Source organism: Acinonyx jubatus, chromosome C1, assembly GCF_027475565.1.
Source record: "Acinonyx jubatus isolate Ajub_Pintada_27869175 chromosome C1, VMU_Ajub_asm_v1.0, whole genome shotgun sequence".
In the NCBI taxonomy this organism is placed as follows: Eukaryota; Metazoa; Chordata; class Mammalia; order Carnivora; family Felidae; genus Acinonyx; species Acinonyx jubatus.
In genome coordinates this window covers 85,575,796-85,847,500 of record NC_069381.1, presented here as the reverse complement: position 1 = coordinate 85,847,500, position 271,705 = coordinate 85,575,796, and the positions used below count along the sequence as shown (strand labels likewise).

The 271,705-nt window shown below is 35.9% G+C and overlaps 1 protein-coding gene and 1 pseudogene across 2 annotated transcripts; both read left to right on the top strand.

Annotated features, from left to right (window-relative positions):
* Window positions 1-30,270: 30,270 nt before the first annotated feature.
* On the top strand, window positions 30,271-221,450 carry OLFM3 (olfactomedin 3). 2 transcript variants are annotated; one of them, XM_027058479.2, is made up of 6 exons: window positions 30,271-30,777; window positions 181,998-182,144; window positions 189,134-189,289; window positions 194,336-194,555; window positions 213,386-213,492; window positions 214,576-221,450. In XM_027058479.2, the coding sequence occupies exons 1-6, from the start codon at window positions 30,709-30,711 to the stop codon at window positions 215,251-215,253; spliced, it is 1,377 nt and encodes a 458-aa protein (XP_026914280.1). In that variant the 5' UTR covers window positions 30,271-30,708; the 3' UTR covers window positions 215,254-221,450. The 2 variants fall into 2 exon arrangements, with proteins under 2 accessions (XP_026914280.1, XP_014929338.2); XM_015073852.3 differs by lacking the exon at window positions 30,271-30,777 and adding an exon at window positions 171,359-171,950.
* On the top strand, window positions 204,434-213,379 carry LOC128313941 (60S ribosomal protein L26-like; annotated as a pseudogene).
* Window positions 221,451-271,705: the final 50,255 nt, after the last annotated feature.

Sequence of the window (271,705 nt, the reverse complement as noted above, 5' to 3'; positions counted from 1 at the left end):
ATTTTCTATATCAAACATCATTTCTCTTTGATAGATTTGCTGCCCATGATGGTAGAAGCTAAATGCAAGAGACTAAAATAAAAACTTAAAAAAGGAAAGTTTTAAAAAATTATGTGGTTCATCTTTATTTTCTAAGTTTAAACTGATTTCATTAAAGCATATATCTATGAAATGGAGACCTTTGATACCCAGGTTATTCATGTATAGGTCTAATCAAATCACTTATTTCCCTGGAAATTGTATGGTCAATAATAAAAGTATCTTCCTTTTTGGGGTATCTGGGTGGCTCAGTCGGTTAAGCAACCGACTTCGGCTTAGGTCATGATCTCACGGTTTGTGGGTTTGAGCCCTGCGTCGGGCTCTGTGCTGATAACTCGGAGCCTGGAGCCTGCTCAGGATTCTGTGTCACCGTCTCTCTCTCTGCCCCTCCCCCTGCTCACACTCTGTCTCTCTCTCTCTCTCTCAATAATAAATAAATGTTAAAAAATTTTTTTTAATTATCTTCCTTTTTAATTTTTGAATTCACATTAAAATAATAATCTTATATATAGTCCCCTCCACCAACCCCAAGAGTCTCAAGAGTAGTGGCTATAAAATTGCACAATACCATGGTATTTATTAAAATGTATATTTTGAGGGGCACCTGGGTGGCTCAGTTGGTTAAGCATCCATCTTCAGCTCAGGTCATGATCTCATGGTTTGTGGGTTCGAGCCCAGTGTCAGGCTCTGTGCTGACAGCTCAGAGGCTGGAGCCTGCTTCACATTTTGTCTCCTTCTCTCTCTGCCCCTCCCCCCTGAGATATAAAACTTGAATTCAAATTTAAGTTCTTGACTCAGGTTGAGTTACAGGTTCATTTTTATAGCTGTATCACCATGAGAAGTCACTTGAACTCTCTGTCTTAATTTTATCATCAATACAATAAGTCCATAAAGAGAATATCTACTTACTTGTTGTGTGGATCAAAACAGACACCATCTCTTTTCCACAGGTCTTTTCTAGTACACAAACATTGATAAATGTTCATTCTAATGGAAAACCTGTTTTTTTTAAAATTTTTAACATTTATTCAATTTTGAGAGAGAGACACAGAGCATGAGCAGGGGAGGGGCAGTGAGAGGGAGACACAGAATCCAAAGCAGGCTACAGGCTACGAGCTGTCAGCACAGCGCCTGATGCGGGGCTTGAACCCACAAACTGTGAGATAATGACCTGAGCTGAAGTCAGACACTTAATTGACTGAGCCACTCAGGCACCCCCCCACCCCGGGTTGTTTTACAGTAAAAAAGTTGCCTAAAGAAATGGTATTTAATACAATTGCTAGTTACTATAGTATTTCTTAGTACTTCTCTAACAGTTTAGTTACATAGCATACATAGCACTGCTGCATTCCTTTGATCTCCCTACTCTTTTGAAAATTTTCTGTATCTACCAGTTGTCCTCAATACTACTTCTCTTCTCTTACCACAACCAAATAACAACAACTATGTAAATAACTTTAAGGACACTTTATAATCTCGATAATCTCTACATTTTATGAAATAGTTCCAGAAAATGTAAGCTTATTTCCATCCACACTCTCCTGGAAACTGCAGAACTCCAACAAAACAAAACAAAATAAAACAAAACAAAACAAACTTACAGTGAAGTGGACAATTGCATTCGTTTTCTATTGATATAGTAACAAATTACCACAAGCTCAATAACTGAATTTATTATCTCATAGTTCTTTAGGTTAAAATTTCCAAAGGGTCCTACTGGACTAAAATCAAGGTATAGGCAGGGCTGCATTCCTTGCTGGAGGCTCTGGGGAATAATTACACCTCTGGATTCATACAGGTTGTCAAGAGTATTTACTGCCAGGCAGTTATAGCATTGAGGTCCCTGTTTCCTTGATGGCTGTGGGCTAGGGACATTCTTGGTTTCTAGAGACTGTCCACATTTCTTGGCTCATGGCCACCTTAGTCTTCAAAACTAGCAATAGTGGCTTGAGTTCTTGTATCTCCTCTCTCTCACCTTCTACTCTTCTACCACATCTCTCTCTGACTCTTTTGCCTTGTGTTTCGTTTTTAAAGACCCATGTGATAATCCAGGATAATCTCTCTGTTGTAAAGTCAGTTTCTTAGATCTTACTTCCATCTGTAAAAACCCTTGTACCACATATCGCAACATATTCACAGCCATTTAACATGAGCAGGGGAAGACTACGGCTTATGTTAGTCAAAGATAAGACAACCCAATGGATAACCATTTAGAAGATGGGAAAATATAAAAGAAATTTCTAATATCCTACCAAAATATTCATACGAACACTTTTATATACTCTAGTTTTAAAGAAGATATTTGCCCTAAGAAAATTTGAAATATGGCCATTTTGAAAAACCAATCAATGTAATTCTGTTAGTCTTAAGCTATATTAAAATAAAACTTTTCAATAGGACATGTATATAGACTTTTTGTAGCCTATCATTTTGACTCTTTCATTACATTCTAGATGATTTATTTCCACTAAATAGGAATTATATCAAACTTTGACAGAATTCAAAAGATGCTTTAGACCTTATTTTCATTCTCAAACGGTATCTCAACTAGTTTTCCCTCAAAGAAGAAAAAAAATGACTGCTTTCCACCACTTTAATTCCTGTTAATTACTTCTTTATGCCACAGGAGACCAAGTTCTATTACATTGTGGTGGGAAGGTAGTAATATCAAATCTGAAATTATCAAGCAATTAATATATTGGTGACGTGGTTGGTAAAATTTCACATGATACTGTTGCAACTCCAGATTACAGTTACAAAAAGAGGCTCATGACTTTCATGACTCAGTCAGATATTTGAGAATGCCTTCCAACTGAGGTAAATAAAATTTTAAGTCATTTGATTATGTTTTTTTTTGTGAAATACCTCCATATCAGATAAAAATTTACCTCTGCCAAGAGGAAAGATTAAATAGTAGAATATCCATATTTCACAATGGAAACTCTGATTGGTTCTCAGCATCTACATGGATTAAAAAGTTTTGTATTCTGTGTTATACAGATTACTTATATCTGCTTCTTTAAAAAATAAATTGAATCACAATCCAATTCATTATTATAGGGAACAGAGGACAGATATGAATATAAGAACATATAAAGTACCATCTGTAGAATGACTGCTTAATATATCTAACCTGGAGGCCCGAATTTACCTTTGTGGTAAGTCCATAGTGAATTAGCTGAGTCACCAAGAGCAGGTAATTTTTCTTTCCACCTGTGCTTACTTTATTCTCTGCTTTACAAAATATTGCTGAGTAGCTGATCTTTATGCTTGACTAATTTGGGGCTAATTGCTCTAATGGCAGCAACATAGCACTTGGTTAAGAGCAACAATTTGTGAGGACTACAGCCTGGTTCAAATCCCAGATCTACCATTTATAAGCTCTGCGATTTTGGATAAATTATTTAGCCTCCTTATCCCTTAGTTTCCTTATATGTAAAATGCATAAAATTATAGAAAATTAGTATCTAATTCATAGGATGATGTCTGAGATTAAATGGCTACTATTTGTAAAGTACTTAGAAGAGAATTTGGCATATAGGAAGTATTACCAAAGTGTTAAAAAATTTATGTCATAAAATTTAAATTTTATGATCAGTAATCATTTGAATAAATGGAAATCTGCTTTTGGTTTGGTTATTAAATGAAATTTCCTGTATAATCTAGTAATCTGGTTTGTAGAAATGTCTTAGATTTTCTCAGTGTCAAAGAACTAGAATGCTAACATAGAAACTAACCTCTACAAGCACGTAAACATGACTTAAAATCAGCTGATTTCTTTTTTTTTATTTTTATTTTTAAAAATGTTTTAAATGTTTTATTTCTGAGAAGGTGGGGGGAAGGGGCCGAGAGAGACAGACAGACAAAGAATCCAAAGCAGGCTCCAGGCTCCAAGCTGTCAGCACAGAGCCCAACACGGGGCTCAAACCCATGAACCATGCATGAGCCGAAGTTGGCGCTTAACCCACTGAGCCACCCAGGTGCCCCCCTAAAACCAGCTAATTTTTAAATAACTGGATAAAGGCTTTACAAGTGGTCGTTTTAAGTAGATAATTTTTTAAATGTTACAAATATAAAAATAATCTGCCATATTCAAGGAACTGCTAATATTATTAGTTATTCATAACAGAAATTCAATTAATTTTTTGAAAATAGAAGGTAATTTCATTGAACCCAAAGTTAACAGTGGAGTTAAATGACAAACCAGAAACTAGAACATATCAGACTCTCACTTCATCTGGATCTCTGATTTTACTTCCAGCCTTCATTGATCTCCTTTTCTGTAGTCTAGCTTTCTCCACATGACAAGAAAACATGGTCAAATTAAGAATCTGCAAATGTTAATTTCTTTCTGTTGTGGCTAACTAGACAAAGCAAAGCTAAGTTCTGTAGATTCTAAAACAAAAATAGTATTAGAAAGTGAATTTGATTCTCAAAGCATGGGACAGATGCCCAAATTTGGACCAGACAACTATGACATGGAGACCAAACCTTAGAGTACACACTCACTAATCATCCAGAACCATGTGTGTGTGAGTGTCCCTGGTAGGTACGGGTGGAAGAGATTGCAGAGAGGAAAGGAGAAGGAATAACAGGTAGATAGACACCCGTATCTGTTCCTTACAATTTGAATATTCCTCAAAAATAACAGCAGGTACATTATCACACATTTTCACAGTCAAAATATGATGCTTGATTTTTCACGTTATAAATTTTAAAAGAGTAGGCTCCCAGAGATATAAAGCAAGTAGATGAATGCTCTTTGAAGGTGGTAAAGTGGAGAAAAGGAGTAGCAGTAGCAGGATGTGGCAGAAGAGTATCAAAGGGAATGATGAGAAAGGCAAAGTAGAGAGAAAGGGAAGAAGGAAAAAGTACAAAGTATAAAGGGAAAAAGTGTAAAGAAGAAACAGGCTAGCGATTGTGAAAGGAGGCTTTAACTGTTTTTAAGAAATTTATGACATTTGGCTCCAGTGTAACAAGGAGAGTGCACACATGATTTCATTTTAGACACTTTTCGGAAAGAGAAGGGAGTTCTTCAGAGGCATATGTATAGTAATCTCTAATTACTAATAGGAATTTGATAATACTATTTAATTGTTCTTTCATGACAGAAATACTAAGGAAGTATATACTGCATTGAGTGAAAAAAATAGCTAATTATTAACTAATCATTTTCGGAAGTAACAAAGGAAAGGAAAAACTTTATTTTGTATTGAGGGTCTTAGATCCCAGAATAAAGCTTTATACCAAGGGCAGAATTCATCTGATAGGTGGTTGAGAGGAGATCACTTAACATTAAGAGTATTAACATGTTTCCATATATGATGCACAATGAAATTTCCAGAAACCCACTCAGTTTCCAATACTTTTGGGGATGGAGATAATTTCTTCACAAAAGTTGTATGACTACACTTTGTACATAGAGAAGAATTATATGCACATGCAGCATTTTGGGACTTTGCCTGATTTCAGGTTCTACTTTGGATATGCACATACTTTTTGCGGTCTCTTCAATTTCCTACTTACCTTTGAGAATATATAAAACCATTTTATTTCTCTTTTCCTCATTCATCCCTCCCGAAATCCAGTAGGTATTTTATCCACATGATTTCTTCCACCTGTCTTTCCTGTTCATTTATTGCTGTCTCTATCCTAGGCCAGAACTTCCGTTTCATACCTCAACTTCTATAATCATTTCTGCATTGAAGCTTCCTCCAACTATTCCGTTCTGTCAGATACTGTCTTTATACTGTTTGAAAATATTTAATGGCTTCCTATTACCTACAGAATAAGTTCCAAATCTCTTAGTGCACCACCATCCATGATCAATACTTTTATTGTATTCTGTTTTTTAGACTTAATATTCTTTCTGTCAGCCTCTCCGCTCCCATATATGTCTCTATGGGTATAACCTTTTTGACAAACAGGTTTATTTTTCACCTCAAAACACCCTTAAAACATCTGGTTTCTTTTTTCATTATCTATACTACCACCATGGATCACCTTCCTTAATCTTTCTACCTATTCAGTTGTTCTCCACATGCAAGAGTTTCCAAGTCGGTAAACATTTGGATGATTAATTCTATTCCATGTACTATAATAATGATAGTTTATTATTTATAGAAAAATCAATACTATATTGACAGTTTCATAAGATGTATAGAAGAAAAATTTATGATGATGATAATAGTGCAAAAGAATGGAGAAATGGAAATATATACTCTACAAGATTCTTATTATTCTTTTATTTATTTTTATTTACATACAAGTTATTTAGCATATGGTACAATAATGATTTCTGGAGTATAATCCAGTGATTAATTCCCTACATATAACACCCAGTACTCATACCAAGTGTCCTCCTTAATGCCCCTTGCCCACACCCCACCCTAAAACCCCTTCAGCAATTCTCGGTTTGTTCTCTCTATTGAGTCTCTTATCTTTTGTCCCCCTCCCTGTATTTGTATTATTTTTGCTTCCCTTTCCTTATGTTCATCTGTTTTGCATCTTAAATTCCACATGAGTGAAATCACTCTAAAAGATTCTTTAACATGAAATTGTGTAATAATTTTTAAAGGCAGATGGCCTTAAGGAGATATATGCATTTATCTATTACCTACCTATCTATCCATCCATCCATCCACCTACTCTAGCAACCATTTAATCATAAAACAAAGAAGTATAGCTAATAAGTCAATAAAGGAAATTTTTCTCACCGCTTTCGTTTTATTTCCCAAGTTCCTTCTACCCAGAATGAACTTTCCCGCTGCTTTCTGTTTCCCACCACTTCCATATCTGTAACGCTAGTCTGGAATTTTCAGTCTTATATTACATATGAAATATTTCATATATCATAAACCAATCCCCAGTTATGTAGACCAACACACTTTGGACACACATCTATCCTAGAGAGTACAACATTATTGCAGCATTTTCTTTGATGAGCTAGACACTAACATAGGTACTGGCGATGTGGCATTGAACAAGTAGAGATAATTTTTGGTCCCACAAACCTTATTTTCCACAGATAAAGACAAATATTGAATGTATGACAATTATAGCTAAAGAGATTTACAATCAAAACGGTTATTTATCTTTGTTTTCCTATTGTACAGTCCATTTGAATCGTAGAAAATGGTCAACAAGTAATTACTGACTGAATAAAGGACTGTAGTCATGATTTTTTAAAAATACTTATTTATTGTAGGGAGAGAGCATGTGTGAGTGGAAGAGAGACAGGAAGAGAGAAAGAATCCCAAGCAGATTCAGTGCTGTTAGCACGGAACCCCACAAAGGGGTCCACAGGGGGCTCGGATTCATAAACTGTGAGATCATGCCAGAGCCAAAATCAAGAGTCAGATGTTTAACCAACTGAACCACCGAGGCACCCCAAAAGAAGATAGTCATGACTTAAATGCTATTTTCTGATAATGTCTTCTCTCATTTCCCCAGGAAATATAAGCTTCCAAAGCTCTTTGTTCATATCACTTCTTAATAGCCTGTATCTATGTATTGATAATAATTTATCTGCTTAAATATCCAAGGGCTATTTGAGGGCAAGTTCTTATATTTTCTATGAATAATCCGAATGTCCCCAAATTAATGAAATTTCTGAGGTCATCCTTTCTTTACTATATTCCGAATTGCTTTGACTGATTTTTCAAATGGACAACCATACTTCATCACTGCAATAAAGTTCACTTGTTCTTCATGCATTATGCTTTCTATATACTGTAGGATCCCATAATTTGTTATGAATGTTCTTCTCTGTTATATTCTAAGAAAAAGTTTGTGTAAGAATGGTGTTCTTTCTTAAATATTTGTAAGAATTCTCTGGAGAAGAAATAAGCCTGGAATTTCCTTCAAGTGAATGTTTTTGATAAAACTCTCAACTTAATAAATATGAGACTAATCATATTTCTTGTATCAGTTTTGGAAAAATTTGGCTTTTGAAGAATTTGTCCATTTCACTTACACGGTAAAATTTATTGACAAAGTTGTTCATATTATCTCCTAATTAGCATTTTAACAATTGCAGAAATTGTGTTGAGGTTTTTTATTTCTACGAAAATGTCTGCTTTCCCTTTTTACCCAGTCTTACGAGAGTTTATAAATTTATTAATCATTGCAAAGAACATACTTTGCGCTTGGATATATTCTGTATTAGATATTCATTCTCTGTGCCATTGATTCCAGCTCTACTTTTATTATTCCTTTTTCTATCCCTTTGCATTTGATTTACTGTGCTTTTTATACCTTTAGGGAATAAAAATTTATCATTGGGTTTTCACTTTTTTTTCCTCCCTAAAACGTTCAATGTTATTCTTGCATATGTTTTAGCTGTGTGCCACGGTTTGGATGTATATCTTCATTAACACTGAATTCAAAATATTTTCTAATTTTCATGTTAGTATTTTTTTGAGCCATGGATTATTTATACACATACTGTTTAATTTCCAAGAAGTTCAGAACTCTCTAGTTCATCCTGCTAACATCAGTGAATATACTCTGTACTACTGAGAATTTCTGAATCAGTATATAATCAATTTTGGTAAAAGGTATAAATGCACTTGAAAATACTGTAGCTTTTGTCATTGTTAGATTTAATTTCTAAATATGTCAATTAGGTCAATTTATAAGTTGTGTTGTTAGATTTTGTCATTTTATTCTGTCAATTACTGATAAAGACAATAAGTTCTCCCATTCTGATGATGGTTTTGTCTATTGCTGTTTTAATTCTGTCCATTTTTGCTTTATGTATTCAGAATTGTGTTACTGAGTGATACAGATTTAGAACTGTCTTATCCTCCTGATGGACTGTTTAATTTAAAAAAAGATCCTTGAATTTATAGTGATGCATCTTGTAATTTGCTTTGTCTGTCTGACAGCAATATATCTACCTGAGCCTTCTGTGGTTAAGATTTGAATGGTAAATTATTTATCCTTTTACTTTCAATTTTTCTGAGTCTTTTTCTGAATTTGGAGATGTAGTTTGATCTAAATTATCTTTTAACATTTTAAAAGTGTCATTTCACTGTCATACGGCTTGTATCTTTGGTGTTGAGAAACAGTATTGTTCCTTTTGAAGTAATTTCCCCCCTTTAGCTAATTTTAAGATTCTTCTCTTTGTCTTTCGTTTCCAGCAGTATTATTATGTCCTATTTTAGCTTCACTGAGCTTCCTGAATCTGTTGCCTATCTTCCTTAAGTTTTATATAGTTTTTGTTATTATTTCAATTATTACATTCGCCATAATTTTTTTATTTCCTATCCTTATAGGACTCCAGTAACATATATGTTAGGGATTCCAAAACATGTACGGTTGACTGTGTCCCACATGTCTCTTATGATTTTCCCCCACTCCTTTTATTTTTGTTTTTCTACCCCCAAAAGTATATTTCCTGTGGACTGCCTTTGAATTACTGATGGGTTTTTTGCTGTTTTTGCAGCATTCTGTTAATCCCATCTCATGAAATCCTAATTTTAGATATTGTAATTTTCAGGTTTGAAAATTTGTGTTTGATGTTTTTACAGACTGTATTCTATTAATGAAATTCTGTATCTTTTCATTCATTTTGTCCATATTTTTCTCTATTTTAACATATTCATAAAAATTATTTAAAGTTCCTACCTGTTATTTCTAATACTTAATCAGATGCATCTGTTTCTATTACCTATTTTTTCTCTTGGCATTCTTAATAATTTTGCATGAATGTCAGGAATCATGTATACAAACATTCCATATGATGTTATCTTCCATCAGAGTAGAGAGGGTTCACACTTACTCCTGCAAAGCAGATAAATTGATGGGTTGGTTATATCTTAATCTAGAGACAGCTGAGTTGAGTTTAGGGTACAACTTTGCTAAAACTAAAAGTATTCTAAATTTCCCTTGATCTTAGATGATGTTCTTCTTGCTTTCAATTGGTATTTTTAGTGGATTTCTAGATCTCAGTGCATCTTGGCCCCCCGAGCACCACTAAACTGCAAGTAATTCCACTCTGCTTTTCAGAAGTCTTTGGTTTATCTGATTATCCTACTGCCTTGCAGCGCTTCAGAACTGGGCAAATGTCTACCAGGGGAAACCAGCTGTTCACTGATTCTACTTAAAACTCCTATTTTGTCACACCAACTCCATACAACCCAAAGTTCCACTGGTCTCTCTGTTCCAGCAGCATTCCTGTCTAAGCCTAGATTCTTACTACTCAGAATTGGCAAATGCTCCCCCTGGGAAAAAGGGTTATGGGTTATCAACTAGTCTTTATATACAACTCTTAGATATATCTAATCAGATGGTTTTTTTATATTTTATTAAGCCTTTCCAAGCTTTCTCAGTAGGAGTATTTTTCAGCTACAAGTAGACTTATCCTACATAAAAACTGTTTCTTAATATAAAAAAAAATTCACTTACACTTCACATCAACAAATTTTCAGTGGGTCCAATACTTTTCCCAATATTTCTACATATCCCTAGAAATCAGATGAGATATGGGGTGAAGTTGAGAGGTGAAGTTTTCATTATCATGTGCTTACCTATCATCTCCAAATTCCTACTCTCTTAGCTCAATTTATATCTTCTGTTGTTGGCTGCTCATGATCCTGTATGTTATTTTCTATGATTGACTTTTGCTCCAAAATATTAAGAAAATTACAAACACAAAAAATAATCTTTTTCTACCAAAGCCTCACTAACAAATGCTGTGTAAAGTAACAAGTAATTTACTGATGTTTTGAGTATAACAAAGTGAAATTAAAACATTTAATTTCTTCTATATATATATATATATATATACATAAAATGCATATCATGCATATAATTATTATATACATATACATATATGTGTGTGTATGTGTGTGTATTTATTTATTTATTTAAAATTATATCCCTTGCTTTACTTCAGTTCATTCACCTACTTCCCAAAAAATCCTCCCTTATGTTGGTAATCTCTTAGGCTTTGTCCTTATGACATGTTGCTGGAATACTGTTGCCTAAGGAAAACCGTTTTTTTTTTCCATCTTCTTTCATACTTACATTTATCTCTCTACTCCAATACCCCATACCCAACTAATATCCTCCTTCTAAACCAGTAGGTAAAACCAAACATTCCTATTACTTTTTTGATGTGTTCACTAGTTCTCTTTGAATCTGTTTCCTCAGATGCCAAATGAGAATAAAACTATCTACCCTGCACAGTTGTTATGGGGTATAAATGCAAAAGCATTCTTTCATTTATCTTTCATTTAATGCCTACTTTGAGCACTAAGTTAAATGTTGTGGAAAGAGATGGAAAAGATACATTTGTGGATCTGAAAGTGTTTGCTGTCTCGTGAGGAAAATAAAGATGCAGATACACAATTATAATTCAGTGTGATAAATGCCATGGCAGACACAAGCTTAGCATATCATAGAAAGCTAGATGGGTACCTGGCTGGCTCAGTTGGTTAAGCACCCAACTTTAGCTCAAGTCATGATCTCACCCTCCCGAGTTCAAGCCCTGTGCTGGACTCAGTGCAGACAGCTCAGAGCCTGGAGCCTGTTTCAGATTCTGTGTCTCCCCCCGCTCTCTGCCCCTCTTCCTCTCGCACTCTGTCTCTCTCAAAAATAAAGAAACATTAAAAAAAATTAAAAGAAAGCTAGGAAAGGGCTAGATTCATTCTGGACGAAATCCGAAGAAAGTAATGAGATGTAAAACTAAAAACAAAAGTTGGGAAAACATATTCAAGGCACAAGGAGCTATCTGTGTAAGGAACTACTGTGAGTTTGTGGCATTTGAAAACTTTAGCAGTAAATCAATGTAACTAGACTATTTGTACCTAACAACTACAAGAGTTGTTTTTAGAGATTAAGGTTGAGTCCAAATGCTAAAACCTTTGTGTGCTGTGCTAAAGAATTTATATTTTTGTCGTGGAGTTAATAGGGAGCCATTAAAGGATTTTCAGAAGCATCGGATTTACATTTTGGAAAGATCTCTACATCTTATTAAGTGCTCAATAGTGATTATATGAATAATAGTCTCTGCTGAACCTGAATTCATGGAGTTGCAGAAGATTAAGGTTAATTAGAGGATGGAGTCATGGCATAGACCATTAGCCTAAAAATATACCATATTTCTGCCATGTCTGACTAACTATGAAGAGACTGGGTATTGAGCTCTATGAACTTTAGGAGAAAAAAAAAAATCAGAGACTTTTTATGCCATCCTTCTGGCAAGCTTCAGGATCCATACAAAATTTCAGCAAATTTTATCTTCTTTAAACATTTCCAAAATATCAAGCAATGGGTTTCCTCACAAAAATCTGTATCAAAAGGCTACCATGGGTTGGAGAAAAACTTAGATGTTGGGTGGTTAAAAATAAGTCACATGGTGGATCCATGGATTTATTTTTCTGCAATGAGCCTTATCTAGTTTTCTAAATTGATCATTTTGTCATCCAAGCCCAAATCAAAATCTCTGCTAGCTCAAAGTTGTGGTTTTTGTTTGTGAACTTCCTTAATGAGCTCCACTATCTTGTCTTAAGAATTTATTAGTTTTATAAGATTCGTGCTGCACACAACAATGTTCATTATTATCTGGTACCTGTGGTCATCAAGCTCTTATAAGAGTTGATTAATGGTGTATTCAAGTACTCTTTCAGATATCAAATAAAAAATGACAGTTCTGTAACCTTAAAATTTTTTTTTGAAAAAAATTTACAAAAAGAAAAAAAAGTCATACATTACTGCTGCTTCTTTTTGTTCGGCTATATTTTAGTAATCTTCAATTCATACTCAAAGGTAGTAGCTATCGGGTTTAAGGATCTTGAAATGCATGGAATTGAATCTTTCCATTTATGGGAACTTTATGTTAGAGAATTATTTTTCTGTGATTAGAAATATCTAACCACAGTCTGGATCAGATCTGATTCTGATTCCAGTTGAACGTTATTTTCTAAAATTAACATTTATAAGTATTAATAGCCCTAGCTTCTGAATATCTTTTGGCATGAGCTATTTTCACCAACCACCATCGCTCACCTCAAATTATCTTGATTTTTTAAAGGGTATGGGTTTAAAACTCTCACAAAATAACTATTTGCTGTTCTCATTTCTTTGTGCATTTGCTTTTGATTAAATGTTTTAGTTGTAAAAAAAAAAAAAGAGGTCTCTGTTCTAAAAAACAAATATCCAAGTATAATAAAATGAGATAAGCCTTTGGGTCACAGTATAACAATCAAACAAAAAATAATTTCAAACCAATATGCTAAGGCTATTAGAAAGTGCTTTAAAAATGCTAGGTATCACTGGTTTTTTTTTAATGCATTTTAACCTTTCTACCATTACAAAGCACAATTTGATTAAAGTACAGAAACTGCTTTTTTTTCTTTTTTCCGCCGTATTTATTTGTAATGAAACTAATGCATTAAGTATTTCCTCACAGTGACCAGACTTTCTACTCGCTTTTCAAGCTCAAACTCATTTAAAAGATCATAAACCCTAGGCAGTGAACACAATTTGCAAATACCAAAGTGGCAAGTAGAGTCCATAAAAGGAAAAAGCTTCTTTTAACTTCTCTATAGAAATATTTGTCTAACTATTAACAGAATGTATGAGATTACCCTTGTCTAGGGACCCCAAATATAAACTTGCAGCACTAAATATAAAAGTCCAATTGATCTGAGTCCAAAACCTCAAGTGCTGAGGACAGCACTTGCAAAAAAAATTACAAGTAGAACACTACAAACAAAAGTTGTAAAATTTCTATAACCCAGTCTAATTGATAGAGAAAGAAATGACCAATTCCCCCCCCCTTTTTTTTTTGTATTTCAGAATGGTCAATATACTCTCTCTTGAAAAAAACATCTCTAGTTGATCACATGTCAATATTCAGGAATGTTATGTTCAAATGAAAGAATGCTTATCACGCTGCAGATATAGTTCATCATCCCAAGCACAAACTCTGTACCCATTAAACAATCATGCCCACTCCTCTTTACCCCAGTCTTAGCAACCTCTATTATTATTTTTGTCTCTATAAATTTGCCTATTCTACATACCTCATATACAATATTCGTCCTTCTGTGTCTGGCTTATTTCATTTAGCATGATGTCTTCAAGGTTAATAGATGTTGTAGCATCTATTAGAATTTCAATCTCTTAAGACTGAATAATATTCTACTGTGTTATCCATTCATCTGTTGATAAGCATGTGGGTTGTTTTCATCTGGCTATAATAAATAATGATCCTATGAATATCAGTGTATAAGTGTCTGAGTCCCTGATTTCAGTTGCTTGGGGGATACATCTAGAAGTAGAATTGCTGGGTCACATCGTAATTTCTATATTTAACTTTTTGAGGAACTGTCCCACTGTTTTCCACAGTGGCTGCATCACTTTACATTCTTGCCAGTAATACACCAGGCTTCCAAATTCTTCATATTTTCATATTTGTAATTTTCTATTTTTTTTTCTTATAATAGCCATCCTAGTGCCCAGGAAGTGGTATGCCATAGTGGTTGATTTTCATGTCTTTAATGATTAGTGATGTTTGGCATCTTTTCATGTGTTTATTGACCACTTGTATATCTTCTTTGGAGAAACGTCTATTCAGCTAGTTTGCCCATTTTTAAATTGGGTTGGTTTTTGTTGTTCTTAAGTTATAGCCGTTCTTTGTATATTCAGGATATTAATCTGTCATCAGCCATATGATTTGCAAATATTTTCTCCCATTCTGTGGTTTGTATTTTGACTCTCTTCATAGTGTATTTGGAAGACAAACATTTTAAATGCTGATGAATTCCAATTTAATTATTTTTTGCTGTAGTTGCCTATACTTCTAGTGTCATTCCCCAAATAGTTTTTCTTACTTAAGGAAAAGCACATAGTAGACTTCTACAACCACACACTATCAGAGAAGCAGAGAAAGTTCAGCTTATTGGAATTTGTGTATACTTTATTATGCTTTTTGAAGTTATTGATTGTTCAATTACTCTTGGGTCCTGGTGTCTGAGATTCCATGTCCAGTTCATCCAGTAAATAGCTAGAAGTACCCTCGAGGAGTTATTAGGCCCTGCCTCTGGGAGTATTATTTCAGGATCTAATTTTTAAAGTTTAAAAAATTAGTTTTCAAATTACAGGTCAATTAGTATTTAGATTAAGCTTTATAAAGTTAAAAGGAAACTTTCTGATTGCCTTGCAAAAGAATCATAAGAAAGATTTCTAGTCAACCTTCCAGGCTATCATTCCCTTTCATTGTTTTGACTATACTATTTTACAAACCTGGAGAGATAGAAACTAATTTGTAGAAAAATTGATAGCTATGCAAATGATTCTTGTCCACAGAAATACCAAATCTCTCTGGTAGACGTTCAACTGACTAGCTTTCCCTACTGTAGAAAAAGTCTGCACCTGTTAAGCAAATTCATTTCAGGATTTCTAACGGCGTGTACATGTATCTTGCTCTATGGATTCTCCTTTGAATCAATTATAATTTTTTTTCTGGTTCCCTTATTGATTAATGAGTTAAACAAAATTTTCGGCATATTTTTATTTTACATTTCTATGAGAGCCATGATTTCATATACTTACATAAATATCACTTAGTAGCCGGCACTCCATTAAACTAGTTATGGAAAAATACGGTGATTTTTTAGACAAAATCAATTGGTCTTCCACCAGAGAGATTTTTGCATTTCTATTGACAAGAATTATTTGCTTAGCTATCAATTTTTGTACAAATTAATTTCTATCTCTCCAGGATTGTAAAATAACATAGTCACAACAATGAAAGGAAAAGATAACCTGGAAGGTTGACTAGAAATCTTTCCTATGATTTTTTTTATAAGGCAACTGGAAAGTTGCCTTTAATTTTATAAAGCTTAATCTCAACAATAACTGACTTGCAGTTTACAAACTGATTTTTTAAACTTTTACAACTAGATCCCGAGGGGCACCTGGGTGATTCACTCAGTTAAGCGTCCAACTTTGGCTCAGGTCATGATCTTGCAATTTGAGACTTAGAGCCCCATGCCAGGCTCTGTGCTGGCAGCTCAGAGCCTGGAGCCTGCTTCAGATTCTGTGTCTCCCTCTCTCTCTGTCCCTCCCCCATTCATATTCTCTCTCTCTCTCTCTCTCTGAAAAATAAAATGATATCCTGAAATGTATTTTTAAAAATCAGCTTGCTTTAATATCTTTCTGTGCCATTTTTAAATTCTTGTCCATAAGGTACACATCTTTTAAAGCCTATGTCATGTCTTTTCAAGATCAATTAAATTTTTTAATTTCTCTGAACTCAGAGCCCTTATGAACCAAAAACTTATTCAATATTTGATCTTGCACAGCACTGGGGTATATTTGTCTTTGTATGCTATTTAATTTTTCATATTTAAGTCCTGTTTTCTCAACATGAGTCAATAGTTTTTAAATATTGGGACTTTGTATCATCCGCAGAATAATGCTTGATACAGAATTGAAATATATTTTTTAAATTTTTGCTTATTTATTTTGAGAGAGGGAGAGAGAGCATGTGTGCATATGCAAGCAGGGGAGGAACAGAGAGAGAGGGAAAGAGAGAATCCCAAGCAGGCTCCACGCTGTCAGTGCAGCGCCCAATGCAGGGATCCATCCCTGAACCATGAGATCATGACCTGAGCTGAAATCAAGAGTCGGACGCTTAACCAACTGAGCCACCCAGGTGCCTCTATACAGAATAGAAATTTAAATATTTGATTTGATGATTTAATTAACTCCCACAATATCTGATAAAGCTTGCAGATACAGTTTATTATGAAAAAAAAAAAAAACACAACCTTTCTATTAATTAGTCCAAGAAACATCCAGGGTTCAAATAGTACTAACACTTCTTTATTCTCCCCTTCAAGTTTATATGGAGTAGAGCTCAAAGAGATGACCAACGATGCCTTCTTGACTTGTTTTTTCTTAATCTAGCTTAGTCTTTTTAAAATTCACTTTACCCTTTTTTCTAGTTCCAACTCTACAAAGCCTACAAGACCCTTCAGGTTTTAAGCTTGGCCACAGCTCTATGTTCCTCAACCTTTTCATTTTTGCTTTCCTAAGAGAAAAATTTAAGTTAATTAAGGTATTAATTAATGAATGTAGTTAAGTACTAAGGAATAAGATTTTGTCATGTAAGATTGAGCTTTAGAGCTTTAGAGGTAATACATGATACATTGTATTACCTAATTTTTAATTTTTTTCTTCCTCCCAAAGCCAAATTTTACCTCCTTGGGGCATTATCACCTCCACTGTTAATACATGTTATGTATGTTTTTCAAGGTTACTAGTGGTTCTCATTTCAGAAAGGGGCTTTAACTTCTTTATAAAGTGGAGTGTACATGTAGACAATAAACCTCTATCATATGGCTTAAATTTGGCAGATTATTATGTTAACAAAGCCCTCCCTTTATCTTCTCTATCAAAACCCTCTTTTCAGGGTGCCTGGGTGGCTCAGTTGTTTCAGCATCCAACTCTTGATCTCAGCTCAGGTTATGATCTCAGCGTTCATGAGTTTGAACCCTGCATCTGTGCTGATGGCACAGAGCCTGCCTGGGAATTTGTCTGTGCCTCTCTCTTTCCCTGTCTCTCAAAATAAATAAGTAAACTTAAAAAAAAATTATATATAAAAAAATTCATGCCAACCTGATGGAGGTAAAAGTGGGAGAGAAAGAGCATAAAAAGGGAAAAACACTCTTTAACATTGTTATCTTTATTCTTTCACTATATATCTTAAACATATTTAAACATTTCTAGATGATTTACTTTGTTTACGAATTTCAATTTTTAAGGAATGTGCACAGTACAGGTAGTCCTGTCTTTGCATAGCTCTATGTGTACAAATTAATTACCATGGTTTAAATAACACTAGTCCAAAAACATGGCTCAAATTTCATTTACTATGTTGTTATACCTCTGGGTAATTACATGAAGTTCAATTTGATTATGACTCTTTAGTCCACAAATCACTACGTACATAAAAGATGCGCATCATGATTAACGACAAATCACATCACTTTTTTTCAAAGTCTATCAACGACTGGTTACTGTCTATCTCCTATTCAGTTCTCAGCAAAAAGTGTAATTGTGCTGCCTCCCTTTTTCCAAGTGATAAACTCACATTTTCAAAATGAGTAATCAAAAAAAGGAACTGGCTAGTAGAGCTGAACGTGTAGCAATGAAGAGTGAAAACACTAGAAGTGAAGTTCAAATCCAAAGTATATCTGATCGTGGCAATGTTGACACCATCATGGTTCAAAAGACTTTAGAAAAGCAGCCAAGGGGGGCGCCTGGGTGGCTCAGGCGGTTAAGTGTCTGACTTCAGCTCAGGTCATGATCCCATGGTCCGTGAGTCTGAGCCCGGGTCAGGCCCTGTGCTGACAGCTCAGAGCCTGGAGTCTGTTTCAGATTCTGTGTCTCCCTCTCTGTCTGACCCTCCCCCGTTCATGCTCTGTCTCTCTCTGTCTCAAAAATAAATAAATGTTAAAAAATACTTAAAAAAAAAAAAAAGGAAAGAAAAGCAGCCAAGGGAAGTTAGTAAAAGTGAACTTAGGACATCAAGGAAAACAGTGATTGTGATAAAGAGGAAGACTTCCAGTGGAAGTGACAACATCAGAAAACTTCACATTAAAGCAACTCAGAGATATTTTAGGACACTAAATGTGCAAACTACCCCCAGAAATCTTGGAAGGCATTTCAAACTTAGAGTACAGCAATCCTACAAAGCATACAAAGGTGCTCCCTCTCTACCATGTTATACCAAGAGAAATAGTAGGCACTATTCAAAGTACTCCCAATAACTTTTTTAACGGGATGCCTGGGCAGCTCACTCAGTTAACCATCCAACTCTTGATTTTGGCTCAGGTCATGATCTCACGGTTCCTGGGATTGGGCACAGCATTAGGCTGTGCACTTACAGTATGGAGTTGCTTGGGATTCTCTCTTTCTCTGCCCCTCCCTCGCCCATGCTCTCTTTCTCTCAAAATAAATAAATTTAAAAATAATAATGATTTTTATAGAAACAAGACGCTTTAATTTTCAATGTTTTTTTTTAAATTTTAGTAAAGTATTTATTAGTTTTACTACATTTTTATTTCTCTGCACAGGTACAACCAACAGTAAGAAAGTTTTAATGTTTGACAAAAGTGTTTAGAAGCCACAGGAAAACAATAAATTTCCCCACTGATTATTGGGATTGGTTTGGACAGATTTAGTTTGCATATCAATTTTACTATTATACTCTCTTCAGCAAAGCAAGAAATGCATATTCTCTGATGCTGTACCATTCATTCATCAAGCTCCAATGTCTGGTCCTATACACTTATTTGTATTATTTAATTTAAATAAATCTCATTGATTGAACATGTTAGCAAACACCAGATATTCAGTAAACTATGGATTAGGTCCTCCATGCAGATCCCCGAAAGACCTGGGACAGTAACTTGTGCTGATGGCTCAATTTTTGTCTCCATTTACTTCCTGGTAATGAATGGGCACTAAAATGTGCTGGTAGCCACCTACAGCACTAAAGGAATTTTTTTTCCTTCTCTCTCCTTTCTCTTGACCTTCCGGTTGACCCTTGTTATGATTTTCTCTCTCAAGACTTTCTAATCCTTTTCTTGAACTAAGGCTCATCTGAGGAACAGAATTTTTGAAAAGCAAAAATATAGTTGCAAGGAACGAAAGTCAGGTTCTAGAAATACATAATAAGAGTTGAATTTCAAAGTGTCTCCTGTTTCATTAGCTCTTTTCCAAGTAGAGCTTCCAACCTATTCCTCATCCCAACACTTGTGAAAAAATATTTGACATAATCTGGTATTTTGTTCCTAAAACATAGATAAAGATGACTTTCATAAAAGACCTGCATGTAAAAAGACAACCAATTAAAATGGATGTGTAATTTTTTTCTTCCCCCGTAGGATCAAAGAGAAAAAAAAAAAGAAACCTATTAGCAGGAGAAGGACATATTTTTACTCTGTCTCTGTCTCCTTGGATAATTTACAGTCATGTAACTTAAAAAAATTTCAAAAGAACTTTGTGTGTGTATACACATAGAGGACTTGTAAAAGCAAAGTAGGATTACATGAAGTTGCTGGAACTCAGTTTTATGATAGCACCATTCTATTTGGTATACTTAATAATAATTACTCATCCAAATACTAATAATATAAATCTGAATTGTAACAATAGTTTCATTAGATATATTGGAACCTTTAGTCAGAAGTCGCTTAAATGTTTCTCAATTATTAGTATGCATGTTCAGTATGTAGGAAATTTGTTAAAAAAAAAAAAAAAACAAAAACAAAAACAGAGATTCCAAGTCAGAAGGACTTGGGTAAAGCTGAGGAATCTGCTCTTTTAAAAAACCTCTTAAATAATTCTGATGCTGATGCATTAAGGAATAAACTAAGAAATAGTGAAGAAAGAGACATACGTGTCACTCTTCTAGTACATTGTGAATCTAAGGCAGTCAAATGAAGGTAGAAATGTAGAGTTTATGGAATTAGATTACTTGACTTCAACACTGACTCCTTCAATTACTAAATGTGTGATCATGGTTAAACCAAAAACTTTCTCTGTGGCTCAGATCCCTCATGTGTAAGACGCTAACTAAAACAAAATCTCTTTCAATGGTTTTTGTGAAGATGATGTCAAATAATCCTTCTAAAGGTTTAGCACAATGCCCCAGCATGTAGGAAATGCTTAAAAGCAGCTGATTCATATTGTTGCTGGGTTTTTTTCTTTCTTTTCTCCATAGGTTTAGCAGATCACCATTGTGTTTCCTGATGTTCTAATCCCATGTAAGAATGCATTGTAAGATGTCCCTGTACCATAGTTTAATTTCATATAACTCTTAATTTCTTCTCTATTTATTCTGTTTGAATTTTAAGAGGCAGAGACCTTAACTACTGCTTTCTTCTAACACCTCCTTCTATATAGACATCCCTGGTTAACTATCATATCAGAAAGTTGTCCTTATCTGATTGCTTATCTGTGCATCTCCTTGTGGCCCTCACTGCTCCCTCTGTTCTACCAAAGGAGTAGCTCTGAAGAGGGGGAAGATTATGGTCTCACTGGAGACAGGGCTAAAAATGTTATCTTCATTAAGCCAAGTCACTGTAGCATTATTAAACGGTTTGATTACTGCAAAAACTATAATTTTATTGGCACACTGTATAGTCAAGTGCAGAGACACTATATTTCACCTCAGTTGATCCTTTTGGGGCTTAAGTCTTTAAAGTCTGTGAATATTTAACAAAATAAATAAACACAAAATTCATAGTATACATATCCATATTATATATACATATATACATGTAATACATTATACATATACATAAAATATACACATAATATAAATTTTATATATATACACACACACATATGATATATATCAGATACCAAAGACAAATATCAAAGGCAAAAAAACAGAGGGAGGGGTTTAAATAATAATGACCAGTGGTATTTCCCAAATTCAGTAATCAGATACTCCCTTCTTCCTTCCATAATGATAAGTGAATGAGGGGAGGCACAAAGAACAGAAATGTTTCTCTAGTAAACTCCTTCCTCATGGAAATGCAAGGAGATGAGAATTAGCAGGACTAATCAATATTCATCCTGGAATGTACCACAAGTACACTGGTAAGGCCCATCAGCTGTTGAAATACTGACATAAAATGCAAATTTGAATATGAAATCACTGGCTCTTAGCTCATGTCCCCTACAGCAGGTTTATATCTGCTATTTTCTAAACCGCAAAATGATGGATACTTTGCAGTTGATTCAACTTTGCAGTTGAAATTTTGGAGCCGTGCTTGTTACAAAATGGCTGGGTTTTATTATACTTCCTTACAAATTAATCAATAGCTGACCAATTGGTACATATAATGTATAAAGATATAATAATAGTGTATATAAAGCAATTAGTATTGAATAATATAAATATTACATATACAGAGTCATAATTAATAACTGAATATCTTGACAAAAATACCTGGATTTCCCTACAAGACACTCCACATATAGGACTGAGTCAGTACTTTCACCTGGACCTTTGTCTTTCCCACCAACTCCTAGGATATCTGCAGGCACCAGTAACTAAAGGTTCAACATATCTGCAACATACATTTGCTACATACTTTGAATATTCCTTCTGGAAATCAGTTTTTTCCCCTAATCAATGCCATAGTAAGTAAAACACTTAACTAAATGCAGTAGTTCATTATAGCGGAATGCCACTCTCCAAAGTCCAGAGGCGCACCCAAAACAAACAAAAAACCCAAAAGCGATGCCTAAGAAAATAACTAATTAGAAATTCATATCCACAGAAGGTATCACTGTCATATTTTCTGCCACCTTAGTCTACTAGACCTTTACCCCTTCTAACTAATCTTTTGCCTAAAGTAGTTACTGGTTAGTCGTAGACAAAACAAAAAAAAAAAAAAAAAAAAAAGAAAACCCACTTCTTGCTACTTAAAGATCATGGCTAAGATGAAAAAAGGAAGCATCCTCCTTCACACAGCAGCCTGAAAATAGGTCGTCAGAGAACGAAAAAAATCTTAGAATGCACTTTCCCTAAGGTATTTATTTGCATATGGTGGCTTGTAATGTTATTAGCATAGTACAGTCCTTCTTCAGCAACACTGGATGACCTCAGATTCTAACACATAAAAAATCACTTCTAAATGGAAAACTGGTATGTGTGATGTTTGGAAATTCTAGTCGCCTGAAAGTTAATGACTGCTATATATTTTCCCAATGGTACTTACAAATTTCACAAGATTATTGTTTAAGAAGATCGTGCCCTAAGGCTCTTGACACTTACTCTTATGTAATACGTACAAATTTAATTCTGCTTTCTCCATACATTTACTTTGAAAATGTTAAAAAAAAATACAGAGAAGTCCACATCCAGTATTAATATGTTAATGTATTATAGTTCATGTGTGTAACATACATAAAAGAAATCAAACAGTATTAATCATGTTGAAAATTATATTATTTCCCTCTATTCCCAGGGGCACCAGCAATCATGCCTATATTTATTTTCCAAACCACCTTATTTTTATTTATTAGTGTCTACAAATGATGGTAGTATTATTTTGCATGTGTTATTTATATAAATTGCATCATCTTGACATATAATTTCAACTTTATTTTTATCCTCTTATTATGTTGATGTATTTAAACCAAGTCCATTTATTTTAGAAATGGATATATAATATTTTATTTCTTCTTTTCCTACTGAGAAACATTTAGACAGTTTCTCTAATTTCCCTATTACCATCAGTTCTGCAAAAGGCATCTAAATAGTCCTTAGGCATATGTATGATACGTTCTCTAAAGTATATATAGAGTATTACAAGTTCTGTCTCACAGGCTATGTACCTTTTTAACCTTACATTATTTATTTTCCTATTTATTCTCTAAATTGCTTTCCATTAGCAGAATATGAGCACTACATTTTGCCACATGGCAAATAAAACTTAATGTTTTCAGATTCTTACATTTTTTTCCAAATTTAGGAATGTGAAATTTTATCTCATTTTTTAAATTTCATTTTTCTGTTTACTAGTGAAGTTGAACATCTTTTCATATATATTGTATTTTTTTATTTTTTTACAATTCTTTTAATGTTTATTTTTGAGAGAGAGAGACAGACAGAGACAGAGCACAAGAAGGGGAGGAGCAGAGAGGGAGACACAGAATCTGAAACAGGCTCCAGGCTCTGAGCTGTCAGCACAGAGCCCAACGTGGGGCTTGAACTCACAAACTGTGAGATCATGACATGAGCCGAAGCCAGACGCTCAATTGACTGAGCCACTGAGATGCCCCTATATATTGTATTTTTCAAGTGCAGGGTATATAATCTAATGAAATGTTTCTGCTGCTGTAGTTATTTTTTAAAAGCAGTCTAATTGGTATTAAGTACTCTAGGAAGAGATTTTAAGTAATATAAACAAAAAAAATAAGAAGGTGAGATATTTCTGGATGTGTAACTTGACTGTTCTAAGTCACAGACTATGGAATTTCTCTCTACATATACGTAACCCATATGTTGGGTTTTTCCCTCACACACTCAAAGATTACATTTTGAATTAATTATAATGTAGATTTTTTCTGACTGTGTCCCTTCATTAATTCAGTTAACCCAATTAATTCATTAACCTAATTAAAGCCAATAAATATTTTCCCTACTCCCCAAAATGAATATAACAGATGTGCTTTATTATTTTTTCAAATTACTGATACATCACTTTATGCCCAAGATTGAAATTTCAATTAATTTACAATTATCCACTTAGCAATCAGGCACACAATTCTTTCAAGTCACCCTTAAATTAAGTTAAAAGAAATAAATACTTAAGTTGGGAATGAGAACCGAAAAAGAGATCACCTTTGTCTAGGGTCTATGATTACTAATAATCCCAGATCATCTTAATACAGTGTCTGGGATGGAGATGAGCAGAAGACTGTTCTATTTTGGGTTTACCCTTACCTATGGGGGTTTTAGTACTTTAACATCTCAGCTCAAACAAAGGACAGGAGCTGGGGATGGGGGCAGAGGGAGGCACTACAGGGTAGTACCTTAATGGTAGAATCTGGAATTCCATTTGCATCCCCCCACCAGGTAGCTCCTTCTGAAGGTAGAAGATGCTCTTAATGGAAAACTGGCCATAAATGTGAGGTTTCGTTCTATTTCTTTACTCTCCTAGATCTTGGTCCCATACTTCATCATTGCCATTTTAGTGCTACAAGGCCTTCAAGTAATTGCATTTACATTTTTTCTGGCCCTTCTGGTCATTCTCAGTTACAGAGCTGGACCACATTACCCAGACTTGCATCACTAGAAGTCCTTGGGAATACCGGTGTTTATTTGTAAATATGTAGATCTTCTTCCTTCATGGATTTTTTTTTCTTTACCCCTGCTAAATTCTATCAAAATCAAAATCCATCTTCAAAACTCTAGGTCAAACTTATTACTGATTAGTAGGAACACAATGGAGATTTTTAAATGAATATGTAAAATAATCTCTTTTGTTATGTATTTTCAAATATGGATGCCATGAAATTCTCCCCTCCCTGTTAGCACATACTATGTCTTACACTGAGAGATGAAGCCTAATTATCTTCCCTTTAAATCTGGGCTGGTTTTAGTTACATGCTCAAACAAAAAAAATATGCAGCAAATATGACTCCTGGGACTTTTAATTCTGGGTCATAAAACTCCTTGAAGTTTCTGCCCAAATCTTTTAAAATATGAGCTCTTGACACTCCCCACAATCAAGTATTATGAAAAAAACTGAGAAGAAAAACCTTGAGAGAGGGTGCTGGGGGCCCAGGAAAGGATTTCTAGATGAGATGACATTTTAAATGTTTATTTTTGAGAAAGAGAGAGAGAGAGAGAGAGAGCGTGAGCTGGGGAGGGGCGGAAAAAGAGGGAGACACAGAATCCAAAACGGGCTCCAGGCTCTGAACTGTCAGCACAGAGACTGACATGGGGCTCTAACGCACCAACCATGACATGATGACCTGGGCCGAAGTCAGACACTTAACCCACTGAGCCACCCAGGCACCCCATAGTTGAAATGACATTTTAAATGAAACTTAAAAGCATTGGGACGCCTGGGTGGCTTAGTTATTTGAGCCTCTGACTTCAGCTCAGGTCATGATCTCACGGTTCATGGGTTTGAGCCCCACATCGCGCTCTGTGCTGACAGCCCAGACCCTGGAGCCTGCTTTGGATTCTGTGTCTTCCTCTCTCTCTGCCCCTCCCCTGCTGACATTCTGCCTCTCTCTCTCTTGCTCTCTCTCTCTCTCTCAAAAATAAATAAACTTAAAAAAAAACGCAGAAAAAGAGGGGCACCTGGGTGGCTCAGTTGGTGAAGTGTCCAACTCTTGATTTCAGGTCAGGTCACGATCTTATGGTTCATGAGATGGAGCCCCGCATCAGGCTCCGCGCTGACAATGTGGAACCTGCTTGGAATTCCCTCTCCTCCTCTGCCCCTCCCCTGCTCATTCACACTGTCTCTCTCTCTCTCAAAATAAATAAATGTTGTTTCAAAGCAGGGAAAGGATCATTCAAACAAAAGAAAAGCTATTAATGGCGAGGAGAGAACACTATCAAGGGACCTACAAGCATTAAAACTTTACTGCATTCAAATTATTAGTAGACAATGGTTAGAACAAAGACTGAAGAGAAAGACTGAAGAGAAAGAGAAGACTGTCATATCATGCAGGGCCCTGGATAAACCAGTTTAAAGAGTCCAGACTTGGTCATGTAGAAGATAGGAAGACATTGAAGGCCTTTAATATGAGAAGTAACTTGGTCAAATTAGTCTTTAAATCAACCACCTCAGGTCCTGTGTGGATAATAAATTTTAGGTTCAAAGTAGAAGTAAAGAAATACTGATAATAAAGAAAGGGAAGGAAACCACTATAATAATTTAGAAGATAGAAAATGAGCTCCTGACTTAGGTATGAATCAATAAGTGGTATAAATGTACAGATATTATGGAGGAAAATATGGAGAAAAAATTAACAGAATTTTTGAAGTACTGAGTGCTTGTTGCTTTGCAACATAGAGAAAATTGTGCTACAAGCTAATACAGTTCAGGAAAAATACTGATTTGAAATATTGAGTTTCAGGTGCCCAGAAGAAATCAAGTTAGTGACATCTAGCAAAGCTTGGGCATATAAATATTATGCATGAAGGAATTAGGGTCAGAAATTCACTCATTCATTCATTAAATCATTATTGATTAAGTGACTATCAGGTGCCAGGCAGTACTCTAGATGATTAGATTAGAACAGAATATCAAAGACCTTTTTTTAAATATATTATAATAAAAGAGACAGTAAATAATCTACCTAATAAAAAATAACAAATAGAGAATGATTGTGGTGTTATTTTAGGTAGGGTAGTTAGGAGAGACAGAGGATCTGGATGAAAATGGCTTGACAGCAAGCAAGAGAGAAAAGTCACCTCAAGAGAGAATAGAAGAGGGCAAACAAAGGGTGGCAGTACTTTTGTAGATCAAATACATTAGAAAAAGAATCAAAGACTATTTCATTTATCTAATAAAGGTGAAAATTTTCTCGAAGGTTTCTATAACCTATTGGATAGTTCTTTGCATTTCTCTAAAAGACCTAAGTCCATCAATGTTAAACAATAGGTTAAAGTCAAAATAGGTAACGGCATTTCTTTTAACAAAATGAAGCATCTCTGGAATGCTTACGTAGTATAACGTATATGGAAGCAGCACACCATACAAGCATATCATACAAAAGAAAACTAATATACAAAAAAGCCAACAAGATAACCTATTACATAATTAAAACTTACTTTTGAAATATTGGGTATAAATGTTTAAAATGTTACATTTTTGTTCTAGGTATTATACATGTACACAATTTCATATAAGCTTATTTTTACACATGCTTCTATAGACAGTACTGGTTAAAATTTCTGTAGTGATTTATAAATTTCAAAGGAATTTTGTACCCATTTTAGGCATAGACGGCTGACTTTCATTAGATACATAAATATCAAATATCTTCTAATGCATGTAGCAAAAGATGTAAAGTTTCTACATCTATGCTATGCCTATTTTATCACTTTGTTCTAAGTTTCGGTTACCAGTTTAAGTTATAGTAACCAATATGAAGGTACTGTGAAGACAAAAGTAGACATACCATTTCCTTTCCATTACAGAACTCTTTTGAATAGCTAATGTAGACACAAGATATGAAGAGCTTCATGGACTTTCATTTTTCAGGGAGAAATGCTGTGTAAATTGCTCTGTGTAGATAAGATATGATATGACCTACAATGTCATCAAATCGATTTTATGAAAATATATTGTAAGGGGGTTTTACTATAAAACACGTGATGAAAAACAATAGTCAGAATTCTTTTGGAAAAGCTAATTTTAGTTTGTTTTAAAGAGAGAGAGAAGTGCTAGAGTATTGGTGCGTTTGTGCTGGGCATTAGACACAGCTTTTGCTTTTCATTGGCATGTTTAATAAAGTTTTTGTTTTGTTACCAAATTTGATTGTTCTCTACAAATGGCTAAGCTTTTCTTATAGCAAAGTGTGTTGAAAGTATGCTAAGATCATCTGTTTTCATTTGTAACATAATTGCCTTTCATTTCTTACTTGTTACCATCTTCTCTCCTATTTTTTTTCTGACAAAATGTCATAGAATTTGTGTTAACTCCTTGTTATAAATGATCTTCCAGTGCCATGAAATATAGAAAAATTGAGACTTAAAGGGTAAAAAAGTGTGCCCATTTAAGAGTTTTGGTCCAATCATTATTAATAGCATGAACCATGTACGGGATCAAAACAATTTTTATCTTTCATAAAAAAAAATCATCATTAAAAGAATAGATGTTGATCTTATGTTTATGAGGATTATGAATTCACATTACTTTTTTATGTGTCTGTTAAACACAGCCCTCATATTCAAATAAGCATGCTGCACTGTGTGTGAGAGGTGGAGGTGGACAAGATGGTAGAGGACATTCTGCAAAGAGAGAGGAGTATACATAAAAATAAATAATTATGTTGTATTTAGTATAGGTAGTACAAATGCACTAATATAGCCAGCCACACATCTACTATACCTCTGCAAGTTCATTTTCAAATTGTGCAATGATCTGAAATGTTTAGAAATGGATACAGAATAAAATTTCCAGTAATTTTTATGTATGAATCATTGAAAAACATAATCTATGCTGATTTATCCCAGATGGATGGATGGATAGATAGAAGATACACATTAGGTTAAGAAACAAGTTTAAAAAGAGAAAAAAAAAGAACCCAAATATGTTCTAGAAAGTTATCCCAAAGGGTGACAGATGTAACTCTACAGTTTTATCTATTCACCTCAAAAGGAAATTTCTGATTTCTGTTTTCTGTTTCTGGTAGGAAATAATGGGAATTTCCAACTGTGATTATGATTGCTAGGGTTATCGTTAAACTAATAGCCCTCGATAATTCTACCTTCTTTCTCTTATTCTTCAATCCCTTTTATATGCATGATCTATCTATTCAAAAGGAGTTTTCAAATTTACATTTCTTCTTGTTATTTATATTTCATAAGGGAAAAAGAAACCTCAAGTAATGACATACACGTGTATCCATATTCATAATATCAGGATAAAAATAGAGGCAATACATGACATAAATCCTTAGGGACTATAACTTTCCAAGACATTTGAATCCTAATTTAGATTTATTGTATTAAAATATGAAGACTTTCCAGTAAAAGATTGATAGAGATTTTGTACACAGTATGTATCTAATATGTCAAACGATTATCTTTTTTTTTTTTTATTAAGGAAGCAGTGGCCCTATCAGTTCACATATTTTAATCCTTAGGAAATAACATTTCTAGAAAAATCAACAAAAGACATAACCCAAGGAGGTATAACTGTGTGAGAAGGAGATTTCAAGGTGGGTGCCAACCCCTCCCCACTTTTCACCTTATGGCAAACACTTTTTTCTGGTTTCAAACAAAAGAAGCTGCTAAAGTATAGTTAAGCGACAAGAAGTGTATGAGAGAGTTTGTTATTTACCCTTTCTTGCTCTTGTGAGGCAGTTATTCTGCCCTGTTTCTTGAGCTCAGGGAAACAGAAGTATTTAGAAGCTTAGAAATAATCACTTTCCCCATATCCCACTGTCCATCCATCACTGAATTCTTCCTCGGGCATAAACACACGCCAGATTGACAGGGAAATTATATTTCTGGGTATGGCTGTGTGTGAGGAGAAGAGATTTCAGCTGTGTCTTGGAAGCAGAGGTCACTAATGGAATATCCCATTTTTGATAAAAAAGAAAGCTTCTTTATTTATGCACAATATCTTTAGATGAGCAAAAGTCCTAGACAGAAAAATACTCATTAATACCTAACTAGATTACTTCAATAGGCTATTTATAAATGACGGTGTAAATATGCATATATAATAGCCACAGGCTGGGTGCCTTGAACAGAAAATTCACATTGATAGTCTGCACTGCAAACTTTGTTTAAAGCGCTAAATACGCTATCAAGTCCTCTGACAATGACAGCAGAAGGTTCCAGACACTATTTGTTTCATAATCCTATCTAGCTGACTCTTTACTTCTTTGCAGCTCAAGTTGCCACCAAATGCTGAACTGGAGCGCGAGAGTCAATCCTTGTTTGGTTAATAAATTCCCAGCAACATATACCCCCAAGCCCCCAGGAGCTGTAGTGATGTCATATCCGTTGCCCAGGTCTCCACACCTCTCTCAGCAGTTACTCCCTTTATCTTTTTCTTGGGTCAAAACTTTTGAGGTGGGCTGGCTAGACAGCAGCGGGAGAGAGGGTAAACTAGGGCGCGGGTTGGAGGAGCTTCAGCACCTCGGTCAGCGCCCACTGCAGCCCAACCCACCCTCTTGAGCTCGCGCGGACTCCCAGCTCTGAGAATGCCTGCGGAATGATCGCCCCCCAGGGCGGCTGCCGCTGCTGCCGCTACTGCTACCGAAGCTACTGCTACCTCTGCTGCTGCTCTTGCTCCTGCTCCTGCCACCGCCTCTGTCTCTACTCTGCTCTGACTGGCAGGCAGAAAGTGCAACTGACGAGGGAAAGGTCTCCGCAGTGAGAGTGGAGTGGCTACATAAAAGAGTAAAGAGAGGGCAAAAACCCAGATCAGAATGCAGGCGACGTCTAACCTACTCAATCTCCTGCTGCTGTCTTTGCTTGCTGGATTAGATCCTTCCAAGGTATGGGCAATATTTAACTTGTTTGAAATAAATGTGCAATATGTAACAAACCGACCAAAAATGCAAATAAATATGCCAAAGGCGGGGGGGGGGGGCAAGAGAGAGTCGAAAGACAGCTCTTCCAGCTATCTTGTGTCTGGCTTATCCCTACTGCTTGTAAGATAACAAGGTGAACTACCGGAGGAATAGCTCAAGGTAGAGTCCAGGCAAGGGGGGGGGGGGGGGGGGAGGGGGAGAGGGACCAGGCGCGGAATATAATGTGTAGGGGCAGAGGGCTATGCGGTTCTCGGGGGGAATTTAGCTTATTCCGTATCCCAGTGCTTAATGTTCTCTTCTGAAGTCGGACGGGCAATGCAAATGAGTTAGCAGTTGAAACAATGCAATTTGTAAACATGTATTAGGAGATGGTGCACTGTTTTCTTTGTTGAAAGCAGAAAAGCGTTTTCCAGCTGATCCTGGTCAATAATACTCCCATCGCAGACGTGCTGCGGTTTGTGTCCAAAACATTTAGGATGCTGCTTGTAACACACACAGCAGAGCAGCAGAGCTACACTCTGCCATGGCTGAGAGGCGTTCGTGAAAGGGGCTTGTGTTTATTTGCTGCTTTCTTTTTATTAAGAAAATTACGAAGCACTGAGGAAGTTCTGATTACCAGTGTTAAGAAACAGGAAGTGAGAACCCTACCAAAGTAGGGAGGGCAGTAGGAAGGATGAGTTGTCTCAAAGATCTTGAACTCCGAAAATTATCCAGTAACTGGTAATTAAAGCGAACGCTAAGCTCTTTTTATAAAAAGGTAGAAAAATATAGAAATATTTTTAGCTGTGTAAGAGAAATGTCTTGACGATAAAGTGAGATAACTTGAGAGCTCAAGCATTCTAAGAAAATCACAATTATCTGGAATAAGAGATAAGGCATCTGGCAAAAAGAGTAAGAGATACAATTTTTTAAATCATTTTTCTTATTTAGCCTGTCAAGAGCACTTTGACTAAACAGAAAAAGTGATACCATGTTACAAAACCATTGGAAGCTGCATTTTGGAATATTGCAAAGTTATTTTTAAAGCTTTACATTATCTGTGCAGTGTAGAGAAATGAAGTTTCTTTTCATATTTGGATACATACAACTAAGATGTAACCAAGCATGATCTAATACTGTGGTTGACAGAATATTTCTAAGCCTAATATAGTATATAGTGAAAACTTAGAATCATATCATACACACTTGTAGTTATTTCTGTGCACTTTTCATATTTAGAGAGATCTGATGAGAATTTTATTTTAAGCTATGGTTGTGCTGATATTGTCACTGTGACATCTTCACACAGTGATTGAATGCCATCTTAATGATCGTAATAGAGTATTTTACATACTAAGGGGTAGCTTAAAAGCATTTTACATCCAGGTAAAATGTGATGATTTTATTTATTTATTTATTTATTTATTTATTTATTTATTGCCTCTGGATGTATAGTGACTCATTCTACCACTCTCATTCTATTATATTGGTTACCACTTTTGAACATATTCTGTTGTATATCTCTTTTGGAATATTTTCCGTAAAACATTTTTAAAAAGCAAAGCCAATTCCTGAGTTACTGCAGAAAAAAATCACATAAAGTGAATTTGTCATTCTTTAAAATGAATTCAGAAATGTAGAGCTATACTAACAACTACATGTGTGATTTGTCTGATATCTTCAGTGCATAAATATCTTCAATTCTTGAACCCCATCTTACCCAAATTCAATATATAAAAACAATAAAGAGCTATCAAATCCCCAAGTCCCCAAATAAATGACCCATTTTAGTCAATATGATCTTTTCTAGTATTGACAAGTTTATTTGTGTGTATTCAACAGTATAAAACTTTTGCTTTAGACTTAACTGGGGCTATTTGGTACAAGTGAGCTGAGAAATCCAGGGAAAGAAAGGTATACATTAACTTTTCAAATTGTCCTTTTCAGATTCTAGATACTACAATAAAGTGTGCAAAGAACAGATGATAGTTTGTTCTACACCACATATGACATTACAGAAAATATTAAAAGATTCATAGCAAGTGATTTTAAGGTCTAAAATGCTTTTGGACTAGTAGACAAAATTTGCTTTAAAAAAGTGAATAAAAGCTACTTTGGTATGTTTTAGCAAACTGTTGTTGGTCACCAAACTATAGCATCCCTCCCAACCAAATCACAAATGGTACCACTGAATTCTCAAAATAATTGTCAATTAGATTATGAACTAGGAATTTTCACAAATTTTGTTTATTGCATTAACTACTTAAGGGTTTAGATAATAAAATTATCATTCATAATATAAATTATGTATGGTGAAATTGAAATAAAACCCAATAATACAGAAGCATATAAGATCACAGTTTTTGGACAATAAGCAATAATTAAGTGGTGGCATTTAAATATACACAAATTCAAAACAGCTGTTTTTAACATACTAATTTACTAGAACTGATATACTTCATAATCACATTTTTAAATAAATGCATTCACATATTCCTCTGTATAACCACACTTTATAGTAAACATCTGTATAATTACCCAGTATGCACAGAAATTGGCAAAATAAGAGAGCTCTTAAAATTGAATACATTTTTTCAGGCACAGGATTGCCACATATACCAAATATTAGAAATGTAAATCTTAGTGATCCTTGTATACTAATTTATCTAAAAACAAAAAGGCTTTCTACCAACAGTGCCAATTCCATTTCATGGAAGACTATATAACATTTAGGTTTATGATCATTTTTCCTGAGATTGAAACTTCCAGACCTTATATGGCATTTTATAAGGTGCTTAAGTATCGCCATCTTATGGCAAGATAAGTTACTTGAAAGTCAATTTTATTTTTAAATTTAAAAAAAAGCCCAAACTTCTATATTCATAGAATGGATTAACTTTCAGTATGTACTTTCTTTTCTCTCATTTAATATATCATAATTGGCAAATTTAGTATTTTCTTTCAGCAGAGGAAGTCATTTTACCACTAATTAATTATTTGTATTTTTACATAGGTTACCAATTTTCCTCTCAGGAAAATTATGAGAACTATGTTTTCTTAATTAAAATCTTATTAACAAGTTTCTAGTTCCATTTAGAAAAACTCAGAAGTATATTACTTTGCCTATTTTAAGAGAAATTAATTTTATTTGTAATGGAGTGCCTGAATTATAGGCAATGTGCCAAACCATCATTCATTTAATAAGTAAATTGAAAATAAGAGTGAAAGCTTGTAGGAATTCAATTACTGCTTAGTTTTATAGAGAAAGGACTATTTCAGTACAGGAAATTCCTGAGAATGGCTGCTAGATGGCATCTCTGTGCTTTTAAACTAAACACATGAGTTCAGTAATGACCTTGATAGTAGGAGAGTGAAACTCTTTTTCTTTTACAAGAAGATTTTTAGCAGACCATGATTTGAACATTGTAACAAAATAGTTATTCCTGTGAATCAGAACCATGAATTTCTCTGCTCTGCAATGATGAACCAGGAAGAAAGGAAGGTATAACTGTGGCCGTGCAGGTTTTAAACAGAACATTTTTTACCGAAGTCAGATACTTGGCGAACAGTTAAAAAGAGGTGACATGGGCATAGGCACACATTGCAGCGACTGTTGAACTTTAAAGCAGTCATACTTGTATGATAAATATACTGGCAAACGCCCTGGCACACTTAGATTGAGAAAACATTCACTATCTTCTTACGTAGAAATACATAAAAGAACTTATCACCATGGTGCTTGCTCACACTACAGACATAAAATGTAACAATGATTCAGCAATAATCTTCAGCACCAAACTGTTCTTTCTGTCCAAGACAAGCCAGCCACTTAGAACTCTTGCATTAAATAATATGGTTGCTTTAAAGCCACATAAAGATGATGAATACTAAGATAATTTCAATAATTAAATTTTTAATACTTCATAATGTAATACACCATGGATAAGTGTCTTTGCATTTTGGTACTGTTAAAGAAAATCATCAAAGACCTACATTGCCTAGAGGTGGTTTTGTACATAAATCTAGTGACAGTTCTTGTTCTTTGAACCTTCAAAGGATATTAATAAAAAGCAAAAACAAGAGAAATAAGCTGAGATAAATCTGCTGTAAAATCCAACTTAAAAATCTGTCTTCTCCTGTAGTTCCTGTATACCAGACACAGTCTCTATACAAGAGGACCCACTCAAGTTAGCACAGACATTATGGATCAATGGCATTTGGCAAAAACCTGTCATTACACACGGGTAAACCCTGATAAAGTTTTGGCATCCTTAACCCAATTACACTTTTATTTTAAAGAAAGTAAATATTCTTTCTCATTCTCTTGGCAATTTGGAAAGGTTAAAGTGGTACTGTTTCCTTTTTCTTTTAAAATTCTATCCCATGTAATTTTACAATTACACTCTTAAAAAATTATACATATATGTGTGTGTGTGTGTTTGTGTGTGTATGTGCATGTGTGTATGTGTGTGTGTGTATATATATATATGAACGATTTTGAGGGAGCTGTGATCTTAGTGCCCTCACTTGTAAAATGTGAAGCCTACGTGTTCTGAAAACTTCTTTGTTAAATTCTAGAATGACTCTATGCTACGCTTTTGGCATGTTTGTGTCTCCATTTCATATATTGAAACCGAATACCCAAGGTGATGATGTTAAGATTTGCAGCTTTTGGGAAGTAATTAGGTCCTGAAGATGGAGTCTTCATAAATGAGATTTATGATATAGGAGGTCCCAGAGAGAGAGCTCTTTCTTTCCACCATGTGAGGATACAAAAAGATGTCTGCATCCTGGAAGAGGGCCCCCACCTGACCATTCTGGCACCCAGATCTTAAACTTCCAGCCTCCAGGGCTGAGAGAAATAACTATGTTTATAAGCTACTCAGTGGAGTACTTTTTGTTATAGCGGCCCAAACAGAATGCAGTATGTTATTTAATAATATTTGATCATTAAAATTAGCAAATTATTTTGCAGGTTATAGCTTCTAAGATCATAAACTTTGTGAGATCTGGGGACCAGCCTGCCTAGATAATATCATGAAGTTTTCATCTTCTGGGTTTGCATTCAAAGCCTTCAGTTTTCTGCTTCTTCTGCACCGTCCTCTCCTTCCCTCCTGTCCCACATTCACCATCCCAGCAAAGTGGGCTCACCTGTCAAGACTGCTAGTGTCTTTGAAAGCCAACATGTTTCCTGCTTCATCTCTTTTATTTAATGAAGAATTCTCTAGTGAAAAGCAAAGTAAAAACTTATTCTCATATGAAAGGAATTACTCATATAGGGAGGTATTTGGGAAGGCTACTTATAAAAGTTCCTGCATATTCATTGCTGACTTTTCCCAAGCAGGAACATCCTTGAGGATTTTAGGCTGGCAATTATTAGAAAAATCTTGATTTTTGTACTGATAATATATATAAAGAAAAAATGAGATTGGATAAAGCTAAGACTTGGCATTTGATTTACTAAGGTATTAGTCACATTTTACCTTAAAACAATTGGCATCAAGAAACAGGCAGGCAAACCATAGGAGACTCTTAACTATAGAGAACAAACTGAGGGTTGCTAGACGGGAGGTTGGTGGGAGATGAGCTAAATGAGTGAAGGGCATTAAGGAGGGTACTTGTTGGGATGAGCACTGGGTGTTGTATGTATGTGATGAATCACTGGATTCTACTTCTGAAACCAATACTACACTGTATGTTAACTAACTTCGATTTAAATAAATTAAAAAAAAAAAACATTTGGCATCAGTGAGAGTAATAGAGGAGATACAAAACCAGACAGTTGTCTTTGCAGGTTAATTGATAGGACAGTGAGTTTGGGGGATCATCTGCACATTTGTGTCAATATGTTTGTGTGCATATATGTGAACAGATTATTTCACAGTAGAATTAAAATATTAAAGTAATATCAAAAGCTATTTAAACATTCACTACCTAGATCCCAGGTTTAAATCTACAAAAGGATCTTGAAATTACTCATCCATTTACTCAGTCTATACCACTTACCAATTAAAAACTTTGAAGGAGATTTCCTATGAAACTAATATTTTCATGGTAATTTTCCAGTATAATTTTTTAAGTTGTATACCCAATTAATTCAATATAAAAGGGCAAGCTGGACATGAAATCTTAAGAACTGATTTTAAGGCCTAACTGTGCAACATTTCAGTGAGACACTTACCTTCTCTTAAGCTCAGTTTTCTCAAGTGCAGAAAAGATGGAATTGCAATAGAATTTATACCATCATTAATTATATATATAATTATATATATATCATTTATATATTTATTTATATAGATAAAACTGTAAGTCTCTAAATAAATATTTCATAAAACCAGTCAACCTATAACCAGATCTAAAGACTTTTGTACCATATACTAAGATTATAATAGCAAAGGACCTCTCCTGGTCCTTCTTTCTTGCTATTCCTTCTCAGCTTTCAGAAAAGTGAATGCCATGTTTTTATATGATCAGAAGAATTTCTCACAACCAGCCTATAATTTTGGTCAAAGCTCCAATTTCAACATATCACCTTAAAAATTTACATCATACTTCTATCCCAAAGGGTGCCTCTTATAAATTTATTAGAAAAAAATATAAGACATGGAGAGTGGTTCCATAATATCGGAGCCAAACGACATCCAGAAAAGAGCTTTTAAACTAATCGTGGAGAGTGGATCACAGAAAGGATGACTATTTTTAAACAAAGATCAGCTGATAAAACTGATTTCTTTGACCAGCATAAAAAGTGTAGGGCTCTTGTGACTTTGCAAAGTATACCAATGATAAAGTAGTTTAAACCTTCTCTATGATTTGAAAATATTAAAGAAAGAAGGTGTAGAAAGAGACATTACCAAGTTACTCAGCCTAAAAATGTTCAGGGCAGAAAGTCATTGTTTTAGCCCTTTCAGGCTACACTAACAAAAGATCACAGACTGGGGAGTTTATTAACAACCGCAATTAGGGAAGTCCAAAACCAAGCTGCCAGCATGGTGAAGTTTTGGCAAAGGTCATTTTCCTGGTTCATAGCTGGTGCCTTTTCACTGTCTCCTCAGTGAATCTCTTTTATGAGGGTACTAATCTCATTCATGAAGGCTCCCCCTTGATGACCTGTTCACCTGCCAAAGGTCCTACCTCTTAATACGATCGCACCAGACATTAGGATATCAACAATTTGGGTAGGAAGTACACAAACATTCAGACCATAGCAGTCATGGAGAAATGCCAACTTTTATGAACACAATTTCTCTGCTCTTTTCTCTTGGATGCTTTCCTCGGTCCCTATGTTTATACTTAGTTTCCTGCTCTTCTTAATAGAGACTTTTACCAAGTGCTTGAAAAGACCTGACCCTTAATTAGCCCCTTAATAATACTTCCTCCAATGTTATGCATCCAAAGCAAGTCCACATGAGTAACTCATGAACTGATTCTTTCTTTTCTCAGTTCAATTCATGTAGATAATATAAAGGGTAAAACTAGATAAGGATGACTATTTATATTTAGGATAGACCCTAATCATGAAAAACTAATATTTAAGAAATGCACTGTTTCAAAAATATTTGCATACCATTCTATAGTGAGATTTAACTCATTTCTGTTATTGCTATGAGAGGTTGCAAACCTTTTTGAGGAGAGAGGATTCCAAAATACAGGAACAACATAAAACCATGTCTATCAAGAGTGCCACTAATTTGAATGGTGCTAATAAAAATACTCAAAAGTACTGTTGGAACAAAAAAAAGAATTTTCCAAGGACTTTATCCTTTATGCTTTAAAAACAAGGTGTTATAAAGCATATATCACAAAGCTATGCCTTCTGTCATTCTTATAACAAGCTCTCGGAAGAATAAAAATAAGTTCAGAAAGAGGATCACAGATGCTGTTGAGTTCCTGCTTTTGCCTCTCCTTGGAAAGCTCTTTCCCTCTTCTCCATATGTCAAAATTTTACCTATATTTTAAGATGCAACTCAAATGTCACGTCTTCCATAAATTCTTCGCTGACATGGAAGGAAGAGGTAATCCTGATAAACTAAGACCTCCTATAACACAAGAATCATGTTTTATTCACCTTTGCATCTATAGCCACTCCCACTGTGTCTGACACATAATAGGTGTTCAATGAAAACAGACTGAGCTGGATTTCTTTTCCCCCCAAATTTGTAGAACACTCTATCTAATCACTCTTATTACACTTTCCACCTTCTTTCCCCCCCACCCCAACTGGGTATTTATTGTATTGTGTCTCCCCTACTAAATTATAATATAACTGAGAGAAGGCTGTGTTTTGGTCATTACCTTGTCCTTTCTTATCTAGCAACTAGCACAGTGCCTCTTCAGGTGAAATATAAATATATGAAGAAAAAAAGAAGTCAAGGAACACCAAAAAACTTAAAATCCTGGGTTAAATAAGCCATGAACATAATATATGTTTAGGATCCATGCTCTCATCAGAAAAGATATTAGGGGCAGGGAAGTAACATAAATTTTGAGAATCTTGTTTTCAAAGGTTCAGAACTCATATCAATTTATTTACCTTGAACAATACTGCAAGATTATGTCTTTTAAAATTTCTGATTAGTTTCTTGTCCTATCTCACCATCCTCAGTGCTATTTTTGACTTTTGGTAGCTCTTGGGAATGCTACAATCTTAACACTCTTGTGAATTACCTGATGTGTTTCCTAACACTTGGTGGTAATGTTAGCATTTCTTCTTATTCCTTGATATATATATATAGGCATCCATTTTATTGGTATAGGCTTATAAGTTGGAAGAGCATATTAATGTGCACTTATTGTTTTGACCATCTTTATTTTATGTAATGTCTTAGCCTTATCTGATAAGTTAGTATATTATTGGTATTTCTCCATCTCTTTTTAGGGACTCCATTATTTTTTTAAGAATCAAAAATACTCCCTTAATATTATTCTCTTCCTATACATTCTTATCATAACCATAAAAAGAAAAGGAATATTGGCTCTATCTTTGTACTATATTACTAAATAAGCACAATACCATGATACAGAATTATATTAAATGATTCAGAGCAAATATAGAATGGAATTAGAATCATCTGAATTGTAAATTCTGAAAAGTATCAGATATTCGATATTTTCATCATTAACTTTGTAGGTTAAAAGGCTTTGAAAATAACTGTCAATAATAAAATTGTTCTAACAGCACAAACAGCTATCTAGATAACCCCAAAGGGAGGGCATAAATTGAATAGATGATCCTTTTTATTTTTCCAACTAAGTTGAAGGTGATTAAGAAGCATTATCCCATGATGATTTAAATAGCATTACCAGAGGGACCAATTCCAGATGGCAGGATTTCTTCAAATAGAGAATCAGTATTGGAAATGTTGATTCACTGGCACCAAAATGTCACTGGTGAAATATTAACTTACAAAAGACACCACCACTTCTGGGAATGATCTATGTCTATGGCTACCTAGGGAATTATTTATCTGGAATTAGTACCAATGGTAAGTATTTTTACATCTACATATATTTTGTGGCATGAAGACTACATCTTAGTGCCTATCACTGTAGTAATAGACAAACAAATATTTTCTGACTTGAGACCCGCTGAAGACTTCTGATCATATTTACCATTTATTATTTACATTGTGCTACAGCCATCTTCTACTTTTTACAACAAGCTGAATGCTAGACAAATTCAGAGAATAAATGACTAGTTTGATTGCCATATATACCTTAAAGCACTCTAGGGATAAGCAGATGGAAATGTACAGAGACTTATGAAGCTCATGCCAAAAAAAGTAGCTATTGTAATATGACTCAAAACTGGGCATAAGATATGTGAGAGTAAGGAATCAAGTGGACGGAATCAATCAATAATTTACTCATGGTGCCTGTATTAGTTCTGACAGGAATGACTTTCCTGTCAGTCAAAGCAATAAAAGACTCCAAGTCTAAATATTTGTCCTAAATAAACAGGGTAAAACTCCAAGAAGTGATAAAATCATAAATGAGCTTATATGTAGCATAGAGGTGAATGCATTCATATATAGCTAAAAGAAAAAGAATTGGGAGGAGATAAGTATCTGTTTACACATTGGGGATAGATTGAGGCTGTTACAGATGATGCATTCATTTGCCAACATGTACTTAAGTATTTCAAGTGGTTTACTGCTCCCCCCCACATATACACAGAATGATTGCATTCATTAATCTGAGAACTGGTTATCATTTTATTGCTGTTGGCATTCACTTTTAGAACAAAATCTCTAATTTAGTTCAACTAATCTTTAATATCTGTTAATAAGAAGAAACAGAAGCAAGCAAAGGCAATGAAAACATCATTAATTTCCTTTTTCTTTCTGGCATCTTAACTTTGCAAATAGAGACCCAATAGAAATGTGATTGTATTTTGTCCATTTGTAATCATTTATTTTGGAAAAGATACCTCTCAAGGGACTCAACCTAATTAATATTAATTTAACATATAAAATGAAAATAAAGGAAAAGAGAAACCATACCGAATCAAAACAAATTACATAATGATTAGGAAATTAGAAAGTCCATGGTGTTACAGATAGAGTACTAAATTAGGAATTTAAAAATCCGGGGCCTAGTATCAGTTTTGCAACTGTCTAGTTATATGGCCTGAGACAACTCACTAAATTTTTTGGTTTACGTTTCCTCATGTGCAAAATGAAGATGTGGAGCCAAATGTTCTTTTTTTTTATGGGTAGGTCCTCTTAAAATGGGGTACATTCATCTCTTATAAACCTAGTTCATCATTGTTTCATCCTCCCTTCTGCTCATAGACTTTCAAATTGTTAAAAGTAAAGAGAAAACTTAGGCTTCTTTTACTTTGCTGTTGAAAATCAAAGTTTAATATCATTGAGAAAATCATGGCAACTTACTCATCTATGTAGAGCTAAAAATAAATGTAAAATATATAAGCTAATTTCACATCTCAAGCATTACATAATATTTAATATTTATTTTGTATGTTTCCTTTATATTAGCTTTTGAAGATTTAATGAAAAATAAATGAGAGAAGGACATTATGCTTCTATTGTCTATCTGACAGTAGTTAAAACAAAAGAGACTCTAAGAGTTACAAGAAATAGGCCATCTATTTTATTTCTGCATAAAAGAAAACTCTCCTCTATAACATAACTCATGGGTGGTTAGCTAACTCTTGTCCATATGTTTCCAATATTGGGGAGTGGGACAGTATTCAAGGAATTGGATTATTTTTAATAAAAAAAAATTAGAAAGTTTCTTTTTAAATTGAGTTGTGACTTCCAATGATATTTTATACTACTGAGCTATGATTCATTATTTGGCTCAATTCAAGAAGAAAAAAAAATAGCATGGACTGTGGTAGGCAATAACATCCTCACATACTAATCCCCAGAAACTGTGAATATGGTACCTTACTTTTGCCAAAGAGAATTTGTAGATGTGACTAAATTAAAGATTTTGAGACGGGAAGATTGTCCTACTTTTTCTGATGGGCCCAGTGTAATAAAAAAGGCCCATAAAAGAGGATGGCTAGATGCTTAGAATCAGAAAAAGAAGAGATGATGACAGACATTGGAGGGAGGTACTTTACCGATGGAAGAAGGGCCAAAAGCCAAGAGATAAGCGCCGCTTCTAGAAGCTAGACAGCTAAGAAAATGGATGCTTCTCTAGAGACTCCAGCAAGGAATACAGCCTTGCTAATAACATTTTGATTTTAGCCTCATAAAACTTATTTCATAGTTCTGCCCTTTAGAACTTAAGACACCAAACTTGTGTTGCTTTAAACCACTAAGTTTAGAGTAATTTTTTACAGCAGGAATAGGAAAATAACACATTAGTCTAGATGATAATAATTACTATGTAAATTATTATTTTGACTTAACATAAGTCAGCCAAATAATGCTATAGTCTATGCTTGTGAACATTAAGGTTAGAGAGACAATAGATGTGAAATTACAGTGAGTTCTAAAAATTAAGTTAGATAATATAAAAATTAAAAATGCTTATAAAAAACCTAATTAGATTATATATAACCCTAAATTCATTACATGATAGGTAACTGTGTTCCCTGACATTTTTAAGATACAAAGTGAGTCCTTCAGTTGCTGTTGTTAGGTAAAGTCTGCCTATAGACTCTCACTCAAATCTCACTCTCAATCTAAGAATTAAATCGTTGTCATTTCATTTCTTTGCCAGCCTAGGATTTTAAAAGCACTTGATGCCACATTCTTTATACTGTATTTGTCATCTATAGTGAAAATACAAATAAATTGGCTACTATGATTTAGTAAAATGATACAGACTGCTCCTTCTTTTCATCAGTCCGATTTGATCTACCAAAGGTGCTGGCATGGCTTCAGAAGAAAGCAATTTTGTTTAGAGAACCAATGCATGTTACACAATAAAGGCATGGTCAAACACAATGAATGCTTAGTGACATTCCACAAAGTATAAGCAAGATCCATCCCTTTTATATGCAGTTGAAAGAGAAAATTATGTTGTTAAGTTTGCTTATTTAATTTTAAATAACTGGGATTTGTTTTTAGCTCTAAGACCATTTGTGAAGAAAGTAGTCCAGGAATGAATGAATGACTCTCAATGATCTTAATTATCACATGTGAAAGAGTAGTCCACTTGCATTCATATCATAATAATTTTTTTCAACAAAATACTCATACCTGGCACTATTGTAGGAGTTAGAGATAAAAGAATTTTTAAAAACATTTTTTAAATATTTATTCTTTGAGAGACCAAGACAGAACACAAGTCGGGGAGGGGCAGAGAGAGAGGGAGACACAGAATCCACAATGGCTCCAGGCTCTGAGCTGTCAGCACAGAACCCTCCGCGGGGCTCAAACTCACAGACACCGAGATCATGCCTGACCAAAGTCGGACGGTTAACTAACTGAGCCACCCACGTGCCCCAGAATTTTTAAAAGGTATAGGTACTACTCTCAAAAAGCCCTTAATATTTTCTACTGGAGAACTCAATCAGATATACTAATAATTGTAGCACTATGTGATATGTTCTATAACAGACACTTGCATAGGACACACAAGTAAGAGATAGAGAAGGAACACCTACAGAAGGCAGGGCAAAGGAGAAAATTTCCTGCGGGACGTGACGCTTAAAGGAAGATCAGCCAAAAAAAAAAAAAAAAAAAAAAAAAAAATGAAGGAAGAAAGGGGTATTCCATTAAAGGCAACAGCTTATATGAAGTCAAAGAGATACAAAAGAGTATGTCAAACACTGAAGATCTTTCAACATGACTTGAGTTCTTTTACTACTAATTTTATGAGAAGTAGGAGAAAAGTTGATGAAAAAAAAGAGCTATTGGTGGCACTAAAATGGTAGAAAAATGATTGCTTAGGGGCGCCTGGGTGGCTCAGTTGGTTAGGCATCCGACTTCCTCTCTGGTCATGATCTCGCGGTCGGTGAGTTTGAGCCCCGCGTCAGGCTCTGTGCTGACAGCTCAGAGCCTGGAGCCTGTTTCGGATTCTGTGTCTCCCTCTTTCTCTGACCCTCCCCCATTCGTGCTGTCTCTCCCTGTCTCAAGAATAAATAAATATTAAAAAAAAAAGAAAAAAGAAAAATGATTGCCTAAAGGGTCCAAAATTTGACCTGTACCAGATTTAAAAATATTTCCGAACTACCTTAACTCAAAACAAATAAAAAGCAATTTACTTGTATTAGTGAAAGTTCTCCAGAGAAATAAAACAGGGTGTTTGTGTGTGCGCACACCTAGGTATGGAAAAAATATATATATATGTATATAAATATAAACATTTATACGTATGATACATTATATGTATATCATACATAATATATAAAAAAATATTGATTATGAGGAATTGGCTCATGTGATGGATACTTCCCCACATCTGTAGTCAGCAAGTTGGAAACCCAGGAGAGCCAAAGGTGTAGTTCAGATCTGAAGCCTGTAGGCTCAAGACCTAGAAAAAGCCAGTGTTTCAGTTGGAGTCCAAAGGTAGGGAAAAAATGAATGTCCCAGTTCAAAAGCAGTTAGGCAGAAGAAATTTTGTCTTACGCAGCCTTTTATTTCTCTTCAGGACTCCGACTGATTGGGTGAGGCCTACCTACATTAGGGAGAGCAATCTGCTTTACTCAGAATACCAATTCAATTGTTAATGTCATCTAGAAACACTGTCACAGAGACACTCAAGGTAATGCCTGACCAAGTATCTGGGCACATCATGGCTTAGTCAAGTTGACACATAAAATTATCACAATAATAACATTAAAAAGTTTCTATATGATTATATATCTAAGTGTCTCTATTTTATCTCTATCTAATCTCATCTCTAGATAGCTAGTTAGCTAGCTTTGTAACTATCTACCTATTTTAATTATCAAAACATAAATTACTGGGACGCCTGGGGGGCTCAGTCAGTGCACTGTGGATTGCATCACCACCATCATACATGAAAATTATTATCTCTCAATAATTAAAACTATTGTAAATCTTTTGATAACAAGTATGTTGTCAAGATAGTCTCCTCCACACAAATGATCTTCTGCTACATTTTCATCCAGTTATAAGAGGATTCTGGCTTGGTTAAATTGGCTTGCAATTTGACATCACCTAAAATTTTAGGTTGTATACTGATTTCAAATTCTATTGACCAGATTTTTTCATTGTGCAAAGATTTTTCATCTTGAAATTTCTTTCACCTTTATTTTTCCTTTTCCTCTCTTCCTTATTTTCTTCCTTTTTTCCTATTCATTAAAAAAAATACAATAAAACCCCATCATAATGTCAAAGTTGGAGGAGACCAAAAGTTCAAACGTGGCAAAACCATTTTCCATGTTGCAACAAAATACCAAAATGACCAGGGTAAGCCTGCCATGGAAGTCTGGAGCCCGTCACCAATTACATGACATCTGTATCACCAGGGACTTATGGTGGAAGATTTTCAATGCATTTTTAGAATGTCCGCCATGCATCCAGCATCAACTACAATCTAGGATACAGCAGTGACGTCTGAAACAAAAGACTCTGCCCTCATAATGCTTAAAATGTAACTAAAATAAATAAACAAAACAAATAAGTAAAATGTATATGGAAAGAAAATAAAACAAAGAAGAGTAAGAGGCAGTGACACGCTGTGAGGTAGAAACAAATAGAATAGGTCCCACAAGAAATCTGATACTTGAGCAGAGACTTGAAGATGAGAGAGTAAGCTATGTACATATCTGGCAGAAGAAGGTTCCAAGCACAGAAAATTTTAATTACAAATTCAGTAAAGTAAGAGCATACATGCCAGGCTTCAGAAAAGGCAAGGAGGTTACTGAACAAGTGAAATGAGCAAAGAGTAAACTTACAGGACATGAAATCAGCAAGTTAGCAGGGGGCCAGATCATATGGATGCCTGCAGGTGGTTTGAAGGATTCTGAATGGGATGGGAAGATACCAGTGTGTTTTGAGCATAGATGTGACATATTATTTTACTTCTGGTGGTCAGGGAAGAAGTAGAAAGACCAGTTGGTATAAAAAATTAAATTAGTGGTGGTGGTAGCTAACAGAATTTGTTCAATGGATTGAAAATTGGCAATGGAAGGTTTTTGGCTTGAGCAACTTGGAAGGAAATATGTCTCTCAAGATGCAAAACACACTGGGAGAGGAGAACAGGAGTTTGATTTTAAAGTTGCTAAGTTTGAAATGTCTATTAGACACTCAGATGGAATTGTTGAGTAGGCAGTTGGTATTTAGAGTTCAATGGAGAGGTCTGGACTAAATATCTCATTTTGAGAATCATTAATATGTAGACAGCATTCAAGCCCATAAAACTGGACGGTATCACCAAAAGAAGTAGTCTGAATACTATCCTCAAATATTTAGAGGTGAAAAGCTGAGGGAAAAGCATTAATAGAGCCTGAGAAGGAACTTAGGAGATAGGAAGAAAACTTGGAGAAGATACGGTCCTGAAAACAACATGACCTTTACATCAAAATGTCTCAAAGAGAAACATTTATTAAATTATTAAATTATCATATGTTTTATATGGGCCAAGTAATATGAACACTGAAAATGAATGGTCTTTGGAAATGGAATCATTGGTGATATTGATAAGTAGTTTCAGTAGACTGATGGTGGCAAAAACCTCACCTTAACAGATTCAATCAAGTATAAAGGAAGAACAATTACAGATAGCAGATATAAACAAGACTGAGGAGTTTTGCTGTGAAGAGAAGAGAAACAGGGTAAACTTAGAGGAGGAAATAGCATCAGACATGTTTAGTTTTGTTGATGTCTAAAATGGAAGAAATAACACCATGTTATAATGCTGATAGGATCATGAATGGTTTTAAATAGGAGCACAGAGAATTCTCCCATGAGAACAGGTGGGAAGACAAGGTATATGTATAGTAATGCTATTTGTAATTTAGATAGGGCAGTGCAGACACCTGGAAGCTCTCTTGTAATTGCTTTCATCTACTCAGTGAGATAGAAAGCATGGCCATCACCTAAGAGTGACGATGGGTTATTGGTGGAAAGAAGAAAAGAATAATATTCTCGCAACTGCAATTAGGAGCAAAGAGTACAGCTTTTCCACTATCTGGCTTTGATAGAGGAGTGTGGCAAAGGGCTTGAGAGTGCCTTAGAGGCAGTGGTCTACTCAGGGGAGAACCAGATTTCAATAAAAGTAAAAAAGGTGAAGAGGTTTTCAGAGAAGAGAGTAGACATGAGGGAATGTAACTAATGATTAATTGTGAGTATCTCACATGTTGCTGTCTGCATTAAATCGATGATGAATCTTTCATGTACATTGAAAGACAAGTCTGAGTTTTCCCCCAGGAACCAGTTATTTTTTCACTGACTCTATGAAGAAGTTTAGCCAGCCCAAAACTCTCTTGTGGAAAATGTACAAAGCCATAGACTAGTTGAAGGGCATTCAACACTGAGTATCATAGAAAGTAAAAAGATGTAGCACCTCTTTCCCCCTCACTTTAGGCCAGATTTATCTTTGATGTCACATCGTACTCAAGGAAAGACCCAACCATTGAGTCTTAGAAGTTGATATGATAACTAGGAAAAACGGGCAGAGCTGACAGCCAGTGGGATTGTATATTTAACCATATTGGGCCAAACCTCTACCCTGAAAATTCCCTTGGAACATTTTTAAAGCAATACAATAAAGTTGTATTGGTGGCTGATACGGAGGCTATCAGCTCCAACTAGCAACGTTCCCACATCCATAAAAACATATCATTACAGCCACATCGAACATACACATGAAAACTGGGTTCACTTTTGTTTCTTCCACAAATCCTGAGACCAAAATAAAATCATACCTCAATGTACTATATTAATGGAAAGAAATGTGTAGTGTGTTGTATTTAGCAATTTATTTCTGCTCTAACATATGTCTAAGGAGACATGGCTCACATAGGTCTTTTCATCTAGTACGTGATGTCTTTCTAATTATCCAGAAAACATAAAAGAAGAAAAATGCTAAGTTTAATCTTATGTGACTAAAGCGAGCAAACCACCCCCCCAAAAAATGACATGTCCTCTCATTTTCTTGTTACAAGATGATATTATAATAGAGTAAAAGGAATGAGGAATGTTATGGTGATATAATGATGAAATAATAAACTGGAAACAAAAATTCAAACATATGCCTGTGTATTTGTGCATATGTGTGCTTGTTTGTGACAGAGGGGAAGTTTCATATGGCAACTATTAAAGTAAAACCTCAACAATCGAAACTTATTACATTAATTATAGGGGCAACAGAATTAATTACAAAATACTTTTAAATGCAGCTTATTTCCAAATCACATAATAATCTAAGTTAGTCCTACAAATTTTAACTGTTGCCTAATAGAGAGCTTTAGAACTCGTTGTAAAAATAAATGAGATCACTTTCAAATTATCCTATCAATTAAATGAACATGGGTGATTTAAATTCCCCATGAAAATTCTGGTTATAGTAAAAAAGCTTGTTTCCTTCCTTCCTTGCTTTTTTCCCTTTTATGCCAAGAAAACACCATTTTTTAACCTCTATCATAGTTATTATATGGTCCAAATGATGGGAAATTGTAGTAAATAACATTTCTTGATTGAAATTGTAAGAAATGGTGTGTCTTATTTGAAGCATGTTACTTCTCTCTAAATCACATATTTCTCAGTAATATAGTGGGGAAATAATACCTCCTTCATGGGACTACATGAAAGTTAAATAACATTCTGAAGCACCAAATCTACTGCCAAGCATTTAGTAAGTGCTAAATGAATGGCAGCTTATTTTTCAGTAAATTGGTGTTCAAAAACATGCTTGTGCTATATGTCCTACTGTTTAACTGATATAATAGATCTACATCCTGACATTACTCATTCAGTTCATCTTATCCAGTTTTACATGATTCTCAGCATATCTTATGAAAAAAAAATAAAGATATTTATTCCTTTCAGAATGTTCATTCAGGTCCCCCACATGCTGTGATTTTAGTTTGTTCCAATTTTCTATGCTCTTTTTTCTACTCATGTCCTGTTTGGTATTTATCCAGAATCATAGTAAGTGTTCAAGAAAAAGAGAAATACAAACAGATCTAAATTTCAGTTGACTGTGGTCCAGCTCTTTAGCAAAACAGAGTATCTCAAAGAACTCAGAGATTCATTAAAGACGTCAGAATAGAATAAAATCAGTTACTGGATCATCTGAGAACTTTTCCCAACTGTTATAGTGAAAATGTTGAGAATGAGGAAAAGGTTGATTGAAACCCCCAAGTGAATAGTATTTAATTACTAATCATGTTGGACTCTCCCATTTTAATAACGGATGTTAATTCTACCACTAGCACAGCTGTTAATACACATAGTTCATATAACTACCGTTGGGATTTCCAGAGAGTAAAATTTCTAGTCTACCACTACCTAACTTTTTTTTATCGAAAGCTTTGTTGAGAACAAATAATTCGGGGAAGGTTGTTTGAATACACAGTTTGTTAAACGAGACTGTCCACGAACTAGGGAATGTATATTGCAATAGCTCCTTCTTCTTCATTGTGTGGTTCCTAATAAAGTAGATTTTATATCATGCCAAGTGAATCTATTAACGAATGTGTAAAGAATTTTAAGATCCTCAATAAAGAAGGGAAGGATGGAAAAATTATCCTTCTCTGGAGTCCAGGATATAATGAAGCCTTCAATTTTTTTTTTTTTTTAATTTAGGGAAGACAGCATAGTAGTTAAAAATTCATGATATAGAATTGAATTTGATCAAGAGTTTCTACTTATTAGCTGTGGAACCTTGACAAATTATTTAACTTCTACAAACCTCATTTTTTTTTATATATAAATTCAACATAAAGTGAAACATGTCTCATAAGATTGTTGTAGGGAAGTACAGGAGATAAGATTTCCTGAGAGTATCTGAAACACAATAAAACAAGGACAATAAAGATATTAATACCAGTTATAGCACGATAGCTATATTATTGGTGTTAGTATTTTTATATGTGTGTATTGTCTCTTTTTAAGTTACCAATTATGTAAGCCCTCTCCATTTGAGTATTCTACAAAATGGAAAAGGCGTGGGTGCAGCTAGCAATCAGCAGTAGTCTGTCCACTCCTAGGCATCCATCCAATGACCAGATGGTCATTACAGTCCACCTGGATACATTTAATTCTCCTGCAAATAATACTAGGTCAGAGTTCTGTAAGTGGGGTTTAACCACAAAATAAAGTAACTGGAAATTATTTAATTATATATTGGGTCAATTTATCTTAAAAGACTAATGAAAAAGTAAACAAACACAAATCACTAATTACAAATTGAATTGTATCCTAGTGTTTGGGGAACCTCTGTCTCTTAATTGTATGTTCTTTTCTGTCCTTACTACATTTTCAAAGAGTTTAAAATGCCCCATTGGAATAATATTCACTAAACTACACTTACTCTTTTGTTAACTTGTGGCAAACTCTTAAATCTTGCTTCTCTTTCTCCCTGTACTTTCCTTCCTCTCTTTTGTGCTCTGTCATTGTTATATATTGTTTGTCCCTCCTTTATCAATTTTCTGTACATGCATATTCCACTGCTTCTTGTGTTCTCCCAAATATTTTTCAGGAAGAGTATACCCTCTATGTAATGAACTCCATTCTGATGCCTTTCTCTTACTTTTGCTACCTCTTTTTGATAATTTACATTTGTATGGAAATAGCAATCACTTATTAAATCATTGTGTTACTTGTGTTGCAAGAATTAATAATAAGTGGTTTCCATTTTCTGTGACAATGGTCATTTGCAGTTCCAAATGACATTCTGCTGGCTGAAATGGGGCTATTTTTATCCCTAAGAAACACTGATAGTTTGGCCAGAAAAAAAAAAAAAAAGACTGGCTAAAAGTCACAAAGACACACATGCACAGACACACACACACACACACACACACACACACAGAGTTCCTTTAGGAAACAAAGCAAATAATTTCAGTTACTTTGTGACTTCTCCCTATAGCAAAAAGGACATAGATTAAAGGAAAACCAAAAAAAAGCTTTTTAAAAAGTGTTTACTATTAATTCTTTAATGTCCAATTCCCTGTGGTTCCATATAGGTAAAAACTTCAGTGCACAAATAATAAGCCTAAGTTTATTTTAAAAATTAAAAGCATATGTGGGATTTAGCCTGATAATTACTTTTTGGCCATGGGACTATATAGATGTGTTGCTGTGCCACTTTAAATGTTAATCTAAATATTATCTGACGATATCCACACATACACATACTGCTGTCCCCAAATACTAACTATGCCTGGGAGAAACCTGGATATGGAGTTAATTTAGATAATTGACATTATTTGCTTCCATGGAACAGGGAGATTCACATGCTTTACTTCAATCTGTACAACATATCCCTCCATGGAGCATTTATTGATAACTTTATACTGGCTTCCCATTAATTGAGGTGAAATCATAATCAACTCGGTAGACAAGTCCCACAGTAAGGGTGGCCAAGCAAGAGTTTTTCACATGTTATCAACAGTGGCATCAGCCACATGAACAACAACAAAAACATGAAGCTCTGTTACTGAATTTACTCTTCTTAAAATGGAAAATGAGGGACCATGTAGAACAAATAGAGTTGTTTCTCATTTCCTATTCATCCTCTATCTTATTTCAGAGAACATGTTTCAAGGGCATGAATAGGAGTCCCTGATCCATGGGGCTTACAAGCTAGTTGTGAACAGACTGAATCAAACAGTAGATAAGTAAATAGCAAAACAACATAGCTTTGCAAATTGCCTGTTTCAAAGCATACGCATAGGTAGATGTTAAGAATACGGAGCATTAGTTGACCTTGTCAAGGTTAGATTAAAGCCATACCTTTTCATCAAAAAACCCAACAGAAGCACAAAAATAAGGTGACAGGACATCATAGGTCTTAATCACATGTGTAAGAGGAAGTGTATAACATCTCCACGGTGGCATAAAGACAAAATTACAAAAGAACCACTGATGCAATATCCAAAACTAAAGCAAGCAATGGTACCACCACTGAGGCAACTGAGGTGTCAAAACCCTTGAGGCCCAACCTCTATAAATCTGAAGTCATTAGATCTGGGGGATGATACCGAAATGTTTACAGTGTCATTACAGTTCCTAAAATTAGTTAACTACAAATAGGCTGATGTTAAGTAATATATTTTGTAAGGAAATGCTCACAAACCTAGAAGACTAGTACATGAATGCATGATTTAATAAATCTATTTCACAAACCATTAAGGAGTAAAATACCAGACATTGACAAGGAAGCATAGGTGAAAATATCTAAGCATTAATTGCTAAATTTGATAAATATTTTTTGAGCACCTGTTCCAGGCACTAAAGTCTTTATTAATGGCGTAGACTCTGTACAAGTAACAGAAATGAAAAGCACTATCAGAGTCAAGAAAAATACTGTTGTATACGTGTGACATTAACTGGGTCTTGAAGCTGAGCAGAAAGGAATTTCCAAGTGAAAAAAACAACCTTAGACTGTAGTGATCTTCTGTAAGAGGAGAAAGTTTAGGCTGCATGATTTTAAAAACCTTGGGAAAACGTTAAATCAAAGCCAATTTATTTTCCATCTGCTCCTCTTACCAAAACATTCAATAATCCTACATTTTCTTCAGGGAAAAAAAATGTAGCATTCCATGTAAAATCCTCCACGCTGTCACCTTATCTCTCGTTCTAGTCCCCTGACACTTTCTGCCATAGCCTTATCAAAAGATGTACTATTCCAAAACCATCTATGCTTTGAGAATCCCTATTTCTTTGCTTTATGATATTTATTTTGCTTTCAGGACCAATATTTCTACTTTTCAACTCTTAAAACCTATTGACTCTTTAGAGGTTCACTCTGCCTGGAAAAAACTTTTTTTCTTCCATGGGAACATAGAACTTTGTTTTTATTTTTGCTATAACATTTAAAAAGCCTAATATTTTAGAGTCTTTTGTGTTTCTGTCAGACTCCCTCATGAACATCACAAGACCAGAAAGTCAACCTTCTTTTTATTTTTTACAATTGCCCCAAAAGAGGCACACAGTATCTTCCCAATAAGTGGTGTTGAATCAACTGATATTGATAGATCTATAAATTCACTTTCTGTGATACATACAGTCCAAATTCAGTAAACCAACAGCTTGCTCTCCAAGTGTGAGATCTAACCTTTTCAGCATGGAGATGATTTTAGAAAATAATTAAGCTTATAAAACAAAATGTAGCCCTTCCTATTTCTGACAGTTGTGGATCTTTCTTATCAAGGACTCAACATGGCAAAAGTACTAGATTTTGGTCCAGAGCACTGAAGTTCTAGCCCTGGGTCACCACTGTTGACTAAGAAATATACCCTCAGTGAGCTCTCTGGACTTCAGTGACTTCATTTGAAATTGAAGAGGGTGGATTCAGTCATCTCTAAAATGTTTTCCAGACCAACAATTTGACCAACATTAGACTTTAGTCTATCTCAAGAATTAGCCAATAAACATTTTAACCAGAAAAGATAATTCACTGGAAAATATTATTCATCAAATAGCAAGAAGAATGCTTTTTTTTTTTAAATTTAAGTTTATTTATTTATTTTGAAAGAGAGAGAAGAGGTGGGAGGGAGGACAAAGAGAAAGGGAGAGAACCCCAAGCAGCCTCCTCACTGTCAGTGTGGACAGAGCCTGATTCAGGGCTTGAACTCACAAACCATGAGAGCATGACCTGAATTGAAGTCAAGATTTGGATGCTTAAATGACTGAGCCACCATCCAGGTGCCCCAGGAATGCATTTTTAATGTGAGGATCATTGCATTAATTTTCTGTTTTTGCCACTAAAATGCATGAAGAATAGCAGAACTTATAACATTGTCATAACAATATTTGGCATTTAAAAAGGTACAATTTCCAACATAAACTGAAGCTTTAAATATCCTCCTGGAAATAGCACAAGACTATCCTCTGCTTGACAGAAACACCCAATCTGCCTAAGGAACAGTAGGTGCTATATCACCATTACTTTCTCAAAGGACTATGAAAGCAGTAAAATTAAATGTCAGGGACTTGAAACAAATTGAACAATAAACTTTAAAAAAAATACTAGTTGTGCTACATTATTATAGATATGCAGAAATAAAAATCCAGTTTATTTTTTTAAACATTTATTTTTAAGAGACAGAGAGAGACAGAGTGCGAGTCGGGGAGGGGCAGAGAGAGAGGGAGACACAGAATCCGAAGCAGGCTCCCGGCTGTCAGCTCAGAGCCCCACTCAGGGCTTGAACCCACCACCCGTGAGATCATGACCTGAGCTGAAGTCAGACACCCAACCCACTGAGCCACCCAGGTGCCCCAAAATAAAAATCTAATTTAAAAAGTAATTACTGAACTATGAACTCAAAAGCTGACTTTTAGGAATATACACACACTTTGTCACGTTTACACACACAAACACACATCTCAAATACTTACAGCAAAACTAGATTATTATCCTATTGGCATATAAACTACATAAAAGAAAGCTATTCTTTTATTTCTCTTTGGAATACTCCCCATGCTCTTTACAACTTGCCTTGTAATAAATGAAAAAAAAATTAAAAACTGATTTGACCAAATTAAGACTCTGCTAGCTCTATTCGTGAACTATAGAATCAGCATGGACATCTCCAGGTCAAGCTAAAGGCTGGTTTGATTGGGCCTCAAAAATAACTTTAATATTGAAAACAATGCCATGTACTCCAATTAAACCATTTATTTAAGTCAGTAAGCATTTAAAATTGAATGCAGAAGAAGTATTTCTTCAAGTTATTTTCAGAACTCCACTTTGGAACTTTTGCATCTTTGTAAACTATTAAGAATGCAGTCTGGTCATCAGAAGTTTATCAACAAGTATAGCTATTCTCTAATTAATAACAAGGAAACAATTTTACCTAAAAAGATGGGGGGGGGGAAGACTTGAAAATGAGGTTCTAGCATCGACTGTTTTCAATATAAATTTCCATTTCACATTTGGCTGAATACAACTGAAAAGAAAAGCCTAGGGCCATCCTAATGCACAAGCTATCCCAAATCCCCCTCTCTTTAATCTCACATTCAAGAGATCACCAATCCCTGTCATATCTGCACCATTAATCTGACTTAAATCCACCCTTCCATTCCAATTCTTTTGTGGCTGCCCTAGCTCAAGACCTCATTTCCTCTCACCTGGACCAGAACAATTGATGCCTACTTGTCTCCCATACTATATTTTCTTAGTACATCCTCAGCACTGCTCTCAGCATAATCTTTCTGGAAATATCTGAAAAAGTAATTATTTCGGAATCTTACTCAAAAGCCTTGAAAACATCTTCATTATCTCAGAACAAAATCTAACTTCCCTTGCATGCATACAACCTTCATAATCATAACCTGGCTATGCACTGCTCATCTCCTATCACTCAGCTACCCCACATATTATGCCCAGTAGTAACGTGCTTTAAAATTCAAAGCATGATTTTATGTAATGCCAGCTTATACTTATATGCATAAGCTATTCCTTCTGATGAGAATATTCTCCTCCCCAAATTATTCCACCTTACAGAATCCTATCTGTACTTCTGGTTAAACTATTCCTCTTGTGCAAAGTTTACTCTAGCAGGAAATCTGCGGAGTTCCTTTTCTCCCTTTCTGTTTGGAAAAATCATTATGAAAGTTAATGTTATTATAATTTTCCTTTGTTTGTGCTTGTCTTCCCACTAGAATGTAAGAATCTTAAAAGCATTCATCAGTGTCCTGTGTTCATTATTTATATCCCCAGAGCCTGGCAAAATGTCTGACAGGAAGTAGGTACTCGGTAAATATTTCTGGGAGGAAGGGAGGAAGGAAGGAAGGAAGGGCAGAAGGGAGGGAGAGAGAAAGCAGGAAGGCAAGTGGGAGGGACAGATGGAAGAGAGAAAGGAAAAGCAGTAATTCTTTACTAGGGAATAGTGATTAGACAAAACACTGTCTTGATTTTCTCTCCATTCTTCCAGTTCCTTACTTCACACATTTTTATGGTAATACCTTAAGTAAATAAGTACCAAGAAAAATCTTAAATGAAAACAAAAAATATGAAGAGTCTGTTGTGACAAAATGGCAACCTATGGCCTGAAAGGTACATTAGGTGACCTTGAGAGAACTCAGGTGTCAACTAATCCCCCAGACCTCCCTTGCCAACTTGCTAATATGGGTAAGAAGCTCCCATTTTTATTTAATTTTCCATCTAAATATACCACTTCCTTTATTCTGGTCCTGGTACTTTTTCATGGCTCTAACTCACTTGTTTTCACCATCATTCTAAGACTGACACCCTCCTCCTTGACTTCTATACAGCATATTCCATGTAGAGAAAAAACAACCCAAAGGGGAAAAAAATCAATAAGAAGGCAAATCCAAAAAAGATTTATGCTCAAGGATGACATTACTGATTGCTGGACCTACAAATTTAAAATCCCATCTAAGATGTTAGAATTGGCTGTATATTATTGAACTCTGAATAAGCCAAAAATAAAATGGATCCTTTAAACAAAGAAAAATGCTTAACTACTTTGACTCAACTATTCCATAACTCTTAATTGGGTGCCTCCTTGAATAGGTCATTGTGCTTGGCCCTTTACAAGAATAGTTAGAAATGTTAAGACCTGGTTTAGCTAGTTTATAAGCCACGTAAGTGAAATAACAATACAACTAGTCCTGCCACGTGAAGGCTGCTCATTCTTGCTCGATAACGGCACTGCCAACAGAGCAACTGAAAACCTAAGAGAATCTGTAAACGTTTAAATGGAGACAGGAGAAGCAATAAAAAGGTAGGAAATGCCCCAATGGAACTATCTCAAGCAGGAGTGTTCTGACTTTTAATTTCCTGCCTCTTTGCTTCCTGATTTCATTTGACTTCCTTGTTATTCTTACTATAATTCTACTAATCAAGAGATTCATAACGAAGTCATCATCCTTTAAAAACTACAATGGTCTCCAAGAATGCTACAGAGCTAGTACGTTTTGTTCACACATTAATGGAGTTTATTCATCACATAACATTCTCCCTATCAGAGTGAGGTTATTCAAGATTGGTCCAAGTCGATACAAGAGGACTAGCTGATTTGAAGGCAATGGGAGGACTCACTAGTGGAACAGGAGTTGGTTTCACTTTTGCCTTGTCTAAACAGTAGCCTTAAGACAGCAGGATACATACGTCAGTGGGAAAGGAGTTGTCAACCCATTTTTTTCCCAATGAAAATGGAAAGTAGTTCTAAAGCCATTTTCTTTTCTCTGAAACAATCAGAGAGGAAGTCTTTTTTCATCTCATTAAGTTCCTTTTATTCAATGGCACCCTATTCCTAAGACCCAGAGTCGAAGTTAGTGCTATATATTAGCTATGTTGTGGATTTAATATAATTCTGTATGTTAGAAAGGAAACCTAAGCTTCTTTTAGATCATCATTTCTATGAAAACTATGCTCTCTGCATTCCAGTCAAATGACTTAGAAATCTCTTGGAACATAATTATTTACAATGTGGTATTTTCCTCTGTATGAATAAGGGAATCGTAAAAAAATTTCGTAAGATCACTGAAGTTGGTGCCAAATGTATTATGTGGAGAAGGTATGAACTAGAAATAGGAGGTTCTTAAAATATGTGGAAATAACAAAGTTGTATGCCATCCTTTCCAGTATGCAGGCTCATAAGAATAACTAGACAGGATAACAACTTATTGTTTGTTCCCTTTTTCCACCTTGTTGAAATCAAGGGCATCATGGAACTACTGTTAAATGAACAAAATAAACCAATTAGCTAGCTGACTTCCTAAAACTAAACACCCAAGTTAGGGCCCTCTGAACATGCTTGATCCAAAAACAACAGGCAACTAACTTTTTTAACGTTTATTTATGATATTATTGAGACAGAGAGAGAGAGAGACAGAGCATGAGTGCAAGAGGGGCAGAGAAAGAGACACAGAATCTGAAGCAGGCTCCAGGCTCTGAGCTGTCAGCACAGAGCCCGACGCAGGGCTTGAACTCACAAATCGGGAGATCATGACCTGAAGAGAAGTCAGAGGCTTAACCCACTGAGCCACCTGGGCCTCCCAACAGGCAACTAACATTTAATGAAAAGTATCTACAGTAAAAGGGAAAAGAATGAGAGAAGATCCTGGGAGCTGAAGGAGAAGGGTACTAAGAAGAATGACTGCCAACAGCATCCACCCAAACACCTCTAAAGAAGAGTCCGGGATACTTAGATCTTCACTGTTACTCAGGATATATGAGGATGGAAAAACACGGTCTAGGGTGAGAACGAAGTCTGACCTCCCATTAGTGTAACTTTTATAACAGGATTCCCAAGACACCATCTTTTTCTACTAATAAGTTATTCTACTCCTATGCCATGTCCTTAAAATGGATGGTGTGCACTTTCTACTCCTCTTGTCATTTCCCTTTTCCAACTGACTACGTTACAAATGACAAGGCAGGATCTTGAGCAACTACCTTGGATCCAAAGATGAAAGCTGTGTATAAGTGATTAACAGAACCTTCTATCACTGTAGTCCTGGACAACTGACCTTTGACTGCTACATAAGGGAGAAATAAACTGCTATCTTGCTTAAGCTATTGGTTTTTTTTTTTTTTTTTTTTTTTTTTTTTTTTTTTGCCTTTCTGTGTATCAGCTTAGACGGCATTCTAACAAAAGAAAATAGAAGACAAATCAAATACAGCCATAGAGGCCATGATATTTGGATATTAGTGAAAATGAAATGGTAGACTGTTAGAGACATTTAAGTAGGGTAGACATTTATAAGTAGACATCAATAGACAGTTGGATTAGAACTCAGAGATATAAACAAGAAATGCAAATTAATGGGTGGTTTGAAGATAGCTAGTTACTGAAATCTTGCAAGTGTATTAGATCCCAAAAGAAGCAGTACAACAGATAAAAAAGGAACAGATCAACATACAGCCTGGAGAAACCCCAATATGGAAAGCAACTGGTAGAAGTAACAAACAGGACAGAGAAATAAAAGCCAGAGTGGAAGGAGACAAAATGCTAATGAGGAGGTAATGCATATTTACCTTAATCTCCATGGTAAACATTTAGAATATTTTTCTTTGGGAACTTATATTTTATTTATTTTTATATGTGAATGTCATCCAATCGTCAGATATAAGAAATATATTCAACTAAAATGAGATTAACAATAAAAAAGGAACAGGATTTGAAATATATACAGATGTCTCTAATTTCAGAAACTCATCTTCTAAAATTAAGCCCACATATCAGTGTGTTAACTGAAAGTATGAGACTGTCAAGCCAACCTCAGTAACAAACTGCAAACACTTTGTTAAGTGTAAAACAATGTGTCAGAACTCACTCTCTGTTCTCTTGCTCTGACTAATTGGTTTTCTGTCATCTTTTATGTTTTCCCCACACAGATCAGTACACCACATGAAAATATTTTCTCAGAAACTAAGCCTTTTATCTTTTAGTAAATGGATACCTATCAATCAGAATCCTGGAAGGAAACAGGGGGCAAATCCATACAAGGAACTTTAATTAAAGGTTCATTTACCAAAGGATTTGAAAGTTAAGGGAACTGTCAAGAGATGGTTATTGCATTGGGGAGTTAGCAGTTACCTGAACTGGAGAGATAAACACCTATGAGAAAGGTTCGCTCAAAATAAACTAGGACTTAGGGTAAAGGTAGAGAGGAGTGATTATATCAACTTCACTTTCCTTCTGCCTTCTGAGGTCCTACCAGTACCTCCCACTGGCCAAATCCAACCAGAAGCCAATTGTCAGCTCCCCTCCTCTGAAACACATTTCAGGAGGAGAAGGTTAGAGAGTGGATCTGGAAGTGCATATTGAAAACAGGTGCCTCTTCAGTATATGCAGACTTTGGACATAGTGGTTACTCTAAATAAATATGTTGCATTATTTGAACTAATGACGGAGTAAATTGAAGCTATGAACAATATGCTAGCTTCTCCCCAGAATGAGATATGTATGGTCTTTAGTATGATACCTAGTGACTCTAAACTCTGCATAAAGACATAGGACAGCTGGGCTTGTACATGTCTGCCAGCTGGTGTGGGATGCTCAAAGATCTGGATAGCTAATTTTACACAATAACTGCTTTTAATAGGAGTTTTATATTGAAACCTCTGACATGCTTTTACCAGAAATTGTACTGCCAAGTCTGGCTATAATAAATGTGCATGATTTAAAAGCTAATTCTCCAGAAATACCACTTTTTTTTTTTTTTGCCTTCCTTCAACATCTTTGCCCTGTTTGGCAGCTCACACTGTCAATCTATAACCTTCATCCTTCTTTTGATCCTTTCCTGCCCCAGAGTGGCAGTTCCCATTAGCCTGGGCATACATATTTGCTACTGCGCATTCATTCAGGAGATTTGAAGAACTTTTTGCCACAAATAACAAAGCACTGATTCCTGAGCACTGAGGAAATTCCAATTATTATTTCTGTGTTTTTTAAGGTCCTTTAATGGCCTTTAAACAAATGTTGCTTTCCCCCTAAAAGAGTTGTTGTCTGCACAATTTTCTCAGCTTTTAAACCTCATCACAACTTAAACAGGTTTTGAATGATCTTCCTCTTTTGAACCAGAACATAGATCTGAGTTGCTTGTATGGTCTAATTTGCTGTCTCAGAAATGCTTCTTTACATTTTACCTACATGACAGGATACATCCCTCATACACTTGATTGGGGGATACGGCTAAATACCAGTCTCCCTGCACTTTTGTCTTTCATCTTACTCACTTTTTATTTTCCTCCCTTGGCTCCTACTAACTTGTTTAAAATACAGATGCATTTCTCCTGCATACTGGCATGTGATGTTCCTGTCCCCGTACTGAATTTTATTTCCTTTTACTCAGAATCAAATCAGTGCTTATGGAAATGATCAGCTTTCAAGGAGGAAAGAACAAAATTCCCAGCACTTTCCCTTCATGATTATGAAGTGAAAACAGCAAACACTTCCATATTTTAAGCAAGCGTTTCATTTTTTTTTTCTGGAACTGAAGATCAAAATGTCACAAAGGCTGATAATGGGGGAGGTCCATTCAAAGTTGCACATATTTAACCAAAAGAAACACATGGCTTTGATCATGAATGTTGCAAGACATACTGCACTTTTCGATTAATGAATTTTCGGCAGTAAGTCCTTCATTTACAAATTGATGAAAACATATTCTACTCTTAATCAACATGTCTTCCACTGAACATTCTTCAAAAGCCCCTCGAAAGTCCGCGTACTGCTGTCTGATCTAACCCCTTGCCTTTCTTATCCTGCCACCCACTCCACCAATATCCAAGGGTCCCAACATGCCCCTCCCCCTCCCACCTCCATGTTTTGGCACTTGCCATCTCCTTGGCCTGCAATGTATATTATGATCCTCCCAAACCTGTTTTCTCACACATCTACCACCACCACTGACAATCTGCTTCAAGGCTAATTTAGGAATCTATCAAGGCTAGCTCAATATTAGCTGAACTGGTGAAACAATTAATGATCAGGCTTATATCACTAAAAGTGAAAGCCATATAATGTCACCTTAAATTTTGTTTTTAATACTGTTTTTGAATATCTATACATCCTAGGCACTGTGCTAGTTCCTGGAATTATAAACATGAGTAAGAATGGGGAGCCTAGGTAGCTCAGTTGGTTAGCGTGTGACTCTTGATTTCAGTTCAGGTCATGATCTCAAAGTTTGTGAGATTGAGCCCCATGTCGGGTTCTCTGCTGACAGGGTGGAGCCTGCTTGGGATTCTCTCTCTCTCCGTCTCTCTCTGCCCCTTCTGAGCTCACACTCTCTCTCAAAATGCATTTAAAAACACTCAAAAAGTAAATTAAAAGAAAAAAAAAACATGAGTAAAAGGAGTCCATGGCTATCCTTAGTAGAATATGCTCATTTGTAAATCAATATTTACAACACATTTAATAACTGCTGTGATGACAGTGTAAAAAGATACTAGTATGAGTCTTCCTTTCCTCAGTTTCCACTGAGAAACCAGTCAGATGACAAACAGACCTCCAACCCCATATGAGAAATTTACAGAAGAAATGAATTAAAATCTCTTCACTTCTCTTGGACCCCTCCCTAAGCCCAAGGATTTAAATAGTTTCAGACAGTGGAATTGAAAAAACAACAAAACTCAAAACCGGTGGAGAGAGTGTTTCTGGGAGTGATAATGGAACGTGCCTGTACTCCTAGAGTTTGTCAGGAAAAAGGATATATGAAATTTTCCCACACAGAGTGGCAATGGGGAAGACATGCATTATCCAACTTTTGAATCCTGGCCCAGAAGCATGAAGAGACTTCAAAAGAAAGCGTCTGAAGTTGTACTACCGACTGTCTAGGGCAGAGAAAAGAGCTCCTCTCTGCACATGGACATCTACTAATTTCAACTAAACTACAAGAGAGCCAGCCCCCCAGGGAACTTGTAAAGTTTCCGCCAACTTTACAATGAGACAGTCAGCTTTCATCAACTGCATCTCCATAGGGATATCAAATTTAACTGGCAGCCCAATGAGCACAAAAACACCGAGCTAAGACTGGGCTTATTCCCCACTGCTGCTCCCCTCTATGCACAACCCCCCAACTTTGATTTTGGCAGGGAGCAAACTATCCCTGAAGGGTGGAAACAAACAGGTTGAAGGGATGAAGAACTACCAACCACGCTATAAGCTTCCATTTTAAAGCTAGCTAGAAAAAAATAAATGCAATAAAAAATAAAATTAAAAATAAAACAAAATAAAAGCTAGCTAGAGATGGCTGAGAGAATATTTAACATAGAAGTTTCTGTACTTACATTATTACAAAAGACACACTAATTCCTGAATTAGGACTGTTATGTCAAGTAATTTTAGAGCTCTCTGTCACTTTTGTCAAAATGTGAAAACCCTGGAACCTGCTAGAATTTTCATTCTGGAACAGAGAAATTCACTCCACTGAATAAAGTATTGAGGATCAATAAAAGTCAGAAAAAAGTTACAGTTTGATCATAATTCACATATCCTTTATGTTCAACAAAAGCACAATTCATTCTACAAGAGTCATTATAGATGATTAATTTTTTTCTTTGGTGTTTCTGTATTTGAAAAAAGGAAAAAAAAAACAAACAGCTCACTCACCAACCATGATATACATTAATTAATCATTTTTCAGTCTCCATCAGAAGGAAGTGCTTTGCTAGGTAATGCAGATCAAAAAAAAAAGAGGCAGGGGTTGGGAGGTCAGTTGTATGATATCTAGTCAAAATTCCTTGTGTTTTATGGTACTAAATGGTGAAAAGCAGCTAACTAGCTGAACCCTGGCCTTCACAGAACTGCCCACTCTTCTCAATGCATATACTGCTATATGGTTTATTTTTCATTTTTTTTTTTAAACATACTAGCTCTAAAGCTGAACTCTTGTGTGAAGTTTAATGTACAGTTTCCTGGATCACTTTATAAATTATATATTTAAGTCATGAAAATATATTGGTTATTTTACCTTCTGTTACCAGTAGGACAGCTATGTTTTATGAATGGAGATCTCGATTCTTGGATTCCCCACCAAAGATTTACTTGAGGATCCACACTCGAATACAGACAGGCAGAAGGAAAGTAGCAATCACAAAGAAGTTTATTAAGGACAGTACACTCTCAAGAAAGGAGAGCTGGCAGGCCCTAGGGGTGGCAACTGCCCTGAAGATAGAGGGGTCTTTTCCTTTTATGTAAGCGGGGTCTTGGGTCATGGACATGGTGGTCTCTAACACAAACTGCTTCCAATCATTTGGGTTCATATGTGTACTGGAATTATCCTGGTAGCCTTTCCCCATGAGGAGGGGCTAAGACCACAATGCAAATGTATTATAATGAGTCTAGGGGTTACCCCAGGGCAGAGGTAGAAGGGGAGAGAGCATATTCTGCACCTGTGGTCCATTAGCCCCAGGGTCTTGGAAGCCACAAAGTTAGGATTGTTGTGCCCACAGGCCTCTAATGTGTAACCTATTTATCACCATCCTTGCCTCCAACTTTCATTTAACAAACTGCCTACTCTATCATTTCCAGCCTATTATGGGAATTTGCTTTTTACTAATGCATGGTCTCCCCCTGCTATCTGCAGTAAATCTTTATCTCCTCTTTTGTGAAATATTGCAAGATTACAAAGTACAACAATATTGGTCATTTTTTATTACATAGTCCTTTACTCTGTCAGCTCCCAAAGTCATTAGGAAAAGTTTTTTTGTTGTTATTGTTGTTTTGTTTTGTTTTGTTTTTGTTTGGTTGTTTTTTTGTTTTATTTTTGTTTGTTTGTTGAGAGAGAGTGTGTGTATGTGCAGGAGGAGAGAGGAGCATAGGGAGAGACAAAATCTTAAGTAGGCTCCAAGTTCTGGGGAAAACCCTGAACATGAGGCTCAATCTCATAGATCCCATGACCCTGGGATCAGGACCTGAGCCAAAATCAAGAGTTAGCCATTCAACCAATTGAGCCACCCAGGCACCCCATGGGAAAAGTATTTCTATTGTGGTTTTCTTCTATCTCTAACTTCATTTTATTTACTAGAATCAAGTATTTTAAAAGGATTTCTTTTTCAGCAAAGATGTCAAATATATCTAATAGAGTCCTCTCTAATACAGTATCATCTTAAATGTTAGTCATTTATAAAAGACTTTATAAAAAGTCATTTAGTCTGGCCAACTTAAATTTCTCTATTTACAAATTAGATGTAAAATTACATCTAATAAACTTAGCTTCTCTTTTATATTCTTCATTAAAAAATATCATTAACTGCTTGAGAAGTTTATAAAAATCATTAATCTTATAAAAATACACTTCAGAGACACTTTCATTACCCTCAACTTCTTTTGCCAGATCTATAGATGAGCCTTCCTGTGATAAACTGTCATATTCAAAAAGATGTCTCCTGAAGTCATTGAGCATTTTTAACCTACATTTAGATAATTATATAATCTACATTTAGATGAGTACATGTATTATCTAAATAAATCTCATAATACCCTGATAATTAGATCAGAATTTTCTTTCTATTCAATTTAAAAACTCTTTTAAATATATACGTCTTCTCCAAAAACTCTAACGTTTAGAAACGTCATGAACATATGTGTTTTTTATACATAAATGAAAAAGTGGAGGTCAGAGTCAGTGAACTCCCCAGCTCTGTAAGAATTCAAGCAAAGACCATTTAATATGGGCTATGAATGTTGTGATGGGATTTCCTAGGTTGAAGTAGTAGAGGTCTATAGTTCTAGGTAACTCTAATCCCCTTCTATCTATAGAGGGTGATAATGACACACCCGGACAGAAGATATTGCACAGGTTAAGAATGTATGAATCAAAATGGAGAATTGCACAGTTATAAAGAAATATAAAAAGAGAATCACGGAGGCAATTTGACAATGTGCCCACCCGAGAACTACCAAGGGGGGTGGGCACAAGTACATGCAGACTGTTCTGCTATAACACATCTTCCATAAGACCAAGTAGCTCATAATATGATGGGCAATTATAGGAGTAATGTTAATATAACACAAATATTTTGCTGTGTAAATGCGTTTTTTTCTAGACAGGTAGAGCTGGAACCATGATAGTAGAATGATAATGAACACCTGTATCCATGTCACCTTTCCCATAAGGGGTAATCCCAGCCTTGCTTTGGGTTGTGGCAGGTTGTGCTTACCACTGTGCCCAGCTAAAAAACAGCAATGACTCTGAGTTATGCTTTCTTAGGCATTGTCCCAGGACCACAAGTCAGCATTTACTCTCAGTTTCTCTGGGCATTTATATTATCTCATGGTACAAATTCCAGCTCTCTCCCCAAGTTATCTAAGCAATTACTCAAGGTACCAATTACCATTTTTGTTACTACTCTGGATACACACTTACACAGGTTTTGGATGGTTTGTCCCAACTCCATTTTCTCCTTAAGCCCTGTTATTTTTCGTATACAGTTTTTCAGAATACAGGGTTTTCCAGGAATCCAACTATCATGTTACAACAGAAACACCTGTAAATGTAGAGAAACTGAAGGGTATCAGATGCCAGTGTCATCTGAATTATATAACTAAGTCTTTTTACTTTGATTTCCTTTGCTTGAAGCAACTTTTGATAATTATGGGTCAGTCCAATGCAAATATCCAATCCACTTGTCATATTTCTCATGGGAAATTATAAATGTGCATTTTAATCACATATGTCAATTTTTTGTAAATTTTGGTTAACATGTATCAGCAAACAACAATTTAGTCAAGTTCTGGACACAAATGAGATGAAGTTTCTGAGATTAAAAAAACTGAAGACCAGATTCTGAACTCAAAGGAACTAACAGAGATTAATTATTACTGCGGTATTAGGTCTTGATCTAGCACTCATCTAGCCGCATCCAAGATTAATCCGCCTTTCTATCTTGCTGTGCAGCTTTTTAAATGTCTAATTTCTGTATTGCAACACAACAGAGACTAATCTTGATTCAAATTTTCACTTCTATGGGGCACCCGGGTGACTCAGTGCGTTAAGCATCTAACTTTGGCTCAGGTCACGATCTCATGGTTGGTGGGTTCAAGCCCCACATAGGGCTCTGTGCTGACGGCTCAGAGCCTGGAGCCTGCTTCAGATACTGTGCCTCCCTTTCTCTCTCTGCCCCTCCCCTACTTGTGCTTCATCTCTCTCACTCTCAAAAGTAAACAAACATTAAAAATAAATAGGTAGGTAGGTAGATAGGTAGATAGATCGATAGATTGATAGCAAAAGGAGAAAGAAAGAGCAAAGGGAAGGAAGAATGCACTGAGATTCACAAGTATGTTGAGTTACGTGGTTTTGAGGACGGGGACCTATCTAGTTCAGCTTTATATTTCTACCTCCTAGCATATTTAGCACCAAAAAACAAACAAAAATTTATATAGCATCACTTAAAATGAGAACAGTATAAATGTCTATATACATTATAGCTTCAGATAAATTCTGTTCTTAGGAGTTCCAAAGCATTTCCTGGGGCCATCTTATTGGTAAAGGGGTTATAACTATCTTATCTAAAATTGCATTCTGAAGTCAATTAAAGGCCATACATGCTCTAGTTTGGGGTCAGGGCAGGGATCACTTTTCCCTAAGAATCCACTCTCAAGCTCATCCATTTTATCTAGGACATCCTTCCTATGTCTTCTCCATATCCAAACTTCAGTATTTACTCAAAGAGAGCAAATATGGCCACATTCTAAAATTATGATGACAAAAAGCTTTTACTTATGTCCTGAAAAAAATTTAAGATGCACCTGTCTTTATGCTCTTTGGACCCCAAAATCTACAATGTAGTATTGTAAAAAGGACTCTGAATTAATGAAATAATCTTGACTTTAATGCTAATAAATTGTCTAAGTTGGAAAAACCATTACATCTATCTGCGCCTACTTCCTCTGAGTAAAATGGGACCAATAATGTCAGTCATGCCTATTGCTTGATGGTATAGTAAAGAACCACTAAGAAAAATTTAATCAATTATGATGGGTTCCATAAATGAGTATATCACTTACTAAAATTGCAATGATTTTTAAATGTGAAATTCAATAAAAAATTCCAAGCTAATAAAAACAGTAGATACAATTAACATGTAATTCAAACTGTCAGTATTAAATGAAGCATAAAATCTGTTTCCCCATCATACTTTTAAAAGTTTCAGTGTTGCAGGGAAATTGGGTGGTCTACTGCAGGATCAATATTAGAGGCAGAACAGGTCATCTAAACCATTCACTCACCAATGCCATTTCCTGAATGCAACTGCACCTCTAAGTTTCATTCATGCAGCCATATAAATCATTGCCTAATCTGTAGTTGCTGCTTCCCTTCCTGCTGTGCACTCACATTTTGCCCTAGTTATTGGTAAAATGCAAGCACTGTATTACCATCTTTCTCTCCACTGGAATATTTCCTCAGTTAACCGCACTTAAGAAGAAAGTGTTGCCCACAGTTTCTCTAATTCCCATTCTCACTTCCTTACCATGCCTAGATATATGATGCTTGGATGTGGTGATTTGTCAATTTTCATAGTCTCTAGCCTTTTAAGAATCTACAACCTTAAGAACTACCCTTTCGCTTCCTAATTTTCCAGTTCTTTCCTAGAAAGACCTCATTTCTGTAACATCTGGTGTTTATAATTTTCTTTGTTTTTAAGATTTATTTATTTATTTAGAGAGAGGGGGAGAGAGGGGGAGAGAGAGAGGGAGAGAGAGACAGACAGTGCGCACAAGCAAGCAAGCACGCACAACTGAGGGAAGGGCAGACAGAGAGGTGGGGGGACAGAGGATCTAAAGCAGGCTCTGCGCGGGCAGCACAGAGTCTGATGTGGGGCTCGAACTCACGAACTGTGAGATCATGACCTGAGCCAAAGGCAGACTCTTAACCGACTGATCCACCCAGGCACCTCTGGTATAGGTAATTAAGTATTAACTGTTATTTAATTTCTGTAGCTGTTCTTTGGTGTAATAGCTAGTCATACGTATAACTTCATTCATATTTGGCAACAAATAGTAACAATTAGAGTGTTAGATTATGCTTTAATAGAAAATTAGACTGGATTGTTAAAATTTTAATCTATGAATTCTTCTGTGTGGTTTATTGTGAAGGTGAAGATAATTTTCATATGTATTCTGAGTTTGCTGCTAGGTACCCTTCATACTGTCCCTCTAGTGCTTCTCAATCTACCTGCCTTCTGATCTTCACTGTCTCTGGTACTATAAAGGAGCACACTATATGAGCATTCAGTCTAAGTGTTCTTCAAACATCTTTCACTTTGCAGCAATCAAACACTAACCAAAAGGCTTTCCTTACTATACTTTGAGTAGAAATTCCAGCTGTAAAATGGTCTCATACTCATCAGATGGTAATTAGTTCTGGAATCGTCTTATGAATGCATACCTGTATGGTTTATATTATCAGGCATACACCGATTCCCTACTGGAAATCATGCACTATGATAATAAGCCTCTCAAAGCACTACATGGGCACTTTGTATTAGATACAATCAGAATGCTTAAAACCACAGAATATTTACAAAGACCTAAGTGTAGGTATGAAAGGAAATAATTGAGTCTAGAAGTTTATCAACCTTATTTTGTTATGATGAGAGAACTGGTTGAATTGCAAAATATAAGATTATTGGAAAGAGAAAAATTGATGAATGATGCTTTCAAAGGTTCCTCTTCCCAGAAATTAGAGATGCGGGAAAAGCATCACTCATCTGACTATGTCCTTCTCAAAAAGAACGTTTGCTGGTTCTCAAATATGCCATGAGTTTAATGCCTCTGAGAATGCACTTATTCTGTTCACTCAGTTAAGAATGACAATGCTCAGTATTCTACCAAGACCCAGATAAAATTATATAATTGCTGTTATATTTTCTCACCCTCATACTCCAGACTCATTGATTCAACACAGTTACTTGCTGATTTCTATATGGCCTCATGGCACTTGGTTTACCCATGATATGGCTAAGTAACTACTTATATATTTTGCTTATATATGCCTGTCTCTCTGAACAGAGTGTCAGCTCTTAGATAGATGGAATTATTTTAGCCATTATTGAATCCCCAGCACTGGTAAGGTCTCACAAATTATCAGTATCAACCATTTATCAGTAAGTTAATTCAAATGCCATAACGCTATTTCTCAGTTAGCTAGGTAATTAACTGGTTATATTTACTGACCCTACTCTGAGGTAGAACCTAACATTTATAACAGCTACCTGACATCTCCCTGAAGATGTTTCAGAAGTACCTCAAATTGAATATGTCCAAAAAGAAATTAATCGACTTCTAGTACCATTATGGTATGGAATCTATGGAATCTAATATTTTCTGCCCCATTAAATGTTACCACCTATCCAGTTGTGCAAGTGAGAAACCTAGAAGTCACTCTTGATACCTCCTACTTTATCATCTCCTTTTCCATTACATTTCCATTCCTCTTGATTTTGCCTGCTACAGATAGTTGAGCCTCTCCACATTTTGCCATTTTGACCATTCCACCACAATCCAAAACACTAGCACCAAAAGTACCAAAAGTGATTTTAAGAGAGGTGAGGTAGGGGTGCCTGGGTGGCTCAGCTGGTTAAGCATCCAACTTCGGCTCAGGTCATGATCTCGCAGTTTGTGGGTTCAAGACTCGTGTTGGGCTCTGGGCTGACAGCTCGGAGCCTAGAGCCTGCTTTGGACTCTGTGTCTCCCCCTCTCTTCTGCCCTTCCCCTGCTCGCACTCTGTCTCTCTCAAAACTAGACCAACATTAAAAAAGAGAGAGATGAGCTAAAGGCAATAATTAAAAAGTAAGTAAGATATGAATAGGTTTGTAGGGTTTGGCTGATGAAATCCAACTATCAGGATTAATCTGTAAAGATATGATATTGTCTTCCAAAAGGGTATTACTTATGCTAGCCCCTCCCAAAGAACGTCTTCATAAAGATAGCCATGCATTTGAGTTTATTTGACCTATCAATGAACAATGAGCCCAACTGTGTGGTGGACTGTTGTTTAGAGGTGAAGAGGCAGTTCTATAAGCATCATAGTAAAAGTGGTTTTGTAGAATCAAAAGAAATATTGAGACCAGAATTCCTGAACTTTTCCTCCAAATTGTCTTTGATAGTATCAAATTCTCCTACCTGCAATTTAAACTGTAGCCACATTTTCCTTTGTTAGCCAGAGGTTCTAGGGTAGGTAATCTCTGTCTTACAGGAGCTCAACATCCAATAGGGAAGAGAAAGATAAGGCATTTGCTATAATACAGTATGATAGGATTATGTATGGGCAATGGCTTAAGAAAGTCAAAGACCAAAAAGATCAAGGGTGGGGGGCGGGGCGGGGCGAGCCTTCTCTCTTCCCTCCATTTCCTATAAAGTCTATGGACTGTGCTAGAGGAAATCTATCTGATTGCAGTTAATGCTCTTTTTAATAAGTGAGCAAATCAGACGTGAAGAATTGCAAAGGGCCATCAAAATATCATGGTTTTCCATTAATATTAGGTAAAATAAACAAGCTATGCACACTCAAAATTTCCAAAGCTAAATTTATATTTATGTTGAATTGGTTCACTACCCCAAAGAAGGTAGAGCTCTGGCAAGAGTTGCAAGGGAAAATATATATATATATTTGACTATTAGAAGGCAAACAGATAATTCCTAAGAAAAGAAGGCAAGGGTAAAGTATTAACAGTAAGAGAAGAATATGGAAAAAGGCATGGGGTTGTAAAACAACTGATGTTTGAGGACCCAGTGGAAAGTGTGGTGTAGCTGGAACTAAAGACAAATATTTCAATGGCTTGAAATGAGTGATAAAATATGAGCCTGGACTAGTTCAGTAGGTTGGGACTAGATTGTAAAGCTTTACATGGCATATGAGAGAATTTTAATTTCATCTTATAATCAAAGAGCTAAAAGAGACTCTAAGAAGATTTTGTTTTAGTAAGACTACCATGGTGGCACCGTAGAATTCAGACTAGAAGGGAAAGGACTGGTAACAGAAAATTCCACAAAAAATTTCCTGAAAAGGAATTTTATAAAACTGTACTGTGTTGGATTGAGTGATGGCAGATGTAAGAAAGAACCGTGAAGTGAAATTGACAGAATTTGGTGACTAGCATGAGAAATATAAAGCCTTAGTAACTCTGTGATTTGTAGCTTAATGGTGGATGGCGATGTCCTTAACTGAGGTAAAGAATAAAAGAACAGGAAGAGACTTCGGAGGTGGTGGTAATGGGAAATCATGGCACTTCAGTTTGGTGTCTGTAGTATTTGAGAAAACTGAGGTATATTCAAGAAACAATTAGATGTAAATATAGAGAGAGCTCAAGACTGAAGACCTAACTTTGAGACACATCAACACATTGAAGGTAGTTGAAAGCACTGGGTAAATGAGATTATCTTGACATACACATATATGTGTATATATATGTATATGTATATATACATATATGTGTGTGTGTATATATATATATAAACATCTATATGCATGTATACATATATAAACATCTATATGTATGTATAGATATATATAAATATCTATATATATGTATATTTACATATATATAATATAGAAATGAAACATAAAAGGACCAAAACCTGTGGAACTCCAACAGTTAAGGGGAAGGCTCCACCAAGGGGAACATGGCACTAACGGTTGGAGATGTAGGGAAAAAAGTCATAAAGGAGAACTGTCTTAGAAACCAAGGAAGGAAGGGAGGGAGGGAGGGAGGGAGAAAAAAAAATTAGGGGATGGTCAAGTAAAAACTGTACAAAGATATCAAATAGTGCTGAAGTTATCAAAGTTGTTGATCATGAGTTTATTAGAAAGTTTAGTGTTTCCATAAAGCAGCAGAGGCAGGTTAAATAAAAAAAACAGGTGCAGCAGGTGCAACAAGGAACGAAAGACATAGTGTCATAACTTGAACAACAAATACCCCAGGACATGTGGGTTGCACAGTGAGTTGCACAATGAATTCTTGGTTTCAGCTCAGGTCACAATCTTCCAGCACGAGTTGAAGCCCTGCATCAGGCTCTGCAGTGACAATGTGGAACCTGCTTGGAACTCTCTCTCTGCCCCTCCCCTGCTCGTTCATTCGTTCTTTCTTTCTTTCTCTCCCTCTCAAAATAAATAAAGAAATAAAAGAGAGACGAGAAGAACAGGAAAGGAAAGGAAAGGAAAGGAAAGGAAAGGAAAGGAAAGGAAAGGAAAGGAAAGGAAAGGAAAGGAAAGGAAAGGAAAGGAGAAAGAGAAAGAGAGAGAGAGAGAGAGAGAGAGAGAGAGAGAGAGAGGGGGAGAGGGAGAGGGAGAGGGAGAGAGAGAGAGAAGAGAAAGAGAAAGAGAAAGAGAAAGAGAAAGAGAAAGAGAAAGAGAAAGAGAAAGAGAAAGAGAAAGAAAAAAGCAAGAGTAAGCCCAGGATAACAGTGTTTTAGATGAGAGAATTTTTTTATTAACTGGGTTAATCTCCATTTCCCAATTCCAGAATAGCTGAAGTAGCATCATGATGATATTCAGCAGACCTAGAAATGCATGAAGCCTGCCTTGATCCAACCACTTATCTTTCCCTTTAAATCCTTAAAGGAGATATAGGTACCAGAGCAGCAAAACAATTTAACATTTTAACACTGTTCTTATAAGATTTCCATCTCAGAATTTTAGGATTTTAGCATGCCGAAGGAACCCTATAAAGACCTTACTCTGTATAATATTTGGTCTGCTGAAAGAGCCTCATAATGAAGTAGGCTGTATGGTCAGCTCAGTCTTCCTTACCTCTCTCCCAGGTCCAGCATTCCAATGGAGTTTGATACATTGAATGATCGTATGTCACCACAACACAGTGTATTCTATTTCAAAACAGGATGGAGAAAGAGCAATGCCCATAAAGGAAATAGTCATTCTCAGCTACTAGAGATCACCGAAAAATGTACTTAGTAGCAAAGTACCCAATAAGTATTTTAAATTTCACCTAATCCAGATCACCACTCCTCCTCCTTTAGGAAGGGGGGCGGGGGGAAAAGATGGGCTTCCTCATTGACAAGGAGTCAATTATTACCTATGGACTAAACTTTAGAAACTCTAGTTTTTACCTTTCATTTAGTTTATCTTCATGTTAGATGACCACATCTAGCTTGAAATGATTAAAGTAGATGTGCTGTTTCTAAGCAAAAGTCATTACTGGGGAACTCAAGAACTCAATTTAGGCAAGCTGTAAAGTTATTAAGGGATGTTTTAAACCTAAATTAAAACATTTTAACATACATGTTCTTGACAAGCAAGAAAGAGTATTTCATGTCTCTAGAAATGGAATGAAATTCATTTTGATTTCACGATAGTAATCTATACCCATTTATATTATCAAATTTTGCTCATTTGTTATTCATAAAATAAAAATTACATGTAGAAAAAAATCACACATTCCTACATCTAAATTTGAAATAAATCTTTTTACAATGAAAGTGGGCAAGTTAACTTATTTTACTTTGTAACCAAAGAGAGAACAGCAATTTGCCATTCGCTACAATTCTATCCAAATGAGTGCTTCTATCCAAGCACTTTGGTCAGCTCTTAATTATAAAAGAAATGGTGGCATCATTAAAATAATTTTAAATGGGTAATCCAAAGGTGATCTTAAATTTATGTTAGAAGATATATTTATACTCAAGTCTTATGAATAAACCCCATTTGAAATGAAATATTAACACTATATAATTCATGAAGATCAAAGTAGGAAGATGCCAGAAAGATGAACAATTTCCCCTTTCTTATTGCTCAATCAATCCTTCTCTCCTCAAAGCCTTCACTTAAAGACTTTCTCCCCAGCACCTAGAATATGAGCTAGTTGTTTCTTTTTTTTTTTTTCTTTTTCCTTTCCTTTTAAGAGACAGAAAGAGAGACCATGAGTGCAGGAGAAGGAGAGGGGCAGAGAGAGGGACTGAGAACCTTAAGCAGGCTCCACACTCAGCTAGGAGCCTGACTCGGGGCTCGACCCCATGACCCTACAACCCTGGGATCATGACCTGAGCCAAAATCAAGAGTTGGAGGCTTAAGCTACTGAGTCTCCCAGGCGCCTTGAGCTAGTTGTTTTCCTCTTATGTGTATCTAGATTTGTTACTCTCTTATTGTCCACAAGCCATAGTTAAGCAGTCTCTGTTCAGAGTATTGCTGCTCAGTACAAAGGTCATGTCAGTCATACATGTAATATGGCATTTTTTATTAGCCACATTAAAACCTTAAAAAGAACAGGTGAAATTAGATTTATTAATATATCTTATTTAACCTAATGTGCCCCAAATGCTAGCATTTCAATGTCATTAATAAAAAAAAATTGAGAAATTTTACATTCTTTTTCAATACTACATCTTAGAAAGCTGGTATCTATTTTATACTTAAAGCAAAGCACCTACCAGTTTAGATGAGGCATTTTAACTAGAACAACAGAAACTCTCAATTTAGACTAGACTGGTTCCAAGTGCCTTAACAGGCACCACTGACTAGTGGCCATCATATGGAACTATGTGGCTCTAGACCACGAAAGAGATTATGAGAGAGCCAGTGTCCTGTGATACCCAGAGTCCTTTGTTCTCAAAATTGCCTGAGAAGATCTTGTTACTGGCAACCAAAGAGCCTAACCTAAAGTCTGAATAAATGAATGTACAAATGAACAATGGAACAAAGGCTAACTGCTAAGAGCCTAAATCAACCCCTCCCATGTATAAATATTTTAATCAGCTTAGTATTTTCATTATTATTTAGACTGCAATTTTTTTGAGAAGGGGAGGGTTGTCCTTCATGTTTGTGATTCAGTAGCTCTTATTTAATTCCACAGACTTTAAAAAAAATTTTTTTTAATGTTTATTTATTTTTGAGAGAGACAGAACATGGGTGGGGGAGGGGCAGAGAGAGAAGGAGACACAGAATCCAAAATAGGCTCCAGGCTCTGAGCTGTCAGCACAGAACTCCATGCTAGGCTCGAACCCACGAATTGTGAGATCATGACCTGAGCTGAAGTTGAATGCTTAACCGACTGAGCTACCCGGGAGCCCCAGACTGTTTTTTGAGTAAGAATTGAATATGAGAGTAATTATATTTACCATGCCCTCACAAAAATATTTGTGTTGCTTTAAAACAAATTATCTAGCCCTAATAAAGAACTGTATTAAATACTAGTTGACTAAACAAGACAGATGAAGTAAGTCAAGGATTCTATAAATTGGCCAAAAAGTACTGATATGTAAACAAGTTAGTCCAGTAAAGGAGGAAGGAAAGAATCAGACGGTCTTTCTTGACCTAAGTCTTGAAAGCTAGGCAGGTGTTTCTTAGGCAGATCAGCTGTTTCTGTTGGTAAACAATACAGCCAAGTTACTGTTCAGATAATAACTTATGATCAAGAGAACCAGGAAGAAAGTTTAAAAAAAAAAGATAGCTAAATGTTGAATATCTAAAATCTTTTTAGGTCATTTGAAGAAAGTTTGACATCTACATATTTTAGTTTCATTTTTTAAAAACTACGATCACCCAAATCAATACCTTTTAATTTACAATATGCTTTCTCTATAGGGATAGAAAAATGGAAAATTATCATCCCTGTAATATTTGGGTATCTATTTCAGCAAACACAATCTTCTTACTACTAGAGACAAAGAAAGTGGAGTTTGAATGGTTTTGCTGACTCAGGCTCAGAACATGCTCTAAGTTTAAGGACTGGAAGATGTTGTAATTTACAATTCTGAATGAACGCTTTATAAATGCAGAGTATTTCAAAATCTATCAAGAACAGAGCATGTTTGTTAAAGAAATGGCACCTCTGAAGTCTTGAATCTGGCTGACCTTTCCTTCTTTTGGCTTGTTCGAGATAAACGGCTGAGGAGAATGACTAAGTGTTGTGGGGGGTGGGTGGGGGGAGAAGCTAAGAACCTCCAGAATGCTGAGGCACTTACAACAGTAGATCATTTCCTTTCATTGCAGGAACCCCTGCCAAAGTCTGATCATTCTGATGATTAGTTTGAACTAATCATGAATGATTCATTAAGTCAGTCTCTAGTGTATTATAAGGTCTAAGCTGCATACACCTGGAATATTAAGATAGGAAAGAAACCATTGTGTTTCATTTAAAAATAATATTTTGCCAAAAAAAGAAATTACTATCTGTGTCTTTCTTGTGTATCCTACTGCATAAATAAACTCCAGTGGGAAATAAGTTGTATATTCTCATAGAGCATCCACAATTACTAATTCAAAATTTATTCACCTGTCTCACTTCATCTTCCAAAATGTATGTTGTGGTGGTCGTTATTGATTTTTCTCAGGTAAAACTGACTCTGAGGCAATTTAGAATTGGAAAATTAAGGTGCTAAAAAGCTATGCTAATCCATATAGTTCCTGGCCAGACTGTTATAGTAATATAACTCATTTATCAAGACTTACTACATGCTATAGTATCCCCATAGCATATACTATTTAACCTAAAATAGAACCTGCAAGTTAGACTATCTATCCTCTTGTTGGGTAAATAAGGAAACTGTGGAACAGAGAACTTTAACATAACTTGTCCAAGTTACAATAAGTGGCAGATCTGGAATTCATTTATTTCCCATCAGTAAATATCTACTGAGTTCCTTGTCTGACCCTATTCTAAATTATATGGCAATGAACAAACCAGACAAAGCCCTTGTTCTCATAGAGGACACTCTAGTAGACAGAGGCTGTCAGTCAAAGAGAAATACAATTAAATATTTTCACTAACAATAGGGGATAGTAAGGGGAGAAATCCATCTAAGTAAAGATAAAGGGTAAAGGGTTCATCCAGTCTACAATTTTCTACACTGAGGCCATAGCAGGCCTCACTGTTAAAATGAAATGTGAACAGAAATGTAAAGGAAGCAAGAGGTTGTGTGTTCCAAGGTAAAGAAAGATAAAAAGGGGTTTGATGGTCAATCTTACTGATGTGTTCAAAGAGCACCAAAAAGAGCAGCATGCTTAGAGAGGATTGGAAAGTGATTAGAGATGAAATTAGGAAAGTCACTGAAACAAGACCCCAAAGAATCCTAAATATATGGAGATTTTAGATCAAATTCTCAGTAAAACTGCAGTCAACAGAGACTTTCAACACAAGAGTGACTTGATATAAACTTCTAACAAGATTACTCTTCCTACTTCAGAGAGAATAGAGTATAAAAGGAATATAGGGGTTAAAAAATAGAAATGTGTGTTAACATGGCTCTATCTAGATGGATAGCATTCAAAGTGTGTGAGAATGGTTCTTATTTTGGAAATGTTTTGAAAGTGGAGCCAACGTCATAACTAAGAATATATAATTAATTGAGTAAAGGAGTGTCACCCGTATTAGCTTTGAGAACGTGGACAGTTACCTAACTTTTCAATCTTTCAGTTTCCTCATTTATAAAACTGAGATGATGACAGTATTATTTATATCAAAGGACTGTGGTAAGAATCAAATAACTTAATATACATTAAGCAGTTAAAATTGTGCCCCATACAATAGTATTATTTGTGCCAAGGTCATCAATTCATTTGTTTCCACATGATAGGCATTTGATATATCCCAAATTAAATTGGGTTCTTGCTGACACTCATGCTCCACTTTTCCCTTCTACCTTCCACAATACTTTGGTGATCTGCAAAGTTTGAGAACAGTGCTCACTAAGGTACTATATTAACATTGAATGATAGCAGGAGTACACTAGCCTCAGGCAATTTCTGAAAGAAGATGAGTATCATGTCACTTTTACAACAATCTTTAGCAGATTCCATTTCAAACAATTTCAGACTTTTGCTGTGTACCTGACTCAACGCTACCAACAGGCAGAGTATCCCATTTCAATCCATTCCATTATGATCACACTCAGTATTTCTTTAGGCTGTTTTTAAAAATTTGTTTGTTGTGTTTATTGGTTTTTGATTTTTAAATAACTTCATTGGTATAACACTGACATATAATAATACATATTTTAAGTGTACAGTTTTATAAGTTGTAAAGGCTTAGACATATGTAGCCACTTGTGAAACTCACCACAATCAAGGTAAAGAATATGTCATCTTGCAAAATGTCCTTGAGCTCCTTGATAATGGCTTCTTCACATCCCTTCCTGACCCTTCCTTGCAAAAACCACTGAACTGCTTCCTGTAAGTATAATTTGTATTTTCTAGAATCATACATAAATGGAATCATACTGTAGGTACTCTCTTGTCTGGCTTTTTTTTTTTTTTTCTGCTCAGCATTATTATTTTTAGATTCATTCATGTCATTGTATGTATCAATAGTTCATTCCTTCTTATCATTGAGTAGTACTCATGTAAGGAGATACTGCAATTTCTTTATCCACTCACTTTCTGATGAACATTTGAGTTGCTTCCAATGATTGGCCATTGTGAATAAAGCTGTTATGAACATGCACATATAAATCTTTGTACTGTATGTATACTTTCATTACTCTTCAATATATATCTAGAAGTGGAATGAGTAGATAATATGGTATGTGTATGGTTTTTTTTTTTCAAAGTAGTTTTGCCATTTTGGATTTTCACTAGCTGTGCATGAGTGTGTCAGTTCTACATTGTTGCCAATATTTGATATCGTCAACCTTTATAATTTTAGGCATTCTATTAGGTGTGGAGTAGTAGCTCAAAGTTTGATTTTACATTTCTCAGTGATATGATGCTGAGCATCTTCTCTGGCCTCAGACAGTTTCCTCATGTGTGTGTGTTGATCACTATCTGCCACATACATGAAAAGCACACTTGGCAAATCTATAGATCTCTCTCTGTTCAACTCTCTCTTTGAAACTCAGTCCTATAAACTCCAGTCTTCCAAGAGTTTCAGTTTCCTCTACTCAGCTCAAGGAGTCCACTGGACTTCACCTGGGTTTCCCCTGATCTGCTATCTGAAAACCCCTTCATGGAGATAAATTGAGGTGATTTTAGTTTTTATTCCAATTTTCTCCTATCTCTCTGGAATCATCATCCTTTGTTGCCTAGTGTACAATGTTGTTAAAAATCATTATTGTACATATTTTATACAATTTTATATCTTATCAGAAAGGAGAGTAAATCTATTCTGTGTGATTCCAACTTTATCAGAATCTAGAGTCGCCCTATATGCTCTTATGGTCCAATTATCTATTGATTAGATCTTATAGCACAACCAGACTTGCATTAATGTATTTGTGTCTTTTCATTATAAGCACTGAATTCACATAAAAGTATAATACCAAGTATCCTATCTATGTTATCTTAGGCAAATAACTTCTATGAATCACTACTTTTTAACTGCAAAATTTAGATAATCACATTTAGTATTAAATATGATGTATAGTAATATGACGACAATCAGTCATATGGTGAAATTTTAATTTGATAATGCATATATGTGGTTTGTATAGTGACTGAAACATACCTAACAATCCATTATCACATATTATAATACATGAGATCAAAAGAATTTGCCCCAGGTACTATTAATGGTATGTCAGAGTAGCTCATAATGGGGAACAGAGGAAGATGGGCAGATGTACACGTGGAAACAAAATAAAGAGAATTAGATTCCTCTACCTTTAGATTAGAAATGGATTTCTCGGGGTGCCTGGGTGGCTCAGTCGGTTGGGTGTCCAGCTCAGGTCATGATCTCACAGTTCGTGGGTTCAAGCCCTGCATCGGGCTCTGTGCTGACAGCTCAGAGCCCGGAGCCTGCTTCAGATTCTGTGTCTTCCTCTCTCTCTCTGCCCTTCCCCTGCTCGCGCTCTGTCTGTCTCTCTCTCAAAAATAATGAATAAACGTTAAAAATTTTTTTTTAAAAAAAGAAATGGATTTCTCTCAGTATCGTCCTTCTTCTTTAAACAATGCTTTAACAGATACTAAGTTTGTGTCTGATTCTTTCCTTTATCTCCTCTAACAACCTCCATCACCCACTCCTTTCAATTTCTGCATCTGTCTTTAGATTATTAATATAATCAAGTTATAGGCAATTCTTACAGAATTAAGAACCTTTATGTAAATGTCTATGTGTATGTTTTGATCCATGATGAATTGATATTAATGTTTCTTATTTTTCTAGGCATTGGCAATAATTAAATACAATTCATTATCAGTAATGAAGTATTAAATAGAAGGGATAGATTCTTTGCAGACACCAACAAAAATGTGGCCATTTTTTTATTAATTAGATTAGTAGGGACATAACTTTTAATGAAATATTGTGTCAGGATTACTTGACCATAAACTATTAGGTAATGCTGCAAGAAGCAAAACTTTTATCTTAATCAGGAAATTAGAGTAGTAATATGATGCAAATAAATTTTATTTCTAGAGTTTTATGAATTTAACTAGATATAATGTCATTAAATATACCAGAAAGCAATAGCTGTGATTCTTTGGCTATCCCTATATAAATACATGTTGAAGGATATTAGATACATAGAGAGAGGTATTTAATAAATGATATATAAATACAGATATACATATGTACACCTTTATATTTTTTACTTAAGAAAATATTATAGCTAAGTCTGACAGAGTATTTGTTAATTAAGTGAGATTAAGAGAAAAGAGTATATCTACAATAACAGCTTACTGATCCAGACCTGTTCAAGGTTTTGAAAACTACAAAGATATCATTTTTCTGTAACTCAGGGTCATTCTTTATGCTGAGTTTACATATTTTCTGAGGGCTAAGTAGATATCTGAAGTTATTATTATACTTCAATTGATATTTGTATTTATGTGCCAGTGTCAAAGTTTACCCAGAGAAGCAGAACCAGTAAGAGGTATATAAGAGATTTATTACTAAGAATTCTCTTAAACATAATCAGTGCTGGCTAGGCAAGTCCAAAATCTGTAGGACAGGCTTTTATGAAGGGCAGGCTGAAATGCACAGCATGGGCTGAAGCAACTATGCACAAGTGGAATTTCTTCTCTAAGGAAAGCCTCAGCTCTATTTTCTGGTTTTTCAACTGACTGATTCAGGCCCACTAGGTTATCTAGAATAGCATCCCTTTTTATTTAGAGTCAATACTACGAACTATAAGTACATCTACGAAATACTTTCACAAAACACCTAGATTCGTGTCTAGTTGAATAACCGGGGACTACAGTCTAACCGAACCAACACATCCAAAATACCATCATAATGCTCCAGTGTCCTGTTAGAGGACATGGGACTAGAAAGCTGAGGGTTCTGTCAGTCCTGTATGTTTCTGAGCTCAGTCATCCAGAGATCATTTCCATCCTAAGGTGTTATAAGAGTAAGAGTTGTAAACAGCTGCTTACAGCAGTCACTGTTATTAACCACAGAGGAAATTATGGTCTAATTGCTGAAAGACTAAAGATCATTCTTAATTCTTTTTCTTCTGTTTTTCTGACAACAAAGCGAGAGTGCAAGTGTATGATCTTCTAATGCAATGCTATTATTCAAAGATCCCTCTCCAGTAATTTATTCATTGACTGTTGGAAGAAAATAATTTAAGAGTCCTCATGTTGTACCACATGCATCAAAGACCAGTTTACCCTATGGCTACCAATTATGAGAGGCAATTGTCTAGTAGTAATTGGAAAATTCATAGCAGGTCCATAAAATAATGGAGCTGTAAATGACTGTTCTATATAGTGACCAGGTGGATTACTGCAAGAGGAGTAGAGAAAGATGAGAGATGTGTCATGAGAATACACAGAAGGGAAATAAGAACTAAGTGGGGAACTTCTTGCCCCCAGTATGAATATATAAATTATATTAGGAGGAAACACTTAGTAATAACTCCCTGGAAGTCTCCCTGAGACTTCAATTTTAAAATTAAATCCCCAGACTTTCGGTGATTGTGGGGATAGGGGAAGGGAAGGAAAAGGTTTTAAATCTTTTTGTTGTTGTTTTGCTTGGTTTTTTCCCATAAACTTTCCACTTATTTAAACTAATTGTTATAGCACCACAACACACCGCTGATTCTTAGCCAGAGTTTCTTATCCTGGGGTGTTTAGATACACAGGGTATTCCTGAATATGTTTCAGAATTGTTTCTGAAAGAATATGTCAATTTAGTATACATGCATGTCTGTGTACTTTCCTGAGGGAGGACTTCTCACTTTCCTTAGCTTCCCAAATATCCTATTATCCTAAAATGATTAAGATACACTCTGGGCATAAGCCCATACTCAAAATAGCAGTTGTACTTGAAACCCAAATACTTAAAATTCCTGTGACCTTGGGTTATTTCATCTCTTTTAACTGTGATTTTGTCATCTATAAAATTGGGGTGAAAATATTTTCTTGAAATGGCTATTGTAAAAAAAAATAATAAAATAAAATAAAAATAAAAAAGAAATGGCTATTGTGAATAATAAATGAGATGATGAGTATGAATATGGTAAATTATCAAGTGCTTTACCCACATAAGTTATTTTTATTAGTATCTTTTTAAGGGTAAGGGAGTATACCTCTGGTCTTCCACTCTAAGAGCTCTTTCTTTTTAATGTTTTAAAATTTATTTTTGAGAGAGAGAGAGTGCGAGCAGTGGAGCGACAGAGAGAGAGGAGACAGAGAATCCCATGCAGGCTCTGCGATGACAGTGGGGCTTAAACCCATGAACCATGAGATCATGACCTGAGATTAAATCGAGAGTCAGATGCTTAAATGAGTGAGCCACCCAGGCATCCCTGAGAGTGCTTTCTAACATCCTGAAAATATTACACAGCTGCTTTGAGGAAGCAGCTTACACAAATGTCTGACTTTGAACCAAACTGTCCTTTAGTTTCAGCAAATGTTACTTATGTTTTAACGTAGGCATTTCTTTACCCCTTAGTAGGTAAGTTCTGAAATATCATATACTGTTTTAAAGTTTTTTAAATGTCTGTAGGATTTTAACTTTTTCATTGTTACTGGATTTTTCCTTCCTTTTATAACCTTGTAGGGAAGGGAAAAAAAAAGCCTTTTACCTCTACTTTTCTAAGTTCTAGGTTTGGACTCCTGTAAAAAAAAAAAAAAAAAAGATTAACAAGAGAAAAGCATATACTTTTTAATAAAATGAACAAAGCATATTCACTTTAATATATGCTTTGTGGTACATGGAAAGGGAATATAAGGGATTGAAGACCTCAAGAAATAGTTCCACCCTTGTGTTTTCCTGCTATGTTCGGTGAATAGTACAGAGTCTTGAAGAAATGTGACAGGACAAGGAGTAAGCTCAATGTAGTAAACTGGGAGAAACTTAGCAAGGCCTGTTCCTTCAGATTCTTCTCAGTGTGCCTCTACCTTTGGAGATAAGGATTCTCCTCTGTTCTGAGTATAGGGAAGGAATGTCTCACAAGAGGGTTTGATGACCAGCTTCAGGTGAAGGTCAGAAAGTCCTTCCTGCACATGCCATTTCTCAACATCTTCAGCTTAAAATATTAAATATCCTGAGATGCCATATTGTGGGGCAGCATATCCCAAAGGCCATCAATGCCATCATTAGGTAATAGCATAAATAAGTGGGCCACCAGAGATAACTGCAGGTCACTCTGGCCTTACCAGGCTCACTTGTGGACATGAAGGTCACATTTATGACCTTGTTATTGCCAAACAACTTAACTACCAACTTTCAGCTCTTCGTATAAAGTCCTCTCCTCACTGGCATATTTCCAGGAGACTCAAGTGAGATTCTCACAGTCTGTGATTCCATCTGGACAACCACCTGCCCACACCACTCCCTGCTGAGCCACACAGCCTGGGCCACCATTTGCTGCTACCATGCTGCTGCTTTTTACTCTTCCTGCTATAACGCTATGGGTCAGGCTCTGCTTCAAACATCCACAATCACCATTCCATTCCACCAGTAATTCTGCCCTTCCTGTGGCTGATCTCCACAGCAGAGGCAGACTCCCATCAAATCCATGGGATCTAGGCTTTCGACCTGCTGGGGCCTTCTTCTTGCCTTCACAATTTTTTGTGAAGTGAAATTGGAAAAGGCAGACTTCCTTCTATTACAGTGGTCTCACAAGAGGGTTCCTTGGTCCCCACAGTGTTGCAGAATTTAATGAGACAACACTGAGTCTGCCCTACAGCCTACAGTTTTCCAGGGCACAAATGTGCTCCCTGGCACAGATTCAGAACATACATCACACTGTATTGTAACCACCATTTTTGATTGTCAGTTTCCAAGGCTTGGACATCCATATAGATGTATTCAGATAGATATAAAGTAGATTAGATCTAGGCAAGGATATGGCTATAGCTATATAGATACAGACACACATATACATTATCTAGTACCTCGTGCTATTTGGGGAATGTCAAGGGATGTGTGTCATCAAAAATACCTGTATTTGCCTCCATCATTACTGGGACTTACTGCTACACAAAAATGATACCTACATAAATGAAAAACAAATTTAAAACAAGATGCAGATTCTTTCAAAGCTCAAGGGGAGAGGAATGTGAGAAGGACCTGAATGCAGAGCTAGAAAATAAAGCTCTTCAAAGACACATCAACACGCTGTGGATGCTGGGGATAGCACAGGTCCATCCTAGTTCTGAAAAATGAGTAAAAGCTAAGAAAGAAAAATAAACCCTCAAGTCCCATGTTTTGTGGTTCATCTGGTCTTTTATCGGCCCAGGTCTCACTGTTTTGTACTATTCTCTGAAAATGTCTTTATGTAACTTGTTCCAGAGCATGAGAGAGGAGACAGGCACTTGCCTATCACAAGTACATCCAGTGCACTTCTACATTATTTTTGGCCCACATAAATTTCCACACCCGTGTGTATGTGCTTATGAAGTTTGGATCAAACTAAGATGGAAATATAAAGCAGATTATATACTTTTCACTGAGTCGCCTGATTCTAGTTTTACCATATTTTTTTTATAGATTATTAGTACTCTTTTTATGACTGATTTAAGGACTAGATGAAAACTAACAGAAAGAAATCACTGTAATCACTACAGGGATAGAAACAATGGTAACAACTGGTTATTATAAAGTTTGATCGTCTGAAATATTCTGAAAGTAATTTAAGTGGAACCTCCCACCAATACAAAACAGAACAACAAAAGACGACTTCTTATTACAGCCTTGTTGGAAAATTTCCACTACTGTGAGCTTTCTTCTTAAGGAAGCCCATCTTTGTTTCTTTCTTTTTTTTAACACTTTTTTTCTTTTTAAGAGCAGTTTTTAGGTTTACAATCAAGTGGAAAGGAAGGTACAGAGATTTTCTACACTTCCCTGTTCCCACACATGCATAGCCTCCTCCATTATCAAAATCACTCACTACAATGGTCCATTTTTTTGTGTGTGTGTGTACCAAGGATGACCCTACATTAACACATCATAATCACTTAAAGTCCACAGTTCACCTCAGAGTTCACTCTTGGTATTGTAAATTCTATGGGTTTCTACTAGTGCATTATGTATGACATAGATCCATCATTCTACAATATACAGAATGTTTTCATGGTCTTAAAAGTCCTCTGTGTTCTGCCTATTTATCTCTCTCCAACTCAACACCTGGCAACTGTTGATCTTTTTTTCTTTAGTTTCCATACTTTCCCCCATCTTTTCTTAATAGTCTACTAGATATAAATATCTTTGCAATGGTCCCAAATCCGCCTCTCTTTAATTTTGCCTTCTGAAGCAACACATGCTGAGTCCACTCATTTATCATGACAGCCTTTCGAAAACTTGGAGACAGATATCCTGTACTTCTTGAGTTTCACCTTCTCCCTCAACTGTTCCAAAGAGCCTTACCAGTATAATTGCCTTCATGAGGATACAAGGTATCCAAGTTTGCAAACAAGGTTCTTAAAGAGTGTGATTTAGATTTATATCTGCAATTGTGAGTCCTGGAGGGCATGGACTGTGTATAGTCCTCTCTGTAGGCTCAATGTGTCTTACCACTAAGAAGCAATGAACACATTGGCTGGATGAACAAATGACTAAAAGAAGCTACTTTCAAAACATCCTTCTAATATAAATTACCTTTAACTGTTTACTTCCCTATATGATTTCTTCAGCCAGTTTTAGTTTTGAAGGAATTCTATAAACAAACAAACCACCAAATGAGTTCGTTTCTTGGATTAAAAAAATTCTAGGAAATTTAGATTATGACCTGCCATCTTTCTCTTTACCTGGCTATAGTACCAGATGGTGTTTGTACCAGTTGTGAACTGGCTGAGTTTTTAAAGACAGGGTTTTCAAAGCATTGTAGGGATTTTACAAAATGAGGGGTACCTTAGCATTATAATGTGTAAGAAATACTAAAATTAGGACTATACAACAAAACAAGGAAAAAAAGGACCACCCCTCTCTCCACTACCAGTCTCTCCACAAGGACTCCAGGTGGGTAGGAAATTTACCACAGATAGAGGCAAACCATCTGGGATTTATCCTGGCAAAGATGTTGATTCTTAGCATGGGAGGATGATTTGGATGAACACTTGACAGAGACACTCTAATTCTCTCCAGCCCCAGAGGAACTTGTTACAAATACCTTGAGAGAGGCAGCTGTAAGAAACAGAGAGTAAGTATAATAAGAGTTTGCTCTAATATGTTCTAGAGAGCAATATAAAAAACTGAGTCAATGGGAAAACTCAGCAGGGACCCCAATAACCTTTAACACAAGTGGGCCAAAGCCTCTCTTCCTCTTTAGCAAAAGCAGCATGTACTGTGATATGTATAACATAAAGAGTGTTTGTGTTGATCCTGCTAGGACTAGCAACAGTCAAGTCACGACTTAGCGGCCAGGTAAAAGCTGAGTCACAAGGCGGACCGCCAGGAAATAGAGCAAAGATAAACAAAATGCATATAGGTATGTGAAAATAAGCATATGAAACTACAAATATGGAGTCCAGAATCAGATTTATTAAGTTCAAGTTATCAACTACTTGCAAGCTGGGTAATAACTAGATAATATTTTAATCTCTCTGCCCTTCATTCTCTTTATGTGTAAACTGGGATAATTATAGCACTGACATCATAGTTGTTTGAGCACCAAATAAATTCACTTCAAGTATCTGAACATAGTGAACACTGAATAAACATTACCTACTATTAATATTATTATCATAATGTAAAAACAACCCAAATCTTCTGCTTAAGGGGTTAAGGGGGCACCTGGGTGGCTCAGTTGGTTAAGCGTCCAACTCTCGATATCGGCTCACAACATGATCTCATGGTTGGTGGGTTTGAGCCCTGCATTGGGCTCTGTGCTGGCAGCACGGCCTGCTTGGGATTCTCTGTCTCCCCCTCTCTTTGCCCCTCCTCTGCTCTAGTTAGCACGTGGTCTCTCTCTCTCAAAATAAATAAATAAACGTTAAAAAATAAAGGGGTTAGGCTGAGTAAAAAATGGCGAAGCAATCCATTGTGGTAATAAGCAGCCATTAGATTAAGCATCCAACAGAAAATGAGGAAATGCCCATTCTTCCATCCATGTATGCACTCATTTTTTACATTTGAATAGCTGTTATATATCAAACATTACTTAAAATTTTGTGTCATAATGTTTCTTAAATAATTAAAACTGGAATTTTTCTCTCCAACTCTCCCCCCTATTAGACTAGTATGGAAAGAAAATAAAACAAAGAGGAAGCCTGATCTCTCTATTTAGAAAAGTGACATATATTTAAAGAGTTGTTGTCTGAATCCAAGCAGCATGGGAGAGAAGCTTGAGAAACTATGAGAAGTGATGGTTCTAGAGAGTGAGATCCAAGAAGATAATAGTAATCTGAAACCAAAGAGCACGGAAAGCAAATTCTGTCAGGAGAGGATACAGCTGATGGGAGTTTACACAATAATAGCTTATTATTTAACACACTGTTTTATTTTGTGTTTTGTGCTTTGCAGAACACACACTCCACAAACTTCATCCTTGCCTCTCATCAACACAGCTTTGTGTTAGTGTTGTGTGGGGTAATTGAAAGAGACAGAACTGTGTTCCATGTGTGGATCAGTATGGCACAGAAAGAATACAATGATAGAGATGAAATAGAAGGAGATTCAGATTTTAACAATGGAAAATTGGAGTGAACACTACATGCTAGATAATTTGCAGAACCTCTGAAAAGCTATTTGAACTTCTACTCTGAGTAACACAATCGAGACATTTTATTAATATTTACAAGATAGGAATTTCCCACAGAGCTGAAAGAACAGAGGAAAGGGGTCATTTATAAGCATCCAACAAACTGAGTTTGGTGGGTATTTTTGGAAGTTCTTACATGGCAGTGGGCATACAGAGGAAATATTCTTAACTTTGAAGTAGGGAGTCCGAGTCTCAGGTAATATGTCCTAAGACACAATGACATCTGAAATGTTTTGGACGATTGGTAGGAATTACTTTGGGGAAAAAATTGTGTATTTATACCGTAAAAATAGTATGAAGAGTCAGAAACATGAGTGCATAAAGGCTTTTGAAGATTATGTTTCACAGAAGTAGCTTATCCTAACACATGATTTCTATTTATTTTATGAGAAAATCAGAATATAAGTACACTGTTATTAGAACCTTATGTAGATTACATATAGAAAAATATTTGGAAAATAATGTGCCTGGGAGAATTGGGTTATGTCATTTCTAAATTATTTCCATGCCTATTGAAAGGAAGCTTCTTACACTAAGCCACATGAATAATAGAGCCTTCAGATGACTCCATTCCACTCAGATCTTTGAGTCTTCTAGATGAGATCCCAAATCTTATAAAACAAAAACAGTCCATCCTCCCAGTAACCTGTCTCAATATCTGACCTACACAGCAACCATGAAAGATGTCTGATGTGATTGTTTTAAAGCCATTAAGTTCCAGGGTAATTTGTTATGTAATCAGAGTAACCAGAAGAAGATATTCAAATATTTAGAATCAGTACTAATCAAGAAACCCAGGTACATGGGATCATCATATTTGCAAACTATGTATCCTATTATTATATTCATATAGCACTTAGAGAAGTCACATCTATTTTGCTATTTAAAGTAATAAAATACAGTACAGACAAGCTCCAAATCTGGAATCTCACTACCTCGTTTTAGAATCTAGCTTGCCGTACACTAGCTGTATGATTTTAGAAGAATTAATTAACCACTGTCTATTTCTTCATCTATAAAATTGGGATAAATATAGTGCCAACCTCAGAGGGTTGTGACAAAAATAAGGTAGATACAACATGTAAAGCCCTTACAACTTGACTGGTACACAGCAAGCAGTTACTAAATCACTGAATGTTAGCTGCTATTATCAAAGGACATATCCTTTGATTTGCTCAACAACACTGTGAAATTAAGTGTGAATATTATTCCAACTTTATAGGTAAGAAACTGAAGTTTAAGAATGAATATTTTGTCCAGACATGCCCCTGATAGGCAGCTAAGTTGGAAATCAAATTTGAGTCTTGTCACTCCAGATTCTGGGCACACTCTTGAGTCTCACAACAAACAGCCTTACTGAACCAGAATGCAGGGGTGGGCCACTAACCTAATTTTTAAAAATTTAAATTATTCTAGAAAGTTCTTATGCATAGCCAAGTCTGAACCTTCCCTGCATCTAGTCAGTTCAGAAAATAAAAGATTTCCACAGAAGACATTTTAAAAATCAGTTTTTCTTTTTGAAAGCTTTATAGCAGGAAAAGAGTAACTCTCTGCACTTCTCATGTCAGTAAAATAATCCATGCCAGGCAGATTTTGCCAGGAGATCCCCAAGTACTTTAATACAATCATGCCCTATAAAAAACAACTGTTCCATGGTTGCCCTTAGTTGATGGACGTAAGAACAAGATGAGCTGTCCCCAGGTGACAGGCTGCACTGTTGCTGTTTGGCAAGGATAAACTGTCATTAAGTATTTAAAAAAAAATGTTTTCGAGTATAGCTGACACACAATGTTACATTAGTTTCAGGTGTATAACATAGTGACTCAACTTCTCTCTACTATGCTATGTGCACAAGTGCCTTAAGTATTTTGAATCTGTTATCTGCCCACAGAGCTGCAGAAAGTTTCTTGTGCCTCTTTTCCTGAGACAGGCCAAATTCGGGTAACCCCAGTGGACTGAGTTATTATTAGGAGATGATATTGTTGAGCTCCCCACAAGCAATGTTAGGGGCACAAGTCAAAACACCTTGTGGATTTGGGCAAGAATGAGCAGCTTTCAGTCTTTTCCCACTTCTCATTAAGAGCCAGGCATCTGCTCAATATGGCTACGGGCACCTCTATCTCATTTTCTCCATGAACTCTAACTTCAACTCTATTGCGTAGTCTATTTGTGATTGCTAGTGCAGCAACACAGGAACCATCACTGCATTGACAGAGGAGGCAAGGAGAGGGAGACAAGGACAGAAGCACTCACTGAAGGATACTTTTCAAAACTGTGTGAGAGAAAGAGAAAGGACAGAGACAGAAGAAGGGCAGGGGGGATAGATTTCTTCCCATTGGGACAGTTGATTTATATGAAGGTCCTAAGCAATAAGAAAGCAAAAAAAAAAAAAAAAAGAAAAGAAAAAGAAAGAAAGAAAGAAAACAAACAAACAAACCCTTTATTGGCCTTATGTATCTCTATTAGAGCCCAGTGCCTTTCTGCCAGACAAAAATGTATATTTGGTGAAGGTCATGAAGAGCTTATTACTGAAATATAGAGACAGTTGATTTCATTTTTGCTGATCTAGTTTGGAGACAAAAAACAAAACAAAACTCCTTGAAAGTGACCTACACCTAGAAGATCCTAAATTTTTCCATATATTATTTAAAAACCTGTTTTTGCATGGCAGTTGATTTAGTGAGACTTACCATTAATTATAGGAAGTAATGACAAAATAAAATATCACTGTGTCTGAAATCCTCTGAGATACTGCAATACGCATTCCTATTGACATAAATAATTCCTTTAGGTCCTATTGTTTGGGTAATCCCTTGCAAAGCCAACACAGAGCTGACTGCATTGTGTAGAATGCAGAAACCCTCACTCAGCCACTTACACAACTCTACACTCCTAGGATAATTACTCAAATGTCCCAAGACTTCATTTTCTCATCTGTAAAGTAAGGATTGTATTGGCAGCCTCCTCTATAAAGAGATTCTGGATCTTCCTTTTGTGATATTGACCACATCTTTAAAGCCTTGCTGTAAGCTCAAGTCCTTTTTACGATAGCACTTACCATACTTTTTTGCTACCCACATTATACACTGTACAGCTGTTCAACCAGGCAAATAGTGGACACCCAGAACATATTTATGAATGAACGAATCAATGAATGATGTGAAATGTCTTGTGCAAAACAGTTATGAAGTACATTCGTATTACCACCATTTTACAGCAAATGAAGCTGAAGCTTCACATGTTCAATCAGTTGCCTAGGATGCGGAACTAAAAGATGGAAAAGCCAGAATTTAAACCTCAATCTTGTATCTTCTCACTCCACCTTGCAGACTTGAACATGATGTAGTTTCCCTTCAGAGAGCTCACAGAGCATTTTATGCTTTGCCTGTGGTCATTACCACATTCTTCCTTGCGTTGTGAGGTGACCGCACTTGCCTTATCCATTAACTAAATTCAAGTTTCCTTAAGGACAAAACCACACATTACTGATCTTTCTGTTTGAATTCATAATGCCTAGTTTAATAAATATTTGTGGAATTGAGACATTTAGCTTTCTAAAGAGATTCCAGCAATCCTTCTGGGTTGTTTTAACTGTGGCTCTAAGCTGTAGCAAAAAACAAACAAACTTTCAGCAGTAAATTATGCCTCTTTTACAGCAAATTCAAGGTCCCTTCCATTCTCCTACATTCATCACAGAATTTTACGTGTGTCTGTACAAACATGACTCTTTTCCCCTCCATAGTCTATATATGCTATTTTGTAGAATTATTAGAAACTATGAAATAATTTCTCATAAGTTTATCCTCTTCTGAAAGTCTTTTCTCCATGTACCTTACAATTTGTAAGCAATCTTGAAATATGATCTTAGAACATTTAGAGCAAACCAACCAAGAAAGCATTAGTGGGGTTATTTATTTTTCATAAGACATAGAAAAAATTATCTATGCTCTCCAACTTTCTGATAAATTTTTGATATTTCAGATGCATTTCAAATAAACTATTTTGTATGGCAAAAAGTTTGAACTGTACTATTATGACCTTTGCATTTAGTATTTTAAATCTGGTTTTATAGAGCTCTAAATGGTTTCCTAAGTTATTTTTAATTCACGTGAATTACCTGAATTGGAGGTCCATTAACTTTCATTAGGCGGTCTCAGGAGCTGAACGCTGGCAAAGTGCCAAACTCTCAGAACTTGAGGGGTAGAGATACAGGAGGGACTGTTGGAGTGTAGAGACTAGAAATAAAGGTAAGCATCCAAGAGCCCAGTCCACTTACTCAACTGCATTCAAATTAACAAGACCGTAATCCAACTAGTACTTTTAGCCTTACATAATCGGGATCCAAGAAAGCTTAGTTGAACGCGAGAGGTGAGTTTCCCAAGATGCCTCTATGTTTGGACTGTACTTTCAGTAGAGGGTGGTACTACATTAGTCTAATGCTTTCTGATTTTGCTCATCCAAATGTAGCAAAGAAACAAAAAGATGATTACACTGGGAGCGCTCATGACATTTTACAGTGCCAGGATGATGGAATATCTGCTTAGTTAAGAAGTTTTACCTGCGCAGCACTGCCGCGAAGAATCCATCACTAATGAGCTGGGGCCCATATATCATAGCTAGAAAGCATGTGACAGTTTGAGTACAATCCAAGTCCTGGCATTTCAGGACTGTGCACTAATTTCCATCAGAATTTCTCAGGATGTGCATGATCTTTACAGCGAAGGGCAGCTGGCAAGTGAAGACTTAAGAACAATGGACTATAATTAAAATGCAAAACAAAACAATAACAAAAGCAATCATGCAAAGATCCAGGTCTATTCGCATTTCAATCTAAGGTCAGTCATTTCCATACAGATCTTTTGTGAGTAAATTTAATATCTCTGAGCCTTGATCTTGCCATCTAAAAATGGATACAATAATATCCACGTCTAGGGGTCTTATTAGAAAAACTAAATTAGAAAATGAATATAGTGACAAGCATATAATAGGCCTTCAGAACAGGGTATTATGCTGCTGCCTCTGTAGTTGCAGATACATCTAAACAGAGAGTTACCCATAAATACACCCTTAGAATCCCTGTGCCAGATGAAAACATCAGGAACGGCTGTGAAATTCTGAAACTCGATGGATTTTCTTTCTCCAGTTTTCTGTGTTAAAGAGTGGAAAGTGCTTATTCTAGCCTAACAATGCAAATGCTCCTGTATGAGCAAAGATTTCACGTGGTCTCTAAAGACAGCCTCAAAATTAGTTGTGGCAGCTTCCTTTAATGTTTTCATTCATTTGCTCATCATTCATTCATTCCAAAATATTTACTAAACATTTATGAACTGCCTTCTGTGAAACAGGTGCTTTGAAATACCATCATGAGTAAGGTAGAAATAGGGGCCTATCTTTATGGGGTTTCTACCTTCTTCACATCTCTCTCCTTATGTTGGCCTACTATTAATTTTTTAGTGATACCTTTCTCTAATTACTGAAGACATATATTCTCATACAAATTTCATAGTCATACAAAATTCAAAAGAATACTATCATTTCATTCTCTGCAAAACTGATACCATCAATAGTCTGGCATGTATTTTTCCACTTTTTCTAATCTCTCTCTCTATATATTTAAATATCATTACTTTTTCAAAAAGAGCATTGTATTATACAATCTATACTATTTAACATAATGACTAAGTCATAGCCATTACTCAGTATATTTCCTTTTAATAAAGTCTGCAGGCTCTGAATTAACTTGAATTTAAAACAAAGGGGATTGGTTACAAGCCTTTAAGGTTTTAAAAACACCAAACAGTCTTTGCAGAGTCAAGAAAGGAAATTTTCCACAGAGCTGCCAGCTTTAACCTGCTTTTCCTCTTACCAGATGGTCATTATTCCCCAAATCTTAAAAGATGGACTAACTTTATCAGACAGGGCTTCTTAAAAAAAATTTTCCAGTGATGGGATAAATCTTCTTCCATATTGCCAAGGAATGTTTGAATGGACTATTTTTCAAAAAAGGATTTTTTTTAAAACCCGTTCTAGATTAATAGAAAGCTGCTTCCTTTCTGTTTCATTCAAAAAAAAAAAAAATTTGAATGACAAGTCAAAATCATTTTAGGAAAAAAAAAGACATTTTATATCAGACCACTTCAGGCAGTTTTTACCTCTTTTCTTACAGTTCCTCTCTGGGCCTTTACAGAATCGGGTTATAGAGGACTGTCATTTTCAGTCCTATCTATTTTTTAAAAAGCAAAAGTGGTTACATGTAAAAAATGAAAGCCATCCTACCTTTGAAACAGGCTAAATAATTTTTAAAAGAATTCAAGCTAAATGTGGCTCTCGAATGCTTTTCAATTCCAAGGAATGCTCTGGCCCTCACTTATCAATAGGCAAGGCTGGAATTAAAAGACTTTAAAAATGCAACAAAAACATTAAATTTTATTTTAAACCAAAGTTGGAAAACCTTGTTCAGTTCTCGTTTTTTATGTTCTACCATATTTGAGACACAACCGTCTACCATATGTGAAATCTCAACAGGTAATTTTAATGCCCATCTTTATAGATTTATATACTCATTAAGGCACCAGAAATGGTTGCAACTAATCCTATTTGAGTAAGTAAAGAAACTCAGGGAGGTGACCAGAGAAAAGACCAATACGTCCAATGTGCCAGTTACTCTCCTAGGTGCTTAGCTATTTTACTCCATTTAAATCTGATAGCCAACTTGAAACCAGAGTTATTAGGCCCAGTTTATGAAGACTTATCCAAAGTCATATGGTGATTTAATTGCAGAACTGAGATTTTTGCTGCAGACTTCTATCTTAAGCTTTTTTTTTTTTTTTTTTTTTGAGAGAGAGAAAGCAAGCAAGCACGTGCAACTGGGGGAGGGGCAGAGAGAGGGAGACACAGAATGAGGAGCACACTCCAGGCTCTGAGCTGTCAACGCAGAGCCCGACGTGGGTCTCTAACACACAAACCATGAGCTCATGACCTAAGCCAAAGTTGGACGCTTCACCAGCTGAGCCACCCAGGTACCCAGACTTCTATCTTAATAGAGAGCTCTCCATGTTAGACCAGGCTGCCTTGTACCATTGACTGATCAACGGCTTACAGGAATACTGTGACAGACTGAATGGAAACAGTTTGGGGAACTGATTCATGCTATCAAAGATAAGAGATTTAAGATTAGATACTATAAACATGATTTTGTCTGTGATATAGACTACCCTATTAGATACAGACTAACTATCATCTCTATTTTAGTACCATCTCTATTGCCGTAGAGAGGTTTATGACCAAATAGTTCAATGTGCTTGAATATATGGCTTAATCGGCTTAAGCCTATAGCTAGAAAATTCTAATATTTTTATGGTCTAGTTCAATTAAAGTAACCTAAGGCTTTAGATATTGAGCTATTTATCATGAGCAAGAGTGTCACATATTCACTACTCTGTACTTTAAAATAATCACTCAGGTTCAAATCTAGATGTTGCCACTTCTTTGACTATCTTGCCTTACTTCTCTACATCTTTGACATTTGGGTCTGAGTTATTCTCTTAAAGAATGTGATTAAATATATTCATCAAACATTTACTAAGCATCCACTATGGTCTAAGCCAAGTGCTGGGTGCTCAGAATATCATAGGGATTAAGATTTGTCAGAGTCCTCTGGGAGCTTACAGTTTAGTTATGTTATTCAGACATATACAAACAACTACAAAACACTGTCACAAGGGGAGGGAGAGATAAATAGTTGGAGCACAGGGGATTATGAGAACAATGAAAATCCTCTGTATATACTGTCATGGTGGATGCAGGTCATTATATACCTGTCCAAACCCATAAAATATACCCTAATGTAAACTATGGACTTCGGATGAAAATGTGTCAATATAGGTTCATCATTTGTAACAAGTATACCACATTGACGGAGGATGTTGATAATGGGGTAAGCTATATATGTGTGGGTACAGTCGTGTATGCTAAGTCTTTGTACCTTACTGTCAGTTTTGCTGTGAATCTGAAACTGCTCTAAAAAATAAATTAAAATAATAATAATAATAATAATAATAATAATAATAGTCTTAACAAATTAAAAGCTAAAAAAACAAAAACTTTCTGTACAGGTACTATGGTAGAACTAAACACAACACACTTTGAAATATGGAAATGCATGAGAAGTTACCTAATATATAGGTGGAGAATAGAGTAGTCCTTCTTATGGAAAGCGATACTTAGTTTTAAACACTCCTGCTTAACATAGATTAATGTCCCCCTGTTTCCTACAGGGTAAATGCAGATATTCAAGAAAAAAATAACAAATACTCAGGCCCTTCACTACTTGAGTGAATTCCACCTATGTGACATTATCTCCCACCATTTTCTTTCTTGCAGCTTGTCACCATATATCATCATCACTCTCCTTCCCAAGCAGACCGTGTTCTTCAAAAACCCTTCACACCTTGTCTTACTCATCTGCTCCTCTTCACGCAGCAGAAATGCATCTACTCATCCAGTAAACATCCAAAAACTGAATGTTTCATACTGTATGTCACATCTCTGCACTTCTTTCTGTCCTAAAATATTTATCCATTCTGCTGTGATCCCCTGGTATTCTGTACACATCTATGTAATAGTGCTTCTCACACTAAAGAACACAAATTTACTTCAAATTTCTTGAGTATCTTACACATTTATAAATTCCCAACTCCTGGCTGCATTACTTGACCTATACCTAAAACTAAATAAATATTCACTGAATCTGAAATAATTGACTCCTGTTCTTAAAGGGCTTTGATCTGATCAGAGATACATTTATAGAACTGTAGTGCTAGAATAAATAAATACAAGAGTTTAAAATAAACTTCTCTAACAATTAGATTTAAAAGCCCAAGAAGTAGTCTTTTGAGTGTGACCTGGAGGGAGGAAGTAGAACTACTTCACTTGATTTACTGGGAATGAAAGTGTTACACAGAATTGTCACAGTGACAAATAAGGGTTCATGAGAAAAGCAAATATACTTTGCAAAGATATGTAATATTGTATCGTACAAATGGAATCTGATACAATGCAGTTAATTTTCTGGATCTCAAACTGTAGTAATGATGTACTGAATATGCATAACACAGCTTAGATTCATATTAAGCTTCCACATCACTCTTCTTTGTTAGTGTGAATTCGAGGTGGAAACCACAGTAATATACACTTCGCTTCTTATTTGCAGAAAGATAAGCTACCAGAATGTGAATTCCTCTTTGGTTTTTGATAGTGGGCTTTTGCTTCCCTTCGGGTCTACTGAAAACCAATAAAGGTATTTATAGCCACTACTGTACAAAGACTTTACTATAAATATTTTGATAATCAATGAAAAATTGACTTATCTGATCCTTTTATGTTTAAATTTAACAAAGCTGGTTGACTATCTAAGTTAAATATGTGCAATGAAAATATTCTCATCAAAGATTGTATTTTGCCTCTGGTATCATTTCTTAGGTAATGAAAATAATTTTCAATTCCAAACACGGGTGTATTGCACTTGGGACCATGCTCACAGGTACTGTTAACATTAAAGACACGAAGTGCCAAATTTTGATTCTCAATAAATTAAACTCAGTCATCGTTTCTCAAAATTTCTATTAATACAGTTGTATCTTTAAAGGAGAAAAACACATCGTACATTGTTTAAAGTATGTATGAAGGGGCGCCTGGGTTGCTCAGTCGGTTGAGCGTCCGACTTCAGCTCAGGTCACGATCTCGCGGTCCGTGAGTTCAATCCCCGCGTCAGGCTCTGGGCTGATGGCTCAGAGCCTGGCGCCTGCTTCCGATTCTGTGTCTCCCTCTCTCTCTGCCCCTCCCCCGTTCATGCTGTCTCTCTCTGTCTCAAAAATAAATAAATGTTAAAAAAAAATAAAAAAAAATAAAGTATGTATGAAAATGTTAGGGTAAAATATAATAGAGTAAAACCCCCAGGTAATACAGCCCCAATATTACCTTGAAGGGGACCCACTGTTGCCACAGCTAAGTCCTATACTTATGTACATGAACAGAATTAGAACATCAAAGAAACTATCAAGAGAATTATAAGTAGAGAAGATCCAGATAATTAAGTAATGAACTTTTAGAGTCTAGATATTTCTGAGTATTGACTCAGTTTTTCTTATAACTTTTGTGCATAACTAAAAAAAAATACACATTTCATTTGTTAGATTTAAATAGGACTTCTCCCCCAAGCTTTGCTAATTACATAAACTTTAAATAGATTTTACCCATGCTTTAATTACTCCACTCTTAGATGAGGCTAAGAATATATTTCAGACATCCCTAGTTCCAGGTTGTTCAGAATTCAGAAATGCTGAAGTGTTTTTGAAATTCCCCTATAGAGTTTAGTGCAAAAACAAGTTAAAAATAAGTAATTTGATTGAGATTATATACACACAGATTTATAAGGACATGGCTGCAGGAGAATTTTAAAATATTTATAAATTCTGCCAAATCTCCTTATATTATATTCAGGAGCAAATATTCAAAAGCAAAGGAAAAGTCACACAGGAAGGACCATATCCTTGTGTAAATTTTAAAATTAGCATTCACTGGGGCAATCAGGTTAAAGTCAGTCATTCTACAGAAACATGCCTAAGAAATAAAGGGCACTGGCTACTGCACAACACTACCTGACATCCAGAAAATCCATGGACAGAAGCCTCCGAGTTTCATGGTTAAGCCATGGGGCCCTGTAGTCAGACTGCCTGTATAATATTTAGGTTTTAGAACTTTACTCCTTTGGGCCAGTTCCTTTCAGAGTTGCAGTTTCATCATCTGTAAATTGGGAGAAATGATAGCAAATACTTTATAGGGTTTCTGTGGGGGCTTGGAAAAGTGCCTTCCAAATCACAGACTCCCTATGTGTTAGCTATTATTTTATTTCATTTCACAAATTCCTCTTCATGTTTTCACAGGTCCTGATTCAAAAGAATCGCTCACATATCCATAGGCATATGTGCTATCTCTGAGAGAAAACTGTCCCAGGAAACAACCCATTTTTTAGAGAGGGGTGGAGCTTTCTGTAACAATTTTAGTGCCTCTTACTCTACAAAAGACAAACACAAGAGATCCCAGACAGACATTCATGGGGAAAATTGATTCTAAATGGCTCCAGTTCTACCCATAGAAAGGATGAAGAAATGAGGAGATAAAGTCAAGCAGAGAAACATCTTTATAAAGGAAAAGTCTAATGAGTTGGCTTGAACTTCAACCAGCTCTGCTCAGCCAGAATCAGGGAGCTGCTGTTCTTAAAAGTCAACTCATCCCCTTCTCTTCAATCCTTAAGATAAGAAGGAATCTGATCATCATATATATGTTCTTCAACGCATGGGCTAGAGTAAGATGAGCCACAGTTTGTCTCCTAACTTAGTCAACTTTTATTAAGGACCTATTAAGACTGAAGTGCTTTATGTGTATTAACTCATTTAATCCTAATAAGAACTATATAAAACAGATATGATTATTAGCATTAAGACAAAGTAATGAGCCTGGGAGCCATTAAAGTAGCTTTCCCCAGGAACACAGCTGATCAGAAGTGGAACCTGGATTCACACCCAGGGAATGAACATCAGTGGATATCATGCCCTGTCTTGCAGTAGAATTGTAGGCAAGTTACTTAAATTCTCAGAATGCCAGTTTCTTCAACAGTTCATACAGATTTGTTGCAAGATAAATTATATAATGTCTTTACAGCATTTATCATGCTTAAAAAATGATATTATTCCTAACAAAGGGTTTACCCCACCATCGTTGAATGGTAGAACTCTAAGGCTTAGTGAGTCATTGGTCCCAGATGGAAATGAGCCCAACTGCCCTCTGCTCCAAGCCACTGTGGGGGTTCCAGCATCACTCTACCCCACAAGGGACCAAGTGTCTTCTCAAAAACATGAATCATAACTACCACCCCTACTGTGGTTCCTCTCTCTTCAGCCCAGTGAAACTTTACACTGGAAGGAGAGAGACACTTTGCAGCAGTCTCTTTTCTTCCAAGTAGGTTTCCTTTGCATCTGGAATTCAGAGGTCATATCTGAAAGTCGAGCATCTGACACCTTTCGTCTCATTCTCCTATAAGAAAATTGCTCTGAATCAAGAGATCATCAGGCCTACCAGTCTTAACAGAAGCTTATTACTATAAAGATTTTAAATTACTAAAAATATATTATTATTTGATATTTTAAATTATATATCTAATTTAAGAGTTTATCAAACTTTTTTTACTATGCTTTATTACCAACATTTATATTTTTCACTCAACAATGAACATCTCTAAATGCTAAGTGTCAGGTTGAGAACCAGAAGAGCAATAAAGGCATTCCTATCGGGGATGTGAAGAATTCTCAATGAGGGCAAAGTAAAGTGAATAGTATGAACAAACTGATTAATAGAATATTATATAAATAACAGAAGTAATAAAAAACAAAGAAGGAACCAATTTTTGAGAAAAAGAACACAACTGTAATGGTCTCAGATGTTTAAGTACACACATAAAACATACAAACACAAAACAGAGTCTGCTAGGTTGATGTGAGCAACAGCCAAACTAGCTGACAGCAAGGAAGAAACTGGCAACAGGTCTCTGTTATTTATATTAAAGCACCATAAGCAACTGTAGCATTGGCTGATGCAAGAACCCTTACAGGAACAGAAATTCACTTAACCCCATACCTGCATCACCTGGCATGTAGACACCAGTTGGAATAACACAAGTCACTAACTACCTACCAATGCCCAGATTATAAATTCCTTTGCAATTAAATCCTAAACATAAGCCAAAAAAAAAAAATAATAAAACATCTACACCCTTGCTTTCATTAGATTTTCTAAGTGCAAGAGTGAGGAGTGAACATATTTTACTTCACATTAAGCTTTGTACTACATTTATTAATCCACTTAACAAACATTTGCTGAATGCCTTCACTGTGCCAGTCTATTCCTGAAACTGGAAATAGAAAGGCAAATATTCCTAACCTCTTGGAATTTATCTTCTATAGAAAGGAGAGAGATAATGGAAAAAATAAATAAGTGCAGAAGATGTATAATACTATACTGTGTTAATTACTACCAGGAAAACTGAAGAACAGAAGAATAGGAAATACTGGAAATAGGGAAACATCACTATTTTAAATAAGGTAGCCCGGAAAGACTTTCTATTGAGAGTGACATTTGAGAAAGGGCCTTAAAAAATGTTATGGAGCAAGCCATGAAGCTATGTAAGGGAAAAACATTCCAGAAAAGAAAACAGCATGTGAAAAATCTGTGAGTTAACATATCAGAAAGGCCAGTAATACTCAAGTAGAGTAAGCAAGAGTCCTAAGAGTTGAGCTCAGGTAGGTAGCAGAGCAATGCGGGAGCTTACAGACCACCTTAATGACTTTGTATTTTACTCACCATGAGTTGGAAAATTTTATAAGGTTGTGCACAGATGAATTAAATTTTTTGACATACATTTTTAAGGGATTGTTCTGTCAGTTGAAAATACACTGTTGGGAAGCAAGTGTGCAAATAAGGGGACCAGTTAGGAAACCATGAAAATAATCTTGAGAGATAAATGGTGGTGATGGATGTGGTGAGCAGTGTTCATATTCCAAAGTCATGGTTAAGGTAGAATCAGCAGGATTGGCTAATGGGTTGCATGTGGAACAGGACTCAAGGTTGACCACAATGCTTTTGCCTCAAGCATTTATAACAATAGAGTTATGGGGGCGCCTGAGTGGCTCAGTTGGTTAGGTTACTGACTTTGGCTCAGGTGATGATCTCACGGTTCGTGAGTTCAAGCCTCGCATCCGGCTCTGTGCTGACAGCTCAGAGCCTGGAGCCCACTTCAGATTCTGTGTCTCCCTGTCTGCCCCTCTCCCGCTTGCACTCTGTCTCCTGCTCTGTCTCAAAAATAAATATACATTAAAAAAAAAAAAAAGAATAGAGTCATGGGACACATGGTTGCCTCAGTCAGTAGAGCATGCAATTCGATTTCAAGAGTTGTTAGGGGTTAGAAGTTCGAGCCCCACATTGAGTATAGAGATTACTTAAAAATAAAATATTTAAAAAAAAGAATAGAGTTGCCATTTACTGAGATGGGGAAGACTACGTGAGCAATTTTGTTTGTTTTTTGTGAGAGGACAGGACAGAAATCAATGCAATTTAGGAAATGTTGATTATACGATGCCTGTGAAGAGCCAATTGGAGATCTAATATCTATTTAATATAGGGAGTTTATTTAGGTAAATGAATTTGGAGTCCAGGAGAGAGATCCAGACCGGAAGTAAAATCTTAAGAGCAGACTTCAGGCAGATAATAGCTAAATCTCTGATACTAGATAATAGCACTTAGGAATGGGCAGCAGAGCTACAAGGAAAGTAAAAATCCAAGGACTGATTCCTCAGACCGTTGACCATCCAAGCTCAGGGGACTGAAGAAGAGAGGAAAGGAGGTTGAGAAGAACAGGATGGTAAGAGCATAGGAGAATAAGGAAGAATTCTAGTTGTCAAATGAAGGAAATATTTCATGGAAAAAAATGAGCATCTATGTCATACATCCCTAAGAGATCAAGTAAGGGAGGGGGGACAGGGGAGAGGGGAAATTTACCTCTGCTTTAGCAGTATAGTGCTCAATGACAGACTAGAACAGTTTCTGTGGAGTAGAGGGGAGAGGACATGAGTGGAATAGGTTAAAAGTAGAATGGGAAGGAAGAATTGGAGATAGTTCAGAAAACTCTTTCAAGGCATTTTACTTTTAAGAGGAACAGAGAAATGGGCTGGTAGAGGGATATGTGGAACCATAAGATAGTTAGAAAGACATTTAAAGATTTATCATTACATAATTTCACATATTAAAATTTCTTTCAAATCTAGTATTTCATTGTTTTACAATTCATCATAAAGAAGTAAATAAGGAGTAAATTAAGTTCCATTATCTGGTTGTGCCTACCCTCTGATAATCAGACTGTATAAGTAAAATCAAGATCAGTTTAGATAGTGGATATGTGACAGTGAACTGAAAATACATATGTAAGTCCATTAACTAAATCTACACATTATTAACAAATTTCCTTCTTATTTTTGCCTAACTGAATATGTTAAACTTTTGGTCTTATAATCTTCTGTATTAATATTTAAATATTGTCTGTATGAATCGATTAAGAAAACCTAAACAGTGAATTTTTCGGTGTGTCCATGTCTATATCTAACATATAAGACATAAGTATTAATCTATTTATCATATTACCATTTGTAGTAGGCAGATGTCCACATCCTAATCTTCAGAACCTGTGAGTATGTTACCTCACATGGAAGAGGGGCTTTTGCAGATGTGATTAAGTTAAAAATTTTGAGATGGAAAGATTAGCCTGGATTATCCAGGCGCACTGAATTTAACCATAACAGCCTCTATAAGTGAAAGAAAACAGAAGTCAGGTAGAGATTGGAGTCATGTGATTGCTGGCTGTGAAGATGTAAAGGAGCCACAAGCCCAGGAATGCAAGGAGACTTAAGAAGGTAGGAAAGCAGTTTCCTTCCTAGAGCCTCCAGAAGGACCACAGCCCTATTAACACCATAACTTTAGCTCTGAAATTCATCCACTGACGTAGAGAACTGTAAGATAATAAATTTGTTATCTTAAGTCACTAAGTTTGTGGTAATTTGTTATAGTAGCAATAGATAACTATAAACACCATTAGGGATCTGTATTCATCTATGTCTATGTATTCATCTAAAATGTCTATGAAGGAGTTCCTAAAAGAGAAAATGATAAAATGTGGTATTTATCTTCACTGTTATTTCAAGAAAAAGAGAATTTATCAACATAAATAAAAGACACATTATAAATTAGATGACCTTTTCCTACTCAGGAGGATGTTACTATAATTGCTAAACATTATTAGAAAAACACTATTTGATTTCCACAAATTTTTAACATAACTGCATTCCAGGATTTTTTTGTATATTTGTAATCATAGAATCACTATAATTTAGTATGTAATCATAGAATCACTATAATTTAGTATTTCTTTAAAATTTCAGCAACAGGGGCGCCTGGGTGGCTCAGTGGGTTAAGCATCTGACTTCAGCTCAGGTCATGATCTCACGATTTGTGAGTTTGAGCCCCACATGGGCTCTGTGCTGACAGCTCGGAGCCTGCTTCAGATTCCATGTCTCCCTCTCTGCCCCTCCCCAGCTTGCACTCTCTCAAAAAATAAATAAACAATTTTTTTCAGCGACAGTATTATGATTTGTGAACTATGTTTACTGCTTTTATTTTCATTTTTGGCATGATGTCCAAAAAAATAAGCGTTAATAATAATTCATCTTTTTTTAAAGAAGTGTTTTCTGAAAACAACTTTCCTATTATACCATACAGTCTGTGATTATCTTTATAAACAATCCTGTGTGCCATTCCAACCCTTCACTGCAATACTGTCACTACAACAGATGATACTGCAATTTAGGAGTAGTATAAAAATCATTGACATCTTAACTCTTGATGTAACTCTGAAACATACTAACCTCTCCTCTCAACACACATAACAGAATACTGTACTATAAAATCATACATAACATAAATAAAATTAAAAATAAAATAAAAATAAAATTGTGTGAAAATAAAACTGGACGATTACATTTAATAAGTAATGTAAGTCTATTGAACTGTTTTCCTGTCTGTGATGCCATTATACTTATTATTCACTATTATACTGTTCTTAGTTTAGTGAAGCATTTTCCTCAATCTTAACTTAAAATGTATTAAAGATTTCATTTGATCTTTTTCAGAACTCTGTAAGCCCTTGATATTGTAAAATCGAGTTTATGTGCTTAGTTTGTTCATGTGTCTCCTGTGCTACAGGTACAGTCACTACACTTAGTATATAGGTATGCTTAGTATATATTCAGTAAATAGGGATAAGTAGACTCAGTATATAGTTTAATATCTGGCTCACAGCAGGTGCTTAATAATAAACAAATTACCTAGATCTCTCAGTCATAAAAACCGCTCAACATCGCTGATTTATTTTTAAAAACATTCACTCATATATGTCAGTACAGGTTAGAGCCAATTTGTCTACCTACCTATACAAAAATAATGCAAAATATAAATAAAAATAATTGTCCTTAGGAACTGAAAGGTAACCATCATCAACCAAAACTCCCAATTACTCATTATTTTTAGTAAGGCAGGAAATTTAACTATGTGTTTCAAAAAGAAAGTTAACAATCATGAAAACTGACAATTCAGCCCGTCAGAAAGCCAATTCCCCCAACCAATCTCTCCTACATTACTTCTCCTGAGATTATCTCCAGAATTATAAAAAGAGAGAAACACTATATATCTCAGAAGGATAGAGTGAGAATTAAATGAAGTCATAGCTCAGAGGGAAGAGCTTAAACTTGGAAATCAAACAGATCTAAACTTAAAACCTATTATGTCACCTTCCTGGGCCTCTGGTATTCTCACTTGCAGGAAGGGGTAACAATATCTTTCAAAGTTTGTTTTCACTCTTAAAGATAAGGTCTGCCAAACACACAACACACGGTAACTATTTTAGGAGGTGAGAATGACTTCCCAGAATAAATGTTTAGTAAATATTTCTACTACTTTGTAAATTAGAAATATTCTTAATGAATGAATCACAGTTCCAGTTGTGTGATTGCCTAGGTCAATTCAGTCTTCATGACTCAGTTTCCCATGTATGCAATGAGGATGATAATAACCAGTACCGTGTACCTCTCAGAGTTGCTGAAAGAATCAAATGAGGCAATACAAATGAAAAGCTCTTTGAAAACCACAAAGTGGTGTTATTAATAGCTGTGCTAATACTCATAATAATTTTAATAGCACAGATAAATCTGGCATTAATTCACAACAATGGGTTGTCTTACTGAGAACATTACAATGATCTATTTTTAGGATAGAAAGTTCCCAATGAATTGGCAAGTGTATAAGAAATATACTTCTGAAAGGATGCCAAAGCTGGAATATCCTCAACTGTGCAGTTTCCAGCAATAGGAAATGAAACCATTCTACCTTGCAAAGATGATTATTACTTTATTTTAACATTCATCAATTTCTCCATGTTTTGAATATTTGCCAAGTTATTTTCAAGGAGGGGTTTAGAGCTATTTCTAACAGAGGAGAGTTATACTTTTAGCTCTATCAAATGATTATAATCATTATCTTTAAGTTCTTCAAGAGTAGAGAATCAAGCTTTAAAATATAAGCATGAATTTTAAGATAAAGTACTTCACTGCTTCAATGGCATACTTCATCATTTACCTCAAGAAAATAGAACCCTTTTTATCAGTGCTTTTTACGTGTTTTAAAGATACTTTTTTTTTTTTTTTTGGACAGTTCAAATCCTAACAGAAACACAATATAAAAATCATTCACAGCAAATTTAAAAAAAAAAACAAACAAAACTAAGCTAGACATCATTTAAAAGATAACAATTCGGGGCACCTGGGTGGCTCAGTCGGTTAAGCATCCGACTTCAGCTCAGATCATGATCTCACAGTCCATGGGTTCGAGCCCCACATCAGGCTTTGTGCTGACAGCTCAGAGCCTGGAGCCTCCTTTGGAATCTGTGTCTCCCTCTCTCTCTGCCCCTCCCCTGCTCATGCTCTGTCTCTGTCTCAAAAGTAAATAAAAACATTTAAAAAAATAAATAAAAAAAAAAGATAATTCCTCCTGGTTAAATAAGGACAAAAAAAGTTTTTAAGTACTTTCCATACCCTGATAGCATATTAGCACAATTGTACATAAAATACTAACATTCACTTAAATTTCTTGCCACTTAAAAATCAAATTTATTTTCTTTTATGCAACTTTGTGCTTGGTATTCTAATACATCCTATTAACTCCACAACAACATGTATCATATACATAAAATGCACAGAGTATACCAAAGATTTTTGGCTTGAAATATATATACTTTAGTAGGCCAAGTGCATAACAAAACTGAGATTAAAAAAAACAAGGGTCTTTCATTGAGTACAGAGTAATGAATAATGCAACCATTACCAAAACTGTCAAACATTTAAATTATTATTCTACAAATGTCCCACTCTTTTCCTTCTGTTAAATGTGTTTTCACACCTGCATTCCGTGAGTATAGGTGTATATATGTAACTTCAATGCTTCTGCTTCAGAACATTTGGAAATATTCTGTTATTATTTTGACCACTACCATCTCTTAAAGACTGGAAGAGGCCCATGCAGGTTTTCACCCCTCAGCCATACTTACACAGCATTAAATTCTGTCACTTGATCCCTGCTTCAGCTTATTTTCACCCGAGTGATTTCTGACATCACAGCATTATTAGAAGTGCTATCTGTGGTAGCACAGGTCACTGGCACAGTGCTCCAAAGCAATGAGCTAACCCAGTTCTATCAAAATAGTGTTCTAAAAACTGCGTTGTCAGGGATGGAGAACTGGATGGGTTAAATCCCGAATTTGTAAATCAGTCCAGTTTAACAGTTATTGTTGGATGCCAGACACTGCCATCCACCAAGCAATGTGGAGATAGCAGTGTATTACCAAGCTGTATAGAATATGGTCATTACCCTCTATCATGCACCTAGAATACTGGAGGAGACTGAAATTTAAATTCAAAAACATGGGGCACCTGGGTGCCTCGGTCAGTTAAGCGTCTGACTTCAGCTCAGGTCATGATCTCGCAGTTGGTGAGTTCGAGCCCCATTTCAGGCTCTGTACTGACAGCTCAGAGCCTGGAGCCTGCTTTGGATTTTGTGTCTCCCTCTCTCTCTCTGCCCCACGCCCGTTCACTCTGTCTTGTGCTCTCTCTCTCTCTCTTAAAAATAAACAAACGTTAAAAAAAAAAAAGGTTTAAAAAATATGGTAAATCCTAAAAAAAAAAAAATGGGGATGGCAGCATGCTACAGGAGGGAGGGAGGGAGCAAGAGACAGAAAACCCAATTCACATAATAGAATCAGAATGACTTCATGATGATGCATCAGTGAGGCTCACTTGCAGAATGAGTAAGAGCTATTCGATTCCAATTCACCACAATGTTTAATAAGCAATGTATTTATTTTGGTATGTCTCAATTTTTTTTTTCTGAAGAAGAGATGATATAGGGTACTGTAGAGCGCACTTGGAAAATATTGACAAAAATAATTGAAATTCTTTATAAGCATCTCACTGTAAATATTTAGTTATATTTAATTTTCAGTTTTGTGCCCCAAGTAGAGCATTAATTCGTGCAATACACAGGGAATATATTTGGAGTTGCACAATGAGTCCTATGATCAATGTCCAGAGTTAGAAATGCTTTGATCTTTCCTAGTCCCTTTTATATTTTTTCATTCAATTCATTTCTTTTCCTGAAGCATTGAAATCATTTTATTCTTGTGCTAAATTTTCAGTTGATCTCCACTCCTAATAGTGATGGAAGCTATTGCTTTCTATTGCTACTTCATGGTCTTGGGTATCAGTATTTTAGACAGTTGATTAGTGAGTATTGATTTTTTTTTCCTGTAGGATTTTTAAGATTAAAGATTGAACTCTGGATGCCAGGAGCTACTACATGATCATTCTGACATCATATTCTTCACCTAAGTGCCCTAAATGTCAATGTCGATGAAATACAATGTCAGCTGTAAAATGGCAGTAGGGTGTTTGGCAGTCTGTATCACAATCAGCAAAAACAAATAATGCCAGAATACTCCATTCAAAAACTAAGATTACAATGAGTTCATGTCTTTTATTTCAGTCCAAGCTTTAAATATCTTCCGTTGATTGGTAATAGTAATACTCCTTTCCCAAGCAGTGAAATTGTTCTTATAAAATTCTTGGCCTCTGGTATGTTGAGGGAATTTAAGTCCCAAATTATTTAATGCAGAATTAGTAACCTCAAACTTTGCTGATCCAGCTTCCTCTTAACCTTTCAATTAAAGTGTCTGATGTGGAAAATCAATAGCTACAGTTACATAATCTGCAGCCTTTCATGAGAGGGAAGATGGTGCAATTATGACTAAGCCAGATATATAATTATTTCTTTATATTCTACCTAAAGTTAGAAAGCTAAACTTGGAGCACTGCTTTAGAAATTGCTTTGCTCCTTCAACACTTTCAGGGCTGTTCGAATCAGAAGGCCTTCATACTAATTAATCTTCAGGTTGGCATTATAGTGTGTTAGGAGGGAGAAAGTAGCACTTTTAAATGAATCTCTGCTTTGAAATTTCATACTCCTTACAGTTACTGGTAGGAAAAACCTTAAAGAAATCTGACTTTCTGGCTCCTTTACCTCTTAATTTCAGTTCCTTCTGTGTGTGTTTTGGTATCCTGGTAAATCCACTCTCTCAAAGCTACTGCTCTCAGTTGACTGACAATTAGCTTTTCAGAGTTTAATTTGTAACTTTCCAAAAAGGAATTGAATTTTAACAGATCTTGAAGATCTAACAGTATTTAATGTAGGAAATTTGGATTATCAAGGAAGGTAGCAGATGCAAGATGATGGGCAGAATCTAGCATCTGGATTTTATTTAAATTATACGAAATTGGAACGTATGAGGTTTGATGTACCTTAATTGTATACTTTTCTCTCTCTCACTGTAGGCATCCCCATGGCTTTCTGAACCTCTGCTCTAAATACCTTTAGCAAACAGATGCAGTCCTACTGCACTGCTTCAGTGAATGAGTGTAATCTGTGAAATCACACAGATAAAGATTCAAATTTCAGATCCTCCGTTAATAAACTCTGCCTGGGCACTTCAGTCAGTTGAACTTCCATCCCTTGAATTTGGTTCAGATCATGATCCAGGGTTGCAGGATCAAGCCCTGCATCAGACTCTGTGCTGAGCATAGAGCCTGCTTGAGATTCTCTCCCCCTGTCTCATTTTCTCCCTCTCTCTCTCTCTCTCTCCCTCTCTCCGCTCCTCCCCCACCACATGTACACTTGCACTCATGCACCCCATATATATATAATAAAAAAAAATAAGTTAAACAAAAAAACTCTGGGCAGTTTGCTTTATGTCTCTAAACTTCAGTTTCCTCATATTTAAAGTAGGAAGAATAGTAAAACTTACTTCATAGGGCTGTCGTAAAGATTAAATGGATGGCAGCTGGGGCTCACACTTGCTGAAGACCCTCTGAGTAGCCGTGTTGAATGCATCTCAAATTGCTTACACAAAGAATGGAGAGAAGAGTATTTACCCTGTGGCTAAGGTCTTCTATTAGTTAAGATTTGCAGTGTTAAACTACTTGCACTTTCAGATTTGCACATATATGAATGAGTTCAGTGTCTGAGTGGGTTTCCACAGGAATTCCAAAAGATAGGAGTAGAGAAGCCCCAATACAGAGAAACAGAAAAAGCCATTTGATGCAGCCAATAGGTGCATTCAGGTTATACCTGCACAGCTCACCGCCAGAGTAATAACTAGAATAAATATGTGGACCAAAAGAATGTCAGGCAGAACAGAGAGGTGTTTGATAAACACCTTTCTTTCCCTCCTGGCTGAATGTCTGTCATGCCTCGTTGCCAAAATTTCACTACCTGTGATATTTTTGATATGAGTAACTATGCATTTAATATGAAGTTAAAAATACAAGTTGAACTTTTAAATAAAATTTTTGAAATTATCAAGTTAAATAAGGTCAGAGACTCAAAATACAGGAGAGAGTTCAAGGAAGTAATTTGAAATCTTATACTTTTAAGTGTAAGACTCAAATAAAACCCTAGACTCAAGTTAAAATCCTCCCTTAGTAATTCACAGACTGGTGGTTTTTGTGCTGGCTCCTTAATCTGACTTAGATGGGATTTCCTCTTCCCTATAAATGGGCAATTACCTTTTTGTTTGTTTTGCATTAGCTCCTCAAAATATTAACTGTGTCTATATGGCTGATTACTGCCTCTTCACAGTAAGTGCTTAGTATTTGGTGCCCACTTGACAACCCTGGAGGTCGGCTGTGAGGATCAAACTGGGTAACAAGCATGAAAGTAAAACCCAGAGCCTGTTCATTTTGTTTCTTTTCCTTCCACTGTATTATAGTTAAGTAGACATGTCATCAGAGTTCTCAAAGTAAATCCTTTTTCTCTCTACCAACAGCAAGTAATACCTCCACACAATTCCAGACATTTATCTGTTTTATGACAGAGGTCTCTGAATTTGCATGAGGCTTCAACTCACTGTTCCTGATTTGAGTGTTGGTCTTCTAGTATTGACTATCCTGTTTTTAATATTAGTTTTGTTTGGTTAAACTAAAAGTCCCATTCTAATATGCTATCACCCTTTCCCCTTAGCTTCTTTGTCATTCACCAAATATCACCTTATTTATTTTAAGATGCAGGAGATTCTGCCTTTGCTCTGGCATATATTTGCTTCCATTTTGTTAAAAGGATACCCACCGAGCTCCCTAGTAAATCATTAACTGTATTTATAATTCCTCTACTCACAGGGCAGCTATGCATGAAATAATAACGAGGTTCATAAAATATTACCATTATGACTTGCTATGCCATTGTGCTGTTTTCCTTTCAAATATTTTGACACTACAATGACAATAACTCTATAGAGTGAACATCCTTTCTGGACTGTGACTGGGGAAAAAAACTGCTCACTAGAATTCCAAGTTCCTCAAAGGCATCACTGAATCTTAGTTTTTACTAATTACTCCATTTCAGAAGATTTAAATGTAATAGTTATATAATTTGGAAAATAGTACGATTTCTATCAGGGATTTAGGCATAATTTCACTCTCATCAAAAAGAATTTTAAAGTACTAATTCTGCATTGTGCTACTTCATAGTTCCTACAAAGAGAATTATTTAAATATGGTCCTAAACCCCCAGGACTTCACAATCTAAGAAAACATGAGCCAAAAAAAAAAAAAAAAAAGAAAAGAAAAAAAAATAAATATATATAAAGGACATAAAATACTAACCAGAGAACAAAGCTAGGAAAGTGGCACAGTTGACCATGATTTTAAATCTAGTTCATATACATATGTTTTGCAGCTCATGCTGTTGATAAATTTTTGAGGACAGAAGCCTGAATTTATGCTTTTTACAGTCCATTCAGAATGTATTTTGACATGGTAGTTACACTTAACATCTAGTTATGATGAAGAGGATTATTTAACTGTAGAGTTGAAGTTTCTTTAGAACAAAGGAGAAGGTGGGGGGGGAACCTTAATGTTATGCATGAAGATGCTAAGACATGGTCCGGTCTTCCCGAAAAAGTACTATGTTTCTATGGTGCATAGAACCTTACTGGATGACTATGTTTCATCTAGAATCAAATCTGCCTTTAAAGACATATCTAGCTCAGGGGATATTAACTTTTCCCAAACCAACATAAACCCTTTTACTAGAAATATTTCTAATGCCCCAAAACAATTCTTTGAAGAAAAAAAACCTATCAACCTACAACAAAACAACATAACCTACTGGCACTCCAATTTAAAAACTCAGTATACCTAATTATAATATAACTGAGATATATAAGACAAGTAACAGTAATGGAAAAATATGTCTTTATATATTAAAAGACATAATTAGGTAACCAAATGCTTACACCTATATGTATAATCATAAGTGACAATTACAAACGAAAATTAATCAAACATGTGATATGGACAACTCACATTTTGTTGCCGACAAAACACATTGGATTAGTTAGTGGGAAATTTAAAAAATGGTAAAATAGTCTTGGTAAAATTCCAAACTAAACAAAATATGTTTCTCCTTCAGTTTACATGGTGAATAGATTCCTGGAAAACTCAGCTTATATTAAAAGCATGTCAAAACATTTTCCATTTATGCAAAAAAATGGTGTTATTTATAAGATCAAATAATTACAAACAGGATTTTTAGGTATGTAAGTGTCTATTTGAATATTTGCATGCCTTGAGGGATCCAAGATTTTTTTTTAATTATCTGGGACCATCCTTCAATCTGTAAGACATGTGGCCTATCTGCTGGTTAGCCACTCAAAGCTGTCAGATTTTTGGATGAGTTCTCACAGATGTCCCACAAATGGCAGCAGAGAAGCCCCAAGACAAAGAGAGATATACTGTGCACTGAATGAGAGCAGCCAACCTACAAGAAGAGCTGAAAAAGAAAGGTACAGGCAAAGTGGAAATGGGGCACAAAAAATGTCTGACACACGTCTGTATTAGTTTTTGGTGGCTGCTGTAACATATGACCACAAACTTGGTAGCTTAAAAAACAGAAATGGAAGCCAAGAGTCTGAAATCAAGGTATCAGTGGGGCCACTCAGGGAAACACTATTCCTTCGCTCTTCCAGGTTCTGGTGGCATCGCTCCAATCTGTGCTTCTGTGGTCACATTCCTCCTCTTCTTCTCTGTGTGTCTTTGCTCCTCTGTGGGTCTCTTATAAGGACCCTTGTCATTGGACTTAAGGTTCATCTGGATAATTCAAGATTACCGCATCTAAGATGCTTCACCTAATTACATCTGCAAAGATCCTTTTTCCAAATAAGGTAGCATTGACAGGTTTCAGGGTTTAAAGCAAGGGCATACCTTTTTGGGAGCCACCATTCAACTCACTACAACCTCCTTCCATTCCAGACCTCAGTTCTATCATGCCTTATTTCGTCATCCAAAAAAGCCACGAAGTAGGTCCAAAACACATCCATGTATTTGGTACTGGGAACACGGAGAAACTGCACTGAGAAACATCTAGGCTAGTTTTTCCAACAAACAGTATGAAGCTATTCAAGAACCCCGAGCACGTATCATTTACCCTCTCCCACTATTTACTGATTTAGTCTGGACTGCTTTTCACAGAATCTGTCTCCACTGTTTTAGTTACAGATGTTTTTCTGGTGCCCACACATAGCACAGTCAAGAACAGCAAGGCCACTAAGAAAATATTTAGCTCTGCCTACTGAGGTGTTTTACCACTTTCCTGGTCAAATCACTTCAACTAAGGCTCATTTTTTACACCCACAAAATGAGGTTAAAATATTTTCCCTTAGGGGTGCCTGGCTGGCTCAGTTGGTGGAAGAATGTCTCTCTTGCTCTCCAGGTTGTGAGTTTGAGCCCCATGTTGGGTGTAGAGATTATTTAAAAAAATAAATCTTAAAAAAATAATTCCCTCAAACGCATGTGTGATGATCAAATAGAGTTATACAGATAAATTCATTTTTAACGTGTAGAACACAATGTGAAAATAAATGGTATTTGAATGTTAAATTTTGAGTATCTCCATATTTAATGTGAAAAATAAATTCTAAGTAGATTTTGTAAATAATAAATACTGTATCTCCATGTAACATTTCTTCACTGTTAATATATTTGGAAGCTGCATAGAGGTAAAGTAACAATACATAAGTGGAGGCTGATAGGTGTGTAGAAAGTTTCATTTGACATGGTCCAAAATTTTCAATTATTTAAGTTTTTACTTCCAAGGGTCTCTCTGAAGAGAAGGACCCTTCTTCTAAAGATCCCAAAGGCTTTCGTCCTTTTGCAAAAAGAACCTTGTGGGCTCAAAATAGATAACCACAAGATGCCCTAGATTGATCAGAGACTTTTGCCCTTCTTCATTAGAAGTTAGCCTTAGAGCAGACAATGGTACAAGTTCCAAAAAAAGCTTTGACATTGCAGTAATACCAATAACTCATTAAAAAAAAAAAAAACACTTTAAAGTGAGTATTTATAAATGTGCTATTTGGAACCCACCTGGAGATCTCCCTTTGCTAGCCTTGCTGGATGGGCTGGGTCCCTTCTGCAATTCTGCTAATTAAAACCACAGAAGCAGCTATCAAAGTCAGAGTAACCTGGGTGATTTTCCTTTATAGTCTGCACAGATAAGATCAAGTAAGGTCAAGCATTAGAAAGAAGGCAAATTTTGAAACCAGCATTCCATTGTCCACATTTAATACCACGTGGGCAGAGAACAGCATTGTCATTGTGATGACTTTGCATTTAGGACACATAGAAGTAGTCCCAATAATTCAATCTAATAATTGACGTGTGACTGGCATATGTGTATATGAGCAGGAATATTCTAAGTATATTCTTTGCAAAGATGAAACACTTAAAATTCTTTTGACATTTCCCCTTTTACCATGTTTAAGTGGTTGTCTAAATGTCTCAATCAGCTTATGATTTTATCTGGATACCAGGGCAAAATTTTTGAAAAGTACAAAAAAGCTTCAATTGCTATTATAATGGGAAACTAGTTCAAGCTCATATGTCAAATAGTCACGTTTATCTTTTAGCTCAATTTTAATCCTTTTTTTGTCACAGAGAATGGTTAGGAAACTGAACATTTTGATTTATAAAATGAAGAGCTTAAAACATGAAAAAAACTAAATGTGAATAAGAAAAATAATCAATGAGTACCCCAAGACCTCATTAGTTTAAAAACATACATTTATATGTATGCATGCATATTCTAAACTCATACGTATATATGATCCATATATATACACACACATACATATACATATATATGTATTTGAATATGACATACACACATACATACATACATGTGTGTATGTGTGTGGGTATGTCATATTCAAATCTGGTCACTGATGGTAGCAAAGATCACTGAAGTCAAGTGAGTGAATCTAGCTGTCAGATTTCCAAATGATTGAAGTAGATACCCATTTCTTCTGTCAAAAGCTTAGCTTCATTCTTGCTCTAGTTTTGTGGGACCTGGAAAGTGTGAGGTTCTCCCATGATATTATCATTTTGTTTTAAAATACAGCAGAAGTTACAAAATTATAGAAAGATTAGGCTAGAATCAAAGGATCCTATATTTCGGACCCAGCTTTCCATTTATTATCTCATCACAAAAAGCTATTTAACTTCATTGGGCCCCAGTTTTCTTATAAGTATAATGAGGGCATTAAAATAAATTACCTCTAAGATGATCTACTTGGTAATATAAAACACATGAGATGAAATATGAGAACACTTACTAGGCAATGCACAGTTGAAAATATTGAAACCTACTATTTGTATTCAGATACTTAAATTATTTCACTATTGCTAGGCTTCAGATTAAACTTAGGTCCATGACATTTATAAATGTATGCATCTTTTAGTTCAATAATTTAGCAATGATAAAGGAAATCAGCTGTGTTTTGTAAGTGTATTTAACACCAAAGAATGAAGAGGAACTGTCTCTGTAACTCATTTCTCCAAGAGAGTCTAGATCTTGGTTTCTGTGAAATTGACTTGCCAGTCAAGGAAACACCTCTGGTTTTACCAGAGGGTGTGGGAGAGTGTAGCTATTCCTCCCCTGGCTCCTCAAGGAGAAGACATTCTAAATTCAGCCCTATTCCTGCTCATTTTAGAAAATTTAAGAGATGTATGAGTTTTCCTCAATCCTTACTGGTTCCTGGTGATTTAACCAGATAGTAAAGGGGAAAAAAGCTCTTACAAAATTAGTATGATGAGAATAGATCCCTGCTGGTGAGAATTGTGGTCCTCTGCTCCAAGTTAGAGGCAGACTATATCTGCTTCTGAATTATTCATTAAGCCTTAAAGGCAATTTTTAGCCAGTTGTTTTGTGTTCTCGTAGATCCTAGCTGCTGCCAGTAACTCTGGTCTTGAAAACAGTGACTGCAGCTGTGATTTCAAGCACTGAGGGCCGATCCCAATTCTGAAAGCCAGTGATCACAATTTTTATAGTGCCGCCTCCTTGTGATGCAGTCAATCACAGTTTCAGAGGCTTTATTTACTCCCTGGAAACCAACTGTTAGCTTGATGATCAGTCCCCACTGAGAAATTTACTTTACAACTTTCTTAAATGAGCAGGGGAACCCTTACAGAACAAACTGTAGGCTTCCCCCAAGAAGTAAAGAGATCGAAAGTAAAATAACCCATTTGACAATATAACACCTGTATGAGTTAGCAGCTTCCTATATCCAGTCTGGATACTGAGCATTAAATTACATTTGGCCTGAGTCCATCATTGAGTGTATGCTAAGTGCTATTCTTATCCAATGACTGTTTTTAATGAGATTTTGATGTTCCAGGAAGTTCAGTTGGAGTCAATTGCAATCCAATGAATATTAGGTTGTCTTGAGATTACTTTCACTGTTTAAAAACTGGGGGAGGTGTTTTCCTCCATGGTTGAGTTGAAGTGTCGCAGTATGGAAGGAGAGATGGCATGGAGAGTGGAAGAATGTAGGCTAGGAGCAAGAGTAACTGATTGAAGGCTTACTAGTGAAAACAAAACGCTGCAATATGCAAAATATTTTTGACACATGCGCACCCATCAAATCTCTGTTGCCATAACCTCACTACCCAAACCCTGTTTTGGAAATCTTTGGAAAGATTTCTTTTATCTTAGCATAATACAAGAATTTTTAACAAATACTTCTTCCAGCCTTCTAATTTTTTTTTTTTTACATTCTTTCGTGTCCAAAGACGACAAATTTTGTCTGTTTTCACTGCATGCTGACAGTAAGTTATTTGATATATTAGCTAGTAGTGGTCACTGGGGAGGTAGAGATAAATAGTTGGAAGGAGAATTGATGTCAGCAGTTTCATTTTTCTGGATGGCTGATTTCCATAATTGTAAGTTATTTTCAATGATAGAAAGTTACTTGCCTTCATTTGTTTGCCATCAATTTTCACCTCCCAAGAAGAAAAATCTCTTTGAAAAAGAGTCATTTGTCATTACTGAATTGTAATGCTGGCCACAAGCTTTAGGCAATTCTGTTCACACACAGTTTCCATATATGTATCAACCATTTATTTTAGTGTTAAAACAGATTTAGCCTTCATCCACATATCAAAGAATAAACAATATATCTCGAGTTACTTAAAAATTAGAAATTGCAAAATCATTCTCGTCCACTCTTTTTATAGAGCTACAGACCATGTTTCAGTCTAGCACTTGCAGCCAGCAGCTGCATCTTCAGAAATGAAGAATGGGACATCCCTTCTTCCCCTATCCTGCTAAATGTTACAAATAACTGCTGACTGGTTCCTCAAATAAAGTCAAGATTTTTTTCCTCCTACTTGACATGATTAGTTTTGAAGCTCTGTTCCAACTACCCTGACCATACCCTCTCCCATCTTCAATCACTCAAAAATATTACTTTTTCAACTTCTTCCATTTATTTTTTGATGATACTAAATAGTTTCTTCAAGGAAGCATATGATGGTGGACTATATAGTATAAAGAATTATAACCTGGCAAACTATGATAACTGAATCAACAGAAAAAATATTCCTCAACTGCAATTTCTCTAGTAAAAAGTTGTTATATTTGTTATATACACATAAATATGTGTGTGTGTGTGTATATATATATATATATATATATATATATAATTGTTACAGTACAGTAAACGTAAGGTTTGCACAAGTTTGATTTTATGGAAATTGAAGAGATACCTTGTTTTTTATATGCAATGCCCTTTGAACAACACAGAAATGTGTAACCAGAAAAGTGGAATAAAGTATAGATATTTTCAGCAGTATATCAATAAATAAAAGACAATCATATTCCTTTGTTGTAATCAGAGAATCGTTTAAAAATAACTAGAAATGATTTATTGTAACACATAATTATTGTAAAAACACTTGTCTTTTAAAAATACTATAGTTTTGTTTCAAAGAGTTTCTCAGATTTCAAATTGCCTTAAGCAGGGCATATATCCAAATACATAAAGCTATAAGCTCACAAAATAGTTTCAAGATCCTTAGCTCCAGGACTACATCACCCCCATTTTCACTCTAATTCAGCCACATGAAACCTTTTTTACTCTCAGGTAGAATTATGTCTAATTAACCTTTGTATACACAGGGCTGATCATGGTGGCACCTATTTGGCACTAAATATTTTTGAAGGAATGAAGCTTCTCTCTTAATGCACCTGTTCATTCTCTCATATGTGTTCACTCTGTCCTTGTCTGTCTTGTGAAGCCCAGAACCTTGATTATTCCCTGTGCTTCCAACTCTCTTCTGACCTCTCTTCCTTTCCTCCCCAGATTGTACTCAAATGTCAGTCATTTCAAGTAAGTGTCAACTCTCACTTCAGACTTTCCTTCTCTTTTGTCCTTTTGCAGTATTTGTCCTGCCACTCCTGAAATTCTCTACTATCTTCTCTTTTCTAAGGCTGCCAAATTCTGCTGGAAGAAATCACAAGACCAGACTAAATAATACATTATGAGCCATGCTGTCTGAGTGAATCACCACAGTTGCTGAGAAATCCCCTGTATACTCAAGTTCCTAATCCACCTGCCTAACATGATGATCAAGGGTAAAGGCTTCAGAGCCATGGAGTCTTGAGTTTGATTCACAGACCTCTCTCTCACTGAGAGCACTGAACAAGTTACATTCACTAAAGATTTAGTTTTCTGCACTTAAAATGAGAGTATTTATTGCACATACTGCACAGAGCTTTTGGAAAGATCAAATGAGTTAGTGCATGTCAACTATTAAGTATGGCTCTTGGCAAACACTAACCCCTAAACAAATAATAGATACTATTGGGTTTTTTTTTTACTGAGTATTGTAATTAGGGTCAAACAACTGGGGTTTCCTTAACCTATCAATTGTTTCTGGCATTTCCACTTCTAGTTTTGTGTATCTCATGACCATGATTCTTGTTCTTAAAACAATTTCTCTTTTAATCTGGACTCTTGACCTCTGTCTATTCCAAGCTTCCTAGCTCCTTTTAATTTCATTTCCATCTTCATAGTTCCTTCCTCTTTGGGTGACAAACACGCTCAATTTCTTCATTTCCTCTTTGTCATGCTACTATTTCAAGTTTCCACACCATCTGTCCCCTTCCTTTGCTGCCAAAACTATGGAAATAGAGCACATCTTGATGCCTCCACTTACTCAGGAATCATTCATTCCTCAATTTTATCCCTTGTAATCAGGATTCAATGTGAACCTGTTCTACTGAATGGATATGTTGAACATTACATTGCAATCATTCTCTCCTACCTACTAACTGAGCTTCTAATCACCAATCATGCTCTCCTTCTTGAAATCTCTCCTCATATGGCTTCCAAGTAATGCTATTATCATCATTCACCTCTTCTTTCCAAACATTCCTCCTTTGTCTCTGTTTCTGGCTCCTCTTCCTCTTTCAACCTTCGACAGTAATCTCTCTTGTCAAAGACATGGTGTTTTAGCCCTCTCTGCTCTCTACCAGTTGCCTTCATCCATTCTGAACTTTTTTGGACTCTCATCTCTGTTGAGATGGTTCTTGAACCTGAAACTCTTTATGGCCTCACTCCTCAATTCCCAATTGTGTATGGTATTTTCCCACTTTGATTTACCTGTAACATTTTAAATTAAATCCGGCAAAATCAAACTCATTCTGCCTATTACTTTTCCACTAATTTTCCCATTTCTGTTAAAGTATCACCATTATCTCAGTTCAAATCAAGGAGTTATCTTTAATGTCCAACTCTCCAATTGCCCTCACAACTCAATACTTATCTGGTCTACAGATCATCATCTATTTCTCACATCTATACCTTTCTCCATTCATAATTCCATTATGCTAGTACAGGCATTTATTTTTCCTTTCTGGAACTATTACAGTAACCCTTTAGTTGATTTTCTTGTTTCTAATCAGCTCCCTTATCCATCTTACATGTTGTTGATTGTGCCATTAGCCATCTTGAAAATCTTCAGAGACTCCATTAAGTCAAAATTCTTATTCCTGTAGCCTGATTGTCCACCTGTCTTACCCTTCCAGATCTAGGTCTGTATACCTCATATAAAAGCATCCTATCTCCATGCAGACTGCTCACTTTTTCCACATGCCTGCCACATCCTATTATCTCCACCACCTTCTCTCAGGTATTTGTCTCCTTCTGAAATTCCACTTCATCCTATATGACTGATAAAATTCTATGTATTCTTCAAAATGCTGCTCAAATATAATTTTCCTAAATTCTTCCTTGTTTCTCCTAACTGGTGCTGATATCTGTTTATTTTACATGTCCAAAATAATATAAACCTTATAATGGTGTTTGCCAGTCTTAACTAGTATGAGACTTAACCAGTTTATTAAAAGAAGAGATTTCATTGTATTTGTCTTTATACCTCTCATACTATATAATAAGTAATTTCTGAAGAACAGTAATAAATTGAATTGTTGACATGGACTTGTGCATAGGAATATGGTCAAAGATAACTAGAAGTAAAAGGACACAGAGAATGCAAAAACTTCATGAACACCCATTGCATTTCACCTTATTTTTGAAATATGTTTAGCTATTTGTTTAAATGTAGGCAGGCACTTCTTAAATTTCTAAATTTTCATCACATCTATAAAGGTAATACTTTAGAATGCACTCAAAGTAGATTCCATTCACTTTCAAATCCAACCTACTGTCACTACCCACATCCATGACCCACTGCCTTTTTCACCCCAAATATGCTCCACGTTTCAATCATAATCTCCAAAATGTAACTCCCTTTTTCCTGTTTTTTACTTCATTGAGCTTCCCAATCCACTGACTCTACAATTTTCTTTTCCATTATCAGCCCCTTCCTGGCTTCACTTCCTTCACTATCTAGCTTTGACCCCATGATTTCCCCATCCCAAATACTTCCTTGCCTTAATATCCAATTTGCTTGCTTCCCCATCTTGATTTCCCACAGCCAACTGCAACCCACTGAATGACTTAATGTCACCCAGATCATGAACTACTAGTCAAGATCAAATATATATACAGACTTGTTTGATTGTGGATTCAGGACCTTCCCTTCCTTTAACTCCAGCTCAAGTAATATTTGCTATGGGAACACTTTCCTTATCAAACATGCCATGGGCTTACAGGCTGGTTAGGTATTTTATTCTATGTTCCAATCCGTGAATGCATTTTGTTTGTTTCTTGAGTAAATATTTCTTAAGTGTATATCCATGGACTTATCTAGATGATTTGTACACAAGAATGAACAAAGCCAACAAACCTCTGGCCTTCCTAAACCTTACATTCTAGTGAGGGAAATATCAAACACATAAGTAAATTCATGCATAATATAATGTCAGACTATGATAAGCAATAGGAAAAAAATAAAGCATAATAAGGTAATGTCCTATTTCAAATAAGCATTTTAAAATTTCTTGTGACAATTACACTTCTATGATCCAACCTAAGATTCTAGGGCCATAATATGGCAGAGAAGTCCTCTCAACATGAGAACAAAGACTGAAATGAAGTTCAATAAATAATAATGTATATATTAAATGTTAAGTAAAATATAAATTTCCATGTTTAAACTATTTACATATTTAACACATATTAATATGTTGTTCAATCTAAGTGTCATTCAATCTACTTTTATTGAAAACTCAATTTTTGCAATTAAAAATTATTCTTGGGTAAGAATCATTTCCTTTGGGGAGGTTCCCATATATTAAACTCATGAGATAAAAGACATGCTATTCTGTAAGACTTTGAATTCGTATGTCAAATGTTAACCAGCAACTAACAAATATTGATTGCTTTGGTAGGGAGTTTCTACACTATCCCCAAAGATCCCTGCCTGCTATTCATGCCCTTATGTAACCCTATCAACTTGAGTATGGGTCCCATCTAGTGATTCTCTTCTAATGAACAGAACATGCAAAGTAATAAAACCGTACTTTCAACATGAGGCTATAAAGATACTGTGGTTGTAGTCTTGCTTCTGCAGCCTCTTTTTCACTGCTTCTTACTCTATCTAGTCATGAGAAATAGGCCCACATAGCAAAGAACTAAGTGCAGCCTCAGGCTAACAGCCAGTGAGGAAATGCACCATCAGTTCAACAACAATCTATGAGGTTGTCCTGTCAACAACCACAGGTGAACTCAGAAGCAGATCTTCCTCCATTTTAGCCTTCAGATACGATCACACCTGTAGCCTTGATTGTGGCCTTGTGAGAGACCTTGAGGCAGAGCATCCGCTGAGCTGTACCCAGATTCTTGACACAGAGAAACTGAGAAAATAAATGTTTGCTGTTTAAAGTAACTAAGTTTTGGGGTACTTTGTTACACAGCAATAGATACCTAATGTAACTGCCTTTTCCTTTTGTACATTCTAGGGTATCCATATAAATGCTTGTGGAATGGATTAAATAAATGTTCAGGATTTTCTACTCTTATCATCGAATTCTGGGTTTTTTCTTTCACCAGAAATTCATACTTGTTGATATAAATTAATTCCCCAAATCACTCAGTATTAAATATAATCATTTAAACATCAAGAAGTCAGATCAAAACGTGGTTTAGAATTGCATTTAATCACCCACTGTGGTTTCAAAACTTGTAATCACTTCACAAGTGAAAGTGCTGTTATTTTAAGTGTTTGGAATCTGTCAAAAATCAAACCCTGGATCTGCTAATTACTAGTTATATGATCTTGGGTAAGTAGTTTAACCTTATGGAGCTCCTTCAGTTTCCTAATCTGTCAAAAAGAGATATTACCAACCTTAGAAAAATTTTATAAAGATTAAGTAATGAGCTTGACCAACGTAAGCAAAAATGTAGCTGCTCTAATTAGGCTGCAAACAGGACATCCCGAAAAAAAAAAAATCTTTTTTTGCAAAGCTCTGAAACATAGACTGAATGTCCTAACTTAACCTGCACTCTAAAGTACATTTGACCCAGGTCATATTAATCTATTAATTCATTATATGACCTAGGAATCTCTAACTGAGGGTAGAACTTGGAGGTTGAACTGTCATGAAATTTTAAAATCATGAATTTCATTTTATTTGTTTGTTTATGGTCCTGGAAGCTTTGCAAATGGAAAAACATTTGTTTTTGTCTAGTATGCATAAATACCAAAGGACACAGAATTGCCATTAATTTTTCCCAGCTGAAACATCTTTATCCATCAAGTTAAATTCTTTCCTTAAAGATCATTTTGAAATTGTGATGCAATTTAAAAATGCCAAGAAACTATACTTTAACTTTTCTGTTTTTTTCCCTATATCCTGGCATAGTCTGAAAATACATTACATAGTTAAGAAATGTTTTTCTCTTGGAATGCAATGTGGTTCAATATTAAAATCTCTGACAAATAAATGATTTATTCTACCCAATATTATTTCCTACACAATACCTGGCTCAAAAGTATTAAAATTTTTAAATCATCCTGTATAAAACAATATATGGAATGACCTCTCTAAAATATTTTTTAGTAAGCTATGGTTCTTTCCAATATGGATAAATATTGGAAGGGTGACTTATTTCCTTTGAAAACTACTTCTATGCAAAAACTAACAAATAAATACATACCTAAAAGATACATAAAAGCCATAGTACATATACATTATATATATGAAAACACAGCTTTTCAAACTGAGTAGACAATTGAAATGTATTAACTGTGAATATAGTTTATCTCAAAAGAAATTTCAGAAAGTTGTCTTAGAAACACAGGTTTTATTTTTCCTTTTATGATCTTAGAAACTATATTCCTAATTGTAATCTTAAAAGTTGTACTTACTTTAGAAATAATAATTTTCCTGCTTGCATCAAATGGGTTACCTAAATTATGTTAATCTCTTATTAGCTGTAGTACTTACAAAACTGATTGGTTACATATAGAGGCCAATTTTATTTTTAAATGTAGAATCATCTTTACCTCTCTAAAGGTTGGTAAATTTATAACTACTTCTAATATTATATTTAAATTATTAGTGCAGTATTTCCTAGTGTATAATTCACTACACACATGGACTCATGACTAGAAACTGAATTTTTAAAATACGCATTTTAGTTTCATACAGTTTACATTGGTTTTCATTTTTATGTTCACTTGAGGACTAGTTACTTGCTAAAAGAATTAATAGAGGTTATTCTAATTTAGGATTCACAAATTAAAACTGAGGAATATACTCAGCATTATAACTTAGTGTTCTGCCATCTAATACTTAAATATTTTACAAAGTTTAACATGTACATATTCAAATACAAATTATTGGAATTCTTATAACTTATACAAAGAACATTATTAGGAGGTCATAACTTATCTTGTGTTGGTAGTGGTATCTTTTAAATATTTTTATAGTAATTAATATATTTTTAGGATAACTGATAGTGTTAATTTTTAACATAAATTCATACATTATTACCATTTTGTTTCTTTCAATATGTGTATTATCACAGATTATTTTTCTACAGATAACTGAGACATCACACAAGCACACACATACACCCGGCTGCAGTTAAGAAAGTAGCAGGAATTCTCTAGGGCAAATTTTCACGTTGGGGTCTATACTATGAACTTCTTAAGCTCCGTGAATATATCCAATGAGCCCAAGAAATGATATAAAACAAATACTTTCAGTTCAAATAGAAAAATTCATCAGAGAATGGAGATATAGGTGTACAGAGGGCATAAGCATACTAAACAAACAAAAAAAAACCACAAATAACAAAACAAAAAAACAAAACAAAAAACCTGAACAGGGGCCCCTGGGTGGGTCAGTCAGTCAAGCATCCAATCTTGATTTTGGCTCAGGTCATAATTCCAGAGTCACAGGATCTAGCCGCATAAGATTTTCTGTCTCTTTCTCTCTCTCTCTTCCTCTGCCCCCCTCTCATGCTCATGCACACTCTCTAATAAAAAAATAAAATTAGAATAAAAAATAAAATGACCTACAGAACTGCAGTAAGTACCTGAGTGTACAAACTGCAGCCACTCTTTCTACAACATACCAAATCACAGGAGTTCATTACCAGGAAGAGTCACAGTAAGTGGGCATAATAACTATAATAACCAGGACAGGGATTCAAGGATGATATAACACTGTCAAAATTACAAGATAATATTAGCAACAAATGAAAATTTTTAAATGCTAATAGATCTTTGTATTATTAAACCTGGCCTGGTCAGATTAAATTCAAGAAAGCAGTTGTGCATACCACAAAAACGTTATTAATTTAAATTTTGTTATTTTAGCTTTAAATTATTACTTGTAATTATTTAGCTTTTTAGTTATATAGGAGAAAACAAATAATAATTTATTCCTAACCTTTATACACTGGACTGCATATGTGTTTATAAATGTTGTATTACAAAAGCCAAACTAAAGAATGTTACCCACAATTTCACTGTTACTATCATCATCATCATCATCAATGTTTTAAATGGATCCATTTAATGACTCTATCCTGAGAAAACCTGCTCTGTGCTTTAAAACTTTACAAACACAGAGTGTCTGGGTGGCTCAGTCAATTAAGCATCCAACTCTTGATTTTGGCTCTGGTCATGATCTCATGATCTTGAGATCAAGCCCCACATCAGGCTCTCTGCTGACACCATGGAGGCTGCTTGGGATTCTCATTCTCCCTCTCTCTCTGCCCCTCCCTCGCTCATGCTCTTTCTCCCCCAAAACAAATAAATAAAACTTTATAAACACAAAGCAGAGTAAGTAATTTACATTTACCAGTGAGCACACAACACACTGAAAATTACCCAGTTATTACACCTACCTCAGAAATGTAAAAATTGTGAAATTCTTCTGATATTCTATTCTCTTCCATTTCAATTTCAAAAGGTATTTATGACCTTTAAATTAATTTAAATATATAAATACTAACAGTGAAACCATACACTTTGTAAACCACTGTTCCAGGGACCTTGCCAAATAGTTAACATCCTTTCAGGAGGTGTCAGTATGAATCAAAGGGCCAGAATTCAGCCCAATAAGAGGGGACAGATTTTTCAATGGAAGGAAAAAAATCATTAAAAGTTCTTGTTAATATATAATGTTAGTACGAGACTCTCGGAAAATGATGAAGGAAGCATGGAATTTAGGTCTACTTTAATACACACACACACACACACACACACACACACACACACAAATCTCCTTGAGGTTTACCAAGGTAGAGTAGCATGTGAGTCTAAGGTCAAAATCATGGCTTAATAAAAAGAAATTTGGTCAGCGTGTATAGATATGCATAATTTATCCCTAGCAACTGAATTGCAGGCTTGGGGGTGTAGTGGAATCCACTAGAAACGAGACAACAGATTGCAAATGAACAGGCCAATAGAGGAATTTAGTTCAGGGCCGTGGTGAAATTGATGAAGAAATCAATCCCATTAATTGAGGTTGGAAAAAGGTTAGCAGCATATGCAAGGACATAAAGACTCCTAGGAAAGGGTTTACAGATAAACATTTAAAACCCTGAACCCATTCATCTTATTTAGTCACTCCACCCCTAGCTGACCTGAAAGTAAGCAGTGTTTACATCTACTGGTATTCGTATTTATTCTCTCCATGAAAGGTAAACAGCTCAATACTGGGGTCATGACTTCTATATCCTGAGAGTTCTGAATAAAATAAATCTCTGAGGTGCTTCTACATTATATATATATACATATACATGTATGTGTATGTATATATATTTCCATATACATTATATATATACACATTTCCATATACATTATATATATATATGTGTGTGTGTGTGTGTGTGTATATATATATATATTTCCATCTCCACTGGGGGAAAACATTTCCAAATAGGCTAATGGCAAGCTCAAAGAAGGCAACTATCCTTTTAATGCACATGATTTGTGTTAAAGATGCTTAAAATTACACTGTTATGGAACAAAGAGTTTAAGTTGCAGAAATACAGTTATAATTTATATTTATTTTTACATTCCCTGGACTCAGCAACATTTAAAATGAATTTTAAAAGGACAATTTAAATAGGACACAGAGGAAAATATTAAATATTAAAATAGTCACTCGTATGCTAGAAACTCTTTCTCTGTTAAAATAGAAATTATTACATGACATTCTGAGAGAATACAGTTCACTTTTCAGTTTCTACAGCATAAAATGGATAAAAGTCAATCTACCTAAAAAATTATTCTCAGTGTTTAAATTATTTGGACTAAATATCAACACTGATTTAGTAAACGAGAATTTATATAACTCCCATTTTGTAGGTCTCAGTATATATTAATATCTCAAAAGAGATTGTTTTATAAAATATCAAATTATAATAGAGTAATAATCTCCCTTCTGACATCTCACTAGTACAACACTTGGTTTATATTTCTGATTCTCTGAAATATCTTCTATGAACTGACTCTGGGAACCAAATATAAACCAACTGATGCACAAGTGAAGATAGCTTTGTTGACTGTGTTCATCCTTGTCAGTAAGACCGCTTTCTTAGTCATCACAAATTGGCTCACACACATCTTTAATGACCTTCTCACCAATAGGACAAATCAAGCATTTAGGGATTGAGCTTCATCAGTAGAATGAAGGAATGAACGAACAAATGAACAAATGAACAAATGATCTACCATACAATCTACTTGGAAAAACTGAAGTCCTGCTTCTCTGTTATTCTTTACCAAATATATTAAGAGTGAAAATGATAGCAAATTATGAATATAATTGCCTTCAATTGTTAAATAATTAGAAGTTGAATATGGAGGGTAAATATTTGCTATCAACAGCCTCTCTCTTGTAGGACTCTATCAGCTGTTGTGGCTTCTTTTTTTTTTTTAATTTTTTTTTTCAACGTTTATTTATTTTTTGGGGGGGACAGAGAGAGACAGAGCATGAACGGGGGAGGGGCAAAGAGAGAGGGAGACACAGAATCGGAAACAGGCTCCAGGCTCTGAGCCATCAGCCCAGAGTCTGACGCGGGGCTCAAACTCACGGACCGCGAGATCGTGACCTGGCTGAAGTCAGACGCTTAACCGACTGCGCCACCCAGGCGCCCCTGTTGTGGCTTCTTTACTGAGGCCAGGATAATGTCAAAGAGCAACTCATGAGTGTCAAGCAAGTAGGTTTGCACATCAAATAGCTACTTCACTATGTATGCAATGTAAAATTTTCATCATTTTAAAAACACGAGTGGCAAAATTATTTGGTTTACATTAAATAGTCTTGGACATTAAAAAGGAGAGAGAGAAAAAAAGACACACAAAGAGAGAGGCAGATGAGGGCAAGAAAAAGGAAGGGAGGAGGAAAGTTATGTGAACATACTGGACACTAAATTTTTCCAAGTAAAAAATTTCAATTTTCTAGATTAAAAAGAGACCACTTTTTTCTACAAAGGTTGTATTTTGGGAAAGAAATAAGGGAAAGGGTCATTGTTAGATAATTGTGCAACTTTTCATTTATTTTTCAATAAATTTTTGACTATGTTTCAACTGCTGTTCACAAGCTTCTGTAGATGAAATCTTCAAACAGAACAATAAATCTGACCAATTATCTGCTGCAGGCCTCTTATATTAACCAGCATGTTATTAGAAGAGTTGGGGAGGCAGGGAATACAAAAACTTTTACCATCTGCCCAGGTTTCTCCAAGTATTCTGCTGCAGAACAGAGGCCAGAACTAAAGCCTCTCTTGCCTGGCACAATGGTACATTTTAGGTAGGAAAAATAAACTGCAGAATCATTTATTATCAAAATTAGAGTTTCATTCAGTGTAGACTCTTATTCTTGTCCAGCAGAAACAGAAAATGCTTTAGCATTTCTGCTAGAAGGCTTTAGCTAGTATAGACTGTGAGCTTTATATATGTTTAAATAAGTCACTCATTAGAAAAAAAATAAAAAGTGTTGTCCTAAGTGTGCCTAATTTTACTCTCCAGGGTGTATGTAAAGGCAAATTTGGGAATTTGTGAGAGATAAGGATTATGTTAAACATACAAAGTTGACCGTAGTCAACATTTTTATCTTTAAAAAATGGCAATTTCATATGATTCTATTATACAGTGAAATATCACTACATTTCATGATTGTCATAGTAAATAATGTCCATGCCAAAACTGAAATGTTAAATACTAGTAATGAATATTAAGGTGTAGATAGCTTTGCATATACTCATCAGAAATTTTGCCACTAACATCTATTTTCTTTAATAGCTAAGCACCATACTTGGCTTTACAAAAATGAAACTGGCATTAATGCAGATGATCTAATGCATATAAATACTGGTCTTTATTATTTATCACATCATGAAAGTATTAAAAGTACTTGTGAACCGAAGTGAAAAAAGACATCCATTTAAAATGGGAATATTATGTACGAAACTGATCCAAATATAAAAAAAAAAAAAAACTGCTTCCTATGAGTAATAGTGGTCGGTAGATCATCAATATTTTTGTTCCTTTCCACTGGTGCTTAGGGTTTTTTTTTATTGCTTTTATTTTAATACATTCATCTAGTAATAATTAGCATGTTATTCATACTGTGTTGAGCTTCCTTGTACGGAATACGTGACAAAGTGTGTTATTATATCTTTCAGAATTAATGACCATTTTAAAATTTCCTCTTTGAATCTCTGAAAAAGATTTAAATTGCCCTGCTTAACCCAAACAACAAAGCACTGCATATTTTACATACTAAGTTACTGGTTCATGGGGTGCGTTATGTGCAAATTTAAAATCTCTGGCTAAATCCTTCTTAACTCTTGAGAGCTGGGTAGAAGTAATAGGATTTCCCACCAAAAACTATCTGCAGGGTTCTGACATTAGTTCAACCACAATCATTAGGAAGATAAATATGCTACATCACTGTGGAAACTAATATATTACTAACACTTCTTGGATGAGAGTTTTTATTTTTTTAAATCAAATTCTCAGATTATCCAAATATTTGGTTAGATTACAATTATGCTGTATTAAATAAGGTCTGAAAGTCTTAGACTATCAGCTATAAAATGGAAATATTTGCTGTTTGAAGATTAATTTATTTCAATGATAATAACCTATTCTATTGTCTTAGATTTGCTAAGCCACAATCTCTTTTCATTAATACAGAAATCCATGAATTATATTTTTATAATGATTGAAGTGTGTATCAAGTGGTTCTTTCTTCACTGAGTTTTAGAAATCAAGATTTTCTGTATATTCAGCACACTGAAAAAAAAAAAAACATTGAGTTTTGTGTGTTCAATTCTGTTTTCTGCAAAATAACCACAGTACATAAGCATATGAAATAACTAACTCTTTTATACTGATATCAGAAAACAGTTTTATCTTGATTGGAAGGATAATCAACTCCCATTTAAACAATTCCCAAATGTTCTGACTCATTCTGCTGTTTTCATGTTAGCTATATTTTCTTTTGAGCTTAATTGCTCAAAAGCGTCATCACTAGACGCTTTTACAAAAATTTCAGGAATTATAGAAAAGTTTAAAAAGGAAAGTGAAAATAACATCACTCCAAATCCCAGCAAAATATTTCATCGCAATAGTTACTTCCAGATTGTTTTCCCTTTTTGTGTGCATGTACGTGTATGGTTGTTTATGAGCATGTGCGTAAGGATGTGTGTGTTTTAAGCAATGAGATTACCTGTGTGCAGTAGTTAGCCTCCTTTTTCCACTTAATATGTCATAACCATTTTCCAAGATTAAAGCTTTTCAAAAGGCACAATTTTAATGCCCATGAATATCATACTTAGAACTGCAATGTGACTTAATCAGTCCTCTTTGATTGGATTTGGGGGATGTTTCCAATTTGTGGTTATTTGTAATATAAATATATTTGCTCTACATTTTTTCCTTGGATTTTCAATTATTAGGATTACTTCTGAAAAGTGGAATTGTTGGTTCAAATGATACAAAAAGATATTTAAAATTGTAAAACTAACACATTTAAGTATTAGAAATATACAAAGAAAAAAGCATCTTTTACTCCTCCCAATGTTACCCTTTAGTTAATGTTAACAATTTTATGTCTTTTTATATGTTTCCTGTGCTATATCAGTATATTCAAATATTTATATAAATCTATTACATACAGATTTCCTCTTTAACTCGCTTCTTAACCAATAAAAATGAATGATACTATAATTACCCTGCAATTTGATTTTTCTGATTAAAAAATAGAAGTTAAGAATCTTTCCAAGTCAATAATTATGTATAAAACACATTCGTGTTAACAGCTGGCTGCATACTACTACATAATATAAATATATGATAATTTGTTTAATTACTACCTTATCTATTGACATTCATATTGCTTGAAACAGCACAGCAGTAAGCATGGTACATGTATCTATATAGTGTGTATATACACATACATACTATATATAGTTTAGTATATACAGTATATATGTAAATATATATATACATATATACATGTATGTATGTATATAATAGTCTGAACGGTGGGATTGCTAGGATTTTAATAGACACTGTTTAATTTACAAGAGATTTTAGTAATTCACACGCCTTCTGTCTCTATCCCTGCAAACCAAGCTGGGTAAGAGACTTCCAGCTTCCCACATTAAACTAATTTAAGAGATGTTTTAGATCTTATCATTTTAATAAGGTTAGAAGAAATGTTTTCAAATTTTCTTTTTCCTGTTACTAAAGTTAAATACATTGTTATGTATTTATTTCCTATTTTCATTTCTTATTCCATGAATTGCATTTCCATATCTGATGAGTACTGAGTAATAAATCGAATTGTTAAATCATTATATTGTACACCTGAAACTAATATAACACTCAACAACTAGAATACCAATGGGCAGGTTCAGCCCCATGATGTTTTCTACAAAGAGACACTCCAGTTATCTGACAATTTCCTGAAGACTTTGTAATAGTCTACAATCAGTACCCATCTCACCTTCTTGATTTAGAAACCATTTATTCATTCTAAAATGGTAAGACCGGGCATTAGTATTGTTTAGACTTTCACCATAGGGCAGATGGTCTTCGGTGTGATCTTTATAGGAATCATTCTCACTCGTGTTACTGTAGAAAGAGTGATTGACTCCTTTATATACGAAGTTGGACTCTATAAAATCTCCAGATATTTTCCTGGACCTTACCATCTCTGGTCATCATCCCTTCTTTATTGAGATTGATTAGTCCTTCATCAAGTTTCTCACTACCAGCACCTGTAACTGATTAGTGACATCCAGCATTGTCTACAGTGTCTACATTATTGGAGGTTTTTTATACAAAGATGCAGATGTCAAACTCATAGCAAGAATCTCATACTCTACCTCCTCATGCCCTTCCAGACTTACATCAGTTTTGTCCCTGCAGCTAAAGTCTCCAAGTTCCAAAAGCTCACGTGGTGCCAGATCAGTATCGTCTTACAGGCAGCCACAGCTGCAGGACTGGGAGGCTGTACTGACTGTTGATGGCACAGACATGAAAGAGGTTTGGTTTAAAGTTTGCTTGAGATTTTTCAGTGTTACCCTAATCCAACATATATGGATATTGAATATATGATTACTTAACAATATCAGAACTAGCAGGAAATACATATGTGTAATAATACTGGTAGAAATAACATGGTGTTATTTTTGTTGAGTCTATTTTCATCGATACAACATTTCTGAAAATTCTATTACTTCACAATCAATACTTGTTTAATACAGTTTTCTTCAAAAACACTATTAATGTTGCATCTTATAATCAATGGTAACTTAAAGTCAAATAAATTATATATTTTTTCCATAAGACTCATTTTCTATGCACTGTACATAAAACTAATGAAATTATTAATTTGTGAAATAATGTCAATAATCTCAACATGTTTTCATCAGAAAGCTAGACACAATACTGAATATTTAAGCAAGAGTACAGAGAAACAGATGGGATTTCTGACAGAAAAGGTCTGAATGTTTATTGTGTCAACTGCTCCTTTTACAATCTCAGATTTTAGGGGAAGGAGAGTATTCCCTAAAATGGAGTTTTTTCATTTACTACCAACTATTTTTCCTTACAATAAGGATGTAATTTAGGAAAAACCTGATACTGAAGTAGTTTCACGTCTTACAAATTTATGCTACTTCTGACTCTGTGAATATTTAAAAAATTCAGGAAATGCATTTACCAAATTGTCTTTGTATCAGTGTTCTATAAATTAAAAGTTCCTGAATTCGGAATAGAAGATATCTGGCCATTTGGTATTCAGAATTCTATTTCTCAAAATGGCGTTCAATCAGTCCGTAGCTAAATCTAGGTTTCTGTATAAACCTACTTTTATTATGTGAATTAGTAATGTTCCAGCCATGATAAAAGACAGGAGAAAAGGATTTTGGAACCGGACGCAATGTATTGCTTCAAAAAAGCAAAATAGCTCATTAAATCCAAGACAGACATATAAAATATCCAACAAATACCAAACAAAATTTTTACAAAGAGAAGATGAAATGATATAGAGCACAGCATCAAATAATTTAAGATACAGCAAACAGCTAAAACATTGAATTGAAAGAAGGTTACTATTTTAAGCAATAGTTTCTCATTTAGGTAAGACAGACATACTATCAAGAAGAGGAAGAAATAGGAATAAACTCAGAAGGTCACCACTCAAACTATGTTGTAGAGTCAGCAGCACACACATAAATAATACCATGAAAGCAGATATTAAAAGGAAAATATAGCAATTAATAGACAAACCCTAACCATACTTTGTGTTTCAGACAAAAATGGATTCTTGTTAGTCATTGACAAAAGAATGCTACCACAGTCTACCAGGATGCATGACATCCTCTGAAGGAGTTTCAAAGCTCTTTAACTTTGCTAGACCTTCATGGCTGAAGGGATAATTCAGTTCATTCCAACTTACCCCTTTACATTTCCTTCCCTTGGTGATATTCCTCAGAACTTTCACAATCACTGCTGGTCAATATGTCAATAAATAGGATTAAACCACACACACACACACACACACACACACACATACACACACACATTTTGCAGGTGATAAATTTCTGAGGGAAAATGATTACTGATTTAAAATCCACAATAAGGTCTATTCAAATGCTATTTGCAGAACTGCACTCTGCTAAATAAACTACACCTGATCCTAAAAGCACAAATATGCAATTAAGCTAATTCAGAATCAGTTTTCCGGGATCCTGGTTGCCTTTGTTTTCTAAAGTTCCATGTAAGATTTTCTGCTGCCATTATGAGCTTGCTTCCTAGAATTCTGCTGCCCTGTCTCAAAAGATTACCCATAAGATATGCTTCTACTAAGGACACTGATAGCTCACAAGTAATGGCTTTTGGCATGAGCCCAGTTTGATACTGAAATCTTGCCTCTATTATCTCCACCCCTGCTGTTACCTACAATAACCAATCTCAAGCCAGGTAAGGGCCTTAATGCTGCAGATGCCACCATTATTCATCATTGTAGTTGATGCTGGATACAAATTTATCAGCTTTGGGCAGTCTATTTCCCTCTGGTATAATTCAGTGGGCTGACCAACATATATGAATGCCTATGTGCGTTATAGGCTCCTCATAGTAACTGTATATCTGCTTTCTCTGGCACCGATGAGATCCATAGCAGAACAATCTGGGCAGAAGTTAGATCAGGGATGATGTACTACCATTGCATACTGGCCAATATCCCCAAGAAGCATGTAAGCATTGACCCAAAAACTTGGAATAAACAATCCTCCATATCATCCCCTTAAAAATACTGTCTACAGGGGCGCCTGAGTGGCTCTGTCGGTTGAGCATCCGACTTCAGCTCAGGTCCTGATTTCACTGTTCCTGGGTTCAATCCCTGCATCAGGCTCCCTGCTGTCAGGGCAGAGTCCACCTAGGATCCTTTGTTTCCTTCTTGCTCTGCCCCACCCCTGCTCATGTGCACACACACTCTCTCTCAAAAATAAACATTACAATGTTTTTAAAATACTATGTAGGTGTGCCTGGGTGGCTCACTCGGTTAAGCATCTAACTCTTGATCTCCGCTCAGGTCATGATCTCAGAGTTCATGAAATCAAGCCCACATCAGGCTCTGCACTCACAGCTGGGAGCCTGCTTGGGATTCTCTCTTTCTTTGCCCCTCCTACACTGTGCTCTCTCTCTCAAAAAATAAACTTAAAAAGCTATTATCTAGGCTTCTCTTTCTAGGTAATATTATGTCTCTTTTCAAGTATAAAATCCAGCTTTGAGCCTCTCCAAAGACTTGTCAGCTTCCAGAAGCTCCTGGTCTTGCATTGAAACAAAAGCCTTCCACAGAGGAAGGCACTTAAATTCCCACTGTGCTACACGTGCATGCTCATGAGGTATTCTCAATTCCTTGGCTGCATCTAAAGTGATTCACCTGCCATATACATCCTAACCAGTTTCCTAATTACCAAATAGAGAAAACTTATCCAGCAAACTCTGAAGAAATCGGAACAGTCCTAAGCCTTTGCAACAATATTAAAGTCACAACTAAACTTTAATGAAAAAGTGTTGTAAAAATAAAATCTGAAAGCAATGTATTTCATTAAAGTCTAAATATTTAAGCCCATGTAACCAATTTACTTTGAAATTCTTAAACTAAGATCATGTTTTAGTAAGATTGTTCATTTAATAATTTATGCCTTGTTTTTAATAAAAAGAAAGATAGGTTAATATTGAAAGTAGTACTGAAAATTACAAGTCTAGAATACGGCTTACCTATTTGTCATTGTCTTCTCATATTCCAAAATAATTATACAACACTTTCTCACAAACAATAAAATATACAAAGGTAACTTCAGGTGATTTTTTTTTTATTTATTAATGCTATTCTGGAAATAGAGCTCCTTGAAAAACTAGTTTTTGAGATGTAATAATGGCATCAATGAAATCTGAACGTCTTTAACCAGAACAAAACACATATTCTGTATTTTGATCTACTGGTAGCTCTCCAGCTTATAAAATAGAGGTCAAGACACCATATGCAATCTCAGGAAGTCTTTCAGGACCAAGGAGGAAAGTGGATGAAAAGAGAGGGAACTAATTTTTGCTAATGAGGTCGGCTTGTGCCATTCTTGCGGGGTTTACCTTAAATGAACAGAAGGGTTAACATTTCCAAGGTTTTGGCTCAACTCTAGGCTGCTTCAAATTATCAATGAATTAAAAATAATGGCTTATAACATTGATTACTAAATAATGCAATTATCTGCATATTTAATAACTAGTCTTTGCGTAGTACTTTATTGTTCACAAAGAACTTTCACATATAGAGTTGTCTGTTCTTTAAAGTGGTTCAGTGAAGGCTCCATCACCAACAAACATGTTTCCAATATCCTGTAATTAAGTCTGTTGACAAACTGAAATTTTAACCCAAGCCACACAACTGAGAGAGTGACAGGACTAGTAGACATGGGATGCTAATATGGTGAGTCCAGCCTGTGTTCATCCGCTATAGGACACTATGACTCACAGGACAATATGAAAACAATGCAATGCAAGGATTTGTACAGCCTATACTGAAACCTTCGACAAACCATGCCGTCTCCTAAAAGATTTTGACACAGAGAATTAAGATAGGATGGTTATTATGGGGGGGAAAGGAAATCAAAATATAAAAAAGCTTAACCAACACGGTAAGTGGCAATATTTGATTTGGAATTTTACCATTATCTTTCACTCTAGTCATATTTAAGCTTGTGTTCATCCTAAAACAAACACAAACACAACAACAGAGCTAGAGCTATTTAAATTGACTGCTCTGTTCTGAAGGTAACATTTATCTTTTACCCACTCTTCATCCCAGAGGACATACAGGTACTTTAGTAAATTCAAGTCTGCAAAAGCATTTTAGAGAGTATGCCATTATCTAGTGGCCCAGCAGCCAGCATTTCTCTGAGTGTTCACCACCCAGGTGTCTTGGGAGCTGCCGTATGGAGGAAGGAGAAGCCACGCCACATTTGGCACTACTGGCTTCTGGCATTTGCCAACTCCCTCCAATGCACCGTGCACACGAAGGCTGTTCGGAGCAGGTGGCTTCCGCTGTAGGAAGAGAGATGTGGAAAGATATCCACGAAATGAATATTTATGAACAATCCCAATCTTCATTTTAAGTATAAGGAAAAACTAAATTTTAAACAGAGTACTGCTGATCTAAGGCATCATCTTTAAATATTTACCACCTCCTTGTGTTACTTCTTAAGTCCTTTAATCTGAAGTGCAGTAAATACATTAGGAGAATAACATTGATTCTGCCAGAGGATTCTGATGGATCCTGTTTAGCAGGAGCAAACCAGTCATTTGTATACATAGTTGACTCATTTTGTACAAACTATTTTTCAAGCAAAGTTAAATTGTTTTGCTTGTCATCTAAAATCTAGTTTGTGACGCTCACTTAAATGATGATGTTGAAGTCTTCGCTTGTAGTTATTTCAAAATTGGCAAGGCCATTTTTGCTAGATTACTAGAAGGCACATGTAACAGTGGATATTTTCCAATCCCCTTCCATGTGAACATTCTGGGGGTTTTCCACAGCTTCAAGATGGGAATAAGTGGTCCAAACAGAAAAAAAGGATATTTAAAATAATAATTTTATAAAATTCATTTATAGGGATTACAAAACACCACTCCTAGTATGCGCTTTACATTTGTTCACTTAATTCTTCCTGTGTCCTAGAATATGTATTCATTTTTTTAATCAATACTTTATTTTTTAGACCAGTTTTAGGCTTACAGAAAAACTGAGGATTGTGTACAGAGTGTTTCCATATGCACCTTCCTGCCACACACACACACACACACACACACACGCACTGACATCTTGCATTAATATACGCTACATACTGAATTGCATCCCCCTCAAATTTAAGATGTTGACGCCCTAACCCTCAATGTCATGGCATTTGAAGATAGGGCCTTTGGGAGATAATCAGGTTTAGATGGATGAGATCAGGAGGGATGGTGCCCTCTTGATGGGATTAGTACCTTATAAGAAAAGGAAGAGATACTAGAACTCTTTCTCTGTCATGCAAGGACTCAGTGAGAAGGCAACCATCTGCAAAATGGGAAGAGGGCTCTCATCACAACCTGAATATGCTGGCACTTTCTGGCTTCCAGTTTCTAGAACTGTGAAAAACTAAATCTCTGTTATTTACAACACCCAGTCTATGGTATTTTGCTACAACAGCGCAGGCTAACTAATACAATGTAGTGCATTTCTTACAAGTGACAAATCAATATTGATACATTATGATTAAAGTCAGTGGTTTACATTATACTTCACTATCTGTTGTATATTCTCTGGGTTTTGACAAATGTATAACAACATGTATCCACCATTAAGTTATTGTACAGAACAACTTCACCTCCTTAATACAGTACATAATTTAAATTGCATTTTCAGGTTGCTCACTAACTTCCACCCCGGTACTTTTCCTCTCAGTCTAGGGGAGATTATTTAAAAATTCTGGTGTATACAGAGTTATCCCATTTTTCTTCATTACTACTGAATTGGATGACTATGTTTCATAAACTAATTTCTTTAAGTAGATTTCACCCAGAACTAGGAGTTCAGAAATAATTCTATTTAATGAAATTGTTGGTCATGAGGGGGTTCACAGTCATTGGGATTCAGAAAGTCTAATCCACAAATAAGAGGAAGTGGGATTTAGACCTCTGGAATGACTTTCAGTTAATGTCTGTTCGTTACTTAAATCAGGTTGAAAAAGTTTACATGGTGGTCAGCCAGTTAGAACCTATGTAGGCAGCTGGGTAGGTAAGACCAGATCCCTACCCTATCCCTATCTAGTCAAGTCAGGCTTGTGGAAAATCTGCCTTCTCCTCCCATTCTTCCCTCATATAATTTGGCAATGCAGTCAGAACAACAGTCTGACACTGGAGATGGAATAGTAGCAGTTGTACAGTGTGACTCTGGGTGATGTACTTGGTGCTTCAGAGCCTCAAATTCCTTATCTCACAATGACACTTTCCTCACTTGATTTCTTCAATGACCAAATTACTTAGTGTACTCCAAATTCCTAACACAGTGCCTGATATCTAACTGCTGCTCAATTAGTATTTGTCAATAACAATGTTATTATAATAAATTTTATTATACAGTGGAGATTCAAGAAACAAATTAACCATAGCAATAGCTGCCTGCATTACAGGCAAAAAATGATCAAGAAATGTATTAGAACTTGCATCCCAGATATGAATAGTGTTGGCTGTACAGCCAGCATAATTTAGCATATTAGTGGTGGGACAGCATTAAAATCAAGAAATAGTTATTGGAATTTCTCCTGGCATCCTTCTAGGTTAATTAACATGTGTCTATTTACTATCTAATGGTTTACTACAATTAGTTGCAATTCATTTTTAATAATCACATGGTAAACAGGTAGAAAAGAAGGCATTGTCACAAGTAATTACTGATAACAAAACTCTGTTTTAAAAGTTCCGAATCTTTTTTTTCCTCCAACTTTAAGAAATAGAAAATTACAAAGTTGTGATGATCGTCCCTCTTTTTAGGATAGCCTACACTATCAAGGTAGCTGAGAACAAGAAATGAAAAACCGAAGAGTGGAGAAGACATATTACATTTCAAAAGTCAAAATACTCTATTTTCTAGATCATTAATTTGGAGACACACTTACTTTGATAAGTAAATTTAAATTATTTTTGGAATAGTTAATGTTTACAGGTTAATTGGTCTGACCAAATTAAACTGCTGAACAAGTATTACATCATTTAACCAAAACACAGTAACTTTGTGAGTACCATTATTTTCTTCATTCTGTATCAGAGAAAACACAAAAAGACCTTCTAGTAACTTACTAAGCTAGTTAATGGTGCAAACAGAATTTGAAACCAGGGCATGAGGTTACAAAGATCCTGCACTCGCCTATACCATCATACTAGGGAAGAAAAATGTATTAGGAATCAGAAGAATTAAATGCAATCTCAAGAGCTAGCACATACGATTCACGTGGCATGAAAAGTGGCAACCCTCCTGAAACCCTTTTCTTTCCAGTGGGATCCTACCAATATCGTAGAATTGTTCTGAGAATCAAATGAGAGGACTCTGAAAGCTGCAAGAGGAAATGTGTCATCAGCATTACACACACACACACACACACACACACACACATCTATCTCAAAGAACCACATGCGGTACTGTAGAACTTTTCCTGGTTTCCTTCTGGGTAGTCTGACATGTATCTAGTTTTTAGTGTATAACAGGCCGGAAAATCATTGTGATATGCATCTGTGTACATGTACCTGTGTGTGTGCATGTGTGTGTGTGTACATAATTGCCTCTAGGAATTAATCCTTTTGAACATATAAATATATTCTAGCAAAGTTTCTAATTTGACATTCAGCAGTAAAATCTCTTGCTGTGTAAAGGACATTCCACAAATGACTTACATGATCATATTTGTATTTTTATTTTAATATAAACGCTTATGATTTTATTAGCCTATCATCTTACAAACCTGAACTTGATATATCAAAGACAATTTCCCCCATACAAGATAAATTGTGATAAACAACAGGAATAAAATGTTGTTACCTCAGGGATTTTCTCGAAGCTGATGTTTCCCCCTCACACCCCCGTAAATGAACACATGGTCTCAGGAGGAAAAGCATCTGAAGGGGAGCTTGCAGATGTGAAAAGACACTGGACAACTTTCTCTTGCTAATATTTCTTTTATCACATTTGCCTTATTTGGTCCCACTTCAAGTTTATTCATACTGAAATAAATCTATTTTATAGTGATATTTTGAGACAATCTTATTTTAGCAATTCTCTTTGTTTATGAAAATCTAAAAAATTCCCCAATATTCACTGAACCATAATTTTTCATCTATCATCTTCTGAGTGTCCTACAACCTTATAACCCATATAAATTAGCCTTTCTGGAAACAAAAAGATTCTGAAAATCACTCATTTCCCAAATCTTCTGGAATTTCTTTATTTCTCACAATGTACTCAATGTACTCAGTAGGATACAGAGTGAGAGACGATCTTCAACAGAACTGATACAAATGCAAAAATGATAAAACACTTCTGAATTCTGAAAAGTATCCAAGTGCTAATCTTAATCACTAAAATACAGTAATCAGATACAACAATTTAATCCACATCCTATGCTGCCTAACTTATTGATGACACATTAACAATTATCATTCATCATCATTTAATTTGGAAAATCTAACTTCCGAGGAAAATGCGATTAAACCAGAACAAGTGAGATCTTTCCAGGGAAGAGAGACAAACAGCTTTTGCAGATACTTACTATTTTTAAAAGGTGAAAAGCTCAAGTTTTATTTTTAAAACCAAATCCTAAGAATAAGTACAGCACTGAATTCAAGAAGATATATACTTACTATAGCTGAATGAACTGCATACAGGATAAGAAACTGTTGAAATCCTCAAATTTCAGAATCATTCAAAATTTTATTTAGCAAAAAAAATATTCCCACATATAATTTAACTTTATCTGATTTTCCCTTGGAGCCCCTTCACAGTCAAACTTCTGCAAAAAGGACTGGGTATTGTTTGTGTTCTGATGCTCCCACCTGCTCTTTAATCTGCACCATTTAGATGGCTGGCTCTACTAATCCCCTGAAAGGCTGGCCCACTAATAAGTGGCTTCTATACTGATGGAGTAACAGTTCCCCATACTGTTTTCCTGCACTATGTGACACTGTTGATGCTGTGACCCTCTCTCTGTGGCAAACAGTATAAAACTCTCTTATTACTCTTCCAACCTTTCACAACATTGCTTCTTTTGGCATTGGCTCATCCTATTTTCTCTAATCAATCTAAAGTAATGCCATCTCAGAGTTCTGTCTGTAATCATCTTTTTTTGTTTAAATTCTGTATGTTCTTGTTCGGCAGAACAACCCATCAACTTCCATAATCAAGAGTGATGAAATCTGAATCACTTGCTCCAACAAATTCCTAAGTCTCCAGGTCAGGTTTCTGTTTATGAAACACTTTCACTTGGATGTCCCATTGGTATTTCATTTATGTTTAACACAAAGGTGCCCACGTTTCTCTCTGACAAAACCTATATGCCTCATCTTGATTTTCTTATCTCCTTTAGAGGGTCATCCTCAGTAGTTCCAACCATCTCTTAATTTTCCCACTCCAGTCAATCCTAAGTAACTTTTCTAGTACATCATTTCTCTTTAGGCCTTTTTATGTCTTAAAAACAAATAAATAAACAATAAACAAAAACCAAAAAACAAAAAAACTCTTCCTGAACTCTTGCCAATGACCACGTAACCAGCTACTCCACCAAAGTCACTCTTCATTCATTCAAATTCCCTGAATAAAACCAACTATCAGGACACCTAGGTGGCTCAGTTGGTTAAGTATCCAACTCTTGATTTCAGCTCAGGTCATGATCCCAGGGTTGTGGGATCAAGCCCCACATCAGGCTTCACACAGCATGGAGCCTGCTTGAGATTCATTCATTCATTCACCATTCATTCATTCATTCTCTCTCTCTCTCCCTCTCCCCCCTCAGGCTCTCCCCTCTCTCCCTCTCCCTTCTCCTGCACTCTCTCTCTCAAAAAACAAAACAAACTGTCAAAATCCAGAAGCTATCAAAAGTAAGACCAGATCAACAAAACCATATTTAGCAAGAGTTTACTGTTCATTGAAGAAAAGTTCAGGAACTGGGAGTTTTCAAACCAATGGCAGAATGAAGCTGCTGTTACAGGAAAGGTTAGAGAGTGAGAATGCAGAGCTGTTTCTTCTACACTGTAATGAATGGTTGTAGCATTGGAGTTTCTACAAATGGGAGGGGATTGGTTAAAAGCGGTTGTCTTATGCTGGTTTGGAAAAACAATTTAGGTTTTGTTGATGATTATCAGAGGCTTTGACCAGAAGTGACCTAAGTCAAGTTTCGCTTGTGTTACAGGATAAGCTAAATTAGGTTTTCCTTATGTGGCTTACCTGGTTTTGTCTGTTCAGGAAATTTTCAAATCTGGTCTCCATTTTGTATTTAATTTTAACAAACCAAAGAAATAAATCTAATCACATCTTCACCTTGTTAACTATCTTTGCTACCTCCCCATGACTATTACTGTTGATTCAGACCTCCTCAGGATGGTCTATGAGTCTTTCCGTGTATTTTCAACTTCTCCTAGGTCATCTCTAATCCTCACCTAAGATCCAGCTACACTGCTTCTTACCTTCTCTATACACTCAAGGCTCTCCTTTTGAGCTTCTGACTTCACCCCTGTGAAATGCTATCCAGAAAGCTACCCATTCTTAAAGATCCAGTTTAACTATCATCTGTCTAATGCATTTTATAACTCTTCACCTCAAAGTGAGTAACTCCTTTTGTGATCCCACAGTAACAAATTCTTCTATGGCAACATTTATCACATTATGTGATGCACCCACATCTACCTCACTTCTGTGTGCTACATAGGTTCTAAGACAGAGAGCTAAGACACATACTGTTTCTCATTTTAATATAAATTCTATTTTGGGGGCACCTGGGTGCCTCAGTCTGTTAAGTTTCCAACTTTGGCTCAGGTCATGATCTCAGTTTGAATTCGAGCCCTGTGTCAGGCTCAGAGCCTGGAGCCTGTTTCAGATTCTATGTCTCCCTCTCTCTCTTTCTGCCCTCCCTCCCTTTTTCACACGCGTGCTCTAACATTAAAAAAAATAAATGAAAAAAAATAAATAATTCTATTTTCAATTCCATTTTCAATATTTCTATTATAAACCATTTCATATTTTAATGCAACTTAAGAGTGTTTATATACATGCATATGTTTTGTTTTTGTCATTCTTGAGTGACATATCTATTGAAGGCTTGTTGAATTAGAACACACAAACCTTTTCAGCTATTTTAAGGTGTCTATTTTAGGGTTTGCCTCTTCAGAGTCTGTGAGACTATGAATTCTTGCTGCTATCGGTGCATCTTTTTGCAAAATACTTCAACCAAATCCATTCAAAAATTTTATTCAATTTACCGTGAGCTACCATACTAGCAAACTAACCTTATTATAATGCTGTTTACAATAAAAGTAGATGATGGCGTGGGGGCTTTTTTATGAAACAAAGTGTTTGCACTTTAATTCTCAGACTGTTTTTTTCTCTATTTGGATCTAAGATATATATCTATCTATATCTATCTATATATGTGTATCTACTATATATAGATATATATAGACTATATATAGATATATATAGACTATAAATATATGTGTATATATACATACACTTAGGTGATAATGATAAATACATTATATGGTCCATTTTAAAATATATCCAGATAACTGTCTACTTATTAATTTCCATCAGGTGATTAGAACTATACTTTCTTGGAATAAAAAAGGTGAAAAGTCTTCAAAAAGTTTGGTAGGGTGACAAATATAGAAATAAGATATTATATAATGAGGTGACTGCACCCTAGCCAGGTATCTAAGAGGCATAAAATTGGGGCACCTGGGTGGCTCAGTTCAGTTAAGCGTCCGACTTCAGCTCAGGTCATGATCTCGCAGTTGGTGAGTTTGAGCCCTACGTCAGGCTCTATGCTGACAGCCTAGAGCCTGGAGCCTGCTTCGGATTCTGTGTGTCCCTTTTTCTCTGCCCCTCTCCCACTCATGCTCTCTCTCCCTCTCAAAAATAAACAAAAAAGTCATAACATCAAGAATCAGTCTTTCTCTGTGGGGCAACAGGAAGATTAAGTAGTGGATGCTTTATTAGAAGTACCTGGGGGGCGCCTGGGTGGCTCAGTCGGTTAAGCGTCCGACTTCAGCTCAGGTCATGATCTCGCGGTCCGTGAGTTCGAGCCCCGCGCTGGGCTCTGTGCTGACAGCTCAGAGCCTGGAGCCTGTTTCAGATTCTGTGTCTCCCTCTCTCTGACCCTCCCCTGTTCATGCTCTGTCTCTGTCTCAAAAATAAAATAAACGTTAAAAAAGATTAAAAAAAAAAGAAGTACCCGGGAAATTTTTTATATATTATTTTTAATGTTTATTTTTGAAAGAAAATGGGTGCAAGTGGGGGAGCAGCAGAGAGAGGACGACGGAAGATCTGAAGCAGATTCCACGCTGACAGCAGAGAGCCTGATGTGGGGCTCAAACTCGCAAACCAAACTTGAAAACCAGGAGTTCATGTGAAGCTGGATGCTTAACCTAGTGAGCCACCCAGGAGTCCCTTTATATTACAAATTCTTGTGCCCATAATCACAGCATTTGAGGGAAGACAAGCCCCCAGTCTATGAATACAGAAGTCAAACAAAACAAAAAGCCCCCTCCATAGTCCCTAGGTAATTCTGACTTTTACTACTTCTGCTGGGAATCATTGTGTGTGTTTGTGGGGGGTGGGGGGGGGGGTGGGAGGAGATTCCCCCCCCCCCAGCTCTGCTCTAAGTTTACTGAAGGGCAGGAGTTGAGAAAAACTTTAGAGATGAAACAAATTTTGAGTTGAATTTTTAAGGGTAAGAAGTTTACCAGCATTCTGGAAGAAGGAAATTGCATTAAGGGCACAGATGAACCAAAAACTTAGTAATTGGGGCAAACCTTAATACTGGACAGGCCTAAGGAGGGCAATTGTTAGGATGAGCACTAGGTATTATAGGCAAGTAATAAATCACTAAATTCTACTCCTGAAACCAATACTACACTGTATGTTAACTAACTTGGATTTGAATGAAAAAAAAAATGATAGGCAGAAAGGGGACCCTGGGTGGTTCAGTCAGTTAAGCATCTGACTCTTGATTTCGGCTTAGGTAATGATCCCAGGGTCGTGGGTTTGAACCCTGTGTTGGATTCCGCTCTGAGCATGGAACCTGTTTAAGATTCTCTCCCTCTCCCTCTCCTCCTCTCCCCCTCTCCCCTACTCTCTCTCTCTCTCTCAAAAATTAAAAAATCAAACACAAAAGCTAGGCAGGGACTACAGATACTTTATGAACAATTAGAAATCCCACACTGGTACAACTGTGTTGTCTGTGGATAATTCAAGCAGAGATAATTCATATTCACTATTCTCAGTGATATCAATGGGGGGAAACCAATGAGGTCACTGTTGTGCAGTATGGCTGAAACCTGATGTCAGCAAAGGCTGGGAAAGGCAAAAGTGAGCCTAATGTTCTTGATAAATTATAGAAGACTTTTAAGGCAGTGAGCAACATCCCTAGAGCTAGAATGTCCAGGTTCAAAGAGATAATATCTCCATTATGCGGGGAAGGTGAAGCAATCGTTCTGTAACTGAGTAAAATTTCATACGTATTCACCGACTAGATGCTATTTATTGTAAATATTTGTCCAAAGATATAATGCAAATATTAAGTTTTTATTTTAATTCCAGTTAGTTAACATACAGTGTTATGTTAGTTTCAGGTGTGCAATATAGTGATTCAACACTTCCATACATCACCCAGTTTTCATCAGGATAAGTATACTTCTTAATCTATATCACCTATTTAACCCTTGCCCTCCACAACTCTCCCCTCTGAAAGCCATCAGTTTCTTCTCTGTAATTAAGAGTGTATTTCTTTCTCTTATTTTTTTCCCTTTGCTTGTGTCCTCAACTCCACATGAGTGAAATCATATGGTATTTGTCTTTCTCCAACTGACCTATTTCACTTTGCGTAAGATTCTCTAGCCATCCATATCATTGCAAATGGCAAGATTTCATTCTTTTTTTTTTATAGTTGAGTAATATTCCACTGCATATATATGCACCACATCTTCTGTATTCATTCATTAATCAATGGACACTTGGGCTGCTTCCATATCTTGCTATTGGGAATAACACTGCTATAAACATAAGGGTGCATGTATCCCTTTGAGTTAATTTTCTTGTATTCTTTGGGTAAATGCCCAGTATTTTAACTGCTAGATCATAAGGTAGTTCTATTTTACCTTTTTGAGGCACCTCCGTACCGTTTTTCAGAGTGGCTTTGCAGTCCCATCAACAGTCTAAGAGGGTTCCCCTTTCTCTACATCCTCACCAACATCTGTTGTTGTCTGAGATGTTCATTTTAGTCATTCTGACAGGCGTTAAGTGGTATCTCATTGTGGTTTTGATTCGTATTTCCCTGATGATGAGTGTTGAGCATCTTTTCATGGGTCTGTTGGTCATCTGGATGTTATCTTTGGGAAAATGCTTATGTCTTCTGCCCATCTTTAAATTGGATTATTTGTTTTTGAGTGTTGAGTTTAATAAATTTTTTATAGATTTTGGATACTAACACTTTATCAGATATGTCATTTACAAGTATCTTCTCCCACTCCATAGGCTGCCTTTTAGTTTTGTTGTTTTTTTTTTTTCACTGTGCATAAGGTTTTTATTTTGATGCAGTCCCAATAGGTTTATCCTTGCTTTTGTTTCCCTTGCCTCAGAAAACATGTCTAGAAAAAATGTTTTTACAGCTGGTGTCAAAGAGGTTACTGCCTGTGTTTTTCTCTAGGATTGTTATGGTTTCAGGTCTCACACTTAGGTCTTTAATCCATTTTAAGTTTATTTCTGTGTATGGTGTAAGAAAGTGGTCCAGTTTCTTTTTTTGCATGTTGCTGTCCAGTTTTCCCAACACTTTGTTGGAGAGACTGTCTTTTCCCATTGGATATTCTTTCCTGCTTGGTCCAAGATTAAATGAACATATAGTTGTGGGTTCATATCTCGGTTTTCTATTCTGTTCTATTGATCTATGTGTCTATTTTTGTGCAGTACCATGCTGTTTTGATTACTACAGTTTTGCAGTGTAAGTCGAGGTCTGGAATTGTGACTCCTCCAGCTTTGTTTTTTGTTTGTTTTCTTCGGGATTGCTTTGTCTCATCAGGGTCTTTGGTGATGCTATACAAAGTTTAAAATTGTTCTAGTTGTGTGAAAAACACTGTTGGTATTTTAATAGGGATTGTGTTAAATGTGTATGTTGCTTTGGCGAGTATAGACATTTTAACAATATTTGTCCTTCCAACCCATGAGCATAGAATGTTTTTCCATTTCTTTGTGTCCTCTTCAATTTCTTTCATCAGTGTTCTATAGTTTTCAGAGTACAGGTCTTTCACCTCTTTGGTTAGGGTTATTCCTAGGTATCTTACTGGTTTTGGTGCAGATGCAAATGGGATTTTCTTAATTTCTCTTTCCACTGCTTCATTATTGGTGTATAGAAATGAACAGACTTGATTTTGTGTCCTGTGACTTTACTGAATTTTTTTTTATCAGTTATAGCAGTTTTTTGGTAGAGCCTTTTGGGTTTTTTACAGAGTATTACATTATCTGCAGATAGTGAAAGTTTTACTCTTCACTACTGATCTGGATGTCTTCTTTATTTTTTTTCTCTGATTGCTGTGGCTAGGACTTCCAGTACTATGTTAAATAGAAGCAGTGAGAATGGACATCGTTGTCTTGTTCCTAACCTTAGGGGAAAAGCTTTATTTTTCCCCAGTGAGGATGATGTTAGTGTGGGTTTTTCATATATGGACTTTATTATATTGAGGAATGTTCCCTCTAACCCTACTTTATTGAGGGTCTTTATCATAAATGGATATTGTCCTTTGTCAAATGTTTTTTCTGTGTCTACTGAAATGATTATACGGTTCTCTACCTTTCTTTTATTGATGTGGTGTATCATGTTGATTGATTTGAGAATACTGAACCACCCTTGCAACCTAGGAATAAATCCCACTAGGTTATGGTGAATTATTTTTTAATATATTATTATATTTGATTTGCTAATATTTTATTGAGAATTTTTGCATCTATGTTCATCAGGGATATGTGTCTTTCTCTTTTTTAGTGGTATCTTTATCTGGTTTTGGAATTGGGATAACGTTGGCCTCATAGAATGAATTTGGGAGTTTTCCTCCCTTTTCTATTGTTTGGACTAGTTTAAGAAGAATAGGTATTAATTCTTTAAATGTTTCCTAGAATTCACCTGTGAAACCCTCTAGTCCTGGATTTTTTTTTTTTTTTTGGTAGGAGTTTTTGTTTTGTTTTGTTATTTATCACTGATTCAATTTCTTTGCTGGTTACTGATCCACTCAAATTTTCTATCTCTTCCTGTTTCGGTCTTGGTAGTTTATATGTTTCTAGGAATTTATCCATTTCTTCGAGGTTGTACATTTGTTGGCATATAATTTTTCAGACTATTCTAATTGTCTGCATTTCTGTGGTGTTGGTTATTTCTCCTTTTTTTATTTGTGATTTTATTTAAGTCCTTTCTCTGTTTTTTTCTGGATAAATCTAGCTAAGGGTTTATCAATTTTACTGATTTTTCAAAGAATCTGCACCTGGTTTCATTGATCTATTCTTTGGTTTTAGTTTTTTTGTTTTTGTTTTTAGTTTCTGTATCATTTATTTTTGTTCTAATCTTTATTGTTCCCTTCCTTCTGCTGGTTTGAAGTTTTCTTTGTTGTTCTTTTTCTCCCTCCTTTAGGTGTAAGGTTGGGTTGTTTGAGATTTTTCTTGCTTCTTGAGATAGGCCTGTATTGCTATAAACTTCCCTCTCATAATGCTTTTGCTGCATCCCAAAGGTTTTGGACAATTGTGTTTTCATTTTCATTTGTTTCCACATATTTTTTTATATTTCTTCTTTTAGTTCCTCACTGACCCATTCATTGTTTAGTACCATGTTATTTAACCTCCATATATTTATGGTCTTTCCATATTGTTTCTTGTGGTTGACTTCTAGTTTCATGATGTTGTGGTCAGAGAGTTGCATGGTATGACTTCAATCTTCTTGAATTTGTTGAGGCTGGTTTTGTGGGCTGATATGTCATCTATTCTGGAGAATTTTCTGTGTACACCTGAAAAGAATGTGTATTCTCTTTCAGGATATAGAATGTTCTGAATGTATCTGTTAAATTCAAGTGTTACAGTGTGTCATTCAAAGCCACTGATTCCATGTTGATTTTCTGTTTAGATCATTTGTCCATTGATGTAAAGGGGGTGTTAAAGTCCCTTACGATCACTGTATTATTGATTAGTTACTTCATGTTTGTTATTAGCTGTTTTATGTATTTGGGTGCTATGGTGGGTGCATAAATATTTGTAATTGTTGTATCTTCTTGTTGGATTATCCCATTATATATTGTGCTTCTTTGTCTCTTGCTACAGTCTTTGCTTTAAGTCTGTTTTGTCCAATTTAAGTATTGCCACCCTAGCTTTTGACATCCGTTTCCATGATAGATGTTTCTCCATCCCCTGTCAATCTGCAGGTGTCTTTAGATCTAAAACGAGTCTCTTGTAGGAAGCATATTCATGGATCTTGTTTACCTATCCATTCTGTCACCTTGTGTCTTTTGATTGGAACATTTAGTCCAATTACATCCAAAGTAATTATTGATAGATATGCACTTATTGCCATTTTATTACTTGTTTTCTCGTTATTTGTGAAGATTTTTTTCTGATCCTTTCTTATCTTTCTCTTTCATGTTGGTAATAGCTATTATTTTTAATATTAATATATTTCAGACACTACACTCAGCATTTTAGCTGGTCATTTATTCCACAATAATCTTCACAGTAACTTTATCAGCTAAGTACTAGTAACTATTCCTATTATAAGGTGGCTGAGTAATTTCTAAGTTAATTAACTTCTTTAGAGTACACAGTTGTTAGGTAACAGAGCCGGAGTTCACACCCAGGTGTAGGTGACACTAGACTACAAGCACTTTATCACTGAGATATACTGATATGATTGGAAAAAATAATTATGAACTTCACTCTTCTCAAAAGAACAGAATACCACCTACCATGAAAACAACTGAGTTTGGAGTAATATTTTAGTCTAGATTCCCTTTATAAGAACTGTGTAGCTGCCAGAGTATCACAATCCTTCAGTGGCACTCTCCATGGAATTTAAGAACATCAGTGCCTTAGGAAGATTGAAATGGCAGCTGTCATTTTTAGGTTAGTGACAATGTTCTGATAAAAAAATAAAAAAAAAAAAACTTTAGTCATAGAAGATCACAAAGAATAAAATTACTAATACCTATAACCTCCACATCTAAGAACCAGAGGTTTGATTTTTGTCTGCTACCTTGCTATGTAACAGTGTCTTTAACCTCTGTGGGTTCATTATTAAAACAGATTTAACAATACAAAGCAACCACAAAAGTAAGTATCAGCAATGCAACTTCTAGTGAGGCATTTGTAAATGAACATGCTACTTGCAATGTATTGTCATATCCCTATCCCCATGACTGCAGGAGAGGCAGACCTGTAAGTCACTGCTACCCATGTCAGCAAAGAGTCAAGTACTTCAATTTGAAAGAATGGTATCATCCTCCAACATCAGCAAAATATAATGCCCTTGCTTGCTTTCTCTCTGGCACAACATATAGTAAAGCCAAATAAATATTTTAAATTATACACAACAATAAAACCTAATATTAGTGAAGCTATCTATATTCCAGTACTGAGCCATGCTTACTATTAAAAAACACTTCAAATATTTGAATAAATGATAAGTGATTATTACATATTGCATCTCAATGATTACCTAACTTGCAATTTTTTATGTAGAATGCATATATAAAAACATTAATATGAATAGCTGAATGTTTATTTGCATAATTTACTGAATTTACATTAAGTACTACGAAATGTTCTTTAATTCCCCACATTCTTTTTTAGCTATTTTTTAAATTAACTTAACCAGATTTTGGAATGCAGACTGCATTCCTAATATACTATGACATTTAACCACTACTTACAATTTTATGAAGCCAAGCATTTAAATTAAGGTACTCATCACTGTAAGCTAAAAAGATATGGCATTATGTTTTAAAATTTTATTATCTATTGATTCAACAAGCAAATTACAGTATTTGAACAATGATACTGAAAGTATTTAATTTTGATAAAGTAGAAATAGAATATATATTGTTAAAGAAGTTTTATTAAATTTAATACCAGCACAAAAATACATTTTAATCCAGATGAATGATTCTATTGACTAAAACAGAAAAAGTACTGAGCCTCTACTTTCAAAAGAGCAATTACGTTTTCAAAGTAGAGATAATTGTATTATATTCATTTATATTTACCAAACATAAATAATGTTTCCTTAAATACATTTGACTGTTGAAACAATTTTGGGGAATCAGAGACATTTCATCTGTCTATATCTTAAATACACAAATGAATGGTCATTAGTGTTCTATGTATTGATAGATTCCTTCAGCTGATGAAATATGATTGCTATTTTCTGTGTTCATTTAGAAATGCAAAAGGCTTTGTTATGTCTAATGGCATATGACTCGAGTTTCTCTTTAGAAAGATTCTGACCAAACAAATGAACATTCAACCAAGTTGAAATGCGCAAATTCTTTAAGATTTCAATAAAAACTCCTTATCTTCTTTTTAAGAGTAAATCTAGGAGAGATAAATGCTTTAAAGTTTCATGTTTTCATCTAGTAGTCCTTGAACTTGCCAACTCTTGAGTTAATGTGAGCATTACTTACCCTGGACTGATGGCAGCACAGTCGGTGTCTCCCAGGATTTGTCTAGGCTGTGACTTTATAGGGCTGTTAGATATGCTAGGATAAATACTAATGATTTTAGATTAAGAAGTTGTTATATGGTGCATTGGCACAAAACACTGCTGAATGACCTGCCACTGATCTAAAGGAATTAATATCCCTTCTATACAAATTTCCTCCCAAAAGTAGAATAATATCATGTACTCAGTCTACCAGAATGTAAAGTAACTTTTAAAAACACTATGAAAGAAAAATGAAAGGCAGTTTAGACTGAATTCCACTTTGGCCTTGCACTAAATACATTACTTTTGCAGATATGAAGACCAAAAAGGCATAGTTTTATTGGAAAGTAATAGTGACTGTGAAAGTAAGCATGCAGGATCAAAAATATCAAAAATGTCATCATGCACTCCCATGACACTCCTTCTAAATCAACTTCCTGTTAAGGATCGGTTCGAGTTGTTCCAATCAGAGACACTGCGGAAAACTCAGCTTGGTTGATCTGGCTCCATAGTGCTTGGAACTGGAGCAAGGATGACAGAATAAACATGAAACCTTGCAGAAAGTCCATAATGCAAATATATGAAGAAAGGCAAGGTGAATTCCACATACAGAGGGAACAGAGATACTGATCAACTATGGGAGTCTGAGACAAGAAACTGAAGCCAAGGAGTAAAGATAAAGCACAATTATATTGGATAAGACTAAGTAGAATGGGCTAGAGTTCATTGAAATGGAAAACAAATGTGGGAATTCCGAGAAATTGTTTTTAAGAGCCAGCCTCTATATGTAGTGGTATGAGGTAGCTTAAAATTCCTGAGAGAAAAAAAGGGTCATCTTTTCAGCTATTCATATTTCTCATTTACCAAGGCATATTAGCACTGATGTCAAGTTAGAGGAGAGATAGACATAAGGCATATTAGCACAATGCTTGAGTTAGAGGAGGGATAGGCATTAAGTTGGGTCAAGGTATAAGGACCCCAGGCACAGAAAACCCTTCAAACCACATACTTTCTCAACCAGTTCTGTTTGGGAGACTCCTAATCAATCTGCAAATAAAATGCAAAATATGCATTCCTGAAGAAAACATGTTTCCTGAAGGCATGTATTAAAAACAAGAAGGGTTATGGAATAAATAGATTCTATCAGACCACTGCAACCTATATAATTTGGTTAGAGAGCAAAAATAATAACAGTGTTAGCATACTAGCACAGTTAAAAACTAGCTTCTAATAAATAAGGAAGTATTTCAGTCAATATAGGATTTAACTTTCAAGAAAATTTGAAACCAACTTGATGGAAGAAGATGGAAGGATCTACTGAGGCTGCAAAGCTAGAGACAAGAGCAAGATGCACAATCTAGAAACACCACAAACAGAAGAGACAAAGTGTATGTCCACATCAAGTCAGGAAAACGGACATCAGATCAAGTATCAGCATGTACAGAACTCTAGAATTCTGCAGCTTGCTCTGTTCACCTGTTTTACTATACTTTGCTTCTGTTATTTCTCGTGCAAAATATTAATGACTTGGAAAAAACATGTATGAACTAACAAATTCACATTATACTAACATCATTCCTGAATTAATCAGTTGTGTATCAGCTAACCCAATATGTTTGCGTTTGTTAGGAGAGTAAGGAAATGGGGGAGAGTATTGAATTTGAGTATCATGTTCAAAGCCATAAAACAGAAGAGGCACTGGTGGCCTTTGGGCTGGTCTGAGTCTCAATCCACTTCTAAATCCACAAAACGCTCGGAGATCTAAAATGTAGGACTCTGAAATTCTCTGTAGATGTCAACAGCTATTTGGGAAACCCTAATCTACGGACTCCTTAATGGGATTTAAAGATGAAATATATTTTAAATCATCCTGTGGACTGATGAGAAAATTTTAACCTAATTCATCAGTAAGTATTGTAAGTATACAGTAAGTACTGTAAGTATACAGTAAGTATTGTATTATCCTAAGTACAAAATTACCATGTTCTCTGAAACTGGATTTGACTTTTAACGTACAGCAGTTGTTAGAGTTAAAAATGTTTCTTTATAATTCTTATAATCATAACCACAATGCTTTAAGGAGAAGATATATTTACATTGTGATACACTTCATTAATCCTATAAAGGAAAAATGTATCATCATGAATAAGCCTTTTTACTTTTCTCCAATCTAGGCTGATCAGACCAACCTGGAGTATTTCAAAGAATTTCATTCTGTTCTTAGCATAGTAATATTGACCGACAAGAGTGTACTCAGATGAGAATAACCAGGAAGGTAGAAGCCCTGAAAGTGTGTCATAAGAGGAACAATCAAGAAATCTGGGCATATTCTTCTTGGAAAAAGACCTGTTTAAAAAAAAAAAACTGGTATTTTAAAGGGCCATTATGCAACAGTGAGAAGTAGACCTTTCAGTTGGTACTGAGAAGGCAGAACTAAGCAATGAACGGAATGAGTGGTAACAAGGACTTATTCGTGATTAGAAATGTCTGATATCAAAGCATCTAGTTGCACAGAATTGATTTAACACTGAAAGTATACAAGTCGAAAAATCAATGGCTCAAGGATGCTGCAAAATGCATTTCAAGATTGAGTGAAAACTGGACTAGATGATCTTTTTCAACCACATTCTTTGATGTTGTAAACCTTTACTCTTAACCATTTGGGAGTGACATACATACTGTGATGATCCTTCCCCATGCTCATTTGGTTACATGAATGTTTCTGAAATTTGGCTGTACATCATAATCAGAAGCTTTTGAAAAGTGCAAATACATGTTCCATTTCAAGCCCTTTGAATAGCATTTCTGGCGAAGTGGGGCCAGAAATCTGTATTTTCAAAGGCAACAGGCAATTGTGCTGAATCCAGATCACTGTTTGAAGCACAGGGCTCCTAAGGTCTAGGCACGGAGTCTTTCCTTTTACTGGTTGGTTAGGTTTTCAAAATTGTGCTTTTTAGCGACTAACGTGCCACTTTAACTCAACAGCCAATTCTATTATGGGGAGGTATATTCGTCAAAGGACAGCTAAGCAGTAGTACTCCTACTAGTAATAATAATAGCAGTAATTGCTTATAAAACAGGCACTGTGCTCAGTAGGCACTTCGTATGCATGATCTAATTTTACTAGTACGAGCCTGTTAGGTCAACTTCTAAATACGGTTTTTGTTACTTTGCTGAAGGATGTAGCACTGAGACACTTTGTTCTCTAAAACCATAGGCTCAGAAACTTAGCTGTTTAAAATCAGATCAGTTACAATGGAGCAGTCCACTCTTGCCTGGAAGATTTGAGTCACTGTGACACTGAGAAGCAGACTTAATTTTCAACCCAGGTGCAAAACTTCAGATAAGAGCTTTTCGGACACAACGTTCAACATTTACCTTAACTTTTCCAAGGAAACAGAATCCAGAGTTCCCCCACTCAAATCCAAGCTTCATATTAATTATTTTACACTATAGCCTTGCTCTTTTTAGCATAAATTCTACTTTATTTAATTATTAAATATTGTCTAAACTCTAATCTTTCCCAAGACTTATTTTTAACCATGCATCTTCCTTTGCTTACTGAAATGTTCCATGTTTCCTCAGATGTGCAATCTTTCTTGATGCAATAAGTTAATAAGCCCAACTTTATTGGGTTGTATGCACATCCTTAGTATTATCTATCAGATGGGCTTCATCAATAACTACTGTAGTCCTTAATTTACTACAGAAATGGTAAAATAACATTCAGAAAAGAACTTACTCAGGATCACATGGTAAGTGACAGAACTGGGATTCCAACCCAGGTCCAATTAATTTCAAACTCTTCATGCTCCAAATACAAAGTGCATAAAGTCCTAGAATGTCAGAGCTGAAAAGGTAACGAAGGCATGCCATCCTGGTAACTTTAAACAAAGAATTAAGACTGGAATCTAAGTATCCTAACCTCCCAACCCTCATCACATAGGTAGTTTTGTTTTTACTCATTTGCCAGTCAGGAACTTTTCAGGCTTTCCTGTTTGTCTGCACCTTCTATGGACCCAGTATTTTCACGGGGCTTTTGGGACAGTAGGAGCCTTCTCTAAGACTCAAATGCTTGTAACTTGAGGAGGTACCCAGAATTCCCGGTATTTCCTGATTATCCCCTGACAGCTAAGAGTATAACCAAATCAAACTAATGCCTTTCAAAGTGTCCGCAGGTGCTGAAACCCAATGCATCAACCTCCTAGGTATAGCTAATAGACTAAATTCCCAAAATAAGTGAACTGTGTGAAATTATTATCTTTTTCCTTCCTTTTCCACCCAATCCCCAAATCAGAGTACAATGGCTGACTGCCTATTCTGACTAAGTCTCTGGTCAACCCTAAGTTATCGTTATCCAAGGATAGTTACCCCAAGTCCTGCCATTCTGAAGCTGTGTAAGGCAATGACAGCCATCAAAATTCAAAAATAGTCACTAATTAGTGAACCCCTTCAAATCTCACTACAATATCTCTCACTGTCTTACAGTAGCATCTATCCTGAGTCACTGATTTTGGGATGTTGCAACTATCTAATGCTATTAAATACAAATACGATAAATAGTCAAAATCATACAAAAAAATACATGCTTTCATGAAACTGATGGAAGCACTAAAAGGCAACTGCTCTGTTTAAATGCAAAGGGATTATTAAAGAGCAACTGGCAGATTTATATCATTTAACAACTGAAGAGAGAAATTTTAGGCTCTTCAAAAGATTATGATTTCAATATCAAAGGAATAAGAGGTGCCCTGGAAAAAAAAAATGGAAGTTCTTGAAGAGTTTTGCAAAACCAAATCTCTTTTATGATTGTACTGTGAAACCAAATGAGATTGTTTTAAATCACATCAACACACACACACACACTTTAACATTTCATGTATTCTTTGCTCATGCTGAGTTAATGTATACTTGTAAACACATCCTCTCAACTATATGGTTATTTATTTTGTGTTCATCTTCATTGTTTTCAAGATGAAATTTCAAATACAACTTTTCTTCACTTCTAAGAAATTTTAGTACTCATTTAAAGTGGATTAATTTTAAATTTCTGTTTCCCGGTAGTGATAGTCTCTCAATGTTAAGAACTTTTGAACCTCTTCCTTGGTTAGAAACATGTTTGTTTTGGAGATTCTCACTCATTTCTCTAGCAGAACTGAACTTGTCCTAGTCTTTTCCTTCCCCTTCCTCCTTTCTTCTGTTGAGATTCCTTAATGTTGTCCATACACATTAGGCTTCACTTAGTTCTACCCTCTGTGAGTGGGCTTCCTTGGCCCCTTCTACTCAAAGTATGGTCTGTAGACCAGCACTTCTCTATCACCTGGGAGCTTGTTAAAAATGCAGAATCTCAGGCCCTGCCCCCTACTTCTGAAGCAACATCATTTTAATAAAATCCCCAAATGATTCATATGTACCTTAATGTTTAAGAACCACTATTCTAGAAGATTCCCAAGTATATTTTCTGCAATTCTGTGAAATTTAGAGGACAGTCTTGTCTCTGCATCTAAATTCACAAAGCTCTTTATCAAGTGCCCCCTTCTCTATCTTTCCACTAATTCTTATGGGGACACCAAAATACCCTTCTCTCCCAGCTGTCATTTTCCTTCTCACCCCTCTCCTCAATATTTATTGCATCTTTTCTGAGTGATCTCCCTCTAAATATTAAAGAGGCCTGGCATCATTCCACTTTCTGCAATTCTTCAAAGGCTAGTTGTAGTAAGATCTGACCTCCTTGGAGAACCACAAGCATCTGCTGGTTCTTGCTCCCTCCCCCAATCCCATCTTCTCCCTCTTCCACCCCATCATGTACTCTACACTGCCCCACTCCAAGCTAGAGTTCCCTAAATGATATGTGACTTTAGTGGTACATTTTCACATTCTCTCCCCAGAGTAGAATGGCCTTTCCTTCCTGATCTATGTGACAAATTCTACTGAATCCACCTAACCCTATTTTCCCCTGAAGCCTTTTCTATCCCACCCGGAATTCTATCCCACAACAGAATTAATAGCTAACCTGCTTTGTGTTCCATTGCATTTTGTACATACTATACATCACACTATATTGAAATATTGTTTATAGATATATTTCTCCCTTGTTCTTATCAGTACCCAACCAGAGCATGAGATCTTGAATGAGAGTTAATTCTATTAATCTTTCATCTCTAGCATTTAGTGTCTAACATGTAGAGGATGATCAATGAATCCCTGTTGGATGCATTAATGATTCACAATGAAACAAACCCTGCTCCTGAAATAATTTTAAATGTAACTTTATAGAAAACTTTGACTAACTTATATATGTTTTTTGATAGGTACTAATAAATACATTATTAAAGGCAAAAATATATAGGAGAAAAAACTTAGTTTTAATCATTGATGTATATATTCATCACTCTTGGAAGAAAAATTAATGAGGTTCAGATGGATGATGTACCACCATTCTTGAATACAGTTAGGAGTTGTTCCCAGTTTTAAACTCAGTAACTTCTTAAAAACCATATGGACTGTAATCAGAGGTTGATTATAGCCTAACCATGTCTAAGCTATAGCCTAAGCTTGAATGTTACAGGAAATTTTGTTTAATTTTGTTTCAAAAACTGAAGTTATACAGAGGTAAAACATAAAACTTCATATGTGAAGTACAAAATATTACAATTAACCAAGCTTAAGTTGCAGACCTACAACCTAAGCAATAGTTAAAAATTGACAACACATCCAGGTGCCTGGGTAGCTCAGTCAGGTAAGCGTCGAACTCGATTTCGGCTCAGGTCAGGATCTCACAGTGGTAATACTGAGCTCCATATTGAGCTCCACAATGGGCTCTGCACTGAACGTGAAGTATGCTTAAGATGTTCTCTCTCCTTCTCCCTCTACCTCTCCCTGCCTCCAGCACTCCCTTTTTCTCTTTCTTAAAAAAAAAAAAAAAAAAAGGAACACCTCAGCATCTCCTAGGCAGCTTTTGCAAACCATACTCAGATCCTACTTCAGTGCAGGACACCTAGAAAGGCTCAATCAAGTTCAATGAAAGTGAAAGAGAAAAATAGCACAAGAAAAGAGAAAAAAAAAAGGAAAGGGGTAAGAAAGAAAAGAGGACAGGTGGAGGGGGAGAAAAGAAGGGCACAGAAAGAGAGAAAATGCATTACAAAGACAATCTACTTCCAATAATGGCAAATATTCAACATTTCCTCAAGTCAGGTCTCTGCAGAAAGCTATGCAGATACATAACAAGAAGACTCTACCCTAGAATTAAATTTTTAGCTGTATACTTTACCACTCAGATTATGTGTAAGTATTAGAATTCAAACTACTCCTTGTTGATGTGTGCATAAAATTTTGAATACTATTTTCTTGATGATGCAAGGTCCTTCAGAAGCTCTGATATTTCTATTTGTCTCCCTTCTCAAGAAAAATGCTGTTTTCATAATAACATCCATTTTCTCTTCATAGTCTCTTTACACTCAGTAACCCTCTATTATAGTTTGGGTAAATACCATGATTTTATTTTATTAATCAAAAGAGAGGTCAAAATGTATTAAAATACTATGACAAAAGATACATACTGACAAAGGGAGGGCTAAAGTACATAAATCTCTACTATTTGAAGCACAGAACCAAATTTCTTGTGGCTTAAATTTTCTATTATTAAAAGACCTATAATAAATTACAGTCCATTTCCCTGAGGAATAAAAAATTAAGAAATTAAGAACTAGACTTTTAAAATTAGCTCAAGCACTATTTTTTTCCCGAGAAGTTTTTCCTGACCATTGTATCACATGGTACTAACCCTTTCCTTCTTCTTACTGCACCATATGTTCATACTTACACGACTGGAGCCATTCAACTCAAATGTGCATAACTGTTTGTGTACTATTATAGTCCCAGATTGATAACTTACTCAAAAGATGAGGCTATATCATACTCATCTTTCATTTTTCAGTGTAGTCCAGTTCTTGGCCCAAAGAATGAACTTAATAAACATTTAATGTATCCAAACCTTTAAGAGTCAATGAAAGTAATAACCTACTGCTGCTTATGTTTTTCTAATGACAGAAAATAATACATAATTAAACTGGAAAACGTGCAGAGTATTACAAAGCTGAAAAAAATCCATTTACTTTCAGTAACAAGAGATAACCTTTGTCAACACTGTTTCCCTTTACTGATCTATTGTGAAGTTCATATTTTATATGTGTCACTTAGGCACTTTTAGATGAGTGTTTACAAAGGGAGCTATTTCTAAGTTACTATTTATGCCTCCTCCTAAAACCGTTTTTAAGGTTAATAGTTCTTAATTGCATCGAGACAAAAAAAGGACAAGGCAATGAGGTAATAATGAGTTTGTACAGCTTTCATCTATGTGGTGATTGTTTCAGTGACCTGCCCTCTTCTGTTTTTCTGACCCCCTTTTATATAACTGTATAACTCTCACAACACCTTCAATGACAAAGCACGCCTGATTTGTTTCAAGTCCAGATCTTTAGACATTTATGTTTATGTTTGTCTGCCCAGAGATTTCAAATCACCGAACAACCTTGACCACACATACTGATGAGGGGGCAATGCTGACAAATAGTATGGCTAATGCTGCTACATGAGAATTAGCTCTGCAGAACTCCTGCTATTGATGAATTTGACGTGAATTTGTTAAAAACTGGGCTACAAACATAATCTTTCATACTTTGATGTTTGGGGTTATTTACCACCACCAGATTTTTGGTTCCTGCCAAACGTACATTTCAAATTTCACAGCAGAGATAAGCTTTATCAACTTATGACAACTTTTCAGAAAATTGCACATTTAAGGACCGAATTTCATTCTTTCATGCTACCCCTGAAATCAGTCTTCTTTCTGATAACCAGGCATTTTTGTAACCTCTTTGAGACTTCTCTACCTGGACTATTTCTTCCAGAAAAGGTTTTGGCCATAATTTAACATTTCAGTCTGCCCTGGTGATTTAAGTAAATTTTTTAAAAACCCTGAAAACAGATTCCAGTGAAAATGAGCAGAGGCTGAACTTACCTGACAGTCAGCGTCTTCCTGGTGAAAGCTTTGCTCTGTCACACTTAAAAATAAACTCCACAAGTGGAGATGTGTTATTTTCCATTTTTGTGCTCAGCTTTAAGGATTCATTTACCAAGAGAATGTCACTGACTAAACTGTAATGCTTCCCCCAAATAATACCAATTCTTTTTTCTAAGAGACAGAATTGCAATCAGCCTTTGCTACAATACAGTGTGTTTGTGTGTGTGCACAACAGTCAAGATCATACTTAGAATGTGACTGTTGGGGTTCAAATAATGGCCTTGCCATTTATTACCTGTGTGACCTCAGCTAGCTTAACTTCCCAATGCCTCAGTTCCTCATCTGGTTTTAGTAAAAATACACATTAAACAAGTTCATATAAGTCAAGTTCTTAGAACAGTGCCATCAGGCAGGCTTACATGCAGCTCAAGGCCGCCTATAGGATGGGTACGTTTTAGACCCTTCCTAGAATACCATTAGCAGTCACTCTCTATGAACCAACCACATTATAATCAAGAGTATTTTGCATTTTTAAAACTCTTAAAGACAAGCCTTTATATCGGTAGTTCACCACAAAGTTTGATGATCTTCACCATTTTACCACTAACAATTTCTATCTTTCTTCCACAAAGATGGAGAAAAGATAAACATCTTTTGCACTGGAATAATGATGATTAACATAGATTGGAAGCTCTTGGTTTACCAGGTCCTATAAGTGCTTTATATGTAGAAGCTTATTTCATCCTTACAAATGCCTAAGAAATCAGGTTTTCTTATTGTCACCAATTTACACACAGGGAAACCAAGACTCAGATATCACAGAGCCAGTAGTAACAGAGCAGAGACTGAGCTGTCTGTGTGACTACAGAGACAGAAGCTGAATTCTTAAGAATGGCACTTAATTATGGAAGGGACTGCATGGGAAATTCAGTTTAATACCCTCATTTCCCAGGTGAAGAATCTACAGCAAGACAGTGACTAAGCTCGTGTAAAATCAGTCTGGGGGACTTAGTCCGAGGGCCTCTCTGTCACACCACTCTGCATCCTTCTTTCCTCTAGTCGAATCCTGGATTTGTATTTCCCCACTTCTTCAATGTTGAGTAGAAAGTCAGGGGGGAAAAAAACACGTCTGCCCTGAACATATTCCTCCCCCACACATCCATTTTTTTCTCCTTTGAAGTAGCAACAACAGCTGCCAACCACGATCCCCCGGGCTGATAGAGCATCAGTCAGCTTCACAGATGAAGGCAAAGATGAAAAGACAGAAATCCCTCCTTTAAAGAACTTTGCTAATGTTTTTCACTCTAAATTCATTCTTTCATTAGTGAACACTTTTAAGACAACTCTGAAAGCTCAAGGCAAGAGTAGCAAAACACTGAATTCTAGGAGCTACAGGTGGTCCCTAACTGATTGCCAAGGGCCAGATGAAGGGGAGTTAGGTGAATGGACACTCAGGTCTCCATCTTCTGTAACTCATTTTATTTAAACACATCCTTTCCAAACACGATCTCTTCCACTTTCCCTAGGTTATTAAAGACAAACTTCATTAGCCAAAGGCAAGAGGAAAAGAAAACCACTTCCACATTTATTTAGGGTTCCAGTGATTTGAGCCCTTTAGCAAGAGGAGACATAACAGGAGTTAGAGACTCTATTTCTTGGCTTAGACCCAAAGTGTGTGCATTCTAAATCTGAAATTGGGAAAGAAAAAGCATTCCTAACTCTAAGCATAACGTTTCAGCATTTTACAAAATTGTTTTAGTCACATAGACATCCATCACTCACGTAAAAACACATGCAAAATGTGTGTATTACACAGATTTGTTTTGCAATAAAATAGGCTCTATTTTAACTTCACACTGAAAATGATATTTTAAAACCAAGGGCAAGTCAGGAAGAAAACAGTAACATTTTCATTTAGCCATTCATTTAATAAATACTTATTGAGAACCTACTATATTCTGTACTGTCCTAAGCACTGAGAATGCCCCAGTGAACAAAATGGGCAATGTTCCTTCCTTCCCGAATCTTCATTTCTAGTGGAGAAGACAAATAATAAAGAAGATGAATATAAATAAAATATATTGGGAATCTAACTTGTAGTAAGTTCTAACAAGGAAAAAAAAAAAAACATCAAAAGACATTAGAAGTAACCAGATAAAAAGAATAGAAACTTGAGATGGCATGGTCAGCAAAGACCTTATGAAAAGGTGATCTTTGAAATAAAACAAAAAGGGCTAGAGAGATTGGATTTCACCAAAGAGCAAGTCCAAAGGTCTTGAGTTGGAGGATTATCTTGTATCTCAGAGAAAAACACCCAGAAGAGCAGAGTAGCTCCAGTAAAGTTAACAAAGGGAAGAGTTGTAGAAACAAAATCAGAGAGATAAGAGGAAACCAGATTATGTACAACCTTACAGTTCAAGCTAAACATTTTGACTTTTACCATGAGCTAGATAGGAATCTATCAAAGAGTTTTAAGCAGAGGGATAACATAATCAGACATATTTTAATAGAATCACTCTGGTTCGGGGAGTTAAAAATGGACTGATGTAGTACAAGGTCAAAACCAGTGGCTTCTATAATCAACTAAATGAGAGATAATGGGGACTTGGAGCAGTATGGTGGCAGTGAGAATGGTGTAAAATGCTGGATATATTTTGAAAGTAGAGCCTAGAAGATTTGTTGATGGAACTGGTAAGAGATGTAGGAGAAAAAAAAATAAGTTTAAGTTTGAAATCTTTCTAGTCTGACCAACTGAACCACAGAGTTCAAATGGGAAGACTATAGGAATATCAGCAAGCATCTGCTTTGTTTTGCTGTTTTGCTTTGTTTTTTGGGGTTTTTTTTTTGGCTTTTTTTTTTTTTTGACTTTGTTTTGTTTGTTGGAGATGGGGAAGGAGCTCATTTTTTAACATGTTCAATTCAAGATGTCTATTAAACATCCCGGTGGAGATGTCAAGTAGATAATTGGATATACAGGTCTGAATTGATAGAAGAGGTCTGCTAGGAAGAAATGAATTTGGGAGTCATTAGCATATAGATGAGGAAGAATCAACAAAGAGATTGAGAAAGATAGGTCAGAGAGTAGGAGGAAAACTAGGTGAGTGTGGTATCCTTGAAGCCAAGTGAAGAAATTACTTCAAGGAAGAGAAAGTACGAGTCTAATGAATGCTGCTCATCGGTCAAGAAAGTTGAGGTCTAAGACTTGACTGCTAGATGTGGGATCTTTTAGCAATATGGGATTATTGGTAGCCTTAATAAAAGTAGTATCAGTGGAATGCAGAAGTACACACAAAAATTTGATTAAAATGAAAGAAACTGAATGGTGATTATAGACAACTCTTTCAAGGGGTGTGCTGGTAAAGATGTGAGAAACAGGAATAAATGGATAGAAGTAGGATCAAGAAAGTACTGTTTGTATATAAAATGAGGGATATAAGGAAGTGATCCATTAAAGAGGGAAGACTTCTTGATGTCAGAAAGAATTAAGAAAGCTGTCTTTGAGTAGGTCAGATGAATGTGATCTAGGGCAGTCTACTCAAAGGGTAGTCCAAAAATGGCAGCATGTGCATCAACTGGTAGACCATTAGAAATGCAAATTATTTGGTCCTATGCTAGAGCCAAATAAGTAAGTATCTCAGACAAAAACACCCAGGGTCTCAGGTGGGACCTAAGGACCTGCCTTCACAAGCTTTCCAGGTTATTCTCACACGTGACAGTATGAAAGGTATTGATCTAGTGCAAAGGGGAGGGATCAATCTTACCTAGGAACACAGACAATTTATCTCTAACAGGAGGAAAGGTGGTGTATGTGGGCACTGGTGAGGTAGCTAAGCAGATATGGTAGTGGGACCTTATGGAAATTCTAATCACTCTGACTTCTCCATGAAGGAGGAAGCAAGATTATTGGTCCCTTTTTTCCTGCTTTGAGTTGGACTATTAGTTCCAGAGACACAGAGTGACTTTGTGTTGCATAGCAGAGTTGTATTAATCTCCTCATACACTCCAAGTCCAAATCAGCTAATCCTTGCAAAGATATGCTTCCCACCTTTTCAGGGCCTGATGTTCCTTAAACTGATCTACACTTTCTGCCCCTGCCTCAATCATGCCGTTTCTCACCAAAAATAAGGTTGCCATTTACAGAGCATCTGCCATGCTACAGGCACTTTCAAATATATTCTCTCCTTTAGTCTTTCAATATATTCTCATTCTCTCATTCACTCCTTCCACATAGGTTCATTTATCCATTATTTTACACATGAGAAGGTGTAGACTCATAAATGGAACTGTTTACTTACCTAAACACTTACATACCATGACATCCAGGGTATATAGCATCACCAAAGTGATTTCAACACAAGCACTCTATTTTCCTTAATTTTATGCCACTCTTCCTACTTTTCCTACTTAGGTTGCTACCAGGAATCCATTTTGTTTTTTCCAGAGGTCACTTTGGTTTAAGTGTTCTTTTAACCAACCAATGCATCTTTCAGTATTCAACTCAATTGTTACTCTCTCTTCCCCTCCCTCACCTCCCCCTGCCATTTCCCTTCTCTTTTCCCCTTCCTCCTCCTCCTTCATGAATTTCTTTACTCCCTACTGTATCTTTACAACTACATCTAATATGTCATTTTCCTCTCTTAAACCATCCACGAAGTTTAAATATTTTAAACTACAAAAATAAAGTACAAGCAGTCTATTCTTTCTTAAAGTTTCTACTGTTAAACATGTAATATCAGCCACTTTCTCATTTTGCCTAAAGTCAAACTTTTGGTTTTCTATCATGTTTTATGTGGCCATCAGGTCTTTTCACGTGTTTACTTTTTCAGGTCTGCCTAAGCTGGGTTCCCCAAAAACCCACACACAACCAAATAGCCCCCAAAGTAGAAAGCGTGTTGAGCATTAAAGCACTGTTAAACATTTGTGCTCCAAATCAAGGAAAAAAATTCTAATGACAGAATATGCCAATATTATTTAAGCTTACCTATAAATCTTCCTTGGTCAATATTTGCTTTCTAATTATTATATAAGTTTATCATGAAATATCCTCTAGGTAATAAAAAGACAGGGTAACATAAAAAATCTAATGAATAAATATATCAATATTTAGCAGCAGTCCATGAGCAGTAATGCACTGTTGTAGGTTTTATCGTTATTGACCTACACTGAAACTCTGAAAGGAAAGTAGGCGTGTAGTCAGGTCACATTTTCTGTTAGGTTACTAAATTTAGTAATATCTTCACCATTTACTAGTGACAGAACTTTTTTTTTATTACTTTTCAAGAAAAGTATATAGGATATCATATATAGGTAATTAAATCTAGACATTATCTAAATGTCTAAATAAAATTGTTGGTAGTTTAGGACAACGTGTTCCTAAATTAACCATTTTTGTCATCTACGTAGGACACGTTATTTTTACTAGGCCCTTGTGGTCTAGTGAAATTAACTCTTTTCTGAACTCCATGTGTAGGTATATTACCAACCAGGGATTCTCTCTACCATAGGCAACTCATATCCAGTATGTGACAATGAACTCTATCTTCTCCCCAAGTCATACTTCTGCTTGTATTTCTTTTTACATTTATTTGAGAGACAGAGAGAGAGCACAAGCACAGTAAGGACAGAAAGGGTGACACAGAATCTGAAGCAGGCTCCAGGCTCTGAGCTGTCAGCACAGAGCCCAACGTGAGCCTCAAACTCACAAACCTTGAGATCATGACCTGAGCCAAGGACGCTTAACAGACTGAGCCACCCAGGCACCCCTACTTGTATTTCTTATCCTGCTGAAGAGTATTCACCACCTAAACCCCAAATCTCAATGAAATTCCTCCAGGTAAATTCCTCTCCCTCTTCCATCTATTCAATCTCTAAGTGGTGTCAATTCTACCTTGAATCTTTACAAAATCCATCCTTTTGAACTCCACTAAATTTCTTATTCCAGGACCTCATCCTCTTGCCTAAAATATGAGAATATGCCCCTAAGTGACCTTCCTGTCTCTGATATGCTTTGCTGTTCCTGCAACGCCCATTTGTCTATCGTGCATCATAAAAATGTCAAAGCAATAATAATTTGAGATATAAATCTCAATGACTAATGACTTCACTGTTTTGCTTAAAATTCTTGGAAGTACAGAGAAGATAACTCACAAACATCTTTGGTGACCCTGAAGGTCTGGGAGCTGGTCACTGCTAACATTTCCAGACTCACTCTTGCTACTTGTTCCATCACCACCTTTCACACTATTCTTATGGAACTTCTGTAACTGTGGAGTTTCTTTCCCTTAAAATAGGTTGTGACATGGAAAAATCACTTCCCCCATCTGCAAACTAGAACTCAACTTCCAAAATGGAAATTATAATGATAATCACTTCACTAGATTATGAGAGCACAGCAAACTATTTAGTTCTTTACAAAGAGTAGCTATTTTTATTTCCCACAACTAATAATCACTGTAACTTAAGCATTTTTATTTCAATGTGTGCCATTTAAACCTGTTCTAAAAACAACACATTATAGATTTGATGTTGTCGATAAACACCATTGAATCATAAATTTTCACTCTTGTTCTGTTTCTATTCCTTAATTACTTGCATCTATGGGGAATTACAAGAAGCATTCCATTTGTTTTGTGCTTTTCTTTATTCCTTTTTGAAAAAAAAATGTTTGAGAGAGAGCGCACGCATGCACTGGTGTGCAAACAGGGAAGAAGCAGAGAGAGAGGGAGAGAAAGAGTCCCAAGCAGGCTCCACTCTGTCAGCGCCTGACACAGGGCACAATCTCATGAACTGTGAGATCATGACCTGAGCAGCAATCAAGAGTCAAATGTTTAACCAACTGAGCTACCCAGGTGCCCCTCTTCCTTTCTTAAAAATTTGCAAATAAGAGCACTGGTTCCCCCAATATTCAATCCTATATTCTTCTAAAGATGCTATTATTTTGTTGACTCCTAGTTCATTAATAACTGTAATTACCATCTGCTATGTTGCATCTTAAGTTATCCAGCAATTGCATGTATTAGTTTTCAATTTTGGAAATTAAGCTCTTGAAAAGACACTTCCTCTCCTAAATCAGGTATTGTTCCAGGTGTATTTTTCTAATTACATTTGTAAATTCACTTTGCTTTTTGTTATTGCCACATTCTAATACTAATGTAAAATTTCAGTCCTTTGTATGAATACCCTATTCAAGGCTAAGTGTAATATATAAACTAATTTACTTTTATCCTTGTTGATTTCTCATATGATAGGATTTTTGAAAGACACAAGTAAGTAATACTTCGTTTTCTAGGCCTGTGGTTAAAAAAATATGAGTCAACTAATATCATTTGGATAGATTTTGAAGGAAAAAAAAGAGCCTAGATTCCTAATAATAGAAGCAAGGAAGATTTGAAAAGTGTCTCAGTATTCATCTTAGTTTAAAGCTCTTTTTGAGAATAAAGGGCATACACACCTGTGTAAATATGTATCTCTTTCAATTTTATTAGACATTTTCTTTATTTCTCCTGCCAAAACTGCTTATGAAAAATATATATCTTTGGCTGAGAATTCCAGCTACAAACAATTCCAGAATTCTCCTAAGGAATCAAAATAATATGTTTCCTTCTTATAACAGGTTGCTTTTCATTTAACTTTCATTCATTTTTCCCTTCATGCCTCTCTCTACATTTTTTATTTTAAAACACATATAAGACAAAGGCCTCTGATTTATTCCATTCAGGACCTGAGATTTATATATGGGCGATTCATAGTATTTGTAAAATAATAATAATAATAATAATAATAATAATAATAATAAAACTACCCCTAAGGCCCAAATTTAATATACACATTTGCCAATGGAACTCTAATAAACAGATCATTGAATTTTAAAGCTGGAACGGGCCTTGGAGAGCATGGAGTCCAAACTCAAAAACTGTAAGCCAAAGAATCTAAGTCACTGGCCAGTCACTCAACTAACCAGAGGAGAATAGGACTAGGCCCGCAGACTGTGAATCCAAGTTCTGGGATCTTTTTTAATAAGTCACATGTTCTCTCATGACACAGACTTCTGGTATCTTTCATTCCTCATAAGGTAAAAATAGAGTTAACTGGGTTTGTCCTGTGTCTGAGCAACTAGGAAGCACTCATTCTTAAAAGCAAAACTGGGAACATATGAAATTTCCATAACAGAAGCTTTCCTCTAAGGCTGCATTTTCTCTCTATTCACAAGTAAGCTGCCTAGGGTAATGTTCTCTATAGGCAGTAGCTATTAATCTTTGACTTTTTTTTTTTTTTGTTATTAAGAGGCAACAAAGTAAATTTTAGGTTACTGCTAAAAACGAAACCAAAAAAAAAAAAAAAAAAAAAAAAACCTCTTACTCTCAATAACTGATCATCTTGGAAATTGCAGACTTTGTTTTCATGCTCTGCCTAAAAGTACTCTGTCTATGCTGGGAGAAATCTGTAGATATCAAGTTTGATATTTGAAATGTGCACTTTGGCAGACCTCCATCTAAAGGTGTATTTTTTATGAAGGATAAAGAGCAGCTGATTATACTCACAAAAACCCCAGAGGAAACAGACTCTGTTGATGGTAACTGCCTACAGTGGAGCAGGAAGAGCTCAAGTTTCCCTCTCCCTCCAACCTTTGCTCTGATAATTACCAACCAAGCCCTACCAACAATATTTCATTTGATGAACCAGCAAAGGAAAAGGAAGCGCAGGGCACTTCCCACGAGGGTGGGGGAAAGAGGTTCTGTGAGCTTTCCCTACTGATTAGAGCTGGGAAAGTTGATCTCTTTTCATGCTGTAGATGAGGCATGCTGCAGTCACGCCTCCCGCTGCCAGCCCAGCACCGGGATCTTAATCAGTCACTATGAAAACTCATTAGCTCCACAGCAATGAGTCCTCCACTGCTGAAGCTTGGCGCTGTGCTTAGTACCATGGCAATGATCTCAAACTGGATGTCCCAAACTCTCCCATCCTTGGTAGGACTGAACACCACGAGGATGTCGACGCCAGATACCTTAGTAAGTCACTCCAGTGGGTTTGGCCATCTTGGGAAGTAAGTGCATTAAATCAGTGGGCTTGATTTTGTAAACTGCAAAGGCTGAGATTATGCTTCTCTATTTACAGGGCAGCTTCAATGATACAATATTTATATGTTAACTTTAGTCATGGATATTTCTTTGTGAACACTTTAAAGTTACACCAAAAAAAATAAATGGACTGTCTGAGAAATTAGCTGTGAAAGGAAATATTAGAGTCATTAAACTCTCAAGAATGATAAGCTTTAATTTAACTATATTAATCTGAGGTTTGGAAGGATTCTTTAAGAAATATGTTTTGTTTTTTATTATTTTACTTCTTTTAATGTCTGTAAAATTCCCCTAATAGAATACATTCTATGTAATCTAATTTTACTATAGCAGTCTCTTTCCTTGGAATTCAATTCTTGTGACTGTTTGCAATGCCTTTAGTCTGAGAAATCAACTTCTTTTAAACACAAATAAAAAACCTCAGCAATTTAAAGCCTGCCAAAAAGACTTTAAGAGAACTAAGAAACACAAGCAATATATAACTCACTTGATAAGATCATCTCCTTTTATTGTTTTTTTTTTTTTTATAAAGACCTCCTATCATAAGTCTAGCTCCTATAGTCTTTGTTTACCTAAAATTAATGTCTTTTTAGCCCTTCCCACAATATAGCAAAGTCTTTTCTGGTAATTTGAACCATGGTTTACTTAGCAATACTCTAAAACCTTTCTAACAAAAGGTTTTTCAGACAGAAGTTACAAATTCAAACAAAAGGAATATCCTTGGAAAATAATTTCCCTGCTATCAAATAAAGGATGCAGAAAATAGTATTTGGAGCTCTTTCTCTTTTTATTTTTATCTATTTTTACTACTGGATTATTAGTACTAAACACTCAGATACTAAAATAATGGTAACCCTACATTTTCAAGAGTTATTTGCATTACTAATAACTAATCTATCAATGTGCAATTAACTGAGGAGAGTCAAATCAAATAAATTATATAATTTACTAGATTCACCCAGTGCTTCGGGTACCAGCAGAGCACATATGAGGCACACTTTGACCCACTTTTATGTTTACCTCCCTTAGGTCACTTATGTCACCTCAGCACCTCTATGGTTGAGTTTCCCCTCCTTACCTGTATGATGTATGTATGGCAGGAGGAATGTAAAAAGATTTCTAGTTACAAAGAAAGCATGATAGATCATCAATAAACCATTATAAAATCAATTTACATTATATAATATATACTGTGCCCAATTTTCTCAATGTTCAAGAACCTTACAGTTCTTAGCACCTTAGTTGAATTAATTCTTTCAGAAAATCAATCTAAGAAATTCATAAATGAGTCATATTCCAAACTTGGTACCTTGGATCTGATATGTATATTTTTTTGTGCATAATGAACACTGGTTTTGTTATTTCCTATTGTTGTTAATGGGGGAGAATCAAATTTCTAACAATATGCATGATTCTTTTAGGACTTCTAGTTATCATGTAAGGTTACAGTTAATTCAGTTTCTTTACTTCCTGATTAGTAATCTGTTGTTTGAAAAATGTAAAGCATTGCTATAGTCTGGTTCTGATACAATCAAATTTTCCTTTGAGTGCCAAAAAAAGAAAAAAAAAATCAGGAAAGTTTATACTCTTCACTAAAAAGAAGAAACCAGCTTGCAAACTTTTTTTTTAAATGCTTTATAGACGTAGCATACTTTATAGAAGAACAATGGTCTATGACATTTCCTTACCTTAAGTATTCAAGATAATTGCTCATACCTTACAATTCCCATGGTGAAAAATGAATGAATCTGTATTTCCTAGATTAAGATCATAAAATGTTAATGCTGGAAAGGATTTCTGAAACCATCCAGGCCAGTTATCGTCACATTATTTTTGGCAGCAGTGTCTTTTTTCCCCCCAGAATTAAATGTAATATATGCTGAACAAGTATTTGTTGAGCAAACCTGAAGTGGAAATCCAATTTGTAAAGCAGGTCATGGGTCAAATAATAAAGGATGGGGGGAGGCATTTATTGGGCTTCTACCGTCGGCTCCTTCCCCACACAATCAATCCCTTGCCCTAGATGAGATTCCTCCAGAGAAATCTTACAGCACTCAAAAGCTGAACTGGAAGTATGAATGAGCTAATCTAACAGCCTCATGCCGCAAGTGGGAAGAATCACCCAAAATGTGGGACTGAACAGATTTCCCCCAGCTGGTGAATGACAGAGGCAAGGGTGGATGCAAGTCACCTGGCCACAGTCCTGTTCAGAGAAATGGTCTCCTTCTTCATGAGTCCCTGCCCCTCCTGGCCCTGGTGCCACAGTAGGCTCTTTCTGCTCTGCTCAGGTGGTTTCCCATAATCCTGGACTCCACCTCCCTTAGACAGAATGGTTAACTGTACCCTTCATCGTAGGTTTGGTTAGGATGTCCTGCACCTTTCAACATTTTTGATCTATGTTCTCACTTTATACAGTCTGAATGGGATGAGCCTGCAATTGTGTAAACATAAAAAAAAGAGGTCTTAAAATTTGTTTTGTGGGTGCTCATGGGATGTGGAGATGGTAAAAAGAGATTTACACAAATATCAAATCTTTAGAAGGGTAGTTTCAAAAAAGCTGGAAAAAAAAGCGGGTTTTAATAATTAAATGCGATTAAATCTGTTTATAGCAAGTGTCTCTGAAATAGTGTCCATTTGATGGTCTCAAAAGCTCAGAGGTTTTTAAATTTCCAGGATGTTTTTGTTAATAAGTAGTTAAATACAGCTCCTTATTAAAGGAATATGCTCCCTCTTGTTTTTGTTAGAATCTTGAAACATTTCTTTATTCTCCTCTGTAGCCCTGTTTGCTTTCTCCTTTCCTTCCAATTTATCACTGGGCCCATCAGCCTTTGGAGAAGCTAGTGTCTGCAGAGGTGAGAAAGCTCAGGCTCCCTCTGGCACTTCTCTCTGATGCAGAGAACTGGCCCTTGAGGCTGAGCTTCTGAGAAATCCACATCCCCCCCCCCCCCCCCACTGCTGTGGACTCCACACCACGAAGAACCTGGAAAAGTGCAATTAGACCAGCAGAGGACATTCAGCAGACACCAGCTGTCCCCAGTCAGCTGTGCTCCTGTGGTGGCAAGAGGCCTCAAAGGGAACCTGTGGGCAGAAGTGATTTGTTTTGCTACAGTTTCAAACATCTAGCTGACTTTTCTTCATAAATAACCACTTTAATGAGTTAGTCAGTTTTAAGTTCCTTAAAATGAGTAGAATACCCTGATGCGAACTCCCTATACTTTTCTAAATATCTTATTCTCAGCTCACTGTCCTTTTTCAGTCTGAAGACACCAGACTTCTGTATTTTACAGACTGCTTTTCTTCCTCAAATCCTTAGGCAATATCCCTTTTGTGAAAGGACAACTAAACAAATTAAAGAGTGGGAGATGGATGAGAGAACAGAACTGCAAATCTTGAGAGCCACAGAGAAAGAGATAATTGCCTTTTTGGACAAGAACTGTGACATGGGCTTATTTATTGAGTAGATTTATTCTTGTTTAAGTACTTAAAGCACAAATAGGGCAAGGAGGGGAAAATTACAAAGACAGACATTCAGGTCAAGCCCCTCGGGTTTCCCCCAGTGGAAGGGGCTGCCTAGAGAGCAGCAAAATTCTTACCATGCAGAGCTCGAATGCAACTATGATAACAGACAGAAGCATGAGAGTGGAAAGACACAGGACCAGATACAACCTCTGAGTCTTTCCCAGCTCTAAGTCTCTTTATTCCAGAACATGAGGTGTCCAACCAACCAACCTAAACTTTTATCTTTGTTTTTTGTTTGTCGAGTTTTTGTTGTTGTTGCTTTGTTTTAATGGTCGCTTTTCTTAGAGGCTTGAGGTTTCTTTGAGTGAAGAATATGCATTTATTTTTAAGAAAATACCACTTTATTGGGGAGCACTGATACTGTTTCAGGCACTGAAGTTTGCCTGAAAAGAGACCAGTCTTGCAGACAAATAATGTTAGCTAAGACTTGGTTTTGCCAATGGGCCAGGCACTATTTCAAGTGATTTACAAGTATTAACGCATTTAATCTTTACAACAGCCCCACCAGATAGTAATAAAACCTATCTTCATTTCCCTAAGGGACGCCAAAGCACAGGAAGTTTGAGTGGTGGAGCCATGAACTGAACTCAGGTAGTCCTGCACCAAAGAAAACTGGGCACAGCCCTGGGGACAACCTCTAGGACAAGCCCCACGAGGAGGGGCAGCATGCTGAGTGACCTTTCACTGGTCACCACCTCTTAACCAGCTTGCTCTCCAGGATTACCAGACCATTAGTGGTTTTCCAAGGGTTCAGGAAGGAGTCTTCCCATTTTTTATTCTATTTTGTTATACTTCTTGTTATAAAGACAGCTTTTAAAGAGGTGAAAATCGCGACTCTTCTGCAGAATATGCATTTCTGATTTCAGTTCCAACTAGTCTCATATAAGAAATAGGAAGAAAACTGCTGCTATGCAGTGACAGCTTTATTAACGCATCCTCCAGAGCACAGCTTCTTTCAGCGTGGTCCGTCAACATCTCTCATTCCTTTCCTCACATTTCTCCTCTCTTCACAACGAAAGCCATTAGCATGCTAAGCCACATTTCACTCTGAGACCAAACCTATCCTCAGACAAAAATTTATAAGGGGTTTCATCACTTAGGCATCTCCACTCTAAATTGAATAGCGTCTAATGAATGGATTTTTTTGCTGCTTTATTTTCCCTTACCTTACACACCACTCTCAATAAGTAGATTCCTTATTCTTTTTTTTTTTTTTTTGCCTCAGTCTGTACTTTTATGAAATGTCTAGAAACTCAAGATAAAACATAAGACTAGCAATGTTCCACTAGCTGCTTTGGTGCTCTTAAAAGGATCAGAATTCTGTCCCTTGCCTGCCTCTCCACCTGGACCCTAAGAAATGATTGCAGGGTCCGCCACAGGAATATCCAGTTGGGTTTTGCTGAGCCATTACTGCTAACAACTCCTCCAGGTGCTAATTCCTATTTATTTCCATACTGTTTAGATAATGCCCTTCACCTGCCGGGGTGCATTTCCTCCAAAGCAAATTTTCTGGCTATTGGTAAATGGACATAGACTATCTGACTCATTCATCTGTACAGGATGAGAGTAAAGAGCTCTGGGCTGAAAGTGGAAGACAACTGGTTTGAGTCCTATACATGACATTTACTAAATGGAGGACTTGAAAAAAATTGCTTATGTTGAGTTTCAGCTTCCTCATAAGATAGTGTGTATATCTAAGAGTAGTTGATTGAAAAAAAAAGTGAGACTAATACAAAGGGTAGGTTTTTACAAACATAAAAACAAGTTGAAATGCAAGATATTTGTATTTATTTGTACATTTACCTCAGTCCCTAGGATCTTTCTTTTCTGCTACAAAGACCCAGGAGTTTTGGGAGAACTCTCACCTAGTAGCTTTATATTTATAAAGCATGGCTTGGTAATTAAATTATAAGCAAAGAATCCAGACTTGAAATCCAATTGTTAAAATTATCATTTTAATTCTATTTGGAACATTCTTAAATATTTCATGAGTTCTGCAATATTAAAAACTGCTAAATAGTTCATTTAGTTCTTCTAATTAACACAAAAGGTTCAAAGAGAGCTGCATCAGTAACCACTGTGATTAGCAATGCTTTGGATAGTAATAAACCACATGCACCTTCCAGGTCCAAGTAGTGGACTTCATAGCAGTTCAGAAAATGCTTCCAGGGTTATCTTTATCAGTTATAAAAGGGAATTTCAGACAACTGGTGGGCAGGGTGGTGGTTAAACTTTCAGTCTCTGACATCGAAGTACAAATCCCAGCTCTGATTATCCCCCTGCATGACCTTGAACAAGTTCCTTACTGTCTTGGTTTCCTCACCTCTAAAATGGGCAGTATAACATAACCTCATCCATAAAGTTGTAATATTCAAAGGCAACAGTACATGCAAACTGCCAAGTAATGCCTCGAGCTCCATAAATGTTTGCTATTACTATTACGGGAGTTTTACAGACACTGGAATAATTGCTATTACAAGTTAAAATGGGAGGTCTTTTTCCATTGGTATCCAAAAGCTGTCCAAGTATTTCCTTCCACCTGAGGTCTTGGTTGGTTTTATTTTGAGCCTCTTTTCAATGCCAGTATGGATGCCCTAAAAGAGAGCACCAGAGATACTCATAAAACTTCCTTTATTTATCACTGACCCTGACACAGAGGTCTCTATCAAAACCCATAGGACTGTCAGGCACTCATCTTTTATATTAGCTTTTTTCTCTTTTGAGTTACCATGGTCTTGCCAAAGAGGTAACTTGTTATAGTTGGGATCATTCAAACTAACTCTGTAGTAGATAAGGTCAGGGCTCTTTTCACTGATTCTTACAAGAAGACAATTGGAAGTACAAACAAGGCTGGAGTCCACTTTTATTAAGCTGACACTTCAGGGAGAATGCTAAATGAACATCAAACCCTCTTCACCTTTCCTGTTTCCCTCATTCCAGAAAGCAACTGACACCTTGCCCTGTCATGATAAGCTCCTCACTAGTTAGCCAAACACTTGGCAAGTGAACACCAATATTAATGCTGCCAGGTTTAATAATCAGTGTTTGCACTGCTGTTAAAGAGGTAATATAATTGGGTGACCCCTGGTCCTTTATCCAAAAGCTAAATTTATCCTAGTAACAAGACTTAATTTTCTTACATGTTGGAGATTGGCGTCCAATGTTAGGTGAAACCTAGGTGAAACTATAGGACCCATGTCTAGATATATTAATCCCATACCGTTATGTAGCTTAAACCTTTAATTTTATCACTGAAACTATTCTGCTAAACTATTCCCATCTCCATTCTGTAATCTCTGCATTTTTCTTCCTTAATACGAAAAGGATAATATGATGATCTTTAAGATGCTTTCTGATTCTGATAATAACTCTAAGTACCTATTTCTATCCTAACTGGATATTCAGGCATAAATGTTAGAAGGAGTAGGAGAATGAAAAAGAAATGGTAATGAATCCAATGCTTCAGAAATAAAAGGCAGCATAGGACACTTCCTTGAATTATATGAAAAGGGAGATTAAAAAGAGCACTGGCACCAACTGCTTCTCATTATAGATCAAGGACAAGGACTATGACATCTTTACGAGTTTCCTGAGTTTATAACATATAGCTTCCCCAGTAGTTGTTCATGATTGTTGTTGGAAGGCGTATCAGCACCCTGTAGTGATTATTGCCAAAGCCCTTGAAAAGAAAAAGAGCTGTGTGTTGGTGGATGGTATGCAATGACCTGGGACAGAATAAATTGGAGATTATATTTGTTCTGGTGTGAACTCCAGAGACAGAAGATCTCACAGACTATAGCAGATCTGTGGAGAGGGAAGTCAGCTTGGTTTAGTCCTTTAAAGGGTTTGCTTTAACCTGGTAAAACACTCCAGTCTATGGGCAAATATCCAAGCCCAGTAACACTGAGCATTTTGCAAGACAGTCCTCTGCTGGCCTCCCTTCACCTCTTGGTTCCTAGCCTCATCTCAGCTCCCAACCCTCAGGCTTTCTCTCACCCTCCTCAGCCTCACACCTCCAACCTGATTCATACTTATTTTCTAAACTAAATTCATCTCCTTCTTCTCCTGATCATACAAGAAATACCTATCTGCAGAATCCCTGGAAAACATAGGAGGACAGAAAGGCTGACAAATTTCAGATCCCAGCTGTAGAAGCAAGCCAGAGTTTAGCTAGGAAAAGGCCCATTGATTTATCTGATTATTTCCACAGGAAAAACAAATTCGGATCAAACTGGATGGTTTGTCTACAACATCTGTTAGGTAGTTTTTTCAATATCCATGATTGACCCTTGAAAACAATTATCTGGATGTTCAGCATCATACTGATATGGCCATAGCATAATTAAAAGCAAGACTCTAGAGCTGCACTGTCCAATGAAGAGGCTACATGTAGCTATTGAGCATTTAAGATGTGGCTAATTCAAATTGAAGTCCTAAGTATAAAATGCACAATTTCAAAGATAGTAATTTTAACTTTTCTAATAGGCTTAAAAAAGTAAAAATTACTTTATTTCCATTGGACAGTCCTTCTCTGGAACATACTGCCTGGCTTCATACAAGCTAACTGTTCCCAAGCATGTTAACCAATTTCCTCTTCTGTGAAATGGAAATAATAATTCCTGCTTCTTAGGGTGCTTCATTGTACTGCTGCATCATCAAGTCAATGCATGTGAGTTGTCCCTTGGAATAGAGCCTGACCTTGAGTAAGCAACATTCTTCAGCCTAGGCAATCCCCAAAGAGAAACTTAACTGAAACCCAAGCCACTAATAATCTTAGCAGCTGGAGGAATGAATGAGTGCCTCTCTGGGCAGTACATCATGGCCTCCACAATGACTTCTCCTTATACAATGGAGAGTGTATGTTTAGCAGCACCTGGGTGGCTCAATCGGTTAAGCTTCTGACTCTTGATTTCAGCTCAGGTCATGATCTCATGGTTCATGACATCAAGCTGACAGCACAGAGTCTGCTTGAAAATCTCTGTCTTCCTCTCTCTCTCTCTCTCTCTCTCTCTCTCTCTCTGCTCCTCCCCATCTCTCTCTCTCAAAATAAACACTTAAAGCAAACTCTTCCTGAAAAGTAACTAGATGAAAAAGAGGAAACTTATCTTTGTACCTGATAAAATATACTTAATACGATAGAAAATATCTAATATGTCTAGTAGATGAATATAAACCAAGCATTGAAATAAGACATACGAAAGGCAAATAGCAATACTAGACAATACACATGAAATGCCCAATGAATAACACAGAATAGGTAGAAACCATAAGGGTTTAGTAAGTTGAATGTTTATGAAAGAGTTATTCCAATAAGGAGAAACAAAATGAGTAGCATATAAAGAAATGAATCAAGGTAACATACTTTCAGGACACACATGGACAAATTTGTTGGAAAGAAGTTTCCTATAGGAAGATACAGGAGGTAAAACTAGAAACATAAATAGGTGGCAGACTTTAAGCTGCCTCATTCCTAGATGGGAAAGCCACTTTACGCTACAGTTCTAGGGAGGTAGGGTGATAAGTACACAGAAGTAATTTGGGAAGATGGATTTTGCAGACCATGTCAAAATATTCTTTAACCTCTCTGGGACTCTGCATCCTATGCAAAACCATGCTGATCTAATCATTTTACCCTGTGTTCTTACATGCTACTTTTCCAACTTTATTAATAATTGGCTCTTCAATACATGGGAAGCGCCCTGGGATAGGGCTTTGCTTCAGAATATCACAAGTGAATAATAATCAGAAATGTGTGTGTGTGTGTGTGTGTGTGTGTATATATATACACACACACATATATACATACATACACACACACACACACACACACACACTACTATCATTTACTGTTGAGAAAGACAAGCTAACAGATCTTATGTAGAGAGACTGGTGATATGTGATTAAGTGGTTATCAGATGCTTCTAAATTGCACTGCAATGTCCAAATATGACAAAAAGCATTAGGAAATGTTGTAGGGTCAATAAATAGTTACTAATATAGCCCAATGAAAGAAAAATTTGGGGTGCCTGGGTAGCTCAGTGGGTTAACTCTTGATTTCAGCTCAGGCCATGAACTCATCGTTGTGAGACTGAGCCCTACATCAGACTCTGTGCTGAGTGTGGAGTCTGCTTGGGATATTCTCATTCATTCTCTCTCTCTCTCTCTCTCTCTCTCTCTCTCTCTCTCTCTCTCTCCCCCTCTTCCTCGTGCACACACGCTCTCTCTCAAAAAGAAATATTTTAAAGAAAAGAAAAACTATCCTGGGGACAGATAAGGAAGGTGTAACTGAATGAAGTTATGCTGCCTATAGAAGTTGTAGAAGTTGTTTAATCTTTCTTTTTAAAGAATAAAAACAGAAACTTTATCAAAGAGGATCCTTTGTTTAAAATGTTACAAACCCACATTCTCTTTATCCTGTAATGGGGGTCTGTGTTGTGTGTTTGCTATTGGTTTCCTCAGACCCAGATTAGTCCCAAAGAAGGGTGGCAAGTGTACAGTTCAGCACAAGACCCTGATGGACGATGCATTTGCACAGTGGTGGCTCCAGAACAAAACCTGTGTTCCAGGGATGCCAAAAGCAGGCAGCTTCGCCAACTTCTGGAAAAGGTACGTGTCCTGTCCTCCATTTTTTTTTAATCTACCGTTCCTTGAAAAGGAAATGCAGGAAAGCAGGCAGTAATGAGGAAGGTCCTTCCAATTTTTGTCCCCCTTTCTCAAATTTTTTCCTTCCTTGAAAGGAGTACCTCAAGATTCCTGCTCTCCTGTTTATTTGTATTACTTTTTATTTTTCTCAATCTTACCTTCTTAAGACTGGATATCTATCATATGCCTTAATATCCAGTTGGTCTCTTCTTAAGGGGAAAAAAAAGGCAAAAAGTCTTATTCCTATGCCAGAAATCTATCCTCAATTCCCAGGATCACACTAGGCTGTTTGAGCTCATGCATTTGAATCACATTAACAACCTTGCAAGGAAGTTAAAATAATGGAATGCAATATGCAAGCTATCTGAACAGATAATGAATAATTTCAAGTATTTATCATCATTCTCTAAGTCATTCCTTTGAACATTAAGCTCTTCAATTTCATTCAACAGCAATCTCTCCATATAATTTACTTAAGCCGATCCATAACAATCAAATGCAGAATGCCCTTGATTTATTCTTTTTTACAGATAAAAGTCAGCTCATGAAACATTATTTATGTTTAGTTTGAGGAGGAAAAAAAAACAATGAATGGTTCTTTCAATTATTCTCATTCAGAATTTCACTGTGTTGGGCTCTGAATATAGTAGGACAGCTGGGTGGCCAGACTGATGGTAAGACGGCAACATGTGGGAATTTTAAGTACCTTCAGGGATAATAAGATAAATTAGGTAGTATGTGCTTTTAGAGAACATCATGCTCAACCATTCACTCAGCGCAATATCATTTCTATGATCATTCATACAATGATGGCATTGAATAAGAACTTTTTAAGGAAAGTTAAGAGAAGCCAGAAAAATGAAAGCATCAAATTTGTTAATATAGACATGCCTACTTTATGCAATTTCAAGCTTAGCAACAGTAACTTTCTTCTACTGCCATGTAATGAAAATAAATTTCCTCCATGTACATTATTTGGAAGTCTATTGATGCTCTAAAATTTTAAGAAAGCTTTTTTCTTGTTTTTATAAGATGATTAGTCCTGTTTTCCCTCCCCCTCTCCTCAGAGCTATCATCAATCTATCGATTCTCTCTTCTTATGTCTCTTTTTATAAGATCCTATCTTCCCTGCTCCTTCAATATCTGTCCCCCAGACAAAAGCAAATGTCATTTTCATTCAAGTTAACGACTCTAGCTAATGTGCCTCTCAGCTATTAGAAATCATGACACATGAACTGTGATTTTTCTTGGGTATACCTTACCAATCTTGGTTTTCTTTATTTCTATGAAAAAAACTCCAAATATATAGTTTAATATTGTTTGGTTACTAGGGATATTACATTAGTAAAAAGATTTAATCTTTTAAATCCAATTTTGCTTTTCTATTAAATTTGCTTTTCTATTAAACATTTCCCCTCAAATTATAGACTTTCTGATCCTATATTCTTTTTCTGTGCAAAAGCATCTTTTTTCTATGTCAACTATGGTGAGAAACATTCTTAGATACTCTACCCTTATTTTTGTTATTGTTTTTCAATATAGCATTACATACCCATACCTCCCCCCATACAGATTCAGACATCTCTTCTGAACCTGTTGGAAAAAAAAACACAGATTTCTTCTGAAATCAGTTGAGAAAGTTCAAATAAAGTGTTAGAAGGTGGATAATACCCTCTACAGGTCCAAAGTGAAATGTACTCCAGAACTATGATAAAACAGGGAATTAGTGTAGGATGAAGAAGGCAAAAAAATACGACCAAGGAGGTTGACCACAAGCCATCACTGATACGACCACCCCATCTAATATGCAATGTGTTTAATGATTTAAAGAAATTCTAGAAAAATCACACCTTTAAAAAGTCATTGTATCTAATTAACAAAAAACCCCACAAAATTTATTAACAAAATCTAGGTCTCTACAAGTTATGTTTATTAAATTTACCATTTGAGAGTATTATAGGAGGGAATAGTAAAGGGAATAGTATATAGGAGGGAATAGTAATAGTAAATTATGTACATTACTTGGAGTGGGCTGAAGAAGGGAGTAGCACTGATTTGCTGCAATGACCCAAAAAAAAAAAAAAAAAACCATCTGAAATAAGCACTCCTTATTCAGACTGAGCCAGTTTTTCTTATTGACTTCTCTATAGTTTCACAAATATCCAAGGCACCGGATGGAAAACCAGAGCATGAGTTTAGGCTGCCCACTCACCATTAACCAAAGAACTAATTTAGTCACATAATAAGGAAATGTTTTTAAAGATTTATTTATTTGTTTGTTTGTTTGTTTATTTATTTATTTTGAGAGAAAGCGTGCACATGAGAGAAAGAGAATCCCAAGCAGACTCTGCACTGTCAGCGCAGAGCCCAATGCAGGGCTTGAGCTCACAAACTGAACCGTGAGATCATGACCTGAGCTGAAATCGAGCCGGATACTTAACCAACTGAACCACCCAGGTGCCCCTAAGGAAATGTTTTTAACAATAATATTGATAACAGTATTTCCTATATCTGTATCCACTCCATTCAATCCTCACAGCTGAGGAACCTGCCCTTCTAAGTTTACGTAAAAAGAAACTGCTTTTTGAGGTTAAAGAACCTACCAGTGTCACTCAACCAGTGTATTATGGGGGCTTTACCAGATCAGTTCTGTGTTTTCTCAACACCATGCTAGTGTCATCCAGAATGTCACAGGTGGTACCCATATTAATTTAAGCAATGTTCTGTCAAATATTTTTAACCATATCTACATTACTTAATATTTAAAGAATTACAATTGTTTTCCCAATATTTCAGGTCTTAATATGCCCAAACTACAACTGTTCATTTAAAAAAACGTTTGTTAGCAGGGCACAGGTGGCTCCACCAGTTAAGCATCTGAGTCTCGATTTCTGCTCAGGTCATGATGTCACATTTCATGATTTCAAGCCCCATGTGTGGCTCTGTGCTGTCAACTTGGGATTCTTTCTCTGCCCCTCCTCTGTGCTCTCACTCTCTCTCTCTCAAAACAAATTAACATTTTCTTTTTTAAAAGCCTGTTAGCTGGGGCACCTAGGTGGCTCAGTCGGTTAAGCGTCCAACTTTGGCCTGGTCATGCTCTCGTGGTTCACAGGTTCAAGGCCCGCACTGGGCTCTCTGCTGACAGCTCAGAGCCTGGAGCCTGCTTTGGATTCTGTGTCTCCCTCTCTCTCTGCCCCTCCCCCACTCATGCTGGGTGTGTCTGTCAGTCTGTCTCTCTATCTCTCAAAAATAAATAAAAACATTAAATGAATTTTTTTTAAATAATTAAAAAGTTTGTTAGCTGTGTAGCTTCTCTGTACAGTTGGAGATGTCCTGCATGTCTAGGACAGTATCTCCTAAAGTGTGATTTTTGGAATAGGATACCAGTGACATCCTCCTAATAAAATGATTTTACGAAACACTATTCACGATACTTCACTCTTGAAGATTTCTACCACACAGTTTAATACTAAAGGTTCTGTGAAGACCTACAGCAACGAATTTCTATTTAGTTTTGTTAACGTCAAGGCTATCCAAACATACTGAACTGTAGTCTTTTTTTTCCCCCGAGTAATCTCTACCTTAATTATGAATTAGAGTGAAAATTTAAGTTAATTTGTTAAGTTCAGAGAGGCCTCAAACATTTTATTTATAAAAAGATCCAAGATAATTAGTTTCAAAAATTATTAATGAAGGGAGACAATGAGCTTGCTGAACGATGTAGAGAAGGGTCTAAGCACAGGGACACATATGAAAATCTAAACTGTAAAACATCAGAGATAAACAGAGTCAAAGAGGAACCACAGCAGATGGGTCTCCTTTCTACAAGTGTAACTATAGGGATCTAGTATCGGGTATCATCAGGAAATTGATCCTGGGGGTGGGAGGGTCTCTGTAAACAGTGGACAACTAAACATTCCTAGGTATAGTCCTCAGACAAAGCAAAAGACAGCCCAGACCCAAATCCTCTCCAATTGGACAGCTCCGTCTCTATCCATTATCCCAAATGCAGCTCTTATAATTATGCATATTTCTACAATAGAAGGCCACAATTCTCCCAGTGCATTTGCCACAACACAAATAAGTTGAAAATTACCTTACTAGGGCAGAGGCAAGATAAGAGAGGCTGTTTTAATTTTATACAGAATATTTCACTTGCCTATCATTTTCTACTTGTATGGACTCTGCCCAACCCACGGCATTCCTAGGAAAGTATCAGTCATGCCAGTGATGGGCAGCTTCAGAGATGAATGCCATATCCAAATGTGTAGATGGTTTCTTTAATACAAATGGCTTTTCTTTATTCATACATAACTGTAATGAAGTTCAAAATTATTTTGAAAACATTACATTTATCCAAGATGCAGTTACATCTCCAGGTTTCAATGCTGTCTCAGTAATTTTGTGCTCCACTGAAGATTTAAAAGAATGAAGCTTTCTAAGTAGGAATGATAGCAAATTAAGCAATATTTGGGAGTCACGTACTGCTACAGTGTCACAGTGACAGAAGGAAGGAACTTTCCTTAAAATACTAGTAACTGGGGTGCCTGGGTGGCTCAGTTGGTTAAGTGTCCAACTCTTGATTTGGGCTCAGGTCATGATCTCATGGATCGTGAGTTCGAGTTCTGGCATCGGGTTCTGCACTCAGAGTGTGGTACCTGCGTGGGATTCTCCCTCTCTCTCCACCCCACCCCCACTCATGAGCTCTCACGCACTGTGCATGCTCTTTCTCTCAAATAAATTTAAAAAATACTAATTACTTATTACAAGTATTGGAAGCATAAGATAATTTTAACCAACAGGTATTTATTGAACAATTATTCTGTGCCTGGTTCTGTGTAGGGTGTTGGGAATAAAAAGTATGAATAAGATGCAGCTTCTAACCTTTGGAGCTCACAGAAGGGCAGTCACTTCTGTGCTCCCACCCAATATATATTACACAATTAGTTTTAATATAAGCTAGACTATCACATGTCTTGAGAAGACAGGATTTATCAAGAGCAGTACTATGGATCAAAACAGCAGAAAAAAAAAACAGGAAAAGATAACCTTCTTTAAAAAGAAAAATAGAGGAAGTATGCAAGCCAAGGCAGCAGAATGCTCTGCCTTCTTGGAATGTTCCAAGCTGAGGAATGTACCAACAATGGGCTCTTCATAGCTAGCTAGTCCACTGAGCTTTGTGACATACCTGATGACAAAAATTGTGTCTGAATAAATCACTCCTTCCTTATTTTCAACTCACAATTGTTGCAATGAAAAAATTTTTTTACTTATTGCATAATACATATTTAAAAATAAATAGAATAGAATAATGCATAAAAATCTATGAAACAAAGTAAAATTCATCTCAAAGTCCACCACAATTTTTTTTGGTGCTTTCATGTTTCCATTTCATAAAAATAAAACATATAATTCTAGGCAGATTTATATATATTCTGTTTAACAGGGACTCCTTTCTACAATATTTATTACTTCTCCTCTTACCCACATTTCACAGAAAACTAACAACCCAGGGGTGCCTGGGTGGCTCAGTCAGTTAAGCATTCAACTCTTGATTTCAGCGCAGGTCATGATCTCACGGTTCGTGAGATCTAACCCTGCATTGGGCTCTGCACCGTCAGTGTGGAGATTCTTTCTGTGTGCCTTCCCTGCTCACTCACTCTCTAACTAAATAACATTAAAAAAGGAAAACAACCCAGTATGTATTCTTCTAATCTTTAATACCTTTCTCCACCATGATTTTTTGCTCATATGCCCCATTTTCTTTTTTTTATTATATGAATTTTTTTGTCAAATTAGTTTCCATACAACACACAGTGCTCATCCCAAAAGATGCCCTCTTCAACACCCATCACCTACTGCCCCATTTTCTTTTATGTGTATGTTACACACACACACACACACACACACACACACACACACACACACAAGCTCTTCTCACTTTTCTCATGGAAATTTCTCCATGTTGAGCAAAATTTAATAAACACAGGAATCACTTGGGGATTCTGATAAAATGCAGATTCTGACTCAGTAGCTGTGGCATAGGCCCCAAAATTCTATATTTTTAAGTTTCCCAAGTGATGTCAAACTTGTTCTGTACACAATACTTTGAGTACCAAGATATAAAAATCTAGTCTATCCTTTAAAAGAGCGTATTCATACTCTATTCCACAATTCATCCAACAGCTCTCCAACTATTAGAGGTTTTCACTTTGTTTTGAGGTTTTTGCTGACACAAAAATTAGAGCATGTTTCTTTCCTCATTTTTATAGGTCATCCATTTCCTACTTCTACATAGCCTAGGGCCCAATAAACCTAACAAGGTACCATCAGCTTAATCTGTGTTTACTGCCTGCCTACCTACCAACCATTTGACAGAGCTGCTGTTTTCCAGGTCTCTTAAACAGTATGCTCTCCAAGCTTGGAGGTGTCCCAGCATTGCCACCATGCTTCTCAGTCAATTCAATCTCATCGTTGGGAGAACTTAGGATGTCAAAGAAACCATACAGGAATGAATGTGTTCTAATTCTGTTGGACATGTCACTATCATCCACAGTTGCTAAACATCCCACATCTTGAAGAAATCAGAGTTAGTACTTATAGAAACAAATTATTTTAACATTTAATGGCTTGGGACATCATAAGCTCGCAAAGTCCTAGAATGAAAATTCCGTATTTCAAATTTACTTTTCTGATTAAATTCTTATTTGAAGTTATTTATTTCTCTCTAATCCTAGGATGTCAATTTTATTATTATTTCTTGCCTCAGTTTAATTTTCCCTTGCTGAGTTTTTTGAATGGTTATCATAAAGAATTGTCTTGAAAACCTATCATGTGGGGATACAAATACAGATTTGGCAATTATAGTTCTTTGTCATTTTGGCTACTTCAGTAGTGATTGCATATACCTGTAAATAGACAATAATGTATAGTCAAATGTTCTCGTTTAACAGGTTCAGAACATGTCCCAGTCTATTGAAGTCTTAAACTTGAGAACTCAGAGAGATTTCCAGTATGTTCTAAAAATGGAAACCCAAATGAAAGGGCTGAAGGCCAAGTTTCGGCAGATTGAAGATGATCGGAAGACACTAATGACCAAGCATTTTCAAGTAGGTTTGACTTCTGCAATCTTGTCAATCCAAATCAGACACTGAGTGCAATGGACAGCCAGCATGGCAATCAGCTAGAAATAACTGTGCATCTGCCTATATGTGCAAGGTTAAAGACTCACTGGGGACATCAATCATCTCTCCACTGAAACTGACCATTAGCTGGTAGGAATGCATAGAAGACTTGCTATAAAAAGAGCATAATCCTCCTAGAGTTTGGTGGAGTTTCTGGATAGATTTACAGGCCATTCAATATCTAAGACAAGGGGAAATCTCAAGGAAAATAACTAAATTTATCAAAGTTTTTTTCTGATGACTTACTGCCCTGCTAATATGAGGAGACAGAGAATATAAATTATTAACAGAGGCAACAATACCATTATTAATATCATACAAAAATAAAGAGGGCTGTTTCCTAATTTTATACAAAGTCTTCTCTTAGACTTTAAAGTTATTTTTGGCAATTATCCGGAAACACTGAAAATAGAGGAATAGTGTTTTTAAGCATGCTATGTGGACTTTTCATACCTATGTGTGACAGTGCCATAGATTTTAAGAATCTGACTATGATACTACCATTTGAATCTCTATTAAAACAAATTATCTGCCTCCAAAGGGATAGCACATCATTTATAGGACATCCTGTGGTTTTATAAACATAATGGTTTGTTTTCCCTCCCTTCTGTCATGAGTGAGATTCACTGCTGATGGTGAGGGAGTGGGCCTGAGTTTAAGCATCAGAAGTGCTTTTCACACAGAATCTTGAGGGCAGGGAGCTAGGATGTAACAGGATCTCTGCACAGCACATTTTGATATGGCAGATGTTTTCATGGCTGTGTAATTGTCTTCATTGGTGCTCAGGAGACTGAGTGCTCAGGAGCATTGGTGCATAGGGATGTACAGGAAGCAGTTTCTTCACTGAATCAGTTTTAAAGTTATACTAGAGAGGGGTGCCTGGGTGGCTCCGTCAGTTAAGCGTCCAACTTGGGCTCAGGTCATGATCTCCTGGTTCCTGAGTTCGAGCCCTGGTTCAGGCTCTGTGCTGACAGCTCGGAGCCTGCAGCCTGCTTCGGATTCTGTGTCTCCCTCTCTCTCTACCCATCACCTGCTCACTCTGTCTCTCTCTCAAAAATAAATAATAAACATACATAAATACATAAAGTTTTACCAGAGAGGTACAACAGAAGGAACAGAGGAGTAAGAAAGTTGAGGGTACTGACAGGAGATGAGGCTCAAGTGATGAATCATGAAGTTTAAATTGAAAAACAAAGCTAGTAGGTTAAGAAATTAGAATTAGAGCAAGACTTAGAAGATACAATAAAGGTAAACACAATTGGAAATGAGAGAATGAGTGAACTGGATGAGTCCAGAATTTATGGGGGAATGGTAAACAGCAAAAAATAAAAAAAATAAAACAAAAAATAAGGCTGAGGAGCAAATAAGTTAATGCTAACCAATATTTATTGAGCATGCACTGTGTACAAGGCAGTGCTGGGCCCTCTGCTGGATATATAAGGATCTCTCTTCTATAAAATACAACTAAAACAAGGCACATGAAATTGACAGCAAATAGAAGCATAAATATTATTTAGCAGCACAAAGAGTAATTTTATTTAATTTCATTTAGAGAACATCGGGGAAAAGTTATAAAATTTGGCAATTTTTAAGAAAGCAGTTTGGACCAGTCCCCCCCCAACACACACACCAAACAAACAACCACCTGAATCACAGAGGATATGAAAAAAACAGAAGATCAGAAGATTCTCAGTGTTCAGGGTTAGGGTGTAGACTGTGGAGGGGTAATATGAGCCCAATGCCAAGGCCATCAACAAAGCAGGAAATGGTAAGCTGGCACTGACAGCATAGGGGGAGCACTCCCAGAAAGGAAGAAGGACACAAGGAGAGGTGCTCAGGGTGTCGGGCGCGGAGTAAAAATTATTCAAGCTCAGATGGACAGTGCCGAACTCTGCGATGCCAAGGGGCAGTTTTAGGATGCCAGGCCTGGCAGGGTTGGAAGCGGGATGAAACATGTGCATCTGTGGGAACTCTTGAAAGAACATCGAAACAGAAAGATACAAAGCTGAGACAAAGTCAAGGCAATAATTGGCCTTTTCTAGAAGTTTGCCTAGTAGCAGGCAGGCTGCCGAGTAAGAAAACTTAATTTTCAGGCAGCACCATATGAAGTAATGATTTTGATTTTACATGTAATCCAAGTAGATAGTTGAGTTATACGCAAAAATCCAAATAGCAATCTTATTATTTTTCTGAAGAATTATATTCAACAGTTTTGACAAACCTAAATACATAGTAACTAATTTAATCCTCTCAACAATACTATAAAGTAGGTTCTATATTTATCTCCATCATTCAGATGAAGAACCTGATGTAATTTTTTTCAGCCTTGTATATCTAACATGCATCAGAACCACAAAGTCCAGCTCTAGAGGTAAACCTCCTAATGCCAGTGCTGTATTGCCTCTGAGTAGATTACAGATGAAATTTAATGATAATAATGACATGCTCAATGTGTTTGCTGAATTTATGTATTCCCTGAGCCTGACGGCTCAGTCAGATTTATATATCCAGTCAGATTTGGCACTATGTGCTGAGGTGCCATATTTGAGAAGAAGAACTAGAACATTCCAAAAGTCACTTTAACATCAAAGAATCCTTTTAGACCGAAGAAAATCTTCCTCTGGTAAACTATTTTCAACTTATCAAAAATACTGAGATTTTGTCTTCTATACTTCTTTGAGAGAGAGCATGAGTGGGGTAGAGATGTGGAAGGAGAATGCATGAGTGAGAGAGAGAGAGAGAGAGAGAGAGAGAATGAGAATGAGAATATCTTAAGCAGGTTCCTCAGTCAGCGCAGAGCCCAATGCAGGGCTCAATCCCACCACTCTGGAATCATAACCTGAGCTGAGCTTAAATCAAGTGTCTGACACTCAACTGACGAAGCCACCCAGACACCCTCTTCTATACTGTTTAAGACGGAAATCTTGTTGTAGGTATCATACTTGAGACTATCATTCTTATATGAAGAGATCACGGTTGGGCAAAATAGTCTGGCTACAACCTTTGCTACTGTAAGAACAACACAGCAGAAGGTGAAATTCTCGAAGAAATTAATAAGTAAAGATCTATGCTATTCTCCTTTAACCTTTTAAGTATTTGACATGTATATTGGTCAAACTTTCCACTGTTCCCTGACTAGCATCCAGGATTTCAAAACTCATTACCAATAATCCAATTATGAATTTTTGAAAAGATCCAAAAAAATACAATTACCTAGTTTTATTTTGTTTGTTTGTTTGTTTTGGTTCAGGGGGAAGAAAAAGTCACCAAAATTGTGACACTGAATTGCTCTCTTTTCAGTATTCCCACAGTGTAACATAAAACTCTTCATAGTAACTGTTGCTATAATATGCAGCAAAGGCTACCAACAGAACTCTTATTAAAATCATAATGAAGCAATTGTGTTTTTCTTTAGGGATGCCACAGAATGCTCAGACTAATAAGTTTATTTCAAAATGAGCCACCAAAATGAGTAAAGCTATGCAATTCCACCTTTTCATTGTGATATTTATGAAATCTTTCTCATTATTAAGACTTTGTCCCTCCCACTCAACATGGGCATATATACAAATTCAAAAAATTCTGAGCTTACGGAACGAGTGGAAATTTCCCCACAAGAAACCTAAGCCCATAAATCAGGGCAGCAACGGGAGCTCCTGCTATTTTAATGCGTTTATAGTAATAACATCTTCCAAATGTAATTTTAAAATGCAATTTTCAACTCCTTAAATTAGTTAGTGTACAACATGGTTCCTGACAGCACGTATGGATTATTCTCAAATGATCCTCACAGTGACAGCTCTTTCCACAAATGAGACCATCTGTAAAAAAACTCACAACTGAATCACACTCATGAAATATTTTCACTGACCACCACCACCAAATGAAAGGGAAAGAAGAAAAGGTGACACACCTAGAACTTGAAAGTAAAAACTGCAGGTGGGGCTCAGTTCCATGATGCTAGGAATGAGAGACACCATGTTGCCAAATATGCTTCTTGTTCTCCAGATGAAAACCAACTTTGCAGTTTCGAACAACTCTGTACGACTAGGTCCTGTGTTACATAAACTGTGAGCACTTTGGTCCCTGAAAGAGTTAAGAGAGTTAATTCACTCCCTGGGTAAGCAACTCTGCCTTCCTTAAAGAGCTCTAAATTATCTATGCTAAGGCAAATGGAGTCAGAGTGTGGGTAATAATTCAAAATGGTAAACAGCAACATGCATTTCTTTGAGATTTGAGAAGCTTTTCATGATTTATTATGCTTGCTGAACTTACCTTCCTAATGATACTGTGGTAAGATGGATATTAAGAAGCGTGAGGAATATCTGAGCACTCTGGAAGGAGATGGAAACATTCTAAGTGTTACAGAAAAGCTGTTGTTCTAGGATCCAAAATTTCTTCTAAGTACCCCCATAACAGAGATAATCATTGGGTAATTAGAGTTGACATAGGATATTTGACCTGTTTCTGGTAATTCATAATCGAAGATGGATCCTGATTTTATTTGCTAAACAAATACTGCATTGTTCGTTTTATAAAATGCTCCTAGAAAGTGAAATAACACAAACTCTTAAATGCTACTGTAAGAAGTTTTTGTAATTATGATAAGGATCAATTTCATAAAAAAGCACCTAACCATTTAAAGAGAGGTTCTAGTACTGAGATAAATGGATTTACTACTAATGATCACAGTAGCCACTTACATTTTCATAGTACTTAATTTCAACCAAAAATCAGTACAATTTTGATCTACTTTGATATACAAATATTGAATCATTATGTTGTATACCTGAAACTAATGTAACGTTACATCCTGATTATACATCAGTAAAATTTTTCTTCTAATTTTCAAAAAAAAAAAAAGGAATTTTAAATCTGTTTTAATAATCCCCTTTAGGTATCCTATTAAAAAGAATGTACCTGCTTGATCTGTTTAAATGACTCTCAAAAACAGCTGCCTGCTTTTTGCAGGAGTTGAAAGAGAAGATGGATGAACTCCTGCCCTTGATCCCAGTCCTAGAACAGTACAAAACAGATGCCAAGTTAATCACCCAGTTTAAAGAGGAAATCCGGAATCTGTCTGCTGTCCTCACTGGGATTCAAGAGGAAATAGGTGCCTATGACTACGAGGAACTGCACCAGAGGGTGCTTAGCCTCGAGACCAGGCTTCGTGACTGCATGAAAAAGCTGAGTGAGTACAACAACATGTTGTGTTTTTAAGTGGTTTCAATGAAAACTGCATTCCTACGCTCTGCAAATAGTCATGAATACCTATTACAGGGAAACCGATGCCTGCTTTCTAAGTGTAAAGTAAGTATTCCTCAATGACTTAAGCATGCCTATGGAATCAGTATTATTTAAAGGTTGCCTAATTTTCAGAGCACCCTGTTACCATTTGGTGACTTGAAATAACACAATTCTATTGGCTATGTGATAATATGGGATGGTCAATCATTGCTTGACTAGAGGGGAGGAGAGGCCTTTTTGGTAGTGGAGAAAGTTAGAGGCTAGGAAAAAAGTTACCCTGGGACCAAATATGAAACAGCAGTGATTAAATCAAACAAAAGCAATTCCTCTATTATAGACAGTGGCCATCATTTGGCTGTTCTGATCCACACAAGAAATAAAAGGGAGACACTTACTCAAATACATATTCACTACTTTGCAAAGGGCCAAGCATGTAACATGAGATATGGGCTCTAGCTCTTGACTCCTAACGGTTCAACCTGGTCTAAATTCACAAACTCTTCCATTTTATTCATGAGGTAGTAATTTTTCAGACGAAATCATCCTGGGACTAGTCTCTAACTTAATGCAAAATAAATATGTGGACACAAATTGAATAAAGAGGAATTATTAAGTTCCTTTAGGAATATTATTTTAATTGCCGACATGAAGTAACATGACAAAGAGGGCAAGTCAATGACCACAGGAAAGTATTCTCCAAAAGGAAAGAAAAACTTTTCTCAAATAGAAAATAAACTAAAAAGAGGAGTAAAGAATTTGGAAAAGATCATCAATTTCTATTAAAGACACCTCCAGAGAATAAATGTAAACATTTGAAATTTGAATGGCTGACAAATATTTTAACAACTGTTTTACAAATGCAATTCAAATGAAAAAAAGAGTGAAGGTATAAAAAGTTGCATTCAGTACAGTTAAAAATGTGGGGAGTCACCACATTAGAGGCCCCACTACCATTATCCCAGGGTTTCCAAGAGATTCCAACAAAATTACTCAGAAGGCAATTAACGTAAGCCCTAAAGCGTAACACAGGAACCCTCAGATCTTTATTCCTCATCAGTCAAGGCCCACTTTTTCACCTTAACTAGTTTACTAACAATCATGACTCCAGTGGATTCCATGACTCCCATTCTTGCACCCCTTCACACATTGTTCACATTATTGCCAAAAGGATTTTTTGAAGCCTCAATCTGAACTTACCTTGCACTGCGGAAAATCTCCTAGACTCCCTTACATCCTGTGATACAGTCCACCGCTTATGCGGCCCTCCCTACTTCTCCCACCTTACGTCCTGCCACTCCTCCCCTCACACGCTACATCCCAGTCATGTGTGTTCTCTACTTTCTCATTGCAGGGAGCTGTTGTGATGCTGTCCCTTCTCCTGAAAAATTTTTCCCCCTGCTTATCCTTTCTGTGTCAACACACTTGCCATATGAGACAAACTCCCATTCGTTCTTCCGGTCTCAGTTTAAATGTCATGTCTTGCCACACTCCCTCACTGCTCTCCCGATGTATACCATGTGCCCCAGCTAGGTGCTCCCAGACCCTGATAGGTCACCAATGATGGCACTTTTCATGCTTCATTATCATTGCATGTGTAACTGGATGGCTATCTTCCTTGATTTTTGTTCCATGGGAACAAGAACAATGTCTATGATACTCGCTCTAAATCGCATATTCCCCGATGCCTAGAAAACTGCCTAACAAAGAAAAATTCCTCAATGAGTATTTGCTGAATAAATTAATCCTACAAGGAGTCATATAGTAACAATTTATAAATTTCAAAGAATAGATATTAGCTATTTCAAGTCTTATTTGGAAAAAAAAAGCTTTCTTAGCCACATATTTCAATCAGGTGGTATAGGACTCACTAAGACTAAGCTAAGCAAAAGTTATTTGACGTATCACTTAAATATTTCCTTATATGTTGTTCTTTAATAATTGTTATGAAGTTTACTGCTAATATACACTAGGTAAATATTACTGACATAAGTGAATTCTGCTATATATTTTTTAATGTTTATTTATTTATTTTGGGAAGGGGGAAGGGAAGAAAGAGGGATAGAATCCCAAGCAGGCTCCACACTGTCAGCACAGAGCCTGAGGCGGGGCTCAAACTCATAAACCCCGAGATAATTACCTGAGCCAAAATCAAGTCAGACACTTAACCGACTGAGCCACCCAAGCGCCCCAAGTTGTATTTTATTTTTAAATCATGAAATACCTTTGGCTCACTGTACATGTTACATAGTTTGCCAGATGAAGTCTCCACCAAACTAGGTAAGAAGAAAATCTCAAGGCAAGACTTGAGTGCCCTCAATATCTAAGTTACTTTGGGGGTTACAAAAAATATCCAGATGCATTTTTATTAGCTCAGAAAATATTTGATTAAAGATTTTCTGGGGGCACTGGGTGGCTCAGTTGGTTAAGCGTCCGACTTTGGCTCAGGTCATGATCTCACAATTCATGGGTTGGAACCCCACACCAGGCTCTATGCTGACAGCTCACAGCCTGTTTCAGATTCTGTGTCTCCCTCTCTCTCTGCCCCTCCCCTGTTCATGCTGTGTCTCTGTCTTAAAAATAAACATTTAAAAAAATTTTTAATTAAAAAAATATCTATTTTCTGTAAATGACAGTGCATAGGATTGGTCTGTGTAGGGCTTTACTTGTTTTAGAAGAGGACTGGTTGTTACAGATGAATCGCTCTAGAGCCTGAGAATCAATTCACTTGGTTGTTCCTAGCATCTCACAATAAACCAAAGCCATCAACTTTGTATACTGACACCAGTTATCTGCTAAGTATACATGCAGTCAACTAAAAGGACAGGCAATAGAATAGTTCTAGCTAGTAAACACCTTGAACCTTAAAGGGTGCCAGTCAGGTTTTTGAGGGACTGACTGGCATGGAATATTCTTGGAATGTATTCAATTTTAGAAATGAATTTCACTTCTAACATACATTCTGAGTTGACTCAGCTGGAAATAATGTCTACCACAGTTAGGAAATGAAATCTACACAACTCTCAGCTCTTTCATAATTCTGCTTGTTTTTTAGTCTACACATAACTCCTACACACAGCCTCCTTCAATATTGAAAATGATATTTGGGAAAAATGGTTTTGATTTAAGTGGACACAAATTCATCCTATTTCTCCTTACTGAACCATGGATAATGTTTCTATGGTGTCCTTAAACCTTAGGACTGCAATCCACAATATATAGATTTTTTTTTTTAACAACAAAGGTTCTTTTTATTAGTTTTCCTTCATAAACAACAAAGTTGAAAGAATGTGACTGTCAAATTAACTGCATTAACTAGTTAATATTTTAACTAATCAAAAACAAAATCTAGCAACTAATACAAATATTAGACACCAGTAAACAGTATTCAACTTTCTTAATGAGATGGTTGCTGTTTGAATTAATTGATATGACCTTACAAGAGACTGGAAGCAATTTTCAGATGTTATAAACTCTTTCCTGGATTATTAGCAGCCCTCAGATCCCTACTTACCTAGTAGAGAGACCAGTGGCTCAAACAATGACTGTAAGTCATTTATGCTTTTTTTCCCAAGAACTGGGTACTTTTCTATGTCACACCATTTTTATGTCCAATAGCAAACCTACCTACTGAGAGTATCCTAAGCAATGAGGATATTTATGATATTTATCAACTGGATCATAATAGTTAATTACAAAGCAAAAAACATGTTCAGGTAGAGACAGACAGCCCTAATGCTATGAGGTATGAAGTCACATGGTCCCTGAAAAATTAAGTAATCTTCATATTGTCCATTTAAAAATTATTCCAGTTTGAAAGGAAGTATCTCATACATCTATTTCCAGAAGAAAAACAAACATGATTGTGAGTGGTGTCTTAAGATCTAGTTTGATTAATACTACTTAGTATTTATACTTGCTGGAAATTAATAAAGATTGGATCAAAGGACCTTTTAACACCATGCCTACTATCAACTCATAACTAAATGCCCAATTATCAACATATCAGATCACATTGACTCAGAAAACAGGTCTTAACATCAGGACCATTAACAGGACATGTAAAGAAAAAACAAACATCAGGGATTCAGTGTTCGAAAAGCATCTAAAATCCAGTTGCTTTTGGATCTGCAGTGGGACATTGGATAATTATAGTATCCTCAATATAGTAAGAAGAGCAGGAAGGCTCATCCATCAGCGGCATCTTCATTCTTCACAAAAGCCTTTCAACACAAACAACCAATTAGCAGAGGGCAGAAATGGATTGGAGAAACAGAATAAAATTTCAACAATGATGAATGCATTTCCACTCACCTTTTCAATGAATTTGCTTTTAGGGAAAATGTCACACTGTAGATCACATAAATTTTAAGATACTAAAAGACAAACTAGCTTCATTGCCTGCAAGGTCTAAGTTACTCTTAAATAGTAAATAAGGTGCTGAAGGAATCACAAGTCATTGAGAGCACTAGGATACCATTCAGCTTATTACTACTAGAGAGTTAAAGTTTTGGAGAAAGTAGAAATTACGGGGGGAGGGGAGGGCTTCAACAGTAATGCACTCTAGGGGCCTGAATGAAGTAATGTTCTTTCTTAAGCACTTAATTTTCTCCTATGAGAGACTGAATAAAGTCCCCTGTGCTTAATCTTATAAGTATCCCATTCTTAGACATGCAAAGTATAATTATACGCATGTGAGAATCTGATGGAAAAAGCACACCTAAAGCTCACACACACACCCTGAGATCATCAACAGGTGTTTAATGTGGATTATAATCAGTTCTCTGCCCCCCTACTCCCTCAAGTTAGTTCTACTTTAGGGCAATGGTGTGGTGCCATCTAGTGAAGCACAGGATGCCATCTTTCTATTAACACTAACAGTTTTGAGGCTTCACGTTCAACAGAAATATCCATAGCACTCAAAACTTTAGGTCACAAATAATGACATTTGGTTACTGTCTTTGCCATGTTTATGTCAAATTAAATTTTAAAAGGGAAACCAAATTGTCTATGTGTCAATAGTCTTATTTGCTCATTCAGCAAGTATCTATTGACTCTCCGATATGTGCTGCTACTTTGGTAGGTATTTGGTGATACAAAGATGAGAGGCAGACTGTCTCCCTCTACAGTCAAGAAGCCTGCATTTCAGTGGCGACAAGGAGCACAGAAGTAGCTCACTACAGCAGTACTGAGAGATACTGCTTGACTAGCAGTATGGCCAGCTGTTCTACATGTTTTAAGTCTAACTGCTGCAAAAACTCTGGGTTAGGCAGTATTACTGGCAATTTATACTCAGTTTAAATTATTTTACCAAAAGTGCATGTTAGAGGCAACATATTTAAATCCAAGCCCTTCTGAGTTCAAAGGCAGATTTCTTCCCCAGCTTTCTTCCTTGATGTAGAAAGCAAGGAGCCAGAGAGTCCTTTTTCATTCTTCCCTAAACCTCACCTACATACACTCACACATCATTCCTCTCTCCAACCAATCTCTCAAAAACACCTCTTTCCTGCTTCCTCACTTCTACCACCCTAATCCAGACAGGCCTTCCTCATGCTCTCAGTTGCATTGCCACAATGGCGTCCTACCCACTCCCCTTTACCTGAAGTTATTCCCTCTCCACCACAGTAGGTGTTCAGAGTAGTCTTTTCCAAATGCAAATCTCGTCATATTACACCTATGTTTAAATGATTTTCTTTAAAAATTAAATCCAAATAGCTTTTCATGGTCTGTCTTGATGACATGGCTTCTGCCTAACTCTCTAGCCCTTTTCTCACAAGTTTTCCCCATGTATTCACTGTAAGTTTTAACCATCCCAATCTTTCAGTTCCTCAGTCATGCGTGCTTTCTTATCTGGACACTGACCTTCTTCTCCCCTTTCATGGAATGCTCTTCCACTTTACCTATCCAAATTCTAATGATTTTGCATTTTACACGAGGCACCAACTTTTCTGTGGAGCCCTCTCCGACTTCTCCTTTATGTGGCTGGATTCTCCTGGCATAGTCTTCCACATTCCCCTGCCCCACTTCTCATGAAACTTGGAAATTTTCTGAAAAATGTGCCATTTTTTAAAATTTTTTAAATCTTTACCGCCTTAAAGACAAGTTGTCCTTTCTCTGAGAGGTCAGGGGCCATCTAGGTCTTATTCCAGCTGAATAAAGTATCATAAAACACCCATAACATAATGGGTAAAAATTAGTGTCTACAGAGAGTTTGAGAGCAAATATTTTCAAAGCAAAAAGCTTTATGTTACTTTCGACAAATAAATGAAGATATGTCAAATATATAAAACATCTGTATCTTTTACAAAACCAAAAATCTTTTGGGGAAAAAAAGACAACAAAAGCACATCCTTTTTTCACCTTTGTTTCTGTTGCCATCTGTTCTTTCTTCATGGCAATGCAACATTTCACATAGAACACATGAAACTGTGTTCTACCTAGCAATTAAAACAAGTGACATTGAAAATCTCAGTGAAAGCAGGAATTAACAGAAAAGTCAAACTGTGAGATTTAACTTGGAAATCTAATAGGGGAAATTAACAAAAATAATCCCATGAATTAAACTGAGATCTTCAAATGAGTCATTCACCAAGGACAGCCCTACACTCCCTAAAATTCTAGATTGTAACACAGAATGCAGTTGCTTCTACCCATGTACTTGGTGATGACACATTCTTCCAGAATCCCAGAACCTAGTTATTTTAGCACATTTTTGGGTGATAGGTATATTTTACCATAAACTTTATTATTTATCTTCCTTTTTATGTCCTACATTGCCCTAAATTATAACTAGATTATAAGATGTTCAAGGATATAAAAATTGTGCTTTCAGAGGCAAGCATCAACTGCCAATTTATTTGGGATTTCATAATACAATTAGTTCTTCATTCAATCTGGATGTTACATAGACTTCTCCTTAAACCTATGTTCATAGTATAAGCTCTCTTCCACAAAAAGTTGACACAATTTTAAAAATATTTCGTGAAACAAATCAAGACAAATAAAATGGTCACTTTCCTCAACTACCTATTGAGTATATTTATCATTATACAGAATCAAACACATGCATAAACGTCAATTATAATTAATAAGTTTAAAACTGTTAATTTTGGAAAAGTGAAAGTATTTAGAAATATATTACTCTTAATCTTTTTTACTAGACACCACTGAAAATTCATTCTAGTGCTGTCTCCGATACTACATCGATTATATCCATCATGATCACCACCTTTCTCTCAGCAGTATAAGGGTAGGATTAAATATGCAAATAAAAGTTTAAGTAATACACACAGATTTTACTATACTTTACTGAATTCACTATGTAAAGTAGGGACACACTTATTTTAAGTAGCTTTAATAGACTTTAAAGATCAAATCATATCCACTACTTGCTAAATGAGTTCCCCAATGGCCTTACGTAAAAAGAAACAACATAATGTCATAAATATATTCACTACTCCATTTAATTTATTTACATGGGCATAGCCTTAGGATTTAAATCCAGAAACTGTTAGTCCAGGATATTAAAAATACAATTATATATTAAAGAAATAAACAAAAGACAGATGGTTTTTATGCTTCGTTGATCCAAACAACAGATCTGCTGAATCCCAAATGATAGCTTTCCCCAAGCCACTGATTGATAAATACGGATCGCAACTGATTATAAAAAGTTTAAGATCTACAAGTCATCGGAAAATAAAATAGTCACTTTCCTCAGTTATTTGCATATTTTGTGAACATACATAACCATACACATGCAATATATTACAAAATGCTAATATTTTCATGTGTCTCACTGTAGACGGAGAAGCACAGCAGGATAAAAATCAGTGAAGCAAAACTCTTCACTTCCTTCTTTGCCATCCACTTTTGCAGGAACATTTGTCTTCCAGGCATTTGGGGAAATTATCCTTTCTGTCTGGCTTTGTCCTCATAAAAAGTGAGAATGAAATAAGAAAGATAATGATTTATTTGAACAAAAACTAGTCTATGGGAGCCAAGAACTAGAAATGACTTCTATTGTTTATTTTACTTTTACAATTTCTGCACTCTATCAGAATCTGAAAATACCTTTGTTTACATAACACTAAGATCCATAAAATTATATCTAAAAAACCAGCCCTTGTTTATAAATTCCTGAACCTTAAGTTTTGGATGAATTTTAGCTTGGAATCAAGTAACTATTTGGAAGATAAACTTCAACTGGAAAGAAATCAACAGTGAGAGCCCTGCTTTTTTTTGCTTCCCAAGAGTAGATGATGATGGCAACAACCATGATCACCCTGATGGTGTGTATGTGTTTTACCACAACCACAAATACCACCTTCTTCTCAGCAACATATAAAAAAACGTCTGTTCATTCCATGTCCAAAGTTCCCTTAATTAGAGTAACAAAAGGGCAAGCCTCAGAACTTCCATTTTGGAGATGAGGAAACTCCACTCCACAGAGTAAGTGCATTATCCAATTTTACATGAGATTTAACGCTGCAGCTTGGATCAGGAACCAGATTTCCTAACACCCACCTCAGCATTCTAACCTGAATGGAATATACTACACAAACAACATTTCCTTGGAAATTTTCTGGGAATTTCTGGAAGTAAAAACACAGACACCTCCCCCAACCAAAAAAAAAAAAGTATAGAAGGACAGAGCATGGTTACTCATGGTGCCTAAATAGATTAAACCACCATCCACTCATGGGGTTCATTTGTTTATTCTCTTTTCCATCTCAGTTTCTCCCTCTCTACTAGATTAAGAAAAGTTCGTTTGCCTTTAGGAATAAACAGTAGCACCAGCACAATAAAAAGTTCCCATGGCCCAATATTTCTCCACCCCCATCTCCCTGTTGCTTCTCCTTTGAAAGAATCTTCAATAGTGCAGCTTTGATTTACAGTCTTCAAAACCAATTGTGATCCAGCTTCTGTTCTTAACACTGTCTTCATTTGCTTCTTGTGATCACCAGTGACTTCTTGTTACTAACTTCCATGGTCATTTTTGTTATCTTATTTTTATTAGATATCTCAGTGGTATTCCCCCCAAGTCAGAACTTCATCCTTCTTAAAAGGTTGTCTTTTCTTCCCTTAACACGACACTATTTTTAAGTCCCATTTGTAGCTTCTTTGGGGCTCTTTTGCTGGGTTGCAATGCCCCAGAGCTCTGTTCTAAATGTCTTTTGTCTTTTCTGTATATACTCTCCCTCTAAGGCAGTATTTAGCCTCTGCCTTTCACTAGACTGTCAAAACTGTGTCTCAAAGGGTGTCTCTGCTCCCTAGATTTTTATATTTTCTTCTTTACACCTCCACTGGCACGCATACTAATCATGAACAACTTAATCTGAATTCTTGATCTTCTCTCTCAAACCCATTTCTTCTTTAATCACTTCATGTGAGTAAATGGCACTACAATCTTCCCAGCTGAACAAGCCAAAATTTGGATGTTATCTTGGACTATCTTTTTAATTTAAGGTTTTCTTCAGTTTCTCTTTTCACTTTACATCCTAGCATCTCTTCTGAAGCCAGTCCTATCAACTTTATCCCCAAAAAAACATAACCCAAGCCATCTACTATTTTCTATCCCCGTCACCACTTCCATCATCTCTCACCTGGACAAATGAGCCAATCTCTTAATTGGTCTTTTCTGCCTATACTGTATTCCCTCTATAATTAATTTCCATTATACTAGCTAGAGTGATCTTTTTTAAATGTAGCTCACATTCTCTCACTACCCCCATCTTCTTACAACTCTGATAGCTTCCCATCATAGCTTGAATAAAATACAAATATTCTGATTTTACCAAAGTTTATTTTTTGGAACACCTCTCCAACCTCTTCTACTTTTCCAAGTGTGCCCTAGACACACTGGCCTTTTTTTTTTTTAATTTCTGCTTCTCTTGCTCACCAAGTATGCCCAGATATAGAGCCTCTGCAAAAACAGTAAGAATAACATTTTTTAAAGTTGTACACACACACACACGTGTGTATCTTCACGTGTGTGTGTGTGTGTGTGTGTGTATAATTTAAACTTACCAATAACCCTGTGAAATAGATATTATTACTGTTGTTATCCATTTGACACTAGGATGTTAAAAACTGTAAAAGATCCCTGGAGGGTAAGTGATAGAATCAGGATCCAAATCTAGACAGTCAGACTCCTTAATTCATACCCCCAGCTTTAAGATGCTGCCTTCTCCTAGCTGATCCACTGTCTGAATGGCCTTTCCTTCAACTTAAGGTTTCAGGGCTTCTTGTCAATTAGATCTCAGATTAAGTATCACCCTTTCTGAAAGGTCCTCCCTACTCATCCTATCTAAAACAGCCCCAGAGTCACTATCAAATTATTCTATTTAAATATCTGCACTAAAATTTTTCCTACCTGATATATTCCTTATTTGCTTCTTTATTTTGTCCCCTCTTTCTTCCCATCAAAATGGAAGCTTCATCAGAAAAAAAAGGTGTCCTTTCTTTCTTACCATTGAAATTCTAGTACATAGGAACAGTGCTCCATGATCATTAAATCTCAGCTTGATAAATGAATGACTAATGAAATGAATGAGTAAATAACTCATTTAAGCTATTATTTTAAAATGTTTATAACTTTAGGATTTTAATTTTTCGCTTGAAGTGTGCTTTGTAGATTAATGCTATAAAATTTCATTTACTCAAAGAATGTCACTGTGCGATGGGAAGTTACAGTGGATCCAGGTCAAACGCAGGTGGCACCAGGAATATAGAGGCTGGCACTGCACACTGTGAGTCACTGGGCAGATGGGAGATAGCTAATAGGTGACCAACATGGAGGAAAAGGATGGAGAGAGGAGTTACGTAGAAGAATCAAAGAATGTAAAACACAAAGTTCATAAATGTTCACAGGAATATGTCTGGCCAGAGACTTATATATAAAATATCTTTATTTGGAACCAGAGCTTACATGGTTCACATGCATATTTTTAAAATGGTTTATATCTGAGAGCACATGGGTGGCTCAGCCAGTTAAGCATCCGGCTTCGGCTCAGGTCATGATCTCACAGTTCATGGGTTCGATCCCTGAGTTGGGCTTTGTGCTGACAGCTCAGAGTCTGAAGCCTGCTTTGAATTCTGTGTCTCCCTCTCTCTCAGCCCCTCCCCTGCTTATGTTCTGTCTCTCTCTCTCTCAAAAACAAACATTAGAACATTAAAAAAAAAAAAAACGGTTTATCTCTAACTTAAAAACCTTTCACTGAAATCTCAAAGTTTACAAAATTGTATTGATTTACTAAATAATAGAGATAAGTTTCCTTCACACAGACAACTACCAATAAGACACATATGTAAGACCAAATAGGTCTAATCAATACGATTGCTAAATGTGTCCTTTTAGACCCTCACATTTTTTTTATAGAAAATTAAACATGGGAAACTAACTGAACTTGCTTGTTTCTATGTTTGACAGTTAACAAGTATGTTTTGTAGGAAACTAAAGGTAAATGTGGTTTAAAATGAGATAAATTTCAAGGAGGATTATCTTAATGGAAACAGTGCCATTATAAATTTTAGTACTCAGGGCTGGCTTTCTAGAATTCTTATTTAATATCAACAGATATTCAGTGCACTTGATACTACATCCTTTTCCTCTCAATGTAGTTTTAGTCTAAAATAACTTCTTTAACTTTCCTTGTCTGTTGATTGAAAAAAGAAAAAGAATAAAATAAGAAATGGGAAGGATAAGCAATGGTATTTTGAGAAGCTGCAACATATGGCCCTATTTTGTCTCCCTGTTCCCCATAAATCCCCAGTACCTAGCACAGTATTGGTACTTAAGCTCTCAGGAAATGGTTGTTAAATGAATAATTATTTTACATTTAAATATTAAATATTGGGGGTGCCTGCATGGCTCAGTCGTTGAGCATTTTACTCTTGATTTCGGCTCAGGTCATGATCCCAGGGTTGTGGGATGGAGATTCTATTCGAGCTCTCTCTGCCCCTCTCCCCCACTCTTGCTCTCTCTCTCTCTCAAATAAATAAATAAATATTAAATATTAATTTTATTCTCTAATGTATTTAGATAAAATGTCCATTGCTACAAGAAGAAAGCCAAATCATTTTTAGTTTATGTGTCAGAAGCTTTTAAGTCCTGGTGTAAATTCTATCTTAATTCCTCATCTAAGTGATCTAGGCTCAGCAGTATCCCTCTGCCATATGGATACAATGCTGGGTAAATCCAGACACCACAGAGGCCAAGACACCCCAAGTGCTGTCAGTTTTGGGAAAGGTTGATTATATGAGATTCTTGGCACGATTCCTAGTCCCAAATATAGTTCTTATACAGCTTTTATCTATCCAACTCAATTCATATTAAAGCTATGTTACATAAACTGAGTCCAGAGGCTCATTCACACCCATAAAATGAATCAGCATATGAAATACACACATATCTGAGGCATATATTGACTCCTGCTTTGTCCAAACTGTGCTTCAGTCATCAGGCAGTAGACCTATGTTAGGGGAGGTGACTTTGCTGATAAAGGTTAAAAATCTCACTCTGAGTTTTAATGATATAGTCTGGCCATCTAAAATGTTAAGTCAAACTCCGTAACTATAAATTCTCCATTCACTTTCAGTGTTAATACAATTTGAGATCAGTATAACTTCTTACTGTGTTTTCACTTGGCCATTTCCTCCGGATATAAGGTGTTATGGAAATGAACATTCCATTATGTTCATGTTTCATATGGAGACATTATACTGATCTATATCCAGATAAGTTTTAACTGACTTCTGAGATTTCAGGTATTTTTTTTTCAAAAGTTCATTCATCTTTAAAAGATACTTTTCACTCTTCCCTTTTGTGGCCATCACTGAATGCCAGTGGCCAAAATGAAATTGAATCCCTTTGTGACTTCTGACTACAGCAGGAACTGTAAAAGGCATTTCAGTGCACCTTCACACATCAGCAGGAAGACTATGTCTTCCCCTCTTCCCAAAAGCTCAGACAGAAGTACAATGTTCAACCCATGCCCTTACAAAGAGATGATAAGGTGCAGGTTGTATGAAGACACTACATAAGGTCAGCAAATTGGCAAAAGTAGTGCAGATTCACAGGAAGAAATATATAACCTACACTGAATGAGTACAGTGGGAGAGGCAAATGGCACAACTATCCGTGTGGGCACTCACACTAGCAAGGTGCTTATCGGTAGACTAAAAGTGGATAAAGAGTCTCGAACATAATAAAGCTAAATCTTACCAAGTAAGAAAGGAAGAGGGCAAATATAAGGAAGAAACAATTGAGAGGTACAGGAAAAAAGTAATCTTATATACAACTTCCAATAAAAACTGTTAAAAAATAAAACTAAGATATTTTCCAAGAAATTTTAGACTCCTGTGCAAAGTGGGTCATGTTTTTCCTAGGTCATAGTCATTAGTTTGAAATAAAATGCACACCATTTCTCCTTGAATTACATGCATAATACCTCTTAGTACAGCTCCTACACATGTACTAACAAATGTAATCACCTATTAACTTTTAACCTCTCTACGAAATAACTGATGAATATAATTCCTGATAAGGATCCTAATTTTTTAGGATTGAAATAATTAGAGGGAAAGGTTGCCATGTCCATTGTGAGAAGGAGATGCAAGTTTAAAAAACCCAATTTCAATCTGGTCCTTACAGGATTAAAGCCTAATTAAAAATCAGAATAATAACAGGTTTCATTTTTGGAGACTATTTCTATCTTCAATTTCCATCTACTTCCTGAACTTGCATGGAAGCAAGGCATTTAAAAACCTGGAAATTTTTTTTTAATAGCACATATATAGATGTGATTTTTACTTTTTTAAATTTATTGACTAATATTAAGTTTTTGCAACTGTTTTAACTTTTAAAATTATAATTTAATTACTGTATGGACATGACTAGAAAATTATATGCTTAGAATAAAAAGCAAGCCTCCTTTCTCCAGGAGCAACCACATTTCAGTTTAACTTTAGGGCTTCAGGTGGTGAAATCCAGACTCTAATGCTATGTTTCTTTTTCCTTTTTTTTTTTTTTTTTTTTTTTTTTTAATCAATTTTGGACAACATTTACTGACTTTTGCTCTGCAAAATGCAGACTTAAGTCACTTAGCCAAAGCCACTTCCTTGTCTCCTCATTATATGCTTTTAGGACTATTCACAGTTCAACCCTTAGCAACTTTGTAACTTCAAGCCTCCTATTTACAACTTTATTGTTTTTTTCAACAACTACAGGAAAGCTCTTAACACCCTATTTTTAAGTATGATGTGAATTACATCTCCTTTCTTTCATCTCTTTTCCTAATTTTTAGTTCTTTCATAGTGTGAAGTTTATTCTTCTAGGTTATCATGGTTGGAAACATTTTGTTGTTTCTATAATCACAGAATAGATGAAATATTTATTAAGTATTCTGTAATTAGTTCATGGGCTGATTCTGTAAGCCAAACGTGAGTTTTATTATTTGTTATTTATGTCATTATTATGACCATGTTCATGTTGTTCTTCTGGAGCTCAGTGGTGGACTCTGATATATTCCTTTTCTCTAAAAGTCCAAGGTCATATCCGTGCCATTCAAAAGTGAGAATTACTACAGTTAAGTTCAAATAAATTTTCTTTTTACGTATGTACTTCAGTAATTGCCTTCACTATACCCACCTTTTCTTAGAGGATCTCACCCAATATTTCTGTATCAATTCCTCTTCTGAGACCTCCTTCCTGCAGATGTTTGTTCTGGACTAATCTCTCTCCAGATCTAGTGCACAGTTGTCCTTCTTGGGCAAGAAGTTACTGTTTTCCTGATCTCATGCCTTGCCCGGTCTTGGCTTACTGTTTATTTTGTTACAGTATATCCTCAGGTAACTTTTTAAGAAAAAGTACACTGTAGGTAAACTTTTGGAAAGTTTTCATGTGAGACCAGATCCTTATTCTATTTTCCTCTGATTTTTTTTGTCCTTGAATAAACTGATTATTGTCTTCCAGCATCCAGTATCACTAAGCCCAATGCCAGTCTAATTCCCATCTGTTTGCACGTGACCAATTCCCATTCTTTCTCTGAAAAAGTTCCAATGTCTTCTCTATTATTAATCTAAAATTTCAGTAATTTTTTTAAGAGTAAATCTTTTTCCATTCATTAGGGCATGACCTTTTTATAAAAATTTTTTAAGGTTTATTTTTAAGAAAGAGACAGAGCATGTGGTGGGGAGGGACAGAGAGAAAGAGAGAGAGAGACACCCAGAATCTGAAGCAGGCTCCAGGCTCCAAGGTGTCAGCACAGAGCCCAACGCGGGGCTCGAACCCACAAATATAGGTATCATGACCTAAGCCGAAGTCAGATGTTTAACTGACTGAGCCACCCAGGTGCGCCCCTATGGCATGACCTTTTAATCTGAACAAAGGTTTCCCCCACTATCTCAGATTACTACAGAATTCCTATGAAAACTTTCCAAAGCCAAAATGGTAGAAAGTAAAGAAGCAATTACTATTAATGTATATGGAAATTTCTAAGCATTTCCAGACCCAAAAAAATAATCTCTCAGGTTTTTCTGATCCCTTAGGGCACATCTTGCTAACAGATGCTCAAAATAAATCCAGATAAAGCACGGATGCTCTTAGACATAGTTCAAAGCTATGGCAGCTTGATGGTAAGATGCCAAGTGTGGTTCCCAGGGAACCATATGGTAGTATGAACTCCCAGGGAGTTTGGTGACGCCATTCTCACTTCTAGGGGTAACACAAACTTTTGAAGGGCAGAGGATACCCTGTTTTTAGGTTGGTAACTAGGGAAATATCCTGTATAATTTCTTTGATAATTTACTTTTTCTCTCTCCTTTCATTCTAAAAACTTGGCCTTCAGATGTAGGAGCTTCTGGGTTGATTCTACATGCATCCATATTTTTTCTGTATTGTCTATCTTTTTGATTTGAGACCGATGTTTATCTTCCAACCTATTTTTTAAAATGTACTATTTTTAATTGCCAGTAGCTCTTTTGTGTTTTCGTTTTACAGTGAACAGTTTACAGTATGCAAAACTCTACAGATATTAGGATCTCTTCTCTCTGTATTATCTCTCTTCTTATGGGGTCTGTTTTCTCTGCACTTTTAGTCATTCTTGTTGTAAGCTTTTTGAAAATGAGTGCTTACCTTTGCTTATCCATTCATTTTTAAAGATCTGAACAATAAATCTACTTGGAAACTGTACTTAGGTAGGGCTTGTCACTCTATTCCCTAGTGAGTAAGGTAGGAGACTACCAATGTCAGAATGCAAGAGCCTTCATTCTGGAGCTCCAATGCCTACATTAGTTGCCCTAATCCTTTTCAAGTATTTAACACAGATTTGTAGATTTTTTTAAAACTGCCTCCTGGGGTCCTGGATCTAGGGATGAAGACAGGATCAACTGCTCTTCAGGCATGCTTTCAGTGGTGGCCTGTTTTCAGGGCCCTATATCACCAATACCCTCACAGGAACCGTTTCTGAGTCCTTTCTCTTCTTCAAAGCAAAGCAGCTCCCTTCTTAGCACTTGCCTCCTCTGCCTGGACACTAATGCATCTTATCTTATCCTACATCTTTAATTACCACTCTCCATCACCTTCTGCCTTTTAGAAATTGGTTGAAGTTTCTTCTCCACTGTCTCTTATACCATTCTCTCTGCTTTGGGCTTTTTTTCACCCATGTGTTTCTCCTTTATTATCATTTTAATTAGATCTTAGATAAGAAAGAAGATGAAAATATTTATTAGTCCATCATATTTAAGCCAGAGTTACTTTCGTATTTTACCTAATTTATCTACTTCTATTTTGTTTAATAAGAATTCATTATTCATGCCTAAGGGGGCAAATATGTTCTGTGGTATTTTTCAGGAGATGGGGTATCTTCCAATTTCAATTCACTTGAGATTTTCATGCACTTATCATCCATGAACTTAGAAATATTTACATAGGACATCATTAAAGATCATATTACTTTCATTTACTGTGCTTTCAGAGAACATACTCAACAAGATTCATTCAGAATACATTTGTTTTTGTCTAGTTCAAACTAATACCACTTACCCATATACTGTTCCTATGTTTACATCGAGTTGATACAGTCTTAACAGGTTTAACCCAACAATTTGCTATTCAATATAGATAATGTCATAAAATCTCTTTAATTATCTGCCTAGTTTATCAGGTATAAGGAAACCGAATTCATTTATATAAAGTATATAAAAATGCCATCATATCTAATTTCTTTCACAAAAGGAGAAAAAAAATGTATTCCATTCAGGTTTCATGAAGTGTTAGAGATTATTAAATTTGCACTTATCACTGAAATAATACAAAATATAATGTTATCACTCATCATCATCCTACCTGAACAGCTTAGTATTCTGCCAGTTACTAATTATTCTTACCAGAAGCATATATAGAGAAAAAAAGAGTCAAAATAAACTCCAAGCTAGAGAGTTAGTTATGTCCTTGATTTGCTTTAGGAATTTTTTTTTTCCTTGAAGTTTGTTTATTTTTGAGGGAGAAAGAGAGAGAGCGGGGAGGGGCAGAGAAAGAGAATCCCAGACAGGTCCCACACTGTCAGCACAGAGCCCAACAAGGGCTGGATCTCATCAATTGTGAGATCAGGACCTGAGCAGAGATCAAGAGTCAGTCATTAACTGACTGAGCCACCTAGGGGCCCCAGGAATCTGTTATCTTCCAAATACATGGGAATAGGAACTAACTAGAAATTTATCAATTCCAAGGATAGGCAGAGAAGGGTGGAAGAAACACTGAACTAACAGAACAACAAAGAAAAAGTAGGTAAAAAAAACATAAAGGGGGGAAAAGGGGGTGTAAATGGATAGGATATTCTTTTAGACTAAAGGTCAATCAACATTGATAGGCATTCATATTGCCCTTCACAATGTGTAAAGGTCACTTTTAATTTTTGCTATTTAAAGTCTTTTAAAATGCCTGGGTTTCTGTTTGGTTTAGGTTTTGGCATTTATGAAGTCTGAAGCTTTCCTAAAATCTTACACTTAGGGTGATAAAAATATAATTTTTCAAGAAAGTCATTAATTTTTCATGTGCATTACATTGATTGATACTCTATCTTTCATTGCATGTGCCTACAGGGTCTGGAGGGCTTGAGTTTTTTGTGATTTTGTGTTTGTTTGCACCTTCAATGGCTGCTGTATCAGGCCCTGCCATCTGCACAAGGCATACCCTTCAAAACTCTACCTCTTTCAGGTAGACTGAATTTTTATTGTATATTCTATAAATATATCTTTCAAAGGAGCTGCTCATTCACCAACACAAACTTTAAATCAGCTTACAGAGTTCTTTCTGGCCTGTATAAATTGTCCAAAATCTCTAGGCATGGGGTGGAGGAGGGACAGGAGAGCAGGTGATCAGGTAAACAGGCCCGTGGTAAATTTGTTTATTTTTTCTGACTTCTTTATTAAGATGAAGCAGCTGCTAAAGTGGTATAAAGACAATGGCTTTCCTCACTATTTCTTTCCAGATTGTACAAATCATTTCCCATTTTAAAACACCCATTCTTGAGATTTAGAGCCCTGAAAAAGCCAAGTATTCATGGTTCAAATTATAGTTAAATGCACAGTACCCTACATGAATGATCATTAATTCAGAATATGTGATATTAATCTCATGGTTTTGCTTTGTTTCAGGATCCCTATCTTACTCTTGAAAATCGTATGAGTGTGGTGGGAGTTTGACTGTGGTTTAAGTATGCGTGTTGCAATCATTGTTCATGTTCACCCAACATGTTTATGTTTTTCTAATTTCAGCATGTGGCAAATTGATGAAAATCACAGGCCCAATTACAGTCAAGACATCTGGAACCCGATTTGGTGCTTGGATGACGGATCCTTTAGCATCTGAAAAAAATAACCGAGTATGTTGCTTCCACAAATGTCTTTGCTTAGGATTATGTTTTATTTGCACTTTATATCGATTGAACTATTTGTTTTCTTCAGGAATATTAGTTTCAACTTGAAAAGTGTTACACTGTTTGCAAGTATTCTTAGTTTGATAACATTAGCATATCTACAGCAACCTTATTTTGGTAAAATGTTCCATCTTACAATTCACAAGTCAGTCTAATTGCTCTAATAGTCTGTTTTATGCTAGGAAAAAATGCTTATTACAAGTATACAAAATTTTCTATATACTCCTTCTAAAACCTGTTCCTTAGCGTAAGAAAAAAAATAACACTAAATGACAAACTCAAGAGCTAACCAATTTGGTAAACAAGGTGAAGCATCTCTGGATTCTAAAGGTAATTGTAAAGTCAATAGCACTGAAACTTTTGGGGTGCATTTTCATAAGCTCACAGTGCCTGTATTAGGCAAATCAACATACTGGAAACTTACCACAGCTCTACTTACAGTCTATTACAGAATTCAGTTTATGTTAACATTCTCAGGGGTTACATCCAAATGAGATTAGTAGCTAAATTAGTAAAATAGTTTCACTAAAGAGTAGTTGTACTTATAAGGCGATCCAGTGAACAAGCATTACTAGAAGTTTGTATGGTATCAATAAAGGAGAAATAAATTAAATGTGTAAAACTAGACCATATATTTTTCAGAGCAAAAGATGGAATAAATTTGCTGCAGGTGGTATTTTTTGCAGTTATCACATTGCACAGATTGTAAAACTGAACAAAGTGATGTGATTTGCATTGACACGTGTTTAGTTCACTCAGTCATATGCACTGAATGGTCAAATAAATAAAAAGGGCAAAAAGAAAATCAACTTCAAAGCAGTAAAGTCAGTTGTTTACTTTCCACATGGAAAATGCCACTATTTTTGCCTGTAGTACTATCACATTGTAAGAGGTCACCAGTAAGATGATGTGGTTTCCAGATCCTGAGAACAGGGATATTAATATATGTTGACTCTGTCTTTATTTTGGAATTCTCAGAAAATTACAGAGTTTAGTCACTCCTTTTATTTTTTCCCCCCTTTTCCTCAGGTCTGGTACATGGACAGTTATACTAACAATAAAATTGTTCGTGAGTACAAATCAATTGCAGACTTTGTCAGTGGGGCTGAATCAAGGACATACAACCTCCCTTTCAAATGGGCGGGAACTAACCATGTTGTCTACAACGGCTCACTCTATTTTAACAAGTATCAGAGTAACATCATCATCAAATACAGCTTTGATATGGGGAGAGTGCTTGCCCAACGAAGTCTGGAGTATGCTGGTTTTCACAATGTTTACCCCTATACATGGGGTGGATTCTCTGATATCGACCTAATGGCTGATGAAATTGGGTTGTGGGCTGTGTATGCAACTAACCAGAATGCAGGCAATATTGTCATCAGTCAACTTAACCAAGATACCCTGGAGGTGATGAAGAGCTGGAGCACTGGCTATCCTAAAAGAAGTGCAGGGGAATCTTTTATGATTTGTGGGACACTATATGTCACCAACTCCCACTTAACTGGAGCCAAGGTGTATTACTCATATTCCACCAAAACCTCTACATATGAGTACACGGACATTCCTTTTCATAACCAATACTTTCACATATCCATGCTTGACTACAATGCAAGAGATAGAGCTCTTTATGCCTGGAACAACGGTCACCAGGTCCTGTTCAATGTCACACTTTTCCACATCATTAAGACTGAGGATGACACATAAGCAAATGTAATTTGTTTTCATTTATCTAAACAGTGTCATTTGTGATAAACTCTATAGAATCCCTTCTGTTGTTCCTTTATTAGAACTTCTCATCATTTCTCCAAAGCATTTTTTTATTATCAAGTTGGTTTTTCAAAAATACAGCTGAGCCTGTCTAAATCAGCCTGTTGGAAACACATCTTAACTCCTAAATTTACAGGGCCTATCATGTCCTTGTCATGAAAAGCACTAAAAAGAGTTTAAATGGCTAAAGTCATAGTTTTGCAAAAGATTAATGATCTGCCTTATATTAGAGTCAGAGACTAATGATGGCTTAAATGCATGAATGTTTTTTTTTTTTTAATCGTCATTTTTTACTGTCTTTTGCTCTACATCAGGAAATATTTTGGTAGGAATTAGGGGAAAAAAAGCACTTTCCTCCCATTTCTAAAAAAGATTTAAGGATTTTATTTATATGGAAAAATTATAGTACTCATTTTGCTGTTCTAGAATTCTCTGATGCGGTGCTGTACAGTCATTTTTAAATCTCTTGCTAACATTTTATTGGCAATATGTATTTCTACCATTGCAACCACCATTGTGCAATTGTATCTCTTCACTTCTGTGAAAGTAAGTAATATTTTTTATAAAATACACTGAAGTTTAATCTCAGTAATTATTATGGGCCAATTTTCAAGTGTGGTCAAGAAGGAAACATCTTCAACTTAACCCTTTATTTAAAACTATAAACCAGAAGAAAAAAAAATCAAACTAAATCCCTTACGTAGAATATTTATATTACCCCAGGTTTATCAGACCACTAACACTGAATGCTAAATCTGATTCCGTAAGGATGAGTTACTCTGTTCACTTCACTGAAAGCAACCCTTATTGTCGCTCGCAAAAAATGCAACAGAGTCAGAAAATTTGGATTTGACTGGATTTTACTCATTTATTATTCAACTAAACAAATTTTGTTCTTCCTAATATATAGTGTTGTAACTTAAGTTTTTACACACAACTTGCAACTTGTGTCAGGAATCTGAAAGTACATGAAGCACATAAAAAAGACTCTTAGAAAGAAACTTCCTGTGATGTCATCTAGATTTACATTATGAGCTGTAGAGGGTTACTGGCAATATCAGTGTGAAAAAAAATAGCAAGACTTGGAAGTTGTCTGTGCGGTTTAAATGTACAAAAAAAACAATTCAGAAAACAAGATGAGAAAGCAACCCTCTGTTACCCTGATTCGCTATGTGTGCAAAATAATGTAACCAAAAAAGAAAGCTTTAGTAATATTTTATGTTAATAATTCCAAAAACATAATCAGTATTTATCACACATTTCACTGAGTTTGGACGTACTTTCCATATATTAAGAATACTTACCTAAGTCAGTTTTGCAGAAACTAGTGTGGGTTGGTTTCATAACTTAAAAAGTATATTCTATAACAAATAATGTATAACTTAAATTGTGGTAAATGTTTAGTTTCACACGTACATACTAACAACTTTCTTTTAAAGTAAGGATATAATAATTCAGATAAAGCACTGTGTAAAAAAAATGCTAACACTTAAGAGTAATTCATTTCAAATGTCACAAATAAAACATACTTCTCAAATATCTCACTGTCAAGGTCATAGGATTAAATAACTCACTCTCGAGACTGTGAAAGTTTAGCAAAGATTTCTTTTCCTTTTTGCCTATAAAAAGTTAGCATGACTTAGTGACCACTCGGGTCCTTTTGCAAGGTTGTCTTCTCTTTCAAAATGTTTATATGAGTTCTCCTCTGTTTTTGAGAGTTAGAAAATTTAGGGGATTCACTTGCCATTGTATACACATCACAAATATAATCAGCCAGTACTTTGTATATCAAGAGTTTGTATGAAGAAAGTCAATTTCAAAAATGAATGAATTTTTAAGGAGATGGCCTCTGATGGATATCTGGGTCTTCATTACTTGTTTTTGTTTTTTTTTAATGATGTAATATAGTATCACACACATTTGAAACCTGGATGATCACAGCTTTTTTGTGAGATGTGCAGCTTGTAAAGCACTCTATTGTTTTCTATGTAAGGTTTCATCACCATATCCAATTTACAGTGTATGTGCTGCTAGGGCAAGCACAGATTTTATTATTGTCATCGAGTTTAAAATATTTGCATTAAACATTTACAGTTCAAAAGCATTTTTCTTAATAAATTATCAGTTTTGTGCCTGAAATAAGAACTTACTCTAATCACTTTTTTTTAATCTCAAATTTTATGAGGGAAATAATATTTTTAAATCACCTACATAATCCAATCAGTAAAAAAATCCGAGCTCAGAAGTCTTAATCCTAAATGAACTGTGTAACTGGTATTTTCTGAATTAATCAGATCATTAACAAACTGCCATGTCATTCAAGTAACAACAGAATCATGGTCTGAGTTTATGTGACATCTGGATTTGTGGCACTTGAATCACAACACTTATTATCTAAACTTACATCTATTAGTTCATAAAATGATAGTGTTTTAGTATATTATCAATATGTAGGATAAAAGAAAATAATGGTAGATGCCTAAATTTAACATTATAATTGGATAAGATTTACCATAAACTCACAATCTTTGGATTTTATCACCATACTCAGTCATTTCATTTTTGCAATCCATAGTACTCCTTCTAATTCAACACTGTCTTCAGAAATAATTTATTCCTAAGAAAATGGTCTTTATACCGGAAAATATCTACCAAACTTACAAGTATAAATTTTTCCAACAGAAGAATTATTTTTTAATGTAACTATATAAAGTTTTTCTTATGTTCTGCTAAAAATAAAAGGTATTTTCCTACTAAGGTAAGTGTTACATATTATAATCCTTTATTTTCCTTTTTTTCCCCCAAAAAACAAATTAAAAAGAAAAATCCTACTGGTCTCCCTACCACTCAGGATTACCAAATCATTTCTGCAAATGCTAAATTTGAATGTAATTGATAGCAAAATTTAAAGTATCCCTTTGAGTTAGAATCAATATGAAAGATATAGACATTTCAGAGTTTCTAAAAGCTATGCCTTCTAAAAATATATATCAGATACTTTTGTAAACAGAATTTTAAAATGGCATCTTGCTGACTTGACAAGGAAGGTATAATTATATCCTTTATGTACACCTTGAGTTCCTAAGGCACTATAAAACAATGGACATTTACAGATAGTTACTTTGCCATCTCCATCACCACATGGTAAGTCGACCACAAGAAGAACTACTATAAAGTGGTCTACCTCTCACTATAGGCAGGGAGCATTAAATTAAAATTTAGCTGTTATAGGATGACACCAAGCCTTAATCTCTGACTGCTCATAGCTAGAAATAGTCATTTCTCAAAAGGCTCAGAGGCACTAAATATCACTCAATTCAGTAGGCTGTATCCATACTGAAATTAAGATCATGGAACGGTTTCTGGTTCTACAATTAAGCAAGCTCAGCATAAATAAATCTCTTAACTAAAATTTTTTCATAATGAGTGACTCTCCAGAGAAGGTCTGGAGGCTTTATAAAATATATTCTTTTGAATTGAGCTTACACTGGAAAAAATACAATGAAAACATTAGCTTATGGGAGAAAAACCAACTTCAAATTCCTTTAGCTATTTTTCTATAAAATACTGAATTCAACTGATGACAGTCTATTGAATAGAAAATTGTTCTACCCTTTAACCAATCAGAAAGAAAGCCTCCCAAAATGACTTTACCAAGCTGATTTATCTGATTCCCATCTTAAAATTATGTTATACAATTTATCCCTTTGGGTTGAACAATTCCATTACGCTTAGAGGAATTTTAATCCTGTTTAAGCCTGCTTTGTCTCCAAAATGTCAAACCAGATGGCAGAAAACTTATCCCCTTTGAAGCTCAATTTATTGATTGCCATATAAGCTTTACAAGTATAAATTATTACTAAACACAACTTGGAAACGATATAACGACATAGAATTGTACCTTGCCAAAAGTACACAGTACCTTTCATAACTACAACCATCTTAAAACATTAATCCTAGTTACAGATGTGAAACAGCATGGTAAATGTGGAGAAGTTATCAGGAATACCTTAGTGCTGCAAGAAGTTTCTTGATAAACCATACACACAAATGCAGTTCAGTACTAATTTGCATCCCTACCAGTGCCATAGTCTGCCTAGAAGAGCTTGCACCCATTTTCTTAAAGAAAATAAACTAAAATATTGCCATAATATATCATTCCCTACTGCAGCCAGACCTGGAAGTATCACTTTATCAGCAGACATTTCCAAAAAATGAATATTTATGACAAAGGTCTTGAAGACATCTCAAGAAACAGACTGACTAAAAGAAACATTAGCCATTTTAAATTTAAGCATGTCAGAGAAATTTATCATATTGAGCTTGGTAAGACACACCCAGCTAAGCTCTTTGTATCACTCTTTTTTTTTTTTTTTTAAGGTTATTTTCAGAGACAGAGACAGAGCGAGACAGAATGTGAGTGGGGGAGGGGCAGAGAGAGAGGGACACACAGAATCTCAAGCAGGCTCCAGGCTCTGAGCTGTCAGCACAGAGCCCGACGGTGGGCCCAAACTCACAGATGGCGAGATCATGACCTGAGCCAAAGTCGGATGCCCAACTGACTGAGCCACCCAGGTGCCCCTGTATCACTCTTAACTTCACATGAATTCATATATATTACCAATATATAGTGTTATGGGCTTTCCAACTAGTAAATACTGCATTATTTGTTTATTTGAAAAATAATTCCTGAACAAAACTGTGTGCTAGACAATACAGTTGTCAACAAAGTCTTCATGTGCTTAAATTTTAGTTAGAACAGGCTGCAATGAAAAATAAGTTCTGATTGTACTAGTTGTTGTGAAGGAAATAAATACTTTAAGTCATAAAAGTGAGTGGATGTTTACTAGGGCAGAGGTGGGTAGGAAGTGATGTAATGAGGAATAGTGAAGAGAGATCTCTCTTAGAAGCAGCCTACCATGGTAAATTCAGTCAAAGAATGGAATGTCACAATCCCATCCCCATACAAAATGTAACCTCTTCCTTATGTTCCTATTTATCCGTAGATCAAATATTTCTTAATATTTCTCTATTACAGAAGGTTTTTTTGTTTTTTTTTTTTAACTCAGAGTTTAAGGATACACTTCTGGGGATGGATGAACCCTGAAAACATGTGCTAAACTTAGTGTTTATATGTGGCTATACATTCTTTCATGTAGAGGATTTACAACTTTCATCATATTCTCAAAGAACCATGACCCAAAAGATCACCACTATGTCAATGCAATCTAATTTAATCCCAAATTTATTAACATCTTTATGACAAGCACTGAATGTCTGTTATCTGTCTTGTAATCCAAGAATTTCAGCAGAGAGGAAAACTTGCTTCTATCAACATCCTAATATCAGTATTTTTTTTTCCTCAGAACTCAAGATTCAGTTGTTCTCTATAAGAACTCTAAAGGGATTTAATATTTTACAAATCTTACTATTTTTCTACAATCCAGTCTTTAGGGCACCTTCTTGCCAGATTCAGTGACCCAGAGTGTCTATTATAAGGCTCCTATAACTATTTGAGTCAGGAAAACATTCTTTTTAATTCTAACGCAGCCTCTTGGCAGCCCTGTTAGAATCTGACTGAAATTGAGCAGATGTGGTGTGCTTCATCAAATTTAACTGCAAACTCCTCTTCTGAAATTAGCAACGGCGGCAACACAGAAATAGCAAAAAAGAAAGGTTCTAACACTTGCCTTGGTTCAGACGTTATTGTAATTGATATGCATGCAATCTACAGCTATAAAAAATAAAGATTTTTTATTAAAAAAAAAAAAACTCCAGTCACATTTATAAAGTCATGACAAATAGAATCAGTGCCACCTCTGTCAGTGAAGTTTCTCTTCCCCTCCCCCAAGAGCTTAAGACATTCATTAGCTTCAACTTCAATGTGAACCAAAATAATAAAAAAGTATTTTTATTCTCTCTCCAGTGTCTTTATTAAACTCCATTAGAAACTACTCTTGGAACACGAAGTATGCGCTGAAAAAGAAACCAAACATGTCTCTATATAAGTAATGAGTTCTTATATTTATATGATATTTCTGCCCTTCAGGTAAAGTTTGGCCCATCAAAGTGGCTAAAATGTGTAATTAATTTGCAATTAGCTTTTCTTGCCCTTCTTTAAAAATGTTCACTAAGGGGCGCCTGGGTGGCGCAGTCAGTTAAGCGTCCGACTTCAGCCAGGTCAGGATCTCGCGGTCCGTGAGTTCGAGCCCCGCGTCAGGCTCTGGGCTGATGGCTCAGAGCCTGGAGCCTGTTTCGGATTCTGTGTCTCCCTCTCTCTCTGCCCCTCCCCCGTTCATGCTCTGTCTCTCTCTGTCCCAAAAATAAATAAACGTTGGAAAAAAAAATTTTTAAATGTTCACTAAAAAATTAAAAAGTAAATAAAAAACCATAACCAAAAGAACCCTTTCCATTGTCCATTGCTTTGCTTTCTGTTTTTCAAGGCAATTTCATTTCTATTTTTCATGTAAGGCTTTACAACATCCTTATAGAAAAGGGAGGGCTAACGTTATTATCCTTATTTTACAAGTAACAAAGCAGAGCATTTACATTTCAATGTTTATGTTTCTCCACAGATATTCCACTTTACACTAAATATGTTCCAAACCAAAATACTTAGCTTTCCTTCGCCTGCACCCCCCCCCAACTCTGCTTTTCCTTCTTAACCTCAAGTTAACAAAAATATCATCCCATCCTCAGCCTCCCTTCTTATATCTTTGGCTCTTTACATGTACCTTCACTCATATAACACTTCCATAAATAAAATACGATAAAACTTAAACATGTCTAAAATCTAAATCAATGCCTATTTCAGTTTTGTTCTCAACGATTACCTCCCAATTTGTTCTGTTCACTCCTTGTTTCCTAGCTCTCTTCAATCCACCCTCTCATCTCCATTTCTAGACTCAGAATTGAGTACCCTGTTTGGAAATGCTTCTTTTGAATACTGACCTCTGATTCCTCTCCAGTTTTACTTTTTGCTTTGGCCAAGGGCACTTCCAATCAGCTATGGCTTTATGAAATGCTCCATGACCAAGCAAGCCCCTCACCTTCTAACTCAGACTAAAGAGTAAAGTTTATACCTTCTTTCATAATCCACATTCAAGACTGACCTCTTACTCGTTCATTAAATTCTTATTTATCATTCACAATTCACTTAAAATATTACTTTATATCTGAGGTCTATAAAAAAATTCATTCTTTTGTGCTCCCAAAGTATTAATCTTGTATTATTGAAATTATAGCATAACATTATTTGTTTCCTCCAAGTTAGTGTGGTCTTCTCAAGTGTAGGGGCAATTATTTCCCTTATACATCTTCACAGTGTCTGACACCGAATAATCCCACAATAAATGTTAACAACCAAAGAAGATGGAATATCTTCTCATACCTAAAAACATGAACCACTTGGTTCCATTCTAAGAATATCATGAGAAATTAACTTTTCCAAATGTACTGTATTGGAAATAAATTCCCATCTCTTACTAAATTAAGCTTTTAAACACAGGAAGTACAAAAAAAGGTAAAAATAGCTTCATTTACTCTCAGGTGAATTGTTCTCTCCATGATATAGAATTTTATTATAGGACAAAATACCTTAAAAGGGCTACCATAGTTATATGCATTATTTCTCTCCTTCACATTCATTTTTTAAAGGAAAAAGCATTTACATTTTCACCTACCCAACTTATGATTTATTTTGCCTTTATTTCCTCTGTAAGTAAAGACTTCTCTTAGAAGTATACTTTGTCTTTGGCAAAACAAGATTTTCTCAAGAGTAAATGCTACCAGGCCAGGGAAAAGTAAAGGAGACATTCCTCCCTTCTCAATGCTACCCCCGCCTTCCTTATCCTATGTTTTCAAAGGATGCACCAACAAGAAACCTGATGTGCATTAATGTGCCTGTGATTCTAAGTAACATTAGTAAAGATGAGTTATTCTCTCTTTGAGAGACAGAATATTAGTTCTAAAGTAGGTCTAACTGTACGCCTTTGAGAAAATTTTTTGGTTTCTGTACGTGAAAGCACTGGGCTCTGTCAGAAGTTTTCAAACGCTGTCCTTTAGAGCTGGAGGTTTCTACGGACTTCTTTGGAGTCTACCACAAAAAAAACCAGACAACCTTAATTGAGGTGGGAAAATGAACCACATTCCCTACCACTTCCAATAAAAGCAACTTCACTTTTACCATTTAAAATGTTCCTACGTTATTACCTTTACTGTAAGAAAATGTTTTCTGATGTTTAAAAAAAAAAGTATGAAAACCACTTAACTGGATGGTCCCCAAGGTTCCTTTTAGCTCTAACTTTCCCCTAATCTGTTATTCTAAATGATCCATAAAGGCTGTGTAGGAACTGGGACTCAGATCCTTGTATAGCTCAAACTCAAAGGGAAAATACAAGAAGGAAAAGAGATAAAAATGAAAAGTTTACTAACTCAGTTTCCAAAACTAAAACTTGCTACCTATCTAGGGATATCCCCCTTCTACAAATCACTTAAAAACCCATGGTTCTTTCCTCTTTACACTCCTTTTTAGAACTTATCTTCTCACATGGTTTCAGCTATTACTGAATGACTTCCAAATCCATTTCATGTTTCCAAGTTGAGGATCTCAAGCTATCTACGTGATACCTATACACAAATGCTCCATTACCTTAAAGACAATATATCCATAAGTGAGCTAATCTTTCATACAATAGCTTCCCTGATGGAGAAAGTCTACTCTCCTTAACACAACAATACAACCACCTCTAATGCTCAACATAGAAACACTTAGGTTTCACTTCTCATCATTCCTCTCCTGCTATTCCTGCTTCTTACAGCACTACATGTAGTGTCTTTCTAATGTGATTAATTCCTGCCTGTGTTTCAAAGATAAGCTTAAGAGTTTGCTTCTCCTAGAAAGTTTTCCTAATTATTCCCTAAGCTATGCTATCTGATCTCTTTCTATACTGTCATTATTACCTTGTACTTGCCTTGATTATAGCACATTTCCTACAAATAAATTATTCATTTCCTTGTCTGCTTCCCACCCTGGACTATAAGTTTCTTGAGGTCATACATCGCATCTATATTAGCCTGCTACTCCCTGGTAAATTTTAGGTTCTCTATGTTGCTGGTTTGACCAGTCAAACCATTACATTTCACCAATATATCACTGTTTTAGACATTAATTCTTCCATCACTTTCAGTCCCTATGTTCAAACTCACTAAAATACAAAAAATGAGTTGTTTCTTCTTTAAAAAGACTTTTTCCTCCATCTTACGGACTCACCCCAGTGCCACAGTGATACAAGGTCTCATCTTCTATCTATAAAAGGTACTGCAAAATTCTACTGTCAGATAGCTCTATCTCCAACCTGTCCTCACAAAATCTAATCTGCATTCTTCTGTCAGGCTCATCTTGACAAAGTATTATGACACTCCCTGTTCATTAGCACACCACAGTTTTCTGCTTCCCATTACATCAATTTCAGGCTGTTCTGACTGAATACACCCGACATTTCTGACTTTATTTTCTATTGTTACCTAACATACTTCTCTAGTCCAGTCATAAAGCCCTCCTCCTTCACCACATAAATAACTTTTCTTTCCTGTAAGCTTATATCCACATTCTGAATTTATTTATGTTTCTCAGCCCAAGATAAAGCCCACTCAGCCCAAATAATTCCATAAGGAGCATCAATATTAGATAGTAGGAGAGAACACACATTTCAAGCCATACTACAAAGCTATAATAATCAAAACAGTATGGCACTGGTACAAAAACAGACACATAGATCAGTGGCAGAAGACAGAAAGCCCAGAGATAAAACCACACTTATGTGGTCAATTGATCTACAACAAAGAGACAAAAATATACAATCGAAAAAAAGTCTCTTCAATAAATGGTGCTGGGGAAACTAGACAGCTACATGCAAAAGAATGAAACTGGACCACTTTCTTATACCATAAACAAAAATAAACTCAAAATAAATTAAAGACCTAAATATGAGACATGAAACCATAAAACTCCTGGAAGAAAACATAGGCAATAATTTCTTTGTAATTGGCCACAGAAGCATTTTTCTGAGGCAAGGGAAACAAAAGCAAAAATAAACTATTGGGACTGTATCAAAATTAAATGCTTTTCCACAGCAATGGAAACTATCACCAAAATGAAAGGTACTATTTGCAAATGATATATCTGATAAGGGGTTAACATCCAAAATATATAAAGAACTTACACAACACCAAAAAAAAAAAATCTGTTGAAAAAAGGGAAAGACCTGAAAAGGCATTTCTCCAAAGAAGACATAGATGGCCAACAGACATGTGAAACGATGCTCAGCATCACTAAACATCAGCAAAAAGCAAATTAAAACCACAATGAGATATCACTTTACCTATCAGAATGGATAAAATCTAAAAGATAAGTAGTAACAAGTGGAAAAAAAAAGGAACCCTCATGTACTCATTGTTTAGGGGAATGTAAATTATTGCACCCACTGTAAAAAAAAAATAGCATAGAGGTTCCTTGAAACATTAAAAATAGAAATACCATATAATCCAGTAATTCCACTACTGGGCATATGGCCAAAGAAAATGAAAACACTAATTTAAAAACATATATGCTCCTCTATGTATACTGCAGCATAATTTACAATAGCCAAGATATGGAAGCAATCAAGTGTCCATTCATAGACTAATAAACTAAGAAGATGGGGGGTGAACATAAACAATGAAACATTACTCAGTAATAAAAAATAAGATCTTGCCATTTGCAACAACATAGATGGACCTAGAGGGTATAATGAAATGCTAAGTGAAATGAGACAGAGAAAGACAGATACCACATGATTTCACTTATATGTAAAATCTAAGAAAAAAAACCAAGAGGAAAAAAAAAAAACCAGCAGAAACAGACCCATAAATACAGAAAGCTGGTCGCTGCCAGAGAATGAGTAGAGGGGCTGGCAAAATTGGTGAGGTAAAGTGGGAGCTACATGCTTCCAATTATGGAAAAAGCCACAGTGATAAAAGATACAGCATAGGGAATATAATCAGTGCTTTATAATAGTGTTGTAGGGTGACAGATGTTAACTACACTTGTGATGAGCACAGCATAACGTATGGACTTGTCAAATCACTATATTGTACACCTGAAAGTAATGTAATATTGCGTACCAACTATACTTCAACTAAAAAAAAAAATAGAAAATAGGCATCAGAAATTTTCTTTAATCATATTCGTGGAGCCATTACCACATTAATGAACTACTGAGAGAGAAATTTGCTTCCTAATAAGCATTAAGATGTCTTCATTTTTTTTTCCTTGCAGAATTTTAGTGTTCCATTTTTATAGCTAGGCTGTTTAGCCCTTCTGTTCTTACAGCTAGCAGGCCATTGGAAATTCCTTATTTTTTCCTAAGAGAGATAGAGATTCACAATATAAAGTCAGCATTTCCCTAAAAATCAGCAACATCTGTTGCAGTCAAAAGTAACTTGCCTTTAGAGTCTGCCCAGAACATCCTTCAGAGCTCTGCCTACACCCACTGCTTCAACAAGAAAAGATAAATGCCTTGTGAGAGTGATGTAATGGTCTAAAGGAAGAGAATATAGTCAGGTAAAGAAGGGATAACATTTGCAGTGGTGTATATGACATAGGTTTTATTCCGATTAAACTAGATATACTGGGACATTTCCTGATTCTCATTCTGTTTAAGTTCTGTTTTTCCTAAATGCCACAAAAGTACTGTAGTGTAGAAACGGGATAAGAAAATTTATGTCCCATAAAGTTATCCTCTACATATAAATGGTATGTTCACTTTATTGACTTCCCAAATTCTTAAGTCAAACATATAGAGTCTTCAGTTCATGTAGATGTAGATATTTCTCTCTAACTTACTCTCTCCACCAAGACACAGGAGTCGTAAAGTCTCATTTTACCAGCAACTTACAGATATTCAAGTGGCCAGACTGCAGAATTTAAGCCTCAGAAGAATCATATTGTTTTAGTCCCCCACAGAGAGGCCTGCTTCTACCTTTCTGTCATTAACAGGCAGGCTGTGTCAAGATGATTTCACTTTTATTGAATGTCATCTATATACTAGCCACTACTGACTCCTCATTCATCAAAGCCTAAGGTACTCACCTGCATGAGACAGGTTTTCTAAGCATAAAAAATGACCATGCAACAAAAATTCACAATTTTTCTAAGGTACATTAATAATGCTAATTAAAAAAAAAACATAACAAGACTGATATTTGGGTATCAAAACATATTGGAAATAAAGCAAAATCAATACAAGGGTAGTCTGGACTGTGTTTGTACTCATCACCAGTCCCACTGGCAGCCAAGAGGGCTTTTCTTGCTAAGAACAAAGTTTTTCCCTCCCCTATCCTCCTTGTGTTTAATGGTGAAGAGAGAAAGGGAGGCCAGAGAACTCTACACACCCCTGGGGAGGACTCCCTGCCTACCCCCCACCCCACTATGCAATGTTCACAACTGTGGTCATCAAGTCTAACCTCTATATGGTTCAGAAATCTCAGAATTTTAAGACTTCTCACTCCCACTAAGTGTCCTCTAGTATTCAAAATCCATCTAAGCAAAACCTCCTACCTTTCTAACCTCTGCTCTCAATGTTCCCTTTGCCTTCTTGATCTAACTGAAACCTGCCTGCAGTCCTAGTTCTTGGGAACTAAGTGCCCAAGTGGGAATTGGTGCCACGACTCAGTTTTAAATCTCTTATCACACCTCACTACTCATTACACCTCTTTATAGAATCATCTGTAGACCCTCAGGTCCCACTCCTTGTTTTCAGAATTTTGCGCCCTGGCTCATCATCACTGTCTCCAACACTACCACTCTAGATAATCTTCCAATACTGGTGCCTCTCAATTCCTTGACTTCTTTTCCATCAGTGAGCCACTTGCCCACATGGTCATATCCCAGACAAGACTATATATACACAAATAGTTTTCTGGTGGAAATTTCCTCTCCTCAAAGAGTTGGCATCCTTTTTTTCTTAAGCACCACCATTTCTTTGTTTAAACCACGAAGCAAAAATTAATCAATTCACCAGAAAAAGAGCTGGCAAATTCAACCAATCCAAATAGTGGTATGGGAGACACAAACACCACATTTCTAGACTAGACTATAAGCCAGATTCCACTGCTACCACCTCAAAGTGTAAAATTTTTTACCTATTAAATGATTTTTGAAGTAACTGTTTTGACACAGATTAGATTTTTTATGGTTAAATTAAGAATTAGATTACGATCCAATTTATTATAAAGAAGTATGACCTATTGTCACATGTATTACATGCCATGAGGGAAGGTTCCTTTAGGCAATTAGTCAATTTTCCAATTAAAATAAATGTGTTTCAATCATCATGTTCCACACAAGAAAAGGGAAAAAAAAATGACTTCAATAATTGCACTTTGCATTTCTATAGCAACTTTCATTTAAGAAGCTGAAAGCACTAATTTAATTAAACTTCCGAATACTCCCATGAAGTAGGTGTTATTATTTCCATTTGACAAAGGCGCAAATGAAGTCACAGAAAGATTAATTCACTTGCCTGGGGTTATGTGGTGAGTTAGCAGTGGAGGTGGGAACAAACCCCGATTGTTCTCTATAGTCTCGAGCCAGAGTCTCTAAGTCTCTGCACTCTTGCCTAAGTCTTAGCAGCTCAACCCCACCTGCTGCTAGAGCACTGGGGATTTTAATTCTTCAGGAGTTAGAAGAACCAAAGATTATTCAAAAATGCTTCTGGTTGTCATTCCTGCATCACACTTTCTTGAACGGCATTCATTTGGGGCAAATTTTGGTTATGTTTTCATTTTTACCCAAACACTCCTTTATCAACATAGTCCCTCTTTTTTCTTACATAATTAGGTGGTCTAATCCCAGAAAGCAACACTGTTTGCTTTTAATTAAGAAATAAATCGTGCAAAGTTTCATGGGAAATTTTCAGAATCTCCACCTAATCTTCTATTAATGAAATGGATCTGATGGCTGCTCTGTTTGCATTCGTCACAGTACATGCCACACATGAATTTAAGAAGCGTATTGAGCAAACAAAGTAAAAATATACCAGGAAGTAATCTGTAGATTTAAATGAATATTTAGACATCTTCAAGGGCAAACAGTCCATCGTCGTATTAAATTAGGATATAGAATCACTCCATCTTTGTCACAAGGCATTTTCTGACCATTGCTTTCTAACCTTTCAGACAATGAGCTTATACATCCTTTCAAAAGTAATATTTTAGAAAAATCCATTTGGAAAAATGTAACTTCCAGTTTCATCTTGTTACATGATGTATAGATTTTGAGACCAATAAGGTCAAAGGGATAGAATCAAGATATGCGATTTCTTACTGTTAAGTAAGGTATTAGCTCCAGCTGCCATAATAAAATAGCACAGACTGGGTCAATGACAGAAATTTATTTTCCCACAGTTCTGGAGGCCAGACATCCAAGAACAAGGTGACAATAGGGCTGTCTTTTGGTGATGCCTCTCTCCTTGGCTTGCAAACGGCTGCTATCTTGCTGTGTTCGCACGTGGCCTTTTCTCTGTGTGCAGAGATATCTGAGGTCTCTTCCTCTCTTTGCAAGGATACCAGTCTTATCAGATTAGGGCCCAAACCTTAGAACCTCATTTAACCTTCAAGACCCCATCTCCAAATACAGTTACATTGGAAGTGAAGGCTTCAGCTATGAATTTTGAGGAGATCCAATTCAGCCAATAACAAGTAATTTCCATCTTACTCAATAAAACAGAAAAGACCCTACTGCTATGTCCAGGAAACCACAGACACAGGGATGACTCTTATCAGGAAGGACATAACATATATACACATGTAAAACATTTTTTAAAATCTTTATTCTCTTAAAAGGAATTCTGGGGTTCACTGTTTAACTTAAATTCCACTTTTCCATGTACCCCTACCCAGACCCACTCACCAACACAATTGCCACTCCAAGCCGAGGAAACTCCTCACCTGAAACCTACTCCTCCTTCAGTAGGTTCAAAACACAGCTCAATTTCAGCTTTCGAAAGGAAGCAATATCACGTAGCAGAAATGTCACTTATATTAAGAGATCTGAAACTGAGTCCCAGCTCTCACATTCGGTGACACTATAACCTTTCTCTTCCAAACTCAGTATTTTATTAAATCCAGATTCAAAAATATCTATGATTAAAAGAAAACAAGCACTTTGATATATGTATTTGAGGAACGGTAGTAAAACATAATAGTAAATGATTATCAGCCTCAGGATATCCTTTTACTCATCAGCAAATGATCATTATTTCAAATACAGTGAACCATTTAGAACCATTCAGAATATGTAAGGATGTATGGAAAGATAATAGAGTATGAGTATACTTATTCGGGTCTGAATAATATGTAAAGCAAGAATCTTAGAAATCTCTGGCAGTTTATTTCTGCTAATTAGCTCTATTGAAGATATGGTTTTTATGGTTTTAAACAGCTAAACAGTTTTAGTAGCTTCTTTGGTAACTTATGAGGCATTTTTTTTTTCTAGAAACAGTTTCCCATTCATACTCTATTGTTTACTCCCTTTTATCTGTTCTCATACTTTTTTGTATGTATTCCCATTGCAGCAGTTTTCACTTTGTATTTATTATACATAATTAGTTATTTGTAAGTTGTCTTCTTCATACATTATAAGCTTCTTAAAAACTAGAATCAATTCTTCATTTAAATGTGTTTCCCCAGCAACTGGCATAGTGCCTAGAACATAGCATGACTCAATATGTTTGTTTAAACATGTAGGAATTCTTCCTAATTTGTGAATAATAATTTAATTTCCCAGATGTCTGAAGTGTCTCTTCTTGTTTATGTAACTACATAAAGGATGGAGGAGATTAAAAATTACTCGAATCACCATTACGTTTTAATTAATAACATATTTGTCTTCTGGAAAGCCATATAATTCAGGTTAGCTACTCTCTCTCAATTAGGGGTCTCCGTGGGTCATTTGTAAAGGGAGCTTATAAGTTACTATATGAGTATAAAACTTAACACTATATAGAGGGATAGCACTTGCTAGTGCTATCTAGAATTCTAGAATTCTGAGAAGTTGAAAATGGATTATCAATAATCTGTGGAAGGGTTATTTCCATATTCTGTTACAAAAGTGTTTCCCATTTTCTGTCAAAAGTAATCAGGAAGCAAAAGGAAAACATAGCCAGAGGTGTGCTATCTTAAAAGGTCTGAGAGCCAATATTCTGTTCCCACAAAATAAATTTAAATCCATTTTGGGGGGTCCCTGGGTGGCTCAGTGGTTACGTGTTGGACTCTCGATTTGGGCTCAGGTCATAACCTCATGATTTGTGAGACAGAGCCCCACCTAAGGCTCTGCACTCACAGCAAGGATCCTGCTTGGGATTCTCCCTCTCAACCTCTGTCTCTGCCCCTCCCCTCCTTGCACACATGCCTCTCTCTCAAAATTAATTAAAACTTTAAAAAATAAAATTATCGCTGCTAGGCTTGGTGTGCTAGAATAATCTGATTATGTTCCCACTAAAATAAGTCAAACCAGTGGAATAGTCCTAGATTGCAGCTGAAAGAATTTTGTTTTTAATTTATACTTTTATAAGACTTCCCCACACAGAAATATTGTGGTGGTAGATAGTCTTCAGTCACATTCTATGTGCAAGGAGAACAACGTTTGTGTAGGTCCAACGACGACCTAAGCCCAGGATTGGAAAAGTATGGCCTCCTTGTCATCTGCTTCACAGGAGAGTTGTCGTCATAAAGGCAAATCCTGTGTCATCACCCCAGACCTATTGAATCAAACTCTGGGTTGAAGCCTGGCGATATGTTTATACAAGTCCTCCATATAATTCATGTTAAGCTAAAATCTGAGAATCATTGGTCTAAGTTCATAAAGTTATACGTCATGATGGCAAAGCCTTGGTTTGAACGCTTTGAGTTCCATCTTTGCTTTAACTACCTTGATTTTGGTGTTGATGTAATAAATGTTTTATTGATAATGTTAGTAACTCTGGAAATAATAAACCTGTCGAATCATGTTCTGTCACTGTCTACTTTCTTAGTTAAAATCTGTCTTGAGTGTCTTTAGGTTCACAGTGATGCATATAAACAGATCTGATTTTAAAAACAGAGAGCTCTCTCTTTTTAACCAAATTCTTCATATAAATCATTTTCATGCGTTCATTTTCATGGTATCCTCCAACTCTCTCTTCAGCTTCCTCATTCCATGTCTGTTGTTCCCACTTTCTCTCTGGCCTCTTTATATGAATCGTGATCATTGCTTACACCTGCTGTAGCCCAGCTTATCATAATGAATGAATTTTAATGCCAAGTTGTTTAGATAGAATTTGAAACTGCAAAGGAGATTTATAGTTCAGGGAGCATCATCTGGAGAAGCCCTAATTTATTTTCACAGTTATGTAAAATTTAGATCTCTTGTGTCTATACAACCCACCTGGAAGAGGCAGCAATTGTATTTCACAGGTTGGTCTGCACAAATGATTTAGACCAAACTCTAGACAGCAGGTGCTCTTTTCCTTACCTTACTCCCTCCCCCAGGAAAGATTTGAATATTTTGTTCTCTAAGAGAAAGGAAAGGAAATTAGACTACTATAAACACAAACAATCAGAATGTCCTTTCATATCAACAAGCTGTGTCCATCACCAAGAAAACTTAAGTAAGCTATTCTTCCCATCTCTCTAAACAAGACAGACACTTTGTTTCTGGGGATACTCCCAAAGGGGACATTCTGTCTACCTTACTTATACTACAGGGCAACAATCACTGTGGCTATTTTTATTCTTGCCAAAGATGACCCTGAGAATGGAAACCTAGCTGAAGAGTTGCTATATGGTCCCTACACCAGAAAGACCCACCTCAGCCAGGTGGCCTTTGAATGCTACTGAACCACGTAAACTCTACCTGCTTCAATCGAATTTACCTTTATGCTGTGTACAATCATTTAAGTCAGAAGGGCATAGGATTCAGTCAAAACCCCTTCCAAGTTCAAGTCATGGCTCTATAGATCACTAGCCAAAGGATACTGCATAAGCCACTTAAACACTAAAATTTAGTTTGCTTAGCTGTAAACTAGAAACCTACTAATGATCATCACTCCCATAAGAAAGCTTGAGGATAAAATGACAATCAGTGGTTCTCAAATGAAGGTAATTTTGACCCCCAGAGGAGGTTTCATAAAGTCTGCAGTTATTTTTGGTTATCATAGTTGAGGTGAAGTGGAAGGGTAAATCTAGTGGGCAGAGACCAGGGATTTTACCACTTCCTATAAGCACAGGACAGCCCTCCACAACAAAGAACTATCTGGCCAAGAAGAGTCAATAGTTCCAAGCTTGAGAAACTCTTGATGAGATGTTATATGTGAAACTACTTTGTAAATTAAAATGATAGTTACTCAACAAATGTTTACTATGTGTCAGGCACTGTCTTAGAAACCAGATGTTATGTTAAACCTAGATGCACAGAAATGTGACCCTAAGATTCAAGGTCCTTCAAATCATCCAAAAAGGACTCAACTTATTTGACCTTCCAATGCCTTGCTCAGTGCCTTCAATATAGGTAGCATCAAGTGCTATACATGTTTTGCTTGCTTGTTAACTGATCCAGTCAAAAAAATTGCAAAGGTCTCTTGAAAGCTGCCAATGTTTATTCTTTGTCACACACATCCTTATGTCAGACATCACCACAGATATTCAAGAACTAATGGTCAATAAGTATTTCAGAATCAATTTTGCAATACCATTATTTTTTCTGGGTCAGCCAAAAAAAAAGGATTGAGTAAAGTATCAAAGTTTAGGGGTGCCTAGGTGGCTCAGTCGGTTGAGCATCCAACTCTTGATTTTGGCTCAGGTCATGATCCCAGTGTCATCGGATCAAGCCCCATCTCGGGCTCTGTGCTGACAGGATCCTGCTTGGGATTCTCTCTCTCTCTCCCTCACTCTACCCTTCTCCCCCACTAGTGTGCACACTCTCTCTTAGTAAAACAAACAAAAGGATCATGATCATAATTTAAAGTAATAATTATACTGATAGAATGCTTACAATATGCCAGGCACTTAAACCTATGTTAATTTATTTAATCCTCACAACCAAACTTTGCCCCTATTTTACATGTAAGGAAACAGGGGCACAGGGAAGTTAGGTAAGTTTCCCAAAGTCCTACAGCTAACTAATGACAGACCAGGACTTGAGCCTCAGGACAGTCAGGCTCCAGAGTCCACGTGCTTCATTTACCGTATTTTTTAGAAGCAGGTAAATCGATGTTATCTAGCAAAGCCACAGCTATGGAAGACATTCAGCACAGGTATAATCAGTGGATCAGTTCAATTCGGAAAAATATTGAAGTAGTGTCCACCTGATTGCCAGCCTAAAAAAGGTGCTGACATATTTGGGCCGAGTCTTAATACCTCCAATCAAGTTGTAGCCCTTCCAAAAACCCATGACTCTTTTGTTTTGATCAAACTGTTTAAATGGCCAAGTACATGACCTTCTTGTTGCCAAACATATGCTCACTGCAGGTGACATTTCAGTAGCTTTCTGAAGGAGAAATTGCTGCTTTCACTTTGCTCCTATAAACTGTGCAAAATGGCCCATTACTTCTGGTCCCTACAATAGGCAACTTCTAAGGCAAGTTGAGAGGAGAAGGAGAAACACGAATCTGAATGACAAGCTGCCAGTAAGCCGACAATGTAAACTGACACACCATGTCCCTTCAGGGAAGGAGGGGGCTTGGTGGCCTGGAGACCCCTCTGAGCAACGGCTTTGTGTGTTTTCCTATTTCTCCTCTTTCTTCTGCCAAATGTGATTGGATGTGATGCAAATTTTCCACTATGAAGGTTTTCTTTCACAGAAACATACCCCATATCTCTCCATTGGCCCCAAATACACAGAAACTCAGTTTATTGTCCAGAACTGAAAATAACAAAAATCAAAGAAGCACTGGGCTTCACTAAATCAGACTTTTTAATCTGCTGAAATTATTTCAAGTCAGTTGTTTTATTCTGGTTACAAAATTCATTTAAAAACAGGGATCTTTAAAAAATCTGCTGAGAATATAGAAAAGAACTTGATTTATTCATCCACCAAAATCCCATTTTAACAGTGTTTATGATATGGCTCGTTGACCAATCCTTCAAAACATAGCTATGAACAACAAAAAGCCTTCCACATCACATAATTAGCCTATAAAACAGATGTTCATTTCTTCACACAATGTGAACATTCTTGAAAAATATTTTATTTAACTCCAACATTCTCAATGGATGTGCGTTTTATATCAAAGTAAAACTGAACCCAAAATATTAGCAAAAAAATTGAAACCATATATTGTAGTGACTGGTATGAATGTCTTAATCTTTGAAAACTTCTGCACAAAAGCAGAGACACAGCTTAGTTTGCCAGTCACTAGAGATTAAAACTTCTCTAGCTCTCAAGTCATAATCATAGGTAAGTAATAACTATGCACTATGGTGATTAGAATCTTTGGAACATTCTTCTATAAATTAGCCGACTTTTCCCCTCAAAAATAGAGTATGAGGTAGCTATACAGAAATCACTTGCTCATGTTAAAAACTGAGGGGTAAAGATAAAGATAATTTAAGTAACTCCCTGATAAAATACAACACTTACTCACAGAAGTGAAACTTAACCCTGCTCTCGAGTCTCAGATCTGTTACCATCCTAATGGACCAGCCATTCCTAGGTGTGCTGTGGTGAGATGTTCACTTGCCTTCTCTCTCTCTCTCAGCACCCCTCTGCACCCTACTTGCATGCTTTCTAGAAAGTAAAATAAATTTTATTTAAAAAATTTAAATGACTGTGATAAAAATGGTAGCTGTTTGTATTTCGAAATGGTCTTTCTTGCTATATCTGTCTAAACTCCCTCTGTTGCACATATGTAAAACCTCACTAACTAGTTTAAGCTAAACAGAATTTATTGGCACATAGAAAAAAATATATAATATATATATTTTGTGTTTATATATAACATTATATATTTTATATATATATATACATATATATACAAATATATAAATATAAATATAAATATAAAGTTTATATATATATGTATATATATATATATAAATAATTTTAACAATGGTTCGTTTGCTCATAAACCCAAAGATAGAGTCAGACCCTCTGAACAAAATGGAGTAGTCATGAGGAAGAGGTGACCCTCTAAGAAAATCAGGGTACACGTTACTAGAGAGAAGGTAAATAATTTTGAGTTAAACAGAAACATCAGCTATCCACTAGTCTTGCCAAAATGATGCCTTGATAATGCTGTATCAGTTTCTTAACTTTCATAAAAAGTTATAATTCCCTTAAATCCTCGAAGCTAGAAATTGATGTATTAGACTACATGCCCTAAGATTGAGTAAAATTTCATGATTCCTACTAAGTAGTAATAAAAACCTTTGGAAATCTAAGCCAAGTTAATTAACTGTCTAAGCAAAATAAACAGTGTGATACTGCCTGCTCTTTTTCTCATTTATACATCAAAATCCAACTTTTCTTCACTAATATCCTAACATGTCCATTAAACTCCCCCTGCCAAAATTTTAAAATACAAAGGCAGACCAATGTTAAAAATGTGGTCTCTGACCTAAATTTTAATTTACTCCTATCAAAAATGAGAGAATAAAGGAAAAAGGAACTTTCAGCCATCATGCCAGCTCTGCTCCTAAATCAGACTATGCTTGAATTAAGGAAAGAGGTCCCAGTTACAGACCTGATATTATCCGAAACCTGCATGTTCTCTGTGTTTGGTAAGTAAATAAGTGTTAAAGTTACGATATTCTTTAAGAATTGAGAACACTTTTATTAAAAATGGTATTTGTAACTTAAAATTGGTACAAAGAACTCTTTGGTATATGAACCCATGAAAAAGGAGCCAAGACTGGCCTTCAAAATAATCCCACTATTTCTTCTAGGTTTTCTATGGACTGCTTCAAGCTCTTGCATATCCCCAAAGATAGTTGCTTTTGGATTATTAAAATGATTTGAAAGGTCCATTACGGTTCATTTCCTTAAAAATATACTCTGTCTGTTGACCATAGTGACTTCACAGTATCAAAATAAGAAATTTTTCAAATGCTGATGTTTCGTGTAGATACACTAACATAAACAGAGCCAAGGATCCTCCTAGGGATAATGCAGGTAACTAATGGCAACTCTGAAGTCTGGATATCACAAGCCTCTATTGTTCCTAAAGCTACTACGGGCTAATTCCATTCACTGTAAACTACTTAAATGACTACATGGTAGAATTACTAGACATCTGTCTTCTATTACTACTAATCTGCTAAAAATGCTTTCTTGAAGATCTCTTTCTTGACAAATTAAAGGGTCTTTTTCTCAGTCTTCATTCTTTTTCATCCTTTCAATGTCTTTTTTTTAACCATATTTTTAATTCTAGTAGCTTTCCTTTCTCTTATGCAAATACTCCATCTACATTTGGAAAAGCTTCTCCATATGTGCTTATTCCTCTGTTTCCCTTAACATGAACAAGCTTTTAAAAAAAACTAAATTTTTTTAGCATGTATTCTACTTAATAGTACCTTGGAAAGCATTCAATTAAAAGTGAAAGGTAAGATTTGAATGAAAAGATCAAAATATATAGTATCATTGCTCTGATTCTCTAGTTAACTATTTGAGGGTACAACATAGGTCTTTATAAACTCAACTGGAAGAAATGAAGGCTGATAAAGTCTAGAAATAGCTATTTCCCCAGTGATACAGTAAGCTTCTCAAAAGTGAAAAGTAATTTCTATTTTTTTGTGTTCGAAGTACCTAAGCAGTGTCTGGCCCAATGGAGAAAATAAAAAGCTTTTTAAAAATACCAAGTCTTGCTATTGTCTGGGGCATATGGTATATGCAAGAGAGTAATAAAAATACTAAAAATGTGGATGAATATTAACCTACATGGTAAGGAGTTGGGGTTTATTCTGTATGTAATGAAGAGACTTGAGGGGTTTTGTACAGAACTTAACACAGCAATATATATGAAAGCACTTAGAACTGTGTCTGACATACAATACTTATTACAATACTTACAATACCTTATACTTATTATTATATCTTTATCAGACCCATATTTATGGTTTAAGAATTTCTAATTCAGTTTTTTCTTATTTACTCACATTCATATTCAAATGTCTAAACCACTGAGATTACCTTTAGTATTTAAGGCATTTTCTTTGCAAAAACAGATTTCAAGGAAATTGCTCCCACTTTTGGTCTCCTACTCTAAGATAAGTCTGGTTTCCAAAGTCAAACCACTTCCTTTAATCCACAGAACTCACTCGAAGCTAAAAATCACTCAACTCCAAACATGAAAAGTTTCAGCTTGAAAGGAGCTACAGCATGCATCTGCCTCCACACCAGGGACCACAAAGCCTGAGTGAGCCATTGTGGCTGCGTGCGTGTGTGCATGAAAGAGGAATCTGAGCATGTTTGCTGTGTGATCTTTGCAAAAATGAAGAAATAACCACAGAGGAGACTCAGCTCAGGGAATTAGATAAATGAGCAGGCAGCTCTATGCAGACCACAAAAAATTAATCAAGGTTTGGAACAATTTTATTCTAGTTTGTATTCTTTGGCGATAACTTCCTTAGCAGCTAAATGGGGTTCCCTAAAGCCTGCCAAATATCCCATTTAAATTAGCATATATTTGCATATATTGACATGCACAAAAACGCACTGCCTGCCAGACTACCAAAGGTGTCCTTCCACACATTCAGGTGGATCGTCTTCCTCTGTGACTATCTGGGCAACCAAGGTAAGAATGATGCAGGAGCAGGGACCTGAAAGACTAGGATTTTCCTTCTTTGTTTTTGTGACTGAATACCTATGCTGTCCTAGGCAACTCAGTCCTTCTTTGTAGGCCTTAGTTGTCTCATTTAAAAATAAGTAACAAATGCCAGAAAACATCTAAAATTTCTTGTTTCTCAAGTTCTCTTTTCTATTAACCACATCTTTCCAGTAGATTAGCTGTTGATCTACAGACGGGAAACTTACAATCAGAAGCCAGATGCTCCTGCAATTTGGTTTTATAAATAAAGTTTTATTGAAACACGACTCACTCATTTGTTTATGTCTTGTCTATGGCTGCCTCTACCCAATGAGAGTCCATAGACTAGCCATGGGGAAGTGAAAAGCAATTACTATGTGGCCATTTACAAGAAAAGTTTGCTGTTTTCTGATCTAAGTGAAAGTAAATGGAATTTTTTCATTTTGTTATTTCTTACACTAATAAATAGGTCTTTAAATATGAGTAAATCGAGAGCATGTGCGTAAAACTTATTGCTGAGGCAGTGTTCACAACAATTCTTTCTACTCTTAAAGAAGTAATAGCAAACAAATGACAGATTTGTGGTAAATCATGATGTTTAAACCATCAGAAAAGCACCATGTGAGTTGTTATTGTCACAATCAAACCAATTTCCAGCACATACATGGACACAGTCTTAGTTGAAATGCTAAACTATCATCATATTCTAAATAATTTTATTGCAGAACTTAAAATAGGTTACTGTTTGCTTTATGGGTGATTCTGATGATCTTTACAAAAAGAGAAATGACTTGGCATCAAGATTTCACCATTCTGACTTGAATGATTTCTTAATTAATAGCCGAAGGTGGTAGCTGTATGAGCTCCACAGTGAATCCTATATTAATTATGTAAAAAAGAACAATGTTAAATCATGAGTATGAAATAATGAATTTTAAGTGGGCAATATATGTAAAACAAGTAGAAACAGATTCATATCTGACTTGACACTTGATTTTAAGTGGGTCTCTTCTTAGAACAAAGTAGAAAATGAAAGCAGCTATTCAGATTTTCTGCATTTTTAAAATGAAGCCTAGCAGAAAATGTGAAATGTGTCTGTTTCTTTACAAAATAGCCTTCACCCTGAGCCTCAAAATGATCCCGTGGTGAAGCCTTCCTGCTTTACCTTACCCTTGTAGAAGTTATTCCTTTAATCTCCATGGTTCTGTTCATCAAGTAACAATCCTCACTCTTTTTCAGATTAAAATCTATTGCTTCATTTTCCAAACAGTGTTGAACTGAGTGTCAGTTTGGAGCCATACAGACCTGTATTCGATTTCTAGCACAAGGACTTCAGGGAAGTTATTTAACCTCCCCCAACAAGTCCAGGATTCTACATCTGTCAAAAAATAAAAATAAAAATAACAGTCTCTACTTCATAGTGTTGTTGTGAGAATTCTACTTGCTAAATGTATATTCCTGGTATGTAGCACAGCCTTACAAACATCATTAGTTAATTCACTTTCTCCACAAAAGCAATGAGATTCTTTCTCCCCTCCTACACCTATTGGTTTTCCAAAACTGTAGTATCCTAGCAATCATTCACTTCTTAGCATTCAGTCACACATAGCTCTCAAACCCTACTTTTGTTGAAATTTGTTCCTATTAGGTTAAATTTATAAGACATCATGTATCCCTTTCATAAAGTAGAAGGCTCATCTCAAAGATGCTGTACTAGAGGTAATACTGACGAGATCCCAAAGATTTAAAATATTGTGAAGCCAGTAGTCTATGAAAGCCTTGTGATCTGTTACTTCATCATTCTTGACAGTAACCTAAGTAGTGGTTAATTATTTTCCACTTTCCGAATACATCACGTATAAATCCACAGAATAGATTAACCGAAGTCAATAAGCAGGGAAGAATGAAACACTTAAAAGCCTTATATCTAGACAGGAAAGCCACTCTGACGATATGCATTTAATCATGTGTGTTACTTTAAAGGTCAGCATTACAGTTCAATTAGTAATTTTACTTATTAGATACATTTTTCCTAGAAGAATTATTCATCTCAGCTTTTAAAACATGTTTAAATCCCAATTAAATAGATCTCTTGGAAGGAATTCCCATCAGATCTCTTGGTCTGTCCTGAGGCTCCTCATTGAAATTGTCACTTAATACCATTACATTTTGTTTTCTCTCAATCATCTCTAACTCTCTGCCTAAACATACAGGACAGACAGAATCTTTGCATGAACTGATAGAGAAGACCAAAGGGATTGTATTTAATACAAGTAATTCATGCCCTTTGGCTTGCTTTGCTAACACACACACACACACACACACACACACACACACACACAAATTGCTGACTCTCAAGAAGTTAGTCCCAAGTGAGTCTAAAATAGTACTGAAGACCTCACTCTAAAACATTTCTTTCTGCAGAATTTTAACACTATATAGTCATGTGAGATTTGGTTTACAATTATTATATAACTGCAATAGATGAACATGTGAAAAATGAGGATTATACAGCAACATCTTAAATAGTAGTAGTGTAGGGGCACCTGGCTGGCTTAATCAGTAGAGCATGTGACTCTTGATCTTGGGTCATGAGTTCAAGCTCCACATTGGGGATCGAGCCTACTTAAAAAAAGTGTGGGGGGGGGGCACCTGGGTAGCTAATTCAGTTAAGCATTCAACTTCAGCTCAGGTCATTATCTCACGGTTTGTGAGTTCAAGCCCCACATCGGGTTCTGTGCTGACAAGCTCAGAGCCTGGAGCCTGCCTGAGACTCTGTGTGTCTCTCTCTCTTCCCCTCCCCCACTCACACTGTCTCTCAAAAATAAATAAATACATTTATTTATATTAAGTATAAATATTATTAAATAAAAAACAAAAGAAAAAAGTAGAATATAATTTAAGGCATTAAGTAAACAAAAATAAATTTGAAAAGGGATGATATGGGGTGAGTAATAACATTTGTCATCATTTTCACCTTACATATATAAACAAAGCACAGGGCTTCAAGTAAGGAAAGCTTGTTTCTCTCAATTTACATTTGCAAAAGACTCAACATCTAAAATTTTTTTGCATTTATAAAACACACAGTAAAACTAAAAACTAATGCCAAATAATTTTTTTGCTATTCAATGGTCTCTTGCTGTACATAAATGCTGAAGGAATGCAAGGTATTCATTTTCATAACAAGAGAAACTGGTTGAATAACAGACCGTTATAAAAACTGTACTTCTATTACTTGAAATGATTAACCATTGGTCTTACTGAAGTTAAGACCATGAAATAAGAGCCATTCCTTAAGCCATTATCTTTAGAAGGCCCTAGAATATGATTACAACTTGATGCATCAAAGGTCATGTATTTTTGTTAAAGCTAAGTTTAAGTGGGGTCTATAAAGATTTCTATTAATTCAAAATTGATATGCTCTTATGTGAAATATTAGGAGGAAACTGGAAGTTGCACCATAGACAATTGATATAAAATTCCTGCTTTTATCTCTTTTAATGGAACAAAATTGGTTTAAATTTTAAGTATTATGTCAGTTAAAGACAACTAATGTGTTTAAAACTTGGCTTACCTGCACTAATTCTCTCTTGACAATAGAGACAACACTATAAAATCAGTGTTTTGTGAGCATGTGAAGTGAATATGTGCAGGGACATAAGAATCTATATGGTTAAGAATACCCACGTAATCACAGAAAAGATACAAGAGTTCGAAGAGCAAGAGAATTCATCACATCTCTGAAAATATTCTATTTTGTGAGTTTTCCTAAAATAAGCAAATGCAATATTCAGATCAATTTTTAAAACTACTGATGTCCAGACATGTCCCTTAGAATTATTTCCTCTAAAGTCTTTTGAGCACACTATTGTGGTTTAAACCAATCACTTCTCAGTAACCATTCTCATTGGTCCAGTTATAGGATTGGTTGACAGTGATTTTCCTTCGTTAATTGGAAAAATTAGCCCTGCCACACTGAAAGAATTGGAGATAATGAAACCAAACTACCTGCCTAATGACACAATTTAGATCTCATTAGAAACCTGTAGAGCTCAATGTATAATGGTTGTTACAAGGAGATGAAGGGTTAGATTCTCATCACAGGCCTCCTCTTTTAAGCTTAAACCTTCTCTATCCCAAATAGAGATGTCAGAAGTGTTGTGGCTTTACTGAGTTGTACGGCAGAAAATAAATTAGGCAGGATATTGGCTAATTAATCATCAGAAACATGACAGGCACTTCCTTCTTATAGCATTTAAACCTGTATTCACATTCTGCTATCTGCAATATTTTTTAAATTGTGTTTTCATTATTTAACAATCTTTATCTCTCCTCCTGGCCACGAATAAGGTATGAGTTCCTGAACAGTAGGGACTCTATTTAACTGGTCTTTAAATCTACTTCAGAAGAATAGGCATTCATTAAAAGTAAACTGAAGAAATGACTGAATGAATAATTGAAACATGCTAACACCTAAAAAGTACATTGGAGGAAAAAAAAAATCACATAAGAACTAGGATACATGACCAGGGTTAAACAAGTGCACAAACTAGAGACCTTTCCAAATTATGTCCACAGCAGAGAGGTCCTTGGAAGAGATGGATGGTCTATGAGCCAAGCAGTCGAGGTTGGTTGCCACCTGGTGGCCTCAGGGAGTAACTTAAGTTTCTGAGTCCAGTTCTATACTGCTGAAAAACTGAACTCCTAATTGCAATGGCACAGGTATATTGGAGGTTTATTTCCTGCCTTTAGGGATGCAGAAAACACATCCATTCTCTGAAGAGCTCCAGGCTGTAGTGGCATACATTGCTTCTCTTAGAAGACATTGGAGGGAACTGGCCATACAGCCAAATCTCAATGTAAGAGTCAAAGAAATGTGATCTAGCCATGTGCCCACTAAAATTCTATTTTTATGGAAGGAGAAAAGGATATGGAAGGTGAAAAGAAGTCTCTGCCATACTTAGTTTCTTCATTTGTAAAAATAACATCCAACTCAGACCGTGATCTCGAAAATTAAATGATAAAAATTAATACATACGTTAATTATCAAGAATAACAAATTAATAGAAGTTAGCTAGCACATCTACAAGAGCCCTTAATTTTTAGAAGAAATTAATACGGGATAGTCTCCACTAATGTAAGCAGGAATACCTGCATGGTATTTTATTCTATCCTACGTAGAATCCTAGAGTTCTAGATGATTCATAGAGAAACTTCATGTATTCACATAGTTACTAAATGGTCATTGCACACCCACTCTGTGCCAGGCACTTTGTTACAGTCCTAAAACACAGCAATAAACAAAATCCTGCCTAACACATTACATAGGAATAACAGAGGAAACTTTAGAGCACATTTATAATCTATTACACATTCTAAGAGAGTCAATTATATTTTTATACTACCCAGCTCTAAGAAATAGGATACAAGGAAAACAAAATGCGTTTTACCTGAGTTACGCTGGTAATTTCTCCAATAGTTAAAAACTATTGTGATATAGACTATCAAAAACAAGCAAACACAGTATGCTGTGAGAGCAGCTAACAGAGGGATCTGACCTAATTTAGAGTGATCAAAAAATGCCTCCCTTATAAAATGACATGTAAAGCACATCCTAAAGAACAAGTGAATGTTTGCCAGGTGACAGGATGGGGGTGACAAAGCATTCCGAGCACAGGAATTTTCATATATAGGTTTCCAATGCTGGAAGATGCATGGGCATTGGCTAAACTGAAATAAGGCCAATGTGACTAAAAATCATACAATGAGAGAAGAATAGTATATTAGGCTCAGTAAATTAGATCATACAGAGACTCAAAGCTTACGTCAAGGTCTTTGAACTTTATTCAAAGAATTAGAATCCACAAACTGTTTTAAGCAAATGTATAAACTTTTTACATTGCAAATTAGAGCATGTTAATCTAGCTGTCAGAGAACGGGTTAGAAGGAATAAAAAGTACATTCTATGGAACCAATTCAAATATGTTTGTTACATTATAGGCAAAGTACCATTCTGGCTTGGACTAATGTAGTGAAAAGGATACAGAAGAAAACTAAAAAAAGACGTACAAAGTAGAAGAGCAGGATATGACAAATGACTGAATGGAATGAGGACTGAAAGTAGCGATGAGGGAGAGAAAAAGAATAATCCCAATGGCTCTAGTTTGAGTAAGAGGGAAGATATTTGATGGAACATCCTGATTTAAGAAACATATAGTAAGAAATGCCTCAGGGGAGGATTTTAAGGGAAACTATAGCATCCCTTACAGATTTTTTCTCACTTTCCACCCCCCCCATCCCTGGTGTAATACTATATCTGAGAATAGATAACTGGAATCCTTTTTTTTTTCCTTTTAATCAGACATATGTAAATATGCTCAAAGTAATCTTCACCTTAGAATAATGCTTGCTAAAGTATGGGAAAAGTAAATAACTCCACGACTAGCAAGAATATACTCTTGCATTTAGAGATCCCCCCCCTTATAAGGGCCACTTAAAGATTTATTTTTTTTAAGAGGGTGGGGAGAGATAGAGTTTGGGCAGGGGAGGGGCAGAGATAGAAAGGGAGACACAGAACCTCTGAGCTGTCAGCACAGAGCGCGACATGACCCGAACTCAGGAAGACAATGAATGACCTGAGCCAAAGTTGGACACTTAACCAACTGAGCCACTCAGGCGTCCCTATAATGACCACTTAAAAAAAAAGCATAAAATTATTTTAAATCTGTTAAAAAAAAAACAAAATCCAACTGAGTTAGAAGATCTAATTGGCTTTATTAAACAATTCACAAATTGTTTGATCATCTAGCAAGTAGAGGGAAACTCCCAGGAGTTACAAAATGGAAGGTTTTTATCCAAGGATGGCGGGGCAAGAAAGTTGTCAGCAAAAGCAAAGAATTGTTCCAGGCAAGGTCACTTTCCCTTAGGAGAAAAAGCAACAGGGTCTCTTCCTACAGATTATTTCAACTTCATTTGGAAGATGGAGAAGGCCCACGTGGTAGACACTGGTGCAGACCAAAAAATTCCTGAACTCATTGGTTAAGACTACATTTCTGGGGGAGGTTGAAACTGCAATTAAATTAGGTTTTAAGCTAAGTGACACCATCTCAGGCCTGTGGTCTTCATTTTAACAGTTGCTACAGTTTGGCAATAGTGTGGAGTAACCATATTTAGTGAACTATAATACTCAGCTTCCTTATGGGATGGCTATCATTCCTACTGTAACAGATTTGTAATAAATAAGGTAATTCATAGGAGTTCTAGCACATTGTACACATGTAAACATTCAGCTAGTATTATGGTATTTCTAGTATTCATTTAAAATTTATTCATTCTTGAGAGAATCCTAAGCAGGCTCTGCACTGTCAGCACAGAGCTCGATACAGGGATCAAACCCACAAACTGAGATCATGACTTGAGCTGAGATCAAGTCGGATGCTTTACCAACCAAGCGACCCAGGTGCCCCAGTAATGCTAGTGTAAGTATTAATAGGAATTTTTATCCAGTAAAATTCACATTATCTTCTCTTCTACACAAAGATACTTTCTTCTATTTCATGATTATAGCAGAACTAGTACATTTTGCCTATTCATAATACTTTACACTTTCACAGCAACTATATATTACAAAGTACTTTCATGCGCATTGGTTCATTTGGGCCTCACCATATCTATGTGAGATAATCATGGCAAGTATTATTCGCATTTACGATTAAGAAAACTGAGCCTCAAAAGCAAATTTCATATATTATATAGCTAACATGTACAAAAGCCAGAACTAGAAACCAACAGCAAAATAGAACTTCATATAGAGTCCACTAAGGAAATAAAGCTGCCTTCCTCAGAGAAAAAACTCCTACAAAAATTCACTTTTAATGACTCATTTATTAGTTTAATCTATACCTTTGCATTTCAAAAGCACGGTCTGTGGTGGAATCTGAAATATATATGCTAATTTTGGAAAGCACCTGGGATTCTGTTTCAGAATTTACAACTTCATGTAAATCTGAATCTTCTCAGTGAGCTGACAAATGACAAAAGAAACATTACTAATACTTGTATAAGTAATATATTTAATTGTAGGTCATGAGAATTATAGTAACTCAGTACTTACTGAGTTCCTATTCAGCAATAAACATACAATGATATTTAGGTTAAACTCCAAATATACAAAATAAATTAGACAAAGCCCATGAGCTCAAAAAGTTCAAAATTCAAAGGTAAAGAAAACATACACAAATTATTGTGACAGTTTCTACATTTTTCTATATTAGAATACTCTTATCTGTCTCTCATTCTCGACTAAGAGCATCTTAAGTTATTATTTCCTAAGAAAGTCAGGAATCCAAAAGGATGAATAAAAGACATAAAGGGGCCCAGGAGGAGACCTGTATTCCAGGCAAAGACAGAGTGTGAAGAGGTAGTGAGGTGTGAAGTCGTGCATCCTGTAGAAGGAACAGCAAGTAGATCAGCATGGAGATAAGGTTAAGATCTATGATGGAGGAAGAAAGCAGAAAGGATTTAGTAGGTGTTGTAGGTGGAAGTGTGTCCAACTTTGAAATATTTATCCAATATGGGAAGAGAAGAAGAGTTTGGGAAAAGACAAGGAATTCAAGGAATGTTACATCCCCTGTGTAACATTCGGATGAAAACAGGTCATTGTATATACAGGTGTGCAGTTCCAAAATTAATTTTTAGGGACACTTGGGTGGCTCAGTTAAGTGACCAACTCCTTTTTAAATTTTTTTTTAAAGTTTACTTATTTTGAGAGAGAAAGATTGCATGAGAGGGGTAAGGGGCAGAGACAGAGGGAGAATTCCAAGCAGGCTCCGCACAGTCAGCACAGAGCCCCATGTGGGGCTCAAGTCCATGAACTGCAAGATCACAACCCGAGCCAAGAACAAGAGTCCAACGCCTAACCAACTGAACCACCCAGGCACCTCAGTGACCAACTCTTGATTTCGGCTCAGGTCATGATCTCAAGGTCATGAGTTCAGGCTCCCCCCGCAACCCCACTCTCCTCCAGCACTGAATGCAAAGCCTACTTAAGATGGTCTCTGGAGGTGCCTGGGTGGCTCAGTCAGTTAAGGGTGGGACTTCAGCTCAAGTCACGACCTCATGGTCTGTGAATTCAAGCCCCGTCAACAGGCTCTGTGCTGACAGCTCAGATCCTGGAGCCTGCTTCAGATTCTGTGTCTCCCTCTCTCTCTGTCCCTCCCCTGCTCACGCTTTCTCATGCACAAGCAAAAATAAACATTGAAAGAAAAAAGATTAAAAAAAAATGGTCTCTCTCCTTCTGCCCCTCTCCCTCATTTGTGCTCTCTTCAAAATAAATATATACATACATACATAAACAAATTCAAATCATTCATGAGTCAATGGTAACCAATGGGACTTCTCAAAAAGAAAAAAAAGATGGGTACAACTAGAGATGTACTCCTTGAAGAAAAAAATCTTTTCTTAACACCCCAAAAGTGTTGCTAATCCTTGAAAATTCGTAATATTGTACCAGGAAAAGAAACTTTTGAATTGCTGATGTAAAAACTTAGATTCTCTCCATGTGCTCGAATTGTCAGAAAAGTGGCAGGCTTCATCTCTGCTGCGATGGTTAAGTAGAGAGCTTACAGTTCAAAAGAACCAAGCTTCATCTGAGAATGCCCATTTCAAACACAATAAGTGAAAATGAGACATATTTTCCATTCAAAATTTTGAAGGAGGAAAAGGAAAAGGAAGTTGTCATATGAGTGCTCTTATACTTCTTTAGGGCTTCTAGAGTTCTGGTATGTCTTGTCTTCCTTTATAATAATTCTCATCAGAAATGTATCTTACAACAAATTAACATCATTCTTGAAGCTTCACTTAGAGGCATTCAGCTTGAATAGCTTTTTTCATAATTGTTCATGGAGACAATTTCCCTGATTATTTTATGAGGGTTTTAAAACTATGCCAGAAGCAGAGAAATAAAATAGAATCTATACTCCTCATTCTCATATGTTCAAGCAAAGCAGTGAAAATGCCATGGTGAGGGTAAAACAACGACAAGCAAAAACATTAGTTGTTATAACTGGCCTAAACTTATCAGATTTAAACTACACCAGTTTTGCTGTATTAGCCTAGCAAGGATAGAAGTCAATAAAACATGTCATATCTATGACCTTAATCCCAAAGGATATTTAATCCTGGTCTCTACATTAAATCAAAAAAGAATCTTAAATGAATCAACAGAAACGCTCTTGAGCATACTTTCTTCTTGTTTGACCTTTTATAAGCCCACGAGCTGCAGGCATATAGTCTCACTGGATCTAGAAACTATTCTGAGCTGCTTCCTGAAACAGTCCAAAGACAAAGGAGACCAACATGTTCACTGTGTATTTCTTCACTGAGCTCTCTTCTCCCTTTTCCTAGGGAATGATGTGTCAGGGGCCAATGGGTAATATTAGAAATCACATCCTTTTGTTTTATATATGGCTCATTACCTTAGTGTATCATTTCCATGAGCCAGATACAGAAGGATAGGTAATAGATTATAAGAGATAACTACAAACCAAACACATTCCTTAAGTTCCACATCCATGGATGTCTTAAGACAGATTGTATGGTAATCTAACATTATAAAAGGTTGGAATTTGGAACAGAGGACATTTTTGATAACTGTAAACTCTGAAAAAAGCAAATAAAAGTTGGCAACATGGATTGAAGCACTCATGAAAGGTGTGGCATAGAAAGGCTATCAATATACTCATAAACATAGTAATTATCAATCAATATAATAATTGAATATTTGAAAACCAACCTCTTCAAAGGGTCAATAGTAATGGTACAGACAGTACCATCTAACTTAGTAGGTAGGTGTCTGGTAATATTCAAAGAACTTCACATATACCATTAGACCCTTAAAACATTGGAAATAGACAATATATTTTATCGATAAAAAAAAAACCAGCAAAGTAGAAAAAAGTTATATAACTTCCCCACAATCATACAGTTAATTACTGGAGGAGCTACCCAATAAGATAGTATATTCAATGAGACATAAGAAAACCTCTATTTCTGGATGGCAAAATAGATACCTATACAAACTCTCAACACAAAAAAATTAGAAATGTATAAATTTATTAAAGTATAATAAATGTCATTTTAAAGACATGGTTTACTTCTTAAACTAAGAGGGCAAAAACAGGAAGCACTGGAAACAAGAATACACACTCCAAAGTCATGATTAAAAAGGATTTATTCATCTCAGTAAAACAGAATCTTTGGTTTTTAGGCCATATATGGTCCAAGTAGCAGAATCTTGGGTCTCATAAGGTGAGGTGTTAGAAATGAGATCCTTCCACAAAGATGGAAGCCTCACAAGTGTATAGTCTTAGTCAAACTGTAGCTGAGGGGAATACAATACCGCCAGGGAAAAAAAAAAGGGGAACAAAAATGTTAGCTTTTATAGAGAATCTACATGCGAAACAACAACAACGACAAAAAAGAAAAGAAAAAAAAACAAGCTTAGATGTGATTGAAAAGATGTAACTCCGTTTCATTCTACCTTCAAGGTCTAAGAGAAAATTAAAACAGTAGCATTCTTAAGACTCAAAGACAAATCTCCTCAGGAGAGAAGCACAAAAATGCCAAGAACCCTGGAGATTCTCAGAGACAAACTATTCATGCAACATATGAATATCTTAAGACTACATACGCCTTAAGAAAATAAGATGCCATCAGTAAGTCAGCAGAAATAGCCAATGGCAGAATTAAATATCCTATTATGTCATACAATGTAATTATTAGATTCAGAATGTAAAAGTATTTTAAAATATTTAAATAGATTAAAATGGAATTGAAAGCAATAAGATATTTAAAAGGCATGCTTTAAAATAAGTGAATATTAATTCTAGAAATAAAAATGTTAGGCTAAAATTAAAGATCTAGATTAAAACAAATGTTCACATTAAACAGATAATAAATAGCTCAAGGGAAAATAAATTAAAAAGTACATATGAAGACATTACTGATAATACAGGCTAGAAATAGAATGAGTTTTAAGATAGAATATATGGAAGCCAAAATAAGAAAGTCTAACACATGTGTAATTGGGTTTTCATAAGAAAATAAGAATATTTGAAAAGACAGTGACTGGATTTGCATAGTGGACTTCCACACATTAATAAGAATAAATATTGGGCAAAATTAAGTCATACATAAAAGAATATGTACTGTGAAATTCCATTTATGTAAAGTTCGAAAACTGGTTATACTGTAAGTTATAGAATTCTAGACAATGGCAATACTTTAGAATAGATGGTGACTGGTAGGGACTTGATGGTGACTAGTAGGGACTTGATGGTGACTAGTAGGGACTTGATGGGGTCATGTAGAGTTCTATAAATGGTGTATTTCTTGATTTGTGGGCTGATAGAGACCAATAAACATGGTTTGTAAAAAGTCATTAAATTGTACACCTAAAAGCGCTTTTCTGCCTGATTATACTTCAGTAAAATGTTTTAAAAGGTTTAGACTTTTCCAGAATAAATGAATATCCATCATCAAGCACAGAAAGTAAAATTTTCATCTAGAAACCTCATATCAAAACTTAAGAAGAAAAAGATAAAGAGAAGGTCTTAAAAATACCCAGAGAGAAACAAAAACAGATTATATGTAAAGGAATGCCCAACTAGATTAAAAGAATACTCAACAACAAGGGAAGACAGGAAATGGTAAAATAAGATTTTCAAAGTCCTGAGAGAAGATAATTGCCAATATTTAATTTTATACCAAACATAATCATTTGCGAATGAAGACAAATTTTAAAATATTTTTCAATAGACAAAGCCTGTAAAAATATACCATCAAAAAATTTTTAAATGTATTTGAAAACTTTGCTTCATGAAAAAAAGAAAATGATCTCAAAAGGAAAGTCTGATGAAAAAAAGCAGTGATAAAACGTTATTTTTTAGTATTTTTTGAGAGAGACAGACAGACAGACAGACAGACCCACACAGAGTGCAAGTGGGGGAAGGGCAGAGAGAGAGAGGGAGACAGAATCCAAAGCAGGCTCCAGGCTCTGAACTGTCAGCACAGAGCCCGATGAGGGGCTCGAACCCACAAACTGTGAGATCATGACCTGAGCCAAAGTTGGATGCTTAACAACTGAGCCACCCAGGTGCCCCATCAGTGTTAAGGCTTTAAACAGATATTAATAGCAGATAATCAAAATAAAAGTATATATTAATAAATGAAAAATTGACGGGCGCCTGCGTGGCGCAGTCGGTTAAGCGTCCGACTTCAGCCAGGTCACGATCTCGCGGTCCGGGAGTTCGAGCCCCGCGTCGGGCTCTGAGCTGATGGCTCAGAGCCTGGAGCCTGTTTCTGATTCTGTGTCTCCCTCTCTCTCTGCCCCTCCCCCATTCATGCTCTGTCTCTCTCTGTCCCAAAAATAAATAAACGTTGAAAAAAAATTAAAAAAAAAAAATGAAAAATTGAGACAAAACATAGGAGATGGACAATGTGGCCAAATAGCTAGAATAAAATTACTAAGAGATACAAAGAGCAATTAGGGAAAAAAAAATGAGAAGCCAAATTTGAAGAGAAAATGGGTGAGAACTTTCCAGAACCTAGGAAAGATAGCAATCCACATATTCAAGAAGCACTTCAAAATTTAAGCACAATAAAAACAATTTTTCTATAGATGAAGCCAAATGGGAAAATCTGAAAATAAGATTTTACAGGTTTCTCAATAGAAATGATGGAACCCAATTGACAACTGAACAAGATCTTTTAAGTACTAAAATAAATATTTGCCCATTTACATTTCTGCACACATACAAAATATCCTTCAAATACGAAGATGAAATAAATAAATTTTCAAATGTAACAAAACAAAGGAAACAATGCCACCAAGCAAAACTGCCCAGAAAAAAAATATTAGAGGGAGGTTACTAGAAAAGTATCAAAATAATCCAAGATGGAAACCTGGGGACATCAGAAGGAATAGAGTAAAAGAATGAGTAAATTTGTAGTTAAATATGAAGTAATAGTGATAATACAAACCAACTCAAGAAAGATAGCCAGTCCACTTGATTGGAGTCCAGGATGTCTGATTAGTTGTTGATGGCTCACATCGTGGAGATAATGAACCATATCCTAACCACCTACAAAAGACCTATGCCAAAACAGTATAAAAACCAGAGTTTGCCAAAACGAATACAGTCATCGCCTGGATCTCCTGCTGCCATCCCCTTCAACTAGGTAAATCCTTTAAATTGTTCTTCATGGCTTCAATCAAGCCCAGTTTCACTATAAAAGGACTTTGGATTTTGCCGTTTTGTATCTGAATTTGTTATAGGACTCTATCCTTCAGGTAAAACCCCATCCCACTAGCACCAGCAAAGCACAAATGGTTCATCATGACTTGTACAGAAAGCCATTCAAATTTGACACTCGGAACTTAGTTCCAGGATAATGATTCTACCAATGCCCAGGTGATTTATGGATTTCACTTTTCAATATAACTAAAATCTAGATTTCAGGGAAGATATTAAGGCCAAATTTAAACAGTGCTAGAACATGGAAGAATTTTTTATTCTCCTTTACCTTTACAAACCGTTTATGAATACAGAAAAGCTGTATTTGTACTAAGATATACATTTAGATATACAGTTATGTTTTCTGTGAGAATTTAATAATGTGTAACTGGATTCTTTTAATGGTTATCACAGTCCTAAAAAGTTGATATAAAACACATCCAAATTGCTCTACTTGAGAAAACAATTCAGAGTAGGTAGGAATATAATACCTACTGTATATTTTTCTATAAATTCGTGAGGTAAATATACACATTACAAACGTTATATATATATATATATATATATATATATATATATATATATATAAACACATATATATACACATATAAAAGGTATTTGGAATAAAAGTTTCATACCAAAATAAGGGTCTCATAAAATTATTAATCCCAACTAATTTTTAAGAGATAAAAATAAGTAATGCCATTTTAAAAAACAATAAAATATACATTCATAAAACTAATTAGTGGTCATTTCTCCTTAAATTTTTTTCCCTCTGACATCATTTAACACTATTGAGACATTAGTCCCCTTGCTCCTAGGCAGCATTGACTACTGTGTGGATAAGAGAGAAGTAGAGTCTTTCTCTACGTAATGGAGAGGGAAACGTCAAACAGGTTATATGTTTTAGGACTCATTATCTACTGGAGGTGGCTGCCAGGCCTTCTGGCATTTCATCTGATGTCTCCTTATTATAATCCTTTCTCTTGCCAATGGGAACACCAACATGACCATGCCCTCTTGCCTGGCTGATACAGGCTGCCAGGTTTTAATTCCTGGTGCACCAGATCAAAAGAATGGCTATTTAATAATGTTGATTCTATTTGTCCACAAGCAAGTTCTTCAAGCCCACTTCTAATTCACATACTTTTAAATGGCCCTTATTTGTATTTATCACAGTTATATGATACCTTAATCTTTTAAATTTGTCATATTGCCAAAAAAGCGATTATGACCAATGAATACGGGCAAATAGAATAAGTAACTTAGTGAAGATGTGAAAAATGTGAAAAATGGTGGTCTGTGAGATTGAGGAAACATATAGCATATAGATAGGAATTCTTGTATAATGAGGAGAAAGCTTAAGCAGCATCTGAAATGAAGAAATTTAATAAATAAGGACTTTCAGCCTTCCATATATATTTTTGGAGATTAAAATTTTATATATATATATAAACTATATATGTATATATACACACACATACATACATTATATATATACATACATTTATACATATACATATATATATATTTATATATATATATTTATATGTGTGTGTGTTGTGTGTATGTATCCTCACTGCTTACCAAAATTCTTTAACCTCCGAGAATGTTAGTAAAATGCTAATAAAGGGAGATCTGTGGGATGCGCTCTTCCACTTTAAGGGACTAAGGTAAAGGAATGTCTGACTTCAGAAACATAGGAAGACTCCACACACACAGATTACTGGCCAGAGATTATTCCAGAAAATGTTATTCATTTCCTCCTCTTCCATTAATCAATTCATCCATCCACGTATTCATCTACTCAACAAACTCTCGTTAAGTATACTAGTCCAGTAACTCTGTGTACTGCAATTTATAAAAAATAAATAAAAATAACACATGATGCCAATTTTTGAGGAAGTCGCAAAAGAAACTCTCCTTATAAACAAGTGATATGACAAAACTTAAGCAAAATTTTAGATGTAAACACAAAGTACTATTAAAATTAAGGTGAAAAATATTTCTACAGAACGCAAGGAATAACAATGCTGTTCCATCACAGAGTGTTATTATCACTATTCTTGGTCTCTTTCTACTAGAAATAAAGTAAGCTTGAAGAATTTTGTCTTTCCCAGGATCTAAAACAGTGCCTGGCACATAGTAACATTTACTAATCACCTGTTTTTTTAACTAATGCGTAAGTGAAATTCTAGTACAATTTCCTTGTTTCACACATGATGAAATATAAAAAACTCAATTATGTATACAGCAGAACTAAAACCAAGTCTCTCTGTTCTCAGAGTGTCCTTATTTGGGAAGTAAACGCAGTGTGATGTTACAGACTATTATCACTCCTGCTGGCTATTTGGGAGTATGAAAAATTTGCTAGGAAATACTTGGGAGTTAACGATTAATGGGCTGACTGGCCAACACAAATATGGTAAGTAAAGAACTTGTGCCTTGAAGAAAGCTCTAAACTATACACTTATAACTTAAAAATAGAAAGCAGTCTTCATGCAATAAGTTAACATTTTAATACTTTTCCTCCATTCTTTTTATTTCCCATAAGGTTTCACACAGAAAGCAATTTAGTGCCTAACAAGTAAATTTAATGTAGTATCCTATGCAGTCTAAGAAAAGATGCCCCACTATTTAAAGTATCTTCTGCAATAGTTGAAAATGACCATAGGTCATTTGTCTCTTTTATCCCAAATAGTTTTGCAAAATGAATGAGTAATTATTTCTAATTTAATGAAATATCTCAATACATGTAAGAGAAACCTGTTTATGATATGCCAACAGTTCTGATTTTTGAGCCTGTGAACATATTTAAAATTTAATTTTATAGGCCTCAAGGGTATAAAAATAATTTATCGACTCTCTGCAGTTATCTCACATGGTAAGAATGTAAAACAGCATTTCCCTCTAGCCATGCAGCATTAAAGAGTAGTGAAAACTAAATATGCAATGTCAAATATGCCAAAATTCTCACAAGTGAAAATTGAATAGCAATGGATCATTGTAAAAGAGGGCATAAAAGAAAAAGTTTTAGTCAAGAAACTTTTAGAAATTTAGAACAAATTCACCTACATAGTATGATACTAGCCATAATATAGCATAACTAATCCCCGTATTATAATAAAATGTACTTTTAACCAGATTATACAGATATAATTATCTGAAACCAAATTCTGATATACATTATGAGCGTTTCTCATAAATATTTCATCTGATCCTAACAACATTGTTAGCTAATATTAAATAATATATGTAACATGTGGGGTATCTGGTGGCTCAGTCGGTTAAGCATCCTACTCTTGATTTTGGCTCAAGTCATGATCTTATGGTTTGTGAGATTGAGCCCCATCTCAGGCTCTGCACTATCAGTGCACAGATATCCACTCCTTTGGATTCTCTTTCCCTCTCTGCTCTCTACCCCTCTCGAAATAAACAACTTTTTAAAAACTTGTACATAACATGCTTAAAATAGTGCTGAGCACACAATACTATATGAATATTAGATACCACTTTTTTATATTAATATGTAGCTCATAGGGACTCTACGGATGAAGTGAGATGATGCCTTTACATCATTCAATCTGGTGTGTGCTACATATACTAAATTTTCATAGAGGTTAGCCTCTTGTTATTGCCATTATTATTGTTATTCTTTCCATTTTAAAGATATTAAGGCAGAATCTTGCTTAAAGTGGTACAATTGAAGATTCAATGCCAAAACCTGCATCACCTGACCTACAACCCATTCACTTTTTTTCTTTTTAGTACTTTCTTCCAATGCTTCTCTTTTTTCATGTGCTTTGGCCAAAAAGGGATAGTTGGAATTTACACTTACTATTCTATAAACAAGAATAGAATCTCAAGTGTTCTCACTTAATGAATGCATTCAGTCACTCAAATACTTCTGCTGTCTACTTTGTGCTTAGTCGTGAAGTTTGACAGTAATAAGAAATCGAACAGTGTTCCTATTCTTCTGGACCCTAACCCTAAAATTTTAATTTCCAACTAGAGAGAAACTTTCTCAAGGACTCAAATTGCATAACTGTTGGTTGACAATAGCCACCAGTCCAAGACAGAGGTGTACATTGTACTTAAGAACTTTTAATAGGGACAACTGATCTGGCTAAGGTGGTCAAGAACCACTTTTCTAAAGAAGAACCAAGAAGAACCAAAGATAGAAAGCTAGGCTAAGGTTGAGTAGGGTGAGCCAAGTATACCAGGCAGAAGGAATAGCATATACAAGAAAATCTGCACATAGAAAAAATTTAAAAAAATTAAGGCTAAGGTAACTGTCCCAAATACAATAGGAGGAAGTATGGCACCAAAATGGTCTGGAGAAATATTTAAATGACACACCATGCAAGGCTGTACAGAAAATTTTAAGTATCGTGTTCTTCATCCTGGCAACTATGGAAAGTTTAAAAAATGAGGTGATGAGACATGAGAAGAAATCAGATTCACACTTCAAACATTACTCTGGCTTCTGGGTTTTGAATTGGAAAAAGAACAAGAGTAAGTGTAGAAGACCAATCCAAAACCTACTGCATGATCCATGTGAGAGTTTATGGTAACTCAGATAACCACGGTGGGGCTGGAATTGGAAAGAAGCAAACAAACCCATCAGTGAAGATGAGAAGATATCATAGCACATAAGAAATAGGAGATTTGTATTTCTAACTCTCCTGCCTATTATAACTAAAGTCAAACACATGAATGAGATTTCCCAAGGCAAGGTTTGGTGTGAAAGAAGAGAGCCGAGGACAGAAACTAGGAAAACTGTAATATTTCACAGTTGGCTGTATTATAGATGTCATATTTGATAGGATGTGTTTGCAAATAAAAACAAGGTAGCTAGAAAGGGAAGAAAAACCCCAAGCCTGGGAAAGATATTATTTCAAGAAAGACCATTTAACAATGCCAAATCCATCAGATTTAATGGTATAAAATTCATAGAAAGGGCTGGTTTAGTGATATGATGTGGAGAGAATGGGATGAGAGATGAAGACAGCACAGTTGATCATCAAAAGGAAAAAACAAATTCTGTGAAGATTTGAGTAACTCAAGACTGCTGTAACTCAAGAGCGCTTCTGACAAACCACATTAGGCATTTATGTATTGGTAAAAGTGGTGTTGACACGTGACTTAACAGAGGAAATTTTTTCCCAGTTTTGAGATGTAATTGACATAAAACCTTGCCTTAAAGTGTACATCATAACGATTTGATATATGCATATATTGCAAAAATAATTCCATTTCCTGTGATTAAAACTCTTTAAGATCTACTCTCTTAGCAACACAAAATTTTAAAACTCCACATGCCAACTTTTGATTAAAGCAATTTCTGGCTAAGATTTTATTTGTAGTGATTTGCATCACTTCAAATTTTGTACACATAGGTATGTTAGTAGGGAGTCATACCGCACCATTAAAATTTGCCTGTTTTGAATTTACATAATTCCAACACAACTGTAGAGGCATCACTTTTGGAAAAGTGGGTGATAAAGGGGATGGAGAGGGCAGCATATTTTTTTCAACTGAATGTGAGTCAACATCAAATTTATGTTACAGACTCAACATCACTCTATTAGAGACGTTTCAGTTCATCTGCCTCCCTAGTTCTCCCTTTGTTCAATGTTTATCAGCATATAAGATTGTCTTTCTGATAAGAAATTAGTGCCAACTTTTTTACTATCAACAATTCTAGGCACATTGCAAATGATGCCTCAATGTTAGTAACTAGGTGATTGCTAGGTAGGGGGAGAAAGGCCAGGTCTTAAAAAAAGAAAAATTAATCGAGAGAAGAATGCTCCATAACAGCTTTTTAAAAATAAAACAAGCTGGGCTTACCACATAACCCAATCAGAAATGTTTCCTTAAAAATTATAATTAAAAAGAGGGGAGTAAAAAAAAAATCCCACATCCTTAAATTCCATCCTTTGTGGATTTTTCTACAGTTAGTAAATAAGCTGGTTTTCAGTGTACAAGCTTTTATCCAATTTTCGTTTTCAATCCTATTCTAACCTTAGTACCATTTTTTGCATATCTACACACACACACAAATTTAAATTCTCATACAACACTGAAGTAGGCATTATTTCTATTAAAGAGGAGAAAACAAAGTCAACAAAATGAAGTAAAATGTCCAAATCCATGTGGTTTGAAAATGGCAAAGCTATAATTTAACCCAAACTATCTCATCACAAAGCCTCTTCCTGCAGTGCCAGTCTAGAGCTCTAAGCTGTGATACAGGACTAGATCAATTAGGATGACAGTGGAGGTAGAAGGAGAAACAGCAAAACAAAGAAGATCTAAAATGTAAGTAGAATCCACATTCTTAATGATACCCCACCCCTGCCCATGATGCCTGCCTTCATTTCCAGCAAAATTTTCACAAACACAGCCCCAGGAACTCACTGTATATGCATGAAAACAAGCTCATGTTCAAAAAGCCTTCTTCGGGCTTCCCAGGGGGCAAGGAATGAACCACCACACCTGAATCTATGAATCAAAACTAGGCATATCTTTGCAACATTAATATGTATAAAGACTTCCAGGGCAGAAGAAATTGTTGAGCACCAATAATGAGAAATGTGATGGCAAGTTATTCAAGAAACTTCAAAGTGGCTTTATCTCAGGAGAACAAGTTATTGAAATCCATTCTATTTTAGCAAGACATCATCTCTAATGGAAACAGAAAGCGTCTACTTCCAGATCTAAGTCCCAGTATGCAAAACAAGCATAAGAACTTTACAAGGATTAGAGATTAGGAAAGTTACCATTGTTGGAACAGTCTAATAATATGGAAATGCAGAACCACAGAGAGAGCTTAATTTTCTGAAAGTGAATCATCCAAAATAGATGGTCAGTTACAAACTGAAGATAAATATTACAGAAAAAGAAAAATGATCTTTGTTCCCATGTGACTATTAACTCAGAGGCATAATTTCCTTTTATTTTTATATATGTAATCATTACCTGAGTTTTTGAAGGTAAAAAACTTTTGACAAATTAGGTTGATTATCAACTCTAAAGTAAGACATGTAAAGAATTAAAATAAGATGTATGCAGTCCTGGTATCCAAACATTTTTAAAAGTCTAATTACAGGATAACTTATTTTTACCTAAGCAAAGTAGAGACCATTAATGAATCTGGAGAATTATCTCCTCAAAAAAAACCCCATATACACCTTTATAACAAATTATATGAATTTACTATTTATGTGTCTCTTACGAGCCAGGCACTGTTTTTAGGTTACATCTAGGCTTCTTAGGAGATAAGGATAAACAGAACAGTCACATATCCCTATACTCATGGAGCAGATATTTCTAACTAGGAGATAAATATAATGAAAGAAATTGTATAGTAGGTTAGCAGATGATGAGTACTACGAACAAAATAAAAAGGGGAAAACAGGAAAATGTCCAGTTCATCTTCCCACCCAAAGCCCATCATCAGATCCTTTTCTATGGATCCCAGAGGAAATAGCCACACAGAGGCAATCATTTTGCATAGACTTTTCCATGAACCACCCCTTCAGTTTCCCTCCACTGGCTGGGAGTGCTTAGCTTCTCAGATTGCCTTGCAAAGCTCCCTTTCCAGTCATTTTGTTCCTGGTCCTCCCACATTTGTATAAGGCCCATTTCCTATAGCCAATCTCTAATGCTATAAAATCATCATAGCACAGCTTCCGCAATTACACTGACCAATACAAAAGGCATTCTTCACAGCACAATCAAAATGTTCTTTCGGAGGACATAGTGTGTCCTCTACCTGTTAAAATCAGTCAGTGATGCCCCATTCCTTCAGGATAAAGCCCTCTTTTTGAAAAATGGGCTTATCAGTCCTTCAAGATAAGCCCATTAAAAGGTTGGGGTCATCTCTCTCAATTCCAAAGGTAGAGAATTTCTACCCTTTCCTCAAACTCTCATCTCTAGGTACCTTCCTCTTCCCTGAGGCATTCCCTTCATTTTTCAGTTGATGGATTTCTTATTTTTCAGACCTCAAATGAAAGGTCACTTTCTTAGACAAACCCTCCCAATACCAACATTACTAGTCAGTTTTTTTTTCTGCCATATAGACACAAAATGTCCCCTAATCCCCATTCTGTACCACTACTGTATCATACTTGAGAGTATATCTTCAATTAAAAAAAAAATCAGCTCCAAAAAGACAATAACCATGTTTTCTTTGTTCACTGTTAAATCCTCGGTGCCAACACAGTTGCTAGCATATAAAAAATAGTCCATCAACATTTGTGGAATGAATGAACAGACGGTTGAGTGAATAAATCAGAGGTATTTTAGTTAACCATAGAGGATTAAAACAATACACATTTATTATCTCATGGTTTCTGTGGGTCAGGAGCCCAGGCACAGCTTCACTGGGTCTGCTCCTTCAGGATCTCTCCCTCCCACAGGGACAGTCAAGGCGGCAGCCAGGGCTGTCATCTCATCTGAAAGTCGGACTGGAGACTATCTGCTTCTAAGATCACGTGGTTGTTGGCAACACTTAATTTCTTGCAGGCCATTGGACTGTCAGACTCACTCTCCATGTAGCTTGCTTCATCAAAGCCAGCAAAGGAGTCTGCTACCAAGACCAAAGTGAGAATCTTCTGAAATCTAATAGCAGAAGTGGCATCCCCTCAATGTTGAGGCAGAGTGCTTAGAAGCAAATTACTACAGGAAATGGAATTATACAAGGCCATGAATATCAGGAGATAAGGATCATGGGAGATCCATTTTTGGGTCTGTCCACCATAACAGATGTGTGCTAAGCATTGTACTGGAATATCTGTGACAAGTTTCTATTGGCCGTCAAATGCATCTGTATGGATGGTACAGGCTAACCAAAAGTTCAATGGCCAACTGGTTAGAAGACATACTTAATGAAGTTGCTTCACACAGATCCTAAGTTCATCTTATCTAAATGTATGCAAAATACCTGAGCAGTAACAATTAGCACTAGAGAGATTCTAGTGAATGCTAGTACTATTACAAAAATATAGAGAAAAAAGTGCAATTTAAGGAATCCAATAGTTTATAATAACAAGTGCTTAATAGTCATAATATATGTAGGGCTGCAGGTCAGCTATGCTCTAATTCAAGCTCTAGTTCTGCTCCACATGTCTTTTATACCAGCATCCAGACAAGCCGCTGCACCAATTTCTAACATTCCATTTGTGAGACCAAAAGCACTAATGGAAATTTAGGATCCCTGTTAAAGCATCTGCACAAAATCGAAACTTTGTTACTTCCACTGGAATCTTGCACAAGGGTGGAAAGTACATACACCTCACTTTCAGGAAAAGCCGGGAGTTAACTGGCAGTGACCTGGGATGTATACTCTGCTTCTAGGGATGGGGAGGAGGTATAACTAACTAGGAACAATGATAGGATATACCAAAAGGATAAGTTTATTTCAATGCCACCATGTTATAGGCAAAGGAACTGTGGCTTGAATAGGCCAATGACCTGCCCATGTTTATACAATAAATTAATGGCAGAATTGAACCTACAATTTAAGTCTTCATCTATTTGCTCCTCCTTTCAGCAAAGCTTTATTTTACTTTTATATACATTGCTAGAACTTAAACTGGGATCTGGGATATTAGAAATGAATAAGGCTATCATTAGAGATCACAGTCTATTGAGGAGATAGGTATGTGGACAAAAGAAACTACATTACATTTTTCCTGGGGAAAGCTTTATATTGGAGATCATTTGAGCGAGGTACTGACTGATGAATAAAAATATGCTAAGTGTGAAGTGTGGGCATTCCAGGAAGGGAGCACAGCAAAAGCATAGAGGCAGTGACCAGCATGAGATGGTTATGGTTTTACAGCACATTGAACACAGTTGGAGTCCGTGGAGTATAGGAGGCGTCCTCACAATGGCTTTCCAAATTACATATATGTATACAAAATTTTTAATATTTCTGGATTCCAGAGGATAAGACTTCTGACTTTTTAAAAGTAAATGTATGTGTAGAGCCAAAAAAAAAAAAAATAGATGTTTAAAGAATGATAAAGTCCATTGGTTTTTAGTGATAAAAGCTTAAACTCCATTTTTAGTTCTTAAAGATTTCTAATGATGTGCAAAAGGCATATGCCTTAAAGTCCATGGTCAACAAAACTAGGTGGAAAAAATATCCACAAATTTCAAAAATGCAAATGTGACCAAGTATCATTAAGGGTCACAAAGCACATGTATTTTTGTTTTCTATACCAGAATGGTGCTATATTTTTAGACTTCAGGAGTCTAGTTCACTCCTGAAAAATGGAGGCAGATGGAAAGGAGATAAAATGGTTTGTCTTTATTGAAATGTGCCATATGTATCCCAGAACTGTTCTATAAATTCATCCTAGAGTTACCAGATGTACCACTTTGACAAAACTTAGATGTTTAAAAAAAAAAAAAAATCAAGAAAACATTAAGTGACTTTTTCCTACTGGGAATTTAAGGAGTAGTTAACTTTTTCCTACTGGGCTAACCAGATCAAAGTTATCTAATGCTATGCAAACAACTTCACTGGAAAAAATGTCCACCTAATATAATACAGTCTCACAGGCCATTGGTCAGATATATTCAAGAACTGTAAAATAACTCTCAAAAAGAAGACTATTTCTTCTTCCCAATACTAAGGACTAGAGTGGCTCAGTATTACATAAATTTGGATTTACATGATTTACATGTCTTTTGTTAAAAAAAAAAAAAAAGGAGGGGGCTCTTTCAGCTTCAAGGGTCACATCACTTGTCAAAAACGAGAGAAAGTTCACATTTAGTGCTTTCTGTGTATTAAGCTTTTCCCAAGGGTTGGCTCCTTTAATCCTGTGAAATAAACTTTATCATCCTCATTTTACATATCTAAAAACTGAGGGTCACTAACTTTTACTATCTCAGTTAGTCACAAAGTAAGCAGTAACTTGCTGATATTAAAGGATCTCTTCATTCCACTGTGCTACCATGGCTACCATAGCTCTACGCTGGTGGGAAAGGGAGTTAAGGTCAAAGAATATTTAGTTGCTTACTAACTATGGTGGCCAGCTTGCCCCAGACTATCCTGGTTTAACACCCAGGTTTCCTGCATTCCAGAAATTCTTCAATGCTGAGCAAAGAGAGAAGGCGAGTCACCTTAACATGCCATCTTCTGACACTCATGTTGGGTTGCACAGAAAGCAGCACAGAGCTCAAGAACTCCTATAAATACAGTGCCATAAATGGTAGCCAGAGACACAAGGGGGAGATAATTGGTAAGTACAGTTACTTTTCCTGCTGGGCCTTTTTCTGACAAAGTTACCTTCACATTCTGGGTTCCTCCCACCTCCTTTCACCATTCACCTTTACTTCACTTAGCAGCCCACCTTACGAGGCTAATACAATGCATGTGGAACACCTCAAATAGCTAATTTATTTTATTAGATTAAAGCACAAATGAAACTATCACTAGCATAAGAGTTACTTGAATAGTAAGGCTGCTGCTAAAATGGTGCTTGTAGACCATCCATTTAAATGGCCATCCATTTAAAGTGGGCTAAACACCCACCTTGTTCAGGCCCACCTCACAATAAACTGAAAAGGTACTGATGTTCAGAACACTGGTCAGATCTCCAGCTCCCAAGTATCTCCATCCCTGCCTTTTAATGTTCCAAAAATGCTACCATTGGTTAGGGTTCTGAGAGAATCAGAGGACAGAAGGAGGAGGCACACTAACATGGAAGAGAAGAAGCTTCACTTGCAATGTGGCAGAGTGGAGCTCCATCCTTATTGCAGATGCAGCAAATGTGCGTTTCCAGAAGTTTCTGAAAAGGCGAGCTATTAGCCATTGAGTCGAAAGTATTACAAATTCAATTGTTTTATAAGGTTTTGGGTCTAAGCTCACGTAAAATTTTAAGTACTTGGTAGAAAACATCATTCCAATAAAAAAAATTAGGCTTTTTATTTTAAAACAAGTTTACAGAGTGGGTTAATTCACTGGAGACATTGTAACTGTTCTCACTGTGGAAGTCAAAGGTCTCCATTCCCACAGGAACTATTTTATCCACTTCAGAGGACCTCTGATGGCCTGGTATAATACTATAAAAGAGTTATCTTGATCTTTGGTAATGTTTATTGCCTCTTTCTACAACTGAAAGAATAGTTACATCCTAGCATAATGTAGACATTTTCCAAATCTCAAATTGAATGTTTGGCCTTAAGGAAAGAATGAAGCCAAAGCAGTAAGAGAATTAAAAAGACAGCTATGTAGCAATATTTCGTACCACACAGTTCATTACTAGAATGCTTTAAAATGGAAAAATCTATTGCTAACAGTGTGGTTTGTAGCGCTTAAACCACAGATAGGCAAACTTTGCTTTTGTCAATAGGTGGGATCATGAATTCTTTATTTTCAATGCCTTGGAAATTGTAGTTGAGAAAATGTGCTATGTATACAGCCACCCTACTGCCCACATCATAAGTCGAATATTTATAGACCTCCCAAGTTGATAATCGTAATTAAAAAATAAAAAAAGATCTACAGTCAAATAAATAAGGCTTGGAGAATCACAATATACATGAACATAATAAAGTTCTCAAATTCCTGAGTAAATATTCACACAATGAAAAACAACAAAATTATTTGACCTCCGAATCCCATTTAATATTACATCAGAACACATTTGGAATATATTTGTAAGAATCCAATATTTGCAATCATCCCTGTCTCATAAAACCAGACATAAAGTCACTACGGTTATTAATATGGACTTCTGTTCATTCCACGAGTGTATCAGGAATCCCTGGAAAGAGGTAGAATTAAGACCTGCAATCATTATTATATCAAGTTCTAGGACACAGACCTTAAAGTGCTGAACCAACTCCCCAGGCTCCTACAGCTGGCTTACTTTGGGCATCATAGTGACTTACTATGGAGCCTCATTAATTCTTTCAGATAAATAGAATCCGTTTTCTTTTACTCTGTATTTTTTTTCTTTAGAGAGAGAGAAACCATTAGAGAGGAAGAGGGAAGGGACAGAGGGACAGAGAGAGAATCTCAAGCAGGCTCCATGCTCATCAAGGAGCCCAGAGCTCAACATGGGACTTGATTCCATGACCCAGGTATCATGATCTGAGCCAAAAATCAAGAGTCTGACACTCAACCCACTGTACCAACCAAGTACCCCTCTTCTACTCCATTAAAATGAGTTAGTATAGGGGCGCCTGGGTGGCTCAGTCTCTTGAGCATCCAACTTCAGCTCAGGTCATGATCTCAAGGTCTGTGGGTTCAAGCCCTATGTCAGGCTCTGTGCTGACAGCTCAGAGCCTGGAGCCTGCTTCCAATCCTGTGTCTCCCTCTCTCTCTGCCTCTCCCCCTCTCACTTTGTCTCACTCTGTCTCTCAAAAAATAAATGTAAAAAAATTAAAAAATAAAATGAGTTAGTATAATACACTTGTGGGGTGTTGGGAAATTATCAAAATAATCAATGATGGTTGGTTAATTTGGGGCACAAGGCAAAGAAGCTGTGCCTCAAAGAGAATTAGGCTCCACCGGGGCTGGTAATGGGTACTCTATGAAGGTCATCAGGCATCTTTCCTGAGAACCTGATGGAGAAAATACCATCAGTCATATTATCAGTCTTTTCTACTTAACTCCCAGACCAGAGCACCATCTTGAAAAAATGGCTGTGGAGGAAGATTAATATTCACTTCATAATCCACCTGTGATTTCTAAGGGCTTTTACTAAACCTTGTTTTAACACTATGTTTTAGTGGATGTAATTCTGTCTGTAATCCATCAGAAGATGTACAATAAGACAAGACTAAGGTCCCAATCTGTATTTTCTAAGTGTTGAGAAACTCTGTAGTACTGAGAAAAGAGGCACCACAAAAATCACCAAGCAGAAAAAAAAATGATATAAATACATTTTACTCATGATTTTTTAAACTCATTTGTCAAACACAGCAGAATTCTTATATATACTAATGGCCCTCTAAGGAAATACTCTCCTATAAACTTTATTAAAATTATAAAATTCTAAAACTCACTACAGGAAAACATGAGGAAACGACTCACAGGAGGTACTTCCTCATCACAAAGGGGCTCAGCTTCCTTAAAAATATACTTTCTGTGTATGTTGGCACAGTCTTGAAAATAAAGAGCAGTACAATAACTTCAGTCATCAATCAGCTAGAACATTCCACTATCAGTGAGATCCACTTGGTGACAAATACTCTACTTACAGTTCTAGGGTTAGAGGTAACCATTTTTAAACCTTTATTTCAATACATGGGAGAAAAAAGGTGCCCAATAATTACTTGCCTGTGTAACTTTAATGAATCCACAGTCAATAACTTCCTAATAGGTAATTTTTTTAATTTGCAAATAAAGCTCAAGAAAATTTTACTATGGTCCTAATTTTATATTTAACATATGACTAGATGTCTAAAGTCAGAAAGCTTTCAAATTTGTCCAATTTGATGCAAATTTACTGAAAACTTACTACATACTTAGAACTACACTAGACAAAGCTTACTACTACAGTTAAGAAACAAAATACCTTAAGGAAATTTTCCAGAAACACAGCAAACTCTTTCAAATATTATAAAACATATTTGATGCAAGAGAAATTTTTACAAGTATTGGATGTATAAAGAGAAAATGAGCACAATAGTGATGGAAAACACATTTATCTAACTTTACTAGTTTTTAACATTTTTTTCTACACTGCATGATATAAAATATATAAACGTATCATAAAACTAGAGGGTTGTTTTGAAATCCACAAAGCACAACACTCTGGCCTCATGTTTTGGACTTAATATCAATTTTATGACTTTCTATAAGCTCTGTTTTCTGAAACTGGGGGGAGAAAAGCTTTATGTTTCAATTCATTCAAGTAACACCCGGTATAAAATGGACTGTTGGTAGTTTTTAAAGCCAATAACCTTCTTCCTTTCCTTGTGGTTCTTCTTGCATATAGCCCAATCTTGTTTCAGCTATTGTGAGCAGCCAAAAAAGCGATATATTGGTGAGAACACTGCTGGGAACAGTAATTGAATGAATCAAGCCTGAATCCTTACCCAGTTCAGGTCCAGCAAATAGAGGACATTTAAGAATAACCGTTTCTCCTTTGTAACTATATTTGCTGCAGTACTTTCTTTCAGCAACATATAAAAGTATTCTGAAGACAGTCTCTTGAATTTTCAAGCAGCATCTGGCTGAAAAAATGTTGCTAAGGATGACTGTTTTGGTTTTGTTTTTTCTTCCTCTTTTTCGATTACAATTTTTATACAGGAATTGGACCACTTCATTCAAGCTTGTCTAAAGTATGGCAAGCAAGTCTTCACATACATGTTTGTTTCTGTCATTGGTAAGACTAAGAATAGAAATGATTCTAGTTTAGAGAATTCATAACTAAGTAAAACTCAAACTACAACCAAACTTTCAGTTTATAAATCCAATCTATATTCTCTAATAGGACCCGGGGACTCAATTCTCTATTGAGAACAACACTATATTGAAAATTTATACAATATGTGCAATGGGAAATGGTATGGTTTCCTTTTATATCCCATTCTAATTGATCTTCTTTATTAAAATGTATCTAATGTCTTACAAAATGAAACCAAAGTAAATACATTCAAAATTCTGACAAATTATCCTTGCCATGAAAAATCCAGTATACTGTCCTGTCTGTGAAGCTGCTCCTATACAAAAAGATTAATTTCAGTCATCTTAGAGAGTAAGTAAGCAAGAAGAAGCTACATATTTCGTCTGGAGGAGAAATGAATAAACTGGACCACGCATGAGGTTTACGGGTAGGGTACATACCTCACTCCCTTCTGAGTTATACATATGAAGTTTAAGTTTGCCTAGGCACCAGGTACGGTACCATAAAAACACCTCTATAATTCTTAAACTAAAATTTTACTTTGTAAATTTCAAAAGTCGGTTAATATCAGTTCTAAGAGGAATTAAATCTATAAAAGACATTACCTTCCTGTTTTAATATAGAAATATTTGCTAAAAAAGAAAAGATCTGGTCCAGTGGGAAGAATTTTATTTCCTTTAAATAAGAAGTCTTACAAAAATATTTCTAGGTTAAAGATATAGTTAATAGTTCCTTTAATGTATGATTACTCTTCAATCTCCAAGATTTCTTAGTTAATACACCCCATAGTTGATATTGAAATGTACAGTCACCATATACATCATCCCACACATATCACTTAGCTTAGAGGACAAGATAAGCTAAGACATAAGTAGCTTTCCATTTATTTCTTTGCTTTCTATTGTGATAGGCTGAAAAGTTATGATCTTAACCAGATGACATGGTATAGCTACTGGCAGGTAAGAGACCGTAGACTCAGGGTAAGCACAGAAGCCTGCTTCAGGATTTAGGTCTTCAGAAGGACAAACGCCCTCCCTGCCAGGTGCAGGAATAATCCACTCTTTAGCATGGGCATTCCTTATTGATTTTTAAAAGCACTATGTATACCAAGAAATTTAGATGTTTATCTGTTATTTGCACATGGCTTTATGTTTTTTTGCTGAACAAAATTTTATGGAAAGTATTTATGTGGTTAAGGTTTTGCAATTTTTTTAGTCTTCTGAATTCTGTGTCTAGAGGAGAAAGCCTTCTTCACTCAAATAGTACATAGTTCTAACGTGTGTCCGTACTTGTTGCCTCCATCTTTATTACTGGCCTAATTAAGACTCTCCCTTAGAAAGGGGGAGGGGAGGGGAGGGGAGGGGAGGGGAGGGGAGGGGAGGGGAGGGGAGGGGAGGGGAGGGGAGGGGAGGGGAGGGGAGGGGAGGGGAGGGGAGGGGAGGGGAGGGGAGGGGAGGGGAGGGGAGGGGAGGGGAGGGGAGGGGAGGGGAGGGGAGGGGAGGGAAGGGAAGGGAAGGGAAGGGAAGGGAAGGGAAGGGAAGGGAAGGGAAGGGAAGGGAAGGGAAGGGAAGGGAAGAGAAAAGAAAAATCATGTTGCCTGGGTTGCTCAATTGGTTAAGCATCCAAACTCTTGATTTCAGCTCAGGTAATGATCTCACAGTTTCATGAGTTTGAGCCATGCATCCGGCTCTGTGCTGACAGCTCAGAGCCTGCTTGGGATTCTCCCTCTGTCTCTGCTCCTCCCCTGCACACACTCTCTCTCCAAATAAATAAATACACTTAAAAGAAGAAGATTCTCCTCCTCCCACCAGGAATTCACCAAGCCTTGCCTTTTATGCTCTAACAACAGTGAAAGGCTACAAGTTCCCTGGCTTTGTGGGGCCACCTCTAAACTACAGGACTTTATTCTTACCTTAACTTCACTCTACCTTAATTAAGAGCATCATTCCCTCCTCTCCACCATTCTACTTGGCTGACCCTGCATTTCCTTAAAGATTCCACTAAAGTGTCATTTCCTCCAGAAAGACTTTCTTACCCCTCAACAGTATTAGCCCTTACTCTGTAATATAGAATACTAAGTGCTTAGTAATCCACGGCATATCGGCCTCTCCCATGTGACTGTTAATTGCTTATCATACAGAACTGTTCCTTGGTCAATCTTGTATCTAGAGCCCTTTACACAGTATCTGGGGCCAAAAAGGAGATTGAGAGATATTTTACAAATCAATGAATAAATTAACCTAATGACAAGTTCAAAGGATTACCATAACAGCTTGGACAGAGCTTTAGACTTTCTGGGGCAAATGAGGTTACCAGTTCCAACCCCTAGAAGATCATTTTGAAAGCAAATTCCAGTTTCATATATCTATGGCTCTCATGCTTTCCCTTTATTCTAATTTTCTTCTGCAGTACTGTGCAAGAATTGGAGCTTGAATCCATCAAGACTTCAATGGATCTCTCCTACTACTCTGAAATAGACTGCTTTGTGCTTTATGCTTACATATAAAAACTGCTTTCCCCCACCCCTCCTCACGAAGGTCCCAAAAGCACTTCTAGAAAAACCTAGATAAACTCAAATTATCAAAGATACCAAAGGGAGTTTTACCATACTAAAAGCACAAGTGAAGATTTCTTAAGCATATACTATTGGAGGAATTATATCAGAAATATAAGGCATTTTAGAAAAGTGTTCTTCTAGAAATTCCTATTTTTATATATCCAAAATAATGTTAAAGACCAAAAAGAACATAGTGTCTTCTAGTGCAATGACTCTGACTTACATTATAGTGTTTAACCTTTCTTCCTGGCTTCATGATCTGTACCTCTAAGTCTCTAAGAAATAATTTCACCCTCAATGCACATGTCATAGCACTAATAGAAATAGTATTATTGGCAGACACTT

Coding starts and splice junctions, on each gene's coding strand:
- OLFM3 (XM_015073852.3), top strand. CDS start 171,822: ATGAGTCCTCCACTGCTGAAGCTTGGCGCTGTGCTTAGTACCATGGCA. Junction 182,145..189,133: donor TTCGCCAACTTCTGGAAAAG/GTACGTGTCCTG, acceptor CTCGTTTAACAG/GTTCAGAACATGTCCCAGTC. Junction 189,290..194,335: donor TAATGACCAAGCATTTTCAA/GTAGGTTTGACT, acceptor TGCTTTTTGCAG/GAGTTGAAAGAGAAGATGGA.